This window comes from Corvus moneduloides, chromosome 5, assembly GCF_009650955.1.
Source record: "Corvus moneduloides isolate bCorMon1 chromosome 5, bCorMon1.pri, whole genome shotgun sequence".
NCBI classification, from domain to species: domain Eukaryota; kingdom Metazoa; phylum Chordata; class Aves; order Passeriformes; family Corvidae; genus Corvus; species Corvus moneduloides.
In genome coordinates this window covers 59,685,630-59,973,987 of record NC_045480.1, presented here as the reverse complement: position 1 = coordinate 59,973,987, position 288,358 = coordinate 59,685,630, and the positions used below count along the sequence as shown (strand labels likewise).

Below are 288,358 nucleotides of genomic sequence, written 5' to 3'. Positions count from 1 at the left end.
ATAAAGTACAGAAAAACACAAGAGTAACCTGTTCTAATATTTTCTGTTGTTATCATGGTGATTTTCCAACTGAAGGGATTCTGATATTGCACATAACCATTAAGTAAATATCCAGAGTTTTGGATCTATAGCTGAAATAAACTCTGAGTGTTGTCTGGTGATGAGTATCATTACTTCCCAGATCCTCAGTTGTCCTGAAATGACCTTGAAAAGAAGCATCACAAAAATACATTGTAGATTTTATGAGGTCAGTTTCAATTATATCCAGTCTGTTACTTCTAACACACTTTCCTCTGAGTGCTGTATTATTTGAAAACACTCCTTTATATTTCCAGTGATATCCTCCAGTTTTTTAATAAAATTCCTTTGAAAATGCCTATTTATCAATAGCAGGCGTAAGTCCGATTTTTGCCTTGGGAAACAGTGATATTCCTGGAAGAATTACTTTAGGTAGCTAGAAAGATTAAAAACATAATTTAGTCTTATACAAACATGAAGTATGACTATAAAAACCTGCCCTCCTAGATATATGATTTGTTCTTCGGTCAAAATTAAAACAAAGAATGAAATAGTTAGCTAAAAGGTGTACTTCTCATCTTGTCCTCACTCTTTATAGCAGAAATCCACTTATCTTGGCTTTCTATATAAGGTATTTTACATCATCCAGAATTATGGCCAGGGCTGTATAAAGGTTGTGTCAGCATTTCCATTATAAAGCCATATTTTAGGGGGTTTATAGCTCAGTCATAAAAACTCACTCCACACTGAAACTCGGCATGCGAAGTCCCAACCTGGAACATTTTTTTATCATGATCATTTTCTTTAGAAAAAAAAAAAAAAGTAGTAAAAAAATCTAGACACATTTGGCTGTTTTTCAGTTTTCTGAATGATGCAGAGATTAGAATTTCAGGTGCGGTGAGGGACAGTGGCTGCCTGGTGATGATGTTATACCTGATGTTGGTGTACCCAAGATATACCTGGCCTCATAGTCTGCCACTGGAAGAGGAAAGGTGACTACAGGTAAAAATGATACCCTTCAGAAACAGCAAATCCCATCCCTAAAAGGAGAGGCACATAAATCCTGACAAGTTAAATGTTAAACCTCAGGAAGGCCTGCCAATTTAGTGAGGAGCAACTTAATAAAGGAACTCATTAAAGGAATAAAAGTTAATAATAAAACCTTTTTTCAAATGTTTCAGGAGCAGGAAGTCTGTCAGAAAGTCAGTGGGGTGAATCCCAGATCTGAGAGAAGAAAAGTTCTTGGTGACAATAAAACTCTCAGAAATGTTACATGAATTATTTTTATTTGAAACTTGTCTTTGTAGAGTCAGTCAAGCTGGCTCCCAAGCCAAAGCTGAACTCTGGGAGAAATGAATTCAAGGACCTGACTCAAACTGGATCTGTAGAAGAAGGTTTTTTTTAAGTTTTGAAAAACTGAAAAGTGTTCTATTAAGAAAAACGGTACTCATCCTGAAAAAGCTGAAGAGACAAATTCAACTAAATTGCAAACCGTAGTGTGGAAATTATCACTTAAAGCAGCCTCTGTGTGTGCCAGCATCCCTACAAGACTGGAGGATGGATTGACCTTTGCTTTCAGCCAGGAAGGAGGATCTTATGGTCTACCTACTTGTAAGTATTTTTTTTTCTTAAAATTATATACTTGTATCTGATGCTTTGCTCCTTTTATGGAAGCTCAGCTTCTGGTGGCCTACATACTCCAGCTACACAAGACTAAAGATAACAATACAAAAAATAGATTTTCCTTCCCCAAGTCTCCTTGCTAGAGCTTTCAACTAACATCTGCTAGACTGATTGTTTTCACCAGGAAGTGGCAAAAGAAGCCAGTTGTTTGTGAAAATATCCAGGAGATGAGCCTCACGTGTTCCTGCTGCCTTTGCACCACTGAGCCCTATGGTCTGGAGAGCGTGGTCACTATGCTGAGACTCATGTTGCTGGGAAGGGAAGGTTTAGAAATGTTACATCAAAAATCCACCACTGAGCAAAGAGACCACTTCAATGACAGTATTTCTGGCTCAGAGGAGCCTATATCCATGTCTGCCTATGTTAAAAGGGATAATTACATTAATTAACATTCTTAATCCTTTTGAAACAGATTCACATCTGAGGCTGACTGCGAATGTAGCCCTCAAGAGTGGGTTGTACTCTGAGATCACCCAGGGCTGTGGAGCTATCTCAGCCACCACGGATGCTTTTGAAGAGGACTGCTGTAGTAGCAGGGGAGTAGTGCTGTGCCATGGCCTCCCCCAGCCCCTGCAGGCAGTGCCTTTGACTTCCCGGGATGCTCCACCAGCCCTCAGCTCCAGCAGTGAGGATATCTCCAGCTCTGCTACCATGTCTTTCTCCTAAGAGATTATCATCTTGGAAAGGTCTTTGGTCACATCAGGACAGTTCAAAGTCCTGATGTCAGGTCACTGGTTAAAAAACCTTGCTTTTCTTTTTTGAAAAAACAACTTCCTAGCTATACTTGTTGTTGTCATTTAGCTTCCTTCACTGTGAGACACTTCATTCCTCTCCATTCCTACAAAGAATTGTTTGAAAGGTGGGACCCTCCTCCTCCCCAGCACTACAGCACAGTGTCACCCACACAGGCAGCGTCCTGCCCGTTAATTGCAGTTATTGTCACTCAGGGAGAGCACTGGGAACACACAGCTCTGCTGTTTCTGCCGCCTCCTGCAGAGGAAAACAAACCTCGCCTGTTTTCTAATGGTGTCCCTGATTACTTCTGCTTCAAAGCAATTTCCTATGAGCTTTGGTACTTGCTTTGAGTGTTGTTTTGATTCCTTGGATACATACCTGCCAAAGCTTACTCCTATAGAGGGGACAGGTGGGGATCTCACAAATGGGAGGCTGCCTTCCAGTGCAAGACTGGACCTCACATCACTGATGCTTCAAGTTAGGAACCTTTACTTTTTTTTTTTACTCTTCCCTACTTCTACTTTAGGAAAGACCTCACATAACTCTGGTACTGAGAACAACCCATACCTTCATGAAAAAAAAAAGTTGGGCTTTTCTTCTCCCCTACATCAAAACTGTGGACAGTATGCAAGACAACATGATGACAGTCTCTCCTTCACCGATGGTCTTGGTCTTGGCCATAACACACTCACACTCTTTCCAGTGGGGATGTGGAGACAGAAACAGGGATCACCAGCTCTAACACCCACTCACCTGAGCAAGTCCTGCCAGGGATATTCATTGCTAGTAATCCCAGTTCCTTGTTCAGCATCTCCTGAGAGACAATACATTTTCTAATTAGGATTTTTTGATCTATCTTCCTGTAAGTGTGTCTTTGACATTTGCGATGCAGTGTTTCTCCACAAAATTACTTTCCCAGAGGTGTCCGATTGTTAACCCAGGTTTTCATGACCATATCTGTTGCACACTTAGGCATGAGAAAATATGTATTCCACTCTGGTAGGGAGCAAAGAAAGTGTTCATTTCTCTACTACTGTCAAACCATCTCTCAGGCAGAGTGAGTGATCTCTTTCCAGCCTTCAGGCAGGATCAATACGATCCAAGTGCAAAACACACCCATGCTAGGAAAGACAAGAAGTTAAGGAAAGAGAAGTTGAAAATGCTGGAAACCTCTGAAAGACTTCAGTGATGCATTTGCTGTCCAGCCTTATAATACTGAATATCATACTGCTGATTTAGTGCTAGCTGTACTTTCTCTTGTCAGTCACAAGTATTTCATGAGGACAGTGCCAGATGGAGTTTAACAAATACTGACACTGCAGAAGTGTCACTGGGATCATCTCTAACCTGTGCTTATCCCATTGGTGATTCTGCTTTCTTAGTGATAAAATTCATGGTGAATTGGTGCTCAGGCATACTGAGAGATTCCTATGTCACAGCACTGGAGCTTCCCAAGGCTTTGAGGAATGCTCCTCTTTCCCTATAGCCTGCAAGGGCCAGGCAGCACAGGGGACTTACTAGATCTTAAGTCCTTCCCTGAAGTGATCCTGGAAGCAATGTGAACCTAGATGATGAATCTGAAGGATAGAGAGAGGATTTTGTGGTTGCCCTGGAAACTGAGACCAGAGTCCAGACTGCGTGTTAGAGAAGAGGCTGGGGTTGGACAGGTGAAGACAAGAGTTGTCACAAGCCCAGGATTATCTTTGGATGACCTACAGCAGATAAAACAAGAGATGCATGGGTGGGAAAATAGTAACCACATTTTTTTAATGCAGACTGTGAAGCTTTTCTCCTCACAGTGAATAGGACGTGAGGAGAGGATGACTGCACTCTCAAAAAGCAGTCAAGGACAACCTGTGAGCAGGTGAGAGAAGGTTTCCCTTCACACATGGCCCAGGGATCATGGCTCCTGAGCATCATAACCTGCACCTGAGAAAGCAAATCTCCTCAAAGGCTAATTATTTAGGAAATCTTTTACAGATAATTTCTCTTCAAGGGAGTTTCTCTTGGTTTATACTACTTGAATTGTAGTCCTTACTGTAGCATAGGGAATGAAAATGTTTGATTTTCTCATGACACTAGATACTGAAATCTGTAAGGAAGTCCCCTTGGATGGAAGAAGGAAAGAATCTAATATTGTATTTGTTGTCATGGACAGAACCCTACAGTACTGCGCCATTTTGAAGAGAGTGTCAGAAGAAAGCGTGCATTTGCTTTCTTTCCCACCCAGTTTGTTGTTTCCTGTATTTTGGCAGAGAACGATCTGCACAGCTTCCAGATCACAAACTAGAAGTAGTGCTTCAACAAAATAAGAAGAATGGGATTGTTCATAGTGCTAAAGAAGTTGTAAATTAAAGATTAAATGTGAGGGGGAAAAAAATTGAAATAAGTATTACGTCAGATAGCTATTCCTTTTATTTTTTCCAGTGTCACAAAAAATGCTTTTCAACTTCTCATCTGCTTTCTGTGTTTCCCTGAAGCCAGGTCTAGAGTAGAACATTCAGGTTTGTATTACTATATGATACAAGGTGGACACTACTTGTGATGGTATAATTAATATTTGCAGGGACAGTTTCTTCCTGCCCACCCTGAACAATTCAATCACCAGCTGTTGAAGTGCAACTCTCCTACAACAAATCCAGAAGCAGAAGGGCATTTGCAGACACAGGCACATCACTCAGCCCCTCCTCCTGGCATAGGCTGTTACAGCTGTGCTGGAAAACACTGGTACTGTAGATATGGTTACATTGCTATTTGTCAGTAATTTCTTTTCTATCAACCACACCAGCATTAAGCAGGGAAGCCTCACAAAACTAAGTGAAAACCAGGCAACAAGCTTAATTTTAATTATAGGATGGAAAGAAGTGCTTTAATCTTTCCTTAATATGTGGTAAAAATACAGATATTTCAAGGCCAAAAGCGAAAGTGTTGCTGTATTTGTTAAATCGCAGCCCCTAATGCATGTGAGAAGAAAATTTCCACAGGAGGAGAGCAGTCCCCCAAGTACTGCCAATCTTAGTTATTCTGGGGAACTCAGCTGTGGAAATCCAAGTCAGACAGGAATATCCATGTCAGATAGGAATACGTGCAGCAAGTAATTGATTAATCCGTATCGCAGCTTCCACTGTATAGCAAATTATTAAACAGATTGATCTGACCTTTGGAGGAACAGCAAGTCTTCTGCTTTCTTGTGATAAACTCTTTCTCCATTGTGCTATCCAAGACATTGACCTGGATATTCCCTTCATGCTAGAAAAATCAAAAAAGTGCTTTTTCTATGAGGAGAGTATTAGCAATGTCATTAATGATTAGAACAAGAGATGTAAAAATCACACTTGTGTGAGTTGAACATTTATAGACATTTGTTCAATGAGATCAACAACTGAGTATTTCATTATGTTGGTATTGGGGTGAATTTTTAAGGCCGTTGTCTTTCTTGTAAAATATGTGATGGTATTAATTAAAAGTTAAAGCTGAAGCAAAAAATTCATCCAATATTATTTATGTGCTAGAATGTTTGTCCAAAGCCTGAATTCGATAACAATAGCAGCTGTTTACTTTGCAAATGGAAACCAGTACAGGCCAATTGATTGTTAAAGTGAATGTCAGTCGAATTGTACACTGAAGGCTGTGGGGAGTTAATGGAATAGACATATATAAAAAATAAATATTAGATACACCTTAATTTAATCCATTTTAACCATAATCTTCCTTCATTGTCTCATAGCACATATATGCACATTTACAGGCTGCATTGGGTTAAATCAAAAGGGGAGGCCTAAAAGGAAAGGAAATTTAAAAGGGACCACGGTAGAGGATATCATGGACTCCTAGGAAAGGATAAGGAAGCACAATAACATTAGTGCAGCTGCCTGTCAGCACTATGTGTCCTGGAGATATTTTCTTGATTGCATCCAACATTTCTGTGCATGACTACGAGCTTCAAAGTGATGGGAATAAGACAAGGGAGGGAGCTGGCAGCAGCCAGAAAAAGCATAGAAAGAATTTCTTCCTCCGTTTCCAAGACAGAGATGTCCCAACAGTGGAACTCACCACTGGTTGCAAGGAAAACCTGAGGTTTTATTTAGAACATAGATTGCCATGGTTTTAATTTTCTAATATGCCTTTCAGTAAGCAAATGACTTTGCTCTCAAGGAAGGTCTTCCTTTACCCTTACCACAGCCATCAAAAATTCCCAGGAAAAGAGGTTTCCTGACGTCATAGCCCACTTGACTTGTGTTTCCTCTATTGAAATACCAGAGATGGCAAGCTTCTAGAGCTGGGGTCTTTGGAGCTCAGATGAGAAATAGGTCTCTTGTCTGACACCCCAAGGATGAAGAAGAGGCTTTAAAACTTCTTGGCCTGTTATTCATGACAGGTAAACTGGTACTCCTTCTGGTCCTGCCCCAGGAGCAAGTCCCTAAACCTGCTCTGTAGCCAATGGGTGTGTGCCAGGTTTTACCCAAGTCCAGCCAACAACAGCATATACAGGATATCAGGATAATTGCCTATAACACCATTACACTGGAAATTAAATCCTGATTATAGTAAAATATGGAAACAAGACAGTTCATCCCTCACACAGCTGCTGCTGCCCACTTGCTGCAACTTCTCAGGTTTGCTGAAGAACATGTAAAGGTCAAAATAAACATCCAGGAGATATAAAATCCCATTTCCTTTTCACTTGAACTGTCTCCAAAGTACTCAAACATGAACATATGTTACAGTATTACTCACTACATAAAAATACATATGTTAGTAGATATACAGTATAGTTAAAACACAAATTATACAATCCACATATAGTCACATAAACCTCCAACAACATCATCTATCAACACAGTCAATCAAATCCTATATAAAAAAATATTTTCTTATTCTCTAACAAACACTAGACAAAAAGTTACAGAACTTCCAAATGTCTTGAAAATTTCATTACATTCATAAGTGATGGGATGTTTTTAAATCAAGGTGTTCCCACTTCCCATGATGTCAACGAAGTCTCATTAGTTGATGGTTTCTAAAGTCTCAGCTCATGAAACTCCAGCTTTTTAAAAACAAGGGCTTTTGTCTTTATCCTAGAGAGAAACAGTTGATGTCAGTTTTGATACCTAAGCATTCAACTACCAGAAATAAATAAAAAGAACTCAGTATTTTGAAAATCTCACTCCTTACTCTAACAGTGAAGTTTATCATTAATTCACATGGATCTGCTGATTCTTTTTTTCAGGAACATTTCCTTGCAAATTATCATGATTTAAAATAAAATCTAAAAAATGTTAGGGTATTTAGACTGCTTTTCTTTAAAATATTTATTAGAAAGTAAAGTCAGTTTTCTAAGCCTACCTTTTCCTTCTGAAAGTTCCTTTAATTTTTAAAAAGCAAAGGAGACTTGAAGGCTCAAGTTTGGCATAACTTAATGATTTTAAACCCTGAAAACAATTTAAAAAATATTTTGTCATTGCCTCAGCCACAGGTAAAATGTTTCCTTTCTATCTACAAGTCTTGAAACTTCCTCACTGATGGCTGAGGTCAGAGCCTTCAATGCAAGCAAAGCACTTGCAGAAGGCCAACATCACTTTTGCATCGCTGTAGGAAGGTATAACAATGAGCAATTAGAACTTTTCCCTTACTTCCTCTCTCCTATGAAACATCTATGGGTAAGAAGCCCCAAAGCAGCATAAAATACATGTGTATAAAAACCAGGTCTTACCCTCACTACAAAAATAGCAGATACTGATTTTTTTAATCTGCTGTCAGGCAGTGGAGAAAAATTGATATTTAGCTCATGTTTTTGAGCTGGCTCTGTTCAGAGTTTAAGCCAAAGCTCCAGGAATATTTTTTGGCAACTGGTTGCATGGCAGCCCTGCCACTGACCACCAAGGCAGAGAAGTTGTTTGAAAAGTTTAGAAATTACAGCATGCAGAAGCCTTTTTGCATTATTGTTCTACCTGAGGTTTTCTTAGACGTTGATTACTGGGTAATTAGAACTGCTGGAAAAATATAGTGTAATCAGCAGGGATGAGCAATCAGTAGGGGAAGCTTTAGGAGAGCCTCAAACATTCAAACAGACACAGTGACTCAAATGATCTTTAATTCTCCAGGTAAAATTTGCACTTTAGGAACTTAGCATCTAGGAAAACAACAGATTTCTAACAGCATTTAGGTAAATAATAATATAACCAAAAAAAAACAAGTCTGTGTGTCCACTGTCAAAGCTGCATATTTGTGATCAAGAGGTAAGTTCCCTGAGCACTTGCAAGTCTCATTTTCACTGCTCTGAGGGATGGTTGTTTGGCACTTCTCTGCAGAAAGATGCTTATATTTTTCTTACTCAGTTTCTATTACTGAATAAACCTAAAAAAGGCAGTCAGCTTGTAAATGCTGCCAGTTTTCAACTTTCAGGCTTCTCGTTCATTTATGGTTTGGATGTCATTTACTTTCTTGGGCAATTTTTAGACACTTAACGATTTTTGAGAAAACTTCAAAAAGAAACTTCCAAAGTCTTCTATAAGTCTGTTCCTAGGAGTTTTTAAATAATGTGTTAGTATAATAAATAAGTGAAAATTATGAAGTGGAAGAGGGGAATATGCACAAAGTTTTTTTCCTGCAGGGAGTTGTTCCAATAGCCATAGTGATATTTTTTTTTTTCTTTTAACTGGCTTAACCAGGATTATTACTTAGTTAATTCTTGATTACCTTTTTACATTGGAACATGATTAAATAAGTCAACATTTGCCTTTGTCTGACCCTCTAAGGCCTACAGTTTACTATTCATAATGATAAGCAACAGCTTGAATATTTGTTACTTCATAGATCTCTATCTTCTTGGACACGACAAACAATGTAAATCTTTTCCATTTATATGCCTGATCATTTTTTCAATGTACCAAAGTGCTTGAATTTCCAGGGTCAGAAAATGATTAATCTTATTAAATGTTTGACAGAATGAAATAAGCAAAACATCTTTTGATAGCATAAAGAGAAGATAAAAGAACAAATTCTTATCATTGTAATGCTTTAGCTGCATGACTTCAAGGTTCTTAGGCTATCATAATATAATGTTTATTAGAAGCCAAAACAAAGATTTCTCTCTTAAAGGAATACCAGGATGTAATACAGAAGGCAATCTCAGAGATATATCCTATTCAAAAAGAAAGTACTGTGTTTGCAAAATGCTAGGGATATTGAGCAAAAAATAAAAAATAGTTTAAAACCAGTAAAATGAGAAACTTCATTCTGGGCAAGACACTTGCGGTGACTAACATGCTAACAATAAAGATTTTCAGTGGAATGTATAACAAATCTGAGGGACTTTTATTAAAAAATGGCCATGGACAGCCATATTTTGGTTTTGGCTAAGCCTCAGTCATCATGTTTTGATTTAGAAGGAGAAAACCCAAACCACCTGTGGCTTTCATTTTTAATTCATGGCCCATAGGAATACAGACTTTACACTTTCCAATTTTTCCTACCCATGTGCAGCCTGTTAATCAGAAAAATAATATTATAAAGCTATTCTTTTCCATGCATAGAATTTTAAAGAGGCTGAAGTGAAAATATACAGAAGCCAACATCAGTATTGTCCATGAACACACAAGAGGAATCTTGCAAATCCAGACCTCCAACCTGGGTGTCACAATTTGCCCTTTCTAGATAGATCACATTTACTGCAGTGCCAGCTCTCCAACTTAAGGTTATATGTTATTTTCTTTCCTAATTGAATAATGTTGGAGATAAGTGAAATAACAGCACTTCTGATGTGACCACGAGGGAGACTTCCCCTAGGTAAGGCTTATTTTCTACAAGTCCATGGAGTGGTTTTGAAGAGGTTGTGGACCACATACCTCCTCACTCAGTGATGATCCACGTATCAAGCTGAAGGAAACAGGGCCATACCCTGGAAAATTAGAGAGCACAGAACAGAAAAGTATGCGCACAATCTCCAGAGGGGGCAGAGGTGAGATTTCAAGGGAAATGAGACCATGAACATTCTTAAACCTGGCAGCTGAGGTGAGGGACACTCACTTCACAGCTGTGCCTTATGTGGTCATGCCTACAATGATGCACCACAACAGAAATATCAGGCAAGTGTTTCCCCCTGTTTTGTTTTAAAGGAAAATGTACATTTTTTTGTGCTAATCTACCACAGCAGACTTCCAAAGCCTTCAGCCTTTGTCATGCAATGAAATGCTGACACACATTTCTTTTGTCTTAACCCACATCTAGCTGGATCTCCAGCTGGCAGATGTTATTGGCAGCTCTCTTTGAGAAAATACACAGGGTGAAATACAGACCCCTTTGAAGACAGTGGGAGATCTGCCATAGACTTTAGTAGGGCCATATTTCACACACTTCCTTTTGATAAAGGCAGCAAACTAATAGAAATAATTAGCTTTTGAAGCCTCTATCAGTAAATAGTATAGGTACTTCATTTCTTAGCTAAACTAAGCTTCACCTTCTATGCTATAAAATTCCCATGACAAGCAATTAGATTTATATATTTAAATGTTTCTATGTATGCAAAAATATGAACATAAAATATGCATAAATACAGTTCACATTAAACTTCTTTCAAGAACCAAATACATTTAATTAAAATCCAGTTATGCAGGCTGTTATGTTTCCTTATACAGTTAAACTGTTTTTATAATAAATGGTCATCTTCCCCACAAAAATTAAGAATAAAATAGTTAAAAAGATAGCATGTAAATGTATATATATAGCCATTTTTATATATATATAAGTGAAAAACCCTGAATATTTTTCAGTCTCATATATATATATGATAATATACACGTGACAGTAAAATACAGAAAAAATTTTAAAAAAAGAAAAAGTCCTAAACAAGGCATCTTCTCTACAATATTTTTAATGAAATTGAGAGACCCCGGTGGCTTTATCAACAATTCTGTGGTCAGAGGCATGACCATGCAAACTAGTCATGACAAAATTATAGCTTAAGGTCCCCTGTAAAACCCCCATAAATTCCAGAGACTCCCATCACATTAGTAGAATGACTAATATTCATGTTTTTAGGTGCAGATTCTTCGTTCTAATGAATTAAAGCAGCCTTCTGTAAAGTCTCTCTGATCTGCCTGCAACAGCATTTCTCTGAAATGCTCCCAGAAGCAAATGAGAGAACCAAACCTGAACTTAATGTTTAGATATTTTGCTACTCTATCTGCATTGCTCCTTCATTCTTTAAGTAGACATATATCCATTGGATTTTTATAGGGATTTTGCTCTAAGTTATGTAGCAGGATGGGGCTCCTTACGTGCACTTAATTTTTTAAGGTTTTCAATCATCTTACCAATTTGTAAGCTCCAGAATAGTGAATAACATGACCCGCTAACGCAGCAACATAAAAACAGTTTCTCCAAAATGCCTAAGACATAAAATATGACTGAGCCCAGCAGATTTGCAAGATAGATAAATATTATCCAAGTCTCGTAAATGAGGAAGTCAAAGCAAAAAAGACTTGACAAGTGAAGTACAAGATCCTTAGGGCAGCAAGGAGGGAACACGGCAAGCTCACTACCATGGATATCAGGAGAGCAGACTTTGGCCTCATCAAGGGTCTGCTTGGTACAGTACCATGGGACAAAGCCCTGGAGGAAAGAAGGTCCCAAAAAAACTGGTTGATATTCAAGGATCACCTCCTCTAAACTCAGGAGTGATGCTTCCCAGCCAAGAGAACGTCAGGCAAAAAATGCCAGGAGGTATGCATGGATGAACAAAGAGATCCTGGGCAAACTCAAACAAAAAAAGGAAGCCTACACGGGGGGTGCAAATAGGGGCAGGTAGTCCAATTGGAATACAAAGATATTATCAGAGCTGCCAGGGATCAAGTTAGGAAAGGTAAAGCCTGATAGAATTAAATTATCCCAGTGAAAATGTGAGCCTTCTCCACTAGGAAACAGGACACCTGGTTATCTGGGATATGGAGAAAACTGTGGTACTCTATGACTTTTTTGCCTCAGTATTCACCAGAGAGTGCTGGGAGAGCAAAGAACTGCTCACTGTAGGAGAAGTTCAGGTTTGAGATCATTTAAGGAACCTGAAGGTTCACAAGTTCATGGGACCTGATGAGAAGCATCCAGAGGTCCTGAGACAACTGACCAATGAAGTGGCTAAGCCACTATCTATCATATTTGAGAAGTTATGGCAGTCCAGTGAAGTTCCTGCTGACTGGAATAGGGTGAAGATAACCCTCATTTTAAAAGAAGGAAATAAGGAAGACCCAGGGAACTACAGGCTAGTCAGCCTTTCCTTAGTGCCCAGTAAGATCATGGAGCAGATCCTCCTGGAAACCATGCTAAGGCATGACGAAAATGATGAGGAGATTGGAGACAGACAACAAGGCTTCACTAAAAGGGCCAGTCAAAACCAGCATGGCCAGAAGGGCAGAGATGGTGATTCCCCTTCTCTGTTCCACTATCATGAGACCCCAACTTGAGTACTGTGCTGAGCCCTGGGCCCCCAACATAGGAAAAACATGGAATGGTTGGAGCAAATGCAGAAGGGGATGACAAAGATGATCAGAGCACTGGAGCACCTCTCTTAAGAAGGCAGGCTGAGAGAGCTGGGGTTGTTTAGTCTGAAGAAGAGAAAACTACAGGGAGACCCTTAGAGCACTTTCCAGTACCTATTACATCTAATGTATTTATATGCCTTGATCACCTTCCATAGTAAACCAGGTCTGCCAAAAGCTGGCCACCAGTTCAGTCACCATTATGCCTTTCATTTTTTGATGGCAAGTGGAGAAAAGAAACACAGAATTGGAAGTCAAACCGATTTTTTGTTAATGTATAATCCAGCTACCACATTTTTGGGTGCCTTCCTTAGATGGATGTTGCCAAAAGGGCATGGGGTGCAGAGGGAAAACAGACAGTGCAGATTTTGGGGGGAGAAGAGTTTGAAGCTGATTTGATCCAATGCAGAAAGTAATACTTAAAAGCTATTTGTACAGACAAGAAGAAAATAACACATATACAGAGATAAATTTATAAAACTGAAAAAATTTTGCAAGCATGCCTATACAATATAACTGAAAATCTCCATCATTTTTATCATGCTGACTTGCTTATATTCATGTGGTTTCAGTCTCACAGATGTTCTGGAGGCTAGGACATGTAATATGGCTCCATAGTTTTCTAACCACAGAATATCCAAAATATATAACCAGGAAATCACTTGCAGTCTGTGTGGGGTTTGGCAGATGGTATTTCTAAAAATGCAAATATCCAATATGGAGGTAGTGGAGAAGACGGATTTCACAAGGGAACAGTGTAACTCTTTATATGGAGTGTAAACTTTACACAGTATTCCAATATAGAACTGGTGAGCACTGTTAAAAAAGTTTCCAATGAATATTCATTTCAGTTTATAAACATATTCCCTTCAACTGTTTCAATGCCCTCTTTGTGTTTGCTTACTGTGCATGTTCTAGCTATTGCATTTACTGGCACGGACACTTGTAGAAACAGCAAATTTTAAGCAAGTATTAGAGAATATATATACAGGTAATGAATTTTTCATTTGGAAATATAGGTGCCAGCACCAGAATTTCATTCCAAAAGGTATCCTCATACACTCTAGAGAGGTAAGTATATGATCTGCAAGCTTGAATTTTCACAACTACGTGCACTAGCAGTGGTCAGATGAGACAAAAATCAGAAAGTCGTGCGTTCCCCTGATGTGGTACTTGCATGTAATGGAAGAAAATCAGGAAGCGAGATGTTGCGACATACTGGCTGAGCTGCATTCTGGTTTCTGTTGTGATACCAGTCAACCTGATACAGTAATGAGAGAGACATAGAGCAGAAGGGATGTCCTGGCTGAGGGGCAGCCTCCCAGCCAGCCTGCTTAGGCTGTGACCAAGTTTTTTTCAGCTGCCAGAGCTGCACTGAGCACCCCTCCTTTCACTCCGTAGTACAATTTCAGGATGGAGCAGAAGAAAGCCTATTTCCAGTGTGTTGTGCCCCTGGCAGAGCAAAAGGCACCACCTGGGAGTCAACATGGGGCACAGTGCCCATGGGGAGCAGCACCAAGGATTTGCTTCTACATTTTGCATCTGGTTGGAAAAATCCTGAGATGAGCAAAACGACCCTCAGCTCCTTACAGCTGAAGGAATTTCTGCCACTGATGTTCTTTGCCTGGCAAGCCCTGTAGCTTCCAGTTCTGAGGGCTTTCAGAGCTAAATGGTAAATATGAAATATGGATACATGAAATATGTGACATATGAAAGCTATTTGAGCCAAGTTTTGCTCACATGGGACCTGAATGACATGAAATCCTTGGTAATGATGGTTTAGTTACAGACAACAGCAAGCACAGAAGAAAGGCCAGGCAGACTTCATATGAGGGAAGATTTCATATTGCATTGCACAAGTGCAGTCACTGTCTTAATACACCATAAAACATATCAGCCCACGTTCCTAACTGATGCAAGCAATTACTGCTCCATCAAGCTAATTTACAGTGGAACTAAAACATATCATTCGCCTGGCAATTCTACCATAAACAGGCTGCATTTTCTCCTGCTATAGACTAGTAGGTTTATACCCCATAAATATATTTACTAGAAAAAAGAAATAGAACACAGAGCAGGCAGAAATGCATGTCCCCCCATAAAATTTTTGTGAAGTTTAACGGAAATAGAAATTTTTCTGAAAGCTTTTTTATGCACATGCCGTGGTTTCACTTTATGTGCATGTATACACATCTCAAGCACACTACCTTGTAAAACAGTTTAATCACCTGAAAGTGAGAATGTGAACCTTAATGAAGTTCTGCACCATTTTAAGGTAGGTGGTTAAGTTTAATATCTACTTTTTCTCTATTCTTTTTAGCTCTACCTTTTGTATGGTTTTTCAATTCATTTTTTGTCAAAGAAAAATCATAAAACAGAGGACAAAAAGTTATCTGTGTCTGAATTGCTGACTTTACTAAAGGGTCAGTTTCTTTCCAAGCCATATCAAGACCAGACAGATTTCTGGCAGTCTCAGTTCAGCTGCGAACAGCCAAGATAATGCGAGATGATCCAAAAGATTCCTGAAATATTAGATATGCCTATATATATATTTCAGACTAAATATTTTCATGAATGCAATCACATGAAAGAAAAAAAGATCCCCAACACTTATGAAAACACAGCTTTTCACATTTTAGACTCTACTTATGAACCAACAAGCTGTATAGATTGGATTGTCTCTTTCCTAGTGGCTTGCATGGGCTTTTTCCAGAAAAGTGTGTTCCAGCTGCACTGACCTTGCATCTCATCAATAATATTTCACCACATTGAAGGGACCACACACCCCGTTACAATGAGAATCCACCTTCTCGGGTCAGAGGGCCCAGTCCATGGCCACTTAGGTTCCTTGAGTTGAGGTCATTATGTTAATTCCTTTCCAATGTGCAAATAGTTTCTTCCCAAAGTGTAACAAAATATCCATAGAAGTTTCTGTGTACCTGCAATTAAAAATTTCCTGTCTAAATTCTTGTCAGCAAAACCTGTGTGAACTTTACCTTCATTTTTTGTCATGCAAATAATGATCATGTGATGGAACAAAAGACCCTGTGCTTGTGCACATCAGTAGCACAGCTTTGGTGCAAAACAAATCTTCTTTCAATTCATTCATTGTCATGTATCAGTGGATATTTTTATTTACAGGAAGAAAATAATCGATCCGTGAAGCCATGATTCCAGGTTACTGTATTTCCAAGGGATAGTTTCCAGTGATGTGCTATTCAGTTTTGCAACAGCAACACCTGGAGAAGCTCAGTGCACCCCGAGGCCCAGACTCGTGGATTTCACACTTATACCCTATTTCTGACACCAGCTAAGTCAGTGAGACCTGTGAGCTTTCATGGCAATGGAGCACTGCTGGAGCTGTGCAACAGCTCCCAACCCCTCAGCAGTCTGTCTCCTCTGCAGCAGTCAGAACATGGGCTACTCGGCTGAGACAGAAAGCTGTAACACCAAATCACAGACCAGAAACACACTCAGGTAATGCAGCACTATTATTCTTGGGTTTGAAATGCATTATCTAACAGAATAACAGGCACAAAACCAAAATAATTTGGGGTTATAGAGTTCTTCTCTCTGAAACAGAATAATTATCATTAGCTTTTCAGTCAGAGATATGAGTATCTGTGATGCCGAGCACAGTTTTAAATTTTCAGCCCAGCCTCACATCACAGTATTGGAATTGGAACAAAGCGTAGAGTATTTTTTTCCAAGAAATTTTAAAGGAAGAAGGGCTGATCAATGTGAGAAGCTAAATAATCGGTACCAGCCTGACTCATGTGCTGTTAATGCAGTAAAGAAGGGTGGTAAGGAGTTACTTATATTCCATCAAACTTGATTCTCCTGTGGCTTATTGCACTTTTACTCTAAAATAACACAGCTGGACTCTTTGTGAAGTTTCTCTTTTTAGACTGCAACTGATAGTGTAATCCAAGTATGGATTTAAATACTTTTTCTATGGATTCAAACCATTAAAACAGAAATCTCTATCTTACAGGAGTTTTCAGTGTATTAAATGCAGAATATGTTTTCTTCCGTAATTTTGAAAGCAAGTGTTTTGTTTTCCCATTTACACAGTGCAGAAAGGCACAGTGACATTCATTTCTGAATAGATGAAGATAAGTCAAAGACAAAACAGCACCAAAGCCCTGGTCCTCCTGCAGCTGATGGCAAAGCACCTTGTAGGAGCATGATCACATTCTAGAGAAAAAGATCTCTGATGTTTTTCCCCAAAAGGCATCAGCAGAGATCTGGGTACAAGCAACGGTGGAACAGCGAAATATGTGAAGAACTCAAAAATGTAAGCACTGCTTAGAATCAGAATACGCCACTTTTCACAGATCTAAGACCATACCACATTCTTATTTTCTTCCTGTGGGAGGTCAGTGTTTATACAGCAGATGTGTCTGCCAGGAAGAACATTTTTGCACTTGCTCCTCTTCCAGTTGCTAATCTGCACGTTCATTTGCCTCTGCCTGAAGAATGGCCCGTCTGAGCATTTCCAGCATTGCTGGCAGTAGACCCAAACATTTTCACAGGATCATAGCATTTTGCAGGCACAGGATGGAAATTTTATCTTCCCCTGATTTGCTTTTCCCGCAGTACCAGGAGGTGGCTGCCTTCTGTCCTGTCCTGGCTGCTAGACTGGCTTTTGAAAGTGGGGTCTGAAATTGCAGGAACCTTGACAATGCCCTGCTCTGACCAGGAGGCTGTGAACCAGCTTTCCTGACTTCTGCCTTGATTCCTCACTTCTGGTGAATTCCCTGGGTCCCCTCACAATCCCCAATTTGGCTGTGTTGGCAGCAAGTAAAATCTCCCTCCTGCGGCATCATGCTGGTGTTTCTACAAATGCTCATAAAGCCCTTTGTTATCCCTGGCAATAAGCTGGAGAAGAAACACAGCACACAATGGCTCATCATTCATTTTGTAGCTGTTAAGCTTGCCACAGTCCTATCTTTGCCTTGTGTCGGGAAAATAGCAAGGTAACTAAACAGCAGAGTTCACTTTCAGGGATACTTCCTAGAAGTATTCAATATACATTTTTCCTTGCAATGCACTTTATCCCAAATGTAACAGGAGTGCAGAAAGAAATGAAAGGTCAAGGTTGTCTCTCCTCTAGATTTGCAGGAAGCTTGAGGCAAGGACAAAAAGTATCAGACCTCAGTGTGGGATTTATCCCTCCAACTCAGGTTTTAGCTTGTCTTAGTGGAGCTAACTAGTGCTGGATGCAAAACAGACCCAAACCAGCCTTTTTAGGTGTTTAGTTTTCATGCCTTCCTCATTAGAAAACAAAAAAAAAAGGATTAAGAAAGAGGTGCATTAACTTCCCTCCCTGGTTTTTGAGCATTTCTCATAAGTAGCATCTGCTGGTGACTCCATGGCCACGCTGGAGTCAGCATACTGCCTTTCCCATGCTCCAGCTGCGCAGCCAGGAACTGAGTGACACACACTGGCTTTTCTGAAGGATCCTGTAGACACTAAGCTACTCTCAAAATATCTGAGACTGAAACCCATGGCTTTTACCCCTGCCTGGTGAGTGAAAACGAGAACCTGCTTCTTGCTGCCGCTCTCCCTAACCCTGCGGTTTGCGGGGAGACCTTAATGGAGTGTTTCCTGGTTTTCTAATGTTTGTTTGGGGTTTTATTCTCACACATCCCAGGAGGTACAAGTTGAAGGAGGCATTGTGAGAGACTGCAGCCAAAACTCCATCTTGATAACATTTTTATGGGGGTGAAACTACAAAGAGCAACTCAACAGCTGCCAGCAGGGCTGTGTTAGCGTGAAAGAATCGCCAGAAGCAGGCGAGTAACATTCATGCTGAAAATATGATTGATCACTTCTTCTTTTCCCTGCAACTCTGCCCTGGTACAAATCCAGTCTCAGTGAGAAGTGACTTCAACTAGGGCTGAGTTCAGTCTTCAGAGGCAGCTGCACTTATTTCCACTAAATCACTGGTTCACATACCAAGCCCAGGGCAAAGCTGAGGGCTTGGGGATGGCATGTTGCCCCAGTCTTTGGTTTGCGTAAAAGCGACAGAAGCAGACATTGGTCATTTTTGAATTCCATCCAAAAGACAAGTCAATTCATTTCTGGGTATGCCAACAAGCTGAGATATTTAACTGTTCTCTTACAAAATTTGTTTCACTTTGTTTCCAGAGGAGCTGAGGGAATTTACAGGCAGGTAAAGGGCTGGATCCCCACACGTGCCTCTCTGATCAACATTCACAGAAAGCACTGCTAAAGTTAAGGCCACTGAAATGATGTGCAGCCACAACTGCCCTGTGTTTGACACACTGATTTGTCCTGATCACAGGTACTGTACAGAACTTGCGTAATTACATTTATGTAATTTGCTTAATTTAACATCTTGTTTGCGTATTCAAATATCCACCAAAGAATTTGCCTCAGAGCAGGGTTTTTAGAAAAAAAAAAAAATTGTATAGAATCTGGAAAATATATTAAGACCTTTTTCTTAATTCTTTAAGTTCCCTTGCTGCTTACAGGAATTAAGTATGGAAACAACATCTGTGTAATATTGTGAAGGATTTCAAAAGGGCTCCTCAAAAAGGGCTGACACAATCTTACTCCTTTTAGAAGAGGATATGAAATGAATTGCTTACTTTGGCTATTACGTGCACTCCCTTCCCCCCAGCAGCAGAGCCAAGAACTAGTGGCATGTCTGAGAATTTTTTTTTATGGGGAGTCCTTCAAATATTTTTGACTATTTGCAATAAGACCTAAGAGAGGTCCCCTCCCATAAACATAACAAAGGAAATTGCTACACTATAGCCCCACTTAAGTGAATGAATAATAGATTAATATAAACTTCTGATTAATTATTTATGTCATGTTTTTGTGTATGACCCTGAGAGATGTAAAGAGTAAACAAGTAAAATATATATAGAAACTTTTAAAAATTCATAGAAATCTGTTAAACCTTAATTAGTTATTCAAAACTAATAATATTATCCAATCTAGTATATACTAGACATAAGCTGGTAACTACCAGCAAGAAATGTCATTTGACAGGGGGCAACACTTCCATCAATGAAAATATAAATGGGTGCTATTCTCCCCCACTTCCTGTGTAGATAGTGAAAATATAAGCCAGAGTCTTGTAACACTGCCCTTGAAAAGGCAGATACCTCCATTTTGGCATATAAGACCAGGTATGTTTCCAAAGTAATTCATTAAAGCCTTAATGTCAGTATTGACTGGAGTTTAGCTTAGCTTTTAAGATCACCTTAATAATACTTTCAGAACTTGCCCAAGCCTAATTACATTTATTTTGTATCTGAGGTTAGTCATGTGTGAAATAACACAAAAATAAAATATTTCTTCTAGAAAGATTTTTCTTTTTTCCAGAAATTTTCTAATTGTTTTCAAGTGAGGAGTTTGCCTAAAAAGAGGAGATGTCTTTTTGAATTGAAAGAACACAGAATGATTTGGGATGAAGCTGCATGTTATGTAAAGACTCTTCCTACCTTAGGGAAGGTAACCGTGAAGGTCCCATCGACTTGTAATTAGAATGACAGGGCACAGTGCTCTCTTTTAAGAGAAGGTATTTGCAAATGCTGTGTATTTGAGGTAGGTGACATGTGTCTCTCCTCTACCCCATGCCCACATGCAGGATTTGCTACTCCCACAGCTTCTTTTATCAAAAATGAGCCATGCCACGCCCAACCCTTATTGAACTGCCATGTCCTAGAAAGAGTAAAAACAGGTATTTCAGGACAGAGTCTCATGGAGAGGATACCAGCATCCTGTGGACTCAGACATAAGAGCAGCTTCTGCAATAGATTATATCACTTTGTCAGGTGGCCACTTACAAACGCGTGCTCTGCTTATGAGAAAATGGCCATGATGGCAACTCCATCTGGATGCTGTTGCATCAACAGTTGAACCAAACCATCCAATGTAGTTCTTTAAAAAAAAAGCTTGTTCTTCTGCAAATGGGGAAAAATAAGCAGAGCTGTGATGTAAAGATACGGATTCAAAATTTTTAGGCATTTTGACCAGCTGCCCTTGAAATACCATAAATGTGAAACTGGATGCAAAACCACATAAAATACAGACTTACATCCCAGCCGAGAACAACTCCAGAGTCCACTCTACAGGGAATCTTTGTCCTCCCTGAGGACAGGGGAAGGCAGACCTGGAGCAAGATGAGAAAAGGTATCTTTTCCAGGAGCTGCAGCGTGGCTCTGCACCTCTGCTCCCCTCATCCCCTACCTAACACCAGGCACTGCTTAATGCCTGGAAGAGCCACAGTGGTGAAGCTCCCTGTGCCTGATAAGACAAAGTTGCCGGGTTTTCCATGCCTTCCTTCGGTACCAGGCACTGGAATTTGGCTCACCTTAACTTGCCAGTTTGGCAGGAACAGTGGAGTTCACTGAAAAGATTATTTGTAGCAAGAATATTTTAGTGCACCAAGCCAGAATCAAACAATGCTCTTTCAAAATAATGCTGTCTAGTAAAATCAACCAGCTGAAAGGCATTTTGCACAGTATCAAAAATGTAAATAAAATGGACAGTTGGCCCATTATTATGCATTTGTATGTATATATAGTCACTAGGCAAATCCAAAACACACATGTAGTTTAGAAAATAAAACAGATGTATGTAAAAATGGATTGTTTTATAATAATTTTTCTGTACAGTTATGGTGCTATTGTTCCTGTGTAACAGGATCAAGAAGGAGATGGTGGCTGTATTCTACCAATGGTGTTTGAAAACTCTGTGCTTGCTCTCATGAACTTATTCATACAAAGAATCCCTACCAAAGCCAGCAAGACCAAGTCCCCAGGATCAAGCCCTTGATTTGTGCTTTAACAGTTTGTAAGCCTCCAGTATATTTAATCTCCCATATCTAAAAATTTCGCAATATTTAATCTCCCATATCTAAAAATTTCCCAATAGTATCACAAATACTTTATGAAAAATAAATATTTAGACAAGTGTAGAACCCATTTAACATTGATTTTTTTCTTTTCATTACAACTCATCTAATGTCATAGGCTGACTAGATCAGCCTGCATCCACGTCAACAAAGCTTGCAATCAGCTAATTTATCCTCGGGGTACTAACTTCTAAAATTGCAACATTCGGGAATTAAATGTAAATAAAATGCTTTCGATTTTCCAGTCTGTTTTAACTCCTCATTTCAAAAGATAAAAGTAGCCTGAAAGCTAAAAAAAAAAGAAGCCAGAAGAGCACCAGCAGTAGGATCAGAGGACATTTTCTTCATTGGCGCCAAGGACTTCAGAAGCAGCAGCCAAATCAGGCAGAAAAGCAGGGCAGGATGTTGGCCGTGCCTTTTATCCATGGAGCCTTTCAAGGGGATGGTGGTGCCCTGCCATGAGCTGCATCCACAGAGTGGGTGCATGTCCAGGCACATGATTGCAATCAGATCCCTGGAATAACTTCTCTGTCAGCACCCTGGGAAAGACTGGCCAAGGCACTGCTCTGGCCCTGAACTGCTGCAAGGCTGTGATCTGCTTTGCATCGTTCTCCTTGGGAGACAGTAGACCTGCACCCAGCAGGGCAAGAGGATGGACGTGTGCTGGCCAAATCTCCGGGACCAGAGCTGCCACATCATCTGGGATGCTCAGTGGCTTTCCTGCTGGCAGCTTCTGCCATCTGACCGTCCTGGGGATGGCTCCACAAGCTCACAGACAGCTTGTGGCAGGTGGGGTGAAGCTCTGAATTGGCATCACTCCCCTGAAATCACGGTGCTGCTGGTTGCAAAGAAGAGCAAGCAAAGGGTCATGCAATGTGGAAAAAACCTCCTCTGGGGCCCTGGAGCGAAATGTCTTGGAGTCAGAAGCCCAGATAAAAAAGCCAAAGAAGCCTTTGAGCCCAGAAAAGGATTAAATGGATTTACTGGGTCCAAAGAAAAGCCTGGCAGAAACAAGCTAAAAAAATATACTGTCTTGGTCTCTTCAGCTCACTGCTATTCAAGAGAGAAGAAACATGAGTTACAATGAACTGGGAAAGGATTTTTTTGAATGTGTGAAAGGAAAAATTATACTGTTCATGCTTATTTTATGTTGTCAAATCCTCGACTCTGCAAAAGGAATAGCCATGTGGATTTCTGTATATTAGAAGAAAAGGAAACTGGGGCAGTGGGGATGCTGCTTCAGCCACCCATTACAGGCAGGTGCTGGAGAAACAGTTCTTTTAGGTTTCTTCATCAGTGGTCATTTTCTGCCATTCAGTATTTGGGTAAAGGCTGTCTGTATCATGCCACGTTATTCAGGAACCACCAAACTGCCCAAATCCTGGTTTCAGCTGCAGTGTGGCATGTGTTAATGGGTGCAATACAAATAGCTTTTCTGTTCTTCTTATAATCTCTGTGTTTTTTGAGTATCAATAAAATACCCATGATCCCCACTTCTTAGAAAGTTCACCTTTGAAATGAGTGCTTGTATGCAGGCATTCTCTCTATTTATGTTTGTATTTAACTTCCACTTTTAAAATACTCTAAGTCTGCTTATCTGTAGGAGACACTTTAATAATCTAATGTGAATTATATTGATATCTAAGGATGGAGGGAAATTCATGATGTCTATTTTGTTATTCAAAAGCAGGTGTTGAGACTGTGCATTTCTGCTAGTGTAATCATCTATTTGTTGGAAAAGCAGTATAATATAGGCCTCCATTTTTGTTTAAATTTCAGCTGAAGATAGCAAAAAATTAATAAAGACAGACTTGCCACTAATTTAACAGAAAGAGTCATAAACAGAGCTTTGTAAAACAGCAGAAGTTGCTCTGTGGCTCTCAGTACCGGATCTCCAGTAAAATCTTCATTCACTCCTATGAAGTATTTTTTTTATTGTTTGGGTTTTCCCTCCAGAATACATATGTCCCCATCTATAAAAACCTGTTTGTGTGTCTCTGAATATCTCTTTCTTACCTTCTTTGGGCTATTCCTCTTTTAAAGCATGGGCAGAGACTTGTTATGGAAGAAATGCATGTCCACACATCTTTGTATATTCAAGGCCACGTTTGTTTGCAGCAATTTGCTGACATGCTGCAAGGTCACATCCTTATTTCCTCATTTTCAACTTTATGTAATCCATTTCTATAAGAATGAATATCTGGACCATGAACTCTCCTTTATCAAAGCATATATTTGTAGGCTGTGATATCTCTGAGTACACAGATACCTGATTAGGTAACGTGTTTGCATTCGGGCTATTTGTGCAGCTATTGAGCAGCAAGAGCCACTGAAGCACCGTCACCAAGTGCCAAATTTGCTGAAGTCTGAGAACCCTTTATGGCCTCAGATAGCAATGCTTTGGTTCCCACTTGTGTGCAGAGCAGATAGATAAGTTATTGTGGTGTTCTCCATCAGCAGCCAAACAGAAATCATTTTGCCATTACACAGCTTTAGCAATAGGGAATGTGCATCAGGATTGCCTTACTGACCTAAATGAGAATGATAAATGTGGGTAGCACTTGAGTCTGATCCTCCTCTTTTTTTCCTCTAGTCCATGTACTTCGTCTTATGAAAAATGGATATAAAAGGGTTCATACCCATTCTGTATGTCATATGCAAAGGCACGTGTGTTGCATGGAAAACATGTTACTCTGGAAGCATGTCTGCCTTCACCTGTGTGATTGACTCTAAAAAATGCTGTCTTTGAAGAGCTGCAATAATTAATTTTTCTGCTTAATATATTTCATTAAGTCCCAAAACAGCTAAAAATTGCAAAATAACTTCTGATTTCATGGGGTTTTTTGTTTTGTTTTTTGGTTTTTTTTGTTTTCTGTTTTTTTACCAGGGACCGTGGACAGTGTAAGAAAAAGAACTTCAGCAAAGGTATTTTCTATTGTGACATGCTCCTCACAGACTTTCCCCATTCCTTTTCACTCCACCTCAAAGGAATAATTAGCTTCTAAAAAATGTTTTTCATTTTGGCTGGGAGAAGACAGAGCATGTTCTTAATTAAGGAAGTGTTATTAAAATAAACCTTTCTAGGAAAATGTACGTGGGGTAATACATAACATAATTAGAAAAATACTTTTTTTCCTTTTGGTTTTTCTTTTTTAGAAATGGCTGGCTGAAAAGTTTTCAGCCAACTCAAGTATCAGCTCTATCTTCCCTTTCTGTTCTCATCCTCTTGAGTATACTCACTTCTTTGGCTCATTCTTTTCCTCAAAAAGCAGTTTCATAGATTTTGTCACTTCACCTTCTCTCTTAATTGTCTCTAAATTTGCATACAGAAAAGGCATGGATACTTTTCTTTTGATCAATGTGTGCATCCCAGCTTGGAGTCCTGCCTCTAGCACTTGCTGGTCCCATAATTTTTATGCCTCATTCTTCTCTCTGATTCTACTGCATCTGTTACAGCTGCATCCACACATACAGAAAGAAATTCAAGATTTCAGTTAAATGTAATCCTGCCTCACGTTTTCAGCCCAGAATCTCGATTCTAAACTGCATTACTTTAAAAACACTGGCATGCTTTCTTAATGGTTTTAGCTTTGTGCTGATTTCTTTTCTGAAGTCTGAACTCCTCATCAGTAACTAGGGGTTGAAGTTTATAGAAATTTTATAATTTGTGCAAATCTTGTATTATCTGGGCCCTGGGGAGCCTTCAAATCACCCAGCAAACAGTGTGTTTCCTCCTGTAAAATGCAATTGAACTGTAACTCTTTTCTCTTGTGCTGTCTCATTAACTTCAAAATATTGCTCCATCCTCAGTGTCTGTGTTGGCCAGGTCTCTCTATAAAATGTTATCAAAAGGCATCAGTTTTTCCAATATTCTCTGACATGCTGTCAGCATAACTGAGCGAGCTGCATTATTCAAACCACATGCTGAATGCTGCTCAGGTGGAAGCGGCAAGCAGAGCAGTGGGTTGTGTCACACCAAAACAAAGTGTGAGTGCTAGGTCTCCCTCCCTCCGAGGAAAAAAGGCACAGGTCCTGATTTTTGAAGGCAATGTACCAGGCAGACTTTTGTTTCTAAAGTAGCCATGCACTGATTCTGTGTCCGATATCAGGGCTGGCTCATTTGCTAATGAGAGACATCACTGAAACAGTGCTTCAGAGAAAGCAGTACAAATCTGAATGTTGGCTTTAAGATATTTGAACCTGTGATAACTTGAAATTAATGAGATGCTCACTATTAATACACTTTGAAGATTGTCTAGAAATGCCTTTTTCTTTTTTATTCCCTATATTAAGCTGCCTTTCAGTTATGATCTTCCATTGTTTTCCATAGTACCACACAAGTATACTGTTCGTTTTATCTTTATTTCTCTTCAGCTGAAAGCTTAATAAGCACACTGATAAACCTGTTTAAGTTCTAGCATGTTCTGAAGTCAGTTTTAAACAAGCTGTGGTGCACAGGAGTAAACACAGGTTTTAGGCTAAAGCGATGGAGGAGATTGGTGCTGCAACATAACATTCATGCCGGGTGCTTTGCCACCTGCCACAATCCCAAGTACCTAAGTGACCCCGGTGACAAAAGGAAGACTGAGGAAAATGTGGGCTTTCTCTGGAAGGAAACAGGTGACCTGATTACTGAGGACATGGAGAAGACTGACATACCCGACAATGTTCCTGCCTCAGTCTTTACCTGCAAGTGCTCCAGCCACACCGCCTGAGTTGCAGATGGCAAAGCCACTGTCCATCATGGATGAGAAGTTGTGGCAGTCCAGAGAAGTTCCCACTGACTGAAAAAGGGGAAATGCAACCCCTTGTTTCTAAAAAGGGAACAAAGGAAATCCTGTGGCACTACAGGCTGGTCAGTCTCACCTCAGTGCCTGGCAAGATCATGAAACACATGGAAAATTAGGAGGTGATTGGTGACAGTCAACATGGCTTCATCAAGGGCAAATCATGCCTGACAAATTTGGTGGCCTTCTTACAGTGAGGCTACATCATTGGTGGAGGAGTGAAGAGTGATTATTGTTATCTACCTGGACTTGTGCAAAGCATTTGACACTGTCCCACACAGCATCCTTGTCTCTAAACTGAAAAGATGTGGATTTGCACGAGGAGATACTGATGTGTTGGCACAGCACACCACTGGAGGCAACAAAGCTTCATACGAGTTCTGAGATGAAGACTGGAGCACCTGATTGTCAGGTCAGGGTCAAATGCAGGTAAATGTATGTAAATACACGAGACAAACTGAGGTTTATGTGAATTCTGGTGTTTATTTGACCATAAACTGTGAAAGAAGCAATAAAATGAATGAAATGGCATGCTTAAAGGAGTATTAGTACAGTGACTAAGTAGGGTAATAGGAAGCTTATACAATTGGCATATGTTCCCATTTGGTTTTTATTTTATAGCTAAGCAAAGCAAGGCCTATTATTTCATCTAAAGTGTGGTTAAAAGTGACTGTAAAAATGGCATTAGACTGCTTAAACTTTATATTTCATTTATTCCCAGGTATAATACTCTTTACTGTTTATCAATAAAAATACTCTCTTTCTGAACTGTCAGCTCAGCAGCACAAGCTGGCCTCTGAGATCTGGGCATCTCCATGTCTGATCTGTCCAACAATAAAAGTTATGTTGTATATCCTGAACCCCTGCTATGCTACAATTTGCATGCCAGTTTTGGATAAAGGTGTGCATTTAATGAGGGACTTGAATATGCAAATTTTGTTTTGTGCAAACAAAGGAGATGACAGCTATACAAATAAACATGTATGTAAATCCTTCTCACGCAGCAAAATGCCTTTGTATTTGTCAGCAGTTTGCAGAATATAACAGCAGAGACAGTCCTGCCTGTTGCTTGCAGTCAGTGTCTCAGGAAGGCACTGTGGTGGCTTCCCTCCTTTATTACCAGAACAAGGCTCAGCCTGCCCCTGGTCATAGAAAACCCCATTCAGAGAACATGTACAGGGAGGAGTTTCCAGGAATTAATTTATTCTTTGTTGCCTGATATTCTGCCAGATAATGCACGTGGGGAGGGATTCACAGAAACCTGAAGAGTAAGGCTAATCTCCTCCACGCCCTCTGCAGTCACTGGAGTGGTAGATAGCCTCCTCCCCAGCACAAGCGGGCATCAGCACCTTCCCACGAGGGAGCCTGGAGAATTCACGGACGACCCCTGCAGGCTCCGGTAGCAGCCCTGCCCCTGGTCCCCACAGGGTGGGCGAGTCAGCTGGCTGGGAGCTCGGGAGCCTGGGGGCTTCCTCATTTGGCACCACCGGAGACATTCCTCGTGCTTCCTCCCACTCCCACAGTTCCCATCCACAAGAGAAGAGGGGGGCCCAGGTAACAGCACCTGGTCAGTTTGCAGCGGTCCACAGGACAGATTTTACAAACTTTAGCATATGAGCTGGGTTTGCCTTTGAAAATTTATCCATTGCACTTGAAGAAAATCAGTTCTCAAAGTTGCTTGAAAGAGTCAAGAGTCATTAAAATATGTAAATGGTAAAATTGTACATGGATAATAGTCTGATTACCATTTCAGTGACAGATGTTCTCACACAGAACCAGATTTTCAAAGGAGATCCGGGTTAAATTTTCAAGTATTCAGCCCCACATCTGGAGCTGAATTTTCAGATGAGCCCACCTCTTGCTGAGGCACTAAGTGGGCAATTCTCTGTAAAGCCCTCAACATGTAGTTCCCATTGTGGTCTTAGTCAGACTCTTTTTTTATTTTTTTTTTTTTTTTTTTTTTAAGTTGCAAAAGAAAATTTGCAAGCAACTGAACTTGTTTGAATATCTGGCCCTGGCTCTCAGTGCTGAGCACTGGTGGAAATCCAGCTTCTCACGTGTACCTGAGCCCCACAAGCACAGGATCATTGAATCCCAGAATGGTTTGGGTTGGAAGGGACCTTAAAGATCATCTAGTTCTGACCTCCCTGGCAGAGATAGGGTTGCTGCCCACTAGACCAAGTCACTCAGGGCCCCATCCAATCTGACCTTGAAGATTTCCAGGGATGCAGAATCCACAACTTCTCTGCGCAACCTGTTCCATGGAACAGTGCTATGGGAAGGGTGTCCCACACGCCTTCTCCTGAGGGGTTTGCCAGGGATCTTGGTACAGCAGAGTGGACTTCCTTGGCCTACTTAGGGCCATTGGCAAAGGCTCTATACCTCATGCTGTGCACCAGCCTCTCTAGGGCATGAGGGAAAGGCAAAGAAGTGGGTGAAACAGTAAAAGCCACGCAGAAGCCAGAGGCAGGCTTCCAAACCCCGGTGCAGTGCACGTTAGGTGCCAGGATCTCGTGTTTGTCGCAGTAGTTCAGTATTGGAACTACTATCAAAATCACAGGAGTCTAAGCACCACTGGGAACCGGCATTGCTGTGTGCATGCACACATTGTCCAAAATGTGACAGAACTGCCCAGGCAACCTCCACCTGTCTCCTTAGAAAGTTTCAAGATAAAAAAAGGAGCCTTCAATGACAGCTGACTTCAGGAAGAGCATCACCATTTGACTTGCGCACTGTGCAGTGTTCCTATGTAAGGCACTTCCACCCTGCCAAAGGCACTACGGAGGGAAGCCAGGACTGCTTAGCTGAGCTACTGTTGAGCACCTTTGCAAAGAGACCTGTGTCACTAAATCCCACAGCGTGCAGCTGTGACAGCTCAAATACATCCAAGAGCAACCATCACTGTGCTGCTGCCGTGGGGAGATGCTGCAAGGAACAGTGTGGAGAAGTCAGGGAGAAGCTCCCAGAGGCCACAACCTCCCTGGGAGGGCCCAGGACTGCCACCTGCACCATCAGCTCACATGGTGGAATTGCCACCTATACAAAAAAAAAAGTATATGGGTTTCTGCTATTAAAAATAGACATCTTTTATCAATGTATGTAAATTGCTCTAAGAAGGGGAAAGATGTTCAAGCGTGATGACTCATTTTTGCATTCATATCTAAGAGTATACAACTAATACTGAAAGTACAGAAGTCGTTCTTGCACATTTGGTTTATTATGTGTTCGGTTTCTAGAGTGTATGAAACACTTTCATAATCACTTACTGTCTGACTTGGGCTTCCTTATTACTGGGAGGTACAACTCGCCCACTCCACTCGCTCAGTGCCTTGTCTTGCACCCGTGACCTTCACAGTTCACTCATAATAATGTTAAATTAGTATTCTGGGGGCAGGCAAGTCTGCTGAGACCCTTTTCTTTTTTCTTTTTATTGTAATTTAAGCAAACCCTAGCAACTCATTTCCAAAACCTGTGACTTTTTTTAGCTAACATTTTTTTCAAAGTGATACATCAATGATAAAAGAAAAAAAGGTTTTGGCAGGCATTCCCACAAACTCTCTAACCCCCAGTCATTGCTGGCTGCCTCATTTTAAAAGTGAGGCATGTGTGTTTTCTACAAGAAAATCAACAAACTTTATAACCAGGATTATGACCATCCTTGCTCATCATTTGAAGATCTCAAATTTCATTAATTTTTTTCACCCAGGGTTGTCTGTCAAGGAGTTGCCTGTTGGAAGGATTTCATTTTGAAAGTCTGCACTCACAACCCTTTATTATGCTGCGATGGCAGAGGAAAATGTATTCTATAAATGTTGCCTAGAACTAGTGGCAGGACACTTGGCAGTGTGGAGAGCTGGCTGGTACCTGATGGCAAACATCTGCATAATGTTGATGGATAGAGTAAAATGTGACATTAATACAAGCCTTTATGACAAGCTGCTAGAGGAAGCAGTCTGAAATTTGGCTGTCCTCGCTTAAGCTGATTCTTACAGTTGGGAGTCAATGACAGGGAAGTAGGAGCTAATTAGGATGTGGGATGGGGAGAGATTAGAAAATTGTTCTAAAATCCTATAAAGGTAGGTAATTAGTGACATGGTGTCTAATTGCCAGAATTATATGCAAGTATCAATGAGAATCTCTTCCTTTCTCCCTAGCTAAATACAAACATGTCTTGTGTTGGTAATAATTACTAGCTGTCTTTTGTCATTCTTATTTATTCCTGTGAACAACTGTTTCTATTAAAAGCTAAATCATGGCAAGAAGATGTTTATTAATTCTAAGTATGGTGAGTTTAACAATCACTGTTATCTGCTGTGAGGTGAGTTTCGTGTTCTGCATCTTGCTACTGAGAAAGCTCCATCCCCAGTGTTCACAGATCTCCTATTTGGTTGAAAGTTTTGCCTTGGTAGTGCATTTCCCAGTGTTGTGAAAGGCTGTGATGGAAGCCGGTAAATAGAAAATAAATACCTCTAGCTAGAGACACTCCTAAAAGACACTCTGCATTGATTTCAGATTTTCAGCCTTAGTAATCATTAATGTCTTGGTGACTGAGGACAGATTTTTCATCTTAACTAGCTTCAGATTTTTCCTATAATCTTTCCTATGAATTCAGACTCACAGAATTTACCCCACTTTATTTATTAGCAAGCCCAGACAAATGTTGCTGTTATATGTTATAATTGTTTCTGAGGATCAAACGTGCAAAATACCTATAATATATATTGTTTATTAAGTAGAAATCTCCGTACTTCACCTAAAATTAGTCCACTGGGAGCCTGACAAGCATCTGGTCACCTGTGCATCCGCTCAGCAAAGATTTATCACGGTTAACAAGTCCCTATAAAATGAGCTGTTTGTTACTGAGGCGGCTGTCAAATCCCACAATGCTTTTCCACTTTGTCCAAGCGGTTTGGGAGAAATTTGATCGCTCTCTGTCAGGCAGCCTCAGGCTCATTCAGAGAAAGCTGATTCTGATTGACAGTAATCTGAGGAGGCACTGTTTGATCAGAAAGATACTTTCTTCAAAATGCAAATTTGGGGGGACAGAGTTTCCCAGACGTCGCAGGGTAATAAATCACTTCCCCTGGAGGGGGAATGTGAGACAACCAGCGGCTCTGGCAGAAAGCAGCTGATGGCTCTTCCTCTGCAGCTGGGGCATCTCCTTCTGGAAGTGCTCAGCACTGCTGTGCAGGAGGTGATCCCATAGGAAATCACATCTTTTCCTACCTGTGAGAAGACCACAAAGTCACCACATGTGCGATCCTCAGCTATCAGCATCTGCTCACCTTTTCCTCAGATGCCGATATTATGCTTCACAGAGCTCTGGCAATGAGATTAATCTGCTGGGAGCGTTAGAATGAAGGAAGAAGCTGGGGTCCCACTGAGACATGTTCCAGTCAGCTTTTGCAGCACCAGAAGTGTGAATTTCCACACGTGGCACCATCAGGACACAGGGGTACCATGGTATTATGAATAAGCCCTGGGATGAAGGCAGCGTCCTTGGTTCAGAGAGGAAGGGAGGGTGCCTGGCACCTATAGCAGGACTTGTGCCAAAGTGTCACTGAGACTGTTGAGGCCATTTCTGCCTTATTAATTTCTTTTATCTGAGGCCTACAACCAAGAGGGAAAGGGCAGAGGGCAGTCCCACGCTGGCAGGACATTCCAGAGATGGTGAGCACCGAGCTGGGTGGGACTGGAGACCTCCTCTTTCCTGGTCCCAAGGTGTTGAGCTGCATGGTTCTCTTCCTCTTCTGCTTATTTTCACCAGCCATAAAATACTGATAGGGCTTATTTAGCTCTTAGTCATGCTGTGAGCATTATTTTATGAGTGTGTTACAGTGCTTTGAAAACTCAGTATTCCCTGAATTACTGCTTTAATGCTGTGCTAGAGATCAACGACACTAATAAACTGGGGTTGCCTGCTCATTAAGTCATAGGTTTGACCAGCACACACCAGGGAGAACTATGAGCTCTCCTCTCCATCATGCCTTCACCAGAGCAAGAGGCTTATCTGTGTTTGCTGAATCATCTGCTGGAGCTGCATAATCCATGTATTTGCTCTGGATACTATTTCCTGTGAAAATAACTGCCCGTGAGGCCACACCTCACACTTCTAGTGAGATAAGTGGTTAACCATTGTCTCAACTAAGATTGACACTAAGCTGATAAAGCCACTAATCTAACTGAGCAGTAACTTCATTAACTCCCTACATGCCAGTCAACCAGGGAGTTTTACAAGCTGATGAGAAATTAAGGCCCCCCTGAAATGCCAGGCAGGCCTTTCCAGCTGCTCCCGATGTTTATTGAGTAAATGTCCCACTGTCAGTGTACACACTGTGTCAGCTTAAAGCCTTAAACATTCATCTGTTTCAACTAGCTTTATAGGCATCTGCAGCCACCCTTCACCACAGCTGTGTGTGTCCCTTTGGGCATCTTGAACAACCATTCAACAGTCCATGAGAATGCGCTTTCTTATCTTTTTACTTGTCTCCTCTTTTCTCCTTTACAGCAAGAAACACACAGTTCAACCACAACACAGATAGAGCACCAGGTGGTCAAGACACAGTTATCTCCACCCAGAGGAGTTGTGCAAGTCCTCAAGACTTTTCTGGATGTGCCCAAAATGAAGATGTGGAACTTCTGCCTTTTGTCTCCTCCAGATGTTGCACCGAGCTTCCTCACTGGCAGGATGGAGACACTGCTTCCTAAAGAGCCTTGCAAGAACCTTATTGAAACCCATTTGCTCTCAAGCAAATCCCACTAAACCTCTAGGACTGGGTGGGCTAGAGGTCTGTGGTCTTACAGTTGACTCAGATATAATTGTCAGGCTTGTTTGCTGTCTTTTCAGAAAACCATGGCCTGAGTGGACACAACACTTCTCTGACCCAAAAGCTGTCTTTTCAGGCAGGATGGGGGCATAGCGCCACGATAACATTAAAAAAACCCAACAAAACAGTGCTACTGGGGAAAGCTTTGAAAGTCCAGTTGAATCCCAAGACTGAAGTGTCCTCCTGCAAAACTTCCAGACTTTGCCATAGCATCTGCTGAAGTTTGGAGGGTGATGAATAACAAATTTCAGTTTCTCCAACTGCTCATCCAGAGTTCCACACAGGGCCCCAAACCTGCAATGTACAACTTCTACTGCTTAAAATAAGGCATTTTTTTATCCCCCCAGCAGACTTAGGAGATCGAGAAACTACCTTGTACATATTACATGAGTCTTGCTTGTATTAAGTCATCTGGTGCAGAGAAAAAATATTTGATAGCTCCATCCTATCCATCAATGACTTGTCCTTGGACTCCATCATAGCATTTACAGCGTGCCTTTGCACATACTCTGCAAAAGGATCCCTGACTCCTTGCACTTGTTATTCATACATTGTTTTCATCTTTCCTGTGGGTGAAATCTTACTGAGTTTTTCACACCCCAGGAGATAGGGTAGGATTTTTTTTTAACTGAGTTTCAAAGTAAGGAGTTCTGTACCAGTGCAATTATGGTTTATTGTTTCAGTTGGTAAATGTTTAAAAAAGCAGCCGTCTCTTAAGACCGTATCATAAAATGTGACTTGCACACAAACTGTAAATAAATAGAAATAATTGCTTGTGCTGCAAGATCCATCTGGGGTTGGTTTCAGTTCCTCATATAGTTGCAAACTTTCTGTCCATCTACGAGCAAACCAATTAATCTTCATTTCCCTTTTAGTGTAGTGAGTACAGTTATCTCCAGTGTCCAGAGGATGAGTTCTGTAGTCTGACAGAGCCCCAGCACACCTATCCCCTTACCCCCTGCCCCAAGGAGGACTTCAGCAGGATCAAAGCTTGCAGTGATTTCACATATTCTCAGCCCCATGGGCTTAATGCGATTTTTAAAAAGGGAATTAATTTCTGGCCAACCTGTGGTTTAGCTGTTACCCATTTACACCAAGGATCCTAGAAAGGGTTTAAGCTAAGGTGTGACTTGATTAGCAACATTTCTTCTCGCAGCTAGGTATCCCACTCTCTTTTAACACTGTCACTGCCCAGAAGAGCAAAGGAGAATCTCAGAAGCCAGGATTTACGTAAGGGCCACAGGCCACAGCTTCTTCCATAGCTCTTGAAACAAGAACAACCAGATTTATGCTCTGTTGATTTCTTACCCTTGCTCTATCAGTTAGTACTGGCAGTCATGAAGCACTGGAAGTTAGAACCAGTGCTTGTTTGCCACCTGTTGTTATCACATATAACCATTCTCCCATAATTAAAGTGCATGGACTCCTTCACCCATTTCCCCACCCACTTCCAGGATGCATCTGAAAAATCCTTGTGTCTCCACAGGGAGACACAGTAAAGCCTCATGCTTGTGTTTTTCTGCAGACTTTTTCCTGCTGAGCTGGTGATCTTGTCATCTGTACAGAAAAAAAAAAAAAAAATAGGGACATTTTCAATGAAAATGAAAAATGGATCTCTGTAATTACAATGGACTCACCTCTCTGTGCTTCACTGGTACCTTCACTATCATGACAGTGGCTACCTAGCAACCGTGCCTTTCGACTCCAGCCAGCTTTATTTAGATATATTTGTATTTCTACTGGCATGGGGGAAGTTAGCCATAAAAATATTAATTTACTTGGACACGGTAAGCTAAAGTATCTTCTTTAAGAGAATTTAAAACACTATTTTGGCAGCAGCTTGAAGAAGCACCAGCAGCTAATTAGTTGTTGTGGCAGCTGTACCTGTTTAACCTCGCTACTGAGATGCTTCTTGTCAGAGTGTGCAAAAAGTACTTACTGTAAAAAGTAAAAACCAAACCAAACCAAAAACCACTCCCCACCAAATCCCTGAAAAACAAGACCTTAAGCTTTCCTACAAGCAAGTCGTCTTCCTAATAATGCTCAGGAGCAATTAACCAGTGGGTGGTTTCTGGGCCTACCTTAACTTAAGCTTTAAATGTATCTACTTAATGCAGTTACTTATTGCCTAGAAGACAGGGTGGAGTTAAATGTGCTTAAGATTTGTAGACAGAGGCAATCTAAGGCAATAAAGTTCTTTTGCCTCCCTTCTGTCTGAAGGCAGAGCTAGGTTAACCTTATAAAGCTATGTAATTGTGCTGGTTGTTTGTATTTTAGATCACTGCCCTCCATTTCAGCCCTCCCTCCTTCCTCCCCACCATCTATGAAAAATAAAATTAGGTAGAAGCAGTAAATCACTGTAGGGAGCTTCCCTACCTAATCCCTCTTGCAGCTGACAAGAAGCAAAACCTTGCTCATTTTCACATGGCAATACTTTTGTCAATTCATGGGACAAGATACCCTTCCAAAAGTGATTCAATATGGTTCTGTATTCCTCCCAGCTGCCCTTCTGCTCCATGCTGTAGCCTTGTCACAACCCTGGCTTTGTTTCAGCCTTCAGACTGGTGTCTATTAAGCTTTTAATTGTTTCAGTGTTACTTATTTATTATTATCACAGTAACTCTGAGTTTTTCCTAATATTTCATAATTAAATTCCCAAAAGTTCTGTGGAGTAGCAAACTGTTCCTCATCCAATTTCAGATGCAAGGAACCAGGGACTGTGTTTAGTATTACCGGGGAGATTTCCTGATTCCACTGGAATTGGGTACTGAATAGAAAGATTTTGTGCAAGCAGGCAGTATCTGGCCAACAGTTAGAAAGACTGAAACCCAAACAGCCAGTAGGCAAATCGAAGGAGGGGAAATGTGTTTCTGTAAAAGCAGACATGGTAATAAACAGACACTGAAAACAAAAGAGCAATTCTATAGAGAGTAAGATGGACAGACAGCATTCTATTGCAGAGTAAGATGGACAGACAGTATTTTTGAATACCAGGCTACTCATCCCAGGTTAGAGGTGTGAGTTCAACTTCAGGCTCCTACAGGAGCTAATGCTCCTGTAAGAGGTTCACAGTTAACAAATAAATACAAAAAGAAAGGACTAAGCCCAGGTGAAGCGCTGGGACCCTTGAGAAGCTCTGAGATCCTAAACAGGTGTCACTTTGGGTAGGGACAGAAAAGAAACTGAGAATGTGAGGGGAGGGCCACTGTCTGCCAAGGTCTCAGTCACCTCAGGTGAGGCTTTAAGGAGTCACTTCTCTTCACTTGAAACCCACAGACCAGTGGACACTGGTACCTATAAGAACTTTTTTTCTTCATTTTACATTGTTTGAAGGACAATACACAACTATAAAATCATGGATGAGATCTCAGGTCTCCACCACTAATGCCTTAGTCATACAGTATCAATTCTTGTCTGCCTTTATGCTATCCAGCCGGATTAGCCCGGAAATCCTTGTTTTACAAGAAAGGATGTGCCAGTGAGTCATCCAATATCTCCTGTGGTCCTGACTTGGAGACAGAGTGAAGCATGGCCTCCTGTTGAAAGATACTGAACCCACAGGTCTCATCAGTTGGGGGACTCTAAAGAAGATGGAAAGGGCAGCAGCAGCAATTTAAAACACAGCAGCTACAGCTGTTTTCTTTGTGAGGTGCCCATCCCTTCAACATTTGAGACACTCCCGGAGGAAGTGTTGAATTCCAGGTGAACATTGGAAAAAAAGTTGGGGTTTTTTTGACACAAGGATTCAAAACCCATTTAAATCCTCCTGTAGGCACCCAATTCTTGATCAACATGTATCTTCAAAGCCCTAGAATCTGCATCACGAACTATGGCTTCATTTCTTTAACAAGTTGTGCAAAGGAGAGCAGTGCCTTGCCTTCACAACTGTTCCTGCTTTCATTAAATCTGATGTTAAACCTGTTGGATGGAAAAAGGCAAAGAGACTGAGGCAAAGAGCAGGTTCAAGTCTAGCATGGGCTGTATTCAAGGTCTGTAAAACGGGGGTGATACCACCTGCCTGACTCACAGGAAAGCTGAAGTTTTCAGAGGGCTCTGCAGATGTCAGAAGAATTATAACAATTGTTAATTAGAATATGATCATTCGACTTAGCCTTTGATTGTAGGCATACTTTATCCTCTACTCTTTCTACTACAACTGCAGAATTGAAATTTCATTTATCTTCATTGTCTGCAGTTTTGAAGTAATGAAAAGTTCACAGTGAAGCCTTTGAGGTGTCTTCCTGTTATCAAGGGCTCCTATTAACTACATTGAATTGATTTAAGCCTATTCGTTTATCAAGAGCATAATCCTATTCTTTGGCTTTCAAGGGAAAGCAGCAACTTTCTCAGTTAATTACTGTTTCCTTGCTGGTACCTCAGAGCAAGCAAATGTTCTGTGGTCCAAAGTAATTGGTAACGACTGGGAATAAATGTGTACGTATGGTCCTACTAACTATAACTAGTAAGGTTAATTGGAAAGACTGGGAGAAGTGTGGGATGTAAAGTGAATTTTCTTCGCAAAAGAAGATGAAATTTCCAGCGTACTGAAAAAATAGACCTGTTTTACTTGGTGTTTATATAAAGCAGAGGTTATGAAAGATCCCTGAGTTGCCACAGGAATGCATCAAAAGCCATCAAAACCAGTTTTGCCAAGGAGTCGGCCATTTTCAACACAAGTGTGGGGAAAACTGTGGGAGCGACCCTGCACAGGGACCACAGAAGTTCAGCTGCCTGCAGATCCTGCTTGCGCTCACCACAGGCAGCTTTAGGGTCCTTCTCATGAAGATTTTCTGTGCATTTCATGCACGACTGCCCTGCATCCCACCAGCCCCACGATGTCATTGCAAGGTGAGAGGATGGTGGGAGTGGTGAGGGTGAGTTTGTCCTGGCCATGCTGCTGCAGAGCCATATTTACCTGTAGGGGATAAAGGAGCTGGTGTTTTCTCTGGATGTGAGGGGTGCAGGTGGATGGAGGACAAGCATCCCAGGATGGGAGAGATGACCAGGACTGAAGGAATGAGAATGTGTAGACAAAGCTGGGTGCAGGGAGAGGCGTGAGGGGGAATCGTGTTTTGCCTCGCAGGGGTTCAAATCCAAGACACAGAGCACAGCAAAGCAGGAATCTTTCTGAATAATATTGCAGTAAATCTTCCCAGATTCTTAGGAGGTTTCTAATAAAATAGTCCTGTCAACTTCAGTGAATCTGTGATTTATACTGACTGGGGATTAATCCTTCTGCTGGGGCATTTCTAAACTACCTATAATTTTGTTACACTAGCAAGTCAGAGTTATTCTGATATATGTATTATTGGTTAATATGGACTGTCATCAACCCTTCAGTCAGCTGGCCATGATTCATGAAAGAGAATCACTTCTAATTAAACATTCATCTAATTATTCTTGCCAGAAACAAATGAAATATGCAACCAATATGTTCCATAACAGCTTCAGAAGGGTACCACTAGGATTTGTGAAGCCAGATGATTGAATGCACAGGGAAGCTTTTCAGCACATGTTGCATGAGAAAATTATCCATTCCTACCTTTTAACTGTCTTCTGAACATTTCAAGCAGTATTTAATGTCAGGCTAGATTTTGGAACGAGGCACATTAGTGACTACAGTAATTGCTCTTTGGGAGAACAGATTTGAGTGACAACACTTTCTCTAACCTCCAGGGTCTTACTTTCCTATGAACAGCTTAACGTTTAAACAAACTGATTTCTCAATATTTTACCCAAAAAAAAAAAAAAGGAAAAGATCCCTGCAGAGGCTCACGTAACTATTTTTCTGTATTTAATTAAAAAGAAAAGCTCTAGCATAACATTTTTCTTTCATGTGTCAGTGTATTGCCAGTCTGTTTCATACATGCATCTAAGTAATAGGATGTTGACCGCCTGGAATGACTTCGAAATGCCTATAGCTTATCATTCCCTTTGTGTCTGAGTCTATAAATCTATTTACCAAGTGCCTGGAATAGTTTTGTGAGTCCTGCAAATTTCTTTCTTGCCCTAACATATCTTGGCTTACAACATCTTGAATATGCACCAACTGAAGATCTTCTCCTGGATGTGTAGACATACATGTTGCAAATTGCTTATATATGTTTGATTGCAATCAGTTGAACTTCCCTAGTACTACAAACCAGTCTCACTGAAGAGAGAAACAGAAACAAGGTTTGGCAATATTTGCCTCATCAAAAGGGCAAATGTCTATTTAATTTTAATTTTTTGCAGCATAATCCAATAACCATTAACAGTTGAGTTGCCAAAAAAGATATTGTGCCTTCATGAAAACTACAGTAACAAGATTAAATTCTCAAGATTTGTTCACAACTGTAAGCAAATAATTTCTATTAAGAAACCTGCTCCTTCTAAGTCTGAGAAAAATGAATTACAGGAAAATAGATATCAAACTGGGGAGGATATGCTGTTCATATAAGTGGAAAAGCCTGGAGATTCAGCAGGTTGCTTCTGATACCATCACATCTGCAGGTTATCAGGTTCTGGCATGCTACTTCTCTGTAATTATTTATTAAAAGACCTAAAAATGAATGTTTCAAAAGGATTTTGCAGAGCAGTTGGAGTTAGGCGTTGTTTCTCAATCCTGCCACAGCTTTTATGTGCAGGGAATTTAGAACCACACTGGCTGAAGCAGGTAGGTGATGATCTCCCTTTGAAATCAAGACTTACAGATGTTTCTTATGAAATCAGTGGGAAGTAAACATCTAAGAAACTTCAAATATTTAGTCTCAATGCTCTCTAGAAAAATCTCTGGTTGGAAGCAAGTGGTGCAATGCCTGATATGGCTTGGGAGTTCAAGGTAAATTGATCATATTTTGGGGATTTCTTGAGATCAGTTTGGCTTTTCAGAAATATCTTACTGTTCCAAGGCCGCCTTTCAGTAAGCATAAAATATTTCAGCTTATCACTGGAAGAGTTATATTCTAACTCACAGAACTGACTGTTTAATGATTATTTTGATTCCAAACACAATTTGTTCCATATTTGCTAGAAACAGGTAATTCAGCAAGACAAGCAGTTGTAGTTGAGAACAATTATTGGAGTCAAGGTGTTGGATCTGGATGCCATTGTTGTTTTATACATGCTAAATATCTGTTCTCTGTGGTTCATGACAATTGTGTCTGGACTTAACACTCCCCTCTCCCAGAGCCACATATGCATTACCTAAAGCTGGCAGTGCAGTACAGCCAGCTTTTTATTAAAATACTTTTATATTGTAGGGATATTTTGTGAGTCTGACTCTTGAATGCTACCATCAACATTTCCTCTTTCTCATTCTGAAAATACAGGCAATTTAGCTTTGTTTTTCAGTTTTCATAACCAGAGATTACCACCTTAATCCACAAATCATGTCTCCCCACATTGACCAGATTAGTCATCAAATACTCAGATCTGTAGTCATCTTTCTCTCTTAGTTTTCTTATTATCGTTTTATTAGCTGCAAACTTCTGCAAAACCACACAGACTTCCTTTCCAAATCTGACTACCACTGCTCCCATAATCTGGAGGAGTATTTCAGCAAGATGTGACCACAGAAGAAAGGCAGTTGTCACTGTAGCTGCATCCTTCTGTGATTTCCACCACAGCACCCAAAGCAGTGAGAAGCTGAGGATACATCAAGGCAGTGAGAAGCTGAGGAAGTCCCAAGGCAGTAAAACTGCAGCAGAAGGTTATACTGAGAGTCTAGAGGTGCAGGATCCCTGGGAGGGCTGCCACACACCAATTGCTCACACATCCAAAGCACTCGGTTTGCTTCTCCTGCTGCCTCCCGCAGCTCCCAGAGGTACAAAGTGCATTTTTCCCATGGGAGATTCCTGCTTTCACTTGTGCTGCAATGTGAACTTGTGAGTCACTCCCCACACAGCAAGAGCAGCACTCTCTCCTCTCCCTGCACCTCTGGCAGCACTGCCTGGTGCCCACATCATCCCTCCTCCCAATGGGACCAGCCTGGATTCGGGGGAACAGGGGAACAGGGCCACCTCCACGGGTGCCAGGTCTCGTGTGAGGAACAAAATTAAGGTCATGCCCTTTGCTTACTGTTTTCAAGTGGACAGGTCTCCACTTAGCTGTGAGGGATTTTTTTTTCAACAAGCCCTTTCAACATGCCTTTGTGCTGTTCAAAGGGTCCAAGCACTTAACTTTAGATTTTTGCTTCTATTCCAGGGACTAGTTGGCTAAATATTCAATTTGCAGCATTTAAACATATGGGCATCTACGTTCTTTATCACATGTATCTCAGAGTCCACTGAGCAGTGAGACTTATTTATGCTAACTGTTCATTTTACATTGTTTTTAATACGGCAAAATAAGGATTTGAATTTGTTTGCAGACAGAAAGCAAATTATTTTTATGTTGTGCTGCCAGAGTAAAATTTTGCTGCATGTAGCTTTCCTCCTCTTTTCTCAGAAGCTGTCTAAAAATAAATGTCGTACACCTGCCTTGTCTCTGTATACCATCCACTAACTAAAGCTAGACATGCATATAGCGTTCTGATAAAAGCCTCAGTGAAGCCTAGAGGGGGAACTTCCCATGCACTGCCTTTGTCAGCTGTCCTACTTGCTTCCCATATCGGAGAGCTTAGACCATCCTAGCCCAAACTTTGCTCAAGAAACACCTTTGATGTAACACAGACAACCCTGAAGTGATCACACAGTTGGGCCTGATGGTCACTGTAGGCCTCTACAGACTGAAATACTTTATTCTACTCTATTCTAAACCAAAAGACCATTTCCTCGCTCTTTCCACTGTGGAGCTTTGCCCAGTTTTTCCATTCAGCTTATTTCAGGCTGCACTCTCACCTTGGCGAGCTGGCAGACGTGGCAGTGCAGGTTGATCACGACATGAACCAGGGCCAGGAGCACATTCCAGTGCTGAGAAGATCCCACACCTCACACCGTAGCTCCCGCTGGCAGAAGGGAATCACAAGCCAAAACGCCGCTGGTGCGCTAGCGTGTATGACAGACTCATTTTCCTGGGGTGTATGAATTGGCAAATTACGGTTTCGGAATCAGATTGGGCCTCAACAAGTCTTGTGCTGTCAGATACACCTCAGTTTCTGGGATTTTACATCATCCAGGTTTCTGTTTCGCCCCAGTAATTTCTGTCTTCTGAAAGAAATGCTCTTTTCTTTCACATTCTGGAAAACACCGTGGCTGCCGTTGTGCTGCTACAGCAATACGCCATTGGCTAAGAGCTATTTTGGAAATTAGTGTCAGGCCTGTTCAACCATTTTCTTCTTTTCTTCTCCATTAAATCGGACTAGCATCCTGGGCCACAGTCAGAGAAATCACAACCATTGATTTCTGACTTGTGCTAGCTAATGCAATTCCCCCAAAGTTTTGTGGTAACCTTGTCTTCTCCAGAGTTGTGTAGGTGATCTGCTCATAAGCCAAGCTGGGAGCAGCTCCTGTTGGATTTCAGAGGGACAGATTCTAATTGTTTGTACACCCAACTTCTGGGCTTCTGCAGATGGAAGACCATCTCTAAAGCATGATCCGAGGAATACTGAGATCAGATGGCCAAATGAGATCCTAAACTGGGGACCAACCAATCTGATCTGACCCAGCTGTGTCCCGCTGCTTTTGAAAGTGTAGAGATTAAAAGGTGAGAAATACATAAATCTGAGAAAGTTTTTCCTGCATTGGATTATCAAGCAAACCTCCCTATTGGCATAAAAAAAACATTTTCAGGAAAAGGTTCTACTGTGGTATGGATTAAAAGTTTTTCACTTCTGCCTGCTACCTTGAAATGACAAGTGTCAATCCCTGCACTTTAAAGCATAAAATAAAGTCAGAAAAATAATCCCTGAGGATGAAAGCTTTGCAAAGTTTTGTCAAAAAAAGGCACCATAGAGTAATTTTACCTTCTGATGGAATACCTATGAATATCAGTGGAGACAAGTGATTGGACTAGTCACTGGTGTGTGACATTAAGATTCCTACAGAGGGAATCACTGTAAAATTACTGAGAGACATGATAGGTTCACACTGTCTTCACCTATGAAAATAAAAATCTTGTGGGTAGGCTATGGTATAAAACATGTAATTGCTATCAAATGAGTACAGAAAGGTTTATCTTTTATGATTATTACCTTTTTTAGACTACATATTTTGAGACAAGGAAGTTCTTTTTGTCTTTAGTTGTTCAGATATTTTGCTTTCTAGGTCAAGAGCTTAGGAGGCACCAATAATATACAGTCTAAGGGTTTCTCTCTTTTTCCCAAAACGTACCAGCAGAAGAATTTTAGGAAACCCACCAACCTGAACGACTGCAATAATTTGTTAAAAGTTAGGATGGATGTGACGGATCCTGACATGCAGTAAGTCACTGGAACAGTGAGGTAGCATACAGCAGAATGCCCTACAAGCAGTACAAGTATTGTCACCAGTCACTCAGCTCAGCTGTGAGCTTCCAGGGAAGTTAGAGAGTTGTGCCCACAAGGCAAATAAATCAGCAATGTAGTAAATGTTTCAGAAGGGTTTTGGATTGGAGTCCACAGTGTGTCAACATGCAACAATTGAATTAGCCTTCAATCTGCACGAGAGACCTCAGAGCCCTATCCTGGGCAAAGGGCCTGTGAAAGCCAAGAGGAAAGCATGGAGTCCTTTGGAATATGGAGGGACACACAGTTTGTACTTTTTTTCCTAATAAAACCGCAAATATCTCAGCCAAGCTTTAAATAATGCAGGCAGGCTCTTTCCTTCCTACAAATTTGCCTTTAAGTGGAAACACACACTTCCTAATTTGAGACGGTCACTTCTAATGGAAATATGGGGTTATATCCAAGGGATAAACTCTTTATTTTAGAAGTAAAGAGGCAAAGGAAGTCTGCTTCAGGGTGAATGCAGCAACTTTAAATTCCTTCCTTGCTCATGCTGTAGTACAGTGAGGGTATCATTAAGCTTTTTCAAACTACCACCACAGATGAATCAACAGTGTGAGTGGCTTTGAAAACCGGAAGTTTATCTCAGGTGAGGAAGCATCCAGCAGTTTGTACCTGTGTGTGGGCACAAGCACGTGCTGGGGAGGAAAATGCACACTCCAGCACAGATTCCTAATTTTCTCCATTTGTTTATTTTTAGCAGCTTCTCAGTTCAGCCACCATTTAAAGTGTAAACTCTTTCAAAGCTCTCTTTGAAAGCCCTACATTTTTGAGAGACATTTGAGAAAATGTCTTTCAAGAAGTGAGAAAATAACCTTTAATGTGTCCATGCCTCATAAAAGAGATTTAACTGCCTCTCAGTTAACATATAGTCAATCATCTAGTAAGATTTAATCCAACTATGAGACCAACTAAGAAATTGTACTGGGGGTAGCTCTTATAAATCAGGAATGTATTTAGATAAGTAGTAACAGTGGTGATTTAGTAGTAGTAAATATTTTTTGACCCATTTCTACTTTATCAAGGCCTTTTTCAACCCAATATAAATACCACTCTTACTGTTAAAAACTGAATTAGAAAATAAAACATAACAAAATATCTTTTTGATTACATAGGAAATTAGAGTGGTATTTCTTCTACTATTGCTCAACACTTACAAGCACTATTAATTTTAAAAATTAAGGAAAAATCTGTCAGACTGAATAACTTCTATGTTTAAGAGGAACTAATAACTGTGGATTTCTTGAACTGATTAATCTCCCTTTCTCATCAAAAAACTACCATGTGAAAATAAAACTGCATATTTCTTACAGCATGAAGTGTCTTTACCTAACTGAATAGAAGAGTCTTTCACTGAAGTGTATTTATCCTTAGGCAGAGCATAAGTACACATGGTTATGAAGGTCAGCCTGCTTTCTAATCTGAGTAAAATACATGTACCATATTTAGCACACACACATACAAGTAAGCCCATACAAGAAAAGAGAGTGAGAAAAGCAATTATAATTGCTATTCCCCAAATATATAATGAATTCTCAGGTTTTCATCTTACATTTTTACATTTCAAGAACAAAACTTTGGAGGTCTTAGGGAGTTGAGGAAAGAAAGAAATTTCAGCTTCTGAGAGGACTCTTGGCTTGGTTAAATGTTAAAACAAAATTCAAAACATCTTTGGTGTACTGCAATCCTTTCATGATCTTTCAAAAATTATAGCAATCCAAAGAGCAAGTTTTATTCTAGGCAAAGTTGGACAGCAAAATTCTGCTCTCAGTGCAACACTTCGAATGCCCACGAATTGTGTGAATCTGTCACTGAAAATTGAATTTAATGCCAAATATCTGTATTTTCAGCATCTATTGACAGGCCTACAAATAACATTTCCAATTAGTCTGCTACAGAGAGAATAGTCTGATCTTTGTACTTTAGGGAGCTTTTTCATTTAAACAGCCTTGAGGAAGGCACCTTGACATAAGGATGTTAGTGGTTTCCATACAAAGAAACAACATCGATTTGCTCTTTGATCACTATTCAGACTAAATCAAAGCAAACCCATAATCTTCAGGTTTTTTAGGCTTAATACCTACTGCATAGACAAACTAAGTCCTTTGCCATGTACACCATCATTGTGGCAATGTATATGGCATGTGTTTTTAGGACATATGGTAAAGACAAGAAGATTTTTACATATCTTGAAAGGGTGAAAAGTTAAGAAATTTTATGCATGTACTAGAATGCCACAACTGTCAAGGTCTCATCTCTTCCCCTTTTTAATTCTATTGTAGCACAGGAAGAGTACAAAAATTCAATAGAAAAGAATTAAAGAAAAATCATTACATTTCTTACAGCAAATCATGAACAATTGTGTGGTGTCAGTGAAGAGCATAAAGTGCAGTCAAGTTTAAAAGCTGTAAGTGCCCCATTATTCATTTTTACTGAAAATCCAAAAGGGCTTCTTGTAAACTCAAAAGTTCTCATGTGGCCCTTGAAGTAGGCCTTTCAAGATTTCAAACAGTTGCTCCAGAACTGTGAGTTATTTCTGTATTTATGGGGTTCACAGCATTTATAGACATCTAAAATGCTGTGTTAAGAAGCAAAAAATACAAAGTGAAAACTGTATCTTTTTCTCTACCAACATAAAACTACAAGCCATATTCAAAATATAAACATATGGAGATTGAGAAAAGAATTGCTTCTCCTCTTCCATTTAAAGAGTTTCAGTGGGTTTGTGTTTTCATGTCTATCTAGCCTTTGCAAGGATTACGCTTGTAAACCAAAAAGTCTCAATCTAATTACTGAAAGAAATTTCTTCAAAATCTGGGATATCCACAACACTTAGGTTATCTCCTGACCTCAGGCAGACCAAGCCATCTGGCTTGGTTCCTTATTGCTTGTAATGATGGTGATGGACCTCAAGCATCAGCTTATGGCTATGCCAAACTCTTATTTTTTTTTTTTTTTTTTTTTTTTTTTTTTTTTTAGTTTAACTTCTTCTCCATTTTGTAATAGACAATTAAGACCTGAAATTGCACCAAGTACATGACAAAATGCCTATGGAGATCTTTGCTTCCTAGGAAGGGAACTTAGAGCCTCGGCACCAAGCAGCAGCAGCAGCCTGCGCCCATCCTGTATTCCACAATCTGTAATTTCAGCTACATATCTATTTATTCCAATGCTGCAGTATTCCATTTCTGAATGAGTTCCCACATCATGGTGACACATGCCGAGCATTATTGCATTTTAGACAGCCATCTGTACTGATATATTCAGCCAATAATTTGCCACCAGGAAATTGGTTCCTGGGAATATATTTTTTATGCGGAGTGCATGCATGCCTGTCTCTAATTTCTAAAATCCGTATATCCTTGATGTGTCTTGTAGGAAGATGAAATCCTATTTCATCCTGAACCGCCCATAAAATGTAATGCTTGGTATTAATTAACGGTCAAGAAAATTTATGCCATAGTTCATCAGCAAAACCTTTGCAGTAGCATAATAATCCCCAAAAGGATAAGTAGTAACATGGCGATGCCAGTTAGCTAAATATGGCAAATGGCAGGGAAGAACAAAATGGGTCTAAAGGGACACAGATCCTCTCACTGATGAATGACATGGGCTAAAAATATACTTCAGTATGGATAAATATAGAATAATGATTGTTAAGAAAAAATAATCCAAACGTGGGTTGCAGTGTTTGGTGGAATGATCTTACAGGATCCTGAAAAAAAAAAAGGAGCTGGGTAGGTATTAATGAATAATCCTCCAGTATATTATCAGAGTGGCTTGTAATACCCTTATGTAGTGAGAAATGGCCACCTAACTTCAGATCATTCAGTCCATTTCCTGTGACACAAGAACATGGCCCACCAGATGGGAGACACATGAAATATTAAAAAGATACTAAACATGTACTTTAACTTTGGGCAGAAAGCCAAGGGTAGCAGAAGCACAGGCAGGCAGCTCACAAGGGGTCTGGGGAGGTAAGAGTTCCCCAGATGAAAACTGTGGTTCAAATTATGTGCAGTAAAATTTTTATATCTGCTAAAGAAAGTGCTTTATTTTCCTTTATTTTTAAGGGGGGGGATTCCTTGTTGGTCTAGGGAGGGGTGGAAGAGGGCTAGAGGATTAAAAAGGGAAAGCTTTAAAGGATAGTTCAAAGTGTTCGAAGATAAAGAAAAATTCTATTACTTTAAGCTAAGAGAGACAGAGTTCTGGAAATAAAGATTTTTTGGTTTTTTTTTTTTTTTAATTATCAGAGATTTTCCTGTCCTCACACAGACACCAGGCTGCTAATCAGGGGCATTCACAGCAGCTAATTCCACTTTGAGTAGGATTAGTTCTAATATTTAAATAAATAATCTTCACAGCTTTGCTTTGCAGTTTTTGGGTGACAGGAGTCTGGGGAGGAGAAAACTGGTAATGAAGGGAAAAAACGAAGACTCTGTCCTCCAGCAGATCTGGAAGCTAAGCAGGAAAACTGGGAGAACATCTCATAGGGCTCCACAGCCCCTGGAGGAAACGTCAGAGGAAATGGTCATCCAGTTGCAAGAAATATAAGTTTGGTTTGTTCTTGGAGGAGAGAAGACATTCATCTCTGTGTCTATTAAGTCTTCCCAGAGAGAAGACTTTTTCATAGTGAATAAGCAGCCTCCAAAGAATTTTTGAAACTGCACGTAAGTGTTGTTTTGACTTATACAAAATTATCTTTAGTGTGGACTGATTTTCTCTTTATTTTGGCAAATTTACACAGTACTACAAAACTGCCATATTTTGCCATAGATGTCAGTCGGTTTTCATATGTCAACTAATTGTTTACTGTCAATGTAAATATTTTTACAAGAAAAAAAATCACTTAAATATTATTTGGCATTTGTTCCCTTTCTGTATAGAGTAACTTTTCACTTTTGTATGTTTTGGACTTCTAAGAGACCATCACAGCAATGTTCTCAGTACGTCATGGTCACAAGTATTGCTGTACTATCGCCTTTTATAGCAGACTGATATTTTATGTAATACTCTTTTCCAAACACATGAGAAAGATGTTTAAACTGGTTTGGAATTAGAAAGGATAACCCATTTCCTTGGCTAATTGTGGATTGCACATAACAACAGGCTTTGAGAAGGAAATAAATTTCGGTAGCAATTTAAATGGAAGGCAAGATTTTGCAGTAGGAATCACATCTCCAGGATATTTTTTTAGAGCAATCATGCTAAATGAAAATAAAGCATAAGCTCTTGCAAGAAGGGAACGAGAAAAGTTAGGTCAGGAGAGGTGTCCAGGGCATATACTTACTCAGGGCTCATCCATCCTAAACTGGCACCAACACAAGCTTTGGCACAGCCTTGGATTGTCTCCAGGGAGGGAGTCACTGCAGATTAACACCCCCACGCCCCCCAGCCCCATTCCCCACTGTACGGCCCCACATCAGCAGGAGCAGGGGACAGGCACGTGCAGGAAGGGCTGCAGGTGAGGGTCCTGCTGCTCCCACCAGCTCTTGCCTGGTTTGCAGAGCTGAGACCTAACACACACTCTTAGGACATAAGGCAAGATTTTCTATTTTTGTCTGTCTGCCTCAAACATAACTGAGAAGATACTGAGTCCTCCACGATTCTTAGCTCTCCAGGACCGCAGATCCTAGGAGAATCATCCTACAGGGAAAATTCTCAATTTTACTGAAGTCCCCCCCTTACCCTGTTCTGGGTAAGGAACCACAGAGCTGATGTCAGCTACATTTAGATTGGCTCTAAGGCCTTTTGGCATTATAAGAGGAAGAAAAAAGAGAGAGAGGAAAAAAACCCAGACACCCATGAGCTGACTTCTAGGTTGAAATTTGTTGCATATGTTCAAAAAATACAAGTGACATTTGCTCCCATGTATTGCAGGCAGCAGTAACAGAAATTCGACGTGTCAAATAGAGTACATGCCACTTAATCTATCCAGCTTGAGATATGGAACACAGTGTGTTACAAAGACCTGAGGAAATAAAAAAAAAAGAGAAACATTAAATATATGTGAAATGCTGTGGAAAAAAAGTGTAAATTCTGTTTTTCAGCCCCCAGCTTCACAATTCTTCCTTTCTGATGTAAATAGCTTCCAGCAGAAAGATTTGGGAGTGCAAATCTGTATGAAATGTTGGCAATTCAAAAAAAAAAAAAAAATGTTGAGAGAAATGACATAGTTTGTTTCCTTCGCTATTTCTAAAGTTCTTATTTTTTTATGAAGTATCAGGAGAGGTTTCATAACAGGTCAGAATTAAACCTCCCTCAAATGTGTATGTTAGTTTCTTTTCAGCCCCTCAAGAGGAAAATGTGTGGCAAAAGTCTACAAACACCCTCTATATTGAAAAAATTGAAATTAATTCAAAGAGTTAACAACCACTGCAAATAGATTTACTGCACTTCATTATAAAGTTAACGTAAAAGGAGCATTTAAAAAGAAATAACAGATGCCATCATCCTGGATGGATAATTAACAGCAGACTCTTTAACACTTATATTTAAATGGGACTGAAACATTTCAAAAAGAATTTTTTTTCTGTTGCAAAACATTCAGATGTAAAAAAAAGACCATTCTCCTCCAACAACCTCCCTAGGGAAATGAACTTCTGAATAAAACTGAGAGAACACTTCAGGACTACAGGTTTCCATTTTTCATGAGAAGAGTGTGAGCTGCCTGTTGAGTTCCTGGGTGTAGAAGAATGGCAAAGGTGATACCTGCCCACTCACCCAGCTACCTAACCCACTACCATCCCTGCTGGGCAGTTTACCCTCCTCAGCCTTGCAGGCCTCACCTTCCCTGCCTCTGGTGGACTTTCCAAGGCAGCTCCTGCCTTGCCTGCACCAAAACAGGTGCTGACACAGAGACCACACTGTCACCTTCCGCACCATCCGCTCAGGTACAGCTGCATGGGGGCACCATTCTTTAGCAGGTGCTCAATAATAAAAATAATACTTCATTTCCATATGCATCTTTCCTGCACCTTCACTTAAGTAACTCTGCCCTTTTTCCATCCCCCTGGTTCTGCAGAGATGCACAAAGCCAAGGTTTGCTCAGACCTATTCATTACAAAACTTCACCTACTTTGCCGTCACTTGGCACCTTCTTTTGGCTGCAACAGTAGGAAAACTGGCTCACACTGACAGAAAGGTTGGAACCCTCCTCTGTTTTCTAGAGGTGATCTCTCAAGGTAAGGATTAACACATTGTTCAGACAGTCTGCGGGAACAAAGGTGCTTTTGCCATTCTCTGTGCCATTTTGAGGCATCGGATAACACCTTTTGCTTTAATTTTGAGGAGTATGGAAACCTTGGAAAACACAGCAAAACCATCAGCTGCCAGGTTATAAAACTCGCTCCAAGTTACCTCCTCTGAATATTGAAGTTGGTGTGTAATACGTGGCTGTCCAGAGGCTGGGTATATACCAGCTAAGGGTGGATGGACATCTAGGAGCATCAGGATTTTTTTTCCCATCCTGGATGCCTTCGGCACATGGCCCAGTTCAACCATCAGCTGCCTTGATAAATCATTTCAGGTTCTGAGTGTATGCTGCTTAGAAAACACAGCCTTTCAGATAAACACAGGTTTCTCACTTATCTTTTTTTTGTTGTTTACCAGGCTGTATGTGTTACAGATTATCTTCTGAGTCAAGACACACAGATGCTCTCCTTATTAATGTGAGAAAATAATAGTGCCAAGGGGCATTAAAGATCTGTTCATTCAGGCTGGGGGGGGGAAATTACACAATATGATGAAGTCAGAAAAATACCAGGAAACTAAGGACAGCCCCACCCTTCAACTCTTTATTTGTCAAATTGATTTTAAGTTTGAATATGTGGTCTGCGTATGTAGTCTCCCTATTAGCAGGTGCAAATTAATAATTGAGACTTTTGACAATCCAAGCACCAGAAACTTAATGTACATATAGCAAAGTGTGTAGCGTGTTGCTGGCTTGGTAAAAAACTGAACCAAGAGTGTAAACAAGAGAACAAAACAGGCTCCATCTCACAATCAGGAACAACTGGGTTTGCCTGTGCCTACATAGAAAGCAAAGCTCCAGCTCAAGGCATGCAGAGGGTAACTCATGAATATGAACATCCAAGAGCAACGATGACAGGAAGTTTACATAATGGTAACAGTATCTGTCATACTTTGCGATTCTCCCACATGTGATATCTGATGTCTGACAGTGACTCACGGGCCACAGCTCTCATGTGGCTGCTCAGTTAGGTATGACTAAAAAACAAACCCCGAGTCATGTAAGAGGCATGCACGTGTGCCCCGATGCTGACAGATGGGTGGGCGTTTATTGGGGCTGGTGTCAGACACCTGTATGCATCACCAATATTTAGAGGAAGGCACATGGGCACGAAACTGCATCTTTTACATAGCCGTGATTTTGAGATGTCTGGGAAGAGAAGTGATACTCGGAGTCACAGTCCCCCCCCGTCTTGATAAGTCGATAAGTTAGCATTTTTGTCTCATTTCCATTTTCCCAAACTTCTACGTGTATGAAATTGCTATAGGCAACTGCCCAATGCCTTTGCATCTGCTAGAGCTGTTAAGTAGCTGATGAGGTCTTTTTCACAAGATCTGGCTTTTATTTAATTAATTATTTAGATTTTCCTTTTTTTTTTTTTTAACAATTTCTGAAGATATAGAATCTGTTCCAGCAATATGGCGAGTGCAAATGCTCTTATTGGAGACTTGCTGATATCCAAGAAGATGTCTTAGTCCTGCTCTTAAAATTATCTGTTTAGCATAAAGGTGTAAATAAGTACGTGCAGATGTATGTGTTGAAAAGGGATATTAAGATACATAAATATCCAGTATCAGAGATTTTTCTATAGTTCCCATGACAGAGATTCATTTTAATGGAAATTGCTAAAGGACAGCCAGTTTCTTCATGATATTGGTATTGAATATCAATATCTTCAATGATAAATAGAGAAGGTAGTGGGCTATATTCAGTCTTTAGTGCATGGTAAATCTACCACTGAAATTGGAAACTGTTGACTGCGTAAAATTATGATTAAATATCTCAGTTAACTAGAAAGGCCGGGGAAAAAAAACCCCACATTGTTTTCCTTAGTTAGCTGGATTGTTTTAATACTATTCACATCATTTTCATGTCTGAATGGCTTCCCAGGAATCTTATGAAGTGTTATAGATAATTTTTCAAAGATATTTTCTTGTACAGGTTTAAGTTCCCTGAAATGCAGCCTCACTTTGCAGGTTCCTTCCTTGTAAACTTATTTGTGAAGGGAGGGTCTCTGCAGTTCGAGGGCTGTCTGCTGGGGATGAAAGTGAGGGAAAGCACTGTAAAACAAATAAAAAAGGGAGGAGTAAGATCAAAGTACCTCATTAAGGGCAGTACATTACAGCTTTGTCCAACCTCTGCCTGCTGAGATTGTACACATCTGTCACCAGTTAGCTGATAGCCTGGTTCTGCACCAGGGAGGAGAGGTTGGAAGCAGGAACACACGAGTGCTAAAATTACCTGTGCTTCCCCACATCAGCTGTATTCTGAGCTATCCTTGCAGCACTTAGATACAGGGGCCAGCACCCTTGCTTGATTTTTGAGCAAGTTGTGAGGCTGTTTGTGATGTTCTCGAGCAGCCAAGTTGCATTTCTACCTGAGCACTCCTGGATATTTGTCGTAACAGAGGTTATGTATGTGTAGTCACACATGCTTACACCTCTTCTGACACTTGCATGTCAAGGAAAAGATCTTGGGGGAGAGATCACAGAATCAGAGATCTCTGTATCTACATCCTTTCCCAGCCGAGTCAGTGACAGGGCATGGCTGAACTCTGCCCTTGCCCTCAGGCTTTGGCCATGTCTTGCTAATGCCAGCCTGTTCCCACCAGGGTTGCCCAGCCACATCGAGAACTTTCCATGGTGAGGGCCTGCAGGAAGGAATGGCCTGCCATTCCTGCTCTATGCTGCCAGAGCCAGGAGGACTTCGGACCCATTCTTCCCAACAACTGTTTTTCATCTCTTAACAGCAGCCAGAAACTCCTCAGAGGTGACAATTCCTCCAGGGCCAGTTTCACACCCACTCCTTGTGAGTGCTCCTCCAAGCTGGTACAGGTTCCTCCAGGCTGTCACAGGTTCCTCCAGGCTGTCACGTGCCCAGTGGAGCACTTAAGAAGAAGGAGGCATCCCTAGGATCTGAACCAGCTTTCCAACAGTGTGGCAGGACTGGTCTAAGGAGTTCAGGTGGCAGAGGCACGTTGGGATTTGCTCCTCTGTTGAAAAGAGGTAATCAGGAGCAAAAGCAATTGGTTTTCCATTCTGCTGTGTGAGCTGGCTTCTGTCCTGTGTCCTACATATCCACAGTATATCATGGAGCCACAGCTGAAACCCAGTCAAACACCTGAGCATCTGCTCAGGTGTCTCAGACCTGGCATAAATTGGCTCATGGGGCCCGGTTCATCACATCCCACACCGCAGGGAGACACCAGCAAACCTCAGCCCCTCTCTGAAACACAAGATTCATGTGGTCTTGCCAAGAAGAAAGGGAAAGACAAAGGTACAGCCACCACCACCACAGCTGCTTAAAGAAAGAGCTTCGGTGGGTTGATGCCGCGTTTTTCCCTGATGGGTCCCTCGTGGACCGCTTGGGCGGCCCTCTGCCAGCACCCACGCATGCACACAGTCTCACCTTCACAGGTGGTCACGAACAGCCACTCACACCCACAGGGTGTGCACGAACCGGAGACAGAGAGGCGAGAGGGGTTCTCTGTATGCAATTCCGAGGCGTTTAATGACAACACCCCGAAGGGAACAGAGGCAAGAACAACAACCGACAGTCCGTGCCCGTTTTATCGAAAACGCCCAAAGGCGGGCAGAGCATCCAAAACCAATAGTCTGAGGGCTAGGGGGCAGAGGCAAGGCTGAATGACATAACAGAAGCCAATGGGAAAAGGGATGGGAGGGGGAAGAGTGCCAGTGACCAGCAGCATGTAGACAAAGGGAGAACTTTCTAGCACCGTGTTGTAAGGAGAGACTGCTTTCAAGGCAACTTGAGGGGTGTAAAGTGGACTTAGCCACCACAACTGCTGCTCACTGCCGCATCCTGGAGGGACACCTCCAGAGCCGCTCCCCTGCCACATCCCAGAGCTGCCCAGCTGGGGTCAACTCAGGCTTTGCATGGGTAATTATGAATGGATTGCAAACGAGGAATCTGGAGGCTTAGAAACAGGAGGTGGATTGCCTTAGGACTTGGCTGGTGGAGCAGTGATTAAGCAGCCTTGGCTGCTTGACACAGGTGGGAGAGAGGCACTTAGGTTTCTCTGTATGTTTGAATGTTGGGGTGCTGCTCTGCTTCAGATGTAATTTGATATTTATTTAGACATCTAGCCTTGGGCCCGTGGTGACTATGGAAGCGAGAGAAATCACAAAGATAAATTCCTGCCAAACAGATGGATGACTAAGCGACTTTAGATGCCTAAATTGATAAGATTAATCATATTCCTTGATGCTTCCTAGACATACATGGGTAGGTTGCACCTACCCATGGCTCCTCAGCAGAGGTTCAGCAGGCCCTACATCCCTTCAAAGATGTGGCCAGAGTCCATAATTTCATTTTACACCCAAAACATTAGTGACCAAATCAGTAGTGGTGCCTTGCAGACTGTATTACATAACTGTATAACGTTATAGAGTTGTATAAATAACTACTAATAACAATAGCTCAAACATTTGCCAAGCTGTAAAAGTCTCCTCACCACACCCATGGGAGCATGATGTGATTCCATGGGAGTGAGATCTCACAGCAGCCACTCACCTGGCCTGCCTGCCTAGCAGAGAGATCAGGCTACCTCTGCAGCATGGGCTCGAGGAAGTTAATGCATGGTCTTTTTTGGGTTGTTTTTTTTTCAAATTGCTTTGTAATTACCTACTAATAGCCTTACAAAAAGCTCCATTGTTTCTCCTCCAGTGGAACAGGTCAGTTTGTAATGTAACTTATGAGAATTAGGTCTTCCATCCAAAACAGAAAAACAGCTCAGTTGTGGTCTCTGCAGCAAAGGACTTACAAAGAGACCGAGCTCCACTTTTTAGGGAATTCATCTGTCTTGGGGATAGTTGTGAATGCACTCTCTCCATCATTCTCTTTCTTCTTCCCCTCTCTAGACCCTTGCCAATCCAACTCCTCCAAGAAGACAGGAACCACTTGGTTCACATCCATCTTCTCATCCTGGTGGTGGCTGTAGCACAAGGTGGCACTGGAGTGTTTTTGCATCTTTTAAGTGACTGCTGGTTTCCTTCCTATAAACTAGGATTTTTCCCATAGGGAATACAAACAAATTAGTGTACCATACAAATAATTACCTTTATGTAAATGCATGTGATAAGATACATGGAATCTGAAATGATTAACTAACCTTCCATTTAACAACATTTCTGACATTTGGTTGGAGGAATGAAGTCCAACCAGCTTTCCTGTGCCTTTTACTTGGAACACCAAGGATGTGTAGTGGACATTAAAGTGACTCATTCATGCCCTGTTCTTCTTCATCACATAGGCTGAAAATATGAGAAACTAGGGGAAAAAATTAGGGAAGCAAACAAGTCAGCCAACGTCCAACCAGAGTCAGCTGCCACTAGGGGAGAAGCACCTTCTTCTCACAGTTCATCTTCGTTGGTTTCTTTTGATCTGTGCTTCAGGTTAGGCTGAGGCTGACTTGAATCCTTGAATCCCAGCACCAACCAAGCAGCACAGCACTGCATGGTGGCCAGCTGGGAAGCTGGTGATCCAGCAGCATTTCCTTAGGGCTGGTCCTGAGCTTATTGAAGCTTGCTGTCAGTAGCTCCATGCAAACGTGGCTGTTTTGGTTCAAGGTCTGGAGCTACATCGTTCAGCGTTCGTCTGGGGATTTCTGCACCACACCTTCCTGCCCAGTGTAGACATGTCCCAGGTCTATCATCATTTTCATCTGCCAAGCATTCAGACAAAATAATTAACTTAGCTTCGCTGGCCCACATTCTTCACTCTAAATTATTTGTATCAAAGAACATTATTTCAACAAAATCTTTGTATTTAAATCACAAAAAATAAACATGAGAAGACTCAACAGTAACAACACTGATTAAAAATATAGAAAAACTTGACTGTGTTTTCTGGCACAGACAGATAATTAAGAGGATTTTTAAAGGTTTTCTCTGTACCAGGTAGAGATTTAGCGGTATTTTGTGCTAATCACCTCTAGGCTGCAGAGGCAGTACCACAGCATAACACAGAATAAATGGCCAGAAGGCTTAATGTTTTTTGTGATTTTTATTTAAAGTGATTTCATATTGTGAGCTCATGCCAAAAGGTTCATTTGTTTCTGAGTTTCTGGCTCTGAGGACTGTTATCCACGCTGTGAATTTACCACTGTGTTTGTCCACACAGTTATTGGAGTGCATGTAAATAGTTTTCAGGTGCCATTCAAGCTTGTCTCTCTTTTGGTCCAAAACACCACTTTTTACAGCTACAAATCAGAGCATTTTAACTACATGCAATGCTGTATCTGCTGTGAAGATTACTGTGATTTATGAAAAAATTCTCTTATCAGGCTAGGAATATCTTTTGTGTAAGAGCATACCTGCTGTAGGAGTGTTACACAACACCTCCTGCAATAGGTGGAGGAGTCTCACCAGTCACTTCCCTACACTGTGAATTAAGTCCTGAAGTGCTCATGTAAGTTATTTTATATACAAGAGGTTTTTTGGGGGATCGTTGTTTTTATGTTACCCAGATAGAATTTCAGTCTCTTTTTGACTTCTGGACATTATGTTCTCACACAAAGACTCGTCTTGATGCCTTTTGCCACATGCCTCTTCTGTTGCAGAGTTCCCAAAGGGCAGTCTGAGACACCTGTGGGTAAGACATAAGGCCACAGCCATCTTCAATGAATTCAGGTGTTGTTTGAGGCTATTCCAGCTGCAAAGTCAGCTACACACATTGAAAATGTTTCCTGAGTGTTTGAGGACCCCAGGAGTCTGGAGAGCTGAGTGTGTCACACACTAACTTCGCTCCTCTCTTCTCTGAAAGGCAGCATGAAACTGTGGCTCATTCTCTTGCTTTCAAGAGTGGTGGGAAAAGGGGCACCAAAAGTTTTGGGGTTTCTGTTACAGGTTAATTATTTTGTGTCCTGCTGCTTGATGCCCTGCTTGTTGTGCCAGCTTTCCATAAACAAACTTTGGGAATCCTTGTTCTAATAGTATCTTTCCATCTTCTTAATGGCTATGTTTTTTCACTCCATATGGCCACTTCATCTGCATTAAGCCTCCTCACTCATAACAAAAAATCCTTCTGTCGTTTCTGTGTTTAGCCAGGTCTGTTGCTCAGATGGTGCAACTACTGAATGCTTAAGCTGAGTCTGTGTAAAATGTTGTTTCTCTAGCTATAGGCAAGGTCAGAAATAAATATCTTTGGTACCATATCTATTTAACTGAAAATCTAACTAGACCTCCAAATCTGTGCGCTTGGCCACATATGTTAGAAACAGATCCTCCAGGAACTGATTTGTAATAGCCATTCCTACCACCACCTCCTCGTCCTCCCCAGAAGCCTGACTGCTCTTGATTATATCCTGACTGTGTCCAAGGAAAGTTGTCTGGCTTGAGTGAGGCTGAGAGAGAAATTTAATATTGTTTTAATATCTTTACACCTTGGCTGTACCGGACCAAAGGTCCCATGTTTCCAATACTAGCTGACAAGGAATGTAAGTAATACAGAGAAAAGCAGCAGAGCAGAGTGAACATATGATAGTCCTGTGCAATTTCCTCTGTTCAAGGTATCTCTGCCCATTCTAAGCCATGCACAATGTCCTTGCACTTGTAGGTCTTCCATGAATTTGTCAGATCACTTCTTAAGCACAATGAAAACTTGAGCATCAGCAGTATTCTATGACCAGCACACATCAGCATAGCAAAATTCTTCCTCTTGTTTGTTTCGAACTTTCTGGATGATAATCTTATCTGGCCAACCCTAATCTTATCACATGCAGAAAAATGACCAGTTGTTCCTGATTCACTTTCTCTATTGCCACAATTAATTCCACGGATCTCTACTGTATTTTTCTTCAGGTCTTATTCTACTGAGTTATTTCTTACAGCACCTGTCCCTTTTTTTTTTTTTTTATCACTGTTGTTCTCTTTTCTCTTCCCCTTCTGCTTAATTTTTTATAAGATCAGAAATGCATGTGGTAGCAAGAGCAGGAACTTAGAGTGACTGAAAGACTCCTGTCTCCTCTCCTCTCCTCTCCTCTCCTCTCCTCTCCTCTCCTCTCCTCTCCTCTCCTCTCCTCTCCTCTCCTCTCCTTCTGTGCTCATTAAAGACCTCATCCAAATTACCTTTTGCTCACAAAAAAGGTTCCCATTAACTTGGAGATGACCCAGGTGTTTGCTTTCCTACTGTCTGAATACAGAACAACGTAAGTGGGAAAACAACATTTTTGCAGCGATCCAACTGAATGAACATAGTATCACACCAGATAAAGCCCAATCCATAAATCCAACAGACAGCCAAACCTGGATTTTACAATGTTAACAAGAACCATGCCATTGACTTCAGTGTGGTCAGGCTCCCTGTCCAGGTCTTTATTTCCCTCTAAGAGCCAGTAGTACAGTCATCAGGTACCCACGACAGTAGCCTGGTTGCCTCAGTCCCCAGGTGACTGGACATTTTCTCCATCCCTGTAAATAAAACCAGGATACTTTAGATTCACTGACAAATTAGCTGCAAACCGACTGGTCCTTTTGTCATGGCATTCAGGGTGAGAGTATTTTTTCTTTGAGGTTATCATGACAGATTTTTCTCTACTGTATAATCTTCTTCTTGGTCTTTTAAGATGTTGTCTTAGATCTTTATTCCAGCCAGCCTTCTTTTCCCTAAAGTCATGTTTACTCTTAACACCTAGCCTGGCCAAGGAGACTTTTATTAGCAAAGAAATCAGATTTAATTGGGGACTGGGAAGCTGTGGCAGTTGTTTGGCTGCTTCATGCTCAGAATTCTTCTCTCAGCTTCTGGTGATGCATTATTTCTGAATTTCTCCTTGTATGCTTTCTGTTAACAATTCCATTTCCAACATTAAGTTACACCTTTATTACCTCAGAGCTGTAAATACGTCTCCAGCAGCCCCTGTGGCAAGGCACTGCCATAAGGGACGATGCCTTTTCCCCTTCATCACCAGGTGTGTCTTGAAACTTTGCCTCCCCTTTCTACCCCTGCCTTCCCTCCTGTCAGGAAAGCAGATTTTTCAATCAGGGTATCTGTGCAGCAGGTTCAAAGGCAGGCTAATTCTTCAGTAGCACTATAAATAAGCCTGTCTCTCTCTCTGCTCCTCCAGTTCAGCAGCTCAGGCCTCCTGGTGCCATAAAAGTCACTGTCACTGGAACCTTTGCTCTGTGGCTGCACATTTTTGGGCAATAGGGCATGCAACACACTTTTGAGTCATCATATGCCAAGATGCAGAAAATCAATTTTAATGTCCCTACAAAGAAGAGCTAGTGAAGCGAAAGGCTATCAATACAGCCAGACACTCTCCTGCGCTGGAGGTATGAGGAGAAACGCTACAAAAATAAAAAGAGGTTCAGTGCTTACTTTAGCCCCTTACTGTTGTGACAGGAATCACCTGCATAACACAGTGCAGAGGAATAGAAATGGAAAATGAGTGTTGTCTTCATCATTTCTTTAAGAAATGTTTGTCTCAATAAAACAAAAAATTGAAGGATTATGCATTCTTTGCATGTTATCATAGAATCATAGAATGGTTTGGGTTAGAAGGGACCTTAAAAATCTAGTTCCAACCTTTCTGCCATGGAGAGGGTTCTGTTAGAAGGTTTTACTCTGTTCATGTCACCACCAGATCAGTGAGCAAATGAGAAAATCTAAAAGTCGCATCTATAAACCTACAATGCCTGAAGAGAAAATGTTGAGAAAAATTTCCAAAGACAAAAGTAATTAAATACTAAAGTAATGGTACTATAAGGATCTCTGTGTAATTGTAATTACAATCCCTTGTTTGTATCAGTCAGTAATAATTGGCTTTACCATATCTTGCTGCGTCTGAGGCATCAAACTATCCGTATCTTGCTTTTTAAGCCCTCATACTAGCTTCGAAATTCATAATGGTTGAATTCCACAGATGAGAAAATAGAAAGTGAAAAGAAGAGAGAGAGAACAAATCAAAGCAATCAATTCAAACAAAACTGATTTTTGCAAGCTGAACAGTAAATGTCTTCAGAATGTTTCGCTTCAGGGTTTTGACAGAGGCAAATTCTAAAATCCTGGAATACATGGTAGAAAACAAGTCAACAGTTTTGTCAGCAAGTAACACATAAATGGGAATTATTTCAATCATATGAGAATCTTAACCTTTGCAACTGTGCCTTTCGAGGGATATTTCGAGTAGAGCGTGAACTGACACCCTTCGGAATGCTCACACAAGGCATGTTCTCATTCTTCCAGTTTTCTTCGGAGCGTCTGCTGCCTCTAACCTCCTCCTTCCCGGCTGCATCCTGAAACAATTTCTTGGTGCAGCCCAAGCACATGGCTATCTGCTGGGTTTATTTAGCAATGGGAAAGGGTTCTGCTGGGCAAGTTTTCTCTGTTAATGTTCAAATACTGGTACCCGCAAAATATGAGCGCAGCACTTGGCACAGTGAAAGTCTTTTCAGGCTGGGTTTATAACAAATATAAACGTGTGTTCAACAGGTGGGTTTAGCTGGTGTTTTCCCCTAAATGTCCTCCCAATAACAGCATTATTTAAGCAACTTCAGAAAGGAATAATGCGGAGTGCAAAGAGACAAATATAATAAAGCAGCAAGGAACATGTTCACACAGTGCATTTAAATGTGAACAGAATTATAAATGAGGTGATTCCATAGAAACATCTACAATTAAAAAAAGTTTTGTGTGAACAGATTTTTCTATTTTCTGTATTTCTATTTTTCTATGAACCTGTTTGCAGAATTATGCAGGTATCCCTGTGCAACCCATTTAAAAAAAACAATATAGCTTGAGAAAAATTTAAAAATAACAAGTTAAAGGGATTATATCAGAAAAAAAATCCTCAAGCACAAAAAAAATCATGGTAAGTACACAAAACTGGGACTTACAAGCACTAAAATCACGGTATCCTATGGGGTTACAGACGTGGTGTCAGAAAAAAAGGCATTCTGATTGCTGCATATCCTCAAAATACATAAAGTTGAAAATAGATATTCAATATGCAACGCAAAAAAATTTCTGAATTATTAAATCGATGTTGTTTTTCTGTGAGCACTGCTTGCTTATAGCAGCTACTTCAATGAAACTTTCTAAACCCAGTGAAACGGTCACAGCTTTTACTACATTATTTTCTAGCAGAATCATAGCTTAGTGTTTTGCCGTGGCGTGTGAAGTAATTTTAATATTTGTACTGCTGAAAAGACATGGTCAGTGTTCCGCTGCTACAAATGGTTATATTTTGTTAGAAATCCGCTGGAGATGGGATGATTGGTGCCTGTGAAGGCATGTGTAAATAATGAACTCAGGGTGCACAGAGCTATCACTTTATGGAAAGAAATAAATCACACACTGAGTTATTTTACTAAATTATAGTGTGTACATCACTTCAATATAAAAAGTAATGTTATATTTTTATCTGAGATAGAGAAGAATTTCACAAGAATTAATTTTAATGCATATTGTAACATACACATATAGCCATGAAACACTCTGAGAAATTTGGGGTAGTTTGGCAAAGATGTTTTTCCCAACAGTAGGAAAGATAGATATCCTGGAGATGAGGCTTTTAAAAGAAAATCCCAGAGGGAAGACGAGGATGGTTTCTAGCAAGGGTTTAACCTCTTTGCTTCCCAGCTCATCTCTGTTTTGACAAACATTGGAAAGCGGTTTTCTTGTAAAATTCCCAGCTGGCTGGAATCAGGAGTTATGGCTATTTCCTTCCAGAGTTTGCTTTCTACAACAAAGCAGTACAGGTTGCAAGGCTTGTGACAAATATGTCTTTAACATCAGTTGCATGCCAGGCAACTGCTTTTCCCCTGTGTGTGCCAAGTTGTGCAGGATCAGGTGTTCCTTCTTCTTCTGCCACTTTTTAAAAGCAAGTGTGTGAGATATTAATGCAAAACCCAGTCACAACACAGTACAGGAAAATGTGTTGCTGCTTTTCATACAGAATATTCTACCATTATAAGGCTTTGCTCATTGGTGGAGACAATTTGGATTCTGATAGAAATACAGAGATGTCCAAGTCTTTTTTTGTTTGTGGTTTGTTTGGTTTTTTTTTCACATTAGGAAACAATTAATTTCATGGTGTTTATGAACTGTTAAAAATAATATATATATTAACTATACCCATTTTTCTCTTTTCTACAGTCAATTCTCTGCAGAGGCTACCACGTGAAAATTCAGTAATATAAATCTCGATGAACCTGCAGACACATTTATTCATTATGCATTTTAAGAGCTTAAAGCAGAAATGCAATGCAGTTCATTAACTTTCCTTTGAGTGGTCCTGAGGCATATACCAACTGATTATTATACTGATGTACTATACAGTTTCCTTTTTGCCAGTTCTCGAAAAAACAAACGAGCCTATACAACCAAAATTTAAATGACAACTTTTCGGTTCGCCTTAATTTGTCTTTCTACATGCAACATGTAGGTACTGCATCACATTTGCCCTGGTCACTTGGTATTTATCAGCACTGTGAATAGCTCCTCCCCAGTTTGTGTATTAATTTGGCTGATTGGCAGGAGCTGTACCTACCATGTTTTCTGGTGTTGAGTTAGAAATTCATCCTGTAGAAATGCCTACCAGCACTAATCTCTCAGGGCATGTACACATGGCTATAGGTGTAGGCTGGATTAAGGTTATTTTTTGACTCAGCAGCATCTGGCAGAGCATTCCTTGCAATTCCATATACACAGGCAGGAGTAGTTAACATGGTGCAAGAACTGGCCTAAGTGTGAGATTTTTTTTTAGCCTCTAACTTAATGTCTGTTATATGTTTCCAGAGGCCTAAACCAAACAAGCTGAGGAACAAGCTGATTATGTACATTTAACAACAAAAAAAGTTCAAAAAACCCCAAAACTAAACTAACAAACAAAAAAGTGGTGTGTCCTTTCTTTTGTGTTTTCTTCTCTCTGGTAGATCCAATCTTATAAAACCATCAGTGAGAAATACTGCCCATAATGTTGATCTAAAGAAGGAGGGAATGGACTGGAAGAAGAGAGAAGGAAGAAATTTAGAGTGCAGAAGACACCTAAGTGCAGCATCTGCAGGTGTATGAGGAAAGGAATGGATCTAAAATGGTTTCAATCCCAGCTCCCTTTCCTTTTACTGGCTTTCTTTTCAGTTTAAGAAACAAGAAAGGGGTCACTGTGCTTTTTTCCAAACTCTTCAAGCCATCAGCTGGCTGCTTATCCATCAGGAGCCTCAATGCTCTGACAGAGGTGATCAGTGAAAACAGTCACCATCCTCTTTTTTCCCTCTCAACCTGGATTTGAGAGCATTCCTGATCAGAATGGTGAAAACCCTTTCTAAGTATTCTGAGTCACAACCCTCCATTGAAACAGCTCCCTTCAAAGGTGTAGCATCTCTTTATATAGCGAGAGACTTTTTTGATTTGGAAGGAGCTGCTTTGGCTCCAGAAAGCAGCACCGAACACTTGTCCTACATTGCTTCCTGAGAGGGAGCATTTCTGCTGCCACTGAGTCTGCAGGACCAGGGATGCTGCAGGAAGACTGCCAGAGGACAGTAAACATCAGTCCAGTGCAGGACAACTGCAGCACCTCTGCCATCCAGCGTGGGTACCTGTGCATCCTGTCCTGTGGCTTAGACTATTAGAAAAATTAAAAATCTCGCTAGCTAATCTGTTATTCAGAGAGCCTCCCTCCCTGGGTCTCTCTCCAGCTCACTGCCTCATCCCTGTTTCAGCCACTCCTCCTCCCTGCCCAGACACATTCCTTCCAACCCCTCCCACACCTCAGGCTGAGGGCCTTGGGTTCCTTACACGAATGAATGGCTATAAATGTTCTCAAATGTGGTGGCTCCCAGACACTGAAAGAAGTTTTCTTTATCCTGAGGAAAAGACCATTATTTAGGCAAGCCTTCCTTAATGTTTTTACTCCTCTGTTTCCCACCTTACAAACAGCAAATTGAATTAGACTCTCAGACAACTGTTGATGTGGGAGAGGAAGAGCAAACACTGACAGGTACATACACACTTCTTAAGGATCTGCCTCTTAGTTTAACAAAAACAACCTTCTGTTATTCAGCCTTACTATGCCTGGATGACTTAAACAAAAGCTTTTGAGCATTGCTCCTCATTCCCTAAGAGGGATGTGAGGAGAGCAGAAGCCTTCCATGCAGCTCCAGACTCACAGTTATGGTTTGGTTCATATGAGAGGATGAATGGAAAAAAACCTAAACATTTATTTCCAGAATACAGACTTTTCTAGACATTTCCCACAGTTTTCATGAGGTGAAAGAAACCTAGTTCAGCTTCAGAGCATGACTGCAAAGCAACTCCCAGAGGAACCATGGACCATGAGGACACACCATCCTGCAGACACAGTGCAGCAAAGAGCCACTCACAGCCACTGCAGAGGCATAAGGTGTCCGCAGACATCCTCATGCCACCATCACAGATGGGATGGTGTAGGATGGCTGCAAGCATTTCCCTGGGAGACCCTTCCCAACCAGGGCAGTCTCCCAGGCAGCAGCATGCTGGGCGTCTCCTCTTCCCACAGGCCCTTGCTCCACAGGGCTCTCCATGGGTGTTGGTTTTTGCTTCCGTAGCTTAAACATTTCCTGAAATGTCAAAACTTGTCATCAGTAACTAGGTCAGACTGGCTGGAGCACTGTGTAGGCTCTATGTTTCCTCCTGAAACCTCACCAATGTATCTCACCCAGTGTCCTTTCATTCCTGTCTTTTTTGCCACATCCAAACCCAAACCATACCAATAAATGAAAGTTAACCAAGAAACTCACTCTAACTTTTGTCCTAATGTGGCTTTGAGCCAAAGGCAAAGAGTTAGTGCTTTAATCCACTTCACCATCTATCCCTCTGGGGGTTCATAACTCAGCCATGAATGTTTGTTTTGAGCTGAAAGTTGCAGTGCAGGTTCTCCTCCAAAGAGCCGCGGCAGGGCGGGAGGCAGCCGCTCTCCGGAGAGCACCCTGGCACCCCGCAGGGAAGGCAATGGGAAAGCAGTGAGGGAGAGGAAGGGCAGAGCCCCTCTGCAGGGAGAGAGGTGGGAAATGAGGCAGGGTGCAGTCTGGAAAGGGAGGAAGGAGGGAAACACTACAAGACATCTTTGACTCGCTTATTCTTACTCTCTTATAGTTTGTCTGGATTGAATTTTCACTCTTTGAACAGGGACTGGGACTTGCTTTCTCCTAATCCTGGTTGTGTAGTGTTGGTGTCAGTATAGTGCTCTGAATCATTATAATCCCAGTAATAATAATATCAGTGTGACTGTTTCATATTCCTAAAACTGACCACCTTTGAATTTGTGGGCATATATTTTTATATCCTTGCAAGTTTTATACAGATTTTTACAAGATTCAATCATACAATGTACTTTATCTGAGGTCCTACCATTGGGATATCTGCATGTCTCAGGCTTTGGAGTATGTTTTTTTTTTTAATTCCTGTGAGAAGAGTGGAAATGCTACATCTGTTTTACAGAAGAGAAACAGAGGTATAGAGAAGCTAAATGCCTTCCCTGAGGCCAGGTATGATGTCTCAAGCAAAGCAAAGAATGAAAATATTTCATGGAATCCAGACTGCTGAAGTCCTGTAGTAGATTCCCAAGCACAGGGATGCTGAGATGTGAACTATGACCTCTACTGACTGAAAAATAACATTAGGCATTCTCTTATCAGAACACAAATATATGTTTGCCAATAGTTTTCTTTGGTCTTGATTTCTAGAGTAACATTATTAATTGCTTTAGTGCAAAGCTTGGTGGACTTATAACATTAATGGACCTAATGAAAGATCTTCCATTGCTAAAATCCTTTTTCTGACATGAACCTTCTAAACACACCTTACTGAGCAGCTCTCTTATTTCTCTTATGTAGCTACTCCTTATTTTAAAGGTCTTTCCATGGGTAGCAGTTAGTTAATCTGACTTTTGATACCCTATAAGGCAAACAATCTTTATAACCTAATGTCCTCTTTGTATGGGTACACCTACCACCATGCCTGATGATAGGTACACCAGCAAAGATTGCTGTGAGTGTGAGCATGTTAAATTATGTTTTAACATGCTTAACATTTATTTAACCAGGGGCACAGTCACTGAAGCTGTAAATTTCCTGAGAACTTTTTTGATTGATCCAAGCTGTTTGATTTGCAGCAGGGACCAAGTTGCAGTAAAAAAGCTCGTGGAAAAGCCGTGCTTTCTAACAGATACTGACGAGTCAGTGTGAGGATATCCATGCTTAAGCAAGAAGCTGGGAAGCTGAAGGATGAACAGTTCTGATGAGAAAAGCACATCCCAATTTCCCATGGCACCTCAGTGTCACGTGCTGTACCGAAAGGAATGACTGGCACACCCTACATAATTCTGCGCCTTGTACAGGAAAATGGCCAAGAAAAGTTGTCACATGAACACAGCAGCCATAATCGACCACCTGCAGGGGCTCTTGCAACAGAATGTAAGCACCAGGTTTGCAGTCCTCGCCACTGGGAGTCCCATCAGTGTGCAAATAACAACGCTGCAGATGTGGTCATGCTGATGAGGCTTCCTCTGGCCTGTCCAACCACACCTCTGACCTCCTGTCATCACCAAGCCCACTTTAGCTAAATGCCTTGCACAAGAGTGGCTTTTGTCTGATGCCATTTAGCAGATCAGAACCACAACAAGTGGTCACTCCCACTCCTTGAGTTGCTGGCTGCATCATTAACAGAAGAAATAGGCAATGATTCACCCTACCTGCATGGGATGGGTGCACTGCTGTGCCTCGTTACCAGCTGGATTGCCACAAAGAGAAATCTTTGCATACTTTCCAAACAGTATTTCACTACATGCTAATGACAGGAAAAGCCAGAAAGCTTGCTGGGATACCACCAGGGATAGCTACAGAAGACCCAGAAGTCTGAGACTCATGGATCCTTATCTATAGGTTCTTTGCACTACAGGCACGTACACCATCGATAAATGTGGATGAGCACAGAAGAGATGTGGGAGTGTCATCCTAGGAGTATTAACTTTAACTTCCTGAAATATATGCTCACATTTCAAGCACATCTGATACTTGGAAATACAGGACTGATTTCTCTTCTACAGTTTGCTCTGTCCCACTCGTGGCATTACAAAAAGTGGCTCAGCTTTAGTCCCTAATGTATGCAATGTATACTTCACAGCCAGCAGCCCGAGTGAGAAACCGAGCCTGCAGTCAGGCAGAATAAGCCATTACTGAAGATTCCCTTTGAGATGGAAAAATGAACAATCATCAAACCCCAGTATTAATGTGGGATATCAAAAGATGCCTCAGCAGAGGTCATGCATCTTACCTGCCTTCTCATTTCCAAAGCCAAATTAGCACATTCTTTGAAGTACCAGTGTTTACCCAGGAACCATTAAATCATCTCTGGGTACAGGCAAAGATCTAATGACTAAGCAAAAACATTTTGCACCTCATTTCAGCCGTGCATGCTGCTTTGAACTGGTCCTCAACTCACAGTATGAGCTCTGGTCCCCTGGCACTCAACTGGGGAAAAGGGCGTGGGGTCCACCAAAGGAAAGCCTGTTCTGGGAAAGCCTTCAGACCACAGGATCACACACTGGCAGTCACCACCTGCCTGCCAGCACAGGCAACCTGTCACCTGCCTGCTCTCTCACCTGTGTTTATCTGGTGGATGGTCTGCTTTTCATTAAATAGCACAAGACCAATATAATTTGATCTCCTTGCACCCAGTCCCTGGCCCACAGTCATGTTCTCGCAAAACAGGCAGGAATAACAATCAAACAAACAAAAGTGAGAGAGAGAGAGAGAGAGAGAAGGAGACAACTACTGGTGGAACATCTTAACTCCCTGAGTCCGAGAACTAGCATTTGCTCTTCCCAGAGTCCCTCTCTGAATGCAGCAGCACTGGATAGCATACAGTGGGACTTTGTGCTCTGCCTTTTTCAGTGTTTTTCTCTTTCCTTTGGGGGATTATTAAGTGTTCACTTCTCCAATATTTGTCTCTTCGGTCTAGAAATAGCACAGGAATAATATTTCAGCTGAGTGAGAAAACGCTGACTTCTGATGTTTTCCACAATAGATGGGTTGATGTGAATATGAAAGATGATGTACTTGATTTGCTTCGCTTTCACCATCCTCTAGAGAGTTTAATCTATCCAGAAAAGAAGTGTCTGCTTTTCTCTTCCTGTGTGACTGGCAGTTCATCATCTTGTAAGAAGTTATTCTAAACGCAAAAAAGAAGAATTCATAAGGCAGCTTGATGAGTTTGACTCACCCCATTTGCAGTCAACTTCCTCTATGAGGTTATGAAGGGATATGTTTAATTGGCCAGGTACCATCAAAAAGGTGACCCCTGAATTCAGTGCTTGGACTTTGAAAGAAAGGGGGTTTCTGTCTGCTTGTCAATTTTCACTGAATTGAACCTGTCGGATTCAGCTTTAAAAACTGGCCCAAAGCAACATGTTTACTTCATGTTTGCTTACAAATGTAATCTTATTTTGCATAGTTCCTAATAGTTGTTTCCAATCATTTTATTTCCCAAAGGAAGGAAGAAAATTATTCAAATATCATAAACCAAAAGAAATATTTCTCATGCTATGTTTTCTTATTTTCATAAAGCTCTTTTTAAAAATTCTCACAGTATGAAGGTTATACACTAAATATTATTAACAAGGCTGGTTCTGATTCACTTATCTATGAGGATAAGTCTGGCCAGCACAGAAAAAAGCCGTGAGATGGTGCAAAACAAGGGGTCTCTTGCTTGATGATCACCATCAGAGAGAGCCCAGAGAGCCATGGCACCTCCTTACACCTGACAACCTATCTTTTACCTGAGAGAGCACCACTCGCAGCCCTTCTGTCGGACAAAAAAGGCAGGACACTTACTCTTCAATTTAGTTCCTGGTACCTCCAGCTCAAATTCTGGTAAATACAGCCTTTCCCTGCTTTTATCAGACACACAAAGCCCCAAGTGGCACAAAAAATATGTAAGGGCATAAAACAAATGGATGTTGAGCAAGAGCTCCTGCTTTTCTTCCCTAGTCATATGAGGATAAGGTGACATTCAATTACATTAAAAATTGGCAGGTTTGACTAAAGGAGGTCCTCTTTCACATAATTAATGGATGGAAGTCCTGGCCCCAGGATGTCATTGAAAAGAAGTGCTGCTCCTTGACTCGGATGAATCTGCAGGGATCTGCACATGCTCCAAACCCATCCTCAGAAATGCAGTTGTCTCCCTGGAACTTCCCAGGATCTATAGTCTGCAAGACCCAGGGATGTCTCTCTGAAGGGATTTTGCAGGAAAAAAACCAGAAGAAAGGCCTCCTTTGACATGTCACTAAATGTTTCTTACACACAACATCTGTGCAGCAATTGTGAAGATTTGATTCACCGGCAACAAGTGATGTGCCGCTTTTCACAAGCAGCAGAGCACTGACAGTTCTGCTAGGGCTCGGGGCTTCATTGCTAATGATTTAAGAATTTAAGATGATTAATGCTTTTGGACAACATTTATCAGCTACAAAATCTTAAGAAGTTCTACATTTTCATTTCCATCAGGGCCTGCGTTTTTCCCGTTGACATTTCTGACGACCGAAAATCAAATCAGACACCTGCTTCAAGCAGCACATTGGCAAAATTAATAATAAAACAGACAAATGTCTCCTGGAGGGCAGATAGTTTTTGAAGGAAAACTGAGTATACCCTGTGACGAGGGACAATAGCTAAATAGTCCTGGTTCCTTAATTACCTGCAACTTTTTTGCCATGCTTTAACAAACGCTTTCAACAAACATTTTCAGACACATCTATTTGCATGATAAAAGTAACATCTTCAACAGGTTGGAAGCCACCCACGAAGCCATCCAACTTGGCTCCCCAAGACCTGGAGTGGCACGAATTGGGTATGTTCTACAGTTTCACAATAGTCTTTCATTTCAAGTTTTATTTATAAACAGAAGGAGGCATCTAGATAACTAATGGGGGAAATGAAACAACAGGTGGAGCCAGTATCTGCCCAAATTGCAGCACAAGTGCACCAGAGTTGTTGACAGGGTGCTCTTTTCAGAGTATGTGAAATCCCAGACTGGAATTTAATTTTGTAGTTCAAATGACATGAAAGTATTGTATGGCACAGTTTGGCCAAGAGGAGGAACAGATTACGTTGGATATCTGTGCTGTGCACTGCACCTGTAAAAACTGGGGCATACAAGCAGTTTTAGCAGGTGAGACCAAGGCTGTATTTCACACAATGTCCTGCCACAGACAGCTGCTCCAGGAATGCCCACGGGAGAGTAAGACAAGCAACAGCTCCAGTACAAAGATGTGCTAGCTTGGTTTAAAAGATCAGCTCCTGAATTTCCATAAGCATTGGAGCAGCAAGTTTAGGGACCCTCTTTTCCTCAGGAACTTTGATGAGGAACACACAAGCAGACACGTCATTTTCAATGCTGCACCCCAAGTAATTTAAAGTAAGTATGGCTGTATTGTTAGAGGTTGAAAGGGACACATGATTTTTAAAAAATATCAGCTTCACCAAACCATTTATCATATTTTATTCACTTCCAGGACGTAAGATCATGACAGTGTGATGAGGCAGTTGCTCCTGACTCCTTGCAAGAATGACTCTTCAGGCTCTTTTGAACAGGAAAGAAAACTGAAGAGAGGTGCAAGGTGCTACTACCCTTGGTACCAGCAGCAGGCACAGATGCACAAACCTACTGGACAGCCCAAAACTGGAAAGGTCTTGGGAGTGTTGGTGAATTGGACAAATTTGTCCCCATGGTCAGCGTGTTCCAAACACCAGCTTCTGCAAGACCCTTCAATCCTTAGGAAAACCTTATGCATATAAGAAGGAATGGATGATTTAGGTAGAGCAGCTAAATACTATTTTAATTGATATTTGCCCTTTGTAGCAGTTCAGCCCAGTGCCTGAAGTGCTAAAGCACCAAACCAAAATGCATTTAGCACTCCAAATACACCTGGTCAAGAGAAGCACCTGAAAGTTAGATTTCCACCTGAATTAAACCACTTCATCTTCGGAGGTTTGTGGCTCACTATTTATAGCACAGCTAGGTGGGTCCTGGTCTCTTAAGCATATGAGTCGTCCCATTCACCACTGCTGCTCAGGAGAGCAAGGGCTGTGACAGCACCTTTCACTGTCTCTTTCCACCCTCAGCAGGTGCCAGTGCCAAGGCTGCTGAGCAGACGTGTGAAAACCCACAGCCCCAGCTGAATCCCAGCTTATGGGGGCAAAGCACTCGCTGCTGTTACGGCAGGAGTCAAACAGCTGTGAGCTAAGTGGCATCAGGATCACATCATCTGCTTACAGCCTCATATGTTTCCAAAACATTCTCTGATGGGGCTGAAATTTTCCATGATTGATCTCTGGCCAAAGGCAACTCCTTTTCTTTTTTTTTTTCTTTTAAGTGTAATCAAACCCTTCATTTTCAAGAGAGAAGATGTTGGAAAGAGGGCAGAGCAACCCTGTGAGGAACAATTCTGTAACCCACAGCCTTTTTTGTTTGAGCCTTTGTATCCTCATAATGCAAAATGTGATTTATTACCATAGGATAGCTAACTGCTAAAAAAGGCCAGAAAAAGTACTATTGGACAAAACCACTGGTTTTCTCATGCTTCTGGTTCAAAAACCACTCCTACATATGTATTTTTGTGTAATTGTATGTACTGTGTTACAGTGGAAATCAGAAAGTCATTTCTATTAGCTGTAAACAGAATGGGAGCTAATAAACCTGACTATAAAACAAATAAATCTTTCTCTCTGTAGTTCCAAGAGTGTAAAAGCTCCCTCTGCTTTGCAGAGCCTGTGTAGGGGTCTAATCCACACCAAGGAGAAAGAGCAAACTTGAAGCTAGCCATCAGAACAGACCTGAAGAGAAGGCCAGCTTATTTGCAAGTGAACAGTTTACACAAACACCCAGAAGTGCAGACCTATTTTAAAAAGTGGTATTACTATTGAAAATAATTTTCAAAGGCAGAACTATGAATGCATCTTCCAGCATTTGCTGCTGACTTTTGGGCAAACTATCTCTTTGCTAACTCAGAGCAGAAGATGGAGAGCCTGTGTTAGTTTCTCCAGGTTTTTGTTTCCAGCTCAGTGGTTTCTGCCTGACTGCAGCCCAGATTCCCCGCGAGGTCAGCAGCCATTCAAAATCACTCCTGCTCCCAAGGACCAGCCAAGCCTCATTATATTTCTGTGCAAACATCCTCCTGAAATCGCAGCTCCACTGACAAACAGTTTTGCACAGCAGAAAACAACAGGGTAAATCACACCAAGCTACAAGTCCCCACTTTATAGTTCCCAATGAATCTGTAAAAAGCATGTGACAACATAGAGGCACAAAATCTTTAAACATCACAAAAGCAGGCAGTGCCTGTGTGTTGGCCTAAGGAGGTGTTCAGGAACTGCTCGAGGGTCGATCTGGTAAGATGGTCACATATTTAGTGGGTTCCAAACACACACAGTGAGGACCCAGACCTGGCTCAAGCTCAGTATGAGTTGCTCAGCAAAAAAGTTGGTCTACAATGGGAGTCTAACACAGAGAGGGGAAAGAAATCACCCCTATTCCCCAATGGGAATCCATAGAGCTGCTTGAAAGGGAGGTGTCATTTCACAGAAGTGATGGTAGGCACTGATCCCACCCCATGCTTCCCCTGCCTCCATCTCTCTCTGCTGGTGCCTGTGGTCCCCAGGAGGTCACGCCTCCTTGCCAAACTGGGAAGAGGAAGGATGGATTTTTTTGGATTGCTATTATTTAGTGTGTGCATATCCAAAGGTAGAAACCACATTGCATTCAGGGCAAACAGAAGAGGTGTATAGCTGACACCGTGACACAAATATTATAATCTGGGAGGTACCAGTGAAGCAAACCTCACGAGTTACCTTATCAATCACAGACTGCCTGTGAAGTCTCAGGCAAATTACACACTTGCCCCACAGGACCAGGGAGCAGGACTGTCTCAGATGCCTGTATCCCCAAATCCCTGCCTCACTGTCCTTTAAGCTCTATTTCTGTGCCATCCCAGACTTTTCCAGTAGTGCTGATATCTTACTCATAAACATCTTTCAAGCTTTTCCTTGGCTGCCCTGACAACCCAATCAGATACATTTCACATTTTAATAGTTGTCTCAAAAGAGAGATCAAGAAATCAAGAGGATTTCCTTCCCACCCAGGGGTGCCATAAACACCAGGCTTCAGAGCCAGCCTCACTGATACTGAACATCTTTGTGTCTGCACTACATTGGTTCAGAAGAGGCCATGGGGAATACAACCTCCCCAGAGCCTGCAGAACCATAGAATCATAGAATGATTTGCATTGGAAGGGACCTTAGAGATCATCTCATTCCAACCCCCCTGCCATGGGCAGGGACACCGCTACTAGATGAGGTTGCTCAAAGACCCATCCTACCCAGCCTTGAACACTTCCAGGGATGGGGCATCCAAAATTTCTTTGGGCAACTGTTGCCAGCGTCTCATCATCCTCACAGTAAAGAATTTTTTCCAAATATCTAATCTAAACCTACTTTCTTTCAGTTTAAAGCCATTCCCCCTCATTCCTTCACTACATGCTCCTGTAAAAAATCCCTCTCCATCTTTCCAAGGCTGGAGACTTCCAGCCCCATAAAGCATGAGATTTATCTGAGGCCAAGCCTTCCTCATTAAGGAGGAGGGGCACCCAAAGACACTGTGTTTCTTCCCCATCCAAAAGGGAAGAGCTGACCTCCAGGTGAAGAGCAGGAGCTGGGACTTCTGTCTGCACGCGGCTGACATGGGGCTGGGTGACAAAGGCTGTCAGGAGGCAGGGGGTGGCTGCTTGGCCAACGTGGCTTGTGGCAGAGGTGTGCTAGAAGACAAGCAGGGTTGGCTGCTGCCTGCAGTGCTTGATGGACGCAGCCAGTGTGAGCGGGGGAAGCAGTGGATGCCGTGTTTGGGGGTTCTGGGAACATGGGGTGCTGCTCCTGCGGTTTGGGCTGCTCTTGGAGTCCCAAAATCATGCTTAGCCCTTGCTGCAGGAGCTACACTGGGCAGCGTCACTGATAGACAAGTCTTTCCTACTGAATTGTACAACTAATGTCAAGAGAGGGCTTTGCTTTGTGATTCTGGATTTCATCAAGAATCCCTCCTCAAGCCCAAATTTAAATTTCTGCCTTCTGTCGGCAAGCTGGGGAGAGCTGCCTGCTCTGCTGCAGGGACTGTGCACTTAGCGCGGGTTAGGGCAGAGAGGCACAAAAACAATGTGGCAATGAGTGACCACAGAAGCACCATAGTTAGACATGGTTTGTTGAGTGCCAGAAGTATGCGAGTCACTTTGCCAGACAAGAATCTTCCTCCCAAAGAGGCTCCCGAAGAGCCTATCATCAGTTTTTTAAAGTGTTTGCAGTTTGCTGGCTGAAGCTTTCCACTGGAGTTGGTCTTGCCTAGGGGCTGTAAACTTGCAGAGCTGGAAAACATAGTGTTGATGCATTCTTGCCAAATCCAGCTTGTTCCTTGGATTGTTTCCTTTCTCTAATCACTGTTTATCTTTACATGGGCCAGATTGGCCCATTTCTTCCACTTTTTCACTAGTCTCTGCAACAGATACGTGATCTCTGAAATTCTTCCTTGGCTGACCACAGTTCATTCATCAGGGAATAAATTTATCCCTTGGTTGGGAAATTAGTTACTCAGTGGATTTCCAAAGGCATTTCTAATACCTCAGCCACCTTGGATTTCCAGGTGTCACATGAGCACTACCCTGTGTGTACCCAGGATTTCCCCTTTTAGCAAAACATCTGCCACCAACAGTCCACAAAAGCTCTGTACCTCCAGCTCTTGGACAGGAGTCAGCTCTTCCCCACTCCCCCTACTTTGATAGGCAAGAGAAAGGAAAGAGCTGCCCAAAACCTGCCCTCAGCTGTGTATCTAAGCAAGGATTTTCACTGCAGTGTTCCAAACTGCATTTGGAATTTCTACTCTCTTTCTCAAGATACTTGTTTTGATTCTTTCTACTCACCTCTGTAACTTCTAAACTCCCAGGCCCGTTTGCTTAATGTTCTGTTATTGTTACTTACATTTCAGTATATATTCTACTCTGAATAGGTAAAATAGATGGACAAAATATTGCCATGCCTTTTGGCAGATAGACAAGAGAGGAAGTGGGAAAATTCGGTTATTGCCTCACAGATTGCAGTACAGTCACAAGCAGATCCTCAATCCCTCGAGTTTGGTACCCTGGTCCCTGCTCCTGATTTCGATTCTGTAGTTTTCCACCTGAACCCGTTCCAGATTTTACTGATTCCACAGGGCTGAATGAATGTGCTTTAGCAATACCTCTATCTGCCTGGGACATCAATACTTTGACACTGAAGAGAGGGGAAGTAACCGGCCACTAAAACAACGGGAGGCAGATTCAGCCCTTACATAAGTGAAAGCGACTCTGTTCTGCCAAGCCTGAATTTGCCTCTGTATCCATAGCATTGCATTTTTTAAGATCCTCTGGCCAGCATGAAAGGGGGGTTTGGTAACCCAAAGAAACCATAAAGCCCAGCTCTGAACTGGCTCTAACACAGCCAGCTGCCATCTCGGACAGCTGGAGATCATTGGGCTGCGGACGCGGTGCCAGCACGCGGATCCATCACCCATTGCCCCCTGCGGGGAAGCGAGGACCATCGCCAGACTATTCCCATCTTGCAGCCAGAACCACGAGGCTGAAGCAGCTCTGCTGCCACCTCACGCTGTGCTTCTCCCGGCCTGCCTCCGCCGCGAGCCCGCTCTCCGCTGGCGGGAGCGGAAGCCCCGCGGGCCCCGCTGCGGGAATTTTCACACATTAGCCTCTGCACAACTCCCACTTAGAAACAAAAAATCGCAAGTTTGGGGCAAAAAGTATTCACCAACACCCTGTAATTGGATGAGTTTCTATTCAATTTCCCAGCGGTATATTTAGATACAATTTCTAGCTTCTTTCTTCTCGAGCCCACATTGAACATTTGGGGGTGCAGATCCTTATGGAAAAAGAGTGCTATGGCTTTATAAAAGTCTTGTAAATATAGCCTGTGAAAGAGAGCACACGGGGGGGGGGGGGGGGGGGGGGGGGGGGGGGGGGGGGGGGGGGGGGGGGGTGGGGAGGGGGGTGATGTCCCGGCAGCTGGCATAAAGGGCTGGATTTCCAGAGTAATCTCTGACAGCAGTGAGTTATACTTCATTCGAAATGGCGACATCAGCTCACAGGTAGTAAAACCAAAAATATTTGCTTGAGACTGCCCTAGTAGAGTTCAAGGCCAGGCTGGATGGGGCTTTGAAGAACCTGGGCTAGTGGAAAGTACCCCTATCCATGGCAGGGGGGTTGGAAGTAGACGGTCTTTAAGGTCCCTTCCAACTCAAAGTCTCTCGTGATTCTGTGACATCTGAACATGCTGTCTTGAAACCATTGTGTTACTCTGACCTGTGCTTCTCTCCATGCAAATAAAATTACTAAACCTACTTTTTAAATATATAACATTCTTGCCCATTTTAAAATAAATACTTTGTAAAAAGAGCTGAGTCTATTTTAAGAGCCTTCATATAGCCTCCTTTCCATTTCCCACAGAGAGGCACAAATGCAGCATATACAAATGTGACAGCATTTACAAAATACAAAGCTGCAGCAAACATAAGACAGTGATCCAGAATAACTGACTCTCCAGAGAAAATGGGAGAAATAAAAGAGAAGCATGCTCAGCTCTGTGATGCTGAGGCTGACCATGAGTGTGAAGCAACAAAACCTGACCTTGGTGAGAAGTCCTTCCTGTCCTCTGCCCTACACCAACCTCAGCCAAATTTAAAGATACCACAGATGGCAACATGACCCTCGTCCACAGCTCGTAGCCAAAAGGCTACACCCTTTTGTGGCCATGGTTCCATTGGCCAGTGTGGTATCTCAATTTAGGCTCTGGACATCTTGTGAAGATTGCAGAAGGCGACGTAGGAGGAAGGTTTCTCTGCCCCATTTCACGCCTAAGACACCTGTGCTAGAGAGAACTCTATAAAAGGCCACGGTTTTATTAAAAAGAAAAGGAAAAAAAGAAAAAAGTAAAAGCTTTCAAGAAAGGGTCTAATCACATTCAGTTTCTTCAGTGCTTGCTGAAATAATCATGATGAACTCTGTCAGTGTTAATGGGGGTGTTATAAGTATCTGTGTAGGACTGCCTCTGTAATTCAGCATTAATTAGCTGAATCATTATTTTAGAGTGTTACTGAATTATCTTATAATTACTACCTAACTTGGTGCTTGTAAATGAGGCAACAGAAGGAAATGGCAATTCTTTTAAATGTACTTAAAATTAAGAAGGCATAATAAACACTCCATTCTGTCCTTTTGAGGAGCTTTTTTATCTTGTGTGAGACGTAAGGCTAGTACAACTGCTTTCATCTGTGCCTTGTAGATTTATTACAACCATTATAACAAATGGAAATGAATATTATTCAGGTTTATTACCCCATAGTATATCTTTATGAGCACACAGGAAAGCATGTTGCTTCTTTATCCACTGCCTACAAAGAGACAGAAAAAAATCCTGCCTGGGAAAACAAACTATTGTGATTAAAAAAAGATCATTTGACTCTCCTAGTATAACTGTTTTGCTAATAACTTATCTGCTCTGATTCCCAACACAATCAGACCTAATTGTTGCTCACTAAGAAGTCTCATTACGGCTTGACTGGGAAGGTAGTTAGGAAATACCACGTACATTTTTGTTGTCACTGGTTCTGCTCTGGAGGTACTAATTCTGTAGTACAAAGTCTATCACACCATATCCCCCTGTCCCAAGTGTGCAGAAGGAAAGGGGAAGAAAGGGAATGTGTCTGTCACACAAATCAGAAAGGCTGGTTTGGGGTTCAGGTTCTTGGGATCATCTTTGAAAGCTGGGGACAAGCCCCTTTGCTCAGACCATCATACATTCCCAAAAGAGTACTCTGCAAAATTTTTGCAGGATTTTTTGATGGCACAGACACACGTTTATAAAATTATGAAGAAGCACACCAAGCAAATCTCTCCCTATTCCCAGGCTTTTACTGGAAAGTCCTTTTTGTAACTTCTCCGCTCAGACTAAAAGAGATTGTGCAGGTCAACAGCTCTGCTAGACCAAAGAGGAGTCAAAGTTGTGCAACCAGTTGTACAAGCAATCAGACATTTCTGGCGTGCTTTAGTTTTTCAGGGTGTATTCAGAGATTTGCAGCAGGCCCTCACAGTCTGCATTCTCTTACTTTTACCACATACTTCATATGTAGGATTCACAGCATACCTATAACCTCCATTTTCTCAGTGTTTTGCCATCAGAGCTGAGATCACATTAGTACTTGACTTCTTTAGAACCTAAGGGTTCTAAGTTTGAAACAACAACAACAACAAATTATATATCTATATATATACATAAATCTTTGTTGTGAACAGATTTTCAGCCTGAAACACAGAAATACAGAAAATGTGTTCTCAAATACATTGCTTCCTCAACACTAAATATTATACACCGTTTGAAATAGTGTAACAGTTTATCATGGATGATTGCTGGGAGGATGATACTGATACAATGAAGGTATGAAACATTAAATCACACTTAACTTTTATATCTATGAAAAAAGAGATGATTTTCATACTGTGGCATGTTTATTGCTTTGAGACCTAGCCTGTTATTTATTAGGGTTTACTCTGTAGTTCTTAGAAACGGCAGAATATTACCATTGTGATTTCTCTTATTGCTACAATCATGATGGTATTCACACTCCATACAGAGCAGTTTAAATCATGGGAAGAATGCAGGGCATGGTTAAAAAAATTGGTGGCAAAGATAGCCCACAAATAACCCCAGCTTATATGTAGTACACTTTAAGAGGTGACAGGAGAATGTCTTTCCTGAAGTTTCTCAACCCTCTTATCCAAGATCAATCAATTTAAAAGGTGTGCCATAGCTGGTGTTCAAAAGCAACTTTCTAAATAGACAGTAGTGGCCCATTTTGAGGAAATATAACCATCCTGAAAACTAGAATATGAAGCACTTGGAAGTTTACAGGATGAAAATATGATGGAAAAATTTTGGTTGGAAGGGACTTTGGGAACTGATCTCCTTCTCAAGGCAGGACTAACCTTAAGGTTTCTTCAGGCGCCTCAGGATCCCAAGTAAGCAAATTTTGCTTACTTTCCAAGTTCTCCAAAGCTCCCAGTGACAAAATGTATCTCTCTGTTCAGCTTATATCCAGAAGAACCCAGTTTGGGTGCATTTAGATGTGTGACTCCTACCTGCACTGCTTATATCAGCACAGCAGTAGTTTTACATATTAATAAGGCTGCCAACCTCCTTGAAGAGCCCACTTCCAATTGTGTGTGACATTTCTCAACACTACAAAATACCTTCATAGCAAGTGAATTCTTCTCTTTGCTTTCACTTTAAAATACAAATTTCAGCTGAATTAACTCAGCTGTTTCTAAGGAGCAGAGTCAGGAACAAGCTTCCTGCTGAAAAATGGAGTGCCCTCCTGTAACTTCAGAGCAAGGACAAGCAGCTCTGTCAAAGAACAGCTTCTCTGTGTAGTTTCTGTGCAGGTCCACCCACATTTGTTTAAAGGATGAGCTTTATAAAAATTGTGATGGACTCCACTCAGTGTGGACTTGCTGTAGCCTTGAACAGACGCTACCTGTGAGGATGCCGGCCTCACGGAGCACATCTGAACTGCTCTGCTTTTTTGGAGAGCAGAAGCCAGCTGTGTGTCAGGGTGGGATTTGGGCACAAGCAAGACAGGAGCTGACCTGCCACCAGTCCCTGCTACCAAGTACCTTGCTACCAAGCCTTGGACCAGCCAAGTGGACAGAGTGCACAGGGCCAACACCAAGAGAGGGAACGCAAAGACAGGAAAGAGGTAGAACAGACAAGACAGGCAGAGTAATTTGTTCATGGTGCTCATCAGTACCAGTCCTGAGTGCTTTACAAACATCAATGATTTCATTTTCACAGCATGCTGGGAACTGAGGTGATACTATTAACAGCATTTCGAAAAGAAAAGTCTAAAAACCTGGGGAATAGTTCCAAAGTTTCTACTATTCTTGGTGTCTGTTCTGAGTCATTATTTGTTTTTCTCAGAGCATTTACCACTACATAATGTTTCAGGCATTCAGAGTTCATTACAGATGTAGCTGCTCATACGTCTGAAAAGCAGAAGCCATGGCCAAGTGTCTGTAAAAGACTAAATTAAGGATAACCTGTGAAAAAATTGGTTTAAGCAACTCCGCAATGTCCTAATGGCACTCTTTGGCAGAGCCAAACAAGAACCAGCTCCCACAGCTCAGCTGAGGCTCCCTGTGCTCCAGACTTTCTAGTATGCCTCCACTTTCAGTTGGACACCCTAGAAAAATCTATTGTGGGCTGGTTTGGAAGAAGAAATTTGTCAAGATGGGAGGGTAACTGAAAAATTTATGAGACCATAACACAGCAGGAAATATTATTAAAATGTTGATGCCTAGTTTCCCCTGCTGCTACATCATCTCACCCTTAGGTCTGGCCGATGGCTCTAGCTTACTCCAGGACAGGCACAACCCAGAGAGCGCTCAGGGGCACCTTCCCTGCTCCCATAATCCATCAAGAGCAGACCTCCTGGGAGGCATTTTTCTTCTCCAGCCCACAATTAAATGACTTCTTCTTTCCTGCCTCTTCCTGTTTATTCATTCCTGCTCCCCGGTGATTGGGCTCAGCAGCTGGAGCGTCACATCTTTCTGCAAGGGATGGCCTCCTTCCTTCCTTCCCTCCTAAAACTTACTCCCTTAAATTTTCTTCTGTGCATCTTAATTAGCACATTGCCAGCTTCAGGCACCAGGACACTTTCTCCTGCTTAAATCCTCCTCAAAGTACAATCGTGTTACCTTGCACATTATAGAATATGGAAACGTTTAATGATGAAAAGCTCTTTTAAAGGTTTACTCTGTTGAACTTGATGAGATTTTCAATACCCCGCTGTGTTAAATCTCCACGCACACAGACAAAGGCAACAAAAGGTTTAGGAACTGAATAGTTCAGGCTGCACCGTCGACATCTCAATTTGTTGGATTAGGGAAATGGCCTTGCACCTGCCCTGAGTTTAGCACTGCGAGGTTAACTCCAGTTTCAAGGCATTAGCTTGAATGCAAATAAAATATGTTTACTCAGTTAGGTTTGAACATGTGTTGTCTCAGTTGCCTGATAGCCTACCATGACATTTATAGCTGTGTTGATTCTTATGGTTAGGGTAAATCTCTATAACTTTTGGGGTATTTTTTTGTGTGCAAATACCAAAAAAAAAAAAAAAAAAGAAAAGAAAAAAAGAAAGCAGAAATACAGTATGTTTGATTTCCCTTAGATTCATGCAGTGCTCAGATAAAATGACCTTATTTACTCCCGGGTTTCTTATTAAAAATCTCATTTCCGGAAATATTTTACATCAATTTCACACTCTTTCAGGCACAAAACTGTTTGCCTGTGAGCTGGTGCCGTCACTGAAAAATCCTGAATTTTTGATTACTGGTGATGATTTTGTAGGGATTTAATTATGGCAGCCATAGCCCATCCCAGCACTTTGTTTCTGCAGAACAAGAGTGTTGCCAGCTCTTTGTAGCCCACCAGAAGCAAACTCAAAGGATGGTTCCTCCAATAAACTTTGTCTGACAGATCTTCATACGTCATTCCTTGGCATCTATCTGTCAAATTATTTGGCAGTTCTCTCCATATGAATTGTAGCAGTTTAGCTGCAACAATTTCCAGATCAAAGCTGTCAATCACTAGGCAATTCCCACAAGGACATGCAAAAGGACCTGACAGGAAAATTAGCTAAAGCTGCAATAATCTAGAAGATGTGAAAAAGATTAAAAAAAAAAAAAAAAGAAAGAAAGAAAGAAAAGCAAGATTCCCTGAATTATATGGATTGAAGTTCAATTACTGTTTTCCTTCAAACAATTTAAGACAGTGAGCTATCATAGCCACTAGATCTGCAGGAAAAAATCTAGAAAGCGAGTTGCAATTCATCTGTTTCCTTGGCATTCCCTTCCTTTCCAATTAAATACGCTTTTCTTTTCTTTGCCATTATTCTGAGGAGGCAGTAAACTTCAGTCTAAATGAGCATTTACATGAAAATCAGAGCTCTCCAAGGCATCCACTGAAACTCCTTTAATACAATATTTGCTTTAATTTGATTTTCTCTCTTGCCAGTGGGAGAGTTTCAATCGCATTTGGTATGATTTATAATTGTACGCCCCCTCGTCCTGCAGAGGTCATTCCTTTCCTAAACCTGCATCACTTGACCAGAAAGAATTCCTTTTACAAGTAAACAGCTCAGCAATCAATACTGTCCACAGATGATAGTGAGCACAGTGCATTTTTTAATAGAGTCTCTCAAATGTCAGAAACCTCACTTTAATCTCCAAGAAATATAATCTGTTTACATCACCTGCAGCCTCTTGGTTGTCTCCTTCAGGAAGACTGCTTTCTTGGGCTCACTGAATAATCTCTTCTACTTTATTTTTGAAAAATCCAGCTTCATCATGCGTATTTCAAGCAATCTTTACCTTCCTGAATACAAGTGAATAGGGGAATCATATTATGTGATTCTCCTTATTTATCTCTCCACTTCAAAATATGAAGCCACATACAAAGGGTTAGGATGTGAGCATCTTCTTAAAGATATTTAATCCTGCTTCCACGATATTGATCTCGCTTTGTTTTATTAAAGTAATCTGCCACATGCTATTGAGACTGCCTCTCAAAGAAACAAATACTTCTTCTAAAGAGGGAACTCCAATGAAATATAATGTTTAAAATATTAAAAATTACTATGTAGCATTGTATTTATAGGGACATACTAAACTTTTACCGAACATAGAATGATGTGCAAAAAAATAAAGGCTAAAATCAGCAGCAGAAAATGAAAATTCTAATAATTTACAAAGTAACTATTTTTTCTATTGCTAATCTATGCTATGACATGCCAAAGCAGTACCATGCCTGTTAGAATACTGAACAAAAAGCAAAAAAAAAAATTTGTTTATCTAAAACATGTACTCTGGGTCGGATTTTCTGTCCCCACATTTATCTCCACCTATTTTGTTGTGTGTCTGCATGGTATTACATAGACATGTAACAAATTCAGTAATGTAAGCACCTAGACAGGTCTGCATGTGTATCTTCTGCTTAGCTATGCATGTGTGGTTGTGTGCTTTTTGACCAAATATAACATATAGCTGATGGAAAAATTAGAGTTCCGTATCTTTCTGTCTGTGCGGGGTTTGGATTTTGTGGGGTTCCCCTTTCTTGCAATCTGAAGCTCTTAACAAGTCATTGTTTATCACCTACGTTAGCTTCAGTACTTAGAGATGTGGGTAAACCCAGGTGACTTCTGCACAGTTCTTTGGCTTCTTCTGGGAAAATTTGGGCTTTATTTCAGAAACAGTGTGCATTACCCAGCCTCAGGTCAGTTATTCCATCTGTGTTAATTGTTGGCTTAAAACCATTTCCCTGCCTACATTGCAAATGACAGCAGTCTTTCCAACTTTTTTTTTCCCTCTTCTTGCTCTTAACAGAATATCCCTACAACAAAGATAACAAACTTTGCATATGCACGTTGCATGAAAAAGAGCAATGTAGAGACAGTTAATCTTCCTCCAGAAACCAGGAGAGGGATGAAACCAGGTTAGGGACCAAAGTGTGGCTCCTCATGAGTTAACATAGCCTGTAAAATAAACCGATACGCATTTCTGTAATGTATGTACTCTAGCTTGTTTTACTTGCTTTTAGAGTGGCTACAGTCTAAATGTGCATATATATATATATATTTATATACATATTTGCACACGGCTGTTTCACTTGACCGTATTATTAAAGATGAGGCAGAAAACCACAGCGAAAACCTGCCAAGCACTGAGCCAGGGTAAGATTTGCAGCCTCTCGGGTGCAAGGCGCTCACATGAGGGGACATTCCCAAAGAAGTTGCAAACACATCATCAGTCAAACATTCTCCTGAGCAGAAATCCCCTGCACTGCTCAGGAAATCCTGCCAGCCTGCGACAACACACCCAGAGCCACCGGCAACCTAAGAGCTGAGTGAAACCACTTCACACCATGTCAGAGAAGTACTTAACCCATGGTATGCGGGGAAGGGCTAAAACCACTGTAGCCCCCTTCCTAGGGCTATGGCTTTTGGCTGGACCACTTCAGCTGACAGAACTTATCTGTCACACTGAGTGAGGGTGAGAGTGAGACACCCTGAAATACATCAGCCCCAAATCAGAGTTGAGGATCCACAGTACAGCTGTGCATAGGTTGTTCAGAAATGAATGCTCACAGTGAATGCAAATGGACCCACACTGATATTAACAGGAAAATCCAGAGAAGCAGACTCTCCTTATCCTCTGGGCCACCCATTTGTCTGGTCACTGCCTGTCCCCATAATGCACCCCAAAACCTATCCCACCAGAGCAGTGGGATTTACCTTATAGCTTCCAGTCTAACTGAAACCCCATCCGTCTGCTCAGTAGCACAATCCCAAAATGCCCCTTTGTTTTTTCATCATCCTAAGAAGGTGCAGCTTCTTGTTTCCAGATGTGGCACTGCCCTGAAAGCAGAAGGCCCCTAATGGGATCAATGCACAAGCTTCCTTGCTCTGTGAGGATGTGTTGTTGCCTGACAGTAACTTCTGCGATGCATTCAATTGCCTCTGTCGATGCCTTATCAATGCTTTTCCTGTGGTGAGCACCATTTTGAACAGTGCTCATTTCCATCTGTGAGCATTAGCTGTGGGGAAAATCTCCTGGTTTTTTTCTTATAGAAAGCCCATTAAAAAAATATATCCATTCACCTGAACCAGGGGTATGTCAGAATATTATTAACTTTAAATCAAACAAGTAAAAATAGTGATGATGCACATCAATATCTGGAATAATATTTAATATTCTGTTCTAGCAAGCTCTGAAGTAGCATCATTATGTGGCTACCGCTGCAGGGAGCAAGGAGTAAGCATTGAGCACACTTGAAGGCAGAGGCTGTCATTTACAGATGTGCTTTGGATAAGATTTGTAACATGCAAGTCTGAGTCTCTCCCTTTCAGCTATTGCAGAGGTGCAGGGAGCTGGGGAAGCAGAGGCAAAGGAGGATGGACTGAATTTGATGGACTCTTATCTGTCACCTCCAGCTGAGGTTTCTTTGAACTACTCTCTCTACTGATCCATAACAAGAGTGGAGTGTCATGTCTTATTCTTTACTAAGGCCACTGGGACATAGTGTTGGAGAGCCTCAAATCAAATGTTGGCTGTGAAGGCATGTTATAAGAAACACCCTTCTCACTTCATGTGAGCCATATAAAGTTCCCTTCCCACCTGAGAACTGATATGTCTTTGCCAATTCTGAATCACCTTCATGGAAATAAACTTTTGGGGTAAGAGCTGTGAATGTTGCCCCTCTGTTACAACCCCTAAAGTGATACTCAAAAACTGCTGCCAGTTTCTTCCCACCAATCTGCACCCCTGAAGCTGCGAACTCACACCGAGCTAGCAGGAAATTATCAAAGGAATGCTTCAAATCTTGGTACTTCCCCAAGTATTGCTACTCACCTCAGTATGCACCACTACTAGAACCTCCACACAGACCCAAACAGAAAGAGAAAATGACCGGCTTTTGTTAGTGAGCTTCAAATGTTTATTGTCTTCTTTGTTCCGCCTTTGCAGCTTAAATCGTAGTCAGCTTATAATGTCATTACTGGTATGAAAACCATCCTGCCAAGTGTTCCATGTACTCTATAAAGGTCATAGATGCCCATTAATTTACACCACATTTCCTTTTTGTTCTTAATTGCTCAGATACTTTCTCCATTTTATATACATGCTTTCTGGGCTTTGTGACACCAAATAACCCTTCACTGTCTGTCAAAAGGAAATGCATTCTTCGTATCACCCTAAGTATTAGAATTTCTCATATCAGTCTGGATTACCTGCAGCCCCTCCCTTTCACTCTTCAATTTACAGATTATCCAACTAGATGGGGAATTTTTTAACTCAGTATGTATTTTCATGCATAAGGCAGGAGGTTGCATCATCTCTTTCATGAAGTATTCCAGTAATCTCTGGATTCATATCTTTCTCACCCTTGTCAATTTTTCTCTTTGATTACTCTTCTTTTTTATGGTAATCAGAACTGGCATGGGGAAGTACCTTAGGCTGTTTTGACCAATTACACCTTCAATCCTTGAAATCATCTTTTTGACATGTCTGATTAAAATGGATCAATTAAAAGGGACATTTTGCTATTCCTTGACGTGAATTCCTCACTTTCGGTCCCATCGCATATTTTAGTTCCCAAGAGTTACGGCACCATTAGAAGACTTTTTTTTTTTCTGTAATCAAACTGTTATAATTCTTTTTATAATGGTGCAATTATCTCCTCTCATCTGGTTTCACCTTAGCTAGCTCAGTGAGTCATAGACCTTTACATCTACTGCATCTACACCCACTGACGATCAACAAGGAGCGACAGTCTCTGGGATTCATTTGCTCTCCGCAATGGATTTACAAGGAAGCACTTGCTTAGACACCCTTCAGTACAAGCTCTGAAAGAAAAATGTGCAGGCAGTGTACTGCCTACTTTATGTATTCATTGTTTTAATGATTCCCAGTAAAAGAAAGTCTAATTCTTTCTCTCCTGATAGTGTAAATCATGTTACAATCACTATTGGTGTGGTTATATAAAAGTAATGTAAATAATGCAAATACAGCTCAGCACCCCTCGTTCCTTAACTGTGCTGTGCTTCCTTCCAGTTGTCTTATGCACTCCTCTTATAGAAAAGAGTAATGGTTAGGACTTGAAAAGTCTTGCAGGACTAGCATCACAGGGACAGGTGTCGTCTGCCTAGAGCAGGACTAAAGTACCCAGATTAAAAGGATCAATACCTGCTCTTACATTTGGAAGTAGTCATGTCTTCCATGCAGCTGTTGAATACAAAAGATTTCTGATAGGCTCATGTTTTCAATTTTAAGTCATGCATAGAGGACATAAATGAACCATGCCAGGAGAAATTCTTGTTTGCTAAACCCTCCGTGAGTCCTGCCCTGGACCAGCTTTGGCTCTTGAACGATTTCCTTTGAGTCCTGGCTGGTCTTCCTTTTGAAATCTTGAGAGGGGTACATAATTTCTACTCTGTGACTGTCTAGCCAGGACTGAGAATGGAATGTAAAATGAATAAATAAAGAAAAAACTTATGAAATTACTTTTGTTTGGCCTCTTACGTACTTGCTTTATGTGTATATATGAAGGAATTAATTTTTTTGTCAGAATTACTCATGAAAAGCAGAGTTTAAAGTGGTGAGTGCATGAACAGCATGCACAGAAGCCAAAATGCAAATGTGCATGTACAAGAATTCATGCCAGAAATTCTTGCACATTCATGGAATGTGACTATTCCAACCAGGTTCATTGAAGCAGGCAAGGAAGGTAACATCAATCTTCAGTGGCTGCTGATAATCCATAGAGTAAAAACCCCAACAATATGGGGCTTCTAAAATTCACTTCAATACTGAATCCATTCAAACAGAGCACGGCATGTTTTCCTTCCCCAGTCCAAAACAACCAAAAGTGTTTTAACTCTACATCACTCATGCTCAGGCAGCATTCTTGTGAAGGCCGCGGCTGAAAAGGAAATCTGGTCCTGCAATGGAAGGCAGTGATCTGTGATTTGGGAACTACTGAGCTTTGTACTTTGTAACCTTCTTAGTGGCCTGAAATAAATCCTGCAATCTCTTTGCTCCTCCACTCCCTGCCTATAAAATGGTGATAGTGCTGCTCCTCTTTCCAGAGCTCAGAAGAAATGGACCCGTGTGGTACTTGGATGCTGCAGGTGCCAGGACTGCACAAGCGCTGACAGAGACAGCACCCTTTGTGGAAGCCAAGCTGAGTGACTCTCACTTAAACCAAAAGAGAATGAACCATAGCCAGGCAATAGGGCTGGTGAGGATATCTACTCCCACCTGTGAATCATGCTGTGTATTTGCACATGTTTGGGGCCATTAGGGACAGACGCTCCCAACGTGTCAAAATTTCTGTCACCCTGGCTTGTGGGCCAAGTACTGGTGGGAAAATGCTGGAATGCATGACTTTTCATTACCAGCTGTTTAGTCTAGGCCAGACAAATTCTGGTGTGACCTTGATCTCCAAAGCCAGGACACATCCTCAGAACACTGACTTATGGTTCCTTGTGACAAATATGTTCCTTTCTTAACCAAATCTGTGTAAATCAACATGCATCTGATAAGGACCAACTCTCCATGTTGTGCAGGATCAATTGCCCAGTGTGCGCCCAGGGGACACACTGAATGAGCTCCTTGAGCTGGATCATAGCCTACATAGGAAACGAGCATTTAATATATAAACAAAATCAACAAAATACATCTATTTAGGAAAGCAGTGCAACTTCCACCAAAATCAATAGATTTTTTTTTCCTTTTCTGTCTTGCACATGCTTCTTGCTCATTCTCTCAGCTTCACAGCGTTGCTCTCCTCAGTCCATTCTTCACTGTACGCTTTGGGGAGGGTTCAGCTGAAATCGCTCTTCTCCAGGAAATACAGATTTTTAAAAATTTAGAAAACAAAGGTTTTTCAAGTCTCAATATGAGTATGATCATGCAGGTTAATACCAAACCATCTCTCATTGCATAATATCTGAGAGCAGGCAATTTCAGGGCTATAGAAGAATCTGGAAAATTACATAAGAATTCTCCTTTTGCTGTAGGAGCTTTAAAGCTGCACCTTCATTCAATCAGGAAGATCATTTCCTCTAAGCAGCAAGTTTCAAATTCTGTTTATGACCTTGGTGTCATGACAATTTCGGTACTAACTTATTCCACACTTAAAGTATTGCTACTAGAACTGTGAATAATCATCAAAATTAACTAGCCTATAGACTGATTAAATAATTTCCTCCAATTTGCATTTGATATGTTTATTAAGTGCTGGAGGGTGCTATTTGCTCTTTTTACTGCTGTTAAGCACTGTGTCTGGGTTTTTGGCATAGGTGCAGTACTATTATGGTTACTACAAAATTTTTATCAGATTATGGCATAAGTTACCATTTGATACTGTAAAAACGCCAGTAGGTAGTAGATAAATATTAAGATACAATTAGCTGCCACTACCTTTTATTGCTTGGGAATTCATTAATATCGAGATAAGGCTGCATTCTGTGGCAGTTACAATTTTTTTACAAATTGCATTTTCTTACAAGTAATAGTGCAAGAGTAAACAAGAAAGAAGCTGACTATAAACAATGTAAACATATGTGGCAATATTAAAGCTTCAGAAAATACAAAGTAGTGCCCATGTATCATTCCTTATGCTTTGTTTGTCCTACCACGGTCTGCAAGACCTATTATCCACAACAAGCGATTCCTTGTGAGATGTTTTTATTTTGAAGCAGATGAAACTATCGGTGCTAATAGTCAATAAAAACTGTGATTTGAAATGTATTGGAAATAGGTGTTTTTAAAAGAGCGCCGTGGCCCTTTACACAAGCAAGTGGTTGCTAATGCCACTGTGCATTAGAAATGCAATTGTACTATACTTAGATGTGGTTCAACTGCAGTTACAACAGGGCCATTAAAGAGCATTAAAAAAAAGAAAAAATACAGGTAGAAAAGAAAGAATACAGGTTAAAAAGGAACATGTTCTGTTGCTCAGCTAAAGGATTTATCTATAATTAGAAAACAAAATTGTTCAAAATTAGACTAAATAGATAAAATATTGATATCTCAGAGAACATAAACATACTATACAGAAAACATGCTTACTTACATTTAGCCTTGTAAAGAATTCTAAAGACTTTCAGCATGGCTTGGGAAATTAGATTCAACACAATTAACTGGCAAGTAGGAGAAGACTGTGGACTCTTCTCTTGGAAGACTCACGCCTGCTGGTCAGGGAAAGTAAACTCTCACCTGATGTTTTTCCAGTGTCTTCCCAAAACACAACTACTTCTGACCAGGTGTAAATCTCAACTAATCAAACCCATATGAGCCAAATGGCACAAAAATTAAATCTATGGTGAGTAATGTCGCGTAAAGGAATAATATGTGTGACCATGTGATTGCCTGCATTCCTGGGCTGGAGCTGGAGAGAAGTGGGAAATGCCCAGCTGACTTAGTTGGAACCGACTCAAAACTTCATCCGCTTTGGTTCAGTTCTCAAAATAGGGCACATGACCTCTAAGTAAGACAGTACAGTAGGCTGCTTTTACACTACATCACGGCTCCTGCAGCCCCTAATACCAATTCCCTCGCTTTTCCAAGCATGGGAGGAGGTACAATTTGACACTTGCTGAGTTTCAGCATTATCTTGTTTTGTAATGCATTATCCATAGCAAATTTGCCCCTACCTTTAGGAACAGAGATGACATCTGCTACAGAGTGCCTTACACTTGTCTGTCTGCTGCTTTCAGTGTCATATGTCTGACATGAGTTAACCTCTAATAAAACCTAATATGAGGGAAGAGAATTGCTCATTGGAGGTGTCCGCACTGCTCCTCTTGACCTACTTGGAAAACTATGACTCGACTCTTTGCGGCTTCCCCATCGCAACACAGCTGCAGAAGGCAGTAAAACAGGACCACTTTTAACCAAATCTGAAATGTGCTATATATACATTTGTATGCCTTTGAATAACATTATTTCCGAACCTTGCAGCACCCTTTCGTTACTTTATCAAGCCCACTACAGATCCCTCTCCCCCTTTTTTTTCCCCCATGGAATTGGCATAATGAGAAAAGATAGCCTTTTCTCTTCACAGATAAAGATCCAAATTGCATTTTATAATCTGACAATTACAGAGTTTGATTTTTTTAAAATAAAACAGATAAACTCCCCTCCTTGTTCAAGATGGGACCGTATTTGTTAGTGACAGCTGTTAAAATGCTGCTAAAAATAGATATAGTGTCAACCACTAAAAAGCTAAGTGCTCCTGTGAACCACAAGCAGAAAACAAATGAGGTTTCTACAGAATTTGTGGAAAATCTGTGAGCATCTTGCACATACTGTGAAAGGTGCTTTATTCTTCCAGCAGCCATCTCTGTCTGTATCACAGGGGAAAGGGAGGGGATCAAATGTTTGGTACTAAGGCAGTATAAGGCAGATTGGTATATTCCCTCAATTTTATTTTCTATCTGCTTTTTGTTCTTAAAAATACAATAAAAAAATATGATGCAACACAAAGACTGAGGCTACATCCCAGCATTTCAGATGCCTTTTTCATTTACGACTTTGCCCTGAAAAACAACTAAAGAGCCCAATACACTGTAATTATAAATTAATAAAAAATAGTTGTTTTGGCTATGCCAGTTATTGGGAGAGCAGACTATGTGGTTGGGTGCTTTTTGCATGGCTGTGACATGCCAGGTTCCTTGCAGACTTGCATGGAACTTTTCTCTGCCTTGGAATTGCAGCCTCCAGCCCATCTGCGGTAGTTCTGTCCGATTAATAAATGAGCTGTATTCCAAACCAGATGTATGACACGAAATGAGTAAAAAGAGAGAGAAGAGAATTGTTCATATTCAATGTTATAATACATCTCAGTAGGTTCCTCCTTTTTAGCTACATTATGGCTAAAAATAGAGCACTAGTGTAGGCACAGTGAAATATGATTTGTTTCCAATAATACAGTAAACTAATTGTGAAATTAAGCTATTGAATGTGCCGTTATCGCCGCGTCTGGCCTCACCAGCACTTTCTGCTTCCCCGTTTAACATTTATCAAGTTACCCACAAACTTTGACGGATGCAAACAACAGCCGATAAAATATCGCCTTTTCCAACGCCCCAATCCTACAGACTTCGGCACAGGTAAAATTCCCGGCGAGCAGCCCTTTCCCACGTTTAAAGACTTGCATCGAGGCTACTAGAATAGGGCCAACTTTCTCCTTCCTCCAATGCCTAATTTTTTCCTAAAGATGTTTAAATGAAGAGACATTTAATGCCCTGAACTCAAACATAATCAGTTCTAAAAGACCTTAGCCACATGTGAAATATTAATTTAAAACCAGCATCGCTGTTGGCACCGATTTTTCTGTTAATGTCTGGAATCGGGGCGGGTTTGCCCCACCGCAGCCCCGCGAGTGCGGCGCGGATGCTCCTGCTCCTTGCCCGTACCCCGGGACCCAAGGGCACGCCGGGGGGCAGCGGGGACCGGCTCCCCCCGCCTGGCAGCGGCGGGGACAGGAGGATGGAAGGCGCAGGCCCGGCGGGGGGGCGCAGCCTCCTCCCGCAATCCCGTTCAGGGGCGCTCCGCTCCCCGCAGCCCGCCCGGGGGCCGAGCGGGGCGGTCGGAGCGGGGAGGGGAGGGGTGTTCCGCCGCCGCCGCCGCCGCCGCCAGGGCCGGGAGAGACGCTCCGCCTGGGGAAGGGCACGGGGAGACACTCCTCCTCCCCCGCCGCCCGCCCTCCTTCCCTTCCTCCGGCGGCTCCGCGAACCAGGAACCGCGGCGGCGGCGGCGGCGGGCTCCGTGCGTGAGAAACCCCGCGGCGCCGGGAGCCGCCGGGAGCCGCCGGGGCGGGCGGTGCGGGAGGGGGCGGTGGGGGCGCCGCAGCCGCCGGGCGCTGCGAGGGGCCGGGCGGCACCGGAGGGGGCGGGGGGGGGGAGGAAAAAGTTTACACCCTCGCCACTCTCCTCCCTCCTCTTCCTTGGTGGCGCAGATGGGAGTTTTACCTGGAATGACATAAGTTTATTTTTTTTTTTTCGGGTTTGTTTTTTGATTTTTTTTTTTTTTTTTTGGAGGGTGTCTCTCTCTCTCCTTCTCCACCCCCTCTTCTCTTCTCCCCCACCCCCAAAATCTCCCTTCCTCCGCCACCGGTGCTGGATCCACCCCCCGTTCCCCTCCGCCGGCGGGCGAGGGTGTGACCCGCGGGAACACCCACCCACCTAGGCGTCCATGGTGGGAGCTGTCCGCCGAGCCGAGCCGAGCCGCGCCGCAGGCACCCCACCGCCTGCCACCGCCGCAGCTCCCTCCCGCCGCCCGGCCGCGCTCCCGGTGCTTCCTCCGCGTACTTTTTTTTTTTTTTTTTTTTTTTTTTTTTTTACCCTGGGTGGCGGTGCGGGATCCCGGATGGTTCGCTGCCAGTAGCCGGGGGCCGCGCCTCCTCCCCCCGCCGCGCCACCATGTCGTAGGGGAGGTGAGTGAGTGTAGCGCGGAGCCTTGCGCGGGGCGAGCAGCGGCGCAGGGGGTAGCGGGGCGGGTGTCCAATACACCGGCCGGCGTATCCAGGTCACGGCTAGTCCCGTCCCCATCCGTGAAAACTTCGCGGGAAGGACGCGTCCATTGCTCGCCAGCGCCCGCGGGGAAGCGCGGCGGCGGTGGCGGCTGCTCCTCCGCGGGTCGCGCCGCGGGCGCTGGGAGCCGCCGCCTCGGCCCGTGAGTGTGGGTCGATATTTGGCAGAATAGGAAAACGAGAGGAGCACGTGACACCCCAAATCCTGGGGATGTTGGCGCTTTCGCCGTGACTCTGGAACGCAAACCCGCAGCACACGCGGGGTCCCTGCGGGCGCGCACGGGCGATTGCGGGAGAAGGTGCGCGGTGCCCGGCGCTGCCGCTGCCCGACGGGCTCAGCCCCCCGCCCCGCTCCCAGGGGCACCGCTGTCACCCTTGAGGGGCCACGCAGCTGTCCCCGCCGGGCCGTGAGCGCACCTGGGGGCCGGGAGCGGGGCTCTCAGGGGCCGCTGACCGGGGGCTGGGGGGCGGTATTTAGGGAGCGAGTTGGGAGCGCATCGCCTGAAAGTTTGCTCGGCGGCTTTTTCCTTCTTTTTTTTTTTTTTTCGGTTTGTCTGGGAAAAGGGTATTCCTGCAGCCGGGACGCAGGCACCCAGGGGGACACTGGGGAATGGGGGGGTGGCAGCAACCCCGGGGCCAGGGGTCGTTCCGGCGGCTCCCCTGGCTGGCCCTGGGTGGGGGGAGGCAGCGGGCGGGGCGCCCGGCGGGATGCGCGGCTGCCGCGGAGCGGAGCCAGCCCGGCGGGGAGCGGAGGACGAGTCCTTGAACCCTCCTGCGCTCCGCCGCTGTCGCTCCTCCGCTTTTTTTTTTTTTTTACATTTTTCTGTTTTCTTCACCCCCCCCCCCCCATTGTTTTTATTTTTTTTAATTTCTCTGGTTAAATCACCGCTGCATCGGCACGGTGCGCACTCATGCGCCGCTGACAGGCGGAAACCCCGGGCCGGCGGGGAGGCGATGCCCGGCCCTGCCGCCGGCGCGGCGCGGGCACCGGGCGGGGGCGGCCGCGCCCCGCGCACCTCACCTGTGCGCGGGGCTGCCGCGCCGCCGGCCTCGCCGGGGGTCCCCGGGGCGGCGGGCGGGGACCCCGCGGAAGGGCGGGCGGGCGGAGCACGGGGCCGCGCGGTCCCTGCGGCTTTAAGGAGATGCGTTTCCCAGGCTGTGTCGCAGCAACTTTGTATCAGTCATGTCGCCCGGCGGGTGACTGACGGCGCGGCGCAGCCAATGGCGCGCCGGCCTGGCCCCGGCCGCGCGGCGCTCCGCGGCGCGCCCGCCAATCGAGGCGGGCGGCGGGCGGGACGTAAACTTGAACTTTATGTGGGCATGTGACATGTTTTTAAAGGACTTGGCACCTTTTCCCGTCCCCTCCCGGGTGCCGCTCCGTGTCACCGGGCGGCGCGGCGCACCTCGAGCGGGGAGGCGGGGGAGCCGCGCTGCCCGCCCTGCCGCTCCGCGCCGCCCTGCGCTCCGCTCCGCGCCGCGGGGGCTCGGGGACGCGCCCCGCCGCAACAGGTACCGGGGCTGGGCCGGGGGGCACCGCTCCGCTTCCCGACCCGCGGCGGGAGGGGCGGCTGGCGGGGTGTGGCGGGAGCCGGGGGGCTCGGCAGCGGGGCCCGGAGCCTCCCCGCCGTGAAGGCTGGGGAGCGGCATTTGCACGGGAAAAAGCGCTTTTCTGCGTCGCTCGCGGGGCGGGCGGCCGGAGGGGGCCGGCGGGGCGGGCTCGGCCGAAAGCGGGTTTGGGCTCTCGGGTCCCCCCTCCCCCGCGGGCTCCTGGGAGGGAGGGAAGGTAGGGGGCGAGCCCCCGGGCACTGGCGGGCTCCCCCACGCGTGACAACCCGGACTGCACCTGCGGGAAAGTGGACAGGCGGCGGGGGGGTGGGGGGTAGGGGTGCAAAGTGGTGGCTGCTGCCTGGGAGCTGCGGTGATGCTCCTCACAGCGTACGGTAAATAGGGAAATCAGCGTGCGCGCTGCCTCCGTGGGTGTTAACCCGCGGGGACGGGGGAGGACCCGCGCCCGGCTCCACTCGGGTCCGTGGGCGGCCGTGCCGGGGCAGCGACGGTGCCGGGGCTGCCCGCGCCGCTTCGCCGCTCTGGAGAAAAGGGGGGGAAACCCCAGCCTAGCCATGAAACTCTGGTCCCCTGGGCAGTCTTGCGTCAACGAGGTGGCTGGCAGACAGTGAAACTTAAAGAAAATTTCATTTACAAACACCGAGAATTAAGAAGTGGGTGGTCGCTTGAGCCACCAGTTTATTTTATTTTTTTTTTTATGAACCTGGGTTAACTTCAGATTTTCCCGTATCTAGGTGACCTTTTGGTTGCAGGGATACCAGGTACCATTTGATTTTTTATTTGGCTGTTGCTGCGAGACTGGTTTAATGCCTGATTGATCGGAGATTTGTGCTGCGGAGAGAGGGCTGTGTTTGTTGATGTGTTTGGGGTGAAATACACAACTCGCAGTGTCTGGGTAATTCTTCGGGGAGGGAGTTTGGAGAAGCTGCTGTGCTCACAATATGTCTTATGTTGTAAAGTATCTGATAGAGGTGATCTTGGTTCTGATAGGTAACACTGCTGAGCTTTAGTTGTGGACGTTTTAGCCCGCGTCAGATTTGTTTAGTTAAAGTTAGTAAAAAGGCATGTGTGTGCAGTAGGTGAAGTGTGGATTCCATGTATAAAGATGCTAGTCAAGCTATAGTAAGTTCTCCCTAAAAGAACAAAACCAAACCCCAATGCTCCCAGTAACCCCTGAGATGATTAATTTGGTTCTGGTATCCACTGAGGCGCTTGGAGGTGACAGAAACCAGCGCTCCGAAAAAATCTGTTTGCTGCTGCATTCTCCCTTAATTTATATCTGTCATTTTAAACTGAACTTGTATCAGGCCACAAATAATGTCTGCTGCTTTTTGATCCTCTCAGATATATTTACCAGCCTTTGCAAGTGCAGGATCAGGGCATTTTCTAATTTCTTTTCCTTTGTGTGACCCAGATTTTTATTTGCTGAAGTTTTAGAGTATGCTTGCCTACTGATTTTATATGAAGTTTGAATTTTACTGCTGTGGGAGAAGTCACTACAAAGCTCAAACACTGGTGTAATGTTAGGCCTGTAACAGAGATTTCCTGGTATGCAGTGGTTCTGCTGGTGTTTCTGAGGTTAATTTTAACTTACATCCTAATTTTAAGCCTTAACTAAGTTTCCTAGTTTTCAGAAATGCGGGTCACTCACAGCTGCAATTGATTTCTCTAGGAATTAGGCTTGGTCAGCACTTAAATCAGGGGTAGGTGATTATCTGGGAGTGACTTTATGTGGAATTAGACACTTCTGTCTGAAAATTTTAGGCTATAGGAATGTGATTTGATATACATGATGATGTGAGACACATAATTCTAGGTTCTAATAAAATTTGTGCTTCAGGGGAGTGTAGGCATAGAGCTATAGTTCCAACTAAGTAAGGGCAAAGAAGTATTCACGTCATTCATTTTACAGTTTTTTTGTTTTGTTTTTATAATTTTGCTTAAGATAGCGTGGTTAAGTAGTGTTAAGTAAAGGGGCTAAACACTAAATTAAATATTGGAAAATAAATACATTCTGAAAGGAAAAAAATATTTGCATAATATTGATATTGTAACTGTTGGCACTTGAGTTTCTGCAGTTCTAATGATACTATGAGCCAAATCCTTAAAAAATTAGAAATTCTTGTTACTTACATGTGGTTTTCAGTTTATTGGAGACTAGGTCATGCATTTTGCTCCCTACCTCGAGAAAGCAGCATGTGGGATAGGAGGAGTTTTTTTAGGGTCCATTTTAGAATAAGGTTTACTTTTCTTTATATATTCCTCTTGCTGGCTGCCGTGGAGGTTTGCAGAATTGGCTGAATTATGGATCCATTTAATAGCCATGCATTCCCACCTAGTCTGATCCCCTTCCTCTGTGGCAGAAATGTTTTCTACTGAGCTTCTGTCATACTTCTCTCCCCATGTCTTCGTGTGTCCTTGGGTGGTTGTACAAGAGGTTTGTACAGCTGGGAAGGGGCAAGTCAGCTCCCAGCCCTTCAGAACCGCTGGTTCCTTCTAAAGCATCCTGTGTTACACTGGGGGGTGAGGATGATGAAGAGAAACCCCCTTAAAACAGCAGCCTCCCTTGCTTTGCTGTCCTTGTAACATGGCAGTGGAAGGTCCTTGGAGGAGCAGACCTGTAATGAGCAATTTCCACAGGGTTTGCATCCTGCCTACCACCAGCATGTCCTTTCAGGACCTCTCTGGATCCCCTCCTTCCTTACTCCCCCTTCCCTTTTTCCTTCCAGGTCCCTGGGTGAGGGACAGCCCCAATACAGCTGGCACTGGCCATGGGGCTGTGGCCGGGGAGGGTGGGTGGTTGTGCTGACATTGCCAGGCCTTTTGGGGCAAAGCTGGGAGCAAAAATTTGGGTGTTTCCTAACTGCTGAGCCGTTTTCTCCCTGAATCCATGGGGCTGTCATATCCATGAGACCTTTTCCCTTGGTTTGATTGAAATTGGACAAATGGTTGAGAGATGATGGATGGGGCAGGGAAATGGGACTGGCAGGCAGAGAGAGAGAGGAGGATAGACAGAGAGAGCGGATACGCCTTGTTTCCTTAGGAAATTAGGAAATTTCCTTAGGAAGTCACACTGTCCTGTCATTAATTTTACTTTTTTATATATGTCTTTGCTAGTTATGGAGACAAAAGGATACCACAGCTACCCAGAAGGCTTAGATATGGAGAGACGGTGGGGTCAAGTTTCTCAGTCTGTGGAGTATTCTTCCATAGGTGCTGGAGAGCAGACTGATGACAGTAACTACATGGAGATTGTAAATGTAAGCTGCGCCGCCAGCACTTTCGTGAACAGCAGTGCTCAAGGAAACAGCAAAGAAAAACCTGAGCTACTCTCCTGCCTGCAGCAAGACAACAGCCAGCCTGGTCTTCTGCCCTCTGACATCAAAACCGAAACGGAGTCCAAGGAACTGTCAGCAACGGTGGCTGAATCCATGGGTTTATATATGGATTCGATACGAGACGCTGATTACCACTATGATCAGCAGAACCAGGGGAGCCCGGGAAAGATCTACCAGAATGTGGAGCAGCTGGTGAAGCTCTACAAGGAGAACGGCCATTGCTCCTCTCCCCTCCACAGCACCAGCAGGCCCTTGAGGTCTTTGATGTCGGACTCTGGAAACGCTGTGAACGGTGGTGCCATGCACGCGATTGTCAAAAGCCCTATCATGTGTCAAGAGAAAAGCCCCTCAGGCTGCAGCCCTCAGAACATGGCCTCCTCTGTATGTAGTCCTGCGGGCATTAACTCCGTGTCCTCAACTACCGCTAGCTTTGGGAACTTTGCCATGCACAGCCCCATCGGGCAGGGCACCCCTCTGTCGCGCTCGCCGAACGTTGAGAACCGGGGCTCCATGTTGCACAGCCCTGCGCACGTCAGCAACGTCGGCTCTCCGCTTTCCAGCCCTATCAGTAGCATGAAGTCGCCGATTTCCAGTCCTCCCAGTCACTGCAGTGTGAAATCTCCCGTCTCGAGTCCCAATAATATCACTATGCGATCTTCTGTGTCCAGTCCTGCAAACCTGAACTCCAGGAGCTCCATTGCCAGCCCTTCCAATGCCAATAATAGGTCCACTCGTTCTAGTCCAGCGGTTAGCACTGTGGGATCATCCATCTGTAGCCCCGTAAACAACTCCATAGGGTTCCCGCCTTCTGGCACACCAGCGGGACCTAGCAGAAGCCAAGATACCGTTCCTAGTCCAGAAACAAAAGACAAGAGTGCTCAAGAGCTCACGTTTCCTAAGATGGAGGAAATGGAGAACGCCATCTCCAACAACAGCCAGATGAACCTTGTTCAGTTCATAAAGCCTGAGCCAGATGGGTCCTTCGGCAGCGCCTGCATCGGTGACAGCAGCAGCAAAATAAACTCCGATTCCCCCTTTTCAGTACCAGTGAAGCAAGAGTCGGCCAAACATCCTTGTTCTGGTGCCTCCTTTAAAGGAAATCAAACAGTAAATCCTTTCCCATTTACAGATGGCTCATATTTTTCTTTTATGGATGACAAAGACTATTACTCTCTTTCTGGGATTTTAGGACCACCTGTTTCTTCATTTGATGGCAGTTGTGAAGGTAGTGGTTTTCCAAATCCGGGCCTACGTGTGGGGATTAAGCAGGAGCCTGATGATGGCAGCTATTACCAAGAGAACAGTATACCATCCTCTGCCATTGTGGGTGTAAATTCAGGTGGACAGTCATTTCACTACAGGATCGGTGCCCAGGGCACGATATCCTTGTCGCGGCCGGTTGCTCGAGAGCAGACATTTCAGCACTTGAGCTCCTTCCCTGCTGTCAGCACGCTCGTGGAGACCTGGAAGTCGCATTCAGAGTTGGCATCCAGAAGAAGTGATGGGTACCCAGTTCTAGAGTACATTCCAGAAAACGTGTCCAGGTGAGCTGGAAAATTACTACTTTTTTTTTTGTCTCCTCATTTTTTTCTTTCTTCCCCTGCATTAAACAAACAAGGCATGAATTAAAATGAGGACCAGGGTGGTATTTCTCAGTCTGATGTGTAATTCTTTGTTTGAATTTCAGTTATTATTAGATTTGTTGCTATCTTGCTGTATTTTACTCTGCCTTTAATAAAAACAAAGTGCTGGCTTTAATATTTAAGAAGAACATATTATATTCTGTTATTATTAGGTTTGAAGGTATAGCTTTAGTATGTTTATGAGCTCTTACTACTACAAATGTTGTTTTTCCCATAATGAGAGCTTAGTAAAATTGCTCTCTTGTGTCCTATAATGGTTATTCTTTCTTAGCTAGTGCTTGAATATGTTGTTCCTCAGATGAAATGTTGAGACGAGGATAAGAAAACAATAGTGTCAGGAATCTGTTTTTGTGAAGAAGCATGGTTCTATGACTGCACTGGACTGTAACTGGTTAAGTTTAAAAAACTAAATGTTATAAGCCTGTGGCAACATATTATTTCTGTATTTTAACTGTAGGAACATTTGGTTTGTATATATAGAAAAATGCCTCCAGAAGGAGGAGGGCTGTTAAAACTTGATGCATTCGAAAGGGAGAAATGGATAAACTGATCTCCTCACTTTTGGTGGAAGAGAAATAAGCAAGCGTCATCTGAATTTGGGTTTCTTGGCTGACCCACAGCAGCACATCCTTCTTCAAGCAGGTGTCTGTGTGTATCTCATGAGGGATGCTTACTTTCCTAAACCATCTAGTTTCAGAGCCAATAGTATGAGTTATGAAGTGCCTCTGACAACATGAGTGAGTTACAGTGGTTGCATAGCATATCCACGTGTCCAGCAGGCACACCAAAGGCTTGTGCTAAAGCTCAAATAGCCAGTAACAGAGTGGCATTTACCTTTCTGAACTATTTTTTTTTTGCTCATCACGAGCTACGCAGCTGCCCTCGGTGAATGAAGCATCTGCTTTATTCTTGGAGTAGGGTGAGTAGGATGCGTGGTGTTTTCCATATTTGTATGATACTACAGATTTCTGAAAATAGCGTTGCAGTGAAAAACATAATATCTAAAATAATGGTGCTTTTCAGGAGGGAAATCAGCCTATCTACCCATAAGGAGAAAAGAAAAAAAAAAGACTTCAACGGTTTTCATTTTTTTCTCAGTTCTGTCCAGCACTGCTACAATCTCCCTATCATTTTGTAGGCCATACTTCACTTTTTCTTTGGCCATTTCCAATATGGTCTCGAAAAAAATTGCACTTTTTAATACACTCAGCTTGGAAGGGCTGTATCCCATCATCATGCTGAACTTTGCATGTGGCTGGTTATTTGTTATCATCCAGTCTTGGCTTAAATGTACTTTCTTGGATTAAGGAAGATGGAGGTACTGTTTTCTAGTTATTTTACCTGATTAAATTTTCATAAATTGCATTATTTATATAGTGAGAAAAGTTCACCAGAAGACTGATAGAATGCCTGAATATAAAGATCCAATATTTTACTTTGTGGTTGAGCACTGTTGCTTGGACAGGTAGCTCCTGCCAGCTGTGGGAGCTCTTGTGTGACTGAATGCTTGCGCTGAGTAAAGGCTGTCATCCACTGCAGGGGCAGGCACAATAAACAGGGAGATAATGCAGGTAGGAGCATGGTTGCCATCAATAGTTGTGTTTGGAGTAGCAGTTTCTCGTAAGGCTTTTAAAGGAATCTTCTGATCTGACATTAGTCCATGGTAGCTCTAGGTCGGTAAATGTAATCAGACTTGATGATGACATAGGCTGGGTGCACTTTCCTGTCTTTGTTCTCTAAGCTGGTATCTCTGTAGGATGTGCAGGTGAGTGTAGCTGCCACTTTGCAGCTACGTGTGTGCAATTGTGTGATGTCATTGATGAAAGCCTACACTAAGAATCCAGAAATCCTTAAATGTTTAGTGCTCAGAGCTGTTGCATACAGAATTCTGTTCAGGTGATGGAGATCTGCAGGGTTGCGACACTCCAGGCATCCTGATCTGTACTCCAGATTAGGATATGTGTCATCACTTCAGATCTCCTAACTCAACCCCATTATTTAACTAAATATTGCTCTTAATCTGCTTGGCGATGGCTCTATGCCAACAGGTGCAGCCAGGGACCTGTGCAACGCCCTTAAAATTTTCAAGGTAAATTCATATAGAGATCATTTTAGCAGTGCAGATTTGAGTGCGGAGGTGCCTGCTGAGATTATTTGTCTGCTGGTGAGACAAGTCATAAAGACTCAACATAAGATGTCATGCATGTAAAGTTCAGCCTTGCTATCAAACCTCAGACTGATCTTTATTTTTCTCTTCATTTCTGTGCTGTCTTGCAGCTATAACAGAGGAAATCGTACTCAAATTAGTTGGTGCTCTGAAATGTTGTAATAAAACACACATAGCTTAAAACCATGCCAGCCCCAACATCCCAAGGTTGGTTTCAGCTGTCCCATATCTGTGTTGTATGGGGATTGCAAAATACCTCTTCCTTCATGTCATCAGAACAGCAGCATCACACCTGTCCTCTACATCTAAACCAGATCCTTGCTATTTCCAGTCAGGTTTTTTTTTCTGATGTGTCAACCGTATCAGGCATCACACATTTTTCAGAGTTTTACAGCATGTGATTAACCCTTCGAATTTTGCAATATTTTAAAGTTTCTGGTATTCTAAGTCTTCCTCTTTTTTTCAGGGGTACTTAGCTTGCGGTATAAATGGCTGCAAGCAAAGAAAAAGGTGAAGGGAAAAAACAGGCTGTATGGTTCTCTAAAGCCAGTAGATGACCATCATGGAATATGTCTTGTTTTAGCAGCATTATTTTCTGAACCCTGATGTCATGCCCTTTCTGAATTGCTTCAGACTTGCAGCCTACATGGTGAAAAGGAGTGGGTGGCCAAAAGAAGATGACTTTGACTTTTTACATTGATAATGTATCTTTAGAATATTTCTGTAATTTTTTTTTTCATATTAGAGTGTCTCCTTTCTTAAATCAGTTACACTTGGTGATAGTGTTTAATAACCATAGTTGAAACATTTAAAATGCCTTGCTACCTTGTTGACTGTGCCAATCACCCACTGCCAACTACAACATTTCTCTTTTTCTCCTTCAGTTACTTTTATTAGATGTGCACAGTTATGGTTCTTTTTAAGTTAGTTGGCAGTAACTTTTTTATAACATTGCAGCTTGTGGTGTTTGGGGAATGAGAGCCTCTTAAGCAAAACCAAATTCCCTTATTTCCTTATAAATATTTTTCTTCTGCTAATACGCATGCAGAACACATCTTTGTTTTTGAAAGATTTTACATTTGTAATTTTTAATAAAGGGTGAATCATACTTGTCTGTCTGTGTATAGATTCCTCCCTCCACAAATAGCATTTCTAAGAAATACTGGTTTCTAAACTAAATGATAGCTAAGTGGGCTTGAAAAAGAAGGTGTGTGCAATTGTGTGATGTCATTGATGAAAACCTACACTAAGAATCCAGATATGATTTCACTTTAAGGTAATCGGTGCTCTTCCGAATTGGGGTGCTAGCCTAAGCCCCATGATCATGCCAATTATGTGATTTTCAAAGTGGCCTAGGAAAAATGTCATGGTTGCTTAAAAGAACAGCAACAATTGAGGAGGATGACCATTCTGCTGCATTAGCTCTTACCTAAAGCTTCTTCTGCAAATGTGCGTTTTCCCTCTAATTTCTGTATTAACTCATGTATGTACACACACACACTCGCTTTTCTCAGTGGTTGTGGTGGAAACAGAGGGCTGATACTCCTACTGTCATTTCTTCCTGGCAATTCCACTGGTGTAATCCAGTGTGGGAAGAATTCACTAAGTTTGATGTGCTGTTATTCAGAAAGTTTAGTGTTTTAATATGAATTGCATATGTTTATCTATAATTGTGTTTCAAGAAATTTTTGATCGTTGACGTTTGATGGGATTTTAGGGACAACTTATACGTGTCTGTTCCTGAGCACTTCACGTGTGTCAGTATTTATTTCTTAGACCCTACTTGAAAAAACCCCAAAAAACCCCATCCCACCCAACCCAAAACCAGAAAGCAACCCATCAACATGGTCTTGATTTACCTGTAGCCTTTACTGGCTTGAATTGATTCTGGTTAAAATCTGATTTCAGGCTATTGCAAGTATTTTTGTAAATAAACTTTTATGTTAAATATTATCTAAAATAGTCACTTATCAGAATTATACCTGCCAGAAAGATAAAGGTCTGGTAAATATTATTTGTAGAATTTATGAATGGCCTTGACCTCTGTTTGCTGACGGACTTTATGAGAAAAGGACTGTGCTGTTAAAATATTCTCCATGCTTGGCAGGACTGTATTCCCCTTTATCTTCCCAAAAATTTACTGTGCAGACCTTTTTCACAAATTATTCTCTAATACCATAGACCATAGCCTTAAATCTATATTTTTCCTTTAGTTCAGTTTGAGTAGGTATACTTGTTTTTGTAGGTTCTTGTATAATTTTGTGATTTTTTTTTTTTTTTAATGCAGCTTTGACCTCTGCATATTCTTTATTTCTAGCTAAAGAAATTAGAAGTCTTTATTAGTATGTCAGACCAGGAGGTTGAAAGGTTCCCTTGGGCATACCAGCATGCATTGAACAGCCTTTTACTTTCTACAGCTTTCTTTGTTGTTATTTTGGTGAGGGTGCTGGGTTTTTGTGTTGCTTTTTATTGAGGAGTTCAAAGTCTGTATAAGGTATTTTCCCTTAAAATGGGAATGCAAATAATGCTTTATTCTCCCTTAAAATTATACACATCCATTGACTCTTGTGCTGTGGCGAGGTGAAGTCCACATTACTGGAAAACTGTGTTCTGTAAATGGGTGGATCTTCCACATCTGGGAAAATAAGAGCTCTGTTGTCAATCTGCGTGACAGGATCTAGGGCTTGGTTGTTTCTTTGTGTGGGGGTGAATAATGCTGTGTATTTCCAAAATGTTTCAAGTGCTGGTTGATACCACTAAACTTTGCAGTACCTGGCTATTGGAAATCAGTTTGCTATGTTTTATTCTAATAGTAGCTAACAGTCGTTGCCTAGTTTTTGTATCACTTTTGGTGGTATGGGTTCTCACTATGATAATCTTCTTTTGATGGCTTTCTGAAAAACAGGAAGGTGGGGTCACCTTCAATGCACACGTTTTAGCAAGCAGAAGAAATTTTGAGTATTCATTTTCCGACAGTATAGATCAATCCATTTTAATGAGGACTGGAAGACAGAAAAGTATGTACTGTATAAAAAATGTTCCCATCCTATTTTATGGGATGTGTGTTGCAGCAAACATGCACAGGGATTGCTGCAGCAGATTCCGTGCTCATGCAGTTCTTGTGTTGTCTGCAGAGGGAGTAAATTGTTAAGTTGTGGTTCAATAACCTGGCCTTACTCAACCAGCACTTAACATTAATGGAGCTACAACCTGCTGTGAAGTGCTCTGCCCAGCTGAATCAGATTTCCAGGTACTTATTGATGCTTTGCTGATCCAAGGCTGGAGCAGCGGCTGCTGTTAGGTGTCACTTGTAGCTGAACAATGTGTTGTTTGCAGTGGTGAAAATACTCTGTTGGGCCATGCCTTGTCTGCTCTGATTTTGGTTTTGCCCTTTGATTGGGCTTCTTGTATGTGAGAGCCAGATTGGGTTCCTGATCCAGTTCACTCTGAAGCTCTAAAAAACCAACAGGACAGTGAAACTTGGTGAGCAGTGTGATGTGATATGGACACAAGAACAAACTGAAGGGATGGAAAAGGAAAGGAGCCTGCGAAATATCCCAAGTGCACCTTTCTGCTAAAAGATGTGTTGTTGAGCCGTAATCCCAGCACTAGTATTTTCAGGATACAGTTTTAAAAGGCATTTTCTCTTTTTAAATTGTGTGCATTGAGTCTTTGAACAGAGTTGTAGGAGATGGAGTTAATACTGGATTTGTTTTGACCAAAACTTCTTGGAGAACAATGGAGTGCTGTGATTTGAGATTTAAGATCTCAGAGGTCAGAAAATACCACAGTTAAGGATGAATATAGAACTGTAACTTGTTCTCTGGCAAATGTGTCTTAAAATATGGCTGTCTAAGAGTGATAAAAATGGTCCAATGAGGAAACTGAAAAGAGTGTGTGAAAAACAGGTATTAAATCCATCTAAGTTTAGTACTTTTATCGGTTTTCACATGCAGCTGGTTGCTACACAGTGCCTGGTGCTCAGCATATGAATTACTTTGGTTGCAGTCTTCTCTGAGTGAGAGATCTGTGGAGAGGAAAAAAAAAAGCAGCAGTATTTCCATCGGGTGCAATGGACCAGGTTCTCGCAGTGTTATTGGGCACGTCTGAATGCACCCTAAATAGACCATGGCATGATTTGGCTGCTCGCTGCCCTACTTGTGTAACCTGCAGCGGAAGGTCACTGTCTGGTGGGCCCTCTCCTGCTGGAGCCACCTTGGGTTTGTTGCTGGAGGAGTCAGGCTGACCTTGGAGGAAGGCATAGTTTTTTGGCTTACGCTACAGGGGAAGGGCTGGCAGGTCAGGAAGCGCCTGTTTATCCGTGCCAGCAGTTCCCAGTGTAGCCTGCTCCAGTACCACTGCCGGTGAGAGGAGCGGCAGCATCTCCCGCTCTCTGCGGTGCTTGCGTGGGAGTAGGCACTCCCTCCTCCGACTTGGAAGCAGGATTTCTGTGATCCATGTCTTTCTCTTCAGGGACCCCCAGGATTTTACAAAAACGTTGAGGGTTGGTTTGCTTTCAGGGCAAAGTTTTCAAATGTATGGTCTTATTAAATGGGAGGCTCTGGGACCTTCCTTGGGGCTGTGTTTTTTTTATTTTTGTTGTTTTTGTTTTGTTTTGCAGCTGAGGTTTATTAATGTGGTTTATCAGAGCTTAACCTTGTGTTTTCTGAAAGGAAGTGATCTGGGGGGGTTCTCTTTTTCTATTTTGCTGAAATCAGTGCTGAAAGATTTAAAACACAAAAATCAACTCTCTCCCACCCCCCATCCCACCCCGAACTGCCAAAACCCTCTCCCAAAACAACAGCAACAGAAAAAAGTGCAGAAAACCAAATCCATGCTATTCATTTGGGATTCTTAAAAGTGTAACTAACACTGGTTGTACCTATTCAGTACATGAATAAGTATTTTTGCAAGATGCCATTTCTTTACTGACTTATATTATAGCAGGAGTTTCCACACTACTGATAGATCACAAAATAAGTTGAATTTTATTTCTTTATCTTAAACACTGAATTAAGTGCCTGCAATTACATTAGAATTTGTTGTTAGCTGGTTGCTAAATTAAATTTCTCCAAATCTGCGATCTCTAAGCTGTGTATTGGCTTCATGAACAAACTGATAGCTTAAATTTCATATTTGGAGGTAGGGTTACTTGAAGTCAATATATAACGTTATTTTTTGGAAAGGAGAAAAAAAAAAGTAACTTTTTGGTTAGAACCTCTGAGCAGAAACAGAATCCAGTATTTGTGGATAATATGTAAAATGGCTTATAGGAATTTGTACGCTCCTCTAAGATGCATGGGTATGCTGCTGATTGTGGTTAGTGATAGTAATAGATCAAAGAGTTACAGCCCTGAGGTTAAAAAGCAAATTTCAGACTAATTGCTGAATGTTTCTGACCATTTTTATATCACTTTACTCATTTCCATCCTCTCTTCCAAACAATACTTTCTACTTGCATCTGGAGTTGAGATAACTTTTTGAATGAGCTTTCAGGCTAAAATTTGTACTGAACACATGAGTCTTTTCTATTGTGCTTTTCGTTCCATGTCTGCTTTTGAGAGGTGTTATCCCAAGTTTCTAAAAGTGACAGCTTTATAAAACAATTCCATAGAAATTAGGTCTTTGGGAAAAAAAAGAAATTAAAAACCTCTTACCATCTTTAATAATGCTTTCTGAATCTTTTGGATTTGTGAGAATATCTCACTTCCTTATTTTTGTGTGTATATGATCTTTCTGGGTGCATGTTCAGCCTTAAGTCTGCAAAACAAAGCAGTATTTTAGAGGTTTATTTTGGGCAGTGTAATCTATCAGTGGCCTGAGAACTTTTAATCAGAGGGCAGAATGGGGAATTAAGTAGTTTGTCCTGACAAGGATTTTGCCTGTCCCAGCTGCCGAGAACTGTAGGGTCTTTCCAGCATTTTTGGCAATGCTTTTCTGAATCCTGCGTTGTGCTAAGATTGTAATGCAGTCCCACCAAACCCATTGCTGCTGAATTCCTTTGTACTGAACTTCTTTTGTTCATCACCTCTTCTCCTGTACCTGCCTCAGAGGGTCAGGATGGCACATGGGAGCTGTCCTGCTCTTGGCTCCCAAGTGCCCCATGGAGATGGGAGCAGTAATTTAGCAAAGCAGTGCTCTGCTTAATAAATTTTACGTCAGGCTGTGCTTCTTGCTGGCAGATCCAGGCCAGGAAGGGGCAGGTGCTGAGTGTGGCTGGGCTGAGCAGGGCCCATGGTGCTGGCGCTGCCCGTGCCCCACATCCCTCTGGCTTGCGCAAGGAGCCGTGTCCGTGTACCCCCGGAGTGCGTCACCTGCCGTGTCCTTACGGAGACCTGTGCTCCCCGAGCCCTTTGGAAATGTGCTTTCACAACCGGCGAGCCCCGGTTTACTCTGGCAGCGTCTCACCTTGAAAAATCAATTGTGTTTGTGTCTTTAGCTCTCCCTTAGTGCTGCTGCAGGAAGGAGAGTGGGGAGGGGACTCTGCTCGCTGTTATAGAATGGGTTGGGAAGGGACATCAAGGGTCATCAAGTTCCAACCCCCCTACCCTGCCATGGGCGAGGACACCTTCCACTAGACAAAGCTGCCCAAAGCCCCATCCAACCTGGCCTTGAAAACTTCCAGGGATGGGGCATCCACAGCTGCTCTGGGCAACCTGTGCCAGTGCCTCACCACCCTTCAGAGTAGAGATTTTTTTCCTAATATCTAATCTAAATTACCCTCCTTCAGTTGCAGCCATTACCCACTGTCCTATCTCTGTGTGCCCTTGTGAGAGTCCCTCTCTGCCCTTTTGCAGGTGGTTTACCATATTCCCCACTCAAACACTGCCTCTTGTCTGACAGGAGCAGTGCTGGAGGTGGGACGTGGTCTCCCAGTCAAGTTTCATCAAGGTCACTGCCCTCAGACTAGGAGCAGGAAAGGGAGTGCTTCTGGAAGTGCCTTAAGGTTGGGGCATCATGACAGCAACCTTTCTTTTCCTTCAGGAGGCGTGAGTTCAAATATGAGCTTCTCCAAAAGGTCGGAGATCTCACTTTTAGCATTGCTGAAGACTTGTCTCTAGAAACCTGTCATGCACTTCAGCGTTTTTGAAGACTGGAGTGCCAGGGACCTTGCAAATGAAGGTGGGTGGGAAATTTGCACAGTTTCCAGGCAGACTATCTGAGCTGTCAGCTTCATTATTTTAAACTAAATTAGATTTGTGCTAGAGTGCAGTATGTTAGAGCAGTTAGAAAGCTCTTCCTCTAATGGTGGCTTCAGATCTACTTTGCTGGATATAACTGTGTTAACTTCCAAACTCACTTGGATAAATTAAAATAAAACAAAACAACTAAAACTTTGCACAGGTGTGGATCCTGGGATACGGTAAAACTCCCTGGGAATTTTACCCAGGAATTTCACTTGGCAATATATTTTAATGTTTGCCACTTCCAAGGATCAAGGTCTGTTATTTTTATGGTTTGGTAGAAACTGAACACATTATCGTTTCTGGCCAGGGAATGCACTCTGCTGGACCACTGTGGGTGGTCAGGAGTGCATTCCTGCAGCTCTCCAGACGCCCTGAGCCCAGCAGGGAGAGAACACGATGCCCTTGGGGATGCTGCAGTGGAGGTCATTTTCCCCCATCTCCTAAGGATTGCACCCCAGCTCGTAGCCTGTTCACTTGGATTTAGCATACACTGTGGGTTTGTTTTGTTATTTCCGTTCTAAATTTGTTTGGTTTTGAGCACTAAGGCTTTCTAACGTTAATAATTAAAAACAAATATTGGCCAATAAATATTCCTTAAGGATTAGAAAAAGTTACTAAACATGACTGACTTGCTGAAGCTCTGCACTGAACCTTTGTTGCAGACTGCCCTGCTGGAAAATCTATCAAGTAAACCCACATTGCTGCAGAATTAGCTCTACAAACCTCTGCACAGCTTTACCCTGCTCTTCCTTCAGATACGCAGTGGCAAAAGAGAATGATTCAAGTTGATACAATTAGGATTTTTAAATCCTTATTTTTAATCTGGATCCATGTAAAGTAGCTGGAAGATGAACAAAGTGTGGGGGGTTAGACATGTCAGCTTCTGCTCGGTGTATGGAAGTAAATGTTGGAAGTGGTCCAGAGCTTTATGGCTGCTGCCAACTAATGACATAAGATAATGTTGCAGTGAAACAATGCACTTGACTTGCATTTGTTTCCCAGATAACCTTTCTGATTCTCGGGACTGCTTGGAATTTATGTTTCTGGAGATCTGACAGTAAAAAAAAAAAAAAAAAAAAAAAAAAAAAAAAAAAAAAAAAGAGATTGGGCATTGAAAACGTTGAATGATTAAATATGCAGTAATGACAACTTCAAACTACACATGCAGATAATAAGATAAAGAATGGTTACTCATTTCATATTAAACCCACTTGGTGGAAGAAGCAAAGAGGATGAGTGTTTTGGATGGACATTTTATTTTAAAAAGGGAGAAAATTCGGAGGAGCTAATGTGTATAAAAATAGAAGTAAAAAAATCAAGAGTGCATCTCTTATGGGTCTGCAAATTGTCCTGAATTTCTTTTCTAACATAAACAGGAGTTAACTGTGTGCAGAAGGCTAATAACAGAGTTTGTAGGGTTTTGTTTACATTTTTATTTGGATCAGAATTGTGCTTTTGAAACGATTCTTCCAGTTGCCACCATCTTCTGTCCTGTGGTTCACATCACTGGGCAGCTGAGGGGTGAACAATCAGATATTTCTGAGCCAGAAGAGAATGTAAAAAGCACTGCAGGAGTTACTTACTACCCAGGGCATTCCAGCCTCTGCTTCTGTCCATGGGACCCCACTGGAGCTGGCCTGAAGCACAACCCTTGTGACACCTATAACTGGATGGTGGATCCTCAGGACTGACCACTCCTCTCTGTAGATCTCCTTTTATCATGCCTGTAATGTAAGTGCTGCCTGTGTATAATTGCATTTTCACCTGTTAGCTCAGGCATCTGTAACTGAGAACAGGGTTACAGGCAGAGGAAATTGTTCCACAGAAAAATCGGAGGCTCTGTTTTCAGCAGATGTGTTTGTTCATAAGTTGTGACCAGAATGAGCAAAGTACCTACTTACTCATCCTTCACCACAATCTAGAAATCTTAAAAAAAGCTGAATTAAATCCTGAAAGTTGGAAATGAAACTGAAGTGACAAATAGGCTGTATCCTTTTTTTCATTAAGTGAATTTCACTTCTTTTCGGCTAGATAGGGATATTCTGATATTTATTATACTACTAATCTGTAAAGGCAAACAGAATTGTTTTGATTATAGGCAGCTGCCTTAAGTATTTACAAGCAGCTGTAACTTAGGCAAACTAATTTAGCAACTTACAATTGTCATTTCAGGAAAAAAACCTACTTTGTGGATCAATAAATTCTTGTAAAGTAAACCTATTGATTTGCAGCTAATTGGATATTGTGGATGTCTGATGAATTAATTTTAATATGAGGCTAACTGAGTTGACTAGGTGATGTATTAGTGGTTGTAAATGACTTAGTCATTAAGTCTATTTATAAGATAGCTACAGGAAAAAAAGTTATAAACCTGTCTTAATTTCTAATGAATCAGCACTGGTCCATATGACTTCTGAGCTCACAAGAGGAGCTTCATGCTTTGCTTATTTTCATGCCCTCCGTACTGTGATAAACAAGCTACTCCATGTCCTCCACTAATTGTTCCATGTCCTTCCCCTGTATTAGCCCTTTCCATGATCTCAAGATGCTTCAGGTTCTGCTTGCTTCAGCATAAACACCTGATATTGTGCTTATTAAAAGCAAGTCTTGCTGAGGTTGTAGCAAGGTCCATGTTGCTGCACAGAAGCCGGGTCCCCCCTCTGCCAAGCTGCTGTTCGAAGCTGGAATGCTTCAAGGCACTGGGGGTGGCAGCCCCAGCTGTGTTTTTTGGCGATAGTGATGGGGGTCCGTAGGTGTTTGTGGGGGCTTCTTTACCCCGTGCTGGCAGTGTGGCCATTTATAGTTCTTTCCAAATTTTGCCTGAGGTGCTTGAGGCTTTGAGCTTGGGTCTGAATCCATCAGAAGTGTTGCTACTTGTTGGGATATAGATTGGCTTTTTTCCATCACGTGGCACACCCCGAACTCAGAGGTGGTATTGCTGTTGGTGTGACTTAAATCAGTAATTTCATACAAGTGAATGCAATTTTCATGCTGAGTGAAAAAAAAATTATTCAGGACCAAATAGGAATGATTTTAAGATCAGGAATGCAGGGGAATAGGAAATGTGATCTAATGGAAATGAAGAGAAGGATTATAGGAGCAAGGAAAATAGCAGGTATTGGCACAAGAGGGTATAAGCTCAGTATAGTGCACTAGGTCCTAGGAAAGCTGGTGGTTTTGTCTGACATGACAAAAAATTAAGAATATTCAGCATCTCATCACTTAGGATTACAAGAAAATACCTTTGATTTTTATAGATATATTTCATGGAATCAGTTTGAAAGGTAGGAGCAAATACATAAATGTTTCCCCGTATATTGGTTTTGGTACAATCTAGGCTTTTTCTGATGTTTCATATGGGCAGATGAAGGTACCATATATCTCTGTCCTAGACATGAGAGCTGATGGTGAAATTTGTTAAATCATCCACTGTTCACAAAAACTTAAAAATAATATGCCATTTGTAGGAGACTGCATCAGTATGTAGCCTTTATTTTTTAAATTAAATTTACATAAAACCAAGGAAAATAGCGGAACTTTGTTACTTTGTTTGCACTGCTTGCAGTCCAAAATACCAATGCTGTTACAGGTCTCATAAGGTAACTACATACCCAACTCTTAATTATATTTCTGTATTACGTCAGGCCTGTGGATTAGGAAAGCAAGATGTCAAGAGTAAATTTAGGTTGGGACTTCTCCGCCAAGTCCCCAATGCTCCCATCAGTAGCTTAGTATGAATGAGTCTGTTTCTTTAAAGACGAAGTAAATATTGAGTAGGGTTTCCTAGCAACATTTGTAAGGTTAAGTAAAAATCAGACTTGCCAGGTGTTGCTTCCAGAGCACACTAGCCTTTCTGTTTCAACATTTAAAGTTTTGATACATTATCTGCAGTATGAAATGCTGAACAGAATCTGATAGTATTGTAAATAGATAATTTTGCAGAATCTTATGTCCAAGGGCAAGTCAGCTGAAATATTATTCTTACTTTGGGATACAGTTTTTCTTTGGCTGTGTATTTGTATTGTACTTAAACTGATGGAGACTAACCTTACCTGGCTTCTGCAAGTATTAGCTATAGATGTGTGTGTGTGTTTTAAAAATACCATAATAAAAGCCACCTGATGAAAAAAAAAGGTTTTATTTATTGTTTTTTCTTCATAGTAAACACAGAAGTCATGTGTGTCCCAACTGGTCTCATGACTTTGCAGAGGTCTGAAGTACAAGTGGTATAATCTCTTGCAGAAACCTTGATTTTCCTTCGCCTTTGATTTCTAGTGACAGAAGATCAGCCTGTATACTTTCTCCAGTGACATAAAAGTAGAGGTTTCCTGTTATTTTAGTCTGCTCAGTAAATTGCATGCACTCTCCACAGGTGCTTTGGGATGAGGTGTGTGTGCCTGTGGTATGCCAGTTGTGGGTAGGATAGTTCCCCGAGAGAAACACAGGAAGCTGGAATTTAGGTTAGCCCAGGATAGATAGATAGACAGATAGATAGCAGAGGAGAGCAAGGAGTGGAAAAATTTGGTTGGCTGCTTCCAGTCCTAAGTTTTTGAGTCTATAAATAGAGTCTATCAGAATATTTCTAGTTAGTTCTGGGGAAAGTCAGCTGCTGTGCTGGGGATTGGCTGTGATCCCAGAATGAGGAGGGGAAAAAAAAAAAAAAAAAGATGATAGGAGGCCTATTGAAAATCTACCAACAGACAGCAGTGAAATCGAGAAATTGGAAGATGCTGTATTTGGGCTTCAGTTTATTTTTCTGCAGCTTCTGTCAGTGCTGGATGTGCTGCAGAGCGACTCTCTTGTAGGCTGCTGTGAGTTTCTGAGTTAGCCAAGCCCAGCAGCCAGGTCCAACCCACCAGGGTTCATAGTTCAGAAACCAGGACTAAAGCCTGATATCAGGAATTAGCATGGAAGTGTAAGGAAGCAGCCTATTACCCTCATTTCATGCTGCAGTGGCAAACCTGAACAGCCTGCCCTCTCTCTGGGTTTGATGCGTTATATAAAGGGAGATGGAGAAGTGAAACCAAAAGCTGAACTTTCAGCTAATAAAATTAAGTTACTGTGTAAACTCTGATTTTTTCAAATATATGTAGAAAGGTCTTGAGGATAATTTAGAGTGCAAACTAGGTGGAGTATGTTATGGTACCAGAAACAGACATTTAAGGGAGTCATGATGAGCTTTGCAAACAGTTGAGATGCTTTCTAGGAAATGTAAATGATACACTTGAAAAATATTCTGCGTTGAGATTCAAACACAATGTACAGCTAGAGTATAAATAGCTAGTAAGTTTAAAGAAATACAGTATTTTTGGAAGGTGCTTTAGTAACAGTAATAGATAACCTTTTAGCAAAACTCCCTCTACCTTCCCTGCTCCCAGCCCTGTAACCACAGAAGGGTGATCCTTTGTACTGTAAGTGGAAAAAGTAGCTTTGGTCAAATAAACAGCATTATGTAGGTAAGCTGAACCAGAGTTCTCAGAGGAGCATTTATTCACATGTCAGGGTTCATAGGAGCTGAAATTATCTGAGCAGTAAATGAGTGTTTTCAGTGCTGAATTCATCCCAGAAAAGTCTTTGCTTATATTGGAAATAAAAGTGTTCGTGACAATGGTTTTGCTGCTCAGGCTTTGCTGGCAGCTCATTTTTTCCTTCGTCATTTTTCAGGAATTGGAGAAAGGGGTTATACTGGATGTTTATGGCAGGAGAAGAAGGGGTAGAGCAGTCTCAGTGTTTCCCCATAGATGCGTTCTGCCGTGGATGTCCATTCATGTCATACACCAGTAAGATACTTGCTACTTCCAGATTTCCATAAACAATAGAAGATTTCCATAAACAATAGATAAGAAGGCCCCACCCATGTTTGACTTAGTTTCTTTTTTGTGGTTTTTTTTTTTTTTATGAATTTAATGCCTTTTTTTCATCTTTGTGTTTGTAATAAATCATGAAACTTATAAAGCAATTTTAGCTCTGCATCAGTAGGTGCTTTGGCTTCACTGTATTAGTTGGAATAAAATCTTGCTCTAAATGACTTCCTGAGCTCTCTTTCTAAGCCTTTTTGATTATTTAAATATTAATAGCAGTAGAACCATTTTAGACATTGTTGAATGATATTAAATGGACACGTGTAGGTAAAATTGTCATTGGATGCACAGAAAAAGGCAACTGTTTTGTTTTTGAGGAAAGGATGTTGGTAAATACTTTGGTTTTGATAGTTCTTGAAGGAGATTGGGTAAAATGGTAAAGAACTGTATATTTTTATCTCACTGAGACGTGGGAAAACAGCTCCTTGAAAAAACCAAAGGAACTGCTTACAGGAGAAAAATCTGTCAGGAGGTTGAAATCTGCCCTTGTGAGAATTGATGACCATTCCCACTCATTTTCCATAGGGCCAGTATTATACCAGGTGATAGCTGTGGGAATTAAAACTCCTAATTCATTGTGAACATGAATATTGCCTTGAAGAAATGCTGAGATACAACTCACCTGTGGAGGGAGGAGGGGAAAATCAACCTGTGTATGGCCAAGGTAGATTTAATTTGGAATAATGCACTAAATTTTAAAAAACCTAACAATATCAGCTATCTTTGTTGGACAGGCTCCAGGAATATTTCAGCTTACAATTCCATTTGTCAAAAACTGAGGAATTGGAAACAGAAGATAAACAACATATTAATATTTTATTTCTTTTTGGGATAAAGTTCTGTCATGTGTTTGGAAACTTTATTGAAATACCGGTCTCATTAGAAGAAGCAGCTCAGAATTGTCATTATCTGTTCATTGTGCCACTTGTTAATTTGGATTTTGCAAACCTGTGTGATAAACTGATCTGAAGTGAAACTGGAATAGAGTTCTAAAATTATGCTTGTAAATAGGTGTGATGTCAGCAGATATTTTGTCTCTTTCCAGAGCAGTACATTTAAGATGTATGTTGCATACCAAAAAAAAAAAACCAAAAAAACCAAACCCAAATGAAGCCCCAAGCCCCCTCCAAAAGTCAAATCAGCTTTGGATTTAATGGTGAATTATAATTCACATTTTCTGAAATAGCATCTGCTCTAAGTTTCAGAAGCAGACAGAATTGTGTCTTTAGAGGGAGGATTTGATCTCGCATCAGTTAGAGTCCTGACAGCTTCTCCTGACACGTTGCTTGATGCATGGTCTGGCAGACAGGCTCTTGCATGGAACTTTTTCACTTGAAGCAGTGGGCCCATTAAAATCAGTGGGACCGTCCACATAAAAAAGGCTGCTGCAGGTTGAAAGTTTCCACTGTTTCTAACTTACATCAACTGTTTTATATTATGCTTTTTCCTGAGTTGTTCTGGCCCTTTGATTCTTGTCATGCACAGCATGCATCTTTTCACACTCCCAATGCCTGACTGTGATGACTTGAATCCTTCATTATTTTGTGATTAATTGTAGAGATACAAACATTATCAATTCAAAATCCCCAAAAGGCCTCTTTTAAAGGATCAGCCTGGCTTTTTGATTGAGTTGCCCCACAAATTACTTATCTCGTGGCTGTGTGGTTTTTAACATCCTGCTAAATTTGGAAAAAGTCCATTAAATACTTTCTGCAATATCTGGGGAATAGAAAAGCTTGGTAAGTTATTTTGTCCGTTGCTTGGGTCAAGCCTTTAAAGAGATGGCAGTGCTGTGTTTAATCCACTAAGTAGGAATCCGTGGGTGAGCAGGAGCATGGTTTGTATTGTCCGTGATTGTGTTAGGGCGTTCAGTGCAGATTTTCAAGTTCTAGAAGTCCAATTTGTCTTTCCAATACATGTAGACTCATAAACTGCAATTGCAACTGTACAGGAGAAATTGTGATGCAGGTGAGAAATAGCACAGCAAGGAAAGTGCTTTGCATTAGCTCTTTTGTGCATTGCTACATGTGGTGGTTTCTTAAAACAGATTTTATCCCTTGGGATCTAATAAAAGGCTGGAGAGTTATTTGGCTTATAAACCTATGTGGTATATTATTTGGATATTCAGAGGGAAAAGGTCAAAGAACGTCTTCTGTGTTATCAATTCCTCAGTGGGAAACTATATTAAAAACTTGAAAATATAATACTATATAATTTAGAAACACAATATATAATGTGGGTTGAGAGACAATTACTGTGTTGTATTTCTCTGTATTTTCCATTTTACTGAATGCATTTCAGCAACAATTGGGTTTTGGCTGTAATGCTATTTGTAGCAGTTTCATGAAGCTGCACAGCAAATTGCTGTGGTGTACCAGATAAAATCAACTCCTCACTTCACTCGTGAAAGTCTCATTATGGAAAGCTCTTACTACTTATGCAGGTGACAGTGGGTTTTGTCCACGTTTATACAGTTTTGTGAAATCCCTATTGTAAGTTTTAAAGCAGTTTTAAGAGGGACATATTTTACATACCTAGTCTGCCATTTTTCAGAGTTTATTCATTTAGAACTGTAATTAATACACAGACACATAAAACATGTCTGTTTCTCACAAAATACTGTTGCCTGGGATGCAAATGTAACTTAAGTATTCAGCAACTAAGCCTGACAAGAAATTAAAAGTGTATTGTTTATAAGTGTTTAAAAACAGAAATATGTTTATTGTCAGTAGCCTTCTTAGTATGAGTGTTCCTGTGCACCTAAGTTGGTAGGTATTTTCCTGGTTTTGATGACCAGCCTTGGAGTGCTAAATGGCTTGCACTGATATATTAGGGAAAATTAGGCAGATTGGGTTAAAAAAAGGAAGTTTGGGTTGCTGTCAAGTGATGCTTTATTGCAGGAGCTTGGGATAGCATCTTTAGCACGTGTTCAAAGAGGACTTTTTGCCAGGAAGCGTAGTGATAGCACGAGGAGTAATGGGTACAAACTGAAAAGAGAGAAATTTAGGTTAGATCTTAGGAAGAAACTCTTTATTGCGAGGGTGGTGAGGCACTGGCACAGGTTGCCCAGGGACATTGTGGATGTCCCATCCCTGGCAGTGTTAAAGGCAGGTTGGATAAGGCCTTGAGCAACCTGGTCTAGTGGGAGGTGTCCTATGGCAGGAGTGGTTGGGACTAGATGATCTTTAAGGTCCATTCCAACCCTTAATGTTCTATGATTCTGTAAGTCTGATGGATCTGTTTAGAGAAAGAAGGGAAAGGTGTTAAAAACGTATCATAATGGATGGCAGTTCTCTGCTTCCCATTTTCATCTGGCTGCTGCTTAACACTGTTGTAGGAAAACCTAGAAGTAAATTGTTTTTCTTAGTAGCAAGTTCATGCTGGGCATTCCCAGTGACATGCTGAAGGTGTTAGGGCAGTAATCATGACCACCCCTCCTCATCCTTGGTGTCCGTGGGGACATCAGCCCTGCTGGTGGGCTTGGGTTAAGGGAGCAGATGTTGCTCTTGGGCATTACTGACTTCTGCAGATGTGTGAGAGGTGCTTGGAAATGTCTAAAAAGGCTGGAGGTGTTCTTGGTGCTCCTTTCTGGGGGAGGCAGAAGTTCTGGAGACAAAGAAGGGGGATGATGTGGTTTGTGCATGTGAGGTGGTGTTTACATCTGAGTAAAGGTCCCATGTTTATTTTTTATGATGGACTTGAGCATGGTGTGATTGAAGTGGGCAAGCCAGATACAGGAGGTTGCTAATGACTTCAGGTAACTCAGGATAAAGGATGCTGCATATTTATTCTGTGATCTGTTTCGCATAAATTTTCCTCTTGTTCCTGTCCATGTGTATGGATTTCAGTCTTTCTCCCTTTTCTCATTCACTGGTGGCTGAGAGTTGCCTTCAGGAGGAGCCTATATCCTCCACCACAAGGGAAGAATATAAGAGAACTCTTGGCCAAATATGACCTTGGTGAATGGTGTCCCTTGTTCTCATCCTCAGTTAAGACTGTGTATGTTAGCACATGTGTTCCTTCAGGTTTCACTTCTGGATCAGCATTCTAATGGCCTTTTAATTAGACCAACAAGGAACTGGTCTGTCCAGATTTTCTGGTCTCATCAGAAAGGCTTTAAGAGACTTTCTCTGCAAAATTTCCGCATGACCTGGATCTGAAACACACGGCAGAAGTGTATTCCCCACTGGTAAGGCAAAATATATGCACAGAAGTCTCCTGCTGATCATAGGTCTGATGTTTCTCTGTTTTTGTAATCAACAGGAAATTTTGGATACAAAAAAGTGATTATTTACAGAGAGATTCTATGTTGAAGTGTGTGTGAATACTTAAAAAGTATTCCTGTCTGTCTTCCTTGCAGGAGTGAGATGAGGTGTGCCCCTTTGTGGCCCATTCCACACAAGGGCTCGTGGGCAGTGTACCCCCTTTCTGCCACTTCACTCTCCTGAACTCAGTAAATGAAGTTTTAAGGCAACTACTATGCAACTTTTGTTTTCCATCTAAGACAAATTTTATGATATCATAAAATTAAAGTTTGTCTGATCTTGGGAATTAATTTTGGGTGGGTTAAGGTGGGTTTTGCTGCCACCTTTATTTATATAATACTAGTGTAGTAGTGCTTGTAAATACCTTTCTGCATTATGTAAACAGCTTGCTTTCCTGGTGATACTGACAGTGTCATGAAACCAAGCCTGAGTGGTAGGGGAAGTTTTGTCTTGCACAATAAATTTCAGTTCTTCTTGCTACTCAAAATACCTTTTCACTCTTACCAAGGAACATTAGAGAGCAGTGTTGTCTTTTTTGGTTTAATTAAACCAAATTAAATTATTTAATTAAATTGGTTCCTTTTTAGAGCATTAGATAGAGTTTGGCTATTACTGTATGGAAATACATGCTCATTGTTATTTTTCTTCGTGTGGAATTCAAAGTAGTATAAAATGAATTATTATTTTAATACTTAGCCTTTATTTTATTACTGCTTCTTCGCCCCCATAATGACAGCCCTTTTTCAATTTTTATAAACCACGGTATCATTTGTAAGTTTAGTTCAGGAAGTGGGTATATTTTTTTAAGAAGAGGCAAAAAAAGGGTTAACGTCAACTTTTATGACAGTTTCCATTTTCTTTGTTCTACCAAAATGATTTTATATAAAGCACATATCAAACCATTGCAGATCTGTTGTTCTGTTCTACTTTATTCCCTTTTTTCCTTTCAGCGTTTCAGTACAATACACATACATACTTCCACTAATGAAATTTTAAATGGGGAACCTATCTCAAGTTGTTGATCACGAAATGGTAAACGGGCTTTTCCTCCCTTACTCAAAAAACTCCTGTAGCTAATTTCCCTTGTGTGTGTTGTGAATCCCCAGCAGGGCATAGATGTGTATGGCCACAATGAAGGATGAATTAAGAACTGCAGATAATACCAATCTTAGCCTGCCCTGTTTGTACAGCTCCTTATTTCTCCGGTAAACCTTGAGAAAGATTTTATTTACTTGCTAGGAAATCCAGGAAGTGTAATTAAATGGCAATTAAAGCACAGAAGTTATTTCATGGTGCTATCGCCTTGCTTGAACTCAGTGAGTTTCTTTAAGAAAATACTGAAATACTGTGCTCGAGTGAGCTGCTACTGCAAATGAGACAGGAATAAAAATTACTCCTGCTGGCCAAGGAAGGGATGCAGTTGGTTGAAAACTTCTGTGGTTTTGTAGGAATACTGGAGCAGATGAATGCGGACACTCAAAATACCGTCGTTGGAGAGATGGTGTGTAGAGTCCCAGGTTGAAGCTAATGTGAACAGAATTAAAAATAGCAAGTATGACAGACCCATTAATTTTTGAACATAATTTATGTTTTGGAAAATAAAAACAAAAGCTAAAGTTTAAACGAGATTTGTCCTTGAATCGGTAATAGCATTCAAATGGAAATCTTAGCAATGTGAGGTTGCTCTATGGAGCATAAGAGGAGCTGCAATGAATAATTAAACAAGTGATAGCTAATAAAATATACAGCACATTGCTTCAAACTTAGAAATTGTAACTCTGCCTAAGGGATGAATGTTTTTCATTACTTTTTAATTGTTGCCAGTGTTGACCTTCAAGGTCTTTTTCTGGCAGATAATTTGTTATGGTAAGGATGAGATCATTAAGTATTTTAGCACAAGCCACATGATGCAAATAGTTTCCTAATATTATAGAATGCTGATGTGGTAAGGGTTTGTTTTCTCAGGAATTTGTTCTCCATATTTAGTGATATCTGGGATCATATCTTAAAAGAGCAGTTGTACTGTAACCCTACAGGACAGTGATTGTAGGTAGTACAGTAGCAAACGTCACCAGTTTCTGTGGCAAGATTTTTGTGATGGGTTTTGAATTGTAATAAAAAGGCATTACTGTGAAGTATCAGCATGGTTTTTTGGCTCTTAATGATATTTGTATATTCCAAAAAACAAATAGCAACTCGTCTCCTTTGTTGGGTTCATGAAAGCATCCACATAGCAGCCTGCAGGTTTTCCCCACGCTGAAGCGAACCTCTGTGGCATCTGAGGCTCCAGGGCCCATGTGCAAGAAATTAAATGTTTCTAAATTTTGCTAGTTTTATACTGTAGCTCTGCTTTTACTGTTTTAGTGCTTGCACAGGTAGGCACTAAAAATACGTATTGTGCAAACACCAAATGCTCTTGGATTTATGTTGACAGATTTTAGTTTAAATTCTCTACAAGTAAATGTTTAATATTAATTTCTTTTTCATCAGAAACGCCTGCTCAGAGGGAAATGGCGGTGGGGAGGAGCAGGCTAGCGTACAAACTCTTTTCAATATTATTTTTCTAGCCTAAGGTGCTTGGAACAAACCGAATCGGTTGTTTGCTCAAATGTTTGTTGATAGAAACATTTATTGCTTGCACAGTTACGGATGGAAGATGAACAGAGCTGTTGTCTCATGTTCATCAAAGCTGTGGGCAGTCACTTGCAGGAAGTCTATAAATGATTCTTAGTGTACAATTTACCTTGGTACTGCTTAGAATCTAAAGAGAAAAACCTGGTGATATGTGGGACTGGGGCAGAGGGCTCTGGCTTGCAGGTCATCCATCTGCAGGCAGCTCCCTGCAGCAAGGATGCTCGGGTCCAGCCTGCCTGTTCCTAAGGAAGAGCTGGAAGGAGGGGAGGAAGGGCTGCCAGCAGAGCCTGTACTTTGATGGATAGTTAAGGGTGACCAGGGCCAGCTGCCCAGTATTGTGGGGAGAGCATGGGAGCAGTCTTGGGATAAAGAGGCGAGCTGGAAGGGCTGGAAGGGGTCCCTCTCGAGAAGAGTGTGTTGTCCTGAGATGTCTGGGCAGGATAAGGAATGAATGGCAGGAATGGAGCCTGGTCCCCCTCAGCCCCATCCCTGTGCCTGCCCTGTGCCAGAGGGTGGTGCAGTGGCTGGCTTTCCTCTCTACCAGAAAGGGAGGGGAGAGGGGACCCAGCTGTGTGCTCTGGTTGTTCCAGCCTCAGGCACCGTGTCCTCTGGTTTCCCTGCAGGAAATGCACCTCCATGGTTTGAGTCTTGGCACGACTGCACCAGCTTTCAGGTTTGGGTCCTTCTAAATCAAGGAGGGGCCCCAGCAGGAGCACCTATCCCTATTTCTGTTTTTCCTGGTGTTGCCCCTTATGCAGCTGCGCGTTAAATGAAGGCAGAGTGTTCCAGTGCTCAGAGGTGTACAGCGGTGAAGTAAGCTGATATGAACATGTAAATGGTGTTGTTTAGTTACCTTTGGCTCTTTTCAGAGATTTCCCACTTACTTGTGTCTCAGAAAGATTAAATAGATATCTATCTATCTTGTTCATGATCAGAATGAAGACTAGAAGCTGTAGGATTGTCGGAGTTACTGACAACATTAAAAGAGAGGAGGTATTGCTATTGAAAATGAGCCTAGTTTATTAGAGAGCTCTGGCAAGGAGACATTAACACTTGCAACAGTATCAATATGTTGTATCGGCTGAGAAAGGAAGGCAGTTTAGCCGGGGAAAAACATTGTGCAGAGTGGAGGCCATGCAGCCTCCCAGCTCCTCTCAAGATGTCCCATCTCCTCAGGGGCTGGAGATAGGAAAAGCTGTGTGAGGGAGCTGGCTGTGAACTCCAGACCCTCTCCCTCTAGGATGATTGGAGAGGAAACACCACAAAGGATTGTGTTGGAGTGTAATAACTGGCCCTTGCTGGACCTTTTCTAGCCCCGTCGGCACTGGAGCGCTGGTGAAAAGGCAGAGATGTAAAATGATGATGAAATAGCATTAATAGCTGGCTGTGGCTTGGAGCTGCAGGTGTTCAGCAGACCATCAATCTGCCCTCATGCATTTTTAGCTTAGCAAGTGGCTGTAGCAGAGGACAAGAGTAAGAACTGGGAATTAACAAGCCCTGAAGACTTATATTGCTGTTTGTTGGTATATGTTACTTGTCATACCTTCCAAGGGTTTTTTTGTTGTTGTTTGTCTTCAGCAGGTTTGCATTCCTGATCTAAATATGATGAGTATTGTTAAATTCAAACAAGGATGTCTGAGGCCATCTGAAAATGTTCTTTTTGGAACATTCACCTCAAAAGAAGCCAAATGCTGACTTTAAAGAAAGTTGTGATTTTGAACCCAAATGATTCAGGATTTGAATAACATATTCTGGAAACATGCTTTCTCAAGTCAACTAGGGAAAGGGCTGCTTGGTGCAGCATGCATAATGGTGAAGAACCGAAGGAGCTATCAGGAATGCAGGCTCAGAGCCTGGGCAAAATTAAGCGTCATCTAGCCATGTTATACACCCTGCAAAACAGTAGATTAGAAGTAATGGAAATTATTTTCAAAGCTATCATTGGATTAAAAATAGTATTAACTCCTTAAGAGGAAGCACTATTAATCAACTTGGACTTGAACAGGGAATTCAAAAACACTCACAGACATTGTATTACTTGCAGGAAATACACTGCTGCAAAAATCCAGGAGCATAAAGACAATGATTTGATATAGATTCTTAGGTGGTAGAGAATTAAGATGCCTCTATTTGTTGCTTAACTTGAAGCACACTTCATAACAATGAACTTCTGTGTTGTTGCTGAATTAATTCAGAGGTGAAACTAAAAAGCACTTTTAAAAATCAAACCCAAAATGCCATAAATGACACACGAGATCTGAGACTCCTTCAGAAAACAGTCAGCAGTTGTAAAAGTGTCCCATTGACATGTAAAATATTCTCTTTACTTGTGAAATTGTTCCATTAGCCCATTGACAATCCCTACTGTTCTTGCATTTATTTCTCAAGCACTGCAAAGAATGTTGCTAATTTAGAACTGTGATTTAGTATGCTGCAATTAATTTGCATTATGGTGTTCATAGGAAAGGAAGAAATTTGCCGACTGTGTGTTTGCTGGGCCTGTTAAACAGTGTCTGGCTTGCTAAATACAATTTTCTCTGCCTGTGGCATTGTAGGAGCATTATCACTTGTATTTGTCTTGCAACCTTGGTGCCTCGCTCTTTATCCCTCATGTTCATTTAATGATGGGCCAGCTTAACTTGTATGTGGAATCTAATGAGAGACTAGAAAGGTGTTGAAGGATGCAGTGATGATCCCCTTTGACCTGTTTTTGCAAGTGGTTTATTATTTGTCCTTATAAAGTGAAATGAACTACCCTAATGTTTACTTACACGTGTACATATGTATCCATATGTATCCAGTGCCTCTGTGTGAGGATATATGTGTGTATGTGTACTGCAGCATTTAAAATTTTTTTTCAGCAGCTAGAATTACATGTATTAGTTCCCAGTTTGTGTGATCCAATAGCTCTTTCTTCTAATAAATCACAGACAAAATGCTGTGTGACAAGGGAGGAAGCTGCCATCTCTCTGGAGTGTGTAGTGCATGTGCTTGAATTCCTTCAGCATCAGAGTAGCCCGTGCAGCAAAGGCTTCACGCTGTCCCTGGTTCCCAGCTGAAGCAATTTCTTGCATTTCCCTTATTTTGAGCCTTGGGTGTTTGCACAAGCTGAATGCTTTTTTTTTTTGCCCTGCCTGTGTTTATATCTGTAAAGTGGGTGTAGGGAGAGCAAATGCCTGAAGTATCAGGAACTGAAACGGGATGTCTCAAGGCTGGCTTAAGGCCAAGATGAAATACATGTCTCTTGGCAGCAGGGGTGCTTGAGGCAGCCCTGTGATATTGGATAACTTACTTTTTTTTTACTTGGTTAGTCCCATCCATACCTCAGCTGACCTCCTTTGTTGGGTGGCGGGCAGGTCTGTATCCCTCCTGGAGTGAGGGCAGGAGAAGGTGCATGCAGTGAGTGGCATTCTTGGTGTGTTTGGGGTTGTCCTGCTCTTAGAAGATGGCCTGTGTACCTGAGAAGGAGCCAGCCAACGCTTGGCACAGGGAATCCACGTGCCAGAAAGGGACAGAGCTCATGGCCTCCCCCTTCTTCAGTGTGCTGACTGAAAATGGTGCCCACTGGGTTTGTGGTGCCTGCCCCGCTTGGCATCCCAGAGGAGATGTCCCCCCATGGCACTGTGCTGTCTGTCACCTGTGTCCCTGTCGGGCCCTGGCTCGGCCGTGTCAGTGACAGGCAGCAGCTGTCAGAGTGTCTCAGCCCTCCTCAGAATGAGCGTCCGCTCGGCTCGGGCAGGAATGCATTTATAGCATGTTTTGGTTTCTGTGCCAAAGACAATCAGTGAGGAATATGGCTCGGGTCAGTATTTTCTTAGGGGCCTTTCCAGAGAAATGCGACGTATGGCTGCTGGCCCAGGGGAGCTGTGCAGCCCCTGCGAGCTCTGCAGCTGCAAGGAGCTGTGGCAGGCCCAGGAAGATGCTGCTCTGAAAATTTTGATGAGGCAGAAAGGAGAAGCAAGGATTAGTGTCAATAAGCGGCTGCAGTTTTCAAGGTTCCCCCTGCCAGCTATAGAGCCGAGTGTCTGGCCTGTTGCTTGGCATCCTTCCTCTCCAAGCTTTGAAAATGTTGCTGGAAGTTGATGCTTTCACTGCTGATTTTCTTTTTTCTTTTTCTTTTTTTTTTCCTTTCCCCCCCTTCTTATTTTCTACTTCTGCGTATGGATTCTGGCAAGAAGCAAGATTCAGGTGGCAGCAGAGAGAGTAGGGCTGCCAGGGGCTGGGGTTCCTGGGAAGGCAGTAGGGTTTGCAGCAAATCCAGAGGTTTTTGCAGCTACCCCCTTCTGCACTCACTGCTTGCTGCCAGAGGCATGATCATCCAACCCTTCATGATTACTATGTGAGTTTCACCTTTCACTTGCAAAGGAGCACATAATTGAATTTATGGTTTTAATGCTGAAAAAAAAAAGTGGGTCAGTCAGGTATTAATAAGCTATTGCATTAAAATGGTGATAACCTACTGATTTTAAATAGTTTTTAAATATTTTGGAATAGCTGCTGCAGTCTCTGTGCAACACAGACATGCACATGAGAGAGCAAATGAGGGACAAAACCTAGTGAGCATTTTTAACTAAAAATGCAAACATTTTTGCTCATTCATTGCCTGGGGTGAAATCAATGGCATTTCATAAAATATCTAACTGAAATAATGAGTAGGGTAGTTAGAAGTGTCAATATTTTCAAAAACATTTCTTACTGTTTTATAATAATTTATATAGACTAATACTACAACTATTATATAATAGCAAAATACATATTATTGCCTAATTGTCTAATTTTCTAACATAATAATGCATAGTTATTTAAGTTTAGTACAATAATGTGCAAGATGCATAGTTAGATAAGTTTTTCCAGTTTTTTCCAGCTCGTATTTTTTTTTTTAAATTAATTGTAGCATTTTTACCTGTATGGAATTCTGCAAACAGAGATTACCAGATTAAAAAAAACTTCTTTTTCTCCCCCTCCCCCCCACAAAGTTTTGTGAATACAAGAAATACAAATAAAAGATTCCATGTTTCAGGCACAGTTTAAGTAGGATTTCTTTAAGAAGTAAAAACCTGCTTTCATAGGGGGACACTGACAACTTGAAATTTGACAGACCAGAAACATTCTTGTTTGTTTAAAATAATGTTTCACTTTTATGTAGTTGACAAAGAACTCGGGTGAGAGAGAGGTGCAGGGTAATCAAAATTGCATGCTGGTAAGATTAAGTGTGTACTTTGTAGGTCATTTGTTTGTATAAACAAGAACCTGTTGCTATAGCTGATGGCATTTCAAAGAGTCTCAAACCTTGAGAAGACCAACAAGAGCAAAAAAATCGTGGATTTCGTGCATTTCCATGGATTAAAGTACAGTTCCTTTCTCAAAGGTACCCAGGTCAGTTCTCGGGCACGGGCAGCCTGATGGGAGGCGTGCTGAAGTCAACTGGCAGTAGGCTGTTAACTTTTAGTATGTTTTGGATCAGAGCTCAGGTGAATTCCTTTGTTCCTTGGAGGAGACACTTCAGCACTGTGTCAGAATAATTAAAAAAAGAAAAAAAATCTTTGCAAGACTTACTTTTTTTTAAATTTAAGCAGTGAGGGAAATTTGTAATTGGACATGGTTATCAAAATATGTAGAAATGGTGCGGAGAAATGTGTTCTTATCTCATGTAATTGCTCTGTAATTGTTGGGGAGAGGAATCAGATTAAGGAGGCTAAGTATTTCCAATGCTGAAATTAATGTATTTTTGCAAATAGTGAATCTAAGTCTGCATTCCTTGAAGTCAGTGGGAGTTCATGTGTTTTGCAGAATTGGAGCTGGTATTTGCAAGCTCTCAGCTTTATGTAAGCAAGTTTTGAGTTTTTTGGCTTTTTTTTTTTAAGAGTAATCAAAACTTTTAATCAAAGGATTCATTTATGTTTAAAATATTTTTTGAAGTAGGAAGTGTTAATCTTGAAGGTATAATTTAATTTCTCTTGAGTTGTCTTTCTCTCCTACTCTTCATTATCTCTTTTAAAATTGAAATGCAGAAACATTTCCATCAAGCTTAAGAATCAGTAAATTAGTGAATGCTTTTCATGCTTAAAGATTTTTTTTTAATTTGGTTTTGGTTTTTTTGTGTTCCTTGAGTATGTTGGTATGAAATTCACCAGTGCTTGCTGCATTTTGTACCTGAAATTAAAATATTTGTGTGGCACATTAGGAAAGCATTAACTAGCTTTGGTGATTTTTTTTTTTTTTTTTTTTTTGCCAATTACTATCTTTAAACTAAAATTTTGTACATATCAATTTAATTTGTGAGAGTAAGTTGTTCTTTAAAGCCTGTAACTCTTCTTAATTCTTCCAGGGATAAAAAGAGCAGGCAAACACATCAAAACTTCTGCTGTAGGTTATGGCGTAGATGAAGATTAGATAGCTGAAAACCAACCTTCTGTGGAAGTTGTGCTTCACAACCGTTATGGAACTTCTGAAAAGCATGCTACTTCCAGCAAAAATTGTCTCTTTGAATTTGGTACAGGAGAAGTATTTTTGCTGCTGTGGAAGCTGGTTCAGTTTTGTTTCCATGCTAACCAAATTTGCACTTTGTTTGACACTGTATGTGGTGCTCTTGCTGCTGGGGAGCTGCAGCAGCTCTAATGTATATGTAGTAGATACTGTGTCTGTGAAAGCAAAACCAGCCCTGGAAACAAAATAGTGATGGCTGAGTCCTATAAAACCTGCTTTGGAAAGTCCACGAGAGCAAAGGAGCAAAAGGAAATCTCCCCAGTTCTGTGAATGCAGAAATGGAGACATGGGAAGTGGTTTTCCTGAAACCATCCAGCGGTGACCTGCAGGTTGGGGACAGAAATGGGATTGTCAGCTCTGTATCAAAGCACTTTTACTATCAGTATCCCTGATTTTTGTTGTGAAAAGAAAGTTAATACTTATGCTGAACTTGCCAAAAATCAAATGCTTGTTACAGCAAGATGCACGTCCGACAGGGATTTTCATATCTTTGCAACCTTTACTGGTATCTTTCAGAACTGGATCTAACCTGAGACATTTAGTAAGATGCAAAGGTCATCTAAACAAGGCTGTTGCTGACTTGCAGTACTCTGAGCAATTTTACATTCTTAGCTAGGAGGGGTGGGGTGGGGGTGGTGTTGGGGAAGACACTCAGGGACTTGAAAATCACTCTTTCCAGCCCTTTCAGGACTGCAAGCAAAAGCTGTCTGTTTTATGTAAGCTAAAATTTCCTCCATTCTCTTCTGTTTAAGCTGAAAATTCATTTTTAGACTAGAGAGCCCAAGATACCAAAGTTTAAAGATTGAATACTAAATTCAGAGGTAAAAAACCAAACCACTTAATTTTTGGGAATCAGGCACGGAATCCCAAGAATCAGATAAAAATGCTGCAGTTGGGAGAAAAGAAAATAACATTTTTCTGAAAGCAGGATTTTTTTTTGAAAATGTACCGGTGCTTATGGGGATGTTTAGAATGTCTCCAGACATAATATAGGTAGGGTAGGAGTGGAATAGTTGGAAATTCACAGAAAGTTTCAAGGCTACATAACAAAACAAAGGCAGGTCACATGGATGTTCACTTCTCGTAGGTGGAACCAGTGCCCCTTTTATTTCTGTTTTAATAGTGGAAGGAGCACTTGGGCTGTGCTTATTTATAATCATTGATCCTTAACTCCCATCCATATTCTCTGTATTTACACATGCATTCTCCCTCATAATGCGGAGTAGAGATTTTCTTTGTCCTTTAAGGACTTGTTTCCTCTTCAGTCATGCTTTCATTCACTTCCTTTTGGCTCTTTCTATTAACTCTAGCCTATTCTAATTCCTGCTTGTTGCTGCTTTTTACTCTGTTTTTCCTTTTCTCCCCAGCCCTTAATTCCTCCCGTCATTCTGTTCCTCCTTCCTTCCTGTCTCCTGCCAGTGGCTCAGATGGTTTTGAGTGACCAAGATGTGGGGATATTGCATGATGCATGTGGAATGGAGCAGTGCACTCAGAAAGTTATCCCCAGAAGTCAGTACTCCTTTCAGATTTCCCCACTGCTGGCAAACAGCTACCTTCATGTACTAGGAAGCCTTAGGAATATGCCCTCAAAAGATGGGGTTCCCTGTGGCACAATCCTGTGGAAGCCCTTCTGGAAGCGGGTGCTGTGCAGCTGGAGAGGACATGAAGCAGTAATGTGCACTTGTGTCATGAGGAAACAGAAATATGAACCAAACTGCTTAACCCAGCACCTTTATACTTCTGCTGGTGTAACTTGATTTAGTAAGTTAAAATGTCAGTGCTGTGGCTGTAGCACTGCTGTTTCCTTTCCCTGCCTTCTCTACGACGACACTCCAGGTTTTTTAGAAACATCCCCCAAAAGAGGGAAAGATCATGAAAAACGCTCTTAATTGCACGCAGTTTTTAATATTCCTGGGATCTGTTTTGAAGGGTGCATTTGACAGAGAGAAACCCAGCAGCCCCACACTGAATCCTTTGTCCTTCCTGCGGGGTGAAACAGTAGATAGCTTACTGTAAGTGTGGCTGCCTGCCAACCCGTGGCGCAGATTCTTTTTTTAATACTGTAAACTGGCAAGAAATCAAGAATTGCTGTTCTTCCTTTTATTTACTTTCCCTTCTGTATTAAAGAGCTCAGTAAATAAGAGAAAGTTAAATGTTGAGTGAAGGTTTCATACTGATTAATCATTAAATAGCAAAGAGTTATCTGTTCGGGGGGGCAGGATTTGCCCCCTTTTTTCCATTTCTCTTTGGTTGAAACTGGAAATATCAGTTGCTTCATCTGGAATAGATTATCACAGGGAAAAGTCTGTGCAGTTTGAAATGAGGACAGAGCAGAATGCATCCATCATGCATAGTTTAAAATAATCTGCAAGACTGCTTCTGATTTGATCCTTAGATGTACTTCCTCCCGATTTTCTTCAAAACTTGTGTTAATAATGAGTACTCTGTCTCTAGAAAAGGCTTTTTTGTAGAGTGTGCCCCCAGCCTCTGCTTGTAAGTATTTTCTTATTTGAACAACTAAGCTTCCTGAAATAGCTGCTGAGTTTTTTGTTTTGCTGTTATATTTAAAAGTGGTAGAGGGGTGTGGAGTTCCTTCTGCTGCTTCTCAAATCCAAGGCATGCCTTGCAAGCTACTTTGCTTTCACGCTAGAAAGGGAATTGGCGTTGCTGCTTTTCTCATGATCGTGTTGCTAAATTATTGGCAAAATTATCCCCAAGCAAAAAAAATGATGTTGGTATTGATATAGTGCACATTTGAATGATTTATCTTGAGAGAAATGTATTTCTGTGTGCATGATGCAGGAGGCCAAATTGAATTTAAAAATTACTGTTGCTGTTAAATACAGAGCTAATGTGAAAAATTAGCCTACAACAGATTGTTTTAAATCCCAAAGCATACTGTGGTTCATTCGAAGGTCAATCTTGCTCAAAACATATTAAAAATTCAATAATATCAATGTATATCTGCTGCTGACTTGATGAACCTACCGTATAGGTCACGTATGTACAGCTTTATTAAAGAAAACGTGGATTCATGTTTTGTTTCTTTTATACTTCTTGGCTAATTGGAAGTTAAGGTTTCTGAAAGTGATAAGGAATAGTTCTGCTTTAAAAGCAGTGGACTGTGACTGAAGAAATCTGGATTTGATCTGCCAGATTTCTTGAAATAACTGGATCAAGTCATTAGTTATTTGGGGGGTTTTCTTTTGTTTGTTTGTTTTTTTCCCTCTTAGTTCTTCATCTGTAAAGTGGAGATAATCCTATTCCCTTACCAGATGGCAGTATGTTATAGATAAATTAATGAATGTTTGTGGGACAAAGCAGTAGCATTTAATGGGTTCAGCATAAGTATTCACATTAATGATTCATGTTAAAGAATGATTGAAAAACTGCATTAACTCGAAAGTTCGGAGTGTCCTGTCCTAGAGGCAGAGGCTTAGTTTCCAATCTGCAATGCCCAAATGGGGGACACAAGAAATATTTATTCAGGAAATTTAGTAGTTTACAAGTTTCCTTCCTTTGGTTCCTTCCTTCCTTTAGCTAGAAAGAATTTTTTTTTTCAGACTCTGCTGGACAAGTCTGGATTTCTGAAGTAAATCTCTTTGAATATAAAAGGAAAAGGCACATTTTTGTGGACATTTGTGCAGGTATCTTGCCACAAAAATTAATGAGTAAATAAACTATTTAAAGATGATTAAATTTGAGAGATGATCCAAAGGAATGAGAGCAACTTTTCTAAGCAATTAGTAAAAAACCCCAACTGTCTCCTGCAAAAGCACGAATCGGAAAATAACCATTTCAATTATAGCCATCAGAAATCTTGCCCCATTCTCATTTTTCTTTTGAATATATATCTTGAGCTTGTTCAAGATATGCAGGAAAGTTTTCTTGCAAAATGACAGGTAGAACTATCACAAACTTGTTACTATTTTAGGGGTGTTGGATAAGATGCATAATTATCTTGAATACAGTTTCAGTTTTGCTGCCTTTTCAGTGTAGCAAGCTACAGGGAAAATACAAATTCAGTTGTCGAGGATCCCGGACCTCAAAGGGAGTAATAAGTAGGTAACAACTCTACTTTGACTTGTGTTTTGCAGTCTTTATTTTTTATAAATGTGGTTGTTTATTTTAAGTGTAAGTAGCATTAGTTCATCCCTATTTTGTTATCCACATTGAGGGAAAATAAAGAAGTGTCTGCACAGAGTTGGAGTTACGTGGCCGTGTGACTTGAGAAGAGTCTACTAATATGTGATTCTCCTTTGAAACTGTGAGCAGATTATCTTCAATAACTAGCAGATTTCTGTATATATTTTTAAAATGCAGGAATAAGTGCTTGATATAACTATTACAGTGGCTTTATTTAATTAAAAACAGTAAACTGCAGTAGCATTTCAGAGTTACTCTTGCCATGTTCGGACAGTTCTCTTGCGGATCTCAAAGCTCGGGTTTTGTGCTCCTTTAGCTATATATTTAGAAGAAACAGAAAATAGTTTTATCACTTGCTTCCTACTGACATACTCAGTTCTTACAGTAACAATTTTCCTTGGCTGTTGCAGCATGTGCCAGGAGATTGCAGATCCTGTGTCTGTACTTAAGACTTGATACCTCAGAAACTGTCTTTTATCCAAAATGCCGGTAAGGCAATTACCATGAGTCAGACGAACCATCCACTCCAGGTTCCTTGTTATGGGTCAGGCCAGAGCAAGACCTTTTCTGGTCAGGGAGCCAGTCTGTGAATTAATGTCAGTGAGAATTACGGGTAAAATCCCCAGCCATGGCTAGTGTCCAAAATCGGTAGCAAGACTGGTAATTTAAATGTCTGCCGCTCCTGGACAAAAATAAGCTGCTTGCCTCTCGCTCTCTCTCTCGTCCTAACAAGACTGTTTCGGATTTGTCCAAGTAAAACCAAGAGAATGAATTTGAGGGGGAGGAAAGAGTGTGTCTTCCTCCTTCGCTTCAGTAACTTCATGTTTGTCCATGTTTTTTTCCCCAGCTCCTTAAACCGGAGGAAGAATGTCCCACTGATCGTCTCTCAGCAGGTCACGGCATAAGCTGCTCCCTGTTTTAGCCCTCCGATGAGCCCATATACCACTCGCTGTATTCACTCATTCCTTTGCCAGGTCACTCTTGATTTTCTCCTCTTGAACAGGGCTCAGAACAAGCCCAGTCCTGGCCAGCTCCTCACTCCCTCTCCAGAGCTGGGAGCTGCTGGGCAGAGTGACACTTGCAGCCTCGCGACCTCCGTGGCCGCCTGGTCTCCACTGTGGCACCCGCGGCAGTATCAGCCACAAAGGGATTTTCTTTATTGCATTAAGCTTGCAGAGAGAAGATTTAGTAGGTGTGTCGCAGTGCCATTAGCCTCCTGTGACCTGGTGTCTCAGCAAATCCTTCTGTGGCTGTGAAGAATTTGTTTTAGTTTGAGCAAATTCATCTTCATTAGAGCCATTTTGAGGGAAACTGTTCTCTCTACCCACGGTGCCATCTTCTTAATTCTAGGTGGCTGGACCTACTGCTGGTATTTGAATCATTATGCTAGTCTTGAGTAACGTCCCATCTGGCAATGGAAAATTCAAAAATACAATTAATTCAGTTTCCTTATATCATATGGTTGTGAAACCCTTTCTAACAAACTTTCACACAGAAACAGAAGTTTTATTCTTGTGGTAATAATGTTCATAAAAAAATGTTTTGGTGTGCTTAGTGCAAAATAACATTTCAACTTCTGGAGGACAACCACAAAATCTATTAAAAAAATAAATGTTGGCAGACACATAGGCAAAGGAAATCTATCAAAGTTTGTTGATGTTTGTCTGCAGTGCAGACCAGTTAACAGATTCTTTCCCTACGCAAACGAGCGGCATCTTGTCACAACACTTCAAAATCTTTAAATAACTTAAAGGCTCTTTTCTTTGATGTGAAGTTCACTTTGCAACACCTTGATGCCAGGGATGGTAGTCAGTTATTATCTTTATTACAGGTGTGGCCTTATTTAAATATCTGCATAAAATGTCTCATCTGTGGCACACTGATACTGCGTGAGCATTGCGTACCTGTTGTACGTGAGCCGCCTTCAGCTGGGGCGTGTTCAAAGTGAAGAACAGAAAATGTTTTACCATCCTTCAGATCCTAAATGGAGGTCTGCTGAAATGTCACTGGAAAAATTGGAAGAGTCTGGGCCTGGCTTGGGGAAAAAAAGTAGACAAAATAGGATTTTTAGGTGAGGCGCAAGTAGGATTTGCCTGTACAAGAAGAAAAATGAGACCTGCTAGTTTAGACCAGCAGGTTGCCTCTTGCCAAATTCCAGATGACAATGACTAGAAGTGACTTGGTCTGAGTCTTTTGGTGTGAAAATCCCTGTTTCAGCTGTGACTGCAGGGTTTTTTTTGGGGGGGGGATTGCTCAATCATAGAGTCATAGAATGGTTTGGGTTGGAGGCAACCTTAAAGATCATCTAGTCCTCTGCCATGGGCAGAGGACCATTCACTGACCGGGTTGCTCAAAGCCCCATCCAACCTGGCCATGAACACTGCCAGGTATGGGGCATCCACAGCTCTCTATGCAGCCTGTGCCAGGCTTCACCATACTCTGAGTAAAGATTTTTTTCCTAATATATCATCATGCCTGTGTAATTGGATTCTAAACAAATACACAGGAGACCTTTCTAGTTTCTTTGAAAAAATGGTCAGAGGAAGGAATATCAATGTCTCTGATAGATGGATGCTCTGCAGTAATGCCTGCTGCCCATTAATGAGGTCTGAGGTCCAGCCACTGCCTTTGCTTTAAGGTGTTCACAGACCTTTCATAGACTTGACATGCATTAGCTATTGGATGAAATGTGAACCCTAAGTGAAAGGATGTACTGCTAAGATAACCTTTAATTCCCAGGTGTGGGAAGGATTTAAGACCTGTTCCCAGCATTTTTTATTTATTTTTTTTTCTTAGAGCAAATGTAAAAAGTTTTCCAATTAGCTCGACAGTTTTGGGCGGGGTGGTCTTACTCTGAAGTTTCCATTCTCCTTGTACATTGCTTAGGAAGAATAAGCACATAATTTTTTGGCTGTGGATGCCTGTTGATGGAATTTAATGCTGTTCAACTGAGATAATAAAAGGGTCAAATAATTTTGTGAACTGTTAAGTATCATTTCATCTTTTGTACAGTGACTGTGGTCCCTGGGGTTGAAGAACAGTGATTGTTATGGTTCTTTTACCATCTGGCACTGTGACAAGAATACCTGATCTTGTGTTGCTCTACATGATGAAAAAATAGGTAAATAAATAGGATTTATCAGTTTTCTTTACAAGGCTTTTCCACAGGGCAATTGATTTTATTTTAGTCTGTGCAAGACAGACCAAGAGAAGAAAAAAAGACTGTATTTCTCTCTCTTGCTTTCCCAAGTCCAGTGTAAATAAAAGAAGACTGATATGTACTTACACATCTTTAAAATGCCTTAACAGTTTTTCTTTGGCTTTCTGAAGAGAAGATTCTGTTAGTTCTGAAGAAGGAATTTTTTTTTTCCAGTAATTTTGAATGCCCTTGGGCCCTCTTACGCAGAACTCTGTAATTCTTCTTCATGACAAGCACCTTGCACAAGGCTTTTTGGGGTGGGAACCTTTCTTTTTAATTAGGTTGCAGATGAAGGTTCAGCTCAGTCATGTTAATGGTGGAAGTTTCTTTAGTGACTTTTCCCATCAATTGTATACTTTGTGTCAGGGTCAAAAGTATCACTGTTCTTCAAAAATGATCCCATAACCTTTTGTTTACGGAAGCAGTAGTCTCCTTTGGAAGAGGCTTGTACAAAAGATTAAGTTGGTAGAATCAGGAATTCAAGATCAATCAAAAGGCTTTTTGTACATGTGAAGACATTCCATTTAATACTAAGTTGATATTTTCCACTTTGTGTGATTAGGCAAATGCAAAATTAAGTAACAGAAGTCAAGATCAGACACATTTTGAAGGTTTGTTTGTTTTTAAAGTGTATTGCTCTTTCTCGGAGAATATACTTCGGGTAAATATTAGATCTGTCTGTAAACTGGAAAATCAACTTCTCATCTTACTTAAAAGGTGCCTTTGTAGTAAAGGCAATATCATAACCTTAAAATAGTGTTTTGCATGAAGAGAAATGCAATGTCATGCTATATTTAACTACTTTGTAAGAACCAAGTTGTTGTGATGAGAAAATTTCAATAAAGTTTCTAATATTAAAATATATTTTGCAAGTCTATAACCTTCTTTGGCATTTATCATGTGGAATTATATACTAGTTGCCTTCTTGAAAGAAGGCTTAGAGCTGTGTCTTTAATGATTTTCGAAGTATGAATATAATTATAGGTTTCTCATTATAACAAAGGTACCAGTTGTGGTTTTTTTAGTGTAGAGATGGTTAAAAGCTGGTATACTGGTCATCACAGATCAACATATATGTATATTTGCAAGGTAAAAAGTAGCTGTTTGTTGCATGAAAGATAACCCAAGTAAAAATTCCTTAGAAGTGTACAGGTGAAAGTTTCCTCATGTCCATAGCTTTATGCCTAAAGGCCTAACTCTGTAGCTGTACCCAGAGAGCACTGAGCAGAGTGGGATGTAATTGAGAAGATGCTTCAGGACCAATCCTGTAGTAAGACCCAGCTCAGCCTCAGTCACCCTTTGGGGCATGGCACGTCCTGAAGGGCAGCTGCTGGATGCAGGAGGGGGTCACTGGTTCAGAGAAGTGGTCGGGCTTGCAGGGCAAGGGTGTGTTTCCTGGGGCACAGGTGTATGTGCATGAGCATTTTGGTGTGGGTTAGGAGTGTTCTTCTGAAGCAAGTCCGCTTATTGTCCTCGCTTCCTGTCGACGTGCGTGCGTTGCCGCACAGCTCCGAGTGCGCGGGCAGGTTTCATTTTGGGTGCCGCTAAACCAGAAGATGTTTCCACCTGGGAATACCCATTCAGTCAGCAGGACCAGTCTGATTCTAGCTGAAAGTGAAACCATCCCATCGAAGTGTGGACATTTGTCCTTGAGCTCAACCCCTGCGGAGCTGTGCTACGGCTGTTGTCACAGCCTGACTGCTGTCACTGTCCCTGTCCCGGCTGGAGACTAACAGCAGGTGCCTAGGGAAGACAGTAAAAGTGCAAGCACGTAGTAGTGCTTTCCCAATGTATTTTCCCAGCTTTCAGCAATCTGCATCTCACAAACTTCCTGAAGCAGAGATGGTATCTTTGGTTTAATAGCCCGTGATAGATTTTTCTTCCATTAGTTTGTCTTATTGTTTGTAAAACCATGTGCATTTTTATCATCCACAATATCATGTGCAGTGAGTCCTAAGGTAGAATAATGTACGTGTTAAGAAGTACCATTTTTTGTTTATTTCGAATTTGCTACCTGATAATTTCATTTGATGCTCCTTTGTTCTTATCTTGTAAGAGACAAATGATTCCTTTTCCACTGCGTTTATGGTGTTCCATTTATCACGGATCTCTTTGATACTACCTTGATTGTTTGTGTTCCAGGCTGGAAAATCCATGTCTATTTAGTTCCTTGATCAGAACCCATTTCATACCTTTGATCATCCTTGTTCTTCTCTCTGCCTTCCCTTGTTCTTTGAGTCTTTCTGAGACTGGAGGACTGCATGCAAGCTAGATAACTTATTCAGTGTGCAGTGTGCTGGCTTGAGGGTGTATTCTGTGGTGGTCTACGTTTCCCATAATTTTTAACAGTGTTTGCTTTTTCTTTTGACTGCTGCTGAAACGAAATCGTCATTTTTTTATATATGTCTCTGTTGAACGCAAGATCCTTCCCTGTGGTGGTGACAGCTCACCCAGAGCCCATGCTGTATTCATAGGGTTGGAGTTGTTTTCCTCCCCACCCATCCTCCCCACCATTCCCTACAATTCTTTATACCTGCCAGCTCTGAGCTTTGTCTTCCATTGTACAATTTAGTCCTTTGCTATGTAAGATCAGTTGCAGTTCTCTCAGTAAGTCTCCGTTTGTACTGCTGTGAGCAACTTGGTATCAGTAGGGTACTCTCCCCGCACACCATTCTTCCCTCTTTCCCAACCCATTTATGCAGCTGTCCTACAAAACTCCTGTGGAGCACTGGTAGCGACCTGTTTTCATAGAGAAACTGAATGTTTATTACCATCTTTTCATTCCCATCTTTTACCAAATTATGTATTTGTTTAGAGATCAAACGACTGGATTGATCCGGTCATGTTTGTCCTCACATACAACAAACAATTCTCTAGCAATGCTAATGGATTTGTGAGGCAATTGTTCAAATGCCATGTGGACTCTTCCCCAGCATGTGATATCTAGCTCTCTGTTCTTTGTAACAGTTCCTATCAATTTGCTCAATGCGTATGTCAAATTAATTGTTTTGTGGTTTTCCGGATCCTCCTGAGAGGCCTGTTAGGAGATTGGCAATGTGTTTGCTATCTCACACTTCTCTGGTACAGAGATGGGTCTGAATAAGATTACCATGAGCAGTAATAGCTCAGCTGTGTGTACGTGAGTTCCTGCAAAAGTTGAGGGAGCACCATCTCACACTTGTGATCTGTTACCATTCCTTTTGCCCACATTTCTCTGCTGACCTCTATCACTGATGTATACATTTCAGGCTGATTCTCAACCCATAGGCAAAAAAACCTACTCCAGTCAGGGGATCATCTACCTAGCTTCTTCCGTAGCAAGCACAGAGGGAAAACATCTTTTAGTTTTGTTGTTAGTGGCTTTTTTGGTTTGATTTGGTTTAGTTCTGTTTCTTCTTCAGCCTTTTTAGCTCTAAGTAGATTTATAGGCAGATCTGTGCCAGGGTTTCTTTTCAGACAGAAATAGATTATCCAAAGACAGAAGGGACAGACTTTTCTCCGTTGGGACAGTCCATCAGCTTCCTGTTCTCCTTAACCCCAGGCAGCAAGAAGGGACCAATGCAAAACTCAAGTCCATGAGTGAACTTCCTTCAGTGATGCACTGGTGAGGCAGAGGAACTTGATAAACTTCTGAGTTGTTTGGGCATTTTTTGTTATTCATTGCTGTTTATTTTGAGTGGGTTGTTTGGGGTTTTTTGTTTTTTTTTTTTTTTTTTTTTTTTTTTTTTTTTTTTGTTTTTTTTTTTTTTTTTTGTTTTTTTTTTTTTTTTGTGGTTGTGCTTGGTTGGCTTTTGGGAGTGGTTTTGTTGTTTTTGTTTGGTTTTAATTTTCTTTAACATTTCCCCTAAAGACAGCTAGGAAACTAAACATGTCAGTTATCTTAGTGCAACTTTATGATTTCATAATTAAAGTCACAATGGCAGGAAATGGAGAAGTTTAGGTTACAGTAGCAATATTGGCCACATATAGACTGTTTTAACTTCCTGCCTTTCATAATCAATTCTTGTTTATGTACTTTGTGACCTACATTAAGAGCCAAGAGTCTGGAAGAACGTGATGATTTTTATCCTAATGATGCTTCTGGGAAGTTGTGGGGAAAATAAATTTTTTTGGTTTAGAATTCAAGCACGAGAAGTTTAAGTGATTTGCTGTATTTTGTGTATGAAGCTGATGGAACTTGCAGACTTGTGAGTCCCACCCCAAGGTTAACATGCTTGATTTTGTTTCCAGTAATATTTAGTGACTTTGCTGAGATTCTCTGTAAGAAACTTCCTTGTAAGCAAGGGAGAGCGAAGAGGAGAATAAAGGTGTTTGGATTATGAACGACTCTCCAAGGAGACCTGAAGGTTGAAGAAAGGGTGGATACTGTGAATTCCCTGGCAGAGAAGGGTGTGGGCGTGTCTTGAGAGAGGTCGAAATTATCTTTGGGGAGACAGCACGTTGCTTAGAGATAACTGTGAAGCTTTGTCAAGGGGACCAGGTAAAAATGTGCTGCTCTATTATACACAAGGTCATTTCAAACTATGCTAATAAGTTAGAGATCATACACTGCAGGAAAGCAGGATAGGAAACCCCTTAATGTGCCCTGTGTGTTAAAGCAACAGGTATGGACAAAAAGGGAGGGAGGGAAAATAAATGGGTGTGAAGCACATTTTTGGTTCTGTTTTCAGCTAGCTCATTTAGAGAAGGCCTGTTGGGGATCCACATGATAGGAATTTGAGTTGTATTGCTTGTCACTAACAGCTGACGGCTGAAGAACCTGAAAGCAGAGAGATTTGTGACAAACTTAGAGCTGAAGAGTGAGGCAGAGGATCAGCTGAAGACTGGCTTTGAGGCTGAAATCTTCCAAGTTCAGAGGCCATGCAAGAACTAAGGTTAACGTCACCAAAACCACTTGAATCTGTGAGGATTGGACACAAGAGGCAGCAACTGAAGAAACTGAAGTTGCAGGTTGCAGACCAAGGATGTTGGCAGATACCTGTGAGGAGGGTGTTTGTGCAGGGGGCATGAGGCATGAATGTACTCATCAGCCTAGACAAGAGAAGTGCTGGTCCTGCAGGAGGTGCTTGCAGATGCGCACAGCTATTTGAAGTCTCAGAAATTAATTGAACATTTTAATTTTTGTTTAGTTAATAGGTAATTTCTGCACTGTGTCAGTGTCAATGGTTAATTACTTGCACATTTCATTAGGAAAGCAAAAGGAGATTGTGCCTGGTCCTTGGCATGATCTGGTTGGTGTTGGCTGTCATGCTGTGCTGAAGACAGTATTGCTCTTCTGCCTTAATATATTGTTAATACTGCACATGGGTCTGCCGTGGCTGGGATATTCAAGTCGCTGTGGGATATTTTTTTTTTACAGTTGTCCCATAGTTGTAACTCAGCAGTGAGTATATGGTCCACAGAGCTGTTGCTTTTCTGTCTTCTGTTGTTTTCAAGTAACCTCAAGTGTGACTCCTTTATATTATGAATGGTATATATTTCCAGTTGTGATGTAATGGTTTGGCCAATGGCTGAGATAATGAGCTGAAGGACTCGAGCTGATGATCTCATCTTTCAGCCCGCCGGACTCTCTGAATTTTTTTTGCTAATCACTGCTCATAATGAATACTCACTTACCTAGAATATTTCTTGGTACTTCAAAATTTTTCATATTAAGCATGGGGTGAATTTAGTAATGAATCAAATGGGACTTTTTATTATTTGAAAGAATTTTCTTGTACCATTTTAAGGTGGGTTGTTTCTCTGATTTCTACTGTACTGATACCTTCCTTGATCCCTCCATAGCTTTAGAGAATTCTTGAGCAGTGAAGACCAGGCATAGTGTTTGATGAGGGGAAAAAAAAGGTTTGCTTCTGAGCAGAGTTTAAATCTGATTATGCAGACCCTCTCAGTGCACTAAAACTGCTATATGGCATGTTTCATGAAAGTAGTATTTTAGTAAAGGAGGATCTTGTGTGACATTGCTTTTCATCATTGCTGCAAAACACTGACATTCCTCCTTGGGTGAGAGCCACAGCACACAGATTTGTGGAGTGAATGCTTATAAAACCGGAGTTTTCAGGTACTTGTGGGGGCTTTTTTGTTCATGTTTATTTTTCTGGAGTTGGCTGGATCAAATTGATTTAACTCTGCATGTAGTATGTAGATTTTTAGGTATATTAAAGGTCTGTATTCATCCCACGGGTGGATTTTTGACTGAGGTATCCAAGTTCACAGTGCAGCTGCTGTGGTCTGCATCTGTAATCCATAGAAGCTGGGGGGTGCTGCCAGAGGGTAATTTGCAGGTGCCTTTGTTTCTGTTCTCAATGCACAGATAACGAAGAAGAGAGCAAATATCTTCCCTTCTTTTTTAGTTCTGAAGTGCTGTCATCTTTTCAGCAGTGGGGTTTGGCATCCTACCTCCAGAGGGGTTTTGCTCAGTCACAGCCTAGTCTGTGTAGGATGCTGTTCTCATACTGTTGTTTTTTCTTGTTAGAGCTTTGATAATGTGACTGTCAGGTTGGCATCTCGCTCTATTTGGTATCTACAACCAGCAGAGCTTCATTTTTGCATCTCTGTCATGTACTAATGAACTGAGTCTTGAATTCTGCTGTTGCTCCTTGAAAACTAAGTGCCAAATTTGTTTCCACACAAAGCTCCTTCACTCAAGATGTGAAGCAGATTCAGATGTGCTAGCAAATACACTTTGTAAAGTTTGTCTTTCTCTCCTTTCTGGCTAGTGATGGAAAAATTCGATTGCAAACCACTTTCTGGCTATGCAGACTTCATCCGTACAGAGGTTTGGAAGAGCAGTAGGGTGGCTTTTTATAATCAGTAAATAATTTCAGTAGCATATGGCACTTGGAAACTTTAAACACTGATAAAATACAAACTTCCAAAAGGCGCCAATATAAAGAGGGATGTTAGCTTCCAAGTAATTTTGCCCTTGCATTAGTTCAGAAATTGTAATATTCAGGAACAATGCCTCTACTGATTGTGTGTTACAGCTTGCTTTGTTTGTGGCATGCTCTACAAACGTGGCTGTGTGACATTTGTAATGGGACTGGACTTCTCTAATTTTGCTGCTCTTTCTAAAAATGACCGTTGAAAACACCTTAAGGGAGCGTGCAAATAGCCTTGCTGTTATCAGGTGACAAGTCTGGTGGCAGTCCATGTTGCTTTTAGAACTGACTGAGGAGAGGATGACATGGTTTAAGGTCGGTTGTTTAAGGTGTTAGAAGAGTTGGGCTACAGAACATGGAAACATTCTTTGAGAATTGAGTTGTTGATCCATATCAGGGGCTACATCCTCAGTACTGCTTCGCTACTTCACTGGACACCAAGTGCTGATATTTTGGGATATAACACGTTGCCTGTTTTTACCTCCTTACACGTAAGCTACTTGTATTTGTTTTAGCTAAATTAGCAGATGAGTTTAGCCTGCCCTTTGTAGTCACCCACCACCTAGACATACTCCCAATTAATTGAGATGCAAGGGTGGAGTAATTCTCTCCTTACACTGCTTGTGCTTCTGACTGATTACGTTTCTGTAATTATTTACAATTATATGAAAATTAAACAGTGTGAGAGGCCTAATCTCACGTAATGTAGTCAGTGCATTGGACCCAGGAACCAGCCATAAGGCAATTATTCAGCTCTTGGATGAAGAATTGTGATTTCTCTTCCTAGATCTCAGTACCGGGGGTAGGAATGATGATGGCATAATGAAAGTGCAAAAGTTTGCCTCTTGGCTTGTAGCTGATGAGGTTTTAATGTACCCCTTTGATAGACAGAGGAACAGAAAGCTTTATAATTTTGACAGTGGTCTTTTATCAGATTTTATAAAAGAGGTGGCAGGACAGAGTTACCTCTAGTAGGAGAGAACTGGGCTTGGTTACTTGAAAGGTCTTTCCCTTCGCATTTTCTGTTTCTGGCTAGAGGAGAAAGCTGACCGGCCTGCGTGAGGGAGGTTGGTGTTGTCAACAGAGAGGGCCTGTGAGAGGGGAGCTCTTCTTTTGCAGAGCAAAATGGAAGTTCTTCCACAATTCCCTGTCTGCTCCATATTAATATACACTCGATATAATAAAATAATTTTCATGATTTTATGGGGGAAAATTATTTTTTCAAATATTTATAAAGGCCATTTGCCATTTAATTATCCAAATATTCTGCTTACATTAGTCTGTAACTCAACTTAGTCAAGAAAGATTTGCCAATGCAGAGAAGGAGCACTGAAATGCTAAAAAATATCTGAGCCTGGTAATAGCCAGTAGAAATAAAGCTTAACTGCACCTTACGTTAAATAACATAGAGTTTGAGACTATTAAAATATACTATTCTATCTTATTTATTTTCCAAGGATTTGTATTTGCTCCTGGATTTTGTTCTCTTATAGGTCATTGAAAGTTCCTTAGAAGTGTTTTTAGGTTTGCTATGTTGAATTCAGATATAAATCTCAATGGAGAATAATGGTGCTTCTATTATAATAGTGATATCCCCCACAAATGGAAGTTTTATTCCTTACCTTAAGGGACTTTGACTTTATTCATCAGTTTATTATACTTCACAAATTTGCTTCTTATTTCATTTACAGGGATCAATTAGGAGCTGAATTTTGTCTTGAAATAACAAAAAAATAAAATATTTTGAGTGCTCCTAGGTGTCACTTTGTTTGCTTATGCTATGTGTGTCCTTATATATTAATATATATATTTTATAGTAATATAGATAATTTCATAAATAAAAGACACATTTCAAGTGATATAAAACTTAAAATGATATAAAACAGTAATGCATTTAAGAGTAGTGAATAAACAGTTGTATTTGCCAAGTAAAGGGAGGATATATGATGTGATACTGCTGTGTATGTAAAAGATATTTTAAAACTTTCAAGTAGCATTTGCACTGTTTTGATTTCAGTAGAAGGTCAAATGAGTTTTAAAAGAAAAAGTTCATAGTATTTACCAAAATGTTGATCTTTCTAATGGAATGCATTTGTGTAGTTTGTAATACCTATTCTTTATTCCACTGAATATTATATTTAAAAGGATAAAATGCAAATGCATAAAGAAAGCACACAGTCAAAATGGTAGGAAATATTGCTATTTGGGTAAACTAAGAAAATATTTGCATTCGCCGCTTGCCAAACATCACTCTTTTACCAAAAAAGACGAAAACATACTATCTGAGTCATTGTACTGCAGTTGCAAATATAACATTTTCTGTTAAAAGTGTTTAACAGGGAATGTAGGAGCTACGAAAGTTTTTACCAAGAAAAGAACATCACATAAGGGTTAATGAGATGATGGATAAAATATTAGTTCGTAATGCTCTTTATATAATAAAGATACCCTTTGATATGACAAAAAAATAACTGAAAGTTAATCTTGAGCCTCATCTGAATAAAAATGCAGCTTTGCTCCTTATCACTTCGGTAAAAGCTTTTTAACGGAATCCAAATTCTTCTTTTTGTTTTCCTTCGTGTAGCAGAGGGAGCTTAGGATATACTTGGAGACTGAATTAATTTTTCATGGCAAAAGCTAAAGTTGAAATAAATATTTTTAAAAAATGAAGAACCAACCAACATTCTTGGGTTATATGTGAGATGTTTTAGGGTATATTGTTTTGTTTTGAGTTCAGGTTTTGCCATGTAGCCAAGTCTTGTCTCTTCCAAGTCATATTTGCTCTTACTTACTGACTGTGATGAAAGACACAAAAGATCAATATGCTTCCATATGAGAACTTGCTGGCAAAATAAGAGCAGCCTTTGGCCAGAGTCTGAGCCCCAGCTGTTAGGTCATATCTAAACTCATTGGGGGAAAAAACTGGAGGTCAGTTTTCAAAATACAACGAACCCATAAGTAAGCTTATTAGTTACTTGTATTTTAACCTTTTGAAGTAGACACACATTTTTGGGAGGATTGGCTTCTTAAGAGGTCCTCTTAAAACTTACTCCACAATATAAAGATGTAGAAAGACATTTATTGTGTTTCAGGGCTGTATTAAATACTTCACTTACAAAAAAACCACAGAGATAAAATACCAACCCAGTGTAATGTTTTCATGTCATTTGGTCCCCACATGTATGTAGGCATACAGATACTGCTGGTTTTTTGGCTAGTATTTCTAATGTGGTTTTCAAAATGGAGTATAAATACAGGAGTATTTTAATTTTTCATGCTGTTTCCTGTGTCTAATCCCATGGGATGCGATGTAGAACTGCTAGTAAAGTTCGTTTGTTTTTGTAGGCTTGGTGGGGAGGGGCAGGGGGGAGGTTAGGTGGGGGTTAGTTGCATTTCCTTAAGCATTGTTAACTATGTGTTTAAATGTTGGAACTGGGCCACAAAATTCCACCTCATAATTACATTTGTGGTTTAGTGGCAGAGCATAATACCACTGCCTTTAATAGCAGATAGGGGAGAAAACACTTAACAGCCCCCTTGTCAGTTTGTGAAGCACAGGCCTCAGGGATAAAGGCCTAGTTTTGGATACAAAAATCACATTCCTAAATTTATTTTCAGTGCTTAAAGGAGATAATAGAACAAATGGTTGATTAATAAAGTAATTTTATGAAAGTTTGTTTGTCATATCTTAATTCTGGGTTATACAGTAATATATTAGATTAATAATAATGAGAAGGAGGCTGTGTTGCAGTAGTTTGAGTTGTTGACTTTTAGATTAGTTCTCTTCTGTTTAGACAAAGAAGTAGCATCATTGCAAATGCTGGAAAATGTATGTTCAGAGTAGTACTCTTGAAACCCCGTTACTAATACTATATATGATATTAGTATCCTTTATTTCCTTGCATTTAATATCTGGATGTGGTAATTCATTACACTCTATGTCTCTAGCTTAGCAGCTGTAGGGAACACAGAACATCAAGCCACCAAAAGTTTTCCTGCATTTAATGTGTTAGCAGCAGCCACGCCACATTCGGTAGGAGCCTCCCAGCTGATGCACCAGAGGGGGAGCTTCCAGAGATGTTGTGATCTCACTCACCTGCAAGTCAGATTACTTCCCTGGCATGTTCTGGAGCCAGCAAAGATATGCATTCGTAATAGAATACAGAGAGCTATACCAAAGCAAGAAGTTAAATAATCCCCTAGGATATATTGGTTGCACAAGTCAACTCTTTGTGGATGGAGCAGCTCCATCCATGGGAATCCGAGGGAATTAGTTGCCATTCCTAACTCTACAAACAAAAACCAAAACCTACAAATGAGAATGGGTCTTTCTGTCCCAGCTTGTTCCTGTTCCAAGAGCCCAAGATGCAGCAGGAGCCCAGTGTTGATGGAAGAGCAGATGATGAGTTCTGCACACAGATTTATTTTACTGGGCTTGTCTGATGAGCTCATCTCAGGTAGGACAGTTCCCTCTTCTGTCCAGGCATTAGTAAGTATCCATTAGTTACTTTTAAAATGCCAATTAGAAACTAAGTTTTCAGGGGCCAGTGCTAACTTTATTTCTATTAACGTGTGATTAAACAAATCATTCTTCGTGTAGGTCTCTATCAGAATTAATGAAAAAAGAACGATGAACTTAATGCTATCCTATATCTGTTAATGTTTTTAGGATTATGTTGTTTTCACACTTTAGGCAGGTCTTTACCTTTGTGTTACTACAGCAACAGTCTTTATCACATTCATATCCAAGGATGGATTCTTAGGATCTAGATTTTCAAGATACCCAGACACCTGCAGATGACAACCGTCGTGGTCAAATTTTTTTAAGGTATATAAGCAGAGTGGATGGGCTTATGCGTGGTTGAGTATCTAGCCCATTTAGACTTTTTTATTCCCTATATATGCATTTTTAGGTACTGAAAAAACTTGAAAATCCAGCCGTAGAGGCCACATGGAAGCCCATTAAACTTTCCAGCCAATGTTTGTTAAATACTTTACTTTTAGCAGGGAGCAGTGTCAGTCTTTGTACCTCCAGAACTGTTTGGCCTTGCTTTGGGAGATGGGCTAGAATATTCTTTCTCCATGTGAAATGTATTTTTATAACAACAATGTGAATTTACTTGGGAAAGCACAAGTTGCTGTTGGATTTGAGGCATAGTTTACCCCAGTCTGGGCTTAATTCAGCATGTAATTAAACACATTTTTAAATTTAAGCATATGAATAGTTCTAATTAAATTAATGGGTCTCAGTGCAGTTGCGTGATTCTGCCTGCCTGAAACAGACTGTGGGATTAGGACCTTCATTTAAAGATTGTGCTATACAGAGTGCCAGAGTTCATCCCTGCTCTTACTAGAAATGTTAGACTATTGTAACATCTGACAACCAATATTCCTGTTAAAGAGAAATGCCAGTTTTTTGTAGCTTTTCTGAAGAATTTTACCTATTGGTTTATACAGAGGGTTGGGAAAGCAGGAGTGATAAGTAATAACGAATGTGGTTTTGTGGTTTCCAGTCTGCCACATCAATGCTCTCTCTGAAAATGAGTTTGGTTTGCAGCAGGCACTGCATATTGTAAGCTGTTTCTGAGGCAATATTTAAATGTACTTCCCTGGCAGCATAGAAATATAAATAAACATGCGGTGTTAACTTGTAATATTACTAATCTAAGTGAACTTCAAAAGTAGCTTACCAAAACTACAGCGTTATTTTTGTTGGATTTCAAAGGAGATGTGCTGTACAGATAGCAATGTTTTATCAATCGCACAATGAAATCGAAGTGGAAAAAGCCTTGTAGAGTTTTGTAGTGATGTACTAATCCATTCAAATTTTATTGTTAGCATCTGTACTGAGTGATTGGAAGAATTACCACATTAGGGGCCCTTGAGACAAGTATTATTTACATTTGTGTCAATGAATTTGATAAATACATTTTAAAATTCAGGGAATCGTGTAGTTAAGCTATTAATAAAAGTTAAATAATACTAAATGTGAGAATATGATATTACTGCTTATCCTTGTTATTGCTATTATTATTATTGTTTTTATTATCATCATAATTGTTATTAACATTATTGTTATTATTGTTATTATTAAGATAATATTCCGGATAAACATCCCCATGTTGTTTAGCTACAGCTTCTGCATTTATTAAATGATAATGATATTTGTGAAGAGCAAGGAAGAGTACATTATAAATTAATTAGCAGATAGATGATGTCCTTCCTCCATTTCAGCCATCTCACAGATTTGCTGTTGACGTCGCTCAAAGCTGTATCTTTGCTGCTGATACAGTTTTCCTGGTGTGTCAGGGAGTTTGTGGCAAACTGTTCTAACGGAATTTCCCTACACATGGTGGCAGTGTGGAAGATCTCACCACACAGAAACAATACTTGCTCTATTTGCTTTTTGTTTGATAAGCCACAGTGTAAAGAAGCGGCCTTTTTTTTGTTGTTGTTTTGGGGCTGGCATTTTTGTGGTCATGCTCACTGATGAATAAGGTGCCTGTTATTTGTGTGTATTTGTAGCATGCAAATATAACTCTGCTGTCACACTTACAAGAGGTTGTTTTTATGTCATTGTGATCTTTTTCGTTAGCAGTGCTACCTGACCGGGTAAGTTAGGCTTGGAGTGATTAACTTCATAAACATTGTAAGTGTGTGTGTTCTTCAGCCACAAGTCTATTCAAGAATTAGAGAGTACTGAAAATCACACACACTGATGCAGGTAGGATGCAGGATTTCCACACCGTTGTTCTGCAGAGTGGCATTGCGTTCACAACATTTGCAGTGCATTAAGAAAAGTGCTTAACTGAATAAAATTAATTTTAAAAGCTGTCAGAAATGACGAGATATTTGCCTGTTTTTCTCCACCACTTCTGAGTGTCTTAAAGACCTACCTTGCTGATATTTTAAAATAAAGCTAAGATATTCAATGGAGAAAATGCTAATTTATGCTATTTGTGCTTTATGTAGGAAAGGGTATCTCTTTCAAAAGGTTACATTTACCAAAATCCTTACAACATGTAGGGTTTTTTGTGTTGCTGTATGGGGTGAAGACACCTCAGGAAGGGGGGACCCGAGGAGATGCCTGTGCAGCTGTTGCCAGCTGTATGTTTGGGCAGCACTAAGACAGGGGGACCTGCACCCCACCATCGGTCTTTTTGCCAGTAAAGTCATGGCTGGCCAGAAATAATTGCCTATAACACAACAGCACATGATCCAAAACCTAGATGGATTTCATAAACAGTTATAACAGTTACAGTGGTGTTTCTGCATTTCTTTTGGATTTTTTTTTCTGTTACTAAAAGTCGATTGATGCAGTCAATGCATATTTTGAAAATAAGCCCTTTAAAGAGAAAATGACCATGGCAAGATTAAAGACTTGTACTGTTCAGTGGACTCGTTCCTTTGAGAGACGTATCCTAATAAGAGCTGTCCAATTAAGAAATTTTGTGTGGTTTGCAGGGAGACTGGTTTATTTCATTTTATTTTCAATAGAAAAATGAATGTATTTCTGTGGTGTGTTTTATGGGATGAGCAGACACATGTTCCTTTTCTCAGAAGTCGTCTTTGTGGCTTTGTGAGAGGGCTGTCTGTATAACATTAGAATACAGAAAAAAAATACCTTAACAGTGAAGTTTGGTCTCGGTGCAAATATCTACAGAGTAATCATGTTTGCTGCCTACACTGTATTTCCTGTGGTTGTCTGTTAAATTATGATCTCTGTCACGTAGTGTAGAAGTACCAATTGCTTTCATATGGTAATATGGAAAAGAATCATAGTTAAATGCTTCTTTGGCGCTTACTCTTGGAAATACATGATTGTGTAATTCCTTAGGAAATTTGAGTTGTGTCCTTAGGTATTTTAGTTTTTCTCTTTTTCTGCACTGTTGAACATCTCAGTAACTTACTTCTCTCACAGCCCCCCTTTTAGCCCAGTTAAGATGTAGATCTTTCCTCCTTCCACACACCCTTGTGTTTCAGGCTACTGAGTAATTGAATGTTGTGCAAGTGTTTTTGCCTCCCCTCCTCTTTAAGAGTCTCTCAGGCAGAAGCTGGGACAGAAGAGCCCCAATTTCACAGAGGGAGCCTGGCCTTTCCTCCCTTTCCCCCAGCAGATCTGAGAACTGGGCTCAAAATAAGGTTGAGAAGGAGCTCGGTGACCTGAACTTTTCTCTCCGTGCTTTCTTAAAAATACATTTCTTCTACCTCTCAGCTTCTTAGATCTGTGCTAACCAACTGTGTAGCTTTGGTAGTTGTCTTCTTGAAGACTGAGAATGTTGAAAGTAGGGCACACCTCGCTCCTGGACAGAACCCTCTGTGTACGTGAAGGAGCAGTGTAGTTTAGCACAGCTCTGAGTCCAGGATGGAGAATTACTGAAATAGGCGGCACCAACTTTGAAAATTGGTTTGTGTCCTGGAATTTTCAGCTGTAGAAGTTCATCAGCCTACTGGTCTTGCCTGCTGGTGTCTTTCAACCATTAGCCCGCAGATCCAGCATCTTTGTCGTCCCGTAGAAAATTATTCTGTAAGCGTTTTGATTACTCTCTCCTGAGAGATTGCAAGCGTCTCCCATGAATGAGCAGATAGAAATGATGTAACAGATACTTAATTGCCTAAAAGCCTACAGAAGGTTTAGCAAACTACCGAAAATTCAACAGTGAAGTAAATAACTGGAAACATTACACTTTGGTGCACCTGTTTTATTTGAACATAAAGTTACTGTTTTGAAGAGTTTATGTCTATAGTTTAAATTGCACTATGTAAAACTGTTTTGTATTAAAAACAAAACAGTACATTCTCACAAACTGGGCATGTTACACCAGAACTTTGACTAAGCAGTGATTCACAGCTATCCTCAAAAAACTGTGTCATGAGAAGTTGTAAAAAAGTATCCTACAAAAGTTTCATTTGGCAAGCAGAAAAAGCTCTGCTACATTAAAATTTGTTTCTAAGTTCTGTCTAAAATGTGTGTGTAGTGTTTTTGTAGCATATGCTGTAGTTCAACTGTATTTTTAATAGCTTTGTAACTGTTTTTCTCTCTACTTTGCCATATGAATTCTTTTCATTTTGAAAACTGTTATGCTTGCATTCATCCCAAGAAAGGAATTATTTTGGGAAAGTTGAGAAAAATGTGTTTAAGCATTCTGTGAGAAAAAAACCCCAAAAAACAAAAACCAATCAGTTTGAGTCCTTAATGGTTGTAATTGAAAGTTTCAGGGAATAAAAGAACAAAGTCTCTGGCCCTCCTGGGGCGGAAGGACATGGGATGAAGCACAGCTATGGGTGTGGTAGAGCTTTGGTCCAGGTAAAAGGAAGGTCTCTGGGTGCTGTTGTAGGTCAAACCCTCACCACAGCAATCTTGATCTCCAGTCTGAGAAAGGGCCAGGACTGGCAAAGGAATTTTGTTTGGCATGGGCTTAACATGAATGAACTTAGGCAATCTTCTTTTGGGCTGTAAGTTGTGAGGAGAGACTCCTTCACCACGAGGATTTCTTCTTTTGTGTGCTGCCATACAAGGATGTAGGAAAAACCTTCCAAGAATCCAAGGAAAATCATGTCCAGGGGTCATGAATAATTAAATCTGTAGCCTCTGAACCGCCATTGGGTTTCTTGATTTTTCTTCTCCTTTTTGAAGTTTTTTGGATGTTTTCTAAGGCCCCTCTTTTAAGACACACTGCAGTCAGGAAAAGTGATGTTAATTTCCATGGGAATTTTCCCCCTCAAGGTTCCTCTGGAAGATGATGTCCTTCACAGCCTCCCTGGTCACCCTGCAGGTGCCATGAGAACCAGTGTAGGAATACACACCAGTTTGCCCATGCTATTGATCAAGCTTAAGCAGAAAAGCCCAGGATAAACACACAGATGCGAGGAGTTGCTGTGACATCTGATGGCTTTAGCTCAGGTCTGCTGTCAGCCCAGTTCAATTTGATGCTTTCAGTGTACTTGGGGAGGGGGGGTGGGAGAGAAGTGTGGCTAGCTGGAAATAGGCTGCATAGGGGAGAAGACTGTATTGCAGGAGTGATTGCTTTCTAAATAAAGAATTTCTGTCTCTCTTGGGAGAAATCAGGAAAAGGACCATAAAGTTCCTGTTGTCCAGCAGAAGAGAACCATCTGCTGGAGTTATGAACAGCTGGCCGTGTTTAATGGCCAGTGGTTGATGGTCTCGGCTCTAGCTGGCAGGAATTAGTTTATTCAGTGCAGGTGATTGAAAGTGTACCATAACACACCAGAAACAAGAAAGGGAAAAAAGAAAAGTGGATAAAAACTGTTTAAAAACAATGATATGGTTCCACAAGGACAGTATTTTTCTATTCCATTTTTTTATTATAAATTTCTGAAATTGTTAAAAGGCACTTGCACATGCCATGTCATGATGTTGGTGAGTCATTAACTTCATCTTCAGAGAGAAAAATGGTGTTTTGGCACTTCCTTGCCTTTTTCCTTTCTTTCTCTGTGGTTTTCCATTTCTATTCTGCAAACAGTTAGGATGAACTAAAGCATTCTCTGTTTTCCACTAGGTCTCATTTGCTACAGCTTTCTGCCTTTAAATTACTTCTGAACCACAGAATCTGGCAGGGCTCGTTGGAAGGCATTTGAGGACAACTACTTGATCTGGAGTACAGCCATGTACGATACTTGAAGGCATAGAACAAAGCAGTATAAATTGAGATTATTTTACTAAATGTTTATGACTCTTCCAGGACAGCCAGTAGAATTGCAGAAAAAAAATCTTAATTAGGGCTTAGCATGTAAATACTCACTTTTTATTGCATCGAGGAATGCTTTTACCTTCTCTGTCTTAAAACAAAGGCTTGTTTAATAGCTTTTCCTTAGCTGTGTCCCTAATCTAACATTTCTTGTCTAATTGTTGGAGATCGAGTACATGTAAAGAATTGTTAACATCAGGGGCATTGAATAAATGATTTAAGGAGGACTGGCTAGGATAGGAGGCTAATCACGCTTCCACAACCTTACAGCCCAGTTTAAACTCCATACTATGAAACAAGTAAATGCAAATATTGATGATAATAATAATAGCAGCCACTTGAAATATTTTGGACCAGTTCTATCCTGAGATGTACCCACAAAGCCTCACTAGATACCGTGTGCTCCTGCTATGCACTGCAGGTACATGTATGCAAAACCAAAGATTATTATGGAACAGAGAAATTCAAGCCATGCAAACGATTTTGCAAGGTGTTAAGTCACATTTTTTGCCTCTCATAGCCATTAAGGTTTATGTTTTTCCTGCAGCAAGCTCTGTGTGTATTCAAGAACTTTAAATATTTAGAAGCATGTTTTCAAAACTTGGCTAGTTACTTGAATGCAAATGAGAGGGATCAAGGTCTTTTGTACAGTTTTCCACTGGCAAACGAAAGTGCCCATGCCAGTAATGTAAATCAGGTTATTCCTAGGTGGGTTCCAGTTTGCTCATGTTACAGGTTAAAAATCACGAACACAAAGGGAGGTTAGCTTGAACTCTTGAGGTTTTTGATAAATAGACAGTGCTGCATTTTCTGTGTGTTATTTCTTGTAATAAAAGGAACAAATACAAACTTAAGGGCATGCTAGATGTATGGAACATCTTTGATTTTAGTATTAAGATGTGTCTGTTGCTGGCAACAGTATGTTTGTATTTAAAACACACTTCTGAGGTCTTAACTAACAGCGTTAGTAACTAACACTAATTTAGTGTTTTATATTCATGATACTCATTCTGTAATTTTGTGGCTTCCCTGCCATTGGTAATAATGCAGTAATGAAATTATATGCAGTGCTTGAAAGGTTAATGTTACCTGTTTGATTAAAATACAATGATTACACCTTAGAGATGGATGCTGGTTGTTTATTTTCTGTGCTTCCTCTGTCACGTTTAGGAAGTGCTGGCTTGAGAAGTGTGCCATCAGTACCTGAGTGTCCCACCTATCTAGTCTCTGTATTGTGTATTTGCCCCAAATCATATCAAATGGCTTTTGAAGGGTCTGAATGCTTTCTTTTGTTACGGATTTAGTATACACAAAGCAGCAGATACACACATGAAGCACCCAACATACTCCCAGGATCATGTCCCAGGTTGTAAGAGTGTGTATTTGTAAGAATGTTGTCTGAAATCCTGAAGATGGTTTCCATATATCCCTGTAACAATGTTTTCACTTGAGGAAGGCCAGCAATGAATGTTTCTCTTCTGTTTTCTTTGCATTGTGAGTTCCAGACAAAGGCAAACTCTGCCCTGATGGAAAATGCTAATGAAAAAAGTAAAACGACATCTTGCTGATTTTAATTCACAGCCGTGCTTTTCCGCTTTAGTAACGGCATGTCACGTAATTCCGGTTCTCTTATACATCTTGTTAATGAGCAGAATATTTCATGGAGAAGCAGAGTTTAGTTTTCTTGTGGCTAACTGGGCAGAAGTCACTGTTGTGTCAGTATTATTTGAGCTACAGCGAGGGGTTGCAGGGTAGGGAATCTCTTTGTGCTTTAGTAAAGTCTAGAATGCTGTTTTTCTCACTCTGTAAGAACAGGTTGAAATCTTGTTTGTCTTATTTCCTTGGGCCAAATGTGGAATTTATTTAGATCTCAGTCAGATACATAGTAACACATTCGCATTCAGCAGTATGAAATTTCCCAGACTACTTTAAGTGATGCCAATTAAGTTCACAGCTACATGAGTCACCTAGAATAAAAAAGAGGGGAAAGTGACCAAAAAAGCACATAGACATCTTTGCATGCTAAAGATTTAGGAGGTATGTCTGAATAAATACGTGTGAATTTTATTAAGTTTATACTCTAAAGTGCCAGTTAAATATGTGCTGATTAAAAGCTGCTTGATTTTAAAAGGTAAACATCAAATGCAGATATATTATACTGATATTAGAGAGAGTGCACTTAACATGCATCAGACTTGGTTTTATGAAACAGGAGGCAAGACAGCTAAATGCAAAATTTTCCAGAGTTGTTCCTTGTTTTGAATGTGCTGTCCAATGAGCTGTATGTAAAAAGAATTCATAATAAGCAGAGAAGTGGCCAGGTAAGGTTCACCTCTTAGCACGGGCACTCTGGAGAAGGCTATAAATGTTACATGATGAGCAAGTTTAGCATAAATAAGAAAGGTTTAACAAAAAATACCTCTTCCTTTCTGCCCCGGGTCGAAATTCAAAGTAATTCTACTTGGGGGAAAAGAAAAAAGGTGCGTGAAGGTGATTTCTCAAAATGGTTTTTATTTTCTGTAAAAGCAGAGAGCTGTTTAAATACTAAGGAGAAACTTGGCAGTGTTCAGTTTGTTCCTGATTTCAGCAGGACTGCAAAAGAATGAGAGGGAGAGGGAGCAATAAGTGGCATTACTAAATTACTAAATATTACTGTCCTGTCTGTAGTGTGATACAGTGTCAGTGCCTGGCTCAGTGTTAAGGGAATAGTGTTGGAATTACTGTATCTGGTGTAGAATACTTCCCTGCAAGGTGCAGGCATACATTTACGTGTACTGGCAAAATATGGACATGGGTAGAATGTAACTGTAAAGCTACAGAGAGACGTGCACACGGGCTACTTTGCAGGCAAAAAGGGAATGAAACACATTACGAAGGGAATAAAAGAAAATACATCTGAAATGCAAAAGCAGGAAAGGTCCGAGTATTTTTGTTGTCTGCTCTGACCTTGGTGAGGGCAGGATAAAAACCACACGGGATTTCCTGGATGACTATAAATGAATGCGTGTGTACACACATAAAGGTGAGAACCGAGGGGAGGAATCAGTCGGGAGAAAGGGAATTCCAGACAGATGAGGCAGCACACGCTGAAGGGCAACCCCAGCTGCATGGTCATGAGGATGGGACAGGGAGGAATGCATGAGTGGGCAGTATTGGGATGATGGACACAATATTGGAGAGGCAGGATGGAGGGGGGCCAAAAAGAGGTTTTGAAAAAATCAGGATGCTAAATATAAATGGAGTTCAGACATTAACTGTGTCACTGTGATATAATTATGGCTGTTACATTGTTTTGGTCTGGAAGGACACAAATTCAGACCTTAAGGTTCCAGTTTACAGGGGCTGAGGGACAAAGCTTAAAGAAATAAATAGTATGAATGGAGGCAGGAAATAACAAGACCACGAGTGGTGATGTGGGTGGAGCAAGTTGCTAAAGAATTAAGTAAATAAATCCAGTTCTATTTAGTTAGTTTTAAATTTAGAGTAATTTGGAAAAATTCCAAAATAAACTTTCAAGCTTTTTCTAAAACTAAACCTGAAGAGATTGTTTTTTGTTGGTAGGTTTGTTTTTTTAGATCCTCATATTCACTGATGTGTTTTCCACGTATCTGTTAAGTTAAATGTGTTATCTCAAAGTCCATTAATTCATTTTTAAAATCTGTCATTCAGATTCCATAATGTGAATGTGTTTTAAATCCCTAGATAAGTTTATTAGGACAAATTCCATTTCGAATCTTGGACAATCATTGTCTTGTATTTACTGACTGGAGAAAAAAAAAAGTGTAGAATAGCTGATTACTGCTGGTTAAAAAAATGTACCAATCTAATTTTCAGGTGGTAAAAACGTACTCATAATTGGATTTAAACCTAGTCAAGGCGCTTAGCAGTGCCTTACTGACTTTTTCATCTACACAGAAAATTGAGCAAATAATGCAATCACTTATCTCTAATATTTTGTAATTGTAGCCTGTGTTCTCCTTCAAATCACTGTTGTTGGTTTTTTCCCCTGGATCAAATTCACAGGTGTCTTACACGTCTTTGCTTGCTCTCCACAGCTGCCATGATTTTCTTTGAAAACTTTTCCTTGTAACTGGTGGTACCGCAGACAACTTTCTAAATCCTCAGCAGCTGCGAGGCTGCTTTGCACGGAGTGAAGTGCCCTCTCTCGGGGTGGGCTGGCTCTGCTGGATGACCTGCTCCAGCTGGGAAGCAGGAGGCTGTAAAGGGGGTGAGCGAGATCAGTGGCGGCAGCTGTGGGATGCAGGCGGCGGCTGCGGATGGGGGAAGATCTGCAGCCTCCTCCCCACGGAGCCTGCAGGGTCGGGAGAAGGAGCGGTGCTGCTGGCTATCCTGAGCTGTCATGGGCAGGTTAGTAATCTCTCCGTGGGAAGGCTTGGAAATATTTGGTGGTGTACTGGGTCTCTCTAGGCTGGGACAGGTGTCTGCAGGGCAGTGATTTGACCAAGCAGCCAGTGCATCATGGTGTGGGGCCAGTCTTCGTGCTAAAGCTGATGTGTTAGATTTGGGGGGCTGGGGAGTCGCTACTTTTCTCTGCACTGAGTCTGCAGACATGGTCAGAGTGTGCAGCCTCTGGGCTTCCAACTTCTGAGGGTCTGTTCCTGCTGCTCCTCCCCTCAGTTCCTCTGGCGAGGAGAAAGTCAGGAGGATGGTGGAGTTTTTGGTGGCTGCAGTGCCATGTATAGGAGAGCAGCTCCTGAGCCATGAGAGCAGCCTGGGAGCGATGCCTTCCCTAAACTGGCTGGGCTGCCCTGGGGGTTCCCCATCCCATATGGCAGCAGGTCCTCTGGGGGCAGAATGAAACTCCCACATTGCCAGGTTCTTTCAGCGGTTAGAAAAAGGGCTATTGGTGTATTGATTGACTTGGCGATTGCTGCTGGGAAGTTAAAGGCGATAAGAAATGACCCCTTGGACTGCAGGACTGGATCATGGTATGAGGAGTGCTCTTGGCCTTGCTGTGCAGCCATGCCAAGCTGTGTTGTAATTCTTTACCCTTTCTTACGTGAACATCGTGTATTGGTTGGAAGCTTAAGACAGAGAATCTGTGGGATTTTTCTTTTTTTTTTTAAATATAAGCTCCTAGACAAAAACACAAAATCTGATGTGACATATCACTGGGGGCCTCAGGCCCTCTTGTATACCAAATAATAGTTGGAAGTCAGTGTATTCTGGTAGCCTGACAAAAAAACCTTGATTGTTCTGTACCAGCCTTTCCACTGACAGACTTGTGGTTTTGGTTTAGAGGTTTTCTGTTAACCTGCTGAAAACTTGAGATAAGCCTACCCAATTTGCCTCCTCTTCCTGTGACAGAGATACTTTGTCCGCTAAAAACTTTGCCAAACCACTTCAGGTTTTTTGAAGTCTGATTAAATAACCAGCAGAACCATAGAACTTACATCTTGCCTTTGAGGAGGTAGGTTGTTAAATTTCACCTTGTATCCCACTCTGTTTTAAGGCCACTGCTACTTCATCTCCCGGTCAGAATGGAGGGAAATCGTGTGAGGGGCCATGGCCTGGGAGAAGGTCATTGTTACTGACCCTACAGAAAAAGTGGGTTGTTGTTTTTTTGTGGTTTTGTTCCTGATTAGCACCACATAACCTATGGCCTTTGTAAGCTCCTGTGCTGTTGTTGCTGTCTGATCTCTCCTTTTATTCCTGCTGCCCTTAGGTATATGTTTATTTAAGCAGCAAAAGGGTGGTATTTTGTTATGGCACGTGGGTGCATCCCTGTGCTAGCTCAGTTTAGCTGCCCTGAATAACAGAAATAGCAAATATGCAGGGACATGGGAGTATCAGGCTGGCACCTAGAATGCCCCAGGGTGTTGGGGGACATGTCCTGGCTGCCATCCCTGGCCACTGCTGGCAGTCCTGCAGAGTTGTGCCAGTGTCACTTCACTGTGTAGACGTGCAGCAAGTCTTAGGTCTGATACTCCTTTTAAACCAGAATAACCTTACACCACTCCTTCTCTTTGTGTAGATGTGACTCCTCTGTACATGTGAACCTCTGTGGTTCCTCCTCTGTTTTCTTTTTATCCCTCTGCACTTGTGTGCAGCCACCAACAGACTGCTGCCCTTTTTTCCCATACCTGTGATGATACTTCTTTGGCATTTTAATTAAATTTAATCGATATGCTGATAGGTGCATTGATTAAATACAGCCATTGGTGCCAAAATAGTCTCTCCCCTCATCCACTGAGCCTTGTTCTTTCTTTCTGAAAGAAAAATGTGCTCACGGTGTTCAGCTTGGTTATGGTGCCTTGGTGCTAAGAGTCTTGCCATGGCTGAAACTACTGTAGGGATCTGGTGCTTCAGCAAAAAGAGTCTGGAATGGTTTCATTTAGAGGAGGTCGCTGCAAACTGAGCTGCCTGAGGAGGGCAGGCAGCCTCAGGGCAGTATCTCCAGTGACTGCAAATTCTTCTTCAAGTGAGTTTTTACCAAGGCTGCTATTGTGTTGCTGGTTTACAAAACAACCTTTACTTCTCTTTCCTTATTTCAGGAAGTTTTGCTTCTTTCAGTGGTGCCACTTTGGAGATGCTGTTTCATTGCATCCTATGTTTTTTGAATTGTGCTCTTTGTGTGTGTCCTCATGCAAGAAGATGTGAATCAAAAAACACATGGAAATGCATCTCAGTGCATTGCTCACACTGCTCAATCTGTTTGTATCATCTATGTTTAGCTTCTCTTCTACACTATCACTTCTATCCCCGAGGCAGCTGTAATTTATATCTGTTAATTATTTTTCTGCAATCTAACATGTTGAAAGAAGAGAGATTGAAAATGCAGAGAAAGGTGCTAAAGTGGAGATGAATGAAAATATCTACTCTGCATGTCCAGAACTTAAAATGGAAGCAAATAGAAATAAGTTCTTTGGGATATTATCTGCCTCTCTTTGTATTTCTAACTTGTTGCTGAGGCATCTGATGACATACTTTGAAAAGTGAGAATACATAAGTGCCTGTAAATCACTGGGGCTTGACATGAGACTACTCATGTCTTTTGGTTTGTAAATATGATTTATATCACGTTGCAGAGGATCTGAGAAGTCCTCCCTAAGCCAAAAATGAACAAACAGTTGGCATCTGCAGTTTTTCGGCACATCGCTGCACTTACTAACAGGTCCAGTTTGGAATATTAAATGTTAATGGTTTCACATGCATGCAATGCCAGTAAACCTACTCTTCTGCTGGTGTAAAAGACCTCAGCACTGGGAACTTCACTGATGGGCCTTTTTTTGTTGTCTGAAAAGTATTTCTCAGAGGTGTAAATTCATGATCTTCACGTTTGTTTCCCTACAACTTGTGATCCGTCCAGTGAATTGCAGCTGGCTCATATCAGGCAGCAGAGCGGGTGAGTCAGCCCATCCAAGCGCTCCGTGCGAGTCCGTCTTGGAAAGGCTGATGTGCCAGCAGGGCTGCTGCTGAGTCTTCCTGTGCACAGTCCGGAGCTGGAATCCTGAAGTAACATTTGCCTCTTGACACCGTTTATTTTAACGGGCTTGAATGCATGTGACACCTATTCAGAGTTTAGAATCACTGCAAATACATCTAAAGGCAAGTTGGCCATGGCCGCTGTTGCTGTATGTGATGTGCCGTATGTCTGGGTGAGTGTTTAGTCCTGTCCTCCTGGCTGGAGGTCAGTTCTTAAAACAGCTACAGGTTTTCCTCTCACTGCAGGTTTTTGTAGAGCTGGTAGTGGAAAAACCATGTGTAAATGCACAGGAATACTTTGGGGACTGTTGGCATATAAAACTTGTAGTATATTATTGTTTCAGCTTCTGCTCTCAGAAGTATGTCTGTCACTCGGGCAGCTTTTCCAGGATGAGTGGAGTTTTGGGCTGCTTGGCTTATGCAGCACGATGAGGGCAATGCACATCTGCTGTGGCACCTTGGTAGGGCTTCTGGGCTTTTCTCTGAGTGCTGGAGCACATGGAAATAACACAGGTCACCGGACCTTACTGCCACTGCCCAAGAGTGGGGGGAAAAAACCGGTGGGCATTACAAGAGAGGGTTGAAAAAGTGATTAAGGTGCCCGAGTATGTAAGTCTGCACATGACAGGATTTCCAGAAACACCCACCGTTCCAGATGCACAAATAAGTTACAGTTCATCAGCTATTTATGGTAATTGCATGTGCAATATTCGCCCCTGGCAAAAGCAGGGTCACTTGAGTTAAAGAGCGAGCATGTGCAATTACTGTGTTTGGCAGTTGATTCACAGTAACTTGTTATCACATGGTGTTGAATTGAGCTCTTTTTTGGTCTTTCCCAACTTTCAGCAGAGGTGGTGATCTATTTAAATAGAGGCTTTATAAATGTGGCTCACAGCGAGTACTGCACTGAGTGTTTCCCCTCTGCAAGGAATTGCAGCCGTGTCTGCCCTGCCAGGCACTGCCTCCATCCCACCAAAATGGTTTCTAGCAGGAAAGTCCATAGCGTTGCAAACAAAGTGAAAACTTCGCTAAACCAGACTTGATTGCTGCATCTGGCTTTGGACTATTGGCAGTGGCACTTGGACACCGAAGTGCTCGCTTGTGGCATTCAGGGGCTGCGTTTCCACAGATGGGGCCTGTGTCTGTTGGAGAGGTTGGAGAGCAGGACGTTTCCCACTTCATCCTGGGAAACCATCTGGGATGAAGCCAGCTTTATTGTGTGTGTTTCTGGATTAAAAGCCCCCTTTATCATTTTCTTGTGGAAAATAGAGGAGCCTTTCAGTTCCTATCTGAAGAAATATCTCTGAATGGTTCAGGATGTTGAATTTGGGGCTTCTGGGATGCCTTCTGCTTTAAGCACAACTTCAAAAACAGTGGGAAAAGTAGCTACAGCTACAGCAAATTAAATTTATTTGCTGTACCCTGTCTTTCTGCTGAGGGCAGTTAATTCTGTTCCTGATTCTTTAGTTACAAAAAAGTTATGTGAAAGCTTGAGTAGCATGCAAAGTCCTTGTCTGACTCTGTACCATCCTTAGGGGGACTTCAGTGACAGTATAGGCAGGAATTCTGGTGTGAGGTGTGAAAGGAGGTTTATACAGTGCTTGGGTCAAGAGCCAGGCATGGCACTGTGCTTTTGGGCCATGTGGGAGGAACATCACTAGGGGTGATGAGTCTGAGCTTGGCTTCCTCACTGCAGGAGAACACTCGGCTCTGCCCCACAACTGGAAGGGCAGTTGAATGCTGGTATGGGTCAGGAGCCAGTGCCTGCTGGAGCTGAACTTCTGCATTTGTCCTGTATCACCAAGGAAGCTAAAACCCCATAAACTGAAAATTTAGTCGAAAGTTCAGCATTGGTTTTTGGTTTGTTTTTTTTTTTTCATTTTTAATTTTGACAGGTCATCAGCAGTCTTCATCAAAGCCAAAGCAGAGAGGAGGATTAAAAATAGAAAAAAAAAAATTATGTAATTGCATTTCTTGTGCTGTTGAAAGTTGTTTTGTTGTGACATCTCTGAAGGCATTGGTATTTTGTACCAGCTTTGTTGAGTTGGATAGAAAGCTATAAAATAGGATGTGCTGGAGGAATAGATTGGTTTGTTAAAAATACTGTAGTGATACCATGCTGAAAGCAGTTTGTGTTCGAATCAGTATTTGTTACCTATACAATGAATGTGACTTACTTCATAAGTGACCTAAGCAAGCTTTTTAAAGTAGAGCAATAAAAGAATAGATGAAAATAGAATCTATAAAAATATTCAGTATCCATGTGGCTCCCTCTTGGTCTGACAACTCGCTTTTCCCAAGGGTTTGTCTTCTGTAGGGTTGAGGTCTATCAGCAAAAACTTATGAAAAGGAGTGGCTGAGAGCTTGCTTTTTCCTGCCTCGTACTGAAGGAAAACCTGGGAGGTTTGAGCTCCTGGAGGGGCAGCTGGGTGGGGTGTTTTGGTTTGGTTTTTGGTCTTTTTTGGATGTTATGGGGTTTTTTTTTTTGTCTGAGAGAGACAAGTTCCTTATTAATCCATAATTAAAAAGGGAAGCAAAGGCCATTTTTACAAACAAATGTTCACTTCACAGCTTACCTCAAATCTGTGCTGGGTCATTCATTAATTAATCACTGTTAATTTTTGCATCTTTGGAGAATTTTTCCTCCTTGGACTCATTACTCCTGCATTTATTCTTTCAGATATTGATGCCCATGTTCTTGTTGCATGTGCAAATTACTTTGATTCTGTTCCTGAGGTCTTGCTGTTGCATAGTGCATCTGACAGTTTCATTTTGCAAATTAATGGAAGGTGTGGGTAGAGGGATCTTAAAAGGCCCAGCAGCCTGAGGAAGGGTGGAGACTGTAAGATCCTTTGAAAGGTAGTAAGAAGTGGTCTTCATCTTCTTTAATTTCTTGGCTTATTCTCCTTCAAAAATAATTGCCTAGGCAAGTTGTGAGGCAAAGAAAAAATGGTCTAAACTCAGCACTTTCAGTTTTTCATGACAGTCATTTGGGAGCGAAACCCCCGACCTAGTGAATCTGGAAATTTGTGTGGCAATACATGGCATAGGCAGTACAAATATGAGAATACCTTTGGAGCATTGATTTTTTTATTCTTGTTGTTGTTGTATATGAATACTGCCTTCATGTACATTATAGAAATAGCTCATCAGAAGGGCCTAAGTCAAGAAATGCCATCTGATGATGTGTCCAGCAGCATTATGATGATAAAAAGAAGGATGTGGAGACACCTGGCTTCGGGCTTGTTAGGGTTTTTTAAGGGGTAATCCACCTTGGAAGCTTTTATCTAGTCAGAAGGAGGAACCGTGTTGGTACAGTTGCTGGGGTTTGTGTTTTCTTATCTCCTATCGCAGTCTAAATAAGACATCTGCTTGTTTTGTGTTAATAAAATAATATTTTGGTAGCAGAATTTGTTAGTCTGGGAGGCTAGTTTGTAGTCAACCTCTAGCTAAAGAATGTTTACAGAGAATATTGTAAGGCCTGAATACAGTAAATTTAGGTCATACTTAAGTTTTAATTTATTTTTTTTTAACTGATATGGTTTAGAATAGGGTTTGTATTTCCAGAGTTGCTAAAGCTGCATATTTAAAGAATTTTGTTCTTATCCATTCAGTTCTCATGATGTTTTTCTGAAATGCTCTTGCATGGATCTCCTTGTGGATCCATCCACTGTTGCTATGCATTTAACTTCACAAGTAGAATGGCAATTTTTTGTTAACTGTCTTCAACAGTATCCCATGATTTGTTTTTTAACCATTTCTAGAACTGCAATGAAGTTGGTTTTTTGCTGTTGTTAAAGCCTAAACCTAAAAAATTCTTGAACTGTTTTCTACTCTAGTAATTTGGATCAAGATTATAGCCATCCAGCAGGTTGATTGTAAAAATCTTTCTGTCTGATTGCTTTGAGATACAGAAAGAGGGGGGTTGGTTTTTTGTTTTTCTTTTCCTATAAGGTTGTAGGCATTCCTAATTTCTTATTTGATTGAGCAACCAATGTAGTTTGAAATCAGAGATCCAAAAATCCCTTTTTCTTGACCAGCATCTGGAATTTCCCACAGGAATCCTTAGTGTTTTTGTTATGTTCTAAGAATATATCAGAAAAGTCTTTTGTTGAAGTAGTAATATCAATAGGTTTCTATAGCACCTGTGCGTTAGGCGAAAGTCTGTGAAATTGTAATTATTTTTGGAATTCTAATTTAGTTTCACTTCCACCTTGAAATAAAACCCTGAAAAGGTTGAGTAGGCTTCGCTGTATACTGTTCACTGTAAGAAAAAGAAAGTAATTAAGTTGATATCCAGCTGTGTGGTGGAGCTGAGTGCTGGAGGGAAGGGATGCCATCCAGAGGGACCTGGAGAGGTGGGCCTGTGTGAGCCTTGTGAAATTCAGTCTGGAGAACAGCAGCCTTTCTACTGCTTTACTGGTATACCTGAAATGCATGTTTGATATGTGTTAAGAGCAGCTCTGCTATTTCCAGAGATCTTTACCTTCAAAAATGTGCCTATTGAGGCAGCATAATAACGTAAAAGTCTGATGAGGTTGTGTTTTAGCAGGGGTTCTATTATACTGCTTAGATGCTCTGACAGTGTATAATTTGGAACTATTTATGTTGGTATTTAGTCACGCTTCTGGAACTCAAAAAATGCAGGAAAAAGACAGACATATACTTATCCACCAGGTACCAGGCTTAGCGTTGGAGAACCAGAATATTCAAGCAGTTGCAGAGGGTCTCATTTACTTTGTTTTAGCCCCTGAGCAGTAATTTCATATAAAGGGTTCCTCAAGCTTCTTTTGAATTTTGCAGTGCCGTTTCTGCCTTATTTCTGACTGTTTGGTTTTCCAGTTTCTTTTGGCTTCTCTTCTGTCAGTTTTGGTTTTGAGCGTTTAATCTTCTGGCTTAAAAGTCACCATTTTGCCACTTGAAAAGCACAGGCCGGTTGGAACCTGGAATCACAGAATGATTAAGTTTGGAGAAGACGTTTCAGTCCAACAGCTAACCCAGCTCTGCCACCACTAAACCATGTCCCAAGTGCCAGTTCTTTTGAACACTTCCAGGGGTGGTGATTCCTCCACTTCCCTGGGCAGCCTGTGTTGTCTGCTGACCCTTTCCGTGAAGATGTTTTTCCTAATGTCCAATCTGAACCTCCCCTGTTACAGCTCAAGGCCTTTTCCTCACATCATGTGGAAACAGCGCAGGACAGGATGCACAAAGATGGAAGCTGATGGATTTTTTATTCTGATGAGTTGCAGGGGTATTTAATATTTAATTCAGTCAATATTGTCTTTTGAGGTATGTTAAGAGGATATTGTGAAAATTAGAATGGCGATTACATGCAGTTGCACAGGCAAAAGAGAATTGTTCTCAGCTTTTGATTTTATTTTCAGGTTTGTCTTGGGTTTTTTTTTTAATTGAGTTTTCTAGACAACGCTTGACTATTGCACACTGCCTCAAAATACTAAAGATCTTCCCATTTTCTTAATCAAGATGTGTGGAATCGAGTTCTGTGCAGGAGTAGCATATCTCATCAGTGCTTGTCTTTGCAGCTAAAAACGAGTAAAAAACCAAAGTTCTGTCAAAAAAAAATTAATTAGTTTGACAGGACTTACTTTTCATGAGCTTGTTTGATATTAATTGCTTTAATTACTCAATGCTTATTAATTAAAGTCTTATTAATAAAATCCTACATCAAACTTCTCAGTATTTTGATGGGCTCAGTATTCAGATGACAGGCTATCATAAAGTTATTTTCTGCAATTATCATTTAAAGTATTGCAGCAATCCCAGTTTTCTTCCAGGCTTTTGGAACTTTTGGAACTGGTGCTCTAGGAGTTTCTGAAAAGGGGTGTTAATAACTCAGATAAAATCTCTTTAGTGTTTTTTGTTATGAGTTATTTGGACCTAACAATCTCAAGGAGTTAAATGTTAATAGCCACTGTCTAACATTGTTTAACTAATCAGAGACTGAACAAAAATACCTCTTATATGTCTGCTTTTTTTTTTTTTTCATTTTTTTCTTATTTTTTTGTTTTTGCCTTTTTTTTTTTTCCCCACTACCTGCAGCAGTTCCACAGTTTTTTAATATGGCTGTTGGTACCTTTTTTGCTTGTTCCAGTAAAGTAAAATGAGCTTTTTTTTTTTTTTAAAATTCATGTTAATGATGGTTTGTACTTCTCCTTTCTTGTGTTTTAACACTTCTAATTAATAAAACTTTCTGTTGGCTTCCATTTTTTCACATGTACACCAGGGTGAGAAGCGTAGTTGGGAGCTGCTTTTTCTGCTACGCCTAACTAAGTTTGTCTTGCTAATTTTGCAATGCAATGTTTCGTATTAAAAGTTCCAAGTTGCCATTTGCATCTCTAATTATGTCCTCAGTAGTTTTGTCTCAGAACTGTTCTCAGTTTTACGGAAATGCATCTGATCAAGCGCTGTGGATGGATTACAGGATTGGATTTATTTTACTTGTGCATGGACCACTAATTGTTATACTCTGAGAACTGGTATCTTAGCCAGGCTGGGTGGCTGCAATAAATTTTGTGCATATTGATCTTCAAGGTTGCTTCCAACCCAAACCATTCTCTGATTCTATTCTATTTGTTGAATTAGAAAATGGGAGCCCAAATATACAGGAATGTTGAATAGGGCAATTGCTTGTAGCACTTAAATTCCAGTTAACGTGTGACTGAGCAGAAGGTTAAAGCAGCATCTTGGCCTTTTCTGTGACAAACTGGATCTGAGGGTGATGGTCATGCCAGACTGTTACTGTGTATTTTGGGAAGGATGTTTGATCTTTATCAAATACAGCTAATATTTGTCCGGACTGCTTAGCTCAAGCTAAGCAATGAAATCCTGTAAAGGCCCCATACTGTCTCCTGCTTTTCTGTGCATCATCTCCTAAGCAATCTACACCCATTCATCCATACCATTCCATTTGTGCTTTCCTTTGCAATGTACAGGGACTTTCCAGCAGTTTCCTTGTGCCCTTTTTCATGGTAATCATTAGGTATTTGTGTTGAGAGCAAGGAGATAATGATGAAGAAAAGATGGGGATTCAGACTGAGGATGATGGGAGCTGCCTTGGTCTCCTGGCCAGGAAGAACTTTCAGTTGTTTTTTCTTGCTTTTTTTTTCTACAAGCTTTATTTGTATGCTTTTTTCATTGAAAAAATATTTCTGGTGAGTTTGTCATTTTCATGAGCTGACAGGGAGTTTTCTTTATTTTTAATGAGCAGTAAATCCATGGAAAATATTTTTACAGGGGTTATTGTTTATTTGTGTGTGGAGAGAGACACTTAAAGCAATCCAAATAGCATTCAACACCTTAAAAGTTTTATACTGCAAGCAAAGCAAAACTTTGGAAATAGGCCAAAAATGTATTGTCTTACTTCAGTTTTATTTTTTGATGAGGTTTATATAATAGATGAGTTAATTCCACAGAGGCATAGAAATATTTTTCCTCACGTGTTGAGTACCATCCTTAGCAGAATGAGACCACAGTCCAGATTTTGACAAACCCTGATGAGCTGCTGCAATTCTGCCTGTTTAAGTATAACAGAAACCTGGAAGGATGCTGCAAAGCAAAAGCTGACATTTGTACAACGTTCTGCTTCCTCATCTATTATTTGCAAGGTCTCGTTTCTGAAATCTGAACCAGATTTTTACATATAAAATACCTGCTTGACTGTATTTTGTGCTTTACCACTGCAGTTGAAGGGCTTTTCAAGAACCAGGTGTTTTGGGGGGATGATTGGACCACTGAGAAAAGCCAAAGGAGAATATATTTTAGAGAATATATTAATTAGCATTGTCGATAGCGTGGACCAGTTTTCTCTGACTGATACTGAAGCTATGTGGCCTCCCTGCCAAGCCCGAGCATGTGCAGAAAATAAACATTGGGCAGCTTTTACCCCTGAAATTTCAGGGTCGTGTTTTGGGATGTGCCTGGATCTGCTAAACACGCATCTCTAAAGCATATTTGCTGGCACAGTGACACTTGTGCTGCTTCAAGGTGGTTTTAGCTCTGAAGAGGCAGTCGTTTCTGTCCTGTCTCAACTTCCCAAGGCTTTTGTAGAAATACCTCACGTGGCCACTGCTCACCTTATTCTTTCATATTCTGCATGTGATTGACTGATGCTAGTCAATAGGCAAACTAGCTGGAAGTGATATTTCTCATAAATATGCATGTGAGCATCCATCTTAAATGTTCAAGGCTGCTCATATTTTGCAGTAGGGAGTAGTTCCTGTTGAGGCAGCGTGCATTTTTGTCTAGGTCAAAACAGGAGATTTGAGTAAGTTATTTGTAGTATATTTCAAAATAATAATTCTCTCTCCTTTAATGATTTATCTCCTTAAATGCTCTTACATTTCTAAGAGGCTCTTTTTCATCATTCTGGGGGTTTTTTTACAGTAAGTTCTCTCTAAGCCATTGGAGTATATAGAACTGACATGTATTTCTCTCTGTTCCCAAATGTAATGGCTGAAGAAAGCCAATGAAAAGATGCAGTCTGTCATTTTTCTTTAATGTTGGGCTGTTGTTGTGGGTTTTTTTTTTAAATGAAAAGCTGAATACTGCAATGCTTCCTGTATGGAATACCAGCACAGCCAAGGGGCTTTTCAGTAGTGTGGGCCACTCTGCTGAGGGGATGGAGCACGTTGCAGGAGGCAGGTGTGCATGAGCACCTCTTCTTTCCTGATTTCATCAAACACTTCCCAGATTTCCACCTGTGCCATGTGGAGTTGAGGCTTTGCACTGATTCCACTATTGAGGAGTCTGAGGTGGGTATGAATCTGGTGAATGAAGCAGCACAAGCTCAAGCTGTAGATCACACTCTGTGTGCTCAAAATGATTTGCTGTTAAGTTTTAGGCTGTCTTTAATACTTAATCTTAAGGGTCTTTTTTCAGACTCACTTTAGAAATGTATGTCAACACTGAAAATTGAATATAGTTCCACTTGTGAAGGTTCATAAACCCAGTGTGATGTTGGCAGTTCCTTTCATTTGATGTCCTCTCTCTTCAGCTGGTTGGGTGATGTTTTATCTTGCTGCAATCTGATTCTGAGGTCAGACAGTCAGGTTTCCTTCCTGCAGCTGGTGCTTCTTCCATCAGAAATACAAATTCTTTAGAGGAGCCTTGTCCCAAGCCAACTCTGGGCAGTCCTCTGCTCTGCAGATTGTGCTGGCCCACTCTGCAACCCTGTTGACTTCAGTATAGATGCATTCAAACAGATTTCTTCACGTGGAAAACAGTAGTTCATTTATTCTGCAGTGGCATTGGCCTGCACAAATAATTGATAAAATGTTTCTGGGGTTAATTTTAATTAATTTATTTATTATCTACTGGTGAGAGATATTTGTGGTGCCCATAGGAAGCCAAATTGTTGGGTTCAAGGCTTGGGTTTTTTTCCTAAATGGCAGCTTGGAGACTGTGCTATAGTTGATGCATATGGACTTAATGCATATAGATGTGTTTTATTTTAAGGAAGTGTTAGTTTTAAATTAAATATTAGCAGTTAAGTATTCGTTCTACAGCAGCAAATACGCACTGGCTGCAAGTTGTTATTGGTGTTAGAGCATCAGCAAATAATCTCAGCCATGCAGTGGAAGATTTTAACCCCTTTTAGCTTGCATGAGCTGCTGGCAGGCAAAGGGACATCAGTTTTTGTGAAGAGCTTGTGGACTCTCAGAGACCTGTCACTCATGGGTTACTTTTTGTATATTGATCCCATGTGCTGAAAAGGTGTTTACAAAGCATAATTTCTTTTTTAATATTGGCATCTGAATATTTAGATCATATTTTAAATATTAGACAGGGGAGACATGGTGAAACGCTGGTAAGGTTTTACAAGTCCAAGAAGAAAGTCTTTCTTGAGGAAATCTAACTTGAAGCTTTTATAATACATTTCTGTTGTAAATTATGCTTGAGATGGCCAGGCGTGGCTGGACAGAAAAATAATCACAACCATTTTAAATGATTACAAGAATTTCTTCTGCTGTTTTGAATGCAGGGTTTACCAGAAGACTGCCAAAAATGGGGATTTTACCCTACTCGGAAAAGGGGTGTACACGTGGTATACTCTTCAGTTTCTCTTTAGCATGGTGAAATAAGCTCATTTCTAGCAAGTCTCCTAATGCTGTCTCAGAAAAACTGAGAAATACTGGAAGTTTAGAAAAAGACTTTTTTTCTCTGCTTAAGTATGTTCTGTAACTTAGAAAGTATCATTTTTATGAATATTAAATTAACATTGAATATGGTCCTGTAATATGCTTTCTTCAGGCTGTGGAAATAGCATTCATTTGGCTTTATTCATCTTGTGGATAGAAATGAAGCAAATAATAAATTGGGAGTAATCTTTTTATTCTTTTGGAAAAAAAAAAAGAAAATTAGTCAATGAATACAGTTGCAGCCAGAAAAAAACTGTTGCTTCCATGACATTAGCTGATTAAGGTGAAATAACTGAGAGGGTATTCTAACATTTAAACAAGGCTGTGAGACCAGGAGAAATCAACCTTCTAAAGGGAGCTGGGGAGCTCAGAGCCTGGGCTCTTGGCAGAAGCTGTTTGGGAGCCTGATGGCTGCTGAATTCTGCTGAATCCTAGGTGCTGACCCCACCACTGTGCAGCACTGAGCTCAGCACTGCATGATTAACAAAAGCACAACTTCTTTAGCTGAGGTATCTTCCAAGTGAGATCATATGTCTTTTTTAGAGTATAATAAAAAATGGAGGATCTACAGCTTCCCTTCTCAGCTTGTTTCTGTGGTTTATTACCCTGCCTGTTAAAAGCTTTTCTCCTGATTTGGTCACAGATGCTTGTTTAAAAGCCCTTTAAAGTCATTTTAGTATGCACAGTTTCCCTTAAGAAAAATGAAGTGACCTATTTTTGAATTTTCTGTTATCTTAAATGCTCAAAGAATTCTTCTTTCCCACAAATTGTGGAAGTTTGTATTGTGTATTGCCTGTTAGTTTGCTTACACTCATTTAATATCTGACTACTCTAAACAAATACATCTAAAGATTACCAGTATCTGGTTTACTCCAGCAGGTCATGATGATGAGCTTCTCTGGAGTGGCTCTTGCCCATTTTAGCCACCCTAAAATAAGACAGCAGTGAAAACGAGAGAGAGGGAGGCAGTCTCATGGGTGGCACTCCTTTCTAAGTGGGTATCAAAAAAAAAAGTGTTTGTTGGTTGGGTTTACCAGTCCGGAGCACTGCCACATTAGTGCTGTGTCCTTTTCTGGTCTTTAAATTTGTTGATAATCAAATACCCAGAGAAATTTTTGTGATTTGAGAGCCAGATGTGGCAGCAAGCAGTGTGGCTCCCTCACCTGCAGGTGCCTGTGGAGATGGCAGCCTATTATTAGTCTGTTGTGTAATGAGTACTTTCTCTGGTTGGTACACTGCTAACGTAAGTTAAAGTATCCTGAAGAGTAAAAGAATTCATTTTTCAGAAACCTTGAGTCCGTATTTACAGGTAAAGTTATGCTCAGCCTCCACCAGTAATGGATCCTGCATGTGATTTGAGGCTTGTCTTCCAACAGCCTGGAAGCTTTTCATTGCATTTCTTTCTTTTTATTGGCTTTCCCCAAAACTTCTTTTAAAACTATATTCTTTGGGGCAGATCTCTCATTCAAGCTCCTGAATACAGGCTTGTTACAGCCTAGCCAGGCTTGCTAATCTCAATATGCGTATCCCTAATAGACGTAAATTAGGAGGATGCTTAAACAACCAATGGGCTGGAAATTATTTATTGCCCTCCCATGATACAAGCCTCTCATTCTGGAACTGAGTAGTCTGCTGCTTTCTGTTCAGTGTGGCTGTCCTATGTGCCCAATTGCTGACAACTTAGCAAGGGGTCTGCTCTTTCAGGGTTTTCCTGGGCTTTCTATTCTTATTGCCAGTTTTGTTCAGAAACCATGTCATTTGGGGAAAATTGGCCAACGTCTTTATTTTTGCCTAATAAATTTCCTATTTTTTTTTTGTTCTGTTGCTTGTTATTTGGTATTTTTTATTTTTTGATGCGGCCTCTCATTTGTTACCAAACTAGGATAGGTTGTTACCCAAATTCTGGGGCATTATTTTGCAAAGCAGACCTGTGGATTGGAGTCCCTGTCTGGCTAATTCAGAGCTGGTTCCCCATCTTCGATGGCTTGACCATTGGCAATGCCAACACTAAGCTTGCTAAATTAAGCCTTGCCAGGTGTGGGCATGACCCTGCATCAAGCGTTTGGGATTCCCGCTTGAGTTCCCTGTATAGGGTTGCTGGATACTAATGCAGTATCTCAGTTGCTTATTTTTTGCATCAGAAGGGAAGGCATGCATTTAGAAATTCAGACGACTTGTTGCAGGCTGTGGGAGGTCTAGAGCATGTCTCTTCAAAGCTGAGGACTTCCGTTTCTGGAGCATAATTCTTCTCATTTATTTGCGAGCTGCTTAGCTGATGACATCCATTCTCCAGCACAGTTGGATCACAGACTCCTCTCGGCACCCCTGTGCTGCAGAGAGTTATCCTGCAGATCTATCCCAGTGCAAGATCAAGTAAGCAACTGAGTCATCCCCATATGCAAAACAGAAAAGGAGCTTTCATGTAAAACATCCTATGTATCTCATAACCTTTTCAGGAAGGGTGGAACCTGTAGCTTTAATATTTGGAGGATGTGATTTATGGCACCCTTTTTCTCACCCTGTTTGTGTCACTGCTTCTCTAAAGGAAAAATTTTCACTTGGTTTTCCCTTTTAGCCAAACACCTGGCATTTGTGTAAGCAATTGGGGAAAACGTGGGGAGAATGTTAATATTTTTGGCAGTATTGCTTTGTGTGTCACACAGTTTTTGTGCTGCAACTTTGCCTTCAGTCTGGCATCCTCCTGGCTAGTCAACTTAATCCTCAACTGGAGAATTTAGGAATACTGGAGATGCAACCAGAAAAATGCATCTCATCTCACGCCGTACTCATTCTTGGTGTGAAACATTTGACTGTGAATTTCAATCAAGAAAAAAAACAACAGACCTTAGTCTGTGAAATCCAAGTGGTTGCATTTGTACTGTTCCTTTGCACGCCTAAACTTCAAGAAGTGTTTTAATATTCTCTGTTGCAGTTTTCATTTAATTTTGAAAAGGAAACATTTTAATCACTTCCATACATGTACTAACTTGAAAGGGTAAAATTATTGCATCATCATTTTATAGCACTTGGCAGAGAGACTATTCTTGCTAATTTTATCCCAAATCATATCAACTTAAAGCACTTTTCATGCAATCTTGATTTTTTCCAGTACATTTTTTTATACTTAATGCACAATTTAAATGCTCTCCATAAAGATTCAAGTCTGAATGACCTTGTGCCTGTTTGGATGCCCTTCATTTTATCTAGTACAGATTGTCAAATATAACGTGGTGGCTCTTACGATAGAGTAGTCCCAAAAGTGATGGTTCTGTGAGAAAAATACATCAGGGTGACAGTGGTGTACGACAGATAGAGGAACTGATGATATTTCATACTAAAAAATGCCAAATGGCCTCACTAGAAATCCATTTGTAAAAAAAAAAAATAGTTGGGGGAGGGGAACATGCCTTTCCAGGAATTGTTTAGGATTAATAAATTCAGTTTTGATTTGTCTCTTTTTTTCTTTCCTGATCATTGCAGAAACTTTCCCAAGAAGAAATAAACATTTGCTTTGAATAGTTCAAAAAGTAGTTGCTGCTTTATAGACAGTGGGGGGTAACATTTTCCTGCTAGTCTGAGCATAATAAATCTTCCAACACCTTTAAGGTACAGAGAGCATATATATAAAGTATGGGGGGTTTTGTTTGTGTTGAAATTTACCATGGGCCTTTGTCCTTTCCCTTTCTTGGAAAGGAACTTCCTTAATGTCCCATGTTTAAAACCAGCCATAAAGATGGAGCAGTTGGTGTCCCGTGCTGTTTTGGAGTATGTGTTGCACAGCCAGACCTGGCTGGTTTCTGTCCTTGCAGCAATGATGAAAATCCGGGGCTGAAGTTCACCAAGTTGGCTGTGAGAGAAGGCTGCTTTCTCTCAAATTTATTCTTGCTTTCATTGCTTCTGGGTGAGGTAATGCAGCTTTTTATACACAATGAATCTACAAGTTTTCTCGGGTTTGATAGAGACATTAATGACTTTGGGGACGTTTCGCAGCATATTAGTGCTTCAACAGCGTCTCTCTTCCTCGCCAGTTGTTTTATTCCTGTTTAATTTTTGCAATGGCTTTATCTAATTTCAAGTATCTTTTTAACATAAACCTTTTATCATATGAAGAAGAAAATCCTGTGCCAAAGAGAAGTGAGAATGCTTTCATTTGAAGCAAAAAGGTGTTCCCAGTGATCGGGATTCTATCCTGCACAGGAAACTAAAAAATTTTTGTTTTGCCATTTGTGTACAGCACCTCTTGTACTTTCGCTGCTGAACTTGAATTATTAATATTTTTAAGAGTACCCATAAACAAATCCTGGGCATTTATTGAGTTTATTTAGTCAGTCAAGTGGTAGAACCTTTTACTTCATCTTTTCCTGAGCATAGCATGCCGATCTCTTAAGGCATATGAGGTGTTTGTATGACCTAGAAGACAATTGTTCAGAATTCTCTGTCTGAAAACTTGTTTCCTGCAATGGGTTTCCATTCTGCTTTCAAACACTGGTATATTATATATTTGTATCTATGGTGGGAGAGAGACAGAGCAAAAAAAAGGATGTCTACCTTTGGAAATAATTCTTGTGTGAATCACACATCTTCCTTCGCTAGGGAACAGAATTAATGAAATTACGTGTTTCTTGCTCTTGTAGCAGTTGCTCCAAAGAAGGTCTCTATTACTGATCTTTTTGGAAGCAAAAGTTCCTCAGAATGAAATTTATCTTTGAGGAAGTAATAAAATATAGTCGTGGCTATTCCTAGGACTAGTCTTCCATATGTATCCTGACAATGTTTTAGGGAGTTTTGCTGGCAGAGGCCTTCATATTGCATGAAAATCAATGGGCCCGTTCCTTTTTTGTTTCAGCCTCAGACTGGAGGAGAAGGTTTCATGTTCCTCTCGAGGCTTATTTCATTAGAAAATATGTGAAACCTTTACCATGTAATTTTGAACTTTAAGAAATGGAATACGTTGGTCCATGGAACTGCAAGCCTACAAACCTGGAGTCCATCATATGCAAAGCACTAGAAACCCATTTGTTGGAAAAACAGGTAGATGTAAAGTAATTGAAATAAAATGTCTGCCAAAAGTAATCCTACCAGACTAAGATAAAATTCCAATGGAACCTTTGGTAGAGGGGAAAATGGAAGATATATAATTTCAAAGTAGAGAGGAATTAAAAAAAAAAAAGAGAGAGAGGTGTTGGATTAAGACTGTCTCATGGGGAGACACAAATGGCTTGTGCCAGATAATGCCTTAGTAGATAATAACTGGTCTTTGTCTTCTGTCATTTTCTTCTGCCCAAGCTTATGGCAACAGCTGAGAGTCAAGAGTAACTAAATGCATGGTCTTGCATTTCCTACATTTGAGTTTTGTCCCACTTCTTAAATTAGGTATCCAGTGCCTGTCCATGACTCTGATCCTTTTGTGTGGTGATGATAATCCTCAACAGTGTGCTAAGAGAGCTTTTTAGGAGGACAGTACTATTTTTATGAAAATGTGTAGAAGAAAGACTTGGGGGCACCATTAGACCACATACAAGTAACGTTTTGAAAATAAATAAGATGATCTATGCTGTAGGGGTTGTACAAGGTTTACTTGCAAGCTCAGGAGAAGATTAGCCGTCTTCTACCTTGAGGGAAGTAAAGCAGGTGATATCTGTCTGGGGGAAAGGAAACCTGAGAGAATGTATGGGGGAGGGAGGGTGTGGGTTGCTTTGGTTTTAAATAAAGCTTTTGGAGGAAGTAAGAACTGTTTTAAAAAGTTTTGCAGTTGTTTTTTTGTTTAAGGTGGAGATTAACGCTGCTGGGACAAGGGTGAGTACATACAGCTTGGGTTGTGTGCATTTAACCTGTAGATTAAAAGTCTTTTCATTGGAAAGGCAATATTCAAAACAGCTCTTGGAAGGAGCATCATAAGATGAAAACATTTGATTGGTTTTAAAATAAGGCTTGGGAATTTATGGAACAGGTTATCTTGTAAGGTGGAGGATGGCACAAACCGTGGAGTCTCATCCAGTTTCATAACCAGAGTTCTAAGCATGCAAGAACTTCTGTGCTCTAGCAGAAAGATAATCTGTCTGCTGGTTTCTTTTGTTCTGGCACAAATAGGGAAAAGGTGGAATTCAGCCTTGTCATTTGTTACAATTCAGTGAGACAAATTCCTGTTTCACTTTTTAAGAAAATGCCCCAGAAAAAGTCTATTCTAGCACAGTTTGGACAATTCAGGTATGGTCAAAAATGTTGGGATGCATTTGTATTCTGTTTTGTCTAAATACAGCTTGCAAACCACATAATGGAGCAGTTCAGACAGTCATGCTGGACAACACTAGCCATCTCACAGGATCACGGAGTATTCTGAGCCAATTTTGCACAGAATTGCAGAATAGTTCCGTGATTGCTGTATTACTGTTTTTCCTAACATCCTACCCAAGATTAATATTTTTAATCTCAGACTGAACAAGGTAATTCCTGTATAATTTCATAATTGCTTCTAATTTTACAAAGGCTCTAAAGTGTGACTAGGTTCTTCTTATGCATTGAAGCAGTGTAGTTGAATCTAGTGCTTCAGTTTTGATTTCAGAAGATTTCTTTTTCTGCATTACTGCAATGACCTAGCAGAGATTAGAAGGGAAAAAACCCTGATAGATTAATTTCATTCATTTTATTTCTGTGTTTTCTGTGGTAGTAAATTCTGTGGTTTTGGCTCGGTGCAGGAACATGCAGAATTGTATTTCTGGGTAGATTATCAACTTATTTTTTTCCAGTAGGGACTTGAAGTAAAAAGGCAAAACTTGTAAAGATGTTTGAGGAGCAAGGTTGAATGTGTATATATGAGTCTTATTTTTCTGCAATGCAGTTAGAGGGCTGTGCAGCGAATGTGGAAAACCTTTGGCAGAATTTTCAGAGCAGAGCACTCATGCTGAATAGAAACTAAGCAGTCAAGAAAAAAAAGGGAACAAGAGAATTAAAAAAAAAAAAAGCCTTCCAAATAGAGTCTGGAAAGCTAATGAGCATATGACATCATTTAACTAGTTATAAAAAGATTACAGCTCTCTGATCCAAGAAACAGACCCTCAAGGTTTCTGATGTTCCGTAGATGAAGGAGGTCTAGAGTTGTGCTGCTGAAGTTTGTCCTTCCCAGGAACAGGGCACAGAGCCCCTCAGTGCTGGCAGCAAGGGTTGCTGCTGGTTCTCCTTGGGAGCAGCACCTGTTCCTGGGGCTGGCAGCAAAGGGCTGTGGCTCATCTCAGCTGGGACAGGCAACAGCAGCCCAAGATGGCCAGCTAGAAATAGTCTTCTGCTCTTGGAGTGCCTCCATCTGTGCTCAGAGAGCAGGAGCTGCTGGAGATGACCTTGTTTGCGGCTTGCATGTACCTGTGGAGACTCATGGGCCCCTCCAGGGCCAGGAGGGACATGTCTGCTGTGGGTGCAGCACCCACCCCAGGGGCCCTCAGGACACATCCTCTGCCCCTGATGACTAGAGCGAGCACCTGATCCAGTCGTCTCCTCTGAAACCCAGCCAGCCATGGAGCAGACTGTGTTCATGTTCGCTGTGCCACTCCAGGGAGGAGAGCAGGTCCCCCAGACTGTAGTGGGAGCAGTGAGACAGCAGCATCTCAGATGAAAGCCAGCACTCGTCTTTGCATGATTCTCAGCTCTGAGTGCTGTGCATCTTCCTCCATCCTGGTGGAATGCTGCTGCCTCTGTAGCCTTCCTGTTTCCCCACAGCAGCTTTCTTCCAAAGGCCTCCAAGTTTCAGCCTGAAATCTAGTAAAAACCATGGAAACACCATTTTATTTTTTCAGACTTAATAATTATATTTCAGGCTAGGAATGTATTTTTAGGAGGGGGAAGAAAAGAAGTTACGTAACTCTTGATTTATTGCATTGGCTTAAAGAGCTAGGGAACCTGGGATTTTCCTCTCTTGTCACTGTGCTGGGAGCATTTCCCTTTATGGCAGCAGGGAGGCCAGTGGATGACTGTTCTCAAGAGCAATTCAAACTTCTTATAAATCTGCTGAACGTGTTCCTCTCCATCACATGTCGATTGCAGAGCAGGGAACAGCCGCTGTGGCAGAGTGAACCTCAGAGTGCAGACATACCCTGATGTGGAGGGAGCACCTGGGAAGGCAGGGAAAGCATCCTGGCCCTCTCTTTGGGGGCAGAGGTAGTTTCAAGGCAGGAGGTAGATTTGTTCTGAATTAGAGAATTTTTTAATTGGTTATGTAGGAATAGCGCACTTACCTGTAATGTGTGTATGGAGATAACTGGGAGTAACTCCGTGGAGGAATCCTGAAAGCTGGGCAATGTGTTGGAGCAGAGACTGAGAGAAGTGAATCATGATTCTGTAAAAACAAACTTGCAGGTTAGGAAGTGTGTGTGTGCGTGTGACTCGTTGGGAATAATTTGCATAATAGAAACAACTTGAGAAAAGCAGCGTTGAAGTCAGCATACGTTTTGTCTGCTTCATCTGAGATTTGCTTTTATTCTTGTCCAGCAACTACAAACCAAAGAGAAGTTTCAGCTTTCAGAGAAGAGACATGGTGGGGGGGGGGGGGATACTACAAAAGAAAAATAAGTACTGGATATAATTCAGAAAAGACATGCAATCAAACTGAACAGATTGCTCAGGAAAAGATCTATTCTGTTGCTGAAATCCAAGAAAATGGGGGAAAAACAGGAAATAGTGAAATCTGTTATCGACCATCTGCTAAGCCTAGGAATTTAAGAACCATTCCCATGACAAAAATACTAGATTGTGAACTTGATTTATATTTCATAATACTTAATGTATAGATACAGAAGTCCTATGGAGACTCTAGTATTACTAAATGTTTAAAAGATATTTGAGGTCCTACTTAAAAATTAGAGTATTAACTGGTTGGACGCTTTTTTTCTGAGAACTTCATTGATGGATGTAACCGATCGTGCCATGTGAGGACAAGGGAGCCTTTTCAAACTTTGAGGAGGAGAGGGGAAGCAGACAAGCTGAATTTCCTTTGGAAGGAGGAGTGGTCCTTCTCTTCTGGCTCCTGTCTCCCTCCCCTTTTGGTTGTTCCTCATGAGTGTTGCCACCTCTGTGGCACCGTTACCATCCCGGGGCAGGAACTGTTCGTGCGCTCTGATGTTCGGGAGCCACGTGCTTCCCATTCCTGGTCCTGCCTGTGTGGAGTGCACCATGTTTGTTCTGGCCTGCTCCCTTCCTGCCTCTCCTTTCACATGGCACAGCCAGAGAAAACGCTGTCCAAAATAATTCCAACAGTTTGGGGTGCTGTAAGCAAGCCATGAATTCTCCTGGACCCTGTGCGTTCGTAATGACTCCACATGTGTAAAGGTGTAAGTGCTGTTTTCTGTAAGCGTTTTCAAGGGATGTAAATGGAGTTTAATTGCTGAAAATTGGGATCAACATGGCTATTCAAAGGCTATGCTGTTTGTTGAATTGTCAGTGTTAATGAACTCGGTGCGCAGTTTGCAAATTGCCTCAAATGTGGGCTATTGGCTCGCACAGCTTTTTGGAGTCTTTTCACAGTTCAAAGATAAAAGAGAGAGAAATTTTTGGCAAAAGCATATGTTTGCATGAAAAGTATTATTATATAGCATGTGGAAAAGTTATGATGAATGCAATTCTTCATGGTGATATTGTACTTTCTTAAACAGATTGGTCATTTTCTGTCAAAACTTTCAAGCCTTTTTCCAGTTTTTGAAATGAAAGAGGCACAGTCTCCTTCCTAATGATAGATTTTTTTTTTTTTCCAGTTACAGAATATACTTGAATTTGCTCTTCCAGATTTGCTGTCCAGGTAATGGGTTGTTCAGCCTGTGCACAAAGCAGAGTTGTAATAGGTGAGATTGCGTACAGTCACAAACCTTTACAGTCACAGGTACTTCTGAGACCTCTTAAGAAAGCGGGTGGAGTGAATCCATTTCATGGAGTAGTGTTACCATCCGTGTGGCACACTGAACCTTAAAAATGAACCTTGATGCTTTTGCTGTAGAAAGTAGCTGTAAGTAGCAGTAAGGTGCAAGGAGATGTGCACGATGTCCTGGAGTCTTCACTGCCCTGCCTCATCTCATACTCAGTTCTAAATAAACCTGTATTTTCACCCACATTGCTGCAGAGCTCATTTGCTGCTCTTCCCAGCAGTCTCCTCCTGCTGCTGGCATGTTTCCACCTTGCCCTTCTCCTTGTAACTCTGTGTTTACAACCACTCGTTGCATCTCAGCAGCCTCAAATAAATATAACTCTGCTGCCTGTCCTGGTCTCTGTGTTCGAGTTGGGACCTTCTCTTCCTTCTCAGACTGCATTCGTAGCACGGTGTTTGCAGAGGTGGGGTGGGATTCAAGTGTCCTTCAGCTCAGTTCAGGTGCAGCCGTTTACAGGAAGAATGAGTATCTGTGCAAAGGGAGGGAGGAGAGTGAACTTTGCTCAGCCCTCATCTGCAGCTTGCTCAATGTAGCTAAAATGGAGGGAACGCTGCTGCCAGGTACTTTAAACCACTCTTGAGTGCATGCAAGCACTGATTTTAGGTGGGTTTGAGTGGATTTTCCCTCCACTGGAAAAAACACCACCTCTGGCTCCAAGGCTAATTCAAAGTCTGTACACTAAAACATGGAAATGCTGGTTCTCAAAGGATCAATTGTAGGAAATATGAACACTGTCCAAACAGTGTTCTCCCTTCACTTCACTTTTTCAGAAACATCCATAGCATTTTTCTTAAAACACGGATTCTTTTGGCCTGAAACACACCCGTGCTGTAAAATGTTAATGCTTAGTATTAAGCAAAGTAAATGGAGACAACTTTTTGTATCGGTAAATGGAGAGCTGTCTGGCAGCTTTAGTTGTAGCTGCTGTTCCACTGGTGTTACTTTGCCACAAAATTAAACAATGCAAAATGGGTGACAGGAATAGTTAATATATTTTCTCTTACATTTTATGGTGTTCTGCAGTTGTAACTGTAGAACCTGTAGTCAACCTGAGCACATACCAGATGTTAGTTTTCAAGAGGATTTTGGGGGTTTTGTTCTTTCTTTTGAATTCTTTCAACTGTATCATCTGCTATCCACGGCAGGGCAGGTGACTGCACAGGGATGTTCAGTAAGGGTAACTCTGTAATTCAATAATCTTTTGGAGAGCTGTGTACCAGCATTGTGCAGTTCAGGTGCAGGGGGCCTCCATGAAGCTCCTGCCTCTTGGCCAGTTGTACTGGAGTCTGCATCTTAACAGCATTCAGCTTCTGGCTCCCAGCAGTGGCAAGCCTGTGCCTTCAAATGAGAAGTAAACTTTGCAGATAATTTATTTGGTGACTTGTGTGTATGTGGGGGGGGGGGGGGGGGGGTGTGTGTGTATATGTGTATATACACACGGCATTTTAAAAAGACTTGGATGTAGTTCCTTCACATGTGAACTCTGTCACACTGCGAGTGCTTACCTTTCTGCTTGCTCTTAAATGCCAGCTACCATGTCCTTGAGGAGTGCGGAAGAGAGGGAATAAAACATCATCTCTGCCATTTCAGCCCACTGCCCAGATGTAGAGTTATTACAGTTCCTCTTTGCATACTGTAAATTATTATTGCTTAACTATTCCCTAGCTTCAACCAACACCGTGTGTTTTAAAGAAAGCTGTATCCTAAGGCAATTTCAGGTTTCAGTTTCTGCTTTTGATTTTTGTGGTGCTTTTGTTTGTTTGTTTGTTTTCATTCTCCAACTCTGAACCAGAAAACATTGCAGTATGAAAGGGGGAATATAACTGAAATTTGAGTTAAAAATCTACTCCCTTGATCTTAGGTTTTGGGAGGGAGAAGGGGGAGTGCAACATATGTGCAATTTGCTAGTATTTAATATATTTAAGCTTATTTTTGCCCAGTTGCAAAAAAATGCCCTTTTTTGAGGATAAAATTTCTGTCAGGAGCGTGTGTGTGCCTCCTGGCTGCTTGCTTGATCATTGCTCATGTTCTTTTTCTGGCTTTGTGGCTGGGGGTTGGTTTAAGGGGAGGACTTAATTGTGATGCAGCCCAGTAGCTGCTCTGGAATGCTGTGCCAGTCATGAAGTGGATTTCTGACCCACGTTAATTTTGGTAGGAATTTTATCATGGCTCTTGGTGAGACTCAGATCTTTAAGACTACGAAACCAAGACTTTCCTGCCCATCCAGCTACTGGAGTATATAATGTGAGATTATACACTTATTTATACTGCTCACCTCAGTGATGCCACAGCTATACCACTCTCCTGGAAGGAGGGGTTGGCCCCATAGCAGACAGCAGCTTCAGAGGCAGAGCTTTGGGTTTGATTGTGCTGATAGTCCCTGTAAAAGTAAAATCTTCCACGTTCAAATTGAATATCAATTTGGTTATAATCAATAGCTTTTTAATTCTGAGGCTCAGAAACCCAAGTACCCTAAGCAGAGGCAGGGCAAATTCACATCACCATAAACCAGAAATGAAAATGTCCCTGGATATTTTAATAAAAAGAGCTCGAGACTTATCTGTCAACTTCTTTAGCTGATGAATAGAAATAAGAAACCTTGCAGAAAATTTCTAATATTGTTGTAGAATGGATGGCTTGGGATTCTGTTCCTATTCTTAACTATACCGAAGGCTTATCCCGTCTCAAAGGACTGATAACAGAAAGAGATCATGTCCATTTGGCATAAGGGAATATTGTTCCTTCAGAATTCAGAAGTGCTTCACAGAGGGAAACAGGTCCCTGACATACAGTTATTTGACTTTCTGGTCCTGTTTTCTGTTTCCTCAGGAACACACTGGTAGGTTGATTTTTGTTGTTCTGCCATCTTCCTTGAGATGGCCAGCATGGGACCCTTTCCAGTATGCTTAAATGTTGATTTTTCTTTTTTATAAATTATTATTTATTTCATATCTGGTGAGGTGGGAGCATGTATCTGATAGCTATCACAGACTTCAGGAAGTTGGATTCTTCTGGCTGTGTGGTTTTTTGTGTCAGTAGAAGTTCCTTGTGACATTCCATTGCTGTCTCTCTGATGTCTCAGTGGTCTATTTCTTGATAGAGGTTAGGAAAAAAAAAAGGAGGAAACAGACTCCATATTTTATAGCCACTTAATTAGATCATTATTTATGCAGTAAGAAGGCAGCATTAAATTTATAAGTAGCATAGAATTGAGTTGATTTAAGGGTTTGTGTCCAGTATTAATCTTCAAGGAAACCAATACTGGAAAGGAAATATTGCTGTGTCCCACCTGTCTCCATAATTACTTTTTTTAATATTTTATATTTTCCTAATTCTGTGACCTAGAAGTAAAACAGTGCTGTGCAGTAAAAACACCCAACCAACAAAGTGCGGTAGTGTGTCTCATATATTTGTACCTACTTACGTTCGTTGTTATAATAAGGGTTTTAGTTATATAAATACGTATTTATGAAGTCTGGCCATGATCACTGAACCTGTGACACTAAGGCAAAGCAGCCTTTGTTGTGTATGTGGCAGCTTGGTCATGTAGAACCGACTTCCAAGGCCCCATGGTCTCTGGGGCCGAGGCATCCTAATGGTACTCCATCCAACCTGGTGGCCTCAGCTTTTGGACTGGCCTTTTAACTTGCTATAAGCTGCACCAGGCTGGAGATGACTTTCATTTGTGATTAAAGATGATGCTAAAACACCTTGGCTCCTTCACTGAATATACAAGTCACTTGGAGAATTTGGCTAACCAGTCTCCTTTGTGCTCTGACTTTCCAGTGCTATGGGGTATTCCTAGAGCTCATGGGGGGCAGTGCTCCTGTGCTACCATGGCTACCTACAAAGTTGTTGTGATGGCATCAAAACTGTTTTTTCTGGCTTTATGCATCTTCAATTCCCTCTTTTTAGTAAGCAAGTTTGCAGAATTTTGACCTTGATTTGTGTCAGAAAGCTGAGTTGCCAGTCTTCTTTCCCAAAAATGTCTCTTGACTATCCAGTCTAGATTTTTGAGATATGCATACGTGGGTCTGTGTAGAGTCTTTGCATTTATCATTTAAAACCGGGAATTGTGAAGAACTGGCGCTGTGTTGAATGTTGCACATTGATTCAAGTATTACATAACTGCTTTCTGCATGGCTGCCTGAAAAGCAATGCCCAGCAGGGTGACTAGGTGTTAGTCTTGGATGTGCTCTGCTGGGAATTGAGGAAATGTTTAGGAAGAGGTAAAAATAGTTGTGAGACAGGAGTTGTCTTTCTTGTTTTAACCAAACTGATATCCTGACTTTTCTAAGCATATGTTTTGATACTTGGTTTTTTTATAAATTTTGAACATCTTGCCTCGAGATTATCCTGTTCATTATATTTTTTTTTTTTCTTTCTTGGAAGTGAATATACTGGCATAGTTTACTGAAACCAATCTCAATTCCAACAGTGTAGGATTTGCTAGTGCAGGGTATTTTTGCTGGCTCCAGCTTTGAAGAGTTTACTTAAGTATTGAGTTGTTAGTACAAACCCAACAGGTGCTGCCTCTGAATTATGGATGATTACACAGTCACTTTAGTCTGAATAAAGGTCTGGGATAAACTGCTTTGGGGTTATACACAGGAGTCAGCTTCAGCAGACAACCACAAATGCCAAAGACAGTATTTTGACTTTAGTGCAGGCATTGCATATATAATTTCTGACTGAGCTGGGAGGAGGTAAAACAAGCTCCAAGTTTTGTATTTAGATGAAAAAAAAAACCTAAAAGAGACCTGGGAAACTGTGTTGGAAAATGTATGAACATACATAGTGCAGTATATTCAAATTCCATGATGACATACTTGAGAAAAGAAAAATAGTGAATAAATAGATCATTTCTTATTTCACCATAGCCAAGATTATTGAGATGTCATTGCCGATAAAAGAGAATAAAACTCAAAGGCAAGTTTCAACCTCAAATGCACTTATTTTTGAAATAGCCTAATGTGCCAATTCTGTTCTTAAAGGAAAAATAGTTTACATACCTGACATCCGAGCCCTTTAAATCCTACCCGAAGATGTGTTTAGCATACAGAAGAGTGGAAGAAAATGTCTGAATCCTGAGAGAAAAACTTGAAGAAATGAGGAAGGGAATACAAACTAAGGCAGTCGCAAGAGAAAAACTCTTGAAGTGAAAGCTTAGAAGTGAAAAGTATATGTAACTCTTCTCGTCTCCTTAACATATTGAAGTTTAATGCTTCAATGATGCTGTAACACTGCAGAAGGGATAGTGCAAGCTGAAATAATTAATAGATACTGACCAAAGATGGAGGAAAAATCTTAAAAGATTTTATGTATTCATCCCTAGCCATAATAGGGAGATGAAAAGAGAGTGAAGAATTGTTTGCAATTTGTAAAGTCTTCTCAAATAATTGGAATATTAGCTATAAAAGCAGTAAACATCCAGCTAAGGGAAGGGCTTTCTTGCCTGTTTCAATTCATACATAAATTTGCAGCAGAACTTGCACAGCAATGCAGTCAGTGCTTGTAACTCTTGAATGGGACGTTCAATCCCTGTCTCAGTTGAGCACATTCCACTTCTAGCACTTGCAGATTCTGTGTATCAAGATAACATCCTTGTCAATTCATACACAAATGTCTTCAAGGAGCACACACAGAGCAAACAAGTGATATCTCTCTCCTGGGGGAACCAGTGAGTCCCCTTTGTGCACGTATTGACGGGCTTGCTTGGAATGTCACCAAGTATATTTAATCCAAAGTAAAATGGAGTTTTGCCATAGACTGTCATGAACTTCTGCAGATTTAGTATTTAACATCCTTCCAGATCTGTGGATCTCACTGTTGGGGGGAAAAGAAGCCCATACAAATTTCATGAAGTATGCATTGTATAAAGGATAAATGATTATAAGCATATGGTACCTTTCCATGAGCAGACTTGCATATGCATAAAACTTTCTTTAGAAGTAGCCTTGGAAGCATGTAGAGCTTCCAATATATCATTCAGACAACTAAATTAGACTTCCTCCTTTTCCTCCCCCTCCCTCCATGTTATGGTAAAATGATAAGAGAATGGATTAAATATACTCCTTAATTTCTTTCTTCCTTATCTTTTCCCTCTCTTCTCCCAAGAGATTCCAGGGAATCATTGTTAAACATTGGTACCCATTTTGGCTCCATGATGCATGAAATTTGAAGAGATTGCCTTCAGCTGAAAGGCAAAAGGCTTGGAAGATTATTAGAAAATATAGGAAGAGAACAACAATATAAATGGTAGTATGCTAAGGTGCTGATCGCACAGCTCAACACCAATTTTGTCTTACTAGGAAAACCAAGAGCAAATTATTATTATTACTGTTTTATTCTATTTTTCTTTCAGTGTGTACCTATATGACCTCTCCTGTATTTCATATACATCCCTTGTAGAGAATTAAGGAGGTTTGTGGTGGGGGAGGATCATTATTCTTCATGCATGTCATTTGTCCTCTGCCCTGTTAGCTCCCCTCTGCAGGCTGGCAGCGAACTAAAACAAAACTCTGGAGCAGCTCAGAACTGTGTTTCTGTATCTAATCTGAGCCAGTTTTGAAGTTGGCCCTAACAGGGCTGGAGTTAGCAGCATGCAGCAGCTGAAAATGTCATACTTTGGCTCTGCTGCTGGACTGTCTCATTATTGCCCTTTGTTGTTCTCACATATCATTTTATTTTTAGCTGGCATTGTTTTATGAGGACATAGAGAAGAGAGGTGAGAGAGAGAGAAAGGGAAAGAAGGGCTGTTGGGCTGTCAACATCAATATACAGAAGTAAGCTGGTGAGGTGTTGGATCCCTCAAGTCATCCTTGGACATCTGGACGTGTGGGTGGGTGAATGTTAAGATCCAGTGTGAGCAGTAAGTTACTATGAGGGTGTCAGCAATTTACAACAAGGTTTTTCATTTATCAATTTCTCTGGGTAGCATGTTGTCGTGCAGGTGATGGTTATTGGCATGCTTTGTTTCAGGAAAATGTTGTCCTGATGAACTGGCAGCAGGGCAGGAGGATGCTGCAAAGTAAAGGGAGGGCTTGAGACAGGTAAACATGCCAGACAGAATTTCAGATGGCCTCCATCACGTTACCTTCCAGGAACAAATGTGTGGGACACAAGAGTATTTTAAGCAACAAGCTCATTTGGACTAACAAAATGACATGCATTTGAAACAACTGGGTAGACAGTAATTTAGAAGGTGAAGTTCAGTAACAGTTTGACAGGTCGTGCTTCAGTGTCACCCATCAATCTGATCATTTAGTTATGAAATACTTTTTGTGGTTTGTCCAAAATATCTCTGCCTGGTAGAGCATTGGTAAGAGATGGCTTCTGGAGTACTTTTAGTAAGGAAATTGCAGAAAAGTGGGAATGAAGGACACAGCTTCAGGTAGTAGTGATTGTTTTACATGTGTGAATTTCTTGAAAGACTTGAGACTGTAGTAATACAAAAGTACTGGATATAATCTTTCTGTGCTATCAGTAATAGCCAAGCACCTCAGAGCACTCTCAAGAGTTTAGAGTGGTTGATAGAGTTGGTTGACCAGGACAGGTTTGCCATATTCTCCCCCACATCGCCCCATCTGCTTAGCATAATCAGAAGAGAATAATTTTGCCACTTATTCACTTAAATTATTTAAATTTTGCTCCATTTGAGAGAGGAGTTTCAGCTTTGGAGTGCAGGTATTTCCAGTAGCATTGTGGATATAAAGGGAAGCTGTGGCAGAGATTCCCTTACAGGAGGAGTCACTTGGAAGCAGCACCCAGTCCCTTTTTCCCTGCTAGTCTTCGGACTCATTGGTAGCATATGCATGCCTAGGGTAAAAGGGCACAGAAATAATATAACGGGAAAGATTTGCAGGATTATCTTAACTACATTTCTGTCAATGAGATGCTGTTTCTTATAATACAATCTTAAATCCTTTCTTCATTAAAATTTTAAACCACTCAGCTCCAGAGTAAAATGCTTTGGTTCCTTTTTTTCTTAAAAAATAATGTGCATGTGTCTACTGAAATTGCACTGTTATATTTAAAAATACCTTAACAGGCTGCTTTCTAATGAGCAGGTTTTTTCTGATAGTGCACTTTTTCTAGAGCAGTGGAACAGCTCATAAATAGTTAATTGAAGCCATGGCTGTACTTGTGCACATGAGTAACAGCCTTGGTGGGGAACTTCTCAGTCGTGCAGACAGGCCACTGCAGCCTCATCAGCAACAGCAGCAAGATGTCAAATTTTCAACAGGAGTAGGAGACACTGACAAAATTTGCCATCTACTTCTGATTAAGTATAGAGCTGGAGTGCATTTCCTTAAAACAACAGTATCCAAAGCAATAAATTTTTTTCTGTAAACTTATTTTTTTAAAGGCATAATGCCCATTAAAATAAATTCAGACTAAGTTAAAATGTTGAAGCCCTTTCTTTATATAAGGTTGTGTTTTTCTTTTACATCATCTGGATTTAAACTATCCAGTTTATCCCTGTGTATCTTTCACAGCACTGGAATTTAAATATGTATATCATGTTTTGTTAATAATATGTCACTGAGTTGAATTACTCTTTATTTTTAATGAAAGTTCTTCAGGTTTAATGAGTAAAGAAATAATGTAAAATATAATAACCCAAGCCTTAATATTTTCTTGATCACAAGTCAAGCCTTCTATATAATTTATTAAAGTAGCATAATGTCCTTACATTTAAGGTCAAGATTTTGCAGGCTTAGCAGAGATTTTTATGCATAAGGGAAAGATGAAACTTTAAAAATATTATTTCAGCAGTTTCATAATTTAGGATTGTGACCTCATGCTCTAAGAATAATTATGGTGCATCACGATCAGCAGTTTATCAATATTCATTCATGGACTTAGACTCTCTTTGTTGGGTGTTTTTTTTTCTTTTCATGCAGCCATAGTAATTTTAAAATAGCTGCTAAATGCCTTAAGGAGCATGGGCAGTTGCATTATTTGGAGGTTGTGCTTTAAGCAGTATCTACAATATTTATGAAAGCCACTGTTACTCTGTTCTTTCCCTGAATTTTTGTGTGGTTGTTACACCTTCTGCTGCTAGGTGGGACCAGTGTTTCTAAGGAGCCATCACAGTGATGTTTACCAGCTCTGCTTTCACTATGGCCACCGTGAATTTGAATTTATTGTGGCTGAATGTGCAGTTCCTGCAAAAATCAGGGGCAGTGGGATGGTTTGCCATTGGTTTAAGCTGAAACTGTAATGGCAGAGAAGGCATAAGAACAGATTGGAAGTTCTATGGCTGTTGGTGGCTGAAAATTCAGTGGTGTTGCATCGGTCCATAGTCAAGAATGTCAGATGCTGGGAACCAGCTGCAAGGAAAAGCCAAATCAATGAAGTGAACACTTCACCAGTTTATTGAAATTTCTATCTAGCATCTTTATTGAAGCATTAAATGAAGTTTTCTGACCTACCCAGCCAAGAACAGCAGGCAGCAAAGCAGCACAAGCTCTTCTGGCTGTCCTGTGAATACTGCAGAGAAGGGCAGCAGGCACCTGTGGTACTTCTGGTCAGAGAGCACCACCTGGCCTGACCAAGGCACGACTCTTTGCAGACATCAAGGACAAGCAGATGATTCCTCAGGAGTTCAAGCATGCAGAGATTCAACTCTACAAAAAGAGTAGAGCTCATGCCTTGGAAAATGGTGTATTCATTCACTTCTTGCAGGAAAAAGAAACTTCTGCCTTTGCTGGAATAATGGTCAGCAGACTGAAGGTTTAGCTTGGTTGAGGAGCAGTTAATGCAATTTTTCAGCCAAGGAAATCTCAGAAAAGCTGAGAATAAAGGCCTGTATATTTTCTTTGTCAAGCAAACCAAAGCCTGTAATACCGTTAATCTCAAGGGTTCCTTCAGGCTTTGGCAAAATTCAGCTGTTTGGGCAAGCCCTAGAGTTGGGAGCTCTGGTGTGTGCTTTCAGTTGGGGCAAAACATCACAGCTTTCCTCTTTGAAACGGGCACGAGTCTTCATCCCTGCCCTGATCCACCTCAGTGTCCTGTAGGCAGGGCTGCTTCCTGACCTGTTTGGTGACTGTGATAGGGGAGACTGCACCCTGTGTCACAGGGTTGGGGGAATTTCCAACTTTTTGCATCAAATCCAAGGTTGCGCAGCTGCTAACCTGCAGCTTGCCGCTCTCTGCCAGCCACTGCAGTTGGTTCCCCAAGGTCTGAGAGCAGGAGGGACTGACTCTCCACATTGTTCTGCCAAATAGCTTGGCCTGAGCGCTTGTGTGAGGCAGACTTGAGGTGCTGCTTCAGCCTGACTCTGCTGGGAGACATTCATGGGCTTGACATTTGTAGGCAATTTGTGCTGCTCCTGCAGCAAGTTGCCTGAGCGCTGCGCTTGACAACACAGTCACCAGCGAGGGTAACAAAAGGCAGAGCAGCATTTGCGAGATTAAAGCAGCGTTTCTGGAATGAAAGAAGCGTTGAACTTCAAACAAGTGCTTGGTATGCATTTAGTTTTATTAACATTCCTCTGTATGACTGTGAAATTTGGATAACAGCCTTGCTTCTCCCAAGCATTAGCGAGTTCCTCTTGGACTGTCTTTGAGTCCTCGCTGGTGTAAAAAGCCTGGAAAAGGTTTTGTCAAGTTTTTACAAGGGTTTTTAAGCAGCTTAGAAACTCTGTTTTTGTAGATACAGGAGCACAGATACAGATTTTCAAGGGAAGGGATGGACAGTGTGTTGCCTGAAGCTGCTTTGTATGGTCTCATTAAAATCAGAATGGCTCTGAGGCAAGTCCGGAAATAATGCACGGGTGTCTTCAAGGAAAGTCCATATTTGGAGTCCAAAACCACGAAAAAGACAACAACGTTCTCCAGTGTGGTCAAGCTTTTGCAAATTCAATAACTAGACTTCTATAGACAAGTGCAAAATTAGAACACTTGGGGAAAACAAACAAGAATAGGTGAATCAGATGAGTATCTGATAACTGATGACATGCTGCAAAAAGTTACTGGTTTACATTAGCAAGTTCAGCAGACCCCTAGACAGAGCCTAAGGAGATTTTTATGTAACTGAGCTGTCTGTGTGTTCCCACCTAATAAGTTTTGAATGTCAGCCAACTCCAACTAAATTTGACAGTGGGTAGCTATTACAGCTATTCCATTTCAGCTGTTATCTCTTACCCGTTCCATTAAAAGAAGTGACTGGAAGGGAGGAAAGGCACCCAATTAGTGCCCCCACTAGAGGAAAGGGGCTAGTTAGCATTTTTGTCCTATTAAACGTTGCAAGCAGGAAGGAGAAGGACCTAGGAAACAAGATTTCGTTATTCCTGCTCTTGAGTAACAACTTAATAATTTTTAAAAATAGCAAATAATTTTCATATACTTTGGAGCTCTACTTTTTATTTTGTGTATGTTATTTAGGAACACGAAAAGCAAATATAGAAGTAAGAACTGTAGGTCTCTTACTGCTTTGTGAGAGCAGTGGGCTCCTGCGCCAGGAGCTGAATGGTGTGAAGTAGTCTGAAGCCTGAAGGTGTGCAGGTGGGGACTTCTTGGGTCTTCCAGCTGTGTGGTAAAACTAAGTTACACTCTGGTTGCTGCAACGTTTGAAAACGTGGCTGCTCAAAGCTTACTCTGTGTTGAGTCATCTTCTTTCTTCCCCAAATGCTTATTCTGCATATTGCACACCTGTTTTTAACAGGAATAATTTTGATGGCTACAGAAGGGAAAAAAAAAGTAGATTGTTTTGGAATAGGCAGAAATTCAAAGCCAGGTTAAATGGGGCTTTGAGCAACGTGGTCAAGTGGAAGGTGCCCTTGCCCATGGCAGGGGGCTGGCACTAGATGAGTCCCAAGGTCCCTTCCAGCCCAATCCATTCAGTGATTCCATGATACTGCTTAATGAAGCAAAGAATATGTCACCAGGTTCTTTGGTTTTAATTGGCTCTGTGTGGGACCGTTGTGTCAGTGAGGAATATTTGTGGTATAACAATGAATGTAAATATTGCAGTCCTTGCTAAAGGAAATTGAAAGTCTGTGCCACAAACATGCTGCACAAGTGGGTTCTGGGGGGGGTGATGGTTTAGCAAGTAATAATGTTTGCTCACTCTGCTGTACACCTTGATTTCTATATAACTTGTGTAAATTTATGCATAAGCACTTAATTATGCATGCTCATAAACTGGCTGCCTCTACAGTAATATGTTTTTGTTCATAAACAGTTAAACATCCTTTTCCTGAAATGGGAGGGATAGTGGTTTTTTAATTATTGTAAATCTTGTAAAAAATTGTAATTATTTTAATTATTACTAGCTGTTATTCCCACTGAAGTGAAATGCAAGCTGCCTTCCAAAATCAAGGCCTGCTATATACTGCAAGAGAGTTCTGGCACTATGTAGCAGAGGATTTAGGAGATGAACTGGGGCTGTGTTGGTTGTAGAACATAACTCTCCTGGTCTGTGTTTCGCTTGGTGCTCCCATTTTCCTTTAGTCTTTGCTATCTGGGTTTCAGCTACTCAGGCAGAGAGAGTGGTAGGTACAGTCCTGTGTATCATTAGTATGTGAGCAGTAGAGTGAATTTCAGCTGAATAAAAATGAATTCTTTGACTTGCAATTGTGAACGTTTCTAGTTTGCCTTGACAATCCTGTCAAGACAAATTTGAACTTTGTCAGCAATTGTGATTGCTTGTGGGAGAGTTACCAAAAGCCTTTGCTCTAGGTATCAGTCAGTGATTGCAGCCCTCATCTGCTATTTGACCAAAATTTTCCATGGCACTCAGCAGGCTATTACTTGTCATTCTGACATATAATGGAGGAGTATTTTAATTGATTTAAAAGTTAAAATTTATGGTTACTTAATACAGTATAGCTGTATTACATGTCAGCAGTTATACTTGCTGTGAAAATAGAGAAAGGGGAGTTGAAAGGACTTGGGGTTTGGAATATTTTTAAAACACATGCCATTGATTTTACCTTCTACTTCGACAAGCTATCAATAGAGTTTTTATTTAGTTAATGGGAGCAGAGGTTTCCTATTATGTAATTATTGTTGATTTTAAAAGGGATTCTGGAATGTTAACTGTGCATCTAGTTTCTAAAACTGTTTCTTCCAAGATTCAGTAGTACTTCTGCTTGAAATTCTTTGCTTTTATGCTGAACCTTGAATAACTGCATTTTGGATCCGATGCTGGTTTGTTTCATCACCTGAACTGTTCCTCTGTCATGGTTTCCAGGTGCCCAAAATAGGCAAAATCATACTTAAATCCAAGGGTTATGTGAAATTGAAAATTGTAAGTCATTCTGAAGGCTGTACAGCGTGAGTGTGGTCAGTGCATTTGCACACATGCAGGTTATATATATGCTGGAGTTTGAGATCAGATGCTCTGGCAATACTGTCTTCCTAATTGCTCTTGTGGGTGCAAGTCTGCAGTGACTTTCTAACTGGTGATGATGAGTTTAAACCATCTTTTTCTGTGTCCATTTGAAAACAAGCCCTTTTGCAAGAAAGGGAGGAAGGCTCTACGAAGATGAGTGACTTGCATTTCTCTTCTCTCCACCCTGCCCATTGTTTAACTTACCTGACTTTCTAAATTAGGGAGAAGGATGGAAAGAATATCTGCAATCCTCCTACAGGAGTAGGATGGGAAATTTGGCTCTTGAATACTCACTTATGTACCTCTCTTTTAGCTTACACTGCCTGACCCTCCATGTAAACGACAGGCAAGGGAAAACAGAGGAACTTGATGTGTGCAAATAAATGTGGCAGTCGACAATATCACTGTCAATGGGAGTGAACTTACCTTGGGGTAAATGTAAGAGTAAGGATCTCTGCAAATTGTCGCTGTATAGTGGAGGTGGGACAAGTGGGAGGTGATGTCCCTGTTTGAACTGGAGCTGCTGCTTGCTGTGTCCTCTGCTAATCATCACAATTTTTAAAAGCATATATGGAGCCTGAAAACGCTGTTTCACCTGTGAAAAAATTCACAGGTTGAACTGGGATCGTGATTATTGGAGGAGATCCAATTGCAATCTGTTGGTAAGCAACCTGAGAGCCAGAGAGACTGGGAAGGAAAGTGATTCTTTAAGCAAGACAGGATCAGTAAAAATAGATGTGGAAATTCTACCTTCTAGCTTTAGGAAGATGTTTGGTTTGGGCCGTGAGACCAGGAGGGTGGAAAAGACAACTTTACGAATGACTTCCACATCTATGTACCTAGAGCTGCAAGAGGCATCTTATTTCACGTATCAGATAATAGTGATGTGCATTAAAGCACCATGAACAGCTTGAATTTCCTAAAAATGGAAAAACATTAGTGAAAAGGAAGCCATCATTATTTCAAATAGTGGTTTTAGAAGTGACAGAAGATGTTTCAAAATAATGTGACTATTAGTATTTTAAAATATCTGTTAATCAGAGATGGTGGTAAAGTTGGAGTTTGACTCTTACTGTGTCATCTGAAGCAAGTGCCAAGCTGGAAACTTCCAGTAAAACGTAAATATCTGTGCCTAACCTTATTAAGGACTATTACTTTTTGATTAGTGAGATCATCATAGGTGAATTATTTATTTTTTCAATCTTCCTTTTACAAATGTGCACAGACCTCCCTGCATCTTGCAAGATACTGAGGTCTGTTCATGTCAGGAATTTCTCTAAAAGACAGACTCATGGACTTGAGTCTTAGCACTCAGTTCTGTGTTAGTACCTCATACTAAATGATACTGCGAGCTGTCTGTTGCTTTTCATCTCCCCTACGTCCTGTTTATGAAGTTTAGAATGGTGTGCAGACCTTCCTACTTGTCTTTTCTGTTCCTGTGTGGTGGATGGGGGGGGGGGGGGGGGTGGGGCATAAGGGAGTTAAAAGACCAAGCCTCCCACTCCATTTGCCCCTTAGGTTCTTTCAGATCAAGCAATAATTATACATGTTGCCTTCCTAAGCCTGTGGGATTGCTCTTATGAGTAAAGGTCTGCCATACTGGGGTATTATGTGACAAGTTGGAAAATAGCCTTTGTTCCCATGGTAACCTTTTTTTTGTGCTTTGGTGCATTTTTTCCCTATGGTTTCATGGTTGCTCTGGAGGTTTTTCTATTGTGGTATTTTAATCCCCAGGAGACTGTGGATGGCAGTTCAGTTTACTTTCTGCTATTATGAAATAATTTAATTTTGAAAAAAATTTATTTGATTATGGAACTCTTGTAAACTTTTTATATTGTGGTTAGGGTATTAGTGGTGTGGTAGCTTTCTCTGTAAGCATATCATGCACTCAGAAGTTAAAGCAAGCAGTTGGTAATAGGAAACTATGTCCAACTGGACTAAGCTGCTTCTGTTATAAACTAATATTTTTAATACAGTTTTTCTTTTAGGACTTTTGGGGCCAAGCCATTGCCAGACATATCAGGTAGATTTTTCTCTGCAACAGAATGACATTTCTTAAGGTCATTAACAGTCAATGCTCTGGTCATCAGTGTAATTTCAGGTTGCTGTAATGAGGGTTTCATAAAATACGCTTTCAAACAAAGGCATGTACTTTTAGGAGTTGCTTGTTTAGACTCTGAGGGAAGCACTTCAACAAAAGTTGTTAGCTTTCTTTTGAGAAGAGGAGGCTTTTTAAAGAGATGCTTTTATTACTGGTAGCATCTCGCCGCATTTGCCTTCTATGTATATTTTCCTCCTTCCTTGCTCGTTCAGTTTTCTTTGTCTCAGAAGCCTTCAATAGCAGAGCAATGTAGTAATGCAGTCTTGTCTTGCCTGAAGTTCCTCATGGCAATGATTTCCCACTGGTGCCCCCATCAGCAGGTGAGCCTCATGTGAATCATGGCATTTTATGCAGCTTTAAAATGTTTCTGACTGAGAAGGCAGCAGAACCTCACCAGGTAAACTCTACTGTGCCCTGGTAGGAGAGTTACCAGGGTGCAGAATGGCTCACATAGTTTTCAGCAGTTGAAAATGAGATGGTGCTGTGAAAAAATTGGATTTTCAAAGCTGTGTGTCTTCTCCTAGTTATGGCAAGTGAGCAGCTGCAGGAAAAGAAAGAGTTAAACATACTCCCTGCCCCCCTCAAATAGACTTTCAATAATTAACCAGATAATTTTCCAGATAAACTGTTCCTGCCTTATCTTGCTATACATAGCAATTTATAATCAGCAGCACAAACACCAGAATTGCATGCATTTAAACTGCACTAATTCTATAAGTGGGCCAAATATGAAAAGTTAGAGCAGATGCACTGTGAGGTTTACTGGAGTTCTTTGCCTTCCAAAGCCGAAGGCTTCTTCCTGATAGGAAACTCCCCATCTAAGTTAACCATTCCATTTCAATAGATAACTATATCTATGTACTAAAAAACCTGCAGAGCAAGGAAATTTTATTTCCCTGGGGCAGTTGTGTCTTGGTAGGTTGTGACAGTAGTTAGGGGAGAAAAGTGCATTGCAGAAGAAAAGTAGGAGGATGTTATACTTCTCTGATCACTAAGTCACTGGGTAAAAATTACATTTATTTCCCTAGGAAATAAGTGCTTCTCAGTTTCAGTCCATCAGAACACACTTTCATTGATGCTTAAGTTTGTATTTTTCTGTAGTCAACCGATTATGTGGGGGTAAAATTTGGCTTGCCGGCTATAGTTGCTACCAAAATATTTCAATAGAGAAGGTCAAGGAAAAGTCAAGGTTTACAGCTGGATGGAGGAAAATGCTGAATCCTGTCAGCATCCACTAAAGTAAATGGGAACTGAAGGAGCATAGCGTACTTGCTTCATTTTGTAAAATCAACATATGCCTTAAGGTTAAGCTAAATACAGGAACCTGTTCACTTTGACTGCGGCACAGAACGCATCAGATTCTCTTTGCCGAATAAACATTGGGACTTAAATGCTTTTTTAAAATCCTAAATGCATCTTTTTTGATTTGGTGGGGCTTAGAAAAAAGGTTGGAGCCTTTTCTATTAGTGCATGTCAGAGTTTGCTTGTTATCATAATTAAGATCCTGGTATGAAAGTGTGATGTGTGACCCTTAGGCATTACTAAATAAAGTAACTTAAAGTGAAAGCTGAAGTTGCTGAGGAAAAACACCATCCAAGTTCTCAGTTTGTTTTTTCTTAACTAAATGCACTTTCCTTCTGATTCCTACATGTTCCATCACACTAAGTATTTCTTAAGATTAAAAGAGGTGAAGTTCGAAGAATTGAAGGGTTTCTGTCTTGGAATACAAAAGCTCTGTGCTTTAAAAAAAAAAATAGAGACTGACCACTAATTTAAATGTAATGTGACAGCTGCTGAATTCTCTTTGTTGGGGCTTGTTGTTTGGTTGTTTTGGTTTTTAAAATTTCTTTAGGATGTACCCTCAAAGAAGGGTAAATGTTGCTCTGCCTGCTCTGGGAGTGTTGCTGCTGAGGCTCAGGGGTGGTTGGGTTCCAGCAGTTCTTAGCTCAACCATCCCAAGGTCTCACGTGACTGCCTTCTCCTCCAAAATTCTGATCGTTTCATCTCTGCACCTTTTCACTTCTCTCTGCTTTCTTGGTCTGCTGACAAGAAGATTGGTTTATATACTTTGACATTTAAGAAATACCATTTTCCAGTCTGCTAATCTGCTTTATTCAAGTAGTTACAGGAGAGAGCCAGGGTTCCTTCCCACAGTGAAGCTTTTTAAAAAATTTGGGTTCTACAAGCAGAAACTGACGCTGGTCAAACTTTAGTATTGACAATTAAAATGGGAAGCATGGAGTAAAATCTGGGAAATGATACATGGCACTGGGGCAGGTCATGACTACCATCATTGTAGAGCGGTCAAATAATCTACTGGACAGCTTTTGACCAGTAAGACACTTTCTAAAGGAGTAGTAGAGTTACCTTGGGCAGGGAGATTGTTGTTACGATGTGAACATGCATAAAAATAATGGAGGCAATGTGAAGATGAGATGGTTATGCTGTTTTCTATGATGGCTGAGTGGACAATGGATTAAAGAAATTAGGGTACTGGGAGAGCTGCTAAGAGAAGTGAAATACCATTGAAATACCCAGCTATTGTTTTGGGCCACAGGAAGGTTAGTTTCAGTATTTCTGTGTGCAAAGTTGACTATCTTCTACTAGTTCCCAGTAGAACATGACTCTAGCTGGAGGTTATGCCCCTTCAGAAATGAGGTGAGAGGGTAGAAGTAAGCTTCTGGCAGCCTTTGCATCTTGAATGTCCTGATTATTCTTCCTCTTACAGTTACTTTTTTTTTCTTCTTGTGTAAAAAATATGATTCCGTAATCTCAAATTCTTTTTACCTTTGTTTTTCCATACCTTTATTTATTGAGGCATACCCAGGTTCCTTCTCTTTGTTTTACTGCCAGAAAATTTCAGTATGGAAAAGAAAAGTCAATGACGTGGAATTAAAAAGGACTCATCTAGATCTCATAATAATAAAAGCACTTGGAACAAATGACTTTGGAATTCATATTGTGGCTTATTCTCCTTTAGAGGGCTTCATTTTATCATCAGAGAGGCATCGTTTGTTTAAACTGTGCTCCTGTATGACATCTGGTTTGAAAAGCATAATAACCTATATAATCAGCTTTTTAAATGCTGGATTATCTGTGGGTTTATTGACTCTTCCTTACAAAATCTGTTATTTCTAATTAATTCTCCATATAACTATTACTAAAGCCAACTCTGAGAGACACAAATGAGCTTGATGGCAATGGCTAGTCAAGGTCAGCATTTAACTGCCAGCATTTGTACTGTTAGGGATAATAAATCAGGCTTATTCTTAATCACATACCCTACAACGTGACAAGTGTTACTGGAGCCATTGAAGCAACCGTTTTACAACATTTGGCATTGTTAAACTCTCCATGCTGCCCTTGGCTGTAACAGCATTGTGATAAAATATGTATGCTCTGTTAGATCTCCTCTCTTTGAATCCTGTGGAGTTTTATGTGGGGGTGTGTGTTTGCCTATTCTTGTCTTTGTATTAGAAAGAATGAGAGAGGCATGAAAGCAACAATGCCTAGTCAACCTATGGGAGCCACTGGCTTCTGAAAATGGGAATGAGTAGCCAGTTCTATGGCACTATTTCATATTTCTTGTATTTTCAGTTAGGAGTTTGAGACTAGCTTGCCACCCACAAGGAATGTCCTGGCTCAACAACAGTCCATTGTATAAAAGTTTTTTTAAAAACCCTGTTAAATGTCAGAGCAATAGGTTTTAGGCTCTGATTTGGTTTTGCGTAAATTCGGTGTTTTCACTTGATCTGAATTTTAAGACTCAAATCTGCTGTGGCCTGTATATGCCATTAGATTTAGCATGCCATTCAAATAGATATTTGGCACTAGGCTAATTACCCTCCAGGGAGCCAATTGTAAAGTTTCTAATCTTTTTTTATGATACTCATTGTTACATGGACCAACTCTTGGATATTTGAAAAGAGAGAATGACTTGTTACTTAAGTAACTTGGATTGCTGTAACTAAACTTCTCATCTGGAGCAAAAAATCAAACTGAGCTCCAAAAAAAAGAGCTAAAATTTAATTAATGTAGGTACCTCTGTTATAATAACTGAATTGAACACTGATATTTTGCTTATTAAGTGTTACCTGCCTGTAACTTTTCCTACGTGCTAGTTTACATTAGGATTACTTGGTAAAAATTTATGGCATGTTGCTATGGAAAATTAATGCAAAAGGAAATATGTAACTTGGAGCATGCAGGAAAAGCTCTTTCAGTGGGGGGGGGTTTAGTGTAGATTTTCTGCCAGTGCGTATTATAGAACAAAAAGCTATAACGATTAATAAAAAGAATTGGTTTAATAAAAGTGATGAATAAAGGAAGTGTTTTTCTATGTCATCAACACTGGATGTCTGGCCTTGAAATAAAGGCCAAGGAGTAGGTTCCTCATTAGTCAGATCTTGTTCACTGTGGTTACTAAGAAAGGGGTGAAAGGGCTGAAAGAAGAGAGATTTAGGAGGAAAAGGTGTAGCCATCTGTGTGTGCCTTGTTGGGAAAGAAACGCTTCCATGGAGAGAATGAGTTATCCTGAGGTTTAGCTTGTGATCTGAGCATATTTTTGGGCTCAGCCTTTTATTATTTGCACCACTTTGCCTTTGTGTGAGATATTACGACAGCATTTTGAATGGGCAAATACTCTGGTATAGCATGGGTGAAAGAGAACATAAGAGATTTTAAAAACAAGCCAAACATTGTTCATTTAAGACAATCATAGCCAGAGCTGGCACGAGTTGGAGGAGATTGAAGTGCCAACAGTGAATATCAATGTTTTTTTTGCAGTAAAGTATTTGGGAACAGCTCCATGTTTGATACTTCTATTAAGAATGAAAATGCCTCATTTGTGTTTTAACATATTCCACTTTTAAACTGAATAAAAGAAGGAGTTAATTCAGTTTAATTCCAGAATGTTAAGCTTCCGCCTGTGATGCTGTGGCTGAGTAGCTGAATACATACCTCATATTCAGGCTGTACCTTTCAGTTGTATTCAAGTCTTCAGTGGAGAGGAGCCCTGCATAAAATATGCTATAGATTGTGTCTTAGGTAGGCATTTAATAATAGCCATGGATCAACTGGTGTCTTAATGTGTCTTTGCTGGCTTTTTTTTTACCTAATAATTCTGTGAGTGCAATTTTGTAGGGTAGCTCGTATCTAAAAAAAGGCTCTCCCACCTTCTGCAAATCCTACATGACAATTTATTTTCAACTAAAAATAATACATAATTGCATATATATATATGCAGTATGTATATATAGAGAAGCATGTGCATGCGTATATATATAAAAATAAAAATCATGCACACTGCTGTGATACCCTGGAAACCTCCATTTCTCTACAGGAAAAGCTCTCTAATGAAAATACCTCTTTTTTAGATATTAAAAGAAAAGTACACTGACCTTTTCCAGGGTAGAAAGACTAGGAAAGTTTTTGCTGGTCGCATGAAGAAATGGGAGCAAGCAGCATCAAAATTACAAATCCCCTGAGACATTTTGGCCCTCCATCAGAATTGAAGAGTTTCCCTTCTCAGGGAAAAATACTGATGTTTGCAGTGAAAGAAAGAAATTTTCAAGACTAGTTTTCCAGGTTATTGACATTTTCTCTAGCAAGCAGACACCTTTCGAAGAATTTTGTTTAATGGGAGGCCTAATTTTTTTCATGCTGTATGGAACATGCTACAGGGAGATGGTCCAGTTCTTTGCATTAACACATCAGAGCTCAATACCAGCACAGCCTTGGTAAATCCTGGAAAAGTTACTTTTCCTTAGGGTAAATTAATGCAGCGTGTGCAGGTATGACTGTGACTGGAGCATGCAGAACTTATTTTAACATAGATTTGGTGAGGCTTTCTCTCTTAACAGATGAGCTAATGCCATCACCTAGCAATTATCAAGTAGTGTGATGTTATGTAATGAAAGTATAAATAGCACAAGGACTAAAACTAGTAAATCTAACAGACTAGTGAGCAGACAAGAGCAGGAATACTATTTGGAACATTTTGATTAACATCTGAACACTGTCATTTAAGCAGGTGTTTAGATTTGATGTTGCAGTAAAGCTGTAGGCCAGGAGAGCTGCGGTCCTTCATTTGGAGTGACATTCAAGCTGTGCCCCCTGGATAAATCATTTGACCTCTGCATACCTCTTTAGAGGAAGGTAGAAATTTGGAAAAAGGCAAAGGGTTTATGCTTAGAATTTCTTAAGCAAGCTCATTATCTTATGTTTGAATTAAGACTACCTGTGGACTTCGTTTCCCGGTGGCTGATGGACAAATAGCCTGTGACCTGCAGTTTGAACGACCTGATCATTTCCCCACTGGTACGAAGTCTTTCAGGGTTGTTTTTGTAGTTGTTTGGCAGCATTCACAGAGATAACATGTAAGAAATGCAAGAGTTCACATTTACCTGGAGAAGAGGGGCTGTGTGGAAGGAGAGACTCCCTTCGGCCCCATGGAGACATGGGAGGGATCCAAAGTTTTCATCTCCCTCATGGAGAAGGAATCCTTCCAGGATCTGGCATGTTTCTCCAAGCATGCCCATTACATTAGGGTGGCATTTTCAGTTCCTGAGGGAGGAAGGGAGGGAGGAAACTCACAGGATCAGGAAATATGACTTGCTTTTGAAAAGCACTGTCTTTGAGAGTTGCCAGTGGAAAAGGCGCCCTGTAGTTTAAGACAGAAGTAGATGATTGAAGCAGGGCTTGCAGGTGCATCTGTCTGCAAACCTTCAGGATGGTCTGAACCTCCAGTGCTGCTTTTCTGGCACCTACAGGCATATGGGAGGATCTTCTGCACTTGCAGAATGTACATAGGCTTCAAAACTACATCAGAAGTAAGCTGCTAAATTACAGGAATATTAGAAACAAGCTCATGGACTACTGCAGTGGTAAACAGGAGCACAGATGGTAGTACATACCATTTTGCTGCATTACTTCATAAAATGGCCTTAGAGGTTTCCTTACAGGTATTCCTTAGCTGTGAAGGCTTCAAACAAATAAAGAAACAGAAAGAAAATTTATAGCTGCCAGGTTGCTGCCAGAGTGGTTTGTTAGTTTGTTTGGTTTTTATTTTCAGTTTTAATCATCTGCTACTGATAAATTCCACTGCCCTTGTGGTAACTTCTCACATTAACATTGATATATTATGGGTGTTTTAAAACAGACAATAAAAATATTGCACTTACTAATTAAAGCAATTCATGTATTCAGCCAGGCACTGCCAGAAAGAGTTGTGGTTTCCTAATTGTTAGGTGCCTTGAGCAATATACCTGTTATAAATTCTTAATTGAAATTTGTATTATGGCTGGTGTGATTTGAAATATTCATAGCTGTTTTGTTTTGTTTAATTGTTTTCACTCCAGCTCTTCATTGAGAAGTGTATCAACTGGATCTTCAAGGCCTTCCAAAGTGTGTTTGGTGTGTGGAGATGAGGCATCTGGATGTCATTATGGGGTGGTTACATGTGGCAGCTGTAAAGTTTTCTTCAAGAGAGCAGTAGAAGGTAAGAGAATAGAAAACAAAAAATATCGACACAAAAGACAAAATCTATTCTTCGTTTTTTGTAAGAAATATATGTACACACATATAACGTTTCCTATGTGGTTTTGGCTGTTGGTAAAATTCAGTGTTGTTAATATGAAAAAAAGATGTTGAGTGACCTTTACAGACTTTGTAAGCAACTTCAAGTGGCAAAAAGGTTTTTAATATCTGATAATAAGAGTTCATGACATGCAAAGGGCATAAATACCATATAGGTTTTTGGAAGTCTTTGCTGATGAATAAATGTTCATACAACCACAGATGAAGTAGGAGATAGCTACTTACTGATTTATCTTCATGAAAAAAAACCTAGAAGGAAAAAAAAATAGGCTCTTAATATGGTGTCCAGCTTGTGCACTGACAAGAGTGAGGCAGTGTGAGATGTGATTAATTTCTTCTGTGATCATTAAATCTACTTCTGATGGCAATAAGGATTTAGCTCTGTGTTAAATAGACCTGGAGGGCTTGTGCGTCATTGAAGTCAAGACTTCGTGTAATATCTATCAATCTATTTATCTATCTATCATCAAAAGTGTCAATCGAATTGAAATTAACTTCCCAAAGTTATAAGGACATGGAAAAGGTTTCCCCTTGCTGAAAACATTTTCTCTTGCAGTTGTGCAGTAGCTGGCCTTGATGTCCTCATACCCCAACTTCTTCTTGAGAATTCAGTTGCTTTATGTGGGACGTGAACGAGAAAACCTCCTTTTTTTGGTTGAGTGATTTCCTCCATGTGCTTCCACACCACATCATGGATGGCTCTTCAGACATCCATATCTGAGCTTCCGCCTGAATCAGGAGGAGATATTTTTTGGTTGGGTGGTGGTGGTGGTGAGGCTTTCCATATACCTGCACATACTGTATGAAGTGACAGCACCTTTTGTAGTCTTCCTTCCTCCTTTCCTGCCTCCCAGGAAAGCTTCCTTTCCAGTCTTGAATCACTGTAATTTCAAGGTACTATTTGTCTACATTTGCGTCTCTTTCTTTTGCAACATAATAGGATGGATGTTCCCATCCAGCTGTACAGGAATTTATGAAAAATTACTAAGGAGTCCCTTTAGGAGTTAACAGAGTAGCAAGACTGTGTTTTCAAGCCTCAGAAGCCATTAGGAAAAGATTACACTCTGATCAGGCATAGAAATACATTTTAAAATGTAATTAAAACTGATCAGTAATTACTGAAAGTTTGCAAGTTAAGCAAAAAAAAAAGCAAAAAATGAAAGAGAAGCTGCCCTGTCATCCCTAAAAATGTGATGTGTTTTAAATTAGCTTAAAATACATTTTTTAGAGTCATTATAGGAACATACATGTACCTACCAGTGGTATGTGAGCACTGTCTAGACTTCTTGGTATGCACATGACTGAGCTCTTGATGTTACCAGTAGCATTGTTGTTAGGCAAACACTGAGATTTTGTCTTGGCTTGCACTTTCTTTTATATATCGTAGAGTACTAGCCCCAGAAGGACATAGCAAAACCTAATACACATATTGGCTTTCAAACATCCTGGCACTATCCTTATAAATCAGTTTGTGTAGGTAGTTTTGTAATAAGAGGTTTCTTGTAGTCATCATAAATTTTTCAGTTGGGAAAATGAACCAATAAAACACCCTCTTCTGAGGTTTCCTGTTTGAAATAATTGAAACAATTAAATATTTGTGGCTTGTGGACACACACATTTCTGTCATGATCCATTAAATATTCCTCAGTGGACGATGTCCCTGCTCTTTTCAAGAACCTTTAAAGGTCAACTCCAACTCAGCCATTCTATCAGTCTATGAAGTGGGGAGACAAATTGGGTCAAAAAGCATGGAAACAGAGAAAAGAGGGATTTGGAGAGAGGGAACTCTGCACACCACCCGGCTCTTTGGGTCTTGGCTAGAATTGCTAACGTTGTCAGCACACCTTGAACAGCCTTTGAGTGCCAATTCCTTTGTGCTCCTCTGAAATACTACAAAACCAGAGGGATTATAACAGAAAATAACAGCTGTATTGGAACTTAAAACCAAGAAACTGAGAAGAACAAAGAGACTAAAGTTTGCATTTCAAATTATAAATCTGGTAATTGTATTCCCAGTTAATCGTGTCTTGGAACTTGCAGGAAATATCTAATGCATTTATGAGAAGGAGAGCTGTAGACCAAAAAAAAATGGGTTTATTGGTGAAATTTCAAGAGTAATTTCAGATGGCATTAAATCCAAGGCTGTAAATTATCCAAGTACTAGTTTTATTATCAGGTAGGCATGGATGTTTTGCTGACTAAATTGATGAACAGGAGGCTGGCATGAAGAAACGTGATTTTGTCATTAACGTAAATTTGATCTGCCTTGCAAACACTAAAACTCCTTAGACTGTGAAAGTGTTGCTTAATGGCATCACAGCAAAAGTTAAGGTATATACATTTAGAATACATTTTTACAGAGGTTAATTTTATTGTATGGGTTTTTTCCTCAATTACAGATATGGCTAATCATAAAGTTTCATTTGAACTTGAATTTATGATCAAAATAGAGTCATATGCTGAAAATACACTGTACTGTGAGGGAACCTAAAGCACCTGGCCAGGCTTGTCTTCTCTTTTTCCACTGAAGTAGCTTTCTCTGAGGAGAGTAACAGGCTTGAAGTCAGAAATCACAGCTGTTCTTGCCTATGCTTTGCATTTTCAGTCTTCATTTGTTCAAGTTCCAGACAAGTATGAGGTAATCTCTCCTAAATCAAAATTTATATTGTTTCTTAAGTTGCTAATCTTTTATTCTTCCTTTGGCTTGGAACGAAGGAAAAAGGAAGGCATTTTTTCGTCTCCATATGGTGCTAGAGACTACGGCAAAAATGACCATTTTCTTCCAGTTATTTTGCATATTTGCTTGGAGATTTTTGGCTACTTAAAATGGGAGCATTAAAAAATTATATTGTATCGGTTATAGGGAAGCTTGTTCTTTTTTAAAAATACAAAGATGGGATAATTCCGTTAACATCAGATTCTGTTGTTGATCTCTGTTCCAGGAGGTTCACCTTAAAGCTAGTTCTTCAATTTTAAGTCAAAAAAATAGATTTCTCTTCACCTCTGAGATAGAAACACAGGCACAACAACAGAAGTTTCTAGGGTTGCAGGGCTTTATTTCCTCACCTGAACTTTTGCCAATTTAGAGTGGAGGGGTAATTTGGCTGAAGGAAAATTTTGAGTCTGATCTGATGCTTCCCGGATGTAGCAAACCTGCTGTGCCCCCTCAGTGAGCAGCGTAGGAACAAAGAAATCCTACCTGTTTTTTCAGAAACAGGTACTCTTCTATGCACTGTAAGTGAAAGAACTTCCCAAGGCTTTATAAGCCCTGGTAGAAGATAAACTAAAACCTCTGTGTGTGCCTCCCTTGGTTTTTTGTTGCTTTTTTTTTTTTTTTTTTTTTTTTTTTTTTTTTTTTTTTTTTTGTTTCAGTTGAAGTGGAAAAGTTATCAAGGTAAGAGAAATGATAACATACATAACTCTTGAATAATTTGCTTAATTAGCATGACTTTATAGAATGCTACTGTGAACAGGGGAGTTCACCTTATTGATCATTTAAAAAAGCATATTTTTTATGCTGTATGAAACTGGAATTGATACATAACAGCCGTTTTGCACACCATTTTGCAGTGTGTGCACCCATGAATTTTGTAGGTCTGTATTACTGTAATTAATTATACATACAGTTCTTCACTCTCCACTCTTCTGTTCATTCACTGTAATGGAGTCAGTGTTTTTCCATAACAGGCTGCAATTTTCCTTTTATCCACTTTCGTAAGGTCCGTGGCCTCTCTAAATTTGACATCACTCAGTATAGATGTCCATATGTTTTCATAGAAATTTTTATGTGGGATTTGAAGTTGACTCTGTTCCTGACCTGTTGCAGGAATCTGTTTTACAACCTATCAAACAGAAATATTAGGTGAAGAGCAAGCAGATGGGTGATCTGCTGAGGGCAAGTGAGCTGGTCAAATTCATGTAGCAGCTGCTACTCTTACTTGATATGCTATGGTTAATAGGTGTAAAATAAAATTTAAATAATTGTTATAGGTTTGAAGCTGCTGCCAGCCTTCCATGCTTTCATAGATATATGAAAAGGACTTTTCCTGGGTTTAGCTCTGGCAGGCAGTATTGCTCTGTGAAATGAAGCCTTCATTCCTTCCCCAGGCTGGTTTTAGTTACTAAGGGCTCGGAGTTAAGGAGACTGGTAGGAGGAAGGTGCTAAAAAAATTTGCAATGGGACCCCTAAAAGGAGAAAAAAAACCAAAAACCAACCAGCAAGAGTGGAGACATAAGATAAAAAAAGGAAAGAATAAAGGATAGAAGATACATTGCAACTGAATATTTTAAAGCTGGGGAGAGGTGAAATGCGAGGAAAATCTTTCCTTGTGGCTCTTTGGAATACGTGGCCTGCATGGAAACACTGCCCAATGTTCAATAAAAAATGCTGGATGCATTCAGGTGAATGTGAAGTAGAACACCAGGTGACCAAGCACAGTGCGGTAGCATTTCGGATAGGAGGGGGGAGATTTGGGAACCACCAAGGTGATGGAGTGCCTTGCTTTGAAAACAAGCACAGACTGAGTGGGTTTAGCAGCTGCAGTGCCACAAAGAATGTAAGTTGGTTAATAGCTGTGAAAAAGATATGAAAAAATATTTTATATCAAGGAAGCTGAAAATCTGCATTCATTCCTTTCCAAAAGCATTAATAATTTCTTCCCTCCCCCAAGACTTCCAACATATGTGGTTTTTTTGAGGGCAACTTATTTACTGTGTGAGCTGGTATTGCTGTAGAAGGATAGATGAGTATGAGGATGAGAATTTAAATATGGGCAGCTGTCTAGCCTTGAAAAACATGCGCACAGGGCTGCATGCAACTATTCTTTTCCTGCACTCTGTCATTTGTCTTTTGTTCTTTGTTTTATTAATATTAATTTCTAGACTGCTTCATCCATAAAATAATATATTCAGTAGGTGATAGCCAGCCTGCACAAGCTCAAATACCCAGTAAATGGAACACGGATGCAGTGGTAAGATTGGTTTATCTCGGGCAGAAGCCTTCTGTTGCCACATATTCAAGCACCATACAGACTTTTACATGCTTACCTTCTACATCCTGTTAAGAGGGGGGAAATTCTGGCATTCATATGATGTGACAGGGAACTCAGTTGCAGTCATTTGTTGTTGTTGTTTTCTTTTTTAACACCTCACAGGGTAACATCCCAGCAGGTCAGAGTCTTCCTAGAGGTGGGATGGCCCTGTGAGTGCATGCTGATTTAAAGTAGCCACAAATATTTGGCTAACAAATGTTCCAATGCTGCAACCATTAGTTTAGTGTTTTCTTGAATATGTCAACTGCCTTTTCTTTAAAAAGGAATGGATCTCTTTTTCTATAGGAAAGGTAGACAGACAGGGTGCTTCCTGGGAAATTCATCTCCTAGGAAGTAGTTCCAAGTTGGCTGAGCCACTTGTGTAGTGTAGTTGCACAAAATGGATGTGTAAAATTCAGATGCACCAAGTATTTCAAGCCATCAGGGAAGTATTCACAGTGTCATGGTATAAGTGATGCTGGGAATGCTTATGTGGGGTGTTGAGTATACTTCTGGTCACCAGCATGTTAAAGACAGCTTGATTCAGAGTCAAGTAAACACATGAGGAGAGCTTTTGAAACGATCTGGGGAATAAAAATTTATCTTATGTCAGGTGACTGAATGCTTTTAGCTTTTTTTAGCCTGCCCAAAAAGAGTCTGAGTTGGGACATGATTGCTGTCTATAAATATTTCACAGTTGAGGAATAGACAACCGAGAGGGAGGAGAATTTATTTTGAACTAAGAACTGTACTGAAATAAGAGCAAATGGGTAAAAATCCCATTAGTTAGTTTGCTATTTTGAGAATGCTGTAAACCACCAAAAAGAGGGACTTTTATAGGGGCACTTTCCTGAAAAGAGTAAGAAGGATTTAAGTGCCTGCTTTGAAATTGCTCATAGGAGAAGTAGCTGACGTATAATATAATTTGGTTCTCTGTGATAGTAAAGGGTAAGCCAAAGAGGTCTCTTTTGGTTAATGCTGTATCCTGGTGAGGCTGGAGACTTCAACTGACTCTGAAAATGGAGGAAGTGTGAGTAATAGAGAGGGTGGACTAACTAATACATTTTTAGAATATTCCATTTGTAATGATGGTGAATGACTAGATCTTCACAGGAATACAGAACTTCAGTTTTTAAAAATTGATGTAAAGTGTTAAGATCTTGCATAAGGCAGAATTGCTTTGTATTTGTACTAGCAGATGAATGTCTGTCTCCTGCAATGAATTTTCTCATTTTGAGTTCAGAAAAAAGCTCAGGAGAGTGAAGTCCTTTGGAAATACCTCCATCCTATCCAGCTAAGCCTCTGCAGGTACCCCACAGGCCCCATCAGGTCTTTGCTGATGGGGTTTTGTTTTGTAATGCCTGATATGATACAACTAAATGGATAACTAAAGCATGAACGGACATTTAAATTGGAATTTGCAGTTGGGCAGAAATATATGGACAAGATCTTTATCAAACAGCATAAAGCTTATCAAATATCATAAAACATTCTTAATCAGATGCTTTAGCTCCTTACAGCTATGGTAGTGCTTCTTAAGAGATATTCCTTTATAAAATGCTGTTATCTGCCTACCTCAGCAGCCTCTAGAAGTAGTGTTGTAATTTTCACTTTTAGGAGCAAATAGCGCTTCCTTTCTACAACCCTCAAGTTCCTGAAAATTTTTCAAGCCTGAAAAGGCTCTTCAAATCTCAGGATAAGTAGTTAAGAGCCAAAAGGGGATAATCCTGCAAGGTGCCTTCAGCACCTCAGTGTTAGAGAGAAGGAATTTTGCAGTGTTGTGGCTGAAAGAAATTCTTAACAGATAAAACTGGAAAATAAATATATAAGGCTAGAAACAAAGCATCTCTTTGTACCTCCTAATCCAATTTTAAATAAGGCGATGGGAAAACAGTCTTCAGACAAAAAAAAAAGAGAAAATGTGCATACAGATCAGTGTGTTGTAGACAGAGGGAACAAGGCATCTGCTAGCATCTCAGATATAAATAGAGTGGGAAAGGTAATGGCAAATCTCCCATTGCCTTAAATGAAGCCAGAATTTCATCCTTTTTTTGGAACACAGTTTTAGGTTGTTGACGTTTGGGAGTGTCTCTGTTAGGTTTGAAGTCTAGACTTCGACAGAGGCAGTTTTGTCAGGTTTTTTAGAAACAATAATGGCCCATGGTCAGCACTGAAACCCACAGAGCCTTATTGTTTAAGGAGAGAAGTTTCTGTTAGATAAAAATGTATTACATATTTTTAACCTACAAAATTATTTGGTGCCATTTCTCACTGTTGGGTTGCCAAATCCAGGGCCCTAAAAAAGGGAACATGAGTTAGTCAGTCCGTTCCCACCTCTTTCAAGGGTGGCTTATATTTGGCTTCTGCATGTACCTCGTCCATGCTAAGAGCAAGCAGGAACAAGCAGTTTGGAGTTAGTGTGTCTTCTCCCACCTCTTTCTGCTCCTCTGTGTGGCTTCTTACATTAGGTGCAATGGTGGATTTCAGGAGGTTTGAGCTGCTTGGTTTTCTTTAAGTTTGCTATTTTTGAAATATGTTGGGGAGGAATTAAAAAAAAATACCAAGTTTCCAAGATCATAACTAAGTATGAAAGTAATGAACGTTAGTGGCCTGTGTCGTCTTTGTTCATCTGCACTGCATGTAATGATTCCTAATTCAGCCTTAATTACACAATCCCATACAGCTTTTTCCATTACACCTCTGCCTTGTTCATTGAACAGATTGGATAGTGTTCAATTAATGAGCTGCTATTCAATATCTTATATTCTTCTCATTGCTCCATGTATGGTCCTGTGCCTTCACTGCTGATTACTATTCATCCCTTGCTCAGAATACATAATTACTCATTTCTTACAAAGCTTTTTTTGTGGTGCTTTCACTAATATCTAAGTGCTTCACAAGCATTGTTTAATTTATGAGATGAGTGGTTATTACCCCTGGTTTACAGTTGAGGAGATAAAGCACAGATTAAGCTCAGACATACCCACTGATTTGGGGTTCATGATTTATGATATTTAGGACCTCAGGGGCAGAAGTATTTGGCATCTTATAGCACTTAGTATGTCCAAAGTGCAGTTTCCATTGATTTTACTTACAGCTATGGTCACTTAAACCACTGCAAATCAGACGCTGGATCACAAGTTGGATATTCAGGAAATGGAGAGGATAATTAGTGTTTTTTCTTGCTTAATATTATAAAGTAAGTCCATGGCATAGGAGATGCCAGTTTTCCAGGGCACCTGTCTCATGCACTGACTTTCCTCGCTCCCTTCCTCGCTCTTCTTTAAATCTCTGTAATCCTTTGTTCACTTCGTTCTCAGTAGCATGGGAACGTGGACTCCAAGCACAAGAGTCCTTTTGACTTTGGTCCTTATTCATCCTAAATCAGCATCCACGTTGTCCCCAAGATAAGCTAGAGGTCTGGCAAGGCAGGACTCAGGGTGTAGAAGTAAGACATGATGTAGTGAGAGACATGGAGAGTTAGATCAGAATTCAGGTTTTGAGGTGTTGGGAATTCTAAGATTGCTTATCTGTTCAGCCTCAGCAGCCAGAGCAAGGTTCCTAGGATGTGGTCATGTGCAGGAAACATGGAATGATGGTGGTGCTTCCTAGGAAAGCTGCTTGGAGCTCAATAGGTGCCTAAACCATTTGACTGAAATGAATTTGGGAAGGCTGTAATGCAGCTTTTCTAGTACATGCTGATACTTCCATTAGTGGGAGCTCCTCAGGGCAACCTGTTTGACCATCCTCTTCATTAAAAAAAAAAAAGTATTCTTGCTCTTCTTAAGGACCAAAGTGACACTTGCATCCTTCTAGTCTTCCTAAAAGGTTTTTTTTTTCTGATTTATTAAATCATAACTTTAAAAAAGGTCCATCTACAGATTTTCTTCAATGGTAATGCCAGCTGACCAGTAATAAGGGCAAAAAACTGCAATGGAATTACTGCTTTAGGCAGTAGGTTTTTCTGTTTAATGAAACTACTCAGTGCCTCCCACCTGGAAAAGAATGTCTGCAGAAATTCAAAAGGGCTAAATAAATGCCTCAGAAAATAAATGTGGAAAGGTTATGCTTTAGAAATTTATTCTAGAGATTCAGAACGTAGGCTGACAAGTCACAGGGTGAGAAAAATGCCAAAATGGGAATAGTTTCTGCAATAAGAAAGACAGATACATTATTTTAAAACACAATGTGATGTCCGTATTACAGAAAAAGAGTGTAATGCTGGTTTTGAAGAAAATTGTGCTGCTTTGAAACTTTTGGTACTGTTCTTGCAGGGTGCCAACAAAAGGCATTGCCATTTGCATGTTGCTGACTATTCTGATAAATATTTTGAATATTTTTTTATTCTTGTAATTTAAAATTTCACACCTTTTTCCAGAAAAGGTGTCATTACTTTCAGCATTAAGGCATTCACATCAGATTTTTACATCTCGTTTCATTTGCCTTTAATTCTTCTTGATTCTTGCAGAAAACCATACCCAGAATAGTGACATTTTCCCTACTCATTTCCCATTCATGGTGTATTTGCATTCATTTTAGGCTACCAGGCAGAAGAACTAGAGCATATTTCCCTCATTTGTACCCTGCCTGTTTATTTTACTTCCTCTGGAAATCAGCTTATGGTGCTCTCCAGGACCGAGGACTGGACCTGACGTTTGGAGCTCACTGTTGCAAAACCTGCTCCCTCAGGTAGCAACTAACTGATGTGATCCTGTGTGTCAGAAGGGGACGCATGGCAAACAGTTCTCACACCATCACAGCAGCCAGGCTGATTCCAGAGCAGGGTGAGGTATTAAAAAAGGCAACGTTGCTTTCCCAGGGAGAGACTGAATGATGCCGTGTGTGGGAGCAGGGCTGGAAAACCGAGCCGGAAGGTTTTCTTACAGGAGCAATCCAAACTGCGGTTTGGAGGTTTACAAACCTTTTGCATGCTCTGCACAAGTTCTCTGATAAGCCTCTTCTTGATTAGGCTGGAACGGCTTTTTTAATTTAAAGCTAATGCCTGTGGGGAAGAAGTGCAGTAGTTCTGTACTTTCAAAACTTGGGCATTTATGCAAGTTTCTTATAAGCATTTTAGGAATCTAACTATATCATTCAATTTCTGAAAGGACATTTTTTGTCTTGGGTATTTAGCTGTAGATGAGTATTATTATATGTATTTCACAGACTCGTGCTCTAATTTTTTTTCTAAGAATAATTATATATTTGGAGCTAAGCATTCAATTATTTATTCATCCATTTTACCACGTGGACTTAGCAAATGGACTTGTGTTAGCCTATACACCATATCATGCATGCAAATTCCACTCTTAACAATACTGCTTGAAATTATGTAAGTGATAGGTACTAATTTTCTCTGATACAACAGAATGATAATGATGGACTATTGGGAAAAAGTAATAATAAGTACTTCTTAGGTTGTGTGCACTGGCATACTAAACTATTCATAAAACTAAAAAAAGAATGAAAAGACACTAACCTACTTAAAAAATTATGCCATTTACTTGCAGTCTTTTTAGTGATAACAGGAAGAGAATATTCCTACAGTGATAGCACCATATTCCTGAAACTATCAGGTTGTGCACTCACTTCTGTTGGGGGGGAGGGTGTTGTTAATGGCTTCATATGCAAGGTGCATGCAGCCAGGCAGTGGAATTCTAGTTGTTCAAGTGGTTTGTAGAGCCCTGAGAACTACGAGTGGTATTTCATATTTTGTACTTCTGCACTGTCATCATGCAGGTAACTATGCTGAATGTAGGGCAGCAGGCAGTCTGTCAAGTACACTATATTTTAATACAGCAACATTGCATACAGCTTTATAAAATAAGCTATGGTGCTGGAAAATAGTGCAAGCACTTGGACACAGTGGTTTACACTGAGCTGCATCTTTTCTTGCTTCCCTTCTATTTCATGAAGGAATCCACTTCCATGTAAGAAGTTTAGAAAGAATACCTAGCAATTATTCCATGTTAATTATTCATTTCAAAGTAGGAAGAGGAAATATGGCAAGGATGAGATCTTTCACTGACTGTTTAATAATAAAAGATCCTTCGTGGAAAGTTTATGAAAAATGAAGGACATAAAAGCACAAGCAAAACATATGTATTAGTACATGCTAAAAGAGCTCTGTGATGAGACAGAAGAGGGTTGAGCAGCAGAGAGGTTTTGAACAGCATTTGGGTGAATTTGCTTATTTGAGCATCCCTTTTTCCATTGAGTTAGAAAATGTTCCCAAAATAGAAAACTGAAGGACGGTATCATCTTTCTGAAATTCATTTCAGCCCTTCCTATTGCCGTTCTCACACACGCTGTATTTTCTATTACCATTCCACAAAGAACATGAGAAAGTCCTCGTTACTGTCACCATTCTTTGTGTCCTTGAAGCCTTCAATAGCAAGCTCATGATGCAAGAACACCTGTTTCCCACAAGGAATAAGGTGGGAAATGCTGTGTGCGCTTCTACAGCCCAAAGTGCTCACTTAGATTCCGCAGGGAAAGGTGGATCTGAGGTATTGCCAGATAATGCAAGTGGGGCTAATCCAAAGTCCATATGCAGGTGCACTATGGGGATTATGCAGTCCTTAATCCTAAAATCAGTATGCCTGTGAATTTCTTGGAGGCTTCACTTTGAATGAAGGTTGTCAATTGAAAAAGTGAGGGAAATCCTTAGAATTAAATTATTTCTACTCCTTTGTGGGAAAAATGTAAGATTTCAGCTGAAATCAGAAATGAAGGTTTAGGAAAAGAGGGGAGAAGGGCCTCTGGCATCCAGCAAGGGGCACAGAGCAGGCCACAGCAGAAACATTTTTCCTGTTCCAGACATGGAGGTCACACCTTACAGGGGGACGTGCCAAGACTAATAAAGGAAGATTAAATTTAAAGTGAGAGGAAGATACTTGTTCAGAAAAAAGCCCTGGTGCTTAGGCCCATCATGTCTTTGTCACAGACTGAGCTGGCATGTGCATGTTTAGCTTGTGTCCTTCTGCTGTGCTTTTACCATTTGCTCTCTGTGCTTCCTCAGCTCTCTGGGTCTCACAGGAGAAAGGTTTACAAACAGCAAACTTGGGAATGTGAGGAATATGTGAGGAATATGTGTGACAGACCAGGCCCTAGGGACATGGGGGTCATGTGGCTGAGCCTGTGAAGGAGTAGAATAGCAAACCTGTCTACAGGGGAGGGCAGTTAGGAAGGATTTTGGGGCAGGGGTCTAAACAGGGCTACCTGCTGCAGTGCAGCAGCTGTCCTGGAGCATGTTTTAGTGGGCTGCTGAAGTCAATCTGTTGCTTTTCTTTCCTCTTCCTTTCCTCCTGGACTTCCCCTTAGTTAATATGTACAGTGCAGGTATTATGTTTACGCACTGTTTGATCAAATTTATTGTAAGTATTCATTTTTATTAATCAGCCTGTCAGGATTTGGGGTTTTTTGGGGAGATTTTTCCATGTATGTAAACATACTGTATCTTTTGTTTCCTGGGAACTCTTGACCTCAGCAGAAGCGTGGCTTCTCAGTGCTCGATTAGCTGGGTTAATTCCATTTTGCACAACTATACCTAATGGCCATTTAAAACTGCCAGAAGCCCGCCGTGGGTTCCTCCTCGTGCCTGACCCTGTTGGGGAGCAGCACATTAATCAGCACTCTCTGTCACGGTTTATTGCTTAATGATGAGGGTTAACTGACCACTTCCTAGGAATAATGAAAAACAGAGGTCAGCAATCACTGACTGAGCTGAGAGAGGAGCTCTTCCCACTTGTACTTCTACTCTTTCGTCCTCAGGCAGCGACAAATGTGTCTGCTCCACCACTTCAGCATGAACACTTATCTTTAAAATTCATCTTAATTATACATCAATCCCTGTCACGTGCTTACCCAATTGAAACAATCAAAACCACTGAGCCAGTTACCTACTTCAAGTCAGTGTAATCGTATTTGTGGGAAAACATTGTTCGCTCTGGCGGAGCCTGTGTCAGGAGGGTGTTCTTGCAGCCCCAATGCAACGTGTGGATGCGGCACTGGAACTCCCCAAGCCAGACATTTTGATGATGGCTCAGTAACTGGTGTCCCTTCCAAGCACTGTAGTTTAATTTTTGTGTGCAGATACAGAAACTGCCAGAAGTTTCAAGAAAGATACAGAAACTCCCTTGCTTGCAGGTGCTGATGGATACTGGGTCACAAATTCACACTCAGGGATACTCTGAATTTTCTTTCTCAAGTCTGTAGTTTTACTGCTGGTTGTGGTTTGTGCAGTCCTCATGTACATGGGATGTCATGCCACCTTCTGTGGTGGGTGGCCTTGCTGGCCAGTGGCACCCACAGCAAGGTGGGCAGAAGTTACCCAGTGCCTGTACAGGCTGAGCAGGGAACGTGTCCTGGGAGAGACAGCCCTCGTTTGTCTTCGCGCTTTGGCTATGGGGTGTGCTTGCCTCTGCCTCCCAGCCTGGACTGCATGGCTGTAGGGTGTGGGATATGCTCCTCTGCTCAGTGGTTTGGATCTTAAAGCCCCATTTTCTCTTCCTACAAAGTTTTAGAAAAGCAGAGAATGTAAATTACAAGCCAGGGGTTGTCATATCGTTTTCTAAGGTTATGTTTTTGCCAAAGGGGGAGAGGTGAAATAGGATGTGTGTGGGACATCCATCCCTTGGTGCAGCACCCCTCTGCTACAGCAGCACACGACAGAGCCCTGTGAGGCTGCATAGGTGTCTGTTAGAAGTAACCTGGGGGCCAAACCTCTTTCTTAGGGACATTTTTGCATCTGTAAGTTTTTACAGCTGCCACTAGCTATTTTCCCTGTGCTTATAGAGAGAAGCCGAGGGTGACATCAGGCCTTTTTGGGCTCACCCCCGAGATAGACTCAGCAAGTTAAGTCCCAGGAGCCATGAAAGCTTGTAAGTAGAACTGGGAGCATGGGCACCTGCTCCAGTTGTCTCACACGGAGGCCTGCACCCCAGCCAGCAGGGTGTCTGCCTCCTTGGAAAGCAGTCTCTTTTAAAAATGCTGAAGACTCAGAAAAATCAAGTTATGGGAGTAACAGGTCAGACTCAGTGAATTAATAGACATTTATTTTTTGCCTTACTCTCTACTTCCTTTTGCCTTTGCAACCTGTGCCTCATTCCTCTTTCCTCCAAGCTGTTCCCTTGCTGCATCTTGAGAGTGTGATGGGGATTTTCTGCACGTAGTCCCTGTGCCAAAGCATTGCCTGGCACATGGAAGAGATGGCTGGAGCACAAGCTCAGCTCAGACCCTCTGCCCTGGTCCACGCTCTTTGCAGAAGAGAGCTTGAGAGGTTGGCAGCCAACCTCCACCAAAACCTTTGCAAATCATATCACGTACAAACTGCAACTTTTCAGTATTTTATACTGTGATCCGTTATAATTTTAAGTGATAATGTATGAGATGGCAAAAGGCACATCTGTGGTATCAGAGCAGTGATGCTTCAAAGGGTCTGTCTCAAAGTGTGAAGGCTCTTGAGCTTCTCAAGTATGTCTGTGAAAAATGTAACACTGGAGAAAACCAACATGTTCCTCCCTACCCTTATTCACAAACTTACTTTGCACTAAGCTCTGTGCTTCTAGCTGATACATTCTTACTCTCACAAAATAAAATTCAGCCTCAGGCTGACATACAGCATGGAAAATTTCAGCCCTAACTGCTAATGTGTGGTAAAGTTATAAGCAATAGAAAATGAGGTCTTAAAATGAGAAGTGTCAGGCAACCTTAACTATATGTAGACCTACCATATTCACTGATGATAATTCGGTTTTTGACAGATTTCAACCAATTTGCAGATTCATTTTGACATACACTATACAGAGAAAGGAAGGAAGAGTCCCTGGAGTAGGACTCTCAGGCTTATAGGTATGACTTTGTAAGTAGTCAAAGTAATGATCAACCACAGTCATTTTACCTTCTGCCAAACCTTTAAAATTGTGCTGCAGAAAGTCCATAAAAAAAAAATCGTAAGTTAAAATCAAGGCATCAATGCACTGAAGCTGAGGCCTTTTGACTTCGTGCCTGTTCTTACCTCATTCCGTAAGCCTAAATGTAGGTAGCAGAAAAATGTTGAATTTATAAAAATATTGCAGAAGCTGTAGCATAAAGCTTGCACTGCTTGCATAAACAAAAGCCCAGGCTAGCATGCTATTCAGGTATGCATAGCCAGCACAGTTTTAATAACAAATGCTGACTTTCCAGTAAACACTGCAGACTTCTATGTTGTCTCTTATTTACAGACTAAGAATCTGTCCAGGGTATTTCTCCTGAGTAGAACTCTGAATTTTGCTTATTTGGAGCATCAAGAAGTGATTTTAAGCCCAAGGGTTACCTTTAGGATTACATTTTTGGATGGCCTCACCTACTGGTATAGGGGCTTGGGAATCCTCTGTGCCCAGACATGGATGTTGGCCTGGAATGTTGCTTGGGGATTATATAGCAAGCTGCATCCCAGCAGGCATGTTTGTAGGCTGCCTGCAGCTGGGCTTTGCTGGTTTTTGGCTAGTTTTTTGGTGCTTGGTTTTTTTGAGGAGTGTTTTTCCAGATCACAAGCAAAACCTGTGTGAATGGTAATCACCCGTTCCCTGGATCAGGCTCTGGCAGCTTCTACATGACTTTTAAAGTATCTTTCAGCAGAGCCCTGCTGCCAGCTCAACAGTTATATAAAATGCTGCCTTCCTAACAATCACTTCACAGCAATGTCAGTGTGTGAGGAGCTAGGTTAATCCAGTTACTTTCCTGCTGGGATATAATTTGTCATTTTGCAGAACCGTTCCACCTGGCTTACACAGTCAGGGGTAAAAATGTTTGCTTAGTTGGGTCCCTTTACCTGACAGGGTAACTTGGTGCTATATATGTTTGTGGCAGACTTGTGTACTTGGGTAAAACTGTTTTTATTGAACAGTCCAGTTGTTTTACGGAAGATAAACTTTAGATGTGAATAACCCTTTTCATTATCAGCAGTAAAATGTGAAATTTCAAGCTATGCAATCTCCATCTTTTATGGTAGCTCGTTTAGTCATAATTAATTCCTGGGAGGATTTTGCTGGTATGTAGCCTAAATTTTTTTACCTTCCTTAATCTTACTCTCTTCATCAGGTCAGAAATATTTGTGTACTCTTTATCCTTAAAACTAGGCACATGCCTAGGTGCCCAGGGCGAAAGGGCTGAAGGCACGTGACTGGAGACTTGAACTAGGCTGTTATCATTTCCCGTCTCTAATTATCACCGAAGTTACAGGAGGGTAAAGGGCTACTTAAAATTTTCTTGGTAAATCAGTCCCTCTGGCTTCTAATCGTTTCCGTTCCACTTCTCTGGACTTCCTCCAGTTTGTTTATATCTTCCAGTAATGAAGTGCCTGAACTGCATACAGTGTTCCAGGTGTGGCTGCAAAAGAAATGCATAAAGAGAGCACTGCCGTGCCAGCCTGCCCCGCTGTGTAATGCTTCTACAGAAGGAGCCAGGGGTCTCACTGATGGTTCTACTCTGACATACTGCTTCTTGCATCCAGATTATCCTCATATTCCTAGGTCTCTTTCAGCGGTGATGCTTTCCAAATTTTGCTTCATTGCTGTGCCTTGTTAACTCTTTATTTTTTGAATTTCTCCCTTGGTACATGCAGCAGCATTTTTTCCAACTGTGATTTTACTGCTTGTTCCCTGTCTTTGCTTCCAATTTCACTACACCCTTTGTATTATTTTTTTGTCCATACTTGTGCTGGCAACTCCTCCTCCTTTCTTCCTACTTCAATGACGTCCCTCTGATACTTCACAGGATATCTTCACAGTGTGATAAACCTGAATTTGGCAGTCACTTATCCTCAGTAGGAATTTGCTGTAGAAATACTTAATGACAGAATTGGTATAGGGTCTTTTCATCATGTAAATCTTGCCAGATAATAACAATGAACTGGATTCTAGATTTCCTGGTCACTGTATAAACAGCCTTTTCAGGTGAGGAACAGGGGGAAAGGAAGGTTAGTAGATAAGAAATGTAGTGGATAAAATGAACTGGGCATTGTGCATCAGTGAATAAATAAAATACATTTTCTGTATGAGTGCATCTCCCAGTTGTGTTTCCAGATTTGTATACGTCACCCTTTAAAGGACGTATTCCTGACCTGCTGGGTGCCTCAGCATCTTCAGGGACCACTACCTTGGAACTGTGAGGGGTAAGGATGCTCCTGGAGGCAGGAGGAGTGTGCCGTGCCGAGGAGGGAGCTGCCAACCAGCACTGTGTTTTTCTGCAAAGGAACTGGGGATTTCTTACACTGATGGCTTGACTTCACCTTTTACTTGGTGTAGACATCTGCACTTGGGTAAATGGAGTTTCCCTAGTTGTGTCAGCACTAGTGTAGAGAGGTCTTCTTTCTGCACCAGCTTCTCCAGGCTTGGAGGGGCTGTAATGGCAGAGCAAGCCAGGCTCTGGCTATCTTTTTGTAGGTCTCTACTCCATTTCAAAAATGAGTTCACTTCCACGCTTTGTCTTGTCTACTTTGACTTTGGTCTTCTGGTTAACTAAAAGTCCGTCTGTCTCTTTGGAAATCCCTCAAAAACCAGCAACCACCAATCTTTCTGCGTAACTTTTTAATTATTTCTGCATGTGAGTTTTGGCTGTGCTCCAGCGTTGAAATCATTATGCTGTTTGAGAGTGTAAATAAGTGGGACTGGATTAATAAATTGTATGAAACATGGTGCCACACTTCATTATAACCCACTTACCAAAGTGGAAAAACCTTTTAGTACATAAAGTACATCTGCTTTTAATTTTCATTTTGATCTTTTCTTTGTGTGTTTTCAGACACAAGTCCACGTTTTCAGGGAGGCTTTTAATGCTGGTGCCTGGCAGTTTCAAAGTTACTTCTGAGGATGGCAAAGCATAGCCTAGCAAATTTGGGATGTATAAAGAAAAGCACAGGACTGGATTATTCTCTCATGATTATAAACTGGGGTGCAATACATCACAAGGAAACCTGGCATAAGCAGAGGGCAGATTTGATTTTTTATGTTAGTGACCTTTTTAAAATGTCCATTTTCTTAATGCGGATTTTGTCATTTTTACTTTAAAAGCATGTTTCAGACAAGAGGATTTTGCCTTTAGTCACTATCATTTTTCCACAATAAAACAATTGCTTTTGATGCCAGTAGTGAAACCCACCTTTTCCAGAATACAAAAATACATTGTGAGCCACGAGGAGCTGCAGTTAAGCTCACACCATGGCTTTGCACAAAGGGACCACCACCCTCATCATCCCTTTCCTTCCCTGACCTCTCCTGCAAGCCTCAGCTCCAACAGCTGCTTCTGAGGAAATTGGGCTCTGGCCCTGGCTGGCTTCTGTCACTTTATTGAGAAAATTGCTGCATTTTATGGAGATTAATCCAAAGTATTTTCGTGCTGTTGATACACTTCTTGTAAGCAATGACATTTCATTTCACATGAGTTTGTATCAAATAGCTACTTGCAGGAAACTAAAATGAATTCAATCTGCTTAGTACTACCGGAATTCTAATTATGAAAAATGAACTCTAAAAAAAAAAAAAAAATCTGTGTTCAAACCTGTCCTTTGTGAAGTTAAATGGGAATAGACTGAGGACTTTATGATTTTGTTCTTACAAATGAGTTGAATGCAAGGGGTGAGGATGCATACCATGGAGGAGCAGCAACCTTAATCCAGGGGGGAATTCTGGACATAAATTATATATTAGTTGCTCTTTAGTTTTCACCAAGCAAAACAAATTCTGAAATAACAATTACAGCAATTAGGCAGAATGCTCTTTCAAAGTAATTGTATTTATGCCTGAGTTATGATGTATTTATATCCCTAGATAATTATTTTTCTGTTGTCCTATTCCTCTTCTTTCAGTTTTGTTCTCAGTGGCCACCATCATTGGGGCTGAAATTTGACACATTCAGTTTTACCTGAATATCCACACCCTTGTTGCAAAAGGAAAGTCTGATTCCTTCAAGATGTCACTCTGGCTTATGAATTATATGTCTGAGAAGTTTTGTGTGCTTTAAAAGATGACTGACTTGTTTGCTTTTCACTCCCAGTGGCAACTTTATATGTGTTGAAAATGTCAGATGCAGAGCAAGTCATCCATGGCTTTAGTTTTTCAAGGCCTAGGATGATTCCAGTGTGAAAGGTCACCCCTTCATATATTTCTGTGGCAAAGCAAATTGCAATTCCTATGGAAAAGGCGTAGAAATGAAGGCACGGATCCAGTACCCAGAGTGTCGGCTGTTGCAGAAAGGCAAGCTCTTTTATCTCTTTTTTTAATCTCTTAGAGGTGATTCTGGTGCTGGTGCCATGGCTGAGGTGTCAGATCCAACATGCCTGGGTTAGGGGGCCACAGGGATTTTACTTGTGAGATGAGCTCCAGTAAAGTTTGGGGTAATTAGGTACAGCTTGGGTTCATCAGTGTTTTGCTGCTGTGTGATGCTTTGCTCAGCCTCTTGAGGTCGAATGAGTAAGCAAAGGGTGAAGTGTTTGTTTTCAGGTCCCATTTAGGGGTTTTGTGAGCAAGGACTGGAGGGGACTAGAAATTCTGCACCCACTTTGGGGAGTGGTACTTGGAAAGACCTCTTCATCCAATTAAAGATGGAAATAGTGATTGTAATTGATGTAATATCCGTTCTGCTACCTAATTTACACTTTTTGTTTTAGGTTGTTACAGTGTTTTAACAGTAAACATACTGTGAAATTTCATTATAATTGTCAGATCTTTTTTCTACAACCTCCCCTAATCATCTTTCTTCTTTCTTCAGATTTATCTGGGTAACAGAGAGCTGAGGTTCCTGATAAAAATAAACAGAGAAAAAGAAGAAAATAAATAGGGAGACGAATACATAGTTCAAAGGGTAAAACAGACTCCTTCTCAAAAAGTCAGCAAACAGAAGCAGAGAATTTTTAAGTTCACTTTGGTGAGCATCTGATATTATTGTGGTCAACATTTCTGTGTTTGGGATCTCAAGAGATTGTTCTAAAAGGCTGTGTTGTGATGGTATTGCTTGCAGCCTTTAAAAGAAAATTATTACTGACCAGGGTTCTAGAGGAAAATATTTGTCAACGTATGTGCTGGCAGTATTTTAAATTGTTGCTATTATACATAAAAATATTCATTATTATAAATTTAGCATATTTCCAGACTGAGCTGTAGTAAACTGTACATGAAAAATGCAAGGGAAAAATATGCTTTGAAGATAATGTGTCATTCACACAGAATAAAATTTGTTATCTGCTGAGCATGCTAAATGCAAGAACACAGCAGACATGAACATCAAAATGTTTGCAAAAACCAAAGGGCAGCTAGTTTTAAAAACAAAAAAATTAACAGAACATTTTCACTGAGATCAAGAGTTGGGGAAAGTTTTACTTTGGGAAACAAATAGCCTATTTTTCTAGTAATATTTTTTATAAGTAGCATGCATCTCATTGAAGGGAGCCAGCCTGGAATTGCAGATTTTAAAATGGAGGTGCAAAACACAGAATTAATGCTGTGCATCTTGATTTTTCTGTTTGTCCTAGGAGAAGAGAAGTTATCTCTTGGTTATTACTGCAAAGGCAACTGGATATATTAATATATTGGAAGGATGGTGGGGCTGACACAGAAGGAGGATTAAATAAAGTGTAACAGGCTTCATGTACACTTGCAAATACAAATGTTTTTATAAAGGTGAATATTTTGAGTACAGTATTCACTGAAGGATCATGGCTCAGGGAGCCACAGAGTCATTCAGAAATCCTTACATTGCCAACTAGTAATATTCCAGGAAGCTCCCCCCACACCTCACTCTCAAACATTCCCTTAAATGAACTTGATACTTCACACAAATCTTATTTTACACTGAGTGCCTCCTGAAATCCAGTTGTAACAGTGAGCTATTTGTAGAGCAGGATACTACATCGTGTATCATCGTGTAGCAGATTGGCTGACCACTTTATATCAGCAAAAAATGGAAGGACATTTCAGTTGCAATTTAAGATTTTTGCATGACACTTACTTTAAAAAGTCTCTGCAGACCTTTTAGACCATTTCTCATACGTTGAGATTTTCCATTAAAGTGCCTGGAAATTTGTAGTATGTCAAGAATGCCTTATCAGATTTGTAGCATGGGAAAGCAGGAGTAGCCATCATGCATGCAACGTGATCTCTTGTAAATTTATCTCTGTAGATAACATCATCTAGAGACTTCAAAAATATTCAGTTAAAATTTAAACCAAACTTAAAATTTGGAAACTCACTGCAAGAGAAAATGCTGTAAAGTATTAGATGTGTGATTTTGTCAAAACATTCTCGAAAGCTCTAGTTCTCACTCTCTGTATCACTGTATCCATTATAATCTAAAATCAAAAGCAATTGAGCTGAAAGCTAGTTACAAAGCAGAAACAAAATTATTTCACTCAATAATAGGATTATTTTGGTATTTGTAGATATTTTTCCTTGGTTTTCATCCTGAACAGCTTTTCAGTGCTGTGTGATTTCACTGAATCGGAAATGCTTTGCAAATATCAGGTTTTTTCCTACTCCTCTTCTGTGCTGTCTAACATCATTCAGCATATCTTTGACCACGTGAAAAAGGAATTATCTTGTAGTCCATCATGTGGCCATGTTCAGACTTCCAGCAAGCTGAACAGAAAGCTCGCTTAGCTCCTCTGGATTTCAGAAGGGCGCAGCTGTCCTCCGTGACCAACTGCTGATGGGCTGGTTGGGATGAGCTCTGCTGTTTATGGAGATGACAGTGGGAGCCCCGGGGATGGTCTCAGCACCAGTTTGAAGCATATCTTGTGTTGGTGGCTCAGCCTGTCTGAATAACAGGATGGCTGGAGCACCACACACAGGCTTGGAGGGGCTTTCGAAATTCTGCAGTGTGTTTTAAGTATTGCGTAAGAAAATGTGCTTGTGAACCTTAAATATGAACCTTACAAGTGCTTATGTGCTCGTCTCACTGTCATTAGCAGGTTTTATCCCTGCTGGATGGTTTCTCCTGCAGAAAATAGTAGCCTCTTTTGGGCTACATCCCGTACTCCCTTGCCAAATTTCCTCTCTCTCCTTGATCCCTCTCATCGGTGCCCTTTCAGTCTGCTTAAAATAGTGAGTGAGAATCATTTTTATAACTTCTCATCTCCTTTGCCAGGGTCACCAGACCATTCCAACTGTTTTTGTTAGCCTGGTCTCAGCCCAGCGTGAAAGCAAGTTTCCAGAGAATGTGAAGGAGCAGGAGACAAGTCTCCATGTTGAGATTGGCTGAGCATTGGAGTCTGTGTTCTTAGGTGTGTGTAGGGAGTGCATAAATCTCAACTTGAAAAGTTTTGCATATAAAGCATCTGGGGACACAGCCCTCCTTGCTCCACTTCCAGAAAAAAAGGGGAATCTGCTTTATATCTGTGGTCACCATTGGAGGAAGCTCTGGTAGCTCATCTGTGAGCACCAGCGGATGTGCCCTTGCTTTTAAAAAAGCCCTTGCTGGGTTTTGTAGACCCTGCAGGAAATGGTGCTGTTGACACTTAGTTTTTATCCCTTGCCATCAGTAACTTTGATATACTTTGCTTTGGTATGTGAAATCAGATGTAGCTATACTTTTAATTGCAGTGTAAATGCACCCTGTGGAATCACATTTATTGACTGAGCAGAGGAAATAATTCATTTAGAACGTAAATGAGAAGAAATGAAGACTGAGGTAAATCAGAAGACTGAAGCAAGAGTTACAGAACAGGAAAAGGGTAAAAGTCTTGAGGATGAAAGTAGGTAAAAAAATGGTTGGAAAACAAATTTTATTGAAGGAAAGAAAAAGGAGGGGGGAGTAGAAAGAAAGTAAAATGGCAGATAAAAAATAATCCAGTAATATAAAAGGGTAGAGAAAGTGAAAGATATCTTGGGATCTAGAAGTAGCAGAAGGTAATTTAGAATGAGAAGCAGGCAGGAAATATCCCAGATGTGATGAATATTTTGCCAAAGTCAAAACAAATTTTAATTAAGCCTCTAATTTATTATAAAGGCGGGAAAGCTCTAAATTCTGTTTCAGGGAAGGATTTAGATTATACCTATGCTGTAAGCACACTGTAATAATGTTAATAATAGACCAATATTGTCATCTTGTCAGATACTGCCTTGGTCTGCAGCCGAAAAGCATGTTGTCTGGGCATGATAGGGGCTGTGGAGTCATAAGAGAGATAAACCCTGAATTTTGGGAAACCCTGAGGTTCAATATCTAAAATGCAAACCCTGAGCATTCGCCATATAAAATGAAGGGGCAGTATTCATATCTATGTCCTGTACCATGGCTGTGGCATTTATAAGCTTATTCTGCGCTACACATAAATCTCAGCATGAGGAATCAAGTTTATTAGTTTACCGTGGTCAGATTGGACTGGTTTAAACAGCGCTGAGGAAGTTAATTATCCAGTGTCTCAGGTGGGTCTAGCAATGAGTAACTAGTCCTGGAGAGAGGGACTGGAACTGTGGTGGGGGGATAGGTCCTGCCGGAGCATGTGGATGGATGGCTGGCTGGGAGGGACTGCCCTAATCTCTTTCCCAGGTTGTTCGAACCAGTTCAAGAGCAGTAAAACAAGGTTATGTAATTGACATGTGATGTAGCCTAAAATAGTGACTGCAAACATAGGCTGCTGTTGCTGGGCAGTTGTCAACTGCTTAAAAAAAAAAACAGAAAACAAACAACAACCCAAAACAAAAAAAAAGCTCCCTCAACTGTGTAACAAATGGACATCTGAAATGAAAATGCAGTTCTCATTTCCATTTACTAGCAGGCTTTTTTTTTGTTATTGCAAGAAGCAGGGGTGTTGTGAAAACTGAAATTTGAAAAGAGATTCATCTTACTTATCGTGCTGATCTATTTGAGAGTACCTGCCTGCTGCAGATGGTGAAATGAAAACCTCAGGTAAATGCAGCTTGTCCCTTGATAGCATGATACGACTTCTGTCAAACAGGAAATCCTTTTCTGAATGTGCAAAATCATTGTGGCAAGCCTTGGCAGTAATTTTATTTGTATACTGGCCATCAAAAGGTAGAAATAGTTCATTTTCAGTAATTGAAGGAGCTTATATGGATACAGAGACAAAATCTGCAAGGGTTACGGAGCTGGTTGAAAGGAACGCGTCACATAGCTCAGTGAGCACGAATGAGAGGTTGGGATGGGCATATTTTGTGATTCCTTGCTGCAGGAGGCAAAGCCCTTCATTGGGGCTGTACCAGAAAGTAGAAAAACCTGGTGTTAAGTTCTGTTTGCTGACCAGATATTCCTGAGGTGAAAGACTTCTCTTAGAAAATCCTGATGATTTTCTGCAGCATGTTTGCTTTGTCTTTAGCAGGGAAAGTCTTAGCTCAGGTTGGAGGGGATGCACGGGCTGGGCTTGTGCAGTCTGACAGGCTGGTGGGTAAAGGGAAGGGACAGTGTTAAGAAATAAATGTTATTTATTCCATAAGGCTTTTATATGTATCACTGCTGCTACAGAGATGATCTTCCCAGTTGGGAAATGTTACAGAAACTAAGCACTTATTCCAGCCCAGAAGCTGCAAAAGGGATCCTAGCTCTTAAGTGCAGATCTGCGAGACAGGGCTGGAGGTGGCTCCCAGCTCCTCTCTCCTCAAACCCTGGAAGAAGGCTTGGCTTTCTGGCAGCCTGCAGGGAGAAGACAACTTTGCCTGCAATTTTCTGAGTCAAAGTATTAATTCTCATTGTGGAGGAAGAAGGAAAATTGGGACACTATATGCATTTTGATGTGCCTCAGTGAGACGCTATTTTAAAAGCAGAGTTTTTTCAAACTACTTCTGCTTCATTTGGTCCTCAGCTGCTGCTCCTGTTTTCTCACTTTGCTGTCCCTTTGTGAGGCTTCCTCAGTCCTGGGACCCAAGGCACTTCCCCGTTTCAGACATTGGACCCGAAGTGGATTTTGGACTTTTTCTTTGCCTTTCTCAGTGATGTTGCAGTGAGTTTGTGGATCTAGAAGAGGAATAAAGAGAGCTGCCTGCCCAGGTAAAAGCAGGAAAGGACACGTGGAAGGCAGTGGTGCCTCAGGAGAGGAGCCGCTTGTTAGTGACACACAAGCGAGCGTGAGTCAACAACCTAATGCCATTGCTGAAAGCCAGCTCTGGCCCAGGATTGCATTAGCAGGGCTGCTGTGTGTGCAAGATGCAGGAAATAACCATTTTATTTGCCTTAGTGATGGTGAAACTCAGCAAGAAAAATGTGCCCTGTTTTAGGAAAGAGGCTGGAGGAGAATAGGAGGAATTGACAACAGATTTAGGAAACGTGACCTACAAGGAAAGATTGAGAGAACTGGATTTGTTTAGCCCAGCAAAGAGATGGGGAACATAAATCTTTTGATAGGCAGGAGATTGTTGTAAGAAGGTGATGATCTGTTACTCTGTGTCTATGGGATAGTATGAGTATCTCTTCCAGTTGCAAAATATTCCCACTTGGGTGAAATGCAAAGGGAAAAATACGACTTCAGGAGTGGCTAATCACTAGCCTACACAGGGCTTGTAGGGAAGATGCAGAATACCTTTCCTCAGAAGATTTTAATACAAATAGAAAGAAAACTAAAAACCTACCTGAACCGTTAAGCTATCGTGCTTGTTAAGTCTTATCATGCTTCCATGAGTGGGCTTGAATTAAACGGTCTTTGGATCCTCTTCCAGCATTACGCTTTTCTCCTTACAAAATTTAACTTTTGATCATAGTAGTTGCTATTTTAACAAGAGAGCAAAAATGTAGAATACTTGTTAATGACTTGCAGTTCCTGACTTAGACTTTTAAAAACTGAGGGGGGGGGGGGGGGGGGGGGGGGGGGGGGGGGGGGGGGGGGGGGGGGGGGGGGGGGGGGGGGGGGGGGTTAGGAAGGAAGATAAAACATGTGAAATTTCTGTAATTTTCTAATTTTGCCCTAGACAGGAACAGAAATATCTACATCTTATTCCTTTTGTAGCCTTACCTGTAGGGAAGTATGGCAGCCCTTGGAGTGCAGCAGTGCTCTGCACGCATACATAAGTTCACCTTAGCAAGTCAATTTTGGGGACTGGTGGCTCAATGTAGTAGTGGAGTTTTAAAATGGGGGAAGGCACAATTTCTGCTGTAGCCTCATTTTGGCAGTAATTTGTAGGCCAAATAAGAGCAGCTTTTTCTCCTCCCCTCCTTTACTGCTGAATTTTGCTTATTCAGGAAATCTCAGTAAGAGGGAAGACTGAATTTCATGAATACTTCCTTTTTGTTTTCTTTTGCAAGCCTGAAAAAGCAGGGAATTATAGAGTTCTTGGAGGTGAGAGAATTGGCAACATTCAAATATTTTTGTGTGTACATTTGGTTGCGTCACTCTGTGGTGTGTAGTGGCACAATAACCTGGAAAATGCAAACTTCTGTATTCCTCTAGCTCTACTGCTAAGAGAAAAGATCTCACTTTCTTCTTACTATGTAACTGTGTGGTACCTGTGCATTATTTATTTTGAACAGGAAAATTTTCCTCACATCTTTTGCATCTTTGTATTTCAGATGGAACAGGAATTAGCTGGTGTAAGTGCACTTAATGATGGCATAAGTAAAAATTACTTTTATCTTAATGCATTTAGCACATGGGAGATGAGAATTCAATATCTGCTCTGCCACTTTCCAGCCCACTTGTGGGTGATTGAACGGGATAAAAAGAACAACTGGATTAAGCTAAACACAAACTGCACAAGGCAGATCGATACATCTCTTGAAAGAGTCGGAGATCTCACACCACATAAACATCAGCCTCTCTTCAGGATGGCCTCCACCACCTCATTGAGGTCCTGAAGAGCCCTGGAGGTCTCGAGAGCACTGCATCAATTTCAGATATGTAGGGTTTTGGTTTGATTCTGAAGTTGAGGGGCCTTAGTGAGGCACAAATGGGACATAGTGATTTATTATGGGAGTCTGCTTTGCTAACTTACTTTACAAAATTGGTTTTATTTCAAATGTACCATATTTGATTGCATGGAAGACTGAAGCCATTTTTTTTTCATTATAAATGTTAACTGAAAACCTGTTCATTATTATTTTATAGCTGTACTCTACATAGAGGGTTTGTTGGAATGTTGATCTGTTCTGTTTTTTTTAAGGGTTTTCAAGTTATTTCCATTAATGTAAGCTTTATGATGGCTGTGGTTTTTAAGGATTTTTTAGAAATTAAAAAAATTTACAAGATGATGTTTGCTGTTTGGAAAGACCTTTGCTGTGCTCACTAGAAATGGATTTTATTACTGTTCTTACTAGTTATAGATTTTGTACCATGCATTAGTACTCAGAGGTGCATATTTCCAAAATTGATGAACCTTTACTAAGTTATGTTTGCTGAAAGTATTTGATCTAGAGTAGATAGGTCAGAAAGGAATAATTGCAGACTATGTAGAGCATTTGAAAGGTGATTTATGGAATATTCTGCTGTTGTGGAATATTTCTTAGGAAGTCACATTGTGATTGCAGTGTTGGAATCAAACATTTCCACAACATTTAGAAATGCAACCCAGGTAATTATCGTGAAGTGCATAAATGGTAACCTGTTTATTAAACCCATTAGATTTTTAAAGCAGTAGTGAAAAATGTTGACTTAACAGGTATACATTTTTTTAGCACAAACTGCTTTCAGGGTAGTTCTGCAGTGGGGTTCATTTTGCAGTATTGGAGCTGACTTGTCTTATTAATAGCCTGCACCCGCCTTTGGAAGCCTAAAAATGGTATTGCAGTAGTCTGATGTACAAAGGACATTGTATGAGTACTGAGCAAGTGTACCTGCATTCCTGGCAGAAAATAACCATTTTTCCCTTCTCCCCACAAAAAAAAAGGATGGTATGGCAGTATTTGTAAGGACATATAAACCACCTTTATGCTGTATTTCATAATTTTAAATGCTTTTGTTTTCTCCTCTTAAGTTACTTTCATGCCTGTCTGCATGATGGTTTTTTAGGGGAGGTGCTCAAGTCAGTTCAGAGCAAAACAAAAAAAAAAAAAGAGGAATTAAGTTGACTCTTCTCTTTCCTGTCTGTTTTTGTGTAGATCACATCACAAAATAAACATTGTGTGATATCCAGGTTTTCATTTTGTGATTAGCTGAGAACTTTATCTTTTTCTTGTTTAGCAGGCCTACTTAAGGGCCAGCTGATAGATCGTGATGCTGTCACTATATTGTACAACTTGATTTTATGCCTGATGTAACTTACTCATGAATTATTTTGCTGAAGTGTTGTTCTTTTCCACCTGTGTCATAGTGCTAGGTAAAGTCCCTTAATGAAACCCTTATTTGCCCATCTGCTTGTTCTTTAAACATCTAAAGCATTATTTAAATGATGATACCTTTGTGATACTACAGTAACACTTCACTCACTCAAATAAGATCAGTTTTCTTTGTGTGAGATGCTCAGTGAAGAGATTCAAGAAACATCCCAAGTTTCAGTTCACTCTCTAGATAACATTGTAAGGCTGAAAGGAAGGCAGGTGCCGAGGTAGAAAATGATTTAGCTGAAGTTTTAAGGCAAATTCCTGAAAGAGCCTAAAGCAGGAGCCAGGTCTCCTGTGTCCCATGAATATTCTCTTTATCTTTCCCTAGGAAGCATATGAGTATTGTGGAAAATAGCTTGGCAGACATATTTTGTGCCTCTTGTCCTACAGCAGCTCTGTCCCCTTACGGAGCTGTGTGTTCATTCCATCTCCCTGCGTGTCGGCCTCTGCCCGTTCCAGTGCAGCTCTGCTCCTGAGTTCTTCCCGGGCTTCCCCTCCTCTCCCATGGCTGCTGCTTCCTTTGGTCGTTGGCACCAACCTTATTTGCACATCTCTTGGGTTTCTGCACATTTGTTCTGGCCACCCCAGATCCCTGTGTGCCACCTCTGGATCAAGGCAGCTAAAATAATCTTCTACTCTCGCTTCTGCTGTCACACCACACCAACCCCTCACGGCTTCCTTTATTCTTCCACATCAAATTCAAGCACCAGGCTTTGGAAAGGCCACGTGGTAGTGCCCTTGCCTGAGAAACTGCATCTGTTTGCTCCACCTCCTTTCCTGCCATGGAGCAAAATGCCTTTTGAGTCTCCAAGTTCTCAAATGCCAGTCTGTTTCCCTGGTTGCCGTCCATTTCCCTTCTGCATTAAAGACCTGCTGTCTCTTCAGGAGTGCTTCTGTGGGGCTTTACAGAAATGAAATAATACAGTTGTGACTTAAGCCTGGTTGAACTGGTTGAAGAGAGTGGAGTATATTGGGAAAGTTAACCTCTGCTGTGCATTTCTGCTTTGTATCCTGAACTTCTTGAGCATGAAAATGTACCCCAACTTAGATCTGTCAGACTGCTCTGCGATAGCACACCTAAGAAGGTCTGAAGAAGCTCAAACCAACTGTTTGTTTTCTACTAGAAGAAAAATTCCAGTCCTGTTTAGGAAAAAATCGTAATGAGATCTCTCTTGAGAGTGACACCAAAACTCCTTCCCAAATTAAAAAGAAGAGATGCTCATAATAAAGGCCCATGACAACTCACCAAGATCATTTGGAAAGGCTAAAGAATGGAATTTGAAATGGCTTCATTAATAAGAGTCTCAAAATGCGTGCAGAACAGCAGAGAAGAACAAATTGGAATTATGTAAATACATCCTCTAATAATGCATTTTATTTTTGGTTCATTCAGGCCAGCACAATTATCTGTGTGCGGGAAGGAACGACTGTATAATTGATAAGATTCGGAGAAAGAACTGCCCAGCCTGTCGATTACAGAAATGTCTGCAAGCTGGAATGAATTTAGGAGGTAAGCAGAATATTAATAGCTTGGTCTCTTAATTTGATTAGGTGAAAACATTGGAAACGTGCAGCCTTTTTATAGTTCTGGCAGCTGCATAATCTCAAAAGTTTTAAGGTGGGATTATCCTGAAGAAGTGCTTAATAGCCAATAAACTCTATTGTCATTCTAAATCGGGATTTGGAGATACGTATTTTATGGCACAGAAAAAAGAAAAGTGGGTGTTTTATGATGACAGTAATTTTAGTAGAATACCATAAGCTAAAAGTGTTAAGGTTTCAAGTATTGCATGGGGTATTTTTTTGTGATGAGCGTTCTCTTGAATACTGAAAAACATGTTACACCATCATGAAAGCAAATTCTCACATAGTGAGACCTCTCAACTTCTTTGGTGCTTATTCAGCATTTTTATTGCTTAATTTCTGTGACTGTAAGGATGTGCAATAATTTTGATTATGTTACTGCATTGTTCATATACCAACAACAACAAAATTCTATTAATTCTCAAAAGCATACTGAAATCAGTATGATAACAAAATTTATAATAGTTTCTTTTCTGTTGTTTTAATTCTTCTCTGGTAATATCTACATGTTTCTGGCTGTGCTTCAGTGGGTGTCCTGTCTCAAGTCATCATCTGACCAAATGCTTTTACAAATGCCTTTTTCCCACCATTTCTGTGTTTATTATGTTGTCTGTGAACAGGGGTTTGGATGCTGCTGCAGGTGCTTCCCCTGCTGTACAGAGTTACCCTTCCCTTGAAGTGTTTTCACTGTACAGAAAACTACAACATGGTCACGTTAATTCCTCGCTATCCCAGAATTCACCTTTTGTCCTCCTGGGCCTATTCTCTTGGCAGCTGAGTTTAGTTCTACAGATTTAGCTGCTCATCTTTAATAGGTTATATGCAAAATCCTGGTTCCTGCCTGCTGCCTTTTTCTACCTCCCAGACTTCTTTTTCTGTCTTGTCTCCTGGCAGAAATACTCAAACAAGCCACACCTTACTTTTTCAGAGAGAGTAGCCCTGTTGGGCTCTCTTTCAACCCCTTTCCCAAATCAGGGATACTGCCTTTCACCCCAGGCCCCTTATTTCCTTTTCCCAAGAGAAAACAGGGCCAGATTGTGGCATGCTGGGGAGGTGACAGCTTTCCCTTGGTTTTGATCTGTGCTGTTCAACTTAGCAAGGGAAACAGAATGCCTTTGTTTGATGAAACAGGAGCTCCATGGTCGCAGCTCCTTAATCCCAAAAAACTAGTGCTGAAAATTGTTGTAGAGCAGGAAGGTCAGCTCCCTGGAGTGCTGGGAATGTTGCTGCATCCTACTGGCAGCTGGTGTGGGGCATCCTCCCTGGACATGCCCTGTGCTGTGCTAGTGGAGCTCCAGCAAAACCCAGGGCTTGAGAACCTTAGGAAACAGCAGCATGGGACACTTCATCTGCAATGAGTTCATCCCTGTGATGTCCAGGAGGGTTTCAAAGAACGTGTTCACATGATGTTCTCTGCAGAAAAGCAAGGCAGGAGGGAAACTTTGCTAGAGGGAGTTGTTTTCTTTTTTCGCTTTTTTTTTTTTTTTTTTTTTTAAATATTGGCTGGAATGCTGTAAATGAGGAATGCATTGAAAAATCTTCCCCTTTGTTGGAGCTTGTTAGACTGCTGGAAATCATAATTAGTGATCTGTGTTTATTGCAGCTTTGGGCCCCTCATTGTAAGGAAGACATTGAGGTGGTGGAGCGAGTCCAGAGAAGGGTGGTGAAGCTGGTGAAAGGTCTGGAGCACAAGTATGATGAAGAATGGCTTAAGGAGCTGGGGTTGTTTAGCTACTTGGAAAAGGAGGCTCAGGGGAGGCCTTATCACTCTCTACAACTCCCCGAAAGGATGCTGTAGCAAGCTGGTGGTCAGTCAGCTTCTTCTCCCACAGGACAAGTTACAGGATGAAAGAAAATGTCCTTAGGTTGTGCCAGGGGAGGTTTAGACTGGATTTTAGGAGAAATGTCTTTGCTGAAAAGTTGGTCAGACACTGGAATGGGCTGGCCAGGGTGGAATCACCATCCCTGGAAGTGCTCAAGAAACATGCAGATGTGGCTCTTGAGAACAAGGCTTAGTGGTGCACTTGGCAGTGCTGGGTTAGCAGTTGGACTCTTTGTTCTTAGAGGCCTTTTCCAACTTTAATGATTCTGTGATTCTGTGACCTGGAAGGCCAAGTCTGCCTCTGGAGTGTACAGCTGGCATGCAGTTGAGCTTTGCAGTTTAGCTGTTTCAGTGATTTTCATCACAGAGAGAAACCTCAGGTGAAATTCCCACTCCTGATTTGATCTCTTTATGCCATGTAAAGAAACTAAAATGTCATAAAGGAGGTCTTTCCATCACTGCCATGAATGAGATGGACGGGGAACAGTTCTGGATTTCCATGCACTGCAGTGCCTTCTGCTCGGCTGAGGAGGGAAAGGGCAGGTTGGAGGGAGAGGGGAGGGCTGCCAGAGAGAGGTAAAGCATCTGCAGCCCAGAGGCAGCATTACTGTGCAGAGAGCCCCAAGGGCTCCCAGATCATGCTGATGGACCTTCCAGCCTTTGAGCCAGCCCAGCTCTGGCAGGAATTGCTGGGATCCTGAAGAATTTTCTCTGCTTTAAGCCATGTTTCCAGTGGTGAGCTCTGCATTGGGCATCTACAGAGGAGCGACACAGCATCTCAGTTTTGGAAGCTTCTGTGTGCTGTTGCAGGGCATTTCTGATATGGTGGTGATCATCGCAAAAAGTGGAGGTGGAAATGGCAAGAAGAGATATTAATTCATATTTGAAAACTGTGATTTTTTTGTAAAATGCCAAGGTTTGGTACTAAATAACATTTTTTTCATATTTAGCTTGAAGAGAATGAGTATGGTCTTATTATGAAGGTACATTGTGGATTGTAGTTTCATGTGGTCAGCCTGGTTTTGACAAGCATATACATTACTCCAGTAAAAATGGGCTTTTACCTGTTTCTAGCTTGGACTTACAGGCAAAATGGGCAGGTATTTTATTAGGCAGTGTGATCAGTAAGGAGCTGGAGAAAACTTAATTTTTAAATGCAATTTAATTTAAAGTCCTCTCTGCAGCATAGTACTCTCTGTAGCTGTGTCACACTGCACTGCGCTCTTGGTGCAGTAGGGCTGAGCTGAGCTCCCACCCTCCAAAGAAAAGCAAATGTAAACACAAATCCCAGACTGTATCAGAGGTGCTGATGTGCTTGGTGCATGGAAATAGAGCGAGATGATATGCAAAAGGTCTTTAGCATAGCTCAGGGCTGAAATGTCTGCAAGCTGCTGAAACCATGGGCATTTATTTTCCACTTGTACATAACTATGATGTTTTATCCCCTCATTTAAAGAAAAAAACAAAACACCAAACTTCCAGTTGGTCTAGAAGAAATGTTGTGTTAGGGAACAAGGTCCTGCCTCCCATGGGCTGGAAAAGAACTTGACTCTCCTTTGCCACCCTCCCCATATATAGATGGGAGTGAAGGACCCCAGGCTGCGCCCATCCAGCTCCTCCCACTTACTGAAATAGGGGGGCTGTGAAGCAAATTTTGTAATGTGGCAGTTTGAGATTGTCTTCATGCTCTTTCTGAAGATACTAATCTCTATAATGGAAAGCTGGAAATCAGAAATAGCGTTCCATGTTTCCGGCAGCTCATTTTTGAACAATCTCCGATTAATCTACTGATCTTTTTTCTTAGGATTTTTTTTTTTTCTCTTTTGGTAATATTCTTCCTCAATATTTTTTAAATAGTAAAATAGTGCTTTTGTACTCTGTCAGTCTTTCAAGTTTGTTTTGATGGCATATCTTCTACTTCCTAGCATGCTAAATTTTTTTTCTAAATTAAAAAAAAAAAAAAAATATTATTTTGACTGGTGGCAGCATGCCATGATTAGGCACCTTGTAAGAAAATATGTGTAATTCAGTGATACAAAATACACCTTTTCATGAATGCTCAGCCAAAATAATTTGGCAGTTTTATTGTTTACCTCCTTGTTTTGTTTGTTGAAAACTTGGAGGCTTTTCCAAGCTCTTACATTCTTTAATAATCTTTAGAAAATTATTCATCAAGTCAGCAAATAATTTACCTAATTACGTTATTTTCTCGATTTTTTGTTTTGATTTTATAAGAAGCATCTGCAACCTGTAATTTCTGCAAAGCTGAAGTTGCCAAGTATCACATTAAATCATCCTTCTCATTGCTAGAAGGTATGTGTGTGCTCTGCAGACAGCTATATCCCCTTTGGCAAGTAGGACTCCAAAACTTTTTTGGGAATCATATTTTGTTTGTTGTTTTGTTATCTTTTTTTTTTTTAACTCCAGTGACATATGCTAGGCTTAATTGTTGGAAGAGATTCAGAGTGAGCAACTGCACTATGAAGGTATGCTGGCCCATTTTTGGTTTATGCTCTTTTCAAGATTCTGTAATTAATTTTCAGTTAATTACAGACCAGAATGACTTCACGGATTTGGGAAGTTTCTTCCGGCATACGCAGTGATTGGATTTGGCGAGGCTCTCACTTTCGCACGAGACGTTTTCGTTTGGCTCCCACCTCGTGCTGCTGTGCCTCAGTTGTGTCTGTCGCCGTGATGGCACTGGGGGGTGTCACAGTGAGACCCCCAGTCCCACACTGGTGCTTGGCATGGTGCCTTATGCCACCACCAGCTGCATCCCGTAAGGCAGCAGCCCCTGCGATGTGTCCTGCATTGCCACCAGGGTGGCACAGAGCCTCCTGGTGTCACTCCTGTGTGCTGAAGCCTGGACAATGGGAATGTTTTATACGGTGTCACTTGAGGGGGCTGCCACCCCCTTTCCTTGGCAGGTTGGTCCTCACCCCTCTGATGTGACCTAGTGACCAGGCATCCCTCCCCGTTCTGGATGATCAGAGAAGGTCCCTCTTCTGCCATGGGATGTGCCATATGTGCGGAGGGGACAAAAAAGTGTGTAAAGATCAGTACCATGCAGGGCTGGAATCCTTCCCTGCCTCAGCTCCCCTATGAAACACTGCCAAGACTTCCCGGCACTGGTCTCCCACAGCAGTGAGGAGCAGCTTGCTCAAGGACCCTTTGGATCTGGAAGGGACATAAGATAGATTTCATCTTGCAAATTACACAGTTCATCATTCTGTCTGCAGTGGCTGCCTGTGAAATCCGAGTCTTGGGTCCGCATACATTTACATATGTAAGACACTTTGTGCACAAGATGCTGGGTGTGATTTGTAGGCTTCACTGGCAGATACCCTTATTTTTTCATACAGTGAAATATTTTAATAATCTGAAAAATAGGTTAATTAAGATAACCAGTAATAAGATATAGTACTTCACCTTTATGCCCGGCTTTCTATTTTCTGTTTAATAACTCATACTAGTAGGGTTTTAAATTGCAGTATTATTTTCAGTTACTGGAGCGTATGTGGTTTATATTATCATTGCTCATATCTTCTTGAGAAAAAAAGGAAGAGAAAAAATCTGAAAACTTGGGGAAAATGTAAGTACAGCAAAAGTGTATGCTCTTAGTTCCAAAATTTTCTACTAACCAAGATTTCATAAATTTTAAAGGAAAATAAACCCCTTTGTGTAAGACATAAGCAATTTGAGGTATACATATGGTTAAATTTTATTTTTCATTTAAACTTTAACTGCAAAGTATTTTGAAATGACATTAACTTTAATGCATTTTTATTTGTGTTTATTCTGTAGCATTTTCTTCTGAGGGAATCTAGTCAATGACTTTTTGACTTGAACATTCAGCTGGGTTTTTGTTAGTTGTTTCAACAGACTTTTATAAACATCAGCAGGTTGGAAAAGACCTTTAAGTAATAAATAATAATATTTAAGTAATAAGTAAGAAATAATAATTAAGTAATTAACAAATAATAATTAAGTAATAGCTAGTTTGCCTGTTGCTTATAAACCTGCTGTTGAAGATGTTTTAGGAACCAATTTGTTCAGCAATTAACTTTTTCTGCTTTTGTGTCCATCTTACTCCATGTGTACTGCTCTTGCCCTGCTCTCGGTGTGACCCTCTAACTTTCCAACTTGAATCATCCTCATGAATTGAATGTTTAGATTGGATGTCAGGAAAAGTTTCTCCACCAAAAGGGCTGTCAAGCGTTGGAACAGACTGCCCAGGAAGGGGGTGGAATCACCATCCTTGGAAGGATGTTTTCCTTCAGAAAACATGTAGATCTGGTGCCTAGAGATATGGTTTAGTGGTGGACGTGGCAGTGTTGGATTAATGGTTGGACTCAATGATCTTAAAGGTCTTTTCCAACCTAAACGACCCCGTGATTCTTGAATATTGTAGATAACTATGAGAACTATGAGTCATATGCTACAACTATTAATAAATTATTTGTGAATGATGGTTAAAAAGGCAGAATTTTGAAAAGGACTGGTAATGCCAGAGTAATCTCTTAGGCATTGATTAAAAGCAATATTGAAAGTGCGTCCTTGTACTTGGAATTTTGCTGATGGTCTTATTCCATGTGTGAAGGCAGCTGGAGAAGATGCACTGCAGCGGTCCAAGAGCCCACAGCTCACGTGCAGCAAGCAGTCCCTGATCAAGCTCCTAATCAGGTTCATGCTTTGTTTTTTCACATTTTCCTGGTTCCAGCTCTCCTTTCTGCAAGTGCCCAGCTGCCAGCAACACCTCTCTTTCCTCCAGAAACAGCCTTTCAGGCTTTTGGCATGGGGCTGCTGAACTCCAGACTTCCCTGTTCTATCTGCTGGACTCTTTATTGTACCATTCCAGGTGCAGCACCCTTGGTTGCCAGCCTTGCAAAGGAGCTGCATCTCTCCTGGGATCCTGCTGGGAGTTTGTGTCCCAGCCTGCCTTGTGTCCTGCAGTGGTGCTGTGTGTGTAGGCCCTGGGGGTGTTGTCTCCTTTTGGCTGTACAGCACTCCCTGAGCAGGCTCAGAGGCTGCTCTTTCCCCAGAGGTTTGTGTTCCATACATGGTGTGTTGCTTTGGTTCAAAACACAAGATGGGTGATCACAGTTTTCTGAGGGGAAGATTTTCAGCATTTCTGAAAGTTGTTACATGCAGCTCTTGGTGATGTTTTGTTTTTTCCTGAATCACCAAATTATCACTTCCACAGTGATATTATTATTACAGCTTCCTTCCACAGTGCTGTTAAGTCCATATCCTTTTTACTCTTCCTCACAGTAAAAGCGTAGTCTTTGGTGTGAAACCCTGCCTGTGTCTCCTGTTCCTCTTTTTCCAGAGCTTCTGGTTGTCACCAGAACCCTTTTGAAACCTACCCCTGTGGTCTGTGATGATGTGTTTCCATTACTCACTTCCCCATTACTGAGAGAAGCTGTAGGAGCAGGAGGAACTTGTCCTTTTGGCTTTCACTGAGCTGTTACTTCAGAGAGTTTTCACCTGAACAATAGGGCATGAAGATTTAACTTGCCACGCTTGCAACAACCTTGGCCAAAGTAGGGTGGGCTCACAATGCTGAATTGTGGGGGGTTTTTTTCAATTTTATTTTCTGTTTTTTTCTGCCCATCCATTCCCAAGTGCAGGGCTTTCCGTTTTCAGTACCTGTGTTTTACTAAAGTAAGTGTGGGGTGTGGCAAGCACACCTGGCTCAAAAAGCAGCCCTTGGAGTTCGATGTTAGTAGAAAGAACATTTTTCAGCAGGTTATGTAGGGAATGTTGAGCACATTTAAGCCTTAGAAATACACAGCAGCAAGAAGCTGGTGTTTAACAAAGAGGGAGGCAAGGGGAAGGCACTGGATGGGGTGTTTCTGAGCCACCCAGTACACATCTTCCTGCACACTGGGGCTGTGATTTGTGTGCTTTGTGGTTCTCTGCCATCAGCTTTCCCAGATCATACATATGAGTAATGTTAGAGATTTGCCATTACCCCCGAAAAACAGTTGATATTGCATATAGACTGTTTTCACTAATGTTAAGGGTGATTTATTGAAGCAGGAGATTAACAGGGTTATACTCTTTTTTCTTTTTTTAATGACTAATTATGAACTAGGTGGTGAAAAATATGGCCAAGATGACCGCAGAAGATAAACAGCCAGCTTGTATTTCACAGGTAGTGTTGCTGTTCCCAGAAGTGGGGTAGATAATTTCTAGAAGACCAGCAGCATTCAGTGTATTCGGAGTAAGGTCATTTGAGAGAAAACTGAGTTGATAAAATCTGGGGTTATGGAAGTCATACAGATGAGTAGACAAAGGATTTCAAAATGTTTGTTCCTTGGGGAAAGAAATCAAGTGGGAATGTGGTAATAACATATCCAGAAATACCACAGAGGGAAGGGCAGTACTTACTAAGCTTAGTTCTAGCAAGAACAAAAATGAAATGCTCTTTAGCATGGAGTGGAAGTCTGAGCACTCAAGGTACAGAATGAGAGGTGCTGTGGTGCAGTTTGGTTTTAAAGGATTCTGGAAAGCTTGTTGAGAACCTCTGTCTCCAATGTAAATACGAAGTTTTATACATGGTAAGTGTCTGTCAGGGTTTTATTGTGTTGTGATCAGATGAAGGGCACATCATGTAACAGACATGGAACACTGGGTATTAACCCAAATAAAAGCAAGAGAGAAGATGAGGAATGCTTGCAGAAGGCTGGATGGGAATGGGTGTCTTGGGAGGGACATTGTTGCTTGGCATAAGGCAGAAACCAGTGACCATAGCCAAGAGTATTCAGTCTGGTACAGTCAAAATCTGTTCTCCAAAGTTTCCTTAATTTCCTTTTTCATCAAATTATTACCAGTGCTCGCAGTTCAAGCTCCTGGTGTTCCATTCCTACAGGCGTCTTGGAGTTGTAGGTGATCTCCACATTTGTTGTTGACATTTTACTGCTTGTCTTTATTTGATGTCAAATAGAATAATCAAAACCACTGATGCATTTAGTAGACAACTCTTAGCTCAAAAATTATTGAATTTGCCATACGCTTGAAGAATGAATAAATAATCAGTAAAAAATGAGTTTTGGGAGCATCTGAAAAGGACTGATTAAGATTGGCTTTCATCAACATTATAATTTACTTTTGTAAGCTTTTTTTTTAAGACTTTGTTTATTGGATGATTTAAATATTTAGTAAATACATTTCTTTTGAAATTAATGAATAAGTGCAAGAGAGAGTTTTATATACCAAAAATATTAGATGTGAGATTGTGTTATGTCATTTTGGGATTTAATATTAAATATATGTGGGGGAAAATTTTCATACTTTAGCCATTTCTCATTAAAAAGCTTTATCAAAACCAGCTTGATTTGATTTTAACAGGAAACCACTAATTGGCATTTGGTGAAAGTTGTTCCCACACAGGGAGGAGTACCCCTATGAAACTGTTATTTTTCATTTAATTATCACTTTGAGGATTGCTGAGAAACAAGCAAATGTGTTAGACATTTTCCCTGACAACCTAAATATTCCTGTAAAATGCACTTTGGATCTCAGCTTTCTTTTGTCACTTTTGTCCGCTGTCTCTTCATGAATGCTTAGCCTGAAAACTCAACTTTAAAAAGGGATAAATTCCCTCTGTCTCTTACCCAAAAACTCCCCAATGCCTTTCCTCCTTAATTGCTGTGCTCATCACTGTCCCACATGCTCGACAGGTGGGTAACCTGAGCTTCACAATTGAGTCAGACCTCAAACTACGCAAGATTTGATCTGGGCTTTCACCTGAAGTTTTCTGAGACAACTGCTGTGTGCAAGCACTGGTGTGAGGTGCCACCTCCCTGCAGCTGTTTGCATTTCACTGCTCAGCATCTCGAGCCATAATTGTAATCAGAAGAAAATGTGGAGTTTTCATTAAAATATTACAAGATATCTCATTAAGTGGGCATGTAATTACTCAAAATAGTATTCTTCCTGAGTGGTTTCTTGTTATGCTGAAAGGACATCTGAAGTAAGGTCGTGTTGAGGGTCTAGTAGCAATTGTAAAGATTACATGTACAACAAAGTAGAGAGTAAATATGTAAATCTACAGATTTGGATCAGAACTCAAAAGCATCTTGAGCTGTAGTGTCAGAAACCAACATGATGGCGCTTTTGGTACAGACTGGGATGTTGAGAAGTGCAAGTTGAGGCGTGAAGAAATGGGATACCTGAGAGCAGCTGCTGAGGGGCTGCAGGGAAGAAAGGAGTGCAGTTGTGTGATGACTGTAAGTTAAAGTTAGAGTCAGCGAGGTGAAATTGTTGCAAAAACAGGCAAGTCTTATGTGATGCCAAGGAATCACTCTGTTTCTTGTCAGAGCTGGCAAGTGTGGGCCTGATGATTGTTGTCTGGTTTCAGCACTTCTGGGCAGGGTGGCGGGGATGGGGCAGCCTTGCAAAATTGTCCCGTATGTTCCTGTGCCAGTTGGTGGGATTGCAGTACTTGTGGTACCTTTGTGAAGGACATGTCTCTCATCTCTTCTGGGACTTGTCCAGCATGAACATATCTACTGTGCCCCTTGATAACCTATTCTGTTTTTCCATATCAGATCTTTACATTTAGAAAGGTTCCTTTAAGATCTAAACTGAGTCCTCCTTCCTGAAATTTCATGTCATGTGCCTGAAGAAAGGTGTATACAGATTAGAGGCTGTCTAAGGAAGAACGAGGATAAGAAGACGTGTAGGAAAACAAAAACAAAGAGTCGTAGAAACTCATTTCATGTTAGTGTAGAAGAGAGAGACATATTTAGGAGGTCACAATACCAGTCTTTCAATTCAAAAAGTGGTGTAAAAGAGGACAGGAATGATTAGTTGCTCTTTTTGGCCACTGGGGGAACGGTGAAGAGAAATCAACTTTACTGCAGAAAAAAATGATGCAACATTGGAGATGTTGGGAGAACACTGAGTGGTTAGATGTTGGAGGAAGATGTGGGATATTGTGGAATTCCCTTTATTGGAGATTAATAACATACTGAGTTGGGCAAAGTACAGTAGATCCTGCTTGAGGCGATAGGATAAACTACTTTAGATATATTGTTTCTGTGCTTTACAGGCCTGTGCTCGAGCAGCATTGCACTGCATCATATATTAGAGTCTTCTCCAAACAAAGCAAAATGCAAACACTTCTGAGGTTGTTCTATAAGTAACCAAATTAATATTTACCTAGTTGCTGTCTGTTTTATTAGGCGTTTAAATCCAACTAGAATAAAGAACCGAAATACGTCTAGGTGAACATAATGAAAATTGTACACAATTACTATTAAAATGTACATCAGAAACTCTTTCTTCCATCTGTGCTGTACCTCCCTTTTTAGTATCCAAATGTAAACCAAGAATAAGAATTGCACTTATGGATGGTCCTGGCTCTTTGCAGGGTCTGACCAAAGGCAAATAAAATGTGACACTTCCATAGATCAGACTTCATGCACATTTACTCCTTGTCTTTAAGCTGTCCAATGCTGTCAGATTAAAGTGTTATTTATTAATTAGTAAGCAGTATGCCAAACTATGTCATTGTTTCAGTTATGCCTTCCATTTCATTCTACTGAATTCAATCATTGGATTTGAGGGTATTGTCCGATAAAACTTCCTTCTGCCAGTGCAGGATAAGAAATTAGGAAATTTTCATCGCTTTGTTAATTAGACTACTGATTCCTCAGGCTCAACAGCAAGTGATAGCATTTTCTATCACCTTCTCTCCTGGGTCACAGCTGTCAGAAACAGATTTTAAAATTTATTTTGCCATGTGAAGCCAGGACCTTTGTTTTCTTCCTCACCAGCTGCAGTCTTCCTTTCTTTGCATATTTAGACAGACTACTGGGTCTCTTCAGCATATCCCAAATGCCACTGCAGAAATCACCCTTGAAAGGCTTCTGCTTTGCAAGAGTCAAGTCCTCTTAGAAGTGTGTCTTACATGATAAAGTAATTTTGTGCTCTGCTTTTAAGTCCCTGTGCAAGTTGTTCCTGCTTCAGTAGATGCTTTTCATTTGCTTCCTCCCCTTGGTCTATCCAGTTAAAGCAGTGACTCATCTGCTTGCACATGTGCCTGCCAGATTTGTATCTGATCCTTCCTCTCACACATGGCACAACAGGAGTTGGACTTGTGGATCCTTGTGGGCCCCTTCCAGCTCAGGATATTCTATGATTCTAACACTTGGGGTCACATTTAGAGGTTCTTCCTCTTGTGTAGCTACCTGAAAATCAGTGGTTTGCTTCCCAAAGTGGGTAATAGGTTTTATGGAAGCTTTAGGGTCCTATCTTGGTTGGTCCGTCTGTGTTTCTTGAAGGAAAGAAGTGTGCCTGAGTGCACTTTTTAGGTAAAATGGGATGATGCTGTAAGATCTGGTTTGCATTACTGCTTTCCACTTTATTCCATGCATTTCCAGGCATATGTGTGTGTGTGTGTATATATGAAGTCTGTATTATTGTCTAGAAATTTCTCAGCAAAATCTCATTCCCATTGTGCTAGACAACTAAGTGAAAAAACGTCTGTACCAAGATAGCTCAAAATTTTCATGTCAAGATACAACAGATTTGGGGGAAGGGAAAACACGATTTGTGGTAGCAGTAAAATAGCTAATGAGAACAGATGTCAGCTCTGTTCTGTAAGTGAGGCAAAGTCACCAGGCAAACATGATGAAAAGATTCAGAGGAGAGGAAAGTGGCATTTTGATGGGGCATTTATCTGTACAAAGGTGGAGGCGCTGGGTGAGGGCTCAGAGAAGAGTCTACCCGAAGGCTGTCAGAGCTGCCTCGAGAGGAGAATTGCCACCTTTGGTAACTGTGGTGCAGCAAGGTCCTGGAGGTTGTTTTTGGAGAGCAGAGGCAGGGAGCAGTGGCAGGGTGTGCAGGGAAACCCTCAAGCATTTGGCATTGGGGGAAAGGGAGAAAGCTGGCAGCTTTGGAGGTTGGGAAGGGAGGTGGTGGTTGTAGCCCAGGTGCAGAGCTCGGGCACTGGAGTATGGATCTGAATGGAGGAGCCCAAGTGTTTGAAATGCAGGTGCTCACTGGCGTGGGTACAGAGCCAGCACGGTTAGAGGTGGTCACAGTGGGTTTGTTTTGCAGCATATTGTCTACCCTCAGGCTGCCTAGATCACTAGTGGTACAGTACACACTTAGGAATAATCCCAAATTATACCTCATTTGAAGTGCATATAGTGATCCTCCCCTCCCGCCTTTGTCCTTTATGTTTTGCGTATTTACTCCAATTGCTGCTTTCTCTTCTTCTTTAGATCTTTTTTAAACTTCCACCACTTTCTGTTTCCTCTGCTGTGTCCATTCTGGTTTCCCCTCTCCCTCCACTAATGTTCTCTGCTTTATACTAGAGGTAGCATAGGTTCTTATAATGTGCTTTTGATATCCCCTATGGATTGAAATATGCATACAATATAATAAAGATCTGTAGGGTCAGGATCAGTTTGGTCATTGCTCTGGCAGAGCTTTATATATGTGATTAAATAAAGATCTTAGACATGTAAATCGTGTCTTTAGGTATACAAACAATAAATGTTTTTCTGATGGACATCAAGGCAAGCTTTGAATATCATCTTTAAAAAAAAAAATTATATTCCAGGGGATTGTCATTGCAAGTCTTGTAATTCACCCTACGTAGAACTATAGCTAATTTTCTAAACTTCAGATTTAGCGTACTTTTTTGCTTTCAGAGTACTGGAAGCAAGCATGAATCTGCAGAGCATTTTACATTGTTCATTTGCTAATTTGAACACTAGTACAATTCTATAAACAAGATACTACTCTATTAGAAATCTGCTGAATTAAATAATAATATTTATGGGGGTTCATCTACTATTAAAAACATTTTGTTCTTTGACACTTCTGGATCCCATTTTTTAAGAGTAATACAATGAAAATTACTAATTTTGAGCCCATGAAAAATGGTGATTGGGTGCGTGGAGTCCATAACTTAATCTATTCTGTGCATATTCCCTGGGCACAAAGGGAGTATATTATATGTATAATCTACATGTATTATCTCCCTCTAGACCCAACTTTTATAGCATGTGTAAGTTTACTATTTTAAAAAAGAGAGTATGGTAGTTGACCTATCTTACAGCTACCCTAAACCCTCAAACTTTACCATTAAGAATGAGGAATGGCATAGATTTGTAGCTGATGCTTGTGTTAATTCGTATTCCAAAACCAGTTTACAATAGGGCCAGATAAGTGTCCTGTTATTGGCCCTAGAGTAGCATTCTCTGTTGCAGATGACTAGAAACCTATTCAGCATTTTACAGATGGCACAAAAACTCTGGGATGGCAGGATCCCTGTTTCAGCTTGGGGCCAGGAGACTTCCATGTGAAAGGTCGATTCTAAGGAACCACCTGACCAACTGACTTGTGGCTTCTTTGTTCCTCTGTTATACTGTGCTTTACTGTTATAGCTACAGAGAATGGCTGCTGGAAGCGCCTTTTGAAAATCCAAGTTTGTGACTTGTCAAATGCTTCACCTTATTTTTATTTTTTTTTTTTTTTTTGATAATTGGAACATAAAGACCACCTAAAATACTCAACAAAAGTCATGACAGATATTTGAGATTTTAACCTCGGGGTATATCTGTGGTGTCTTTCTCTATTGTTTGTTTTTCATCACCTATTACTGTGTCTAAGGTGATATAAAAATAGGAGAATTATAATATGATATTCTGGCTGCAGTCACACTGAACAGGAGGGACAGGAAGTCCTGCAGGCACTGCTGCACAGCCATGTGGATGAAACTCTTGTCCTAACCCCAGACAGGCTTCAGACTTCAGCTTTGTCACTTGAAATGCTCCATGCTTCATCCATCCCTTGGTCTGAGCGGAGAGCCAGGGATTTTGTGAGCATTTCCAGGGAGTAATCCTGATGAGCATGGCTTTTACTCTCCCATTCAGAGGTGGCTTAGTCAGTTTGTAGTTGGTATTGGAGTGAGAGAGCTTTTAAAGAGCAGCTTGGAGTATGTACTGCTCAGAGTTTGTATTTAATCTTTACTTGTTGGTTTCTGTGGGAGTTACCAAACCAGTTGAGCTACAGCACTGGCATGAAGCCAAATGAAAAATACAGTTTTCTTCACTGTAAACATGACTGTCAAGCAGTAATGTTTTTCTCAGTTTCATTTTAAAAGCATTATCATGGAAGAAAATGAAACTAAAACACATTTTTATGCCAGTTTTATACATGGAAAAATCTCATTTTTTTTTTCTTTTAATAAAAAACTCTTGGATAAGAGAGCATACAAATTTAAGTATGTGATCCAATTATCTGTGTTGCAGGATACTTGATGGAGTTGGTAAACCAACACTTTTTTTTATTCTGATGTAGTTATGGTGCGAATGCATTTTTTTGCCTCTGCAAACATAAAAGATGTGTAGAGTTCTTTATTTTTAGTCCTGTTTCGGTAACAGAAAAAAAAAATAGTGCCTGATAAATTTAATGAATAATAGCAGCAGACACTAATCTCTATCCACTCCTTCAGGCTTATTTTTAAACTCTGTTTTCAGTGTCCAGTGGCTCTGTTAACTCCTCATCAGACATTCAGCTGAGCTTGCTCATCGTTGCTTTGCTTTTGGGATTTATTTTGTTGAAAAATATCTGTAAGTCCAGCTTTGCCTTTCTAAGATTAAATGCAAACTATATTTGGTGTTCACAGTGGATTTCACCAGGACACCCTCATGTAGGTGCAGTTGCACCAAATGGGGAACAACTGCATTTTCACTTACTTTTGAGGATTGGGAACTTACCAGGGTTGTCTGCTTTGCTGTAACTCCCTCTGTTTTATTTTGAAGAGTAAGGAAAGTGCTTGTTTAACAAAATGATCAGCTGCTGCTTTGTAAAATGGATTTTTGGGTACTGGTGTTGAAAATGACATCTTGAAGAATGGGTGTCGTATCCATGTAACTTGATGTGCCGGACGATAAAAAAATTCTTCATTGTTTGAATGAGTTTTTTTAAGAATTTCATAATAGAAAAGTAAGAGATAGGACTTGAACAGACTTTTAGAAAGATCTTCTCACAATTCCTGTGTCTTGAAAACAGAATAAGCTTGCCGTGAAAACCTTTGCTGACAGATACTTGTCTCGCCTCTTCCTTACACCTTCAAATGGGACAGCTATTCCTATGTAACCTGTGCTAATGCTTTTGATAATTAGGAAGTTTTTAAGTAGATGTGGTTAGCTGAACAAAAGAACTTCAAACTTTGTTAGGAGCAGTACATTTGTATTTGCGTATTCAATCCTTTTATTTAAAAATTCAACTTGCCTCACTTGGTCTGTATGTCTGCAGGCATGGAGAAAATAAGGAATTCTCGAAAGCAGACATACGTCCTGTAGGTGAATCAATGACATTAATTTCCTTCACCTTATTTCCTCCAGCTCTCATAAGGAAAAGTGATAAAAGTTAAACAAAGATCTCTGAAGTTCTCTGTAGGTTACCTGAGGGTTGTTGGTGCTGAGATCCACCAGAAAGATCCTTCGTGGTGTGATGGAATGTTTAGAAACTGATGCTGGGATTTTGGACTCCCTGTTTCATGCAGGACATGCTGCTGTAGCAGTGAATTTTACTCATCTTTTGAACACCATAGTGAAGGAGCATCTCTTTGGGCACCTTCAATATCTTGTGCATGAGTAGTAACATCACTGTTTTCTGTAGCAGTGCCTCATGTTTACCCTAATAAATAATTTTTTCCATTGAACCATCGCCTCTGAGTTCAAGGTACTGTCCTGGCAAGGAAGTGTTGAAAACAACAGGCTGTTGTTGCACTTGGGTGTGCGTTGTCCTGGACCCTGGGTGTCTGTATCCTGCCTCGGTCATTCCCAGCCTCTGGCTCTGGGCAGGCAGCTGCAATGTCAAGGAAACAGTGAAACATTAATGGCTGCTGTCACCAGAAATGGTCTGAGGGCACCAGCAGCAGCTCTGCTGTTGAGGGGGGGTTTCTTAAAATGTTGGTTTGTAGAAGAGTAACGAGGCGGTTCTGTGGGTCTCTTTGAGGAGTGTTCTGCACTGCAAATAAGAGGAGCAGGAACAAGTTCATAGAGCAAGCTTTGAAAGCTTCCCAGGAGACAGTGACATGGCATGCTGAGCTGGAGTGGAAGTGAACATTTTGGAGAAGAGGAGGGATGAGGTGGAGGTTATCCAGAAAGGATCCTGGAACTGCAGAAAAGGGGTTATATTTAAGGATAGATAGGGGAGGGGAATTGATGACGGGGAAAAAACTTGAGGTAAAATTGGGAAAGGATATGGACTAGGAAGGGACTATTTGCAATAGTATTCCAATTGGGAGTGGGATAGGCTTGTATTACTGATGACAGTAAAAGGAATGTTGTAGTAATCAAGAGACAGGAAGGTAAAAGTTCAGACAAGGGTTTAAGCTGTGTCCAGATAGATAAGAAAGACTATATTTGAGAGAAGTTATTTTGAAAGAGCTGCAAACATTTATATGTAGTTCATTATTCATTGACTTCAAAGATTTTGGTGGTGGTGGTGTTACGTTTCCCTATTGCAAAAAGGCTGGTGATGGGCTTTTGGTTTGGTTCTTTGTGTGTGTTTTTTTAACAGAATTGTCTTCATTTTTAATTCCAATTCTTTCCTCATGCTATGGTAAAGTTGGGAATGCAACCCATACGGAGTGGCTGGCCTCTCTTCAAGGAGTGGAAGCTTCATAGCGTTGCTGGATTCTCAGAGTACTTAGTAAAGAAAACCAGGGTGGGTAGCATTAAAGAAAAAAAAAAAGGAAATGAAAAGGGAAGGCAAATCATCAGAGACGTGTTGATAGCAGTGAGAAAGGTGTTATAGGAGGTACAGTCTTTTTTTTTTTAAGTGAATAAATATTTAAGCATTAGTTCAGAATTACTCAAGAGAAGAGGGCAAAGCTGTTACGGATGTATCAAAGCAGTAAAAGCAAGGGGATTGACCTAGCTTGGGCTTGTTCAAAATGGATTGACTACATTTCAAGTTGAGGCAAAAGCTTAGGAGGACTCTGGGTCTGCTGATATTGTGCAGATTTCTTTTGATGACCAAATGCGATGGAGAACATGAATTGCAGTCTTGTAGATGATAAGTGATTGCAGTTTCTGAATGTTTAGTTGGCACCAACCACAGTAACTAGGATGTTTTCTGCATGTTGTGTATGGAGGGAGATACTGGACATTCCGTCATGTATAAAAACATCCAGTAAAGGAGTGAAAATGAGCCTAGAGGTGTCTTTTTGTCCTTTTTCCAGTGTGATGATGCTGCAGGCAGTGAGGTATTTAGGGTCCTGTGCCTGTTTTTGCTTAAGAACTTTGAGATTATACTTCTGCTTCCATTTCCTATATAAAGCCCAGGGTTTTTCTGGCTTTCTGTACTGACTTGGTTCTCATGCTGTTCATCTTCACAGCCCGGAAAGTCCAAAAAGTTGGGGAATTGAAGGGATGCACGAGGAGCAGCCCCAGCAGCGGCAGCAGCCACCCCCGCAGAGCCCCGAGGAAGGGACGACGTACATCGCGCCTGTGACCGAGCCCTCTGTCAACACTGCACTTGTCCCCCACATGTCTGCTATCTCACCAGCACTCACTCCCTCTCCTGTTAAGATCCTTGAAAGCATTGAACCGGAGATTGTGTACGCAGGATATGACAGCTCGAAGCCGGACACAGCGGAGTACCTGCTTTCCACCTTAAACCGCCTGGCCGGCAAGCAGATGATTCAGGTGGTAAAGTGGGCAAAGATACTTCCAGGTAGGACTGTGAGTCATCTGGTGAGATGTCACTTCACTGTTTCTTTTAGCTCAAAGAACTATTTGCTTGATAAATTCCATCTTGAATTAATGGACATTGTTGAAAAAGCCTGCAATTGGGGGGTGTGAGATGAACCTCCGAGAGAAGATTGTTGGGTTTTATTCTTATTTTATGTAATGTTTGTTTCATATGTCTGTGATTGATATTTAAAAAGCTTTAATTTTCAATAATAGCCTCTAAAGAAGAAAACATGTTTTGTCACTGGAATGAAAAATTACAGTTGTATTTTTTTCTGAAGTGGGAGTGTTGCTCTTGTTCGTGAATACTAGAGAAGTAGTGAGCAATGTGTTTGGTGATGGTTTGACCAGCCCTTGTAGTTCATGGGTATTTTCTGGTTTGATCTCTAGGATTTAGAAACTTGCCTCTCGAGGACCAAATTACTTTAATTCAGTATTCATGGATGTGTCTGTCATCGTTCGCCTTGAGTTGGAGGTCGTACAAACATACAAACAGCCAGTTCCTCTATTTTGCTCCAGACCTGATCTTCGATGAGTAAGTATTCCTTAATGGCCCTTTTCAGTGCAGGCTGGAAGGATTGCTGTCTATTTGGTTTTTCAGGCATACTTGCAGTCTAAGAAAATTTCAGCTAATCCTAGCTTAAAAAGCAGCTGAAGATTTAATTTTTTTCAGTGACTCACTTTTCAATTCCCAAAGCTTTGATTACTGCCGTCCACTTCCCCTTATGTATGGGGATGTGTTCTCAAACTAGGACCATCCCACTGGTTTGAAATGTGACTGATACACAACCAGGATTTATAGAAAAGAACATTTTTTGGTATCTAGTGGAGCTTGGAAAAATATCCAACTTCTAGGAAATGTGAATGTTTAAATTACTGGGGTTTTTCAGAGCAGTCATATAATGGTGCTTTTGTTAACAATATACAGCTGTTCAAATGTGTTTTCTTGACAGTCTTAATTACCCTTCTTTGCAACCGTGAAAGAAGCCAAAATGTTTTTTCAGTAATGAAACATAACTTCTTTTATGATGCATTCAGACAAGAAGAAGGATCAACCATTCCGTCTGAGTGTGTGTGTTCCTTCATATTTTATGTTTGTGTGTGTTTAGTGCTTGGCTTTTGATGACTATAATTTAATTTCTGTTCCATTCTCCTAGTGTTTATTACAAGACAGTAAAGTCAAAAATCTAAGTGAATGTGCAGGCAGTCAAAAGGGGCTTGCATCATTTGCTTGTCCCAGAAGACTGGGGTTTTTTTCTAGAGGTAAAAAGGAGACATAATCAATAGGATATGGGTACACTTGAGAAAAAAAAGCAAAACAGGAAAAAAATTAACAAAAAAAAACCTCATCACTTAATCTCCTGATACATTTTGAAATCTTTTTCTTGGAAAAGATGCTTTGTTGCTGTTCATCTTAATAGTCTGTCTTTGATTTAGGAATTCCTAAATAATTAATGAGTATGAGATGGGTCCCAAAGCAGTGAGCAATATCAAAGAAGGATTGTTTGGTTTGGTTTTTTTTTTTAAGAGGGAGAACTGATGATTTACTGCATGTGGCTGAAAATGTAGTGTCAGCCATTTTCCTTGTTGAAAATACCTCCATTATGACTTGGACATTAGAGAATTGTCACAGGGGGAAAGAAGGTATCTGTAGCTAGAACTAAGTGAAAATGTGAACTTTGAAGAGTTTAGTTCTCCTTGGGGAATGTAGACTAAAAGTTCAAGCACAAAAGCAGTTTTCCCTCATCTCAAGGAAGTCAGTCAGGGGGTCAGAATTTATTGGACAGAGAAATCAATCCTGCTTGCAAATAAAAGTGCGTGTATTGCTTGCTCTTATTATACTGCAGCTTGAAGCAACTTCGAGAATTTGAGATCAATTGTGAGTTTTATGCTGTAAGCCTTGAAGATAGGTGCCTGTAGAGTTATACTAAGGTTGAGGTAGGAATCCAGTTGGAAAAAGGAGTGCAAAATTAAAACATCCCAAAGCAGATATGTATGTGAGATAGTGCTCTATGCACTATCCTGTGTATTTGGTCTCCTGTGTATTTGGCAATATACTCATTGCAGAGAGAAGGCAGTTGTTTCTAAATAGAGAAAAAAAATTTGCCAGGAGATGTGAGAGGGGGACAGGCGTTTTTGAAGTAGCTAATCAGGACAAGAAAGTTCCTTGGAGGTAAAAGAGTAGGAGTTTGGTGTTCACTCTGGAACAGTAATGGACATACCTCTCAAACAGGAAGGGATTTCTCACTTTGCTTGTGTTTCATACTCAGTGTGCATCATGGCAGGCATTTGTTCCCAGTTTCTCACGTTGCCATTCAGAATGGTGGTTGAGACTGCATTTGCAGTCAGAGTTTAGGGCTCTCTGGCAAAGGGAAGTTGTTGAAAAACTGCAAAGAGCCAGTGGAGGTTGGCCAAAGTGGTCAGGGCTGATTGGGACAGCGAGGGACCTGATGGTACGGTGTGGATTAAATTGCAGCCTTCAGCTTCCTAATGAGTTGTAGAAAAGATGAAGTCTGGCTCTTCATGGAGGTGCTTAGTGGAAGAATGAGAGTTTGTGATCATAAGTTTGGGACAGCACACTGCCTCCTAGGCAGCAAGAGAAGACATTTCCTAGCAAGATGGTGAAACAGTCGAGCAGGTGCCCAGAGAGACCTTGGAGTCTCTGTCTCAGAAGATGCCCAAGCCTTCACTGGGCAAAGCCCCAAGCAGCCTGCTCCAGCTTTGAAATTAACTCTGCAGGGAACAGGGGGTTGGCCTTGAGACCTCCAGAGGTCCCTCCCAAGCTACAGTTTTGTGATTCTAAGTTAAGAGATGCAGTGCTTTTTCCAATTTTGAGGTAAGGCCAGAGCTGGATTACTAGACTTGTACAAGACGGTCAATACAGTACAGTGTAGAAACCGTTCCCATAATGCAAAATACAATACATATTCCTGTTTGTGAAGTGCTGTGAAGCTTTGCTCTGAAATCACTGAAGGCTGGTCTTACCCTTACTTTCTGAGTACCATGGACTTGGAAATGTGCTGCGTAATTCTAAGCACTGGCCTTTGTTTCTGTGCCACATGGTTTATTAGGCCTCCCCAAGGCTTATTTGGTGAAACTTTCTGAGTGTTTTACTGCCCTTGGCATTTTAGGACATTTATTAATTGATGCAGAATGAAAGGGAGATGCTTTACAATGCCTTTCCTTCTGCTGGTTTGAGAGAGTTATATTTCTGTTATCACCTGGCCAAGACATTCTTGGCATTTCTTCATATTACGTCTGGAGAGGTCATTTCCCGTCCCTATGCAAGAAAAAAAAAGAAATGTCCCTGACCAGGCCCTTGGTGCCCCAGAAGGTTCAGTGTTTTCTTCAATGAACAGTTAAAAGGAGTGAAAGTAGAGGCTGACATTAGTGGAATGAGTCGGCTTTGTTTTACGTTAAATGAATTTTCCGCTTACTCTTAACTACTGTGAATAAAAGGAAGTCGTAATGTTTCTGGAGGGCCATGATATATGACCTTGTTTTCTTTCTTATTCTGAAGGCCTGTAAACAAGGCCAACAACAAATGAGGATCCCTGTTGTTAATAGCTGTTAAATGTAACTTTGATTGTGTACAGTGCAGAATGCCTCCCTACTCATATGTAGTTTGATTTCCTGTTAGGCTTGTGGAAGACTGGAAATATTTGTCTGCCTTCATTTAGTCATACTACATATCTAATTAAGTGTACTGTTTGTCTTTATGGTTCAGGCATATATTCCATCGATTTAATTGGGCTTAACTGAACACAAAGATTTTAACTGAATAATAAGAAAATGGCTGCTCAGCCTGTGACAGAAATGCCTCAAAAACAGCCTGAAAAGAGGCATAAAATAGACCAGTGTGTTTTATGTTGTGTTTGTGTAAGTTATGGCATGGGCAGTTTTTTAATCCATTTCTTTTGTAATATAGTAGTTGTGATCAAAACTAATATTCTGTAGATGCAGCTTTGGTTTTATCAGTAAAATCTTCAGAAGACCGTCCTATACATGACACCACATAATTCCTATTGAGGGTAAACACTCTTAAAGAATGACTGCTGCGTATGGGATAACACTCAAAAGGTGTTGTAGTTATGTTCTTTAGGCTGTGCAAACTCAAATTCAAGAAGTTGCAAAATTCCAAAATTAAGGTGGTCCGTGAAATCATAGTTTAAGCCCTTTGGGTACATGCTTTGAAGACTGTATCCGTAACAAAACCCTGAAGTTATGCTATCCCGTAATATTTTTTCCCATGTGACTCCTTTGATCAGGTTGGATGAGATGTAAGGATTATATAGTGAGAGACTCTGGAGGTTTTTTCTTCATTTGTTGTCATTGAGGAAGCCTTACCTTGAATGGATCTAGGGATTTGGGAGAACAGAGATATTAGTGGGGAAGATTTTCTTAAGACATGGCAAAAGACTGTCCCTAATTCAAACCCTAAGCTCTGAGACTTTTCAGGTTCCGACTGCAAAAGTAACAGAAATCCTGCAAGAAGAAGAAAAAAGGCTACTGTTTATTTAACTCAAGGAAGGGAGAAAATTTCTCTTTAGGATTTAACCAAAGACTTTAGCTAAAATTTTCTAATCTAATTCAACCTGAGGCGGGCACATGCATGGATAATTTAAGTCCAGAGCATTAAATGAGTAAAAACATACTCAACTGAAAGCAGGAAACCAAGCAGTGCTGGCTGGAATGGATGCAAGAACAAAGCAAGGGATGTACAAAACCCCCGTGGTTTGTAACGCCATCCTTATTTTCAGGGTTCTGGCTGAAGCTGTGCAAAATGAACTCTTTACTACAGGGAGCAGCCTTAAAGAGGATTTTTAAGATGTGGTTCTGGAATGTAGGGAAGTCAGTTGCAATTTCCATTGGTCTTTCCCTTATTGGATGAATTAATCATAGAACTAGTGGCTAAAATGACTCTTCCCCCGGCTTTGCCCTTTTGAAGGAAAAGGCCTCAACATTTTTGAAAAGAGGTGGTGTGTGTGCCAGTTCATGTCTACAAGAAATCTGATGAGCCCAGCTTTTCTAAAGTAGGAGTTTATGTCTTTGCAGTGCAGAAGTCAGATGCCTAAATTCCAGAGAAAGGCAAGGGATGCTCCTTCTTGCTCAGGTTTTAACGGGCTCAGGCAGTTGCTGTTCCCGCCGGCTATGGTGACAACATCCCAGGTATCTGCTTCCACCCCATACATTAAGTTCAGGACATTGGCTGGCAACCTTTCAGAGGCTCAGGAAGGAATAAAAGCATTTATAAGTGCAGCACTGCCAACAGAAACCCAGCAAGAGCCAAGACACGGAATGGCAGGGATCCTCACTCAACAACGTGGGAAACCCAGTGGGAGCGGTGGGACATGGGCTGCCTTTGGGGCCATGGCTTGTGCTCCCAGCACATCTCCTCCCAGCTGGAAGCCAGAAGCTGCATCCCTCAAGGCCAAGCTGTACTGCTTATACCATTCCTTCCCCTAAGGAAGATGCATGGTGGCTTCTTATTTATCCATAAGGCAAAAACACAGCTGATGGTATTGATGATGATATTAAAATCAAGCCCTGCTCCTCTATATATTGGTTTGTGCTGGCATAAAACCCCAGAGGGATGGCCCAACCCTGGAATTCCCCCACAGGTCTTGATTTATTTTTTGCTTTTAGGTTTAACACAGGTCTCTTTGTAGATTTCTGGATCCGCAGGGATTTCTGAAAAGACTCAAGATTTCAAAATCATTTCCTATTTTTAGCAAATCTACCCAAATTACCTTATTTACCATTCCAGCCTTACCTGGCTGTTAAATAGCAGTGATGTGGGATACTGAGAGAGTTCAGCGATGCTGAGACACACGGTGTGGAGACTCTTTAGTACGTTAAAGTACGGCATCAATATTTCAACAGTATTTTGCAAATGCACTGCATGACTAATGTGCTGTGTGTTTTCTTGCTCCTTTGATTTTTCTCAGTTTGTCATCTGCGGCATAAAGAATAAATCATAGCTGCAGAAGTGTGCAGGTTCTGAATTTCCTGGCCATTGCACTTGATTCTGTTGTTGGTTTTTCACTCAGTCAAGGACTTGAGGGTTTGCCTAATGAAAACCAGCACTAGGCATTGCATAATATGAGGTACCCAAATTACTGAACTTGAAAAACTGAGTTTAAAACTGGGACCAGTTTTCACAAGCATTTGGATCAGTTAGGTCATTTTTCCATCTCTGAAATTATTGTATTAGATCATATGCAGTTCAGTCCTTACAGTAAAAAGGTTTCAGTAGAGACTTCATTTTACTGAATATTATGTACAAAACACTAAGAGCAGAATATACTGATGGAGGTATATAGATGCATATTTTAAAATTTTTTCAAAGTATGTACTATGTATGTAATGTGGTTTTAACCAACTAACAAAGTCTACTACAAATTAGCATAAACACATTCTTTAAAGTGCAAGATTTAGCTCCCAGTAAAATAAAAATGTAGTATTCCAAGCATCTCTCATGCTGTGCCTTTGGTAATTGCCCCAAGTGTGAAGTTCTAAAATTTAGAAGGAGACAGAGGTTAATATTGGCAATAGATGAACAATAGAGAATCCATTTTGCAAATGAGAAAGTTGAGGGAGAGCAAATGAGGTAAAGAGGGGCAAGAAAAACAGCTTCAGTACAAGGGGATTTCTAGAAAGTTTCTCTGCTGGTGTTGTCATGGGATGTGGATGGGCAGAGGATTTTGTCACATTGAGGAAAGCCATAAAATTAAATTAAAAATTAAGATGTAGCTCAGCTAAATAGCTAAGATTGTATTAAAAAATCTGCATTTAATAATCATGTATAGTTTATTAGTAAATAACATTTTCATTATGTTCCTAAGTCCTCTCATATTATGCTTGTGGAAGCTGGGACCATTAGGATTTGGTGTTGCGTAAGGCAGTGCAAGGATGCAGCAGCCTTTCTGTGCCCTTTCAGTGCTGAAGCCTGTAAGTCTTCCTGGTATTCTGATTTCTATGGAAACAGCAGGAAGATAAACGTAATAAAATAAGATGAATAATTAAAAACACCTTTTTTTAAAATTTTTTTAACCTCATATACCTCAGGGCTTGGGGCAGCAATTAGTTAGATCATCTGTGAATGGTGATAAAGCCAATAAGTAACTTCTCCTATTGTTTAAATGATTACTTTTTCACTTTTACGTTTGGCAGGATGATGGCTGTTAACCCCTTTGTCTTCTCTTGCAATCTGTTAATCCTGTAGTTTCTAAATTTCGGTACATTTTTGTAATCTCAGTCATCTGGCAGTCTCCAAATCCCTCATTTCTAATTATTATTGCCACAATGAGAGTTGGTAGGAGTTGTCAGTGTTCATTCTCTGCTGATAAATTCTCTGTGCGATTGCTGGTCTTGTTAAAAGGTCAGCAAGCACTCCTTGGTGATCCTCCCTGCATGGTTTTTGCTTACATGTATTATTTTGTGAGGAATGCTGCATTCATGCAAGGTGTCAGTGCAGTGGGAAGTGAGGATGTTCATCAGTAAATTTTTTATATACCTTGTTACTACTATTTCCTTTATCATAAAGTGTGGCTCAGGTCCCATCCAGAGAAGTACATAAAGGGATGTTGTTACATACCCACCCCACAGCAGTGCAGACAGAAAATGACATTTTGAAAAACTGCTGTCATACCTGTACATAATAAATGTAACATGCTTCAGGCTAGATTTTCCAAGTCTTTATTTCGGGCTTTTTTTCTTTTTGAACAGGTCATTGGTTGGGCAAAGCAATAGATTTGGTTTCTTTACGTAAATTTCTAAAGGCTCTGCCTTTTAATACCTCTATCTCTAAATGATTCTTAAATTTCTAGAGTGTTTTGGTTCAAACTGGGAAGCTGTAAAGGAAAACAGGATATACAGTAGTTTTAAGGAGATCTGTAAGAATGGGGAAATGTCAGAAACTGTCCCTCTAGCACAGTTTGTCATCCTTTAAATCAGCCAAAGAAAGTTTAAGATCAGAACAAGGGGCTTTTTCATTTGCCCATTCTAGCAATGATTTAGGTACTTTCTGAATGTGATGCATTCGGACAGTTGTGCTTAAAACCTTTCTGTGTCTTTTCTCTGTGAATTTGCCTACTATCTCTTTGAATACATTTGTAATCTTGATATTGAAAATGTTCTGTGACACTTGCTTCTGCAATTTAATTATGCATATTTGTTTGTTGGAGATGTTTCTAAAGCAGGTGGTTGATAATTTAATGGAGTGCCACTTCATTCCTGTGTTTGCAGTAATAGTGGATATAATCCTTCTCATCCCATGCATGCCATTTATCACTTAGATCTCCATTGAGTCTTGTTGTTTCTTCTGTGAGCTGAAGAATCAGTGAGTCAATTTGACCTCCCTTTGCATATCAGTTGTCTGCTATCTCTGGCCATCCTCAGCTCCTCCCTTCATGCTTTGTATTAATTTTGGTAGGTGACCACACTGATGCTGGGTTCAGAGCACAGTGGATGCAGCAGCAAAACTACAATTCCTGTCTTGTTCTTGACTCTTCTCTCTACATCTTTGCTTTTTTTTTGACGAACACTGAGCAAGCATTTTCAAAAGGCAGAAGCCCAAGAAACCTGTCCCAAGTTGCACCTAGAACTCTTTATTGTGTGTTTGTTAATCCAGTTATTTTGTGTGTATGATGGGAGATGATTATACTGTCTGCATTATCCAATTAGTGATTTTCACCTTCCATTTTGTTAGCCAGCCACACAGACTTGCATGATTTTTCAGCAGTCTTTCACAGGCAGCTCTTGATTTCATCATCTGGAGTCATCAGCGAGCTCTGTCACCTCCAGAGGTCTGATTTTTCTCACTTGATGTATGAGCACAGTTCTCAGCCCAGGCCCCAGCGTGGAACTCTGTGAGCCTTCCCCAGTAACCTGCATTACTTGTGAGAGATGTCCATTTGCTATTACCCTTGGTCTCCTATTTTTAAGCTGCTAATAATCCACGAAGAGACGACCTCCTTACCCCTAAGCTCTCTTTAAGAGCTTTCAGGAGATCTTTTTAATAGCTTTAAAATCCAGCCCTGACGTGATTGCATCCTCCCATACCTCCTGATGCAAAGCAGTGTGCAGGTCCTAGACCAGTAATTACCCACGCTGGCATGCTAACAGAATTTATTAGAGCCCATACCCAAGTTGCATGCCCCAGTTTCCTTTGTGTGGAAACCAGGGCAGGGGAGAGGAGGAGGAGGAGAGGGTTGGTGTTTGCTTAGGTCTCACCCCATATGGCTGTGGGATGCAGCTAGACCTGGCATGTGCAAAGCATTTCCGTCATGCAGACGTTGCCTGCATCCATCAGCATGTCCTCGTGCTATCATCAGAGTGCCCTCACAGATTCGTGAGACGTGACCTCTCTCTGCTGAAGTTGTGCTGACTTTCTTCCCTTACAGCATGTTTATTTATCAATTCATGCTCCTCTTTCAATGGTTTTGCTCGATATAGAACTGGAGCTTACTAGCCTCTGGTCTCTTGAGTGCTCCCTTCCCACTCTCAGACCCATTTTAAGAAATCAGTCACGTTTGTTGCCTTCCATGACTTTTATAAGGGCAATTTAAGCAATAAGCTGCACAGCACAGTTAGTAGTTCAGCAATTCTGTATTTAAGTTGCTTTAGAGCTTGTGGATGGATGCCATCTGGTCTTGGTGATTTATTACTATTCATTTTACTGTATTTTTTTTTTCTTTGTAAACCCTCTTCTACTCGCACTTGAATCTGAAACTATTTCTCACACTTGCTTACTGAAAAGGGAGAGTGGTGCAGAGCCTTACTGGGCTCCTCTACAAAGAGCACTGATGCAAAGATTTTATTTAACTTTTCTGATCTTTCTCAAACGCTTCATTTTCATCTTGCTCATCAGTTGGCCCAGTGGATGTTCTGGCAGGTTTCCAGCTTGTGATGTGTTCAAAAGGATTTGACTGTTAGTTTTTACGACTTTAATATAAGGACTTGCCCAATGACTTTACATTTAGCATAGACCATAATTATGCTCTCTTGGTATTGTCTCAGCATGACTTTGGGACATCCACAAGCATTTTGGGAGGGTTTCTTCTCACTTCTCTCAAGGTCTTAGAATAGAGGTTTCTTCCTTGCAAGTGCCTGAATGTGGTGCTGCTTTAATCTTCCTGCACATCGATGAGCTGTTTGCTGGCATCTCCAAATGCCTTTCACATGCATAGTGCTTTCTTCTGCTACTTCCCCTGTAGAATTAAATACGACCAAAAGAAAAATTAGGAAGTCGTTTTTCTAAACTGGCATGAGAGGAAGATGTGCCTCAGTTGACTTCCAGAAAATGCCAGGCTTTGCGTGAGAGCACAAGCAAAGTCTTAATTTTTGAGGCATTGTTGGCATAAAAGGAGAATTGCTGCTCCATGTGGAATATAGCAGTAATTTTGTTGATGAGCCACTGCAAGTGACAATGAGCCCTGGCAGAATGGATGTATAAAACAATACCTAATGGGCACCTTTTCTGGCTCTCAGTACCTTTCTCTGATGAACTTTGAAATGGGGTATTTAGTGTCATGTGTACATTCTTATCACTTATTATTGAATGTGTTATTGCAAAAGCATTTTGGTAAAGGCATAATTATGTATTTTCTCATTTAAACTGTGATTTGTCTCTTTTGAAATGCTAATGCAAACCAAAAGAGTATTTGGTATCAGCGTTCTGCTAAGTGCATAATTAACTGTTAATACCAGCATATACTTGGGGTTTTCTGCTATTGATGTGCTTGGGATTTTAGGGTTGCATAACTGGGTGATTATTAAGTTGGATTTTATCACAAGTTCTCTGTTAGTGATTGAGAGCTGAAACTCTCCTTTGGCAAACATTATCCATGGGTTGTTGCCAATTCCTTTGTTGATAGGCATATAACAGGAGGATGCTTGGCTGGAACTTTTAAAGCAGCTCTAAATTTCTTCGTATCACTTATCTGGGATGGTATTCTCTAGGGTCACCGTGAAGATTTTCTTGTGAGAAAACTAATTTTGAGATTTGACTTCTGTAAGTTCAGTTTAAAATTGCCAAGTTGCATTTAAAAATTGCTAATTGCCTGGTGGCTAGAGGCCACAAAATACCAGCTTAATGTCTGTAGATCTGTTTAATGTGTAATCATCATCCTTGTCTGATTATCAGTGTTCACCACTGGTGGTCCTGAGTCCGGTCACTGTTTTGTCCTGGGTTTGGCAGTGCCCAAATTTGCCATTGGTGCAAGGTAACAGGTATTTTTGGCCTTCTGGAAGGAGATGACTCTAAAGCTTTCCTTTAGGAGTTGAAGGCAAAGTGTTGAAGGGAGTAGGTTTTGTCTCTTTCTGCTGTGGCTTGCAGAGTAAGCAGAGATCAGAAAGTGCTGAATAAAAAGTAAGTACTGAATGAAAAGTCACAACTGAATTTTGCCTGAATCCTGTGTGTATTTTGGCTTGGATTTTGATCAGTGTGTTTAACTTAATGAGGCTGCTCCAGCACGGGTGACTTCAATGGCATTTTTAATGGCTTCAGTGACACACAGGTGTCTGGGTACAATCCATTGAGCAGAGGGATGCACAGTGTTTCCTGCCCCTGTGCACGGAAGAATTGGTTCAGGTAGTGGCATTCTGTTACCACTGTTGGAGTAGCATATTCCCTCAGAGACACTTAGTTGTTGTGACAATAATATGTTTCTTTTTTTCTTTCCCCAAGAACCTCAAAACTTTTTTCCAGTCAAGAAAGCCCTCCTAAGGCAGGTAAGATAATTCAGGCCCAAGGCTTTTCTGATTAGATGGTTTGAGCCACTGAGCAAGGGCTTCTGTAATCCCATGTCCTGGTCTTTTTCCCTCTTTATCCATAGCATCTCTGCCTTGCTCTCAAGGTGTCTGGTGATGTTTTTACTCCTCTCTCTGTCAAGTTCAAAGTGACTTCTTTTGGCATGAGGGGAAAGCATGCTGTGTTCTTGGAGGCTTCCAAACAGGTTTTGACTTTCAGGCCTTTGGCAGGTTTTCTTGTTGGGCTGCATTTGTTTGATTGGTTGTTTGGTTTGGTTTTGTTACAGTGTAAAGTGCTTTCTGCAGATCCCTGAAATCAATTTAATTGGTGGGCAACCTTCATATGGATGTAGGTTTTAGTCTAGCAAGGGAAAGGCTCTTGGTTATAAAACTGGAAATGGTTCTTAGAGTGGTAAGAAGTGTGAAATCAGAAGACACAAAAACTATCTTTGACATCAGAGTTTTGCTAAAAATCTTTCTTGGTCTTTTCCTACGTCTTTTCTGGACTGAAGAGGCCTAGGGACTAAATCAGGTGTATTTTTGTTCCTCTGAGGTGCTGTGAAATGGGATGCCTTGGCCAATTTTTCCTCGGGATTATCAGCAAGTCACTTAAGTCCTGATGAAACCTCAACACACCCACAACAGCTTTCCCTTTCTTCGTTTCCCTGTCTAATTTAGGAAGATGCCTTGTGCTGCAGCTTTGAATAGTACCCATGAGAAAGTAAATAAAACATGGTATCAGGTTTGGTTTGGGGCTGAGTTTTGCCTGTCAGTGAATATTTCTTGCTGCGTGTGTTCCTCTTTTTGGTTACGGTCAGTTGAGTTGCAGTTTCCATCCTCAGCGAGGAGATTTACGATACTAGGCTTTGTGATGACTTCATAAAATGATGAGTTACTTATTCATAGCAAGCTGTTTCTGTTCTGCGTGCCTGTAGTTTCACAGGTTTTGATGTGGCTGCTTGGTTTCTGTGGAGATTACATAAGGGTATTTATTAAGAGATATATGACTGGTTTGGTATTTAGGATGCTTTGTCTTAGATGGTTTCCTGAAACCATCCCTGCTCTCCTGGGGTGACTGGTCAAATCCTACATATCTGTTGTAGCTGGATGATGTGGGTCATCATTTCTGTCTGCTGCAGCTCATTTAGAGAAACCCAGCAGCAGGAGCAAAACCTCTCTTCCCACCAAGACAGTGGAGGTGCCAGGCTTTCCCAGCAGAAGTGGGAAAAGGAGGTGTCTCCTCCCAAAGCAAAGGAGGAAAATACAGTGGCAATTCATTTCCAATGAGGATATGATGGGCAAATCAGTGACCAGTGGCCAAAGAGGCCATGCAGGAGCAGATGGAAGTTGGGCAGAGCAGTGGGAATGAGCTGGTGGCAGCAGTGGGAATGGCTGGATGCCCTGCCCATCCACAGGGCTGCGGGAAAGGTCAGACAGAATGTGAGCCGGGCATTACATTAAGCCTGTAAGGAGGCACTCGGGGAACTTAAGATGGATTAACTTAAGGTGTAAAGTTTAGAGCGTATTATTATGAAGGAGGATTAAGCTAAACGGAGCTAACAACACCGCTTCTGAATGCGTATCCAAATAGCGGATTCAGAGCTTTGGCTCCACGCCTTTTATTCCTTACATGTACTTACCTTCTTGAATGTCCCCATAAAGATGCTTGCCCTTATATTCCAGATCTTCATATCCTCCGTTTGCCATGTTGAGAGGTTCAGATGCTGTGTCAGAGGAGGGGCTGGGTTTGGTTGGTTGGGATTTGCCTTTTTTTTATCCCTCCGTTTTTTTTTTAACATAAAAGTTTGTTTTAATTTTTCCTCGTGATGGTAAAGGCATTTGTGATGACTTGATGGCTTCTTTCCTAAGCTGATGTATTTGGTAAGGAAAAAAATAACTTTGTTCATGTTATGCTGACATGCCTTAATTTCTCAGTGCCTCTTCACTTTTATCATATTTCTATTGCTTTGTTTTGTTGTTGCTATCAAGGTATTGGATATCTGTGATGTCAGCATCTGATTTTTCAAAAGCTCTGTATCATCTTATTCTACACAACGTGGGCTGAAAACCAAATACAAAGTTGAATACTGTCAACTCCCATAAAATGCTTATCTTTCATTAAACAGAGTCACAAATTAGCTAACATAATTTTTAGTTAGTAATATTTTGTAAATAAGTAATAAATCAACTTAATTGATTTTCAGGTGGGAAACTGATTTGAAATGAGTTTGTTGTACATTAAACAAACCACCTAGTAACTTGTTCTGTGTATAATTTTATCTCACTACAAACAATGCCATCAGGTTTTCCTTAAGGGTAAGCTAGAGATCAATATTTGTAAGTAGATAAAAGAATGAATATTTAAAAGCCAGAAAGAAATAACTAACCAAAAAAAAAACCCTGACTATAACTGAAATTCTTCCATTTAGGCAATCATATATAAGCAAAACAAGTACAAGTGCAAAGAAAAACAAAAGGCAGAAAACTTTGGACGTAACAAAAAGTGGAAAGCAACACAAAAATCAAGTTTTTGAGTCAGTATACTTTTATGTTAACTCGCACAGAGGGTGTTTTGCCACCAAAAAAAAAAAAAAAAGCCTAAGAAACCTGAGACAAAACATCATAATGTTTTATTTTATTTGCTGTGTGGCTTGTGGTATCTGATGAAAAATCTGTCACTTCTCTCTGTAGAGGTGAAACACAGGCAGGGATGGTGGCAGTGCCTTTATGTTCTGAGGCTGGAGAAACAAACCTTGGTGTCCTGCAAAATAATGATGGATGTCATAGACCATTCTTACTTCTAGTGCTGCTGTCTCTGGCCTTCTGAGATATACTTTAACATGTAGTTTTCTAAAATGCAAATGTCCTTTATTAATCATTTGCCTTTTCACTTCAGTGTGTATCCCTCAGAGCCTCCTGGGAGCGGTCCATGATGCATAATAAAAACAAATACATCTGGCATTACTCCTACTATTAAATTTAATTAAAAAAAAAAAAAGAAGCTGGAAGTTCTTAGTCTCAAGAAAAGAGGGTGGAGCAGGGGAAAAGTGCAGAGCCCATCTAACAATGGGGAGCCTGCTTTATTAGTATTAAGGAGGACAATGAAATTGCTTTGGCAGTAGTGAAATAAAACACCAGGAAGATTATGTCAGTCTTTGTTTGCACACAGTATGATTCTTCTCTTTCACCAGCCAATTTGTATATTTGAAAAAGCAGTCGCTTGCTTAAAATAATGAGCTGAACTTCATCCAATTCCCCCCAATTCCCCAATTATGCGAAAAAATGTTAGAAGAAATACAGACAATTGGTTTTAAACAACTAAAAAAAGGGAAGTAGTGGTCACTGAACAATTATAAGACCTTGTCTACATACCTGCAAATACATGCACACATTTATATCACAACTTCTGCTGATACAGGCAGTTCTTGGTGACTGTTTGCTGTAGCAGTTGTGGTTTGAGATGGAAACTTCAGAAGCTTAGCAAAACTCTAACTAATTCTGCCTGAAACTTGAGCAGGATAGGTTAGCCTAGGATTACCTCAGAGAAGAGAGAGAAGGTCTGAAGTTAAAATTATGAAAGTATATTTAAAGAAAAAAAAGCTATCTGGATACAAGTCATGTATCCTAATTATTTTACGATTTAACAGGCAGAAATCTGAGTTAATGATTGAGTTCCTTGTTTTATATACTCCTTTATTCTAGATTATTTTAGATTACTATTCTGGGAAAAATCCACATGCTTTTTGGATATTTCAGTGTTTGAACTGGAGATGTCAACTGATGGGGGGAGTGTATCATTTAGAGCATGCATTCTGTGGGTGTAGGTTCCCCTGTTGCACCAGCTCTGACGCCTCTAGCAGGCACATTTCCATCAGCCAGGGCAGAGCTGAGCAAACACAGACAATTCAAATAGGTTTTAAAAAGTTTTTGCCACTTCATTAATGCCATCAGTGTATAGAATCAAATTACATCTGTAGCCGTTCCTTTCCTGTGGTGTGCCAGCTAGCGAGGTGAACTCAGGCATCCATTGCAGGTTGTGTAGGAGCAGGGTGATGCCCAGGGCATCCCCCTGCAGGCTGTGCTCTCCTGTATTTACCCCGTGGATGTTGTTCCCCTGTCTCTGCAGGGAGCGGATGCGCCAGTCGGCGATGTTCGAGCTGTGCCAGGGCATGCACCAGATCAGCCTGCAGTTCGTCCGCCTGCAGCTCAGCTTCGAGGAGTACACCATAATGAAAGTGCTGCTGCTCTTAAGCACAGGTAGGTTGGGTCTGTGGTTATGTAGGAACGCTTGACAATACTCCAGTTCACAAAGAGATGCAGTGATTTTAACCAGCTTGACAGAGGAGCCAAACTGTTTCCAGCTGGGCCGCAGGAAAAGCCTTGGGGTTTATCTGTAGTTAGCATGGGAAGTATCTTTGCAATTTGAGTGTGGTATGTGCATCGGAGGGACAGGAGCGGCCAGGCACAGGACTTTGGCCCCCCTTCCCATAGGGGGAACCACACCAACAGACATGCCAGGAACATGCCAGCCACAGCTGTGGGGGATTGAGGAAAAATCCCTGCATGACATTCAAAGCCACCAGGGTTTGGCTGACTTAACATGACCTTCAGGATCAAAAGATGTGCATTGCCTGTACTGCAGAGCAGGTGACTTTGTAATGCCCAGTGACTTCAGAATGGAAAGCCCTTTTACAGGTTTCTGAAAGTTTAATAAATGTCAGGGTGTGCTTCATTTTTCTCTTGAGCATCATGCTCTGAGTTTTAAGAAACAAAATTACATCTTGGTGCTTGTTACAGCACTGTGTAGTAATTAGCAGATCTCTTGATCTTATCTTACTGAAAATATTGAAAACCTCCTGTCCCAGTGCAGTTTTACACAAACTGCATTACTTTTCCATCAGTAACAGCCTGCAAACCTGTAAACAGATGTTATTCTGGGGAATCCTGCTCCTTTTTGTGGGGAACAACTTGGTGACATCATGACAAGCCAGCTCTGTGCTTAAAGCACCTGCCTTTGAGGGGGGATGTGAGGCTGCAGTTCCTGTCAGGGCTAGAGAGATTTGGATCCTCTAACAGAGCCCTCCTGGGGCTATGTGTCTTTTGGGCTCGACTGTCTCCCTCCCTCCTTCCAACTGAAGCAGTTCCAACTTGCTGGGATGGGGAGAGACACCACTCTTTGGGGAACCTTTTGTGTCCTGGCCTGCAGAGTCTGACCCCAGGTCCCACTCCACCAAGGGCTGGAGATGGTCAGCCAGTGAACCTGGAACAGTGGGGAGGGGACGTGCTCCAGACTTGCCCTGAGGGGTAAATGGGCTTTTTTTGAAGGTTGTCACTCCCGGTGTTTCCAGGAGCAACTTGACATGGATGTGCTCAGGGAGGGTTTGGCTCCCAAAATGTTCTTGTGAGAGTGTCTGGATTGGAGATCTGCCTCTGCAGCATTTTAATCAGCCCTAAAGGGGAAGAATCTTTAGAAAAAGAACCTGAAGGCATTCTAAAACCACAGCAAAATGTCTTTAAGCCAGGTATTTATTATTCTACCCTCTCGAGAGTGTAAGCTAATGAGTTATTGCAAGAATCTGTTAGGTGAGATCAGTGTGGCCAATTAACTTCAAGGGGCTGGGTCCATTTGAAACACACACCATGGTCACTAGAAAACCTGCTAAAAATAGTTTGTTTTGAGAGAATCAGGATATTTACATTAGAGAGAGAAAAAGGAGACCGAAATGCAAATGAAGGTGGTGATAAAACCCAGAGAGTGTCAAGTGAAGGGCAGCAAACCTGGTTTTGAGTGATTGTACCTTGGTACAGTCTTATGACAGAAAACACCAGGTTTGTTTTCATTTAAATTCTTTTATTGAATCATGTGACCAGCAGAGTACAAGTTATTCTGAAACTTTCATGGCGACCACATCAAGGAAGTTTCACTCCATTTACATGTGGAAGAAACCACACATTACAACTCAGTTGTTTTCTTGCTTTCCACAGACCATAGATTTTGGGAGCTTGCCAACAGTATTGCTGCATTTAATAAGTAAAATCAGAAACACTGGGCAAACCTCCAGAATTTCATGTTTTGCTTGAGTTGTCTTTGTTTGTGGTCTTTCTTTCTTCCTTAATAATCTGGCTGGGGTGATAGTATAATAATTTTCAGACAGAACAGTAAAATACATCCTAGTAGACAAAGAAGGAGTGGCTCTAACAGTCTGTAAGCAGCGTGCAGGAATACAGGCCTGTAAATATTAAAGGAACTGTAAAGCCTGTGCATTTTGTGTGAGGGCCACAGCATGCTCTGATGGCTTTACTTACCTTGATTGGTGCCTCTGTGTTCATTCACCTTGAACTGAATTTGTAGATTTGTTCCAGACAGTTTCTTTTATCTGTCAGCTGACTGAGAGAGTTTACATCTAGAATTTTAAAATTAAGTGAACATATGATATTTATATTATGATTGTGTAATATGAATATATAATATTTACCAAGCAGCAGGCAGGTTGGTGTGTCCCCTCCTAGGCTTTTTCTAAAGATTCTTCCTTTTGCCCCCTTTCAGCACTTGGTGGCCTCAAGTCCTTGCTGCTCCTGTGGTGGTACAGCTCCTCCTTGTTTCCCATTGCTAAATTGCTCTGGTAGATACTGATGCTTTTTCTTAAAGCTTCTACTCTGGAGCCATTTGGGGCAGTTGTTATATGCTTATGATGTGATTTGAATGGGGTAGAGGGCAGTTGAGAGGATTTAGAAGAGAAGGGAATGGATGAGCAAGACAGTTTCTGTCAAGATGTTAAGTCAGGATAGGCTAAATTGGAAGATCACCTTTTTTTTCTTTCTCTTTTTAGAATTCCCATTTAGCTTATGCTGACATAGTTTTCTGGCTTGCTTAGGAAATAAACTCACTCCTGTACAGACCAGTATTTTATTTTCCTTCTGTGGACTATGACTAAGAGATACAGAGGAAAAAAACATTTGATGGTTAAGCAGTGTTCAACCAATTCAGATATTAAACATCAGAATATTTTGAGTAATGTTATTAATAACCTCTTTGGAGTTTTCATAGGGATCTGATTCTAATAAGCCATTCCTGTTTGGGGCAGAACCTGCAGGAGTGCAAGGGTATTTGCAGTCTGTAAAGAAACCAGGGTGTTTGCTTTTGTAATCAGCCTTGCTGATATCAGTCACAGTAAAAAGTGTAAGAAAACTCTACTTTTAGCCCATTAAAAAACGATAATTCCATGGTCATGATTCCATCTCCCTCTGGCAGATGGAAACTTCAACAGGACACTGGAAATGCTTGCAACTGTCTGTTGTGGTCAAGCACTGGGTCAGGATGCCTGTTTGGAAAACAGTCTTCTGTTCCATGCAGAATCATGGCTCTGTTTGTTCTGGATGCTATGCAGATGCTTGCTAACATTCAAAGAAATTTTAGATCTTACTTGATGGCATAAAAATGTGTCACTTGGTCTAGCATTTCTGCAGATAACAGCTGTGATTCTGTACCTTCTTCTCCTCTGCCAAGTGTGGGGAATCATTCAAGAATGATCAATCACTTCTTCAACTTCTAACAAAATACCCTTGATCCATCTGCCTGGTTTTTATGTGGTTGGATTGTATTGAAAGCAGTTTGGACATGAGGTTAGCATGTGTCATATTTCTGAGATGTTATCTTGTCCTCTGCCACAGCTTCTGCAATCACACATCTGGAGAGGATGCCTGAATCGCTTGAGAATCTGTGTGATGTTGTTGATCCCTCACCAATGTCTGTAAAATTATGGACTTTGCTTAAAGGTTTAATTCCTTCATCCATTAACTGGTGTAACTGTTTAAGTGTGCACATCAGAAGAATAAGCAATGCAGTTAATACTAATTTAAGACTGTCTTTTCAATGACAGTTCCCAAGGATGGTCTCAAAAGCCAAGCTGCATTTGAAGAAATGAGGGCAAATTACATTAAAGAACTAAAGAAGATGGTAACTAAATGTCCAAGTAACTCTGGGCAAAGCTGGCAGAGATTCTACCAACTGACTAAACTTCTTGACTCCATGCATGATGTAAGTATAACTCCTCAGGGAGTGCAGAAAAGTTAAGCAAAAAATCTCGCCATTAAGGTAAACAAATAGTCTTTAATTGTGTTAACTGAGAGGGAGACAAAAAAATATTCTTTTTAAAGGGACATCTGAGAGAAGTTGTTAGATAAATTTAAGGACAAAGAAAATAAGAAAGTAGAAGTCATTAAGGGGAAAGGTGCAGGGTCAGCGTGTTACACATCCAACATGCCCAATGTGCTAATAAACATGGAATTAGTTCGGTGATCTTTTACAGCTGGGTTTGTAATAATGATGACTTTAAAAGATGTATTGAGACCTTGGAGCCATCCTGGGTGTTTGAAGCTTTATTTGAGCTTTTCAAATAGAAGATTCTGTGTTGGGTTATTGCTGCCACCCTTCCTTATTCCATCACGAGGTGTTTTACATGTGTCAGGTGTGAGATGTGATGAATGACACAGGAAACTAAAAGTTTGGTCTCAAAGTACCTGGGCTGTTGATGCCTCTGGCCAGAGTGACAGAGTGGTTGTGGTAGGCGTGGTAGATTCCAGAAGGGGTGTCCATAATGTTGAGCTGTTTAGCTGGGAGTGACCTGGTTCTAGCCAGTGTAATAGTAAGTACAAAGATTGACCTCTGCAGCAGCAGGGTGTATCTCTGTTAACTTTCTGTGAGGGAGCCTGCAGCCCTCACAGGGGAAGTGAGTGACCCAGCTGTTAAGGTCTCCTCAAGCTGAGGGTTTTCGTAGTGCCCCCTGAGCGTTCCCTGGGGGCCAGCCCATTGCCTGGGCCAGCAAGGCTGGCACCCATCCTCTCTGAAGCTGTGCCACGGTGCAGCAAGTGATGGGAGACTCCTGGGGCCAGCCAGAGTGACCTTTAGTCGTGTTTGGGTACATGAGAGGAGGCTTCCCAGCATGCTCATCACCCTCCCAGTAAAATCTGGCAAACTGCAGCAAAGGAGAAAACTGTCCTACTCCATCCTGGGTGGGCAGGGAAGGATCTTTGCTGCATGAAGAAGCTACAGCACTTGCTTTCAGAACCTGCATATAAATGCACATCTTTGTACTCGACTTAAATTTCATTTTGCAGAGACAGTACAGTACAGTGCACTTCAGGTCAAATTGGTGTAAGAGCCTGAGGTCTGTTTACAGAATGTACATATGGAATTATTTTTCAAATATTGTTCTGTTGTTCATTAAAACATTGCAGATCTTAGTGGGAGGCAGGGAGAGTATTATTAGTACTGCAGTAATAGCTCATTCTTCAGAGATCAGGTTTCACTTGCTCAGTGCCAGCAAAGGAAGTTTTAGTGGAAAGAAAAGGGATGGGTGATAAAATCATTTGCAAGAATTCACATCTGAACCTCGAGGCAGCATAACAAACCCCTGCATTTATGGAGTTTTCTAATCCTCTTCAGGATAGGCAGTATCTGTGATTTGTTGCTGAAATGGGAGTGTTTGTGTGGTTAAGGTGACTGGATGACAGGCTCGCGCTTACTGAGAGCACTCCCATGTCCTACAGACATTTTCCAAAACACAGCATTAACCATTGGGAGCTGAACTAACCAGAGGAAGCAAGCTGCTCTTGCATTTTATTTAATTTTTAATTAAGCTATTTTTGCATTACTTTTGTTTTAATAGAGCACTTTCTTTCAAAGGACTTTTTAAAGAAAGTCCCATTGTCAGCAATCTCTGTTAGAAAGGCCAGTTGTCTCCACAACAGTGCTTCCTTTCAGAGAAGATACTGAAGACTTGTTCAACAAGGGCACTTGTTTATTTTTTCTCTTTAAAACTGTTTCTTTTTTGCGATTTGGTTTTTGAAACCCATCAGAATAAATATAGTGTGGTGATAATATTAATGAGAAGTGAGAATTAATATTCTCTCCCCACTGCCTGGTAGTGCAGAATTTCTCCATTCAGTTGATGTGAATGCAAATTTTCTGCTCGGTTCCTTAGTCTAGGAGGAACGCTTTTTCAGCTGTCACCTATGTATTTTTAACTTACTCCATTATAACTTTAGAGGATCAGAATATATTTGGTGCTGGGCAGTCCAGCTGGGGCTAAGGCCCCATGTTTACATGCTGCTGTAGTCTCGGCATTGGCATTTGCAGTGCAAGCCGGAAGGGGCTGGTGCAGAATTTGTGCTTGTTCAGCCCTCCTCCAGCTTGTCCATCTGAGCAGAAGCAGCATCTCACCACTCATGGAATTCATTTTACCTGAGTGTAGGGGCAAGCAATAAAAAACCCTGTTCCTTTGCACCTCCAGACTTGCTTTCACCAACCTCATTTTTAAGTCATTTGTCTGAGGAATATATGAAATACAGTGCATGGAAATATCAAATTACAGTATGCTTGGCTTATATGAGGAAGAAAAAAACCCAAACAAGATGGTTTTGCATTGCTTAGTATGCTAAATCATTCATCCACACAGCGAACATATGTGCAGGTAGAGAAGTGCCGAGCTGAGGCAAAGAAGAAATTTTCAAGAAGGCCAGGCAGGCACTTAAGTATTTGAAAACATCAGCAACTTTATTTAATGATCCATAAAGCCTCAAAGCACCTGAAAAATGAGAGATGGAAACCCATCCTGGGCAGACAAGATGAACAGGGTTTTGTGCATGTGCACACCTGTGCTCGGCCTCAGGAGCCTGCCTGCAGCCAGCCCTGTCGCCTGCATCACTGTGCTGTGCACTAAATGCTCTGTATTTGCTTGGGGCAGTGTGGAAGCCATGGGTGCTGAGGCAGCAGGATGTGGGTTGGTGGTGGACATGGCAGTGCTGGGTTAACAGTTGGACTCAATGATCTTAAAAGGTTTTTTCTAATGTTAATGATTCTATGATCCTGTATTTCCTTCTTGTAGGGATTGTGTAGCTCACGTGCATCATTTCCTGAAGAGCCACAGTGTAGCAAGGACAGCCCCCCTCTCTACCTAGAACCCAAAGGTTTTGGTCTTGTGCCCGTGAATGGCCATGGGCATTTTGGGGAGAGATACACATGTAGCACTTGAATGGAGGTGAAGTGCCTGAGAAACGCCCTGAGGAACATTAGAAACAGATGTGCTGCACATGGTATCAAAAACTTCATTTGGATCCTCTTCAGCATCTCCTGGTGGCTTTGGCAGGAAGGGATGTATCTTGCATGGCAGGCCTCATTTCATATAGAGACTGTAGTGTATGGTTAGGCAGTTTGCAGAACAAAAGCTGAATTTGGTTTCAATCTGGCTGATACTAAACAGGCTTTGAGTGAAGAGGGCTTTTGTTTCGATGCCATGACATTAAACCCTAATGTGAACCTTCCCCTTGTCTTGGCAAAGCAGCGCCCTGTGCTGTCATTTGCTTGTTGACATATTCTGCCAAACAAAAATAAATTCTTTAAGGCTCATGCTGCTGAATAATTAATTTTTTATGGTTCCTGAAGGGAATACTTTATAGCTGAGGTGGATCTTTCCATAGGCTGAGAGCGCCAGGATTTTACTCTCTGAAAAAGCTGACAGTGGAATCCTCCAGGGGCAGGGTTGCAAGGGATGCTGCGCTGGATGCAAATGTGCCTCTGCAGGTTCCTAATCCTGCAGATTCAAAGCTGCAGATGAGCCCCTCAGCTGTCACAAACACCTTTGGGTACACTTACTTCTGCTACTGATCTGCCCAAGTTGTGTCCCACAAACGATGAGCAGTTTGGAGCCTCGTTTCAGTCCCAGTGCTTCTCAGGATGAGCATTTTCTCTGTTTATTCAGAGGATAGATCCAGCCTCTACTCCCAGAGCAGCAGTGATGTGGGAGTGTGCTAGGTGTGTGTTGCAGCAGCTAATATGCATCTGTCAAGTGAGAAATTGATTCCCAGCTCCCTAATGTAGACAGAAGCTGCTCTGAGAGTCATCTTGCTCAGTTTGTGATGGCTGGATCTCTTTTCCTTCACGTTAATAGGTATTTGTTGGGGAAGGGCAGAACCCCGCTACTGTTGGAAGAAGAGCAAAGGAGACTTGGCTCAAAATTTGTGCTGGCCAAGGGATGAGGATGCTTCATTGAGGTGTGATGCTGTGGGTGCATCCTCCAGGCGCAGAACATGAGTTCAGCTCAGGCTCTTCCATGGCACGTCCAGGTGTCAGGTGCTGTGGTTTGGGTGTGCACATGGTTATGAAGGAAACCTGAAGCAATGAGTGCAGTTCCTCACTCAGATAAATGCACGTGTCCAGGCAGAACCTGGGTCCATGTTTGTTCTGTCAGATACTGTTAGTGCCTAATCCATATGGATTTTATCCACCTTTTACTCCTTACTAGCATGAGGCAAATACTCTGCATAGGTATAACCAGAGGCTCCATCCCTTGGTCTTCCCCCGGGTTCCCTGTGTTTGTGGAAGGTTTTACTCTTGGGTTAGAGTTCTGGATTTCCTAGGCAGCTAGGAGTTGGCTACTGTGGGTAACCAAAGGACATATGGACCTCCAAGAATCAGCCTGTGAGCCCATCCCACGGCAAATAACTTTTTCCTGAGCCCTCAGAGTAATAATCAATTTACATAATGGAATTTTCATAGGACTGGGAGCAAAAACAAATACAGTGGTAATGGAATAATCAAGACCTGGTTAGCAGTGGTTTTCCTTAGCCTTACTGGTTGTTGGAGCAGGAGTTTTGTATCCACTGTGCGAAGTGGAAAAAGCAGGAAGTGATGGTAGTCCCAAACTCACCGAGGTCTCTTTGCTGGGTAGGAAAGAGCTGGGTGGGCAGAGACCCATTCCTGAAAGGGACAGAGAGAGGTTTTGGAGTGTCTTTTTTTTTAATGTAGGAGAACACTGAAGCTTCTGACATTAATAGCTGTTGCTAATAATAGGAAGAAATTACTCAGCATTGTGTTGTTACCTACTGCTGTCTTAATTGCTGTCTCAGTAGGCTTAATCACAGAGATGCTCCTGACAGAGAAGTGACTGTGGGCTTTCATACCACACTCAGAGATTCTGAGAGAATTTGGAGAAAGCTAAGCACAGGAATGTGTACCCTTGCAAATCCAACAGTTCTTACCATTTCTGGAAATGCAAAGGCATGGTGAGATTTCCAAACTAAAATAAATTCTTTTTGCTGTAAAAATGGGGCAAGTGCTTGAAGGTCACTATAACTGTGTTAACTTCAGGACTTCATTAAAGGATTCATTTGTTTTAATTATGAAGAACAGTATGGGTGAAAGAGTCCATTTTATGGAAACCCCACCCTAATAACAGAAAATTACATTTGATTAATACTCCTATTTCTCAGAGGTGCTCAATACAGCATACAAATGCAAAAATTGATTAGGTAAAAATCTCAATTGCTAAGACTGCTGTAGCCTTCATAATGTTTGAAGTGCAGCACACTGCAGGGTAGTGATGAGAGAACTGGGAGTTGTTTTAGTTGTGGCCTTAACTGCACTGCCAAGCTCTAACCCTTCAGAAGTGTGCTTTAGTAGCTGAAATAATTGAGACTGTAGAAGCAAAGATGTTCCTAGTCACCATTGCACTGCTTGTGGAAACAGTGGTGCCTTCACTCTCACTGCTAAATTGGAGTTCTGTCAGACTGCTGGACTGGGGGAGCTCTCAGCTTTTCCAGTATAAACCACCAGCAGTAGAGGGTAGAAGTGGTCAGGTAGAGTGTAGTCAGGAGTTCTCAGAACACAGGGATTTTACAAGGCTTTAAAGAAGAACCAGGAGTATATTTGATCTGAGAAATTTGTAAGGCACATTCAGAGGTGCTGGATAGCTCGTGTTACCTTGGTTGTCACCTACGGTGCCTCAGTCACTGCAAAGACAGCTCACGTGTTCCAAGAGAAAACAAACTTTTTGACATCCTTACTGAAGAGGGAACTTCTTTTAAAGCAAAAGACCATCTAAATTATTTACCTGTTACAAATCAAACTATATCAGACAAATATTGTTTGGGATGCAGAGGCAAGGACTTAAATTTCAAAATTAGCATTGCCTGTGGGACCTGAGTTTTTCATCCTTTTAGTGCATCCTCATGCCAAGGCTGCTGGGCTGGCAGGGAGGTGGTACCTTTGCAAATGGATGGGAACACATGTGCAGAAAAGAGCAGTGCTCATGGCTCAGCTCTTGGTCTCACAGCTTTATCTGTCTGACCTTAGCACAGTGTTTACATTTTAGTACTTCTGAGCTGACCTTCGGTTCTGCCACATTTGTTCCTCTTTATTTTAAATTAATGCTTTCCCAATCCCAAAAAGCCATGCAGCTTTGAAGGCTGGAGTTAAAAAGATCCTGACTGCAACCCTGGATTCCTGGTGACACATGGGGTCACATGTGTGACACAGGTGCTTCCCAGTCCTCTCATTTTCTTCACGTGGATGGTTATTGTCAAGTATGTTAAAGCTGATAGCTTAAGAAAAAGGAACAAAAGTTTTAGCAGACTAAATAGGTATAGAAAATACATTATCTTTAGGGCTTCAAACCCACGTATGACATGATAGGAAGGTTCTAGGGATTTTCTTTTAAACTGTTGTGCAAACTTAACCTTTCTCCTCTGTGGTAGGATTCATAGTGTGCTGTGCTGTGATCGTATCCGTGATCACATCCTGGTTTTCACCCACTGGACTGCTGACTTGTTTATTGAATGGATTATGTTTCCTTCATTAGTGTTATTTTTCATTTCCCCTTGTCTGCATATTCACCAGACATATATGTGTACTTGGTACTACTAAAAGGTTGCAAAGAAGTCAGAATTAGTAGTTTCTGTCTAGGTTTCCTGTGACCTGTCTCATTGAATCCAGAGGCTCCACACAGGTGTGATGAGGCAGGAATTCACTCAAGCTGCACAGAAGGCAGTGGGACAGAGGTGACCCCAACCCCCTTGCACATTCAGTGATGTGAAAGAAGTTTAGGAAAAGGAGCACATTCACAGGGTCATTGTCAAGGCTGTGCTGGGGTGCAAGGCTTACTTTGCTTAGGGCTGGTGTTTGATGCCGGAGACAGGGAGGAGGGAGCAACGATCACACCAAGACACAGTTTCCTTCACTTTGGTTTTGGGCTGTTTAGAGTATTTTTGGCACACAGTATATGCAGTAACAACCTCCTCCTAATGGGTAAACTAAACCTTTGAATATCAGCATTTTTGTTCCCTTGAAAACCAGATTATGTCTATGCTACTTACTTAGCATGCATCTGTTTAATTAATCAGTATTTTGCTTCATGACATGCCAGTGACCTAAGCCCCAGCAAACAGACTCACGTAGTGCTCAATAGCAGCAAGTCATGTGTTTGATGATCTCAGCACTTCTCTGGGATGTTCATAAACTGCTTACATGTTAGCAAGAACAGCTGTGAAAGTCCTCAAAATGAGCAATAAGGTATGGTGCTACAGGATGGAAATGTTGCTGCCCATATTTTTTTATTCATTTCCTTTTCTGCCTTCCAGAAGTCCACTTTTATTTGCTCTATCTTTAACAGGGACTTTATGGCAGTGCAATTCTACATGGTAAGAATTGAAATGACAAACTTGTGTTTGATTAACTACACAAGCAGAAGTGCTTCAAGTCCTTTGCAAGGGCACAAGGTGCCAAAATTAAGCTGTGTTTAACACTTGAATTTTTAAACAGCAGAGGCTCTTTCCTTCAATCATGCAGCGCAGTGATTTGGTGAACTGCATGGAAGTTCACACACTCACTGAAACCTGGATGTGCTTCATTCCTTCACATTTCTTAAAGATTGGGAAGGGCCCAACATACTGTAAGGCCTTAGGAGATGCATTTAGGTCACAGCCACCAAAAAACCTGTAGATGGTGTCACTGTAGAACCTGAAATGCCACCGTGTGACGCAGCAGTCATGTTGTTGAGCTGCAAACACCAGCTGCTCTGGCAGTTGTAGGTCAGGGGCCCTGGAGAATGCACTGAAGTTAACCAAATAATTTGATTTAATGAATGTGTATCCAGCTGAAGCTGAGAGATACAATAGTTTATGGCTGCTCTTTTCCCTCTGGGCAGAAGGCTTTATTTTTGTAGAGCTGTAATTTTTGTGGTGGCCAGTTGCTATTAGTGAAAGGAAAAGTGCAACTGGGCTGAAAAATCAAATCTGTGGTCTCTTGGGTTTTCCTAGTTTGCTGATTTTTAATGAGTCAAGTAGCCCTTTGGCATTTTTTTGTTTGCTTTATAACCCTTGTAAATGGACTGTCAGGTCAGAGTAAGATGTTATTTCTTGGAAATAATTAATTATCAGTTAACTGTTGTTTGCATGCAGAAATCTTGGTGGTTTTCCTAAGAAGTGTTTCTTTCTGTATTTCAGCTTGTTAGTGACTTATTGGAATTCTGCTTCTACACCTTCCGAGAGTCTCAGGCACTGAAAGTAGAGTTTCCAGCCATGCTGGTGGAAATCATCAGTGACCAGCTACCAAAGGTGGAATCTGGGAATGCCAAGCCCCTGTACTTTCACAGGAAGTGATAGAAAATGTCTTAAATGGAAGAACTTTGCCTTAAGTTTCCCTGTGTTATTCCACACCCATGAAGGACCCAAGAAACCATATTTTAAACATGCTCTTTACACTTGTTCAGCAGTCTCTGAATAGTTTAAAATCATATGAAGGGTTTGGGGGAATGGAAAGCAGTTGACTCGGATTTGGCAAGACCTAGATGTTTGGAAATTACCCCATAACCCTAAAACACTTAGAAAATGTTCCTGTTCCTCTGGATGAAAAGCCATATCTAGTCAATAACTCTTTGATTTTGATATTTTAACAGATGGAGTTTTAAATATGCCATGTAGTTTCTGGTATTGTTTGCTTGTTTTAAAAGGGTTCGAGAACTAATGAGAACTTTTTAAAGCTTACCCTTGGTTTGCACATAAAACGTAAAGTCAATATGGGGCATTAATATTCTTTTCTTGTAAAAAAAAAAAAACAAAAACAAAACAAAAAAAAAAACAAAAAACAAAAACTATATATATATACACACATATATACACACACACAAACCCTAACGTGTAAAGTAATAACAGAACATTTGGTGTGGAATACTGTTATCCCCACCTGTGGCATTTGTTATCCCATGTTATCCCATCATAGATGATATACACTGTGTTAAGTGTCCATTTACTATTTAATTCAAAAGGATAAGATGTGAAAAACAAATGCCCTGGTATCAATTTATAGTATCTATTGTGCTGGCTTTACAAATAATTTTTTGCAGTCTTTTGCTGTACTGTACATTGCTGTATGTATAAATTGTGAAGGACCTGAAATAAGGTGTAAGGAACTTTTGTAAATGAGACAAAAAAATCTTTAATGGTTAATAGGATGAACGGGAAAGTATTTTTGAAAGAACTCTATTTTGCTGGAGACTATTTAAGTACTATCTTTGTCTAAACAAACAAGGTAATTTTTTTGTAAAGTGAAATGTTCTGCATGCATAATGAACCGTTTACAGTGTATTTAAGAAAGGGAAAGCTGTGCCTTTTTTAGCATCATATCTAATTTACCATCCTACAGTATCTGTTGTAAATAACCACGCTTAACCTTTTCAGTTGTGTTTTAAGCCTTTCTATTTCTCTCTATTTTCCTCCCCTTTTGTCTCTCTTGCAAGCGTATGTGACTTAAGCACATCTTAGAACTCCTGCTTCATATATCCGTAGGAAACTACACTTGTTGTGTTTGCCACATTACCAAGGTTTCATTTAACAAGACAAATTATGGTCTCTCTCCAAAGCTTTTGCCATCTTAATGATCTAGTGAGTTCTTGCCCTCTGTTCCCTTTCTCTCTCAGGGGAATGGGGGTGTGGGCAACATGTTGAATGGTTATCCTTTTTTTTATTAAGGTTTCCCAGATTGTTTGGTTTTGTTTTGGGTTTTTTTTCCTTTGAATACTGGATATCTGAAACATCTTAAAAGGTCAGATTATTATTTCAGCTGGGGGAGAGCGATTTCTGGTTATGCTGAGGGGAACATGCAGATCATTACAGTAAGTATATCAAAGAGATTTGTATTGGTGAGAGGGATGGTGAGGGATGATAAGGGCAGATAAGCTGAGTAGAATTTTTAGTGATAAACTAAAAGTGTCTGTAATTTTGTAAGCATTTTTGTAATAATTGGGATACATCCAAGAAGACAAACATTCACACTACAAGTTCAACTCAGTTGGTCTGATTTTGTCTCAAAAATGTTTTCTCTAGAGTAAGACTGCAAGGAAAAGAATTTTTGAGGTGATTTTCACTATTTCACAATTTATAAGCAACTACAAAATTTTGGAGTAGAATAGAGGGCAGGTGAACTTTTCTGAGGCTCAACTGTTGCTACCATATGCTCATGTTTAAATAGAATAGTTTTTCAGAGTCCTAATCTGTAGTGTTCTCTCTGGGTGCCACTGGTATTTTTGAGCTATAGTGTGTCCCTTGGCCGGTCGGAATGTAGCATTTCTTGTCAATGGTGGTTGAATTAAGAATTCTACACCCTTTCTGAACCCAAATTTTGAGGTGCACTGTGGGTGCACTGAAGACAGTCAGCGCTACTTGTCTTTTTAAATGACACCTGCCTTATGCAATGGGTAATCTGTAAAGACTGTATTCAGAGAGGTTTTTTATATATAAATATATACATACATATATTATTTGCATTTTGGAAGTCTAATTCATAGGCAGATCTTTAAATACTGACCTGCACAGCAATATGAAAGCCAAACTTCCAACGTGAAATATACAGCATGCAGACTGGTTGTTTACAGTAAAGACACAGTCATACATCCATCTTTTAATTTACTTTTTTTTTAAAAGTCTAAAATAGAAGATTTCAATGGCAGGTTCTGGGTGAATACAGTCTGCAGCAGCTTTTTATATTAACAAAGTTACTGCCTCCTTTTCTGTCTCAGAGTAACTTTGCTTGACTAAAATAGCAAAGCCATATTCTACACTTCACTGTTAAATGCCTGTCCCAGTCCAAATTGTTGTCTGTTTGCTCCTATTTTTGTACCTTATTACTTTTAATCTTGGTTTGGTACAATTCATAATTCACAGAAACTTCATATAATTAAACACACTAAATTAGTTTTAAAAAGCAATTTATATCTTTATGCAAAAACGTATGTCTGTCTTTGCAAACAACTGTAAGCAGATTATAATAAATCCTTTACTTTAATCACCTGTTGTTTATGAAACCATTCATTGATTATTATTTTTTTGCTAGAGATCATTGAAGTAATAGATACAATTGGATATAGATGTTGTAAGAGGCAGTATTCTCTTATCAAGGACACTTAAGCAGAATAGCCATCACTTTTTTTTATCTAAACCTGTGTACAGAAAATAAAAAAAAAGAAACCACAAAACCCAACCCTAGTTTTTAGCTACCAGGAAGTTTGTTATGTTCTTTTGAATTTGTTTAGAATGAAATAGGCATTTGTCTCCTGCAAAATACAAGACAAACTATAACAGCTTTTAGAAAGTGGGCTTTTGTTCATTGAGCTAAATTATTTTGTTGTAAGAAGGAACAGGGATATGCAGCAAGAGCATTGTATACACAGTTAAAATGTAAAATAGTGTAATGTACTGCAGTGGGTATTTCAGGAATACTACACACCGTGCGACAAGCACTTGCACGGAGTAAAATAGAAAAGACTAAAGTTTGCAATATCAAAATCTTATTAAAAAGATACTTTACAATCAATAATGCAAAAAGCTAATTCACAGGGTGGTGTTTTTCACAGACTTGTTTAAACATTTATGAAATTAAAAAATTCTACAGTTAATGCACTTTTAATTGTTTATTAAAGATTTGACTTTTTTTAGAGCAATGTTTTCAGCTGGAGGTCAATGACTTGATAAGATAGACAGCAGTTCTGAGGCCAGGAAGCTCAGAGGAATGTTTAAGAATTCTTGCAGTTTAAATAGATTCCTGGATGAAAAATAAAAGCAGCCAGCAGTATGGTGTAAACAGTAAAATCTATGCATAATGATGCATTTATAATTAGGGGTTTGCTTCTGTATGTTTAAAGCTTTTTAAATAAATAGAAAATATTGTTTGGTCTTTATGTTAATGTCTGCAAGTACCTATTTTTCTTTTTTTTTATACAAATTGTACAAATACACATGAATTAAACTGGTTTGATTGCAAGTATTTCTTGCATTTTAATCTGAGCTAGCTGCTGGTGCAGTGATATCCTTAGAGACAAGCCTTCTGCTCATCTAGGAACAATACTGAACCAGAGAGTGGGCTGGGTTGGAAGGGACCTTAAAGATCCAGTTCCAACTGCCAGCCATGGGCAGGGACACCATCCACTGGACCAGGTGCTCAGAGCCCCAATGAACCTGGACATGAACATTTCAACATAAAGTAATTTAAAATCCATTATAACATTTTTCTTCAGACAGCTGTAGTGTTGATTCCAGCAAGCTCTGTCACTCTGGGTGTCTCCACACATGCGATGGCTTCGGCCAGGGAACAGCTCCTCAGGCTGTAGGACAAGGAATGTCCAACACTGAGGAAGGTGGTTCACTTCACCTGGGTCCCTGTGCTCAACAAATGATGTACTGACACTGTTCTGGGCACAACCTACATCCCGCTGGAAGAAACAAACCTTCAGTAGCCAGACCAGTCTGGGCTCCAGTTTCTGTTAACCTCCTGCTGCTGTACCCATTGACCACAGTTAGTGAATCCCCCTTGCCCTGAGAGAAATTCTATTTTATACACACAAGGTCTCCCCAGTGACCCTGCCTTCTCAGGGTCAGACCTTTTCCAGTTGTAATTATAGTAAGATAGCAGGAGTTTTATTTCCCCTTCTAACTATCTTGATTTGTTCTGAGCACTCTCTCAAAAATTCACCACCATGTTCTGCACAAAGTCCGGTCTGTGGTGTAAGACCACCATTTAATTGCATTTTGGTCTCTTAATAACTTACATAAACTTTTTTATTGCCAAAAAGTCCTTGCACCTGCTTTCTGCTTGCTGAATTGTCAGAAGGAAAGAATAGTAGGGGACCTGCAGTGTTAAGAAAAATTTCCCATATGTTTACAAGCAGATGCATCTGTCATATGCTGTTCTAGAAATAAGACGACGCTATCGCTACTTAAAAATGTAATGAAACTTGTAACCTGACCTCAGGCTGGGGCACTCAGGTAGCTGTAGAGACTGGGAGTTCATGTGGAGTACAATATTACTAAGAAAGGAGTGGAAAAAATACCCTTTCCTGTCACAGATTTTGCTTGGTAAAACATGCCCTGCCATAAGGTTTTTGAGGCATTCTTACTTTAATTGTAGATGTTGACAGGATGATGTTTATTTGGCACTTACCTGTGCCTACTGCAAGGACAGATGAGGGCAGATGGTTGGGCTCTGATATAGAAAACAATGTCCAAGGCACATTCAGCTTAAGAGGTGAAACTCCAGTGAAGACTTTGAGTGAAACCCAGTTTAGCACTGGTGTGTTTACAGCCTACACAGGCCCTCTGTCAGCAGCTTTTCTTCTTAAACTGTGTACCAGGTAAGAATTGTGAAATGGGTTAAGAGAACAAGGAACAGAGCATTGAGGAAGGCAAGTTTCTGCCCGAGTCTCTTCTGTGACACCATTACAGAGGCTTGGGTAGCAAAAGCTGCAAGCACTGTGGCAGGAACATGTATTTTCATTACAGGACAGATAAATCAGCTAATGAGATTTTTCTTTCACTCCTCATAAAAGCATCAGAAGGAAACCTGCCACAGAGATCAGCTGGGACAATGCTTAACAACCTTCAGCAGCCTGAAAACCCCAGGGCTTTTCACCCAGCAGAGTGAAAGTGCTCCTGGCCAAGGCACAGAGCTGCACTCTGGCCAGTGACTAACACAGACTATAAATTACTGCTGAGCCCAGCTAGGCAGGAGTCTCAGCTTGGCCATTAATTATTCAGCAAACATTCGACCTTAATCCCCAGGCTGAGGGATTCAATCTCTGGCCCCACAGTGATGGCAAGGCCAATGCCATTTTGCATAAAAAGCACATTTGGGTTTTTTTTCCCTAATTCACACTCTAATTTCAGCCCATGTCATGCATTCACTACCAGCAGCCTCAGTTTTTGAAAACCGACAAGTCTGTGCCCCTGCCCACAGTAACCAGCACAGAGCAAGGGAAGGAAACCCAGCCCAAGGATTAATTAAACTGTGCCCACAGCTGTGACAGGTGAGCAGTTCCATGCAAGGGGACAGATGCCACACCCATGGAGAATGACCACTCCTGCTGCCAGGCCAAGAGAAGGATCCTGCAACCAGCTTTCTCCAGAATGGACTCCCTGTCCTCCGTCCTGTCTCAACAGCACGTTACTGCACTCCTCCAAAATCTACCAAGCCATGGATAAGACAAACAAGTGGCGTGCCCTAAAGGCCACCTTCAGGAAAGCAAGCAATCTCAAAGGCCTGACTTCCTTTGTATGGTTTGGGTTTTTTTTTAATTTTAGCACCTTTTCATCTCCACTTCCAAGCAGTCAGTACTGAGGGCATCGTTTACAGCTCTGCTCAGCAGCGAGGATGAAGAACGAGCTGTGCTGTGACTACTGGGCTGTGCAAGTCTGTACTTGGCACTGGTGTAACTGGGCTGATGTGGAAACCCATCTGGTGGGTAGCAGTTCCCACAACTGAATTCCTCAGTCAGTGTGGTTAGCCTGAAAGCCAGATCTGATCTGGCTCAGCTCATACCACTGCCTTCAGACAACGGCTGGGACGTGAGAAAGTTTGGATTAGTGTTACCTCTGTTCAGTGTATCACTTCTCAGTAGAAAAGTTTTCTTCTTGTTTGGGTTCTGCGTGGCTCCAGGAGTAACAGGAGTCTCAAAACATCTCACCTAAAGGTGAAACAGAGCCACAGGACTGGATGGAAGAGATACTATTATTCCTTCTCTGTAGATCTGCCTTCTTAAACAGCCTCAGTTAAAAGGGAAAAAGGCCCCACCACACAGAGCTAAAGCCGAGAAACGCATTGCGAATTTTGGAAGGCAGCAGCCATAACAAGATCAAACATGCACTGCGGGTTTAAAACAACAACAAAACAAATGGAAGCAACTTCCAAAGCTTGTAGGCTTCAAGTTATCAGAGCTTCACCATCTGACAAGCCAGCATACCTAGCTGCCACACCTGCAAGGCTAACACCAAAGATTGACATTCTCCCTCTTCTTTCAACATTTTCTACCAACTGGGAGCCATGAAAACGGAGTTTGGCACACAGATACCATCCTGCCTCCAGAATGAATCTTTAAGGCCATGGATGAGTTGATAGAGCTG

The 288,358-nt window shown here is 41.0% G+C and overlaps 2 protein-coding genes and 1 long non-coding RNA gene across 3 annotated transcripts; 2 read left to right on the top strand and 1 right to left on the bottom strand.

Annotated features, from left to right (window-relative positions):
• Nucleotides 1-93,078: 93,078 nt before the first annotated feature.
• On the bottom strand, nucleotides 93,079-95,271 carry LOC116444742 (nascent polypeptide-associated complex subunit alpha, muscle-specific form-like). Its single transcript, XM_032110416.1, has 3 exons — nucleotides 95,245-95,271; nucleotides 94,171-94,794; nucleotides 93,079-93,798 (listed from the first exon to the last, which is right to left on the bottom strand). The coding sequence occupies exons 1-3, from the start codon at nucleotides 95,269-95,271 to the stop codon at nucleotides 93,079-93,081; spliced, it is 1,371 nt and encodes a 456-aa protein (XP_031966307.1).
• Nucleotides 95,272-95,826: 555 nt separating this feature from the next.
• NR3C2 (nuclear receptor subfamily 3 group C member 2) lies at nucleotides 95,827-285,216 on the top strand. Its single transcript, XM_032110383.1, is given in 10 exon segments — nucleotides 95,827-95,867; nucleotides 99,042-100,806; nucleotides 204,749-204,888; nucleotides 234,645-234,761; nucleotides 253,033-253,065; nucleotides 253,068-253,370; nucleotides 253,778-253,922; nucleotides 269,265-269,395; nucleotides 273,019-273,176; nucleotides 281,417-285,216. Coding segments are annotated over 9 exon segments (2,946 nt in total). The 5' UTR covers nucleotides 95,827-95,867; nucleotides 99,042-99,043; the 3' UTR covers nucleotides 281,573-285,216.
• Nucleotides 131,914-134,587, top strand: LOC116444714. The gene is made up of 3 exons (XR_004240456.1): nucleotides 131,914-131,998; nucleotides 133,500-133,566; nucleotides 134,499-134,587. It is a non-coding gene; the product is annotated as an uncharacterized LOC116444714 (long non-coding RNA).
• Nucleotides 285,217-288,358: the final 3,142 nt, after the last annotated feature.

What these genes read in the sequence shown, in the direction of transcription:
- LOC116444742 (XM_032110416.1), bottom strand. Translation starts at nt 95,271, where the DNA reads ATGAGTGCGCACCGTGCCGATGCAGCG. An exon ending in CGCACCGTGCCGATGCAGCG is followed by an intron (nt 94,795 to 95,244) that starts GTGATTTAACCA and finishes GGCCCCTGAGAG; the next exon opens with CCCCGCTCCCGGCCCCCAGG. An exon ending in ATCCCGCACCGCCACCCAGG is followed by an intron (nt 93,799 to 94,170) that starts GTAAAAAAAAAA and finishes ATGTCATTCCAG; the next exon opens with GTAAAACTCCCATCTGCGCC.